Source organism: Pinus tabuliformis, chromosome 6 (genome assembly GCF_031772625.1).
Source record: "Pinus tabuliformis cultivar Carrire ecotype Pingquan chromosome 6, CPIR1, whole genome shotgun sequence".
NCBI lineage: Eukaryota > Viridiplantae > Streptophyta > Pinopsida > Pinales > Pinaceae > Pinus > Pinus tabuliformis.
Genome location: NC_142292.1, coordinates 525,128,286 through 525,416,643, shown reverse-complemented (window position 1 = coordinate 525,416,643; position 288,358 = coordinate 525,128,286). Strand labels below are relative to the sequence as shown.

Here is a 288,358-nt window from a genome sequence, read left to right as displayed (position 1 = left end):
TGGGGCAGCAAAGAGGAGGTTTCTTTTGGGACAATGAAGGAGGTTTTTGTTGGGTAACTAAGATCGAGATCTAGAGACTAAGATTCTCTAGAGGAAGGTAGTGATATCATAGAGACTGAGTTTCTCTAGAAGGAGCCAAGGAGAGTAGTTCAAGATCAGGAAGGAAGTCAGGAAAGGGAAGAGGCAGAGCATCAAGGTTAGTGACAAGGTTCTTGGGAAGATACTAGAGTCAAGGGTCTGTGTCATGGTCTTGGTACTCATCAATTTAAGATCTAGAAGAAGAATTTTGATCAGGTTTTCCTTTCAAAGAGGTGAGAGTTTTTTGCCCTAGCTAACAAGCCTACATACTATGTCACTAATATTGTAGTGTGCATATTGGTAATTGGCTTAATGAAAAGAACACAATAATAACATAATGAAGTAAAGACTATAAGCTAAGAAGTAAAAAGTACATCACAAGCAATTATCAAGGAGAGAAACCTTTTAACTATACACGCCCTAGGTTTCTCAACATGGAATCAGAACTTAGGTGCTAAAGTCAAGAAAGGGCATTCAAGCAAGTAGAGACATGAGAATCAAGCTTAAAAGAAGGATCGTAGCAAATCCAAGGGCTACCAAGGGCAAGATATTCAAAACCCTAGATCGAAGAAATTTGCACCAACAAGAGTCTTGAAATTATCTTCAAGAAGGAAGCAGGAAGAAAAACTGAAACCCTAGAAGCACTTGAGATATCGTCACTCATATATCACCAAAGAAGTGGAAGCTCTTCAAATCTGATGAAGGTTAGATCAAAAGGTAATCTTCTCTCTATTGAAGCAAGGATCTCATTTGAAAAGGATCATCTGAAGAAACAAGTTCGTCATCGAGTTGAAGATTCTATCTTCACAAGTAAGTACCTTTTATTATAATCTAATCTATTAAAAATGACTCCATGTTTCAAGGAGAACCATAAGCTGGTTGGGTTATCAAACTTCCTTTCATGGAAAAGAAGCATAGATATAGTCCTCAAATTAAATGGATTCATTGATCATGTCCATGGAAATGTCTCCAAGCGATCCCAAGAACAAGCATTATTTGAATTCATGGAAAGGGATATTAAGGCTCGGAAGATTCTTAAGTTATGTATCAAAGATCCTCCCATTTTCTATGTAGCTGAGCCGGAGACATCTAAAGAAATATATGATAAGCTAGTATAACTTTTCTCTAAGAGCGCGATAGAAAAGATCATGTCACTTAGATCTGATCTATATAAATTGAAGGTGTCAAAGCATGAAGGGATATCCTCATGTATTTCAAAAGAATCTCAAATATAAGGTTAATTGCAGGATCTAGGTGAGATGGTATCTAATAACAAAATGATCTCCATTATTCTAAATGCATTGACTGATAAACTAGGTAACCTCATATCTATTAGGGAAGAGGAAGTTATCCTACTCATCAAATTATGGTCTCTCTACAAGGAAAAATAATATAGGTTGAAGAAAGAAAGTAACAAAAGGTCATATAGAAGGGATCAATTAGTGACAAGAAGAAAAGGGAAATTTGGAAAGTTTGGTCCTCCTAAGAAAAGAAGAGCATGGCTAAGGAAATATGATATGGTTGGCAAAAACTTGGCCACTATATAAGAGATTTTCCTAAACACAAGAGGGACAGGGAAGAAGCCCATAGTACTGAGGAAGTGAAAGAACCTAAGACAAAGAAGCTTAAGCAGGAAGAAGAAAAAATATTTTTACTATGACTGAGATGATCTTCTCCACTTGGTACTTTTCACTCGTAACTTGTAGATAGGAATTAGTGTAAATAAGATAGGATGCATCTGATTAAAGAATGGCATCATGATAAAAGCATTAGAAGAAAGATCTCTTGGTATGGAAAGTAGAAATAATTTCTGGAATAAATTGATTACAAAGAATAAGGGATCTTGGAAGCCTCATTAAAAGTAGAAATAAGTGGAGGTCATCATCGACTAGGATCATCATATAATAGTCAATAAGGAAACATCTGTCGAGTGAGGATATGAAAGCTCCTCAAGTTTCTATGATGAAATCCTCATCAAAGGATTCACCGATCTAAAAGGAAAGCAAGTGTTTCATCATGAATTCCAACTCGCGGGATTCAAGGGATGACGGTATGATGACATAAAAAGAAAACAGGGCTAAAGGATAAAGTTCTTCTATTCAAATGAACCTGATACAGGAAGTCTAGATGATTGAAAGGAAATATGAGGTATGTATGCTTACATAGGATATTATGAAATTCATGTCATATGGTTGCAAATAATATGGATCACTATTTCCAGCTTGGGAAACATGATCAAAAGAAGAAGGTATCTCCTCCTTCGAAAGATTGCAGAAATATATAATTCACACTAGATGAAATCAACATAATATGTTCTCATATGAATCATGAGGAAGTTGACTACAATTAAGAAAACCTTATTGGAAGCTCTTAAGAATGGAATGTGACAAGAAAGGAAGAGATTGTGAAAATATGCAATAAAGGTAGAAGGAATTCAACATCCGAGACCAAGAAGAGTTCACTAGAATATCTCCCAGAAATATATGAATACTCTGATAGGAGTCAGAAAAAGATGGAGACCCTTGACAATGGATATATTTGGGAAATGTGTCAATATGCATGTAGGATGTTGATACCTACAGGAATATGTCATGATGAAATACCATTACAAAGGTAATTTTTATGTAAGTGTTCATCTTATTTTTGAACTAATATTTGGATGGGCTTATGTAGGACTGCTAAAGGGAATATTTATGGATGACTTCCACGAAAACCATATTGAAGGATGTAAGATCCTTCCGGAAAATATGGCATGAAATAAAGCATAATAACATGAAGGAAAGCTAGATGGAAAATTGATGGATCACATTTTGATGATATGAGGACATAGCTAACTCATGGTTGAAAGTGATGGATGGTCTATGCCCTATGAAGAAGTCCCTCAAAGATTAAGACTCCATGACAAAAGAAATTGATGACATCAAAGAAGAGATGAGTTCTTTAGGAAGCTTGTTATTCCACATGAGGAGTTGTTGTAGGCCCCTAGTTAAGAGGGAGCCTCAAAAGAAGTTTCTTACTTGGAAGAAACTTGGAAATTCCTAAGCCAAGAGGGAGCTTAGGTACATTCCTTTATTTGAATATGTCCTCCCTACTTGAGAGGGGGAGATAGACATGTCATTCTGGTCTTCACCTGGGAAGACAGAATGGAGGATTGGGTAATCATTTGGTATTCGATGCTCTTTGAGGATGAGATAGGGCATCCAACATAAGAGTATCTGTGGAGGACCGATATTCTTTGATGGTTGAGGAGTCCAAGATAAGAATAGTCCTCATGGAACATACCCTGAGTACCCAAGTAGGGGATGTTTTGAGAGAGACAACGATGAGAGTATCTATAAATCATTGGTCTCCCCAGCATTGAGCTCAAATATTGTGGAGATAAGGAGTTTTTATTCAAGGCCTTGCTAAGTAACAATGTTGGTTGATATGATTCTATACAAATGAGTTACAAATGTGAATTCTTCTTATGATAAATTCTTCAAATTGAGAAAATCCAAGCACCATTATGAATACCTCCCTAGTTAAGAGGGAGTGTTGAAAAGTGTGACTAGGTTCAGTCTTCATAATGACATGTAATTATGATTTTATGTAATATGATGTAAAGAAGAAAAATAAATTTATTGCATTACTTGCTTCATGGGTTTCATGAGCAAGAGATTTTATTTTTGAGTCAAGACTCCCATTGAGAGCCTTTAGGAATTATTTGTCATCTAGTCATAAAATGATAGTCATTGTGATGTAATGAATTCATGTTACACTTTGTAAAGGGTCAAATTCGTCTATGAAAAGTATCCTCCAAGACCTTGTCACTTATCCTGTTCAATTCAGCCTAGAACGATGGAAGAAACTGCTAGAAGAAGTCAGACTAATCACAAGTGATCATGTCGGCCTAAAGGACATGAGGAAAGGTGTTATATAAGACACACTCAGCCTCAATCAGAGCAAGCAAACTCAAAAAGCATTCAATCAAGAAGAAGTGTGAAGTAGAGTGCAGCAAAAGAATTGTGAAGAAGGTATAGCGAAGGAGATTCTTCTGGGCATTGTGAAGTAGGGTTTCTTCTGGGATCAACAAAGGGAAGTTTCTTCTAGGATCAATGAAGATAAGTTTATTCTTAAGGATCTTGGGAGGATACTAGATTCAAGGGTCTGTGTCATAGTCTTGGTACTCATCAATTGAAGATCTATAAGAATAATTTTGATTGGGTTTTCCTCTCAAAGAGGCAAGAGTTTTTGGCTCTGGCTGACAAGCCTACATACTGTGTCACTTGTATTTTATTGTGCATATTGGTAATTGTATTGATGAAAAGAACACAATAATAACATAACAAATTAAAGCCTATAAGCTAAGAAGTAAAAATTATATCACAATCAATTATCAAGCAGAGAAATATTTTAACTATGCATGCCCTAGATTTCTCAACATCCCTTACTACGTAGTAGTAGGGTAACTTTCAGTTCCAATAAATGTAATTAAATGGAATAAGAACCACATTAATAGCTAATTGATCCATTCATTTTTGGTTTTTAAAACTTGTAAAACATGCAATAATATGTTAGTATCTCTCACAACACTCTAATGCTATGATACCATGTCTATGCAAAAGCACAAGATATAATTTTGTAAAATACTACACTAGCAATTGTATAACAAGAAAGAAGAGAGAATGAAATTTCACTAAAAGAGACTAAGTAGCTAATGATACCAATTTTAATTACTCATAGATATTATGTTCATATTATTTCTTGACATTAATACACTTAAATAAACCTCCTTGAGAAGGAATCAATGTGCAATAGGTTTGGGTTCCATAGTGCTTGCACAATGGAAAATAGAGAAGTAGTTTCCCATATTAGCTAGTAGACTAAAATTAGAGTATGAAACCTAAAATAGGGTGATTGTCTAAAATAAAGTTGACTAAATATAAATAAAGTTAAAAATAGTTTAGAATTGTATTCATCCTCGTGCAACTTCTTACTTAGAATATCAAAAAACTCCAAAAATAAGAATAAGAGTCAAGGGATAAGGCTAGTAGTTGAGTGGAGAAGGTTGTGCATAAGGTAGTCTCTCAAAATAAGAGAGGGAATGCACATTCACGAACGGTAATTTTAGAAAATAATAATTCTTATTAATGGATAGGAAACAACCATTGTCTAGTCACTGCCACATGTCATCCTAGTTGTCACCCTTATTGAAAATAGACTTATTAAAAAAAAAATAGAAAATTGCTAAAAATATAACATCATCCAAAACTGGTATGGAATGTATAGTAGTGAAAGAGAAGTGGCCATATTTAATGTATGGAAGAGGTTTAAATGATTTCCTAAGTGATGTCTCTATGAGGCCTTAAATGTGCATACACCCCAACAATTTTAAGTATCCCTATGTCCATCCCTTGAAATACTCTCATAAACAACATCTAAGTGGCTAATTCATTCCAAAATTAGGTGCATGATCATACCAATAAAGAATTCATGCCTCCAATCCTCATAGAAATCAAATTTAAGTAATCCATATAATGCAACATGAGAAGTCTCTAGGTATAAATTGGTTTTAAATTGAATCATTTAGACCTTTTCTAGAGCCCCTCAACAAAAACATACTCCAAGTAGCACAAAAAGCTAGAAAAAATGGGGAAGTTCTTCCTACTTTTACTCTACATTAATTTCCACCATTGTAATTGTGAATAACCCCTCCCACTTTGATCTTTCTTGAACAATCCCTTTATGCATTTCATTTCCAAGATAAATTTATAGTCATTTTGGATTCTCTTCTCAAGAAACACAAACTTTGCTAACCCTTTATGCAATTTCATTTACAATGTTATCTCTAATATTATCAGTGTTTAATTCACACTCTCTCGAAGAGAATATTTAAAGAGTAAATGGAACTTCTTCATGGGAAAACATTCAATATGTCATGGGAAGTATGTTATGAAACCAGCTCACAAAAAGATAGAAAAGAGAGATCCACGCCTTAGAATTCAGCCTCTTCGAGGGGGCAACCTCCTTTACATTACATAAATGAACAATTCTTGGATGATACAAATGAAAATACCTCCTTTCTATATATAGGAGTCTAAGTGGTCCCAATACAATCAAAGCCTACATAACAATAATATTGTAGGGCACAACAGTAACAATGGGGGGCTTCTATGTGGCATAATAGTAACAATATGGGCACTACATGGGTACATCAATATAATAAGTGGGTTATACTAATAACAATAAGGGGTTAAACTAGTAGTATAGGGGCCTAACATGCCCCTCTCCTTCAAAAAGTGTTGTCGTCAACGCTTGAGTAGTTCTTGATGCTTCTATATAAAATTCTTGTCCTCCCATGTGGAATATTCAGCGGGTAAGTTCTTCCACTTGATGAGATACTCTGAAATTAATCGATTTCGTATCTGTCGGGTTCTTGTTTCTGTGACTGCTCCAGGTTCCAATATGATTTTTCCTTCCTCTTCAATTTCTCGCAATATTGCTTGAATTGGGATCTTTTGCAACTTTTGAATAAGTGGCCATACTTCTTCGTTCTTCTTCCATTCATCCGTTGCTTCGTTTATCCAATTTGGTTGGATAATATAAATAGCACAAAACAATGCTTCCACATCCTCATCCTTGAAGCGTCTTCCCATTCGGTAAGGTCGCCATTTTTTAAGTGCATGTAGTATTGCCAACATTTCCTTCTCATAAATAGCTTGCTTGAGATGTAGCAGTAAAAATACCCAATCACTCACATCAAAACATTTTTCACTACGATGTTGATCTACCTGTTGTTTCATTTGATTTTGCACCGAAGTGGTGTTATCCTTTAAAAGTTGGAGAACTTGTTGTTGATGCTCGATATGATCTTTCTCTACTTGAACCTTTTTCTTCTTGATATGTCATTCTATCTTTTGAGGAGTGGTAATTTCTTCCAGTCCTTTACAAGATATGGTCAGATTCATTTCTTGATGCTCGATGTGATCTTTCACTTCTTTAACATTTTTCTTCTTGATGTGTCCTTCTATCTTGATAGTTTGAGGAGTGGTAATTTCATCCATTGAATTACAAGATATGGTTGGATTCATTTCTTCTTTCTCGATGTGATCTTTCACTTCTTGCACCTTTTTCTTCTTGATATGTCCTTCTATCTTGAGAGTTTGAGGAGTGGTAATTCTTGTCAATGCTTTACAAGATATGGTATGATTCATTTCTTCTTTCTCTGGGGTGGTGTCCTGACGTATATCCTCTTCTTTTGATATTTCTTGATCCTTTTCTTCCTCCTCTTCATATTCTATGTAAAATAATTTCTTCTCAGCACACCTATGACCTTTAGTGCATTTGCTATCACAATTGTAACAAAGCCCTTTTTCTCTTTTTTCTTCCAATTGTTGTGGTGTAACCTTGTAGGTTGTGGAAGGCTGGGAGAAACAACACTTCCATATTTATAGTTGTGAGGGGTATGCTTCCTGGTTTCCATAATTTTGCTTTCCATTATGTCACAAAGCCCTTTTACTCTTTCCAATTGTTGTGGTGTTGCTCTAAAGAAGGTGTTGCTCTTTATATCTTCATAATGTGCTATCATTTCCTCCGTGAAAATTGACCACGTAACAAGTTTTTTACGAGAACAAAGCCCTTTGTACCATAAAAAATGATCTGGTTCTAAATATGAAGATGCAATACATACCTTTTGTAACAGTTGTACACCATGTATATCAAAATAGAAGGACACCATGTAGGTAACAAGCCACAACACCTAAGTCTCCAAAGCCCTTTAGAGTCCTCTTGCACCTAGACTATGACACATATCATTAAAGGGAAAAATTTGATGAAACCTGTCATGATAACCTAGGCCTTAGCAATGTAGGGGAATGGATTCTGCCTAACAAGGATAAAATCTCTTTCAAATTGAGCATAGTATGGGCCACAAACAATAAGACAACCATTTATGACTAGCTCACTACTTGACTTCGCCTTTGACTATATTGTTACAATTATAGATATATATGGTGACTCCAAAGTCATAATAGGATGATTACATAGGTCTATAAAAAAAGGAAGCCTAACACATCAAGTGAACATGAGAACAACTATGGACAAGAGAGTAAATACCATAAAATCTCTTACACTCATTTTTTTGGAGAGTTTCACATATAAGGTAAAATATTAGTAAAGGATGTAACACATATAGATCTAGAATTACTACAAGTAGGGTATATAGTGGAGGCGGTCTCCAAAACTCAATACAAAAAACTTTTATTATAATTTGGTAGTGGAATTTGTTGGTAACTTGACTAAACTAAGAGGGGGTGTGAATCAATTTAGTGCATTCATGGACAACTTTTACTTTTCTTTTCAATGGTTAATTAATGATTAAATGACCAACAATACATCATATGACTAGTAGATTTAATATATAAAAAACAAGTAACATATAAACCACAACATAAAAATCAACACACAAAATCAACACATGTGGACACCAGTTCTAAGTGGAAACCCATAAAGGGAGAAAACCACGAAATTGTTATTGTTGTGATGCAAAGGAAAGCTCCTACTTCCTCTATTACATCAGCTTTCACATGTTGCAACCTCTCTTCTATTCTGAAAGCTACAACTTGTTGGGAAGATCCTACTCCCACTTACATAAAAATTTTGCAAGCCACACCCACAACTTTTGGAGGCTGCAACTTCTGTTCTATTCTGCAAGCTACAACTTGTTGGGAAGATCCTACTCCCACTTACATAATGTTTTTGTAGGGCACACCCACTTGAGACTCCTACCTCAACAGGATCCAAACTGTTATTTTTCATGCTACAACCTAAAAGGATACTACAATCCCCTGATACTATATATATATATATATATATATATATATATATATATATATATATATATATATATATATATATATATATATATATATATATATATATATATATATATATATATATATATATATATATATATATATATATAATGTGTTGGTTTACCTGGACAATAATTATGAATACCTCCTCTATTTCAGCTTCTTCTTCTCCTCAAATCTACTTCACATCTTCTACATACTTTCTAACCATTCATACTATCCAAAAGCACATATTTTTATAAAGATAGTTTGTTGGTTATTCGTATTCCATGCATGAATGTGAAGTGAAAAAGTTTTCCTCTTTGCATTCCAAGGCTGTCTTTTTGTTTCCAAATTCTTTCAACTTTTGAATATTAAAAATACATAAAATGAATTTCAAAAATATTCAAGTAAAATGCATTAATATTAGCCAGTTTAATGATTACACAGTCAAATTCCTCTTGCATCACAACATTTTAAGCACCTCTAATCAGCCTTTAATTATATTTACACATAAATTTTCCATTTCCTTGCATCACAACTTTTTTATTCCACCTCTATTCTATTGTCAATTTAATCACACCTCTTTGGCATTCACATTGCAACATACTTCTTGTTGTTCTGCAACATACATCAACATTCTATGCAACATACCTTAGCATCACAATACCTTAACATCAAGCAAGCATAATAACCCTAACATCACAACATAGCAACATATGCAAGCAATTTAAAAACAAACAACATCACAACATATGTAAGTAGTTCAATAATAAACAACATCATAACATATGCAAGCAGCCTCTAACTTACTCAGCTCCTTCACCTCGTGATTAGCAACACTTCACCATACCTTGTTGCTCCACAAGCATGTCGTCAACCTCAACTATGCATACATCAACTGACCCTTTTCCATCGTATTTTGTTTCTCCTTTGACATCAATGATAACTATGCCAACAATCTCCCCATTTGGCATTGATGGAAACATATTGATCCTCCCCGTTTTGTCTTGAGAATCATCCTCCTTATTGTTTTTAACCTCTGCTTACCTCCCCCTTTGACATCAATGGCAAGGGGGTTGGAAACTTAGCAAACTCCCACAATTTTCTTGTAAAGGAATTGAACTCCACTATAGCGCTTTGAAGGTTCATCCCAAAAAAAAACTATTTTCAATAAAAAATAGCCACTACCAATTTTCAAGCAACTCGCTAGAATGGACTAAAAAAATTTAACCAATATGGTAATGACATAAATGTTACGCAATTTAATATTCCAAAATCCTTCCACATGTATGAAAGCACTTCTCTATTTGTTTGTTATTGGTTGCACCTACCATTCTTCCACAACATTAAACATGGGATCCTAGTTATCCTTTGAATTACTGAAAATAAGACCTCCCTAGAAATTACTCCAATAGAGCAATATGTAGCAACAACAACAAGAGAGTCATGAAACCACCTTGGAATTTAAACACATGATTCCCATCACTACAAAGCCTGAAATATGTCTCATATACCCACAACTAGCATATGGTAGAAGAAGTAAAATAGATGAAATTGATAGCGAAGATTCCAAAAAAAATCCATGATTATGCTCCTGCTCTTAAATTCAGTTGCAAATATGAACCTCAATCAAGGTAGTTGTGAAAGTGGAGATTCTCATGCTAGAGATTGTGCTTATATTGTTTTATATCAATCAGCAATTGTGTTGGCAAATTAATATCCAAATATCTTCAAATTTGCATCATAAATATGTCTTTACTTAAGGCTAACATGGTTCACAAGACAACCTACCATGCCTTCAGATAAAAACCTCTAAAGATACATTTAATGGAGTTTAATCCCATCACATGTCCATCCATATCCCCAAACTATCCAGTGAGCAAGGGTGTTGAAGTAGTGTGAGAGGCAATTCATTATCATGACGCCCAAAATGAATCATATTAGCATAACATTCAATTATCCACTAGCATTCTGATCTATCCACCAAAAATGTGAAACCATAAAGAGAAAACCACGTGAATGACAATTCATCATAAAAGAGAAATGAATCTCCTCCCATACAAAATACTTATCCAACCAAATGGAAGGACCACGCTCGACCCTCATGAAGCTACCGTCCTGTAAATCCCTGAAATCTATGATAAAAATTACATGATTAGACCTTATGCACAATAAAGGATGGCACTAACCATGGGGAAATTTCCATGTCACCTAGAGGCAAAGTATGAGCCCAATAGACCAAATAACACTGCCAAATTGAGAAAAGGACTCCGTCTAATATTTTATATTAGACGGATCTGTAATCTACATGAGAATATGGCTTGCAAGTCAAGAAGTTACACCACCTCCAGAGTATAAAAAGGAAAGTGGAGATGTGATAGAATTTGTTGTCAAGTTATAAGGAACGATGGTGAGTGGTGCTAATTAAAAAAAAAATGAGTTGATCGAATCCACCGACCAAGCCTTTTTGTACCAACTACGGTATAAATTGGCAGCGAGCCTCCCATACATAAATTGCTTTGAATATATACCAACACGAGCTTAGTACCTCTATTATGGGATATAAACTAATAATAGGTTGCATTCATAAGTTTGTTATGGCGGCTGGCAAAGATTCCCCGTACTAAATTTGATTCGCACACTTTATCTCGCATTATCCAAAATATCAAACTCATAATTTGGATGCTAACGACCACTTATCCTTGACCACATGCTCCACAGAAGGAAACCGAAAAATATATTGACTGTCTGAAAGCAATTTCAAAAGTGAGATTTCACGAAGTGTAGAAGCACGAATACCTTGCCTTGCACACCTTCCCATATGTTCCTTCCCCATCAATATCTCTCCGATAGCTCCATTGAGAAGAGAAATATTGTGCGTCAGACTTTTGTTTGCTACAACATTTTCTACCTTCATCTTAGTTTGTAATCACCTTTTAAAATAAGAGCAAACTATCAAACTCTAAGCTAGTTTCATTCCCTTAAGGCTCTCTGTCCAATTATTGTCATTATCCTGAAAAATTCATTCGTAACACTCGATTGTTCATTTCTCTTCTGGTGGCAGATAGAAAAGTTGTCTACCCACTTACCGATCATGCTAAATGAGCTTCAGGGACACTCCATGATTGATCACCTTCCACCAAAAATGTCCAATTGTTGGCACTCTGATATGAAAACTGAAAAAATTGAGCACCAATTCTCATAAGCAGTGGCCTAACCAATGGCTCACGTAACGCATTTGAATGTTAACACTAAGTACGTAACGCATATTGTTAACGCTTCCACAGAGGATGTAATTCTTCCCTAATGGATACCATTGACTTTTGATTTTCCATCCGCTCTGTATTTTGTCCCTCTTAATTGTTCTCTATGTCAAAACGCTTCTGGTTTTTACATACTCCATGGTAACACATATTCTACTAATGCCAGAATACAATTAGATGGTGTGTCATTAACGTATACTCCGCTAACTCCAGATTACAGTAACAGTGTCACTAGCGCATAATGCTCCAATGACCATGACTTTTGTGTCACAACGCCAGACTAAGTAACAGTGTCATCTTCAAGTTTCACTTTTCCCTAAACTTTTCTACATTTGTTGATTATCCCTAAACTTTTCCCTCAACTTTTCTACATTTGCTGATTATCCATGTTGTTGTCCTTGTCCTTTTCTCCTTGCCGTAGCATTCCTTCTCATTTATGTTGTCCATATGACTTCATAGGTTCAGGTCGACCATAATTGATATAGGCTTTTTTGTATGAATATATGCACAAATTGTTTGCTTCTTGGACCTTTGAACCGTTCACTGTCAAAGTGTTAGCTTCCTCGACCTTTGAACCACCCATTTTCAAATTTATCCAAACATTTGCAAGCTATGCTAGAGTAGGATCATCATCAGTTTGTTGCATTAATTTCAGTCATGCATTATTAAATCCTTACGAGTGCAACAATCTTTTAACACTTGCATTTGTCTTGGAGATATGTTATAGTCCAAATTATTTTCTAATACGTGAGCTTGTCTTCAAACTATCTTGTTGTCGCAACTACTTCCAGCACATGACCTTCCCATTAAGTTTTCCAAAACACGTGGCCTCCTCCATTAAGTCTTTTAAATATTTGAGCGTAGCCCCTATGAAGTTTAAAGTGGAGGTGAAAATTGCAACCGTCCAGAGTCATTAGATTATCTATTCTAAAATGCAAGTCGAGGTAGAGGGCCATTAAATGCCCCATCTGTGCATCTTGAGATATATTTGAACATTCAAAGATACAATTCTAGTGTTCCTCCTAAGTAAGTGTGTTTCAGAGTCTCATTGTAGACTCGTTCATGAGCTTGGCTTATCTCTTCTTTGTAGACTTTTTCATGAATATTAGTTCTTACAATCTTAATATCTCAGTCTCATTGTAGACTCGTTCATGAGCTTGGCTTATCTCTTTTTTGTAGACTTTTTCATGAATATTAGTTCTTACAATCTTAATATCTCTTTATTACTGAGTATGTTATTTTGTTAATACTGAGATAGGCATAATTAGGAGTTGTTCTTTATGTGATCAATTGTTCAACTTTGGTCTACAAATTGTCATTAAATTCCTACTCAATGTGGGGGCCTTTTTGCAATGGGCATGCTCACTTCAGATGATGAATGTTCTACTATATCATATTGTTATAATGTAACTTTTGAAAAATATTGAATATGCTCTTATATCTTTTTCTTTTGGGTTCAAGGGATAAAGATGGCATATCAAAAGCGTGTTAGAATAATTCCATTTCTTATGCAAATTGTTCTCATCATAGATATAAGTTGGGACCTTTGTTATCTTAATGGCAGTGTTTTATGTAATGTTGAATTATCTTCATGACAATTATACCAGTGATAGGAGTGACCCACAATAAAGTAAAACATTTGAAATTTTTCCAATCATAAATGAACTTAGCAGTCAAATTCTTTTTTGCCAACTACCCTCAATGCATCAACCAATGAATTCACAATTCATGTCCTCCATAATATAAACCTATACTTTTTTGGATATACAACATGTCCTTGTCATTGATTTTTTCTTAGTTCCTATTGTTTGCTACAATTCCTTTTTTAAGTTACAAGATCAACTCCCCCTAAGAGTATCACTTCCATACTTAAAACTTCAATTTGCATGGTGGCCTTAGTATATTTTTGTAACTATTTCAATCTAAAACTCAACAAAATCTATTGCCATGAATTGCAAAGAACACTATTTGGGTTTCTCTCCCCCTAAGGTGTTGCTACTCTAACACTGGCCATATTTTTCTTTGCCCGTGACTACTTTCTTTTTCTTGAGTAGCTTGCCCTAAGGCCATGTTGACTTCAATTTTTCATTGAAGTCACATGCTAGTCCTTCTTCCTTTTCCAAACTTGTGCATGACTGTGTTCTACTCTATGCATTTCCTTTTGACTTATTGTTTGATCTTCTTTGAGTGACCTGCTATCTACTTTTCTTTAAGGTACGGGGAAACTTGCAATCTTTGGCTATGTGACCAAGGTTTCTACATAAATAACATCTTGTATGGCCAAGAAATGAAGGGGTTTGCATTTACTTGTGTCATTTCTATTCTTCTTTCTAGAGTGTTTGCAATCAACAACTTTATGTACAAAATCATTGCACAAATAATTGTAGCCATAGAAATTATTTGTGTACCTGGATGTTGATGATCTCCTTGCAGGGAATCTTCTTTGATTGTTTATTTGAGGTAGCCTCTTCATCTGTTGCATATTATGTTGATAATATTTGGTTTTCTTTCTCTTACAAATAGCTGCTACATGCCCAATGTTGTGACACGAAAAACATTTGGCATCTTTTAAATGAGCAAAGAATCTCCTTTGGGACCTTCCAGATTTCCTCAAATCATCTCCAAGACCAAATGGCCTTCTTACAAAGGGAATTTTATTCAACTCATTCTTTTCATATTCGTTTTGTTTATTTCATTTATTTTTTATTATGTTATTGCTAGCTTCTCCTCCTAGTCTGTTTGATGTTGTTGTATCCTCTTTGGTGGATGCCTTTGAGCTCCTACTCTTCTCTTATATCCTTTCATATTGTTTGTTCTTTTTATCTAGCTCACTTCTAGTTGAAACAATCTCATCCTCTAATCTTTCACATTGTTCGTCTCTCTCCTTCTGTCGATTATTCATCACCTCTTCAAATTCATATAGCTTCTTATAATTGTGTCCTTAGGCTAACGATTTCTTCCTTATACTCATGCTCTCTTTAATCACACATCTGCAATCGTTTCTTCTAATCTTTATTTTCAATTTCAAGTCTTTTATCTCAACCAATGTTGAGACAAGCTTAGCTTGGTTTTCATTTGTCTTTTCCTCATGATAATCAGGTACTTTCACACTAGCCAAATAGATCTCATTATACTAAACACTTTCTCTCTGAGAGTCATTTTTCTTCTTCCTCTTTTTCTTCTTCCTCTTTTTCTTCTTCCTCTTTTTCTTCTCCTTTTCTACGTTGTTGATACTAGTATCTCCTTCATGCATGAGCTGCAACCTATCCTAGATTTATTTAGCATATTTCAGATCTATAACCATATCAAGATCCATATTGTGAATATTTTTATAAATTGCACATTTTTATTACGCATTCCGCCGCTATTCTTGCGTAGAGGGGGGGTCTTACTATATCTTCCATACATTAGTTCTATAGCCAATTAATTTTTCTTTTACCTTCTCTCTGTTCATGAAAGTTTGTTGTACTAAGCATAGGTACACTTTGAGAGTCTAAGACTCAATCAGGTCTACCTTCCAACTATTAAGCTGACACGAAAGGAACTAGCTCCGATACCAATTGTTGAAACTTGACCAAACTAAGAAAGGGGGTGAATTAGTTTAGTGCATTCATGGACAAGTTTTACTTTACTTTTCAATGGTTAACTGAAATATTAAATGACCAACAATAAATCATATGACCAACATATTTAATATATAAACAACTTGTAACATGTAAGCCACAACATTAAAATTAGCACACAAAATCAACACATGTGGACACAAAATATAATTGGAAACCCATAAAGGGAGAAAACCATGAATTTTTTATTGTTGTGATGCAAGGGAAAGCTCATACTTCCTCTATTACATCATATTTTGTAGGTTGCAACATCTCTTCTATTCTGCAAGCTACAACTTACTTGGAAGCTCTTACTCCCACTTAAATTTTCTGCAAGCCACAACCCACAAGAGACTCCTACCTCAACAGGCTTCAACCTATTATTTTTCAGGATACAACTTGAAAGGAGACTACAATCCCCTGATACAAAAAAAAGATATAATGTGTTGGTTTACCTAGACAATAATTTTGAATACCTCCTTCTATGTTCTAGCTTCTTCTCCTCCTCAAATTTGTTTCACATCTGCCAAGTAACTCACGAACAACAACTCAACTATTCCACATACTCTCTAATCATTCAGCCTTTCCAAAAGCACATAATTTTATAAAGATAGTTTGTTGGTTGTTCATATTCCATGCATGAATATGAAGTGAAAAGTTTTCCTCTTTGCATTCCAAGGATGTCTCTTTGTTTCCAAACTCTTTCAAATCTTGAATGTTAGAAACACATAAAATGAATTTCAAAATATTCAAGTAACATGAACTAATATAAGCCACTTTAATTATTACACAGCGAAATTCCTCTTACATAACAACATTTTATGCAACTCTAATAAGCCTTTAATCAACTTTACACATAAATTTGTCGTTTCCTTGCATCACAACTTCTTCATGCCACCTCTATTATGCGGTCAAGTTAATCACACCTATTATGCATTCACATTGCAATGTACTTTTGTTGTTTTGCAATATACATCAACAATCTCTGCAACATATCTTAGCATCACAACACACCTTAGAATCAAACAAGCATAATAACCATAGCATCACAACATAAGAAGGCAGTTTAACAACAACAACATCACAACAAATATAAGTAGTTCAACAATAAACATTACAACACATGCAAGCAACCTCTAACATACTCATTCCTACACCTCCTAATCAACAACACTTCACCATACCTTGCTACTCCGCAAGCATAACAAGCATTTCATCAAGATCAATTGTGCATACATCAACTAACCCTTTGGCATCATATTTTGCTACTCCTTTTCCATGAATTATAGCTATACCAAAATAAGTGCCCAATCCTTATCGATCACAAAGAAAAAAAGTTTAAAAAATGTTGGCAAGGGACAATGATGAAACATAAATACTACTACTAACAAAGAAAAATATCATGAACCACATCATGTACAAACATGTGAAATGTTATAATGTGGTGTAGGTGCATCTAACCTAAGTTAAGTGTTTACTTAGGGAGCTAGTTTGTAAAGTGAGGATTGAATTAATTATTGTATTTTTCTATAGTTTTTAAGAGAGAATGAAGATTATTGTAAATAGGAGAAGATTCAAGAGTATTATGGAAGGTTTGAGAGGATTATGGAATAGTTAGCTCTTATCTAGGGAGAAGAGATTAGATGAGAGATGTTAGGGATCATGAGAGATATTTTGGGAGTTTGAGGCTCTAAAACCTGTTTTGGTTCAGATCCATTTGTATAAATTGAGGTGAGCCTGTGAGGCATGTATGTATGTAGAAGTGTGTGAGTGAGTGTGAGGAATTAGAGGCCAATCATTGGGCCAACAATTATTCTGTAATTATTTTATTTCTTAATTAATTATTTCAGAGATTTGGTGTGAATATGTATTCTCTGGAATTTTCAGTTTTGGTGTGTGTTAATTTTATTAATTTACAGACCTATGGTTAGAGACCTTCGTCAATTTTTCGGTATCAAAGCCGACGGCTTATAAGTTGAATTATTTTCCATAACAAAAGAAGATGAAGATGGATCGAGAGAAATGTCACAGTGATAGCATAGAAGTTAGCATTTTTGATGAAGAGAAAGAGATCGTGGAATTAAAGGCATGGGTGGACATATTAATGGAGTTATTACAAATACAGAGACATGGATGGATAATAAAGAAAACAATTAAATGGCTAATTAAAGAGTTAATGGAAAGATGACATAAAGCATAAACTAAAAATTTTGGAAGCAAAGAAAGTCTAGACAAACATATATATCTGTGAACCAGAGCAAGGGTCATTGCTTGGTGACAAGGATGATGAACGTATGGATATGGACACCAATAAGAAAATTGAAGAAGATGAGGAAGAGTGAGTGCACAGTTTGAAATATTGTATGATACATAAGGAAGGAATGCAAGAAGCCATTTAAGAGAGACCTCCAAGTCTCATGATTTTGAAACTAATAGTTATTTTATGTTTGCAGGTAGTGGAGAATCGCAAGAAACCAAGAGTAAGATGGAAATTAAGAAAGCTCAAGAACCATTGGAGGAACCTATGCAAGTTTACAAAGGCATAGATATGGAGGACAACAGTCATTTTCAACAAATAATGGGTGATTTTTACCAGCAAGAAGACAAGTTGGACATGAAAATTGAAGAGATTAGAGGATTGATGGTGAAAGTGTCCCAAAAGGGACATATTACAAGGAAAAAAGATAGCAGAATCTTGTTGATGACAACAGAACAGGCATCCATCAACAAGGAGAAGGGATAATTGCAACATAAAGTTTGGAAGCATGGAAGACAAGAAAGGACAACCACATAACATCAACAATATGACAAAGTAATTGATCAACGACATACCAAAGTTTGGGATCTAGGCAGAGTTTTATCATCTATTGAAGATTAATCGTCAGGAGACCATGATTTTGTTTTACCTAGGGAGTGATGTAGGTGCATCTAACTTAGGTTAAGTGTTTACTTAGGGAGTTAGTTTGTAAAGTGAGGATAAATTAATTATTGTATTTTTCTATCATTTTTTAAGAGAGAATGAAGACTATTGTAAATAGGAGAAGATTCAAGAGTATTATGGAATATTTGAGAGGATTATGGAATAGCTATCTCTTATCTAGGGATAAAAGATTAGATGAAAGATGTTAGGGATCATGAGAGATATTTTGGGAGTTTGTTGAGGATCTAGAACCTATTTTGGTTCAAATCCATTTGTATAAATTGAGGTTAGCCTATGAGGCATGTATGTATGTAGAAGTGTGTGAATGAGTTTGAGGAATGAAAGGCCAATCATTGGGCCAACAATTATTCTGTAATTATTTTATTTCTTAATTAAACATTTCAGAGATTTGGTGTGAATATGTATTGTCTGGAATTTTCAGTTTTGGTGTGTATTAATTTTATTAATTTACAGAGCTATGGTTAGAGACTTGCATCATAATGATATGAAACATAACCATTATTGTTTATTTCTAATTGTAACATTCTAAAGGTAAATTGTCAACATATCCTAAAACCATATATTTATGATATTCTTGAGATTGATGTGAATGTTAAATCTTGTCTCCTTGAATAACTCTATTAGTCATTGACCTCTCTAAAATCAACCCATGTGATGCATGTATATTGAAAACTCAAGACATGCGCAATGATGCTTAGTCCATAAGAAATATAAGGAAGTTGAAAATAAGATAAGTGATATCATATTCAATATATCAAATGTTATAATTTTCATATTCTAACATTTTTGTATCACAATTATTCAATGGAGCGTTTTTCAATTATGAATGTTGAGATATGATTAATATTACATAATTTGAATCAATATAAATTGTTTCGTGTCATTATTAATATAATTGCTAAACATCATCCATATTGGAGGTGCAAAGTCCATATCTATTTGTCACATAGCTGGAAGTTTTTAAATTTTAAAATGCAACAAATTAGAACATAAACATTACTACTAACCAACAAAAATTAGTGCACCACCTTAATGTCGAGAAACATGAAATGTATAATGGCATTTACTATGATTGTTGCCCTTCTTTGTTTCTCCTTGTAACTTGTAACCTTTTGTTGATGTTTACATAAAATATGTAATATCCCTCCCCTTAATAATAAATAATAAATAATATAAATAATAAATAATATTATATAATACAAAAATAATAATTCATTTAATAACAAATAATAAAAAATAATAAATCATAAAAATAAAATAATACAAAAATAATAATTCACTTAATAATAAATAATAAAAATAATAAATCATAAAAATAATAAAATATAATTGTTAAATAATAAATGATATTAAAAATCATATAAAAAGAAATAAATAAAAAATAGTAATAACCATATTAAAACTCTAAATAAGAATAAATAGAATAAAACAAGAAAACTATCAAAAAGAAGGAAATAAAAAAAGAAAGCTAAAAAATCAAAAGAAAAGTAAAGAAATAAAACAAGAAAAAGTTGCATGCAGACACATGGAGTGTGTGCATGTGGTTCCCCTTCCAATGTTTTTGTTCTATCATTCCGAGATTCTATCTTTCATTCTCTTGGGAGAATGGTATACTAAGAATTAGGAACACTGGCAGTAGTACGTTGATTGAGGCTCGGGGGTGGTCAGTTGTAGCATACTCCTTGCACAATTGAGCCTACGGTTGGGTGGAGAGTCGTCCCCACAACCTTGTTGTCATCTCGCAAATCGTGATCACAGGTAACATAGAGATAAGATTATTTGTCAGCATATTTTTCTATTAAGCAATTTCATTTATTTTATTTTATTTTGTGTTACATATGGTATCAGAGCTTTGGCTCAACCTTAGGGCCTATGGGCATCTTAGAAAAAAAAAAAAAAAATTGGAATTTTTAACTTAACTTGTTTTGAAGTCACAGGATGGTTACTTCCAGGAGGCCGCACATATATATATATATATATATATATATATATATATATATATATATATATATATATATATATATATATATATATTTCTTGAGATTTATCCATTGGTCAACAAGTATGTGTATGATTAAATAAACTTTGGTGTATTATGCTTTGAATATATAGTACAGTATTTCAAGCGTTTTCAATGCTCATCATATATTCTTGGTGTCCCTTTTCTTTATTTTGTTTATATGGAATTATTTGACTGATCGTGAGGATTAAATATCTTGGTTGTATGATCATTCATGTCACGGAATCATTTCTAAAATTAGGCTTGACTATCCATCTACTAAGGTTTTTATTTTTCCAAAGGGTTAGCGATTGACCCTTTTCTGAAAATAAACTGTGATTTACCTTTCTTTCGAATAAATTCGCGAGTTTTGGAAGTACCAGGAACAGATGTATGCCTTCCCAAGGATAAAAACATAAAGAAATTTTTGTGCTGCACAGTCTACACGTAATTTTCTGCTAAATTGCAACCTAGGAAGTCTTGATGAAGTCGCTGCCACGTATTTCTTCTCGTCTCCCCGACAGATGCTTCCAGACTTTTGTCTAGTTTCCTGTGAGAGCCAGGAGCAAAGTCGTCTTGCCCGAGGCGGGCGGTCCAAGAAGAAGCGTCATCCTACCGCGCTTGATGATGCCACTGACATCATGAAGAATTGTCATGGTTGCCTTCTTGCTGTTGTACAAATGAAGCGACCCCAAAACTGCCCCGACCATGTTAGCAGTGTAGTTGATAAGCGTGGGCAGCGCTCTGCTTCCTACGTAGGCATTTGCATCGATGTTCAAATGTTCGTAGCGAACTTCGATCTCGGGCAAAACGATGCCAACGCTCTTGATCCTCTTTCGAAGCCTGTGAAGAAAGCGTTCATTATCTTCGTCTGCAACTTTGACAAGCCTCTCCATCAACTGCTGCCGAGTCTCGAGTTCGATACCCCTAACGTCGACCTGATTAAGATCGACGACTTTTTTGTCATTCACATTTGCAAGAATCGCAGTTCTTAACCGCTCGTAAGTAGGCAGCTTTTCAAGGGCCGCCCACTTGAGCGCTTCCTCGTCATTCTGGCGTTTTCGGACACTGGAAGACAGAGAGAAAACGCTCTCGGATCGCTCGAACAATCTGGTACTCGCCGACCGCAGACTGCCTGTTTTCTCATCAGGCTCTTCGCTGATAGACGAACTCATATTTTAGCCCCCAGAGATTCCAGATCAAATCCTGTTAACAATTTAGAAAATTTGTTATTCCATTCGTTTGTAAACTGAACGAAATTTCGAGCAAAGTACAGTTTTCCAGAACAACCATTCAGTGATTGTTGCATACATTGTTGCTTTGAAATATGTACAGGTTGGATAGTATATCGTTACAGCAGCACCAGATCTAGCCAACTCGATTTCTGCCAATCGCTCCCACATTTTGGCCGTTGATTTTGACAAGTGGCGCCCCGCCATAATTGTGCTAAACGACATTTAAATCCAGAGCAATGGCCAAATGGCTAAATGTATTGTAATTTAAGGGATTCAAAAATGGTGTTGCCTTCACAGGTGCGCTTGCAGGCAGACCATATAATTAATAAAATGATTATTTTTTTGGTGGGGAGGAATAACCTTCCCAGTCATCTGATCCAGTTCTGGGTCGGGTGGCAATGTCTTTTATTTATGGTGTGGAATATTTTTATGCTTGATTCATAAATTTTCTTACACATATTTTAAAACAGATATTTAAAGTCATGAATCTGCAGAATTAATATTATTGTGACATATAATGCTTTACTCATTTGAATTTTGTTTTATTTTACATGGACCCAATTCTCTAAGTTTTATGATAAACTCCATGTTTTTTTTTGATAAACTATGCTTTAAGTTTTATACTTCAATTGAGTAACTAAATGTATATTTTAAAATTCAAATATATTCTAAATTTATTGTAGCTTTTGGCATAAAGGTAATGAATAAATCCACTTAATATTACAGGGTAGATCATGGCTCCTAAACATCGAAGACAAGCCCGAAACAACCTTGGAGTAGAAACACCACCTCCCGCCACTTCAGAGATAGGAACCCCGGCTGAGCAAGCTATATTACATTCCCTTGGAGAAATGACCAATATCTTTAAGGACTGGGTCTCAAGCCAAGGACGAGATCAAGGAAATGTGCAAAAGGAATTGGAACAAAAACATAGACAAGATCTAAATTCTCAACTCAATGTCAAAGATGGACAAGCAACACTTGATATTATGAAAGAAGTCCAAAAATCGAAATTACCAGAGTTTACGGGTCTAGAAGGGGGTTCAAAAGCGAAAGCATGGGTAATGGCTGTCAAAAGAGCACTTAGTTTTAAGGCATACACTTCTACGGAAAAAGCCCAGATATCAATGAGTCTACTAAAAGGAGATGCCTTATTATGGTGGGTAAATTAAGAAACAAAGATGCAAGTCACCCCAGTACAAGTTACATGGGAAATGTTTGAGGAAGCCTTCCGAACTAGGTACCTATCAGAGGAGTACAAACACCAACAAGTAGGAGCTTTCCATGAAGTACAACAGAATGGTAGATCTATCGAGGACTATGAAGCTGAATTTTATTCGTTGGTCCATCACGTGGACTATATGGCTGATGATAGACGTCAAGCTGAAAGATTCTTACATGGACTCGACCCCTTAGTCCGAGCAGAAGTCGCCATGTGGAAACCCACCACTATGGCAAAAACCACTAGTTTAGCCAAACAAGTCTTAAGGAAAATCAATATGAAGAAACAAATGGTAGTTGATGAAAGTTTAGGAAAGGAGCATTCAGCAATGAGGCTGAATAAACCAGGGGGGCAGCCATATAGATTCCAAGGAAGACAAAACACTATTTCTCGAATCGCTAGCGCAACTTCTCGACCGCCTCCAAGGGGACATAAGGGTCAACCCTACTTGATTAATGGAAGGAGTAGAAGATTTGGTGACCAAGGACAAGTACAACGTGAGAAGCAGGCACAAGTAGAATGTTGGCATTGTAAAGGTCCACATTATAGAAAAGATTGTCCAAACTATCAAACAGGGATTAAACAACAGGAATACAAAGCAAAAGGAGAAATACCACAAAACCCACATCGAATTCATGCAGCTACAAACCATCGCCAAGCTGAGCACCAAGCCACTGTAGTAGAATCTGCAGGTATGATCAATAACATTCCTCTATCTGTGTTAATTGATCCAGGTGCTACTGATAGTTTTATTTCACCTTCAACAATACTTAGATGTGGATTGACAGCTCATTAGCAAAGTAACTTTAGAATGGTTGAAATGGCGTCAGGCTCTCAGCAATCAGTAGGGTCAATGGTAAGAGATTGTAGTGTTAACATTGGGGGTGTGATACCAAGATGAATCTATATAGTACAACTCTCGGAACATATGACTTAATCGTGGGAATGGATTGGCTTGAACCCCATAAAGCTATACTGGATATTTATAATAAGACAGTCCTCATAAAAAATGACCAAGGAGAAACTAAGGTAATAAAAGGGATTAGACGTGGTGTTACATTACGCCTCATATCAGCCAAGAAATTTAATAAGTGTATGAGGAAAGGGTGCAAGATTTATGCGGTAGAAATGATTCCTACCAATGGGAAGTCCTCGGATAAATTGCACCCACTACTTTCTGAATTTGCAGATGTATTTCCTCCAGAGTTACCAGGTTTGCCTCCAGTTTGAGAAATTGATTTCTCCATAACCTTGAAACCAGAAGTGGAACCCATATCCAAAGCACCTTATCGGATGACTGTTCCAGAGCTTAATGAATTGAGTATACAGCTCAAATAACTTCTTGATCAAGGTTTTATAAGACCCAGCTTGTCACCTTGGGGTGCACCCATAATTTTTGTAAAGAAGAAGGATGGAACTCCTAAGTTATGTATTGATTACCGAGATTTAAACAAGGCCACCATTCGAAATAGGTACCCCATGCCTTGAATCGATGACCTCTTTGACCAACTAAAAGGAGCTTCAATATTCTCCAAGATAGACTTGCGGTCAGGTTATCATTAGCTAAGAATCAAGGAGGAAGACATACCTAAAACGGCATTCAGAACGCGTTATGGACACTATGAATTTATTGTCATGCCATTTGGTTTGACTAATGCCCCAGCAGCCTTCATGAACTTGATGAATAGTGTCTTCCGAAAATATCTGGACCGCTTTGTCCAAGTTTTCTTGGATGACATCCTCATTTACTCTCGTAATGAGAAAGAGCATCTAGAACACTTAAGGTTGGTACTACAATGCCTTAGGGAACATAAGCTATATGGAAAACTTTCTAAATGTTCCTTCTTTGAGAAAGAAATTCAATATCTAGGCCATACCATTAGTGGCAAAGGCATTGCAGTTGATTACAGTAAGATAGAAACTATAATGACTTGGCCCTCTCCCCGGAATGTCAAGGAAGTACGTAGCTTTATGGGATTGGCCGGCTACTATAGAAGGTTTGTAGAAAGGTTCTCGCAAATATCTAATCCCATCACCCGCCTCCAAAGGAAAGGGGTTAAGTTTGAATGGACAAGTGAGTGTGAGAAAGCATTTAATGAGCTAAAGCATCGACTAACAACAGCCCCAATATTAAAAGTACCTGACATGGACAAGGACTTTTTGGTATGCACGGATGCATCAGAAGAAGGATTAGGTGCAGTCTTGATGCAAGATGAAGGGGTTATCGCTTATGCTTCTCGAAAACTTAAGAACCATGAAATCAATTATGCAACTCATGATCTGGAATTAGTAGCGGTTGTAATGGCCTTGAAATTCTGGAGACATTATCTAATGGGGCGTCAATTTGAGTTAAGAACAGATCATAAAAGTCTTGAGTATATCTTCACACAAAAGGATCTTAATGCTCGACAACGACGCTGGAGTGAGCTATTTAGTGATTATGATTTCAAGATATCCTATATTAAGGGAAAAGAAAACAAAGTGGCAGATGCTTTAAGCAGGAGACCTAGACTTCATTCAATGTCGGCATTAAAGATAGACTTGAGGAGCCGGATTCTAAATCAGCTAGTAGGAGACCCACATTACCACCAAATAAAATTTGCCTTACAAGAAGAGGTACCTGTAGCAACCAAGTGGGAGGAATACACCTTAGACAATGATGGACTGCTACGATATAAGGGTAGGATTTATGTTCCAGAAGATGATGATCTTCGGAATCTAATAATCAAGGAAGCCCATCAAGCTCCATACGCTGCACATCCAGGAGTCTAGAAAATGTATGCGGACTTAAAACAACTATTTTTTTGGACAGGAATGAAAAAGGTTATAACAATGTTTGTGGCTCGATGTTTAGAATGTCAACAGGTTAAAGCTGAACATCGTCAACCGACAGGGCTTTTAAAACCCCATGATATACCAGAAACTAAGTGGGAAGTTGTTTCAATAGATTTTGTTGGAGGCTTACCTATGACGTCCCAGAGACATGACTGTATTATGGTTGTGGTTGATAAATTAACTAAGAGTGCTCACTTCATTCCAGTCAAGACCACCTTTGAAGCATCAGCTATCGCTCAAATTTTCCTGAAAGAAATAATTCGCCTTCATGGAGTACCACGAAAGATAATATATGATAGAGACACACGTTTTACTTCCAGATTTTGGAAAAGTCTATTACAATCTATGGGAACACAACTGAATTTTAGTACAGCATATCACCCAGAGACAGATGGTCAAACAGAAAGAGTAAACCAAGTGTTGGAGGACATGCTAAGAATGTATGTCATGGATCAACAAAACCAATGGGAGAAATACCTTCCCTTAGTAGAGTTTGCCTACAACAATAGTTACCACAGTTCAATACAGGCAGCTCCCTTCGAAATCTTGTATGGAAGACCATGTCGTACTCCATTAAGTTGGGATCGATTAGAGGACCGAGTCATGTTGGGACCTGAAATGCTCCAAGAAATGGAAGAACAAATGGCCACAATTAAGCAGAGACTAAAAGAAGCCAGGGATCGCCAAAAAAGTTATGCTGATGCAAAGAGAATTGATAGAAACTTTGAGGAAGGAAGCCAAGTTTTCATTAGAATCAAACCTTTTAAAAGTCCCTTTAGGATGGGTAAAGGAACAAAGCTATCGCCTAGATTTGTTGGGCCATTCACGATCCTAGAGAGGATTGGACCAGTTGCTTACAAGCTCGAGCTGCCTTTCCATCTAAGAAGGATGCATAATGTGTTTCATGTTTCTATGCTTAGAAAATATGTACCCGACCCATCCCATGTTTTGAAATTTGAAAAATTGCAGGTTTCCGAGGAAGGAGCCCTTCAAGTCGAACCATTCTGTATACTGGACCGCCGGATTCGTCGACTTAGGAACCATGAGTTTGAGCAAGTCAAAGTCCAATGGGACCAATATAGCCCAGGGTCAGCTACCTGGGAAGATGCAGCACTTATATTTCAAGACTTTCCTTATTTACTCGATTAAAATGTGTGGTGAATAGTGCTCCTTAGCTAAGACAGATACTTTTATGGACAATGTAAATCATGTTTTATTGTTTAAAATTTATGATACATACACCATGATTTCCATTTAGTTTAATTAACTGTTAAGATGTTGAGTATAATGGTAAGGAAATAATGATGCACATATGGTTCTTATAGTGATGATGTATCCTTATGAGTATGATGTTATGTCGAGGTATATTAACATATTCATTTACTACATGATGATAGGTATTTGATGTTGATGTTATAACTTACAATAGTATTTCATGAGATGAAGCATGTATTTTCGATTAACTATGATGAACGCCATTTTTATGATACTATGATGGTATAGCTAATACATTGGTAGCATGTTGAGGTTTGATGATTGACAGGACTCCACAATGGGCCGAGAGGGCCGGTTTATTTGATGATCTCGTGCGAGCCCATACGCACGAGGGAGAATAAGTAACATCATATGGGCTGGGGACAAACTCAATCAACACTCCATATGCCAGTAGTTCCTTTGTCTTGTGTATAGCTCTTGATGGATAGCTCTAGAAGAGCTATGAGACCATCTTGAGGAGGCCACATGCCTGATGTTCTAGGCTAGGTGCCTAGTATTGGATTGGGATGCCGAAGTTTGGAAGGGATGTCAAGGACTTCGATGCCTGGGGTTGTGCGCCTTAGTAGTTGTGGAGGGAGTGGGCCAGCCTTCGAGATGCCCGGGGTCAGTGAGTACCGGACCGGATGCCTGCCTTGGGGCAGATGAGGTCTGAGTCAGGCGCGAGCCTTGGGGCCAGCCTTCGACTAGATACAAAATGGGTCAGGTTTATGCTTGGTGCCGAAAGTGGGAAAAGGACAGAGATTCCTTGAGATTTCTCGGGGTGTTGGGGACTTTCGATGCCTGCTGGTTATACTAGTTCAGCAGAGGGTGTTGGCAACATGAAGCAAATAAAATAATAAATAATATTAAATAATACAAAAAAAAATAAAAATAAAAAACAAACAAACTTAACTTCGGGACGAAGTTCCTTAAAGTGGGAGAGTATGTAATATCCCTCCCCTTAATAATAAATAATAAATAATAAAAATAAATAATATTAAATAATACAAAAATAATAATTCACTTAATAATAAATAATAAAAAATAATAAATCATAAAAATAAAATAATACAAAAATAATAATTCACTTAATAATAAATAATAAAAATAATAAATCATAAAAATAATAAAATATAACTGTTAAATAATAAATGATATTAAAAATCATATAAAAAGAAATAAATAATAAAAATAAAAAACAATAATAACCATATTAAAGCTCTAAATAAGAATAAATAGAAATAAAACAAGAAAATTATCAAAAAGAAGGAAATAAAACAAGAAAGCTAAAAAATCAAAAGAAAAGTAAAGAAATAAAACAAGAAAAAGTTGCATGCAGACACATGGAGTGTGTGCATGTGGTTCCCCTTCCAATGTTTTGTTCTATTTAATAGATGGTGAGCAGGATGGGAGGTATTCTATCATTCCGAGATTCTATCTTTCATTCTCTTGGGAGAATGGTATACTAAGACTTAGGAACACTGCCAGGAGTACGTTGATCGAGGCTCGGGGGTGGCCAGTTGTAGCATACTCCTTGCACAATTGAGCCTACGGTTGGGTGGAGAGTCGTCCCCACAACCTTGTTGTCATCTCGCAAATCGTGATCACAGGTAACATAGAGATAAGATTATTTGTCAGCATATTTTTCTATTAAGCAATTTCATTTATTTTTATTTTTTTTCTGTTACAAAATACATTTGATAGAAAAATATAGTTATATCCCTAGACCATGTGTTGTTTTTTGTATATATTATTGTGAAAACCTCTTCATTATCAATAGAAAATGTTGCTCTATATAAATTTGATCCTTTTGATTTATGTATAATGAGGGGATATGCCATATATATTGAGATTTATTTATTATTTGATATAATGAGTGTGATTGATACAAAACTTGAATTATATATATCCCATAAAGAAGTGTACATTGGGATTTCAGGTGGCTCCATCATTAAATCAAATTCTGCCCACAAGTTACATGTCAACCTGGCAAAATGATTAATAGATAAATTAACTTCATGTGTCATTTGGTTATCATCAATTCCACTAAATTATTTATGTTTTATATATTATGAAATACATCGTATAATGTGGATATAATTAAATGATCATTTATGCATACAACTCAATGTGTATATTTACCATCCTACTATGAATAATAGATGTGTCTTTATTAGAACCTCTCAATCATCTATAATTACATTTACATTTATAAGTTTGGTCATTATTTTTTAAAAGTTGGACTCATTTGGATCAGTTCCTTATCGATGAAAAACTATTTAAAATGAAAATTCTTTGGAAATATTTCCATAAAACATTTCCATCTATGTTAAATGTGCATAATACTTATCCCTCATGTGGTAGATGTCTCTCACCACAATCATTAATTTTTATTATCTTGAATTTATTTATTAGATCTATAAAAACATTACACAAGTGTGAATAAAAATATATCAATAACCTTCATTCTATGAAGTTTATATAATAAATTAAAATGTATTTTGACATGTCCCAATATCTCTTATGACCCCTAGTTCTTGACCACATAAAAATTGGAATTTTGAGAATTTAGTGCATTGTTCTCACTCATATATTTAAAGGAATTATATCAGCACATGTAAGTAAAGTTCATTATTAATAATCATTTTTAGTGGGTGTTCATGTCATCTTTCATGGAAATGTTGAAGAATAATCTCAAAAGCCAGTTGTTGTTTTCTTTGGTATTGAAAAAAAAAAATCAAAATGTAATATGAGATTAATGATTGGATCAATTCATTTTGTATCGTCCCTAATTTGGTTATGCCTTCTAATAATTTTGAATTTACAATTTTTTCCTATGCCTTATTCAGGTCTTTTCAATGAAGAATATAAATATCATAAACTCAAGCATCATTGGGAGTAGAACAAGATAATTATTTTTATTTTTCCATGTCTACATTAAGATTATATTCCTCATCAATTTTATATCCATCTTCTCCAACATTGTGAAGTGACAATGGTGTTTAACCAACATGCCAATGATGATAGGTCAAAATTCTTCAATTTGCAACATTCATTCTAAGAGTGGTACCTTCATCAATAGAGATGCTAGAAATTGAACTTGTAATAGTAACTTACTAATATAATCATCAAATTCATATAATGTTTTAATAGTTGTATATTAAAGTGTAACAAAACCTGACATTTGCAAGATTCTATCAAAGATTGCAAAGTTCAATCTTGGATCAAAAGACCATGACCATGTTATCTTTATGATCGAAGTTAATTTTTTTAATTATCTCTATCTTAAACACACACAAAAGAAATATAATTTATAAATCAATTATTAAGATAAAAAAATATTTACTAATATAAGTTTATGAGTACAAAGCATGTAACATTAAGATTGACTTTTTAAATTCTCCCACACAAGCAAACCTAAATTTCTAAATCAACCATTATAAATACAGAACACTTTTTACCTTAAGCATTTAATAATATAAACTTAAAGCATTTAATGATATAAACTTATGACTATAAAACATATAATATTATTGTATTTTTATGTACAATTATTTCAACATTTTTTTATACATAAAACATAGCTTATTTAGAATTGGTTATGTTTTTTTTATTTTTTTCATCATGTATTATTACCATTTAGAATTCTTTTTAGGATATCTTTTGCAATTGAACAGTGTATAGTTAATAATCAAAATTATCTTCCTCATTGAAATAATAATAAATTGTATTATGAACCTTTAAACCAATATTATTTTATGCAAATTCATATGTATAATATTTTTTATTTATATTTATAAAATTATTTAAATGAAAAAGCTGAAACCGCATTTAATCAGAAACACGTGTAGCGTTGCAAGAAATTAACCCATAGCGAGCAATCCTCCGCGCTCAGCCAGATGTGAGGCAGATTCACGGATTGGTGGATTCCCAGATTGGTGGATTGGTGAATTCTTAACAGTTTTATAATGAAAAGAATGTATCACATAGTACTCCCATGCATTCTCTTAAATAACATTATGTTATTATTACATGCAATCAATAATTTGCTAGTATTGCGGTTGTATTTATTGCAGTAAATTTGAGGATATATGTTGGGTGTATAAACTGTTTTTAAGATATGTTTAAGTTATTTAATATACAAAATTAAAATATTATAGAATTTTTGACGGAGTAGTTTATAATGCAATTTTTTGTAAATGGAGGGAACGTTGACATGGATGATGATCATAAATAACATGGTGATTTTCCTGCCGTTCCTTTTCCCTACGACGTCGGACGCAGCATCTCCCCGAGGTCTGACAACGAACAGGAGTCGTCCTGTCGTGGTGTTGAGTCCTCTCGTGGTGGTGAATTAAAGCATTGAGTGAACACCGGATGCTGCATCTCCCCGAGGTCTGACAACGAACAGGAGTCGTCCTGTTGTGGTGGTGATTTAAAGCATTTGAGTGATACATACCGAGCGTGGCACGGCCAGAGCTAACGAGCCTGTCATAGGGTATTAAATGCTTGGTTACAGGTACTTTCGATAGTGCGATAAAACAAGCGCATAGTGACTAGGTAAATAAAAAATAATGACGTGTGTGTTGTTGGGCTATTGAGAGAGCATGGGCATTTAATACTGTATGAGAAGCTCGTTAGCGCTTGCCGCGTGGCACAGTGTATTTAAAATTCAAAATTTGAAATCTGAGCCAGCCATGTAAAGCACTACATGAATGCTCATGCCGCGGAGGCGCATAGTGACTAGGTAAATAAAAAATAATGACGTGTGTGTTGTTGGGCTATTGAGAGAGCATGGGCATTTAATACTGTATGAGAAGCTCGTTAGCGCTTGCCGCGTGGCACAGTGTATTTAAAATTCAAAATTTGAAATCTGAGCCAGCCATGTAAAGCACTACATGAATGCTCATGCCGCGGAGGTTGGCTTCCTGGTGTGTTTTTCTTTCTAGGTGTGGTGCCGCTGGACGACTACGCTTTCAGTTTTTTCTTAGAGAGACTTAGTAGTAAACGCCACCATTAGAATAGGGGTGCCCATTTATATGTTTCAATAGTTGCCATAGGAGAACCAAAGAATGGGCATGGCAGTTCATCTCCACAGAGGAGTGTTTTATACGAGCCACGCAGGCTGGCCAATGAAATATCAATTTTACAAGGCGTCCAACGTAATATGCGTTTTTGTGGATTTCAGACTCTCAGAGCATCGCCTCCGGCAGCCTGCCACAACTCATTCAGGCCTGTTCTGTGACTCAGTGCAGTAGCCCACAGAGAGAGCGAGGAGTTGTGGCTCAATCGGTATGTGGATTTAGAGAGATGCGTTCAAATGAGCGACGGCATGGGAGGAAACTTACTTCACGAGATTATGAAAGAGATGTTAAGCCTAAGTTTTTGTAATTTAGGTTTTTGGATTGAAAATCTTCATAGTGCATTACCAAACTTATTTCTCGATTGTCCAATGCACTCTTAGCACATTGAAATTATCTGCTTTATCCTGTCCTTTTATTCCTAAACCATGTTATTTCATTTTCAGCTTTATTTTTATTTCTAAAGCGGTTTTTGAATCTAACCCGCATATAAAGTTTTGCCATTGCATTTTGCACTTTATTTTTATTTCTTAAGCGTTTTTTAGTCGAGAAAAGCATACAAAATTTAAATCGTTGTAAACTGATAAGTAATGCTTATGGAATGTAAAATGTATTTTTTTAATTTCTTTAAATGATATTGGTGTTGTGACTGAAAATAATTGTATTTTAGTTTTAATTTATGAAAGTTTCAAGTTTTATAATAAAACTAATTAATCTAAATTAAATATTTATGGTAAATAATCAATCACTATAAAATATTAGCCTACACAGATTGGGTTGTGATCATACACAATTATTGCTTCATCTGTCTTACTGTATTAATCTAGTTGTTGAAGAAGTTAAAGCTACGCCACAAACTCAATAAATGAATTGGGTAACAGCAACATGAAAGGAAGGAATTATGTAGAATTGGGTTGAAAATTTTCGACTATTATGAATTTCAGTAATTTTTCAGTAATTTTTTTGCGTGGATATGGTAAATTTTATTTGGGATGTTATAATCACTGACCCCTTTTTTTTAAATGAGAAAAAAGTGTTTACCGGTAAATAAAATCCATTCATTTTATATAACCATTCTAGTGGATATTATATGATTTGGAAGTTCGGTATATACTGGTATATACTATTAAAGTATATTATGTACTTTAAGTGTAATAAAAAAGTGAACAAATATATTTATGTTCATTTTTATCCAGGGACTATAGTAATTGAAAACGATGCAATTAGCATTACTTAGAGCTATTTTGACCTATTTTTTATAGTCCATGCTCTTGATTTATAATCAAAGTTTTTTAACATGGATGGATTTACCATCTTATTTGACCTTTGGCCTTTTCCCTAGGTGGGGAGGCAAAAAGCTTTTTCCCTAGGTGGGGAGGCAAAAAGCATAACCTTTTCCCTAGGTGGGAAGGCAAAAAGCATAAATTATGATCTATTTGTTTGTTCATATTTTCAAAGCCGTAAATGTTACTAAACTAATGCTAGCATGTAGAGGGCATTAAATAACATGCTCTCCCATCTTTGATAAGAAGAACACAAATATGCTTGTATATATTATATTATATTTCTCATATGTCATATGTTCTTTTTTGGTTACATGGTTGCCAAACACAATGCTAGCATTAATAGAGGGCATTAAATAACATGCTCTCCCATCTTTGATAAGAAGAACACAAATATGCTTGTATATATTATATTATATTTCCCATCTGTGATATGTTCTTTTTCGTTTACATGGTTGCCAAAAACATGGCCACATGGCTTACAGATGGATCTAAGATGCATGGGAGGAACATCTAGAACACCCAGCTATTGGTTCACACCTTAGAATATGTAATATCGCTACAACTTGCGAGGCCCTTGCTTCAGCAAGGCAACCACAACAGATCGGAACAACTCACTTCATGCCCCAGGAAGCGAGAAAAACGAGAGTTTTTTGCAGCAATATCATCACGTGAGACGATATAGCAGTCCTGGATAAGGACATGTGAACAGGAATCTGCATATGAAAGGGAAAACATATCATATCATTTATCTAAGCAGCAACAAGTATGGCATCTTTCCATGTTCAATATGTCATAAAAAGTCTTGAAAAGGAGCCATTATTCTGCTAATAAATATGTGAAATTCAACTGAACTATTCTTGTTGCTTGAAAATATGTAAAAGTCAACTGAACTCTTCTTGTTGTTTGCAGCCATTTAAAATTGTTATAGGTTTACCTGTGAAAGTAAGTAGTAATTAATATGTGGTATTTTTACCTGTGAAAGTAAGAACAAGGGCAAACTAATAGGTAATGTTTATTTCACTATATATTTTTGAAAGTTCCAGGTTCTTTCTCTTCCAACCCTGCAAAATTGTTATTTCCATTCCTAAATCCCCAAGCGAGTAGAGCAGTTGCTGCAAGTGTAGTTATGCCTTCAACCAATATGCAAGGTACAAAGGCCCCAAATCCTTAACGAAAAGTGCTTAATGGTAAACCATATAAAATCATGTAAAAGATTAAAAAAGAAAACCATTTAAAATCTGTACAGTGAATTGCAGTCCCAAAGGCCGCTTTGCCAATCTTCATGATGCAATGATTTTTTTTCATATTTTTTCAATTTGCCAATCTTCATGATGCAGTGATATTTTTTCATATTTTTTCAATTTCAGACAGATTTCGTATTTGGGGATTCAATCACTATTAGAAAATAGGGTAGGCAAGCACTTACCCACGGTTTCAGTTCAACAACATTTTTTATCGCGTACACGGCTAATCGCCATATCTGAATAGGTCGTTCATCAATGGAATGCAGTGGGAACACCGGAAGCTTAGGAAGTCACTGGGCCATTTTATGGATATAAAAAATGCAAGATAGACCTGTACAACAATGTGCACTGGCATGAAATTGACCAAATGCGTTAGGGAGGAAAAACCTCCAGAGCTCCCACTGCGACCGAGTGAGAAGAACCCTGATGATGGGGTATATCAGAGTATTAGAAGGTCCTGTGTCCACAAAGTAGCAGCCAGACCAGCTCTTATGCCTTGTGCCGAGATTCTCTCTTGGCTTATTAGTCACACTAATGTAGAAAACAGGCTAATCAAGGACGAAAATGGAAAGGCCATCGCATCCTTTCAGCCATCAAGTTTGAAACTATACTACAAGTTCCCGAAGCCTGAAACTAGTTTAAATGATGGCCAGGTTCTAAACTCCAACGGAACGCTTTGGGCTTCCAATCGGCTCTACAGTCACAATGGATTTATCTCAGTGAATCTGGCATTATCTTGGCTTTATCTTCGCAGGTCTGTAGCAAGTCCTGTAACAGACTCATTCTTAGCTCATTCTGCAACTAAACAAGCCACTAGCTTTGAAAGTCGACATAACATTTCCAGAGGGTGCACCTGTTCAGCATGCAAGCCCATGAAAACCGTCGTGCCAATCAACTCATCGCATTTAGGAGAGGAACACTGGAGCGGTATACCAGAAATAGTATGCATGCAAGACACATACATCATGCATGTTAATCTTAAACGTCACTTCTCCATTTGAAAAAAGGGATTTATTTAGTGTTGTAGATAATTTGAAGTTAGTACCACATATATCATGCATGTTAATCTTGAACATCACTTCTTCCTTTGAAAAAGGGATTTATTTAGTGTCACTTCTCGATTTAATATTTGTTGAATGCATGCAATTTTAATGGCCATTCAAATTTTCTTGTTCTGTAGTATGGGTAGTAGAAGCATACTTATTATTACTTCTTACACAACAGATTTGCCAAAGATACGTATAACATGCATGCAAGACACGTATAGCATGCATGCAGATGCTATTGATGTTAATTTTTATTGTAGAATCTGTGTATTCATAGCATTACAACAATGGAATTTCTTGGAATGATTTGCATAACAACATATATCGATCGATCTTATAGGACTCTTAGATCAATCATAGTTTAAACAGAGCATCTCGCAAATGTAATTCAAGATGACGATATTTTACAAGGTGAGCGCCTTTGCATGGAATTTTCTCCCTGTCAGTAGCCCTTTGCGCTTGCTGAAAATTTCAGGGGCTTTATTCTTTTTTTAATTTCAAGGGCCTTATTTATTTATTTTTTCTGATAATTTTGCAAAGCCCCTCCTCCGACATGAGGTTAACCAAACTAAAACCGTCACCGACCCCTCTGGAATCAGTGACTTTTATGTTGGATGGGTGTTTTACTGAAACCTGGTCAAACTCTCCGGTGTAAGCCACTGCTTTTTTTTCCGCCTCTATTGCTCTCGCTGATCACTGGCTTCACACATACCTGAGTTACCTGAATCGGTTGATGTAGAGAACACAAACAATCGTTATATGACCGCCTGAGCAAGATAGAGAACCAACCCACTGCTACTAAGAAGGCTATGAAAGAGGGAAAGACTACAAAAGAATCATATTCTGGTTGCTAATATTCATATTATTCCTGTTCTGCTTACTTTCCCGCTGACTTTCGATTTAGATTTCTATTGGCTGGCGGGCGAGGAGATCCAATAGCCTGGTCCTTTTTCTGTTGCGGTTACTGTTATGGTTGCAGTTGCGGTATTCCTATTATGACTATTTCTGGCTATTCATATTTTCTACGTATTACTATTCAAGTTCATGTTTCAGTTTCGAAGCTCGAGAAGGTAAGGCGCTAGCAAGCTCGCCCCTTACGACATCTTAGCTACCCCTGTGTCCACGAGAACCTGTTCCAGTGGCAAATCTAATTAGTTGGTGTCATTAAATTGCACTGACTGTACTATTTCTCATGTATTGTTTCTCAAAATAAATTTCCAACTCAATGCAGGGACTTGTTGCCCTGCAACCTCTCTTGTTTACGATTAAATTTAGGTAGTGATAATAACAAATTTGGCTATTCATATTTTCTATGTATTACTATTCAAGTTCATGTTTCAGTTTCGAAGCTCGAGAAGGTAAGGCGCTAGCAAGCTCGCCCCATACGACATCTTAGCTACCCGTGTGTCCACGAGAACCTGTTCCAGTGGCAAATCTAATTAGTTGGTGTCATTAAATTGCACTAACTGTTCTATTTCTCATGTACTATTTCTCAAAAATAGATTTCCAACTCAATGCAGGGACTTGCTGCCCTGCAGCCTCTCTTGTTTACGATTAAATTTAGGTAGTGATAATAACAAATTTTTTAAGTAATTTAAATAGTCATACAAAAGAAAGGTTTCAAATTTTTTTAAACGAACTATTAGAGTACCAATTAGATTTAACAACTGATTTAATAGTTTTATAATTCATACTTTGGAGCCCATGAAATGCAAAAATCAAAAAACGAAATTAAAATATCGAACTTAGAATTTAAGTTCGAAATGATATCGAACTTCGCGTTTAAATCCTCCATTGATATTGATTTTCGTAGCCATTTGTTCCACTATATCATCCGATAACAAATTGGTATTTACGGATAATAAAAGACCTTTTTCACCAGTGGGAGATCCTATGGAATGACAAGCGTTTCGTGAACAAATAAGTGTCTTGTCTGGGTTGGGAATAGCAATTTCATTTCTGGAACCGTGTATATATATGTTTCGGAATGGTGAGCAGCTACTCGATGGCCCAAATGTGCGTTCGTACCTTTTCTTTTTTTTCTTGTGAGGGTATCTTTCTTTCTTTTTTTTTAACACCTCCTAGGGTATATACTTTTTTCAAGTAATTCAAATAAAAATTATATTTATTATTTCTTATATATGTTTTAAAAATTAAATTGTAAGTTTTATTTAAGTTTATATTATGTATAATGGAACTAAAAAAAGTGACCTTTTTCTTTTTTCTTTTTTCTTTTTTTGTAAATCATCAAATAATAAAGTACTATGTAGATCATAAAACTCAAAGTTTAAATTCTTGTAAATAAAAAACGAGAAGTTTATATATATAATTTTAATTTTAAATATATTACTTTAATTTTTAAAATGTGATTTGATTGTTTATTTAAAAATATTTGCAATGTTATTAAAGAAAATGATAATATTTTTGTTGAATTTTGTTTAAAATATCATTAAAAATTATTGAAAGAGTATATTTCAATTATTATTTAGAATATAAATTAAATATTATAAAGTTTTGGAAACTTAAAATTTATTTTTATATTCAAAATATCCAAAAATAATAATTACACTAGAAACTGTACCTCAAAATATCCAAAAATAATAATTACACTAGAAACTGTACCTCTAAATATCCAAGGGAAAAAGCAAGAACAATTAAATTTTCCCAAAAAATAATTTATTTAATTATTAAATTTATATATAATTTAATATATTTTCAAATTAATAATCTACTTTTCAATAAGAGTTTGAATAATCTTGTATTTAAACTAGGTTTTCATGTATAACAATTTGAATGATCATGAATTTATATAGTTTTTAAGGATAATTTTTTTTTTGAAATGAGAATAAGATTAAAATTTTAAAGAATATTATTTTGAGGTGTAGATTACTTGGTTTATGTGAGACTTAGGCTCTATTAGGTCATTGTTTAAAATTTCATGAGGAGAAATTGAGAGTGCTAGCTATAGGGAATAAAATTGGTTTTTAGGGAATAAAATTGGTCACCAAAAACATCCAAACATCCATAAAATTGGTGGTCAAAGATATCCAAGTTGAATGGAACCTCACACAATCATTGTAATTACATCTTATAATTAGATAGATCATTTTCCTATTTAACATTGAAATTAACTTAAAATCAATATATATATATAATGGAAACAATAGCTAAATATATAAATTTAAGTTATTAATAAAAAATTTACAATATTTTGTAAATATTTCCAAATAAAATTTAAAACAATATTACAATAATTAATTAGTTTATTTCTAGATATATTTTTTAAATCCTTTGAGTGAAATCAATGTATAATTCTCTTTAATTTTTTCCTATCTAAATTATTTCATTTTGGTGGTATCTTTATTCTCTAGAGGAAACGTGTAGATGAAGGGTGGGTTCTTCTAATACAAGTCATAAAACATATTTATGTCACCTATGTTATATTGTGTGATTATAAACTAACTAACTATATATATATATATATATATATATATATATATATATATATATATATATATATATATATATATATATATATATATATATATATATATATATATATATATATATATATATATGCTTTTTTTATTTTATTTTAATATATTTATTTTACTATGTTAAGGTCGACAAGAATGTGATTACATGAGAGACATAAAATGAGGGAGATGTGGAATTTTTTCGTGCTTGATTTGGAGTTTATACATCTCATTTTTAAAATAAAAACAAAATATTCTCTAAAATAAAAAATAATGTCCACTGTAATAAAGAAAACAAAAATGCATACCTTCTTGGACTTGCTAGTTGTGTGCTCACATCCACATCTTTGATCTCCCTCTTCTGTTACATGTGTATATGCGAGGGTAATCAAGATGCATTTTGATTTCCACACCTATCCCTGCACATCTCTGAGAATGAGAAAAAAAAAAAATCTCTCTCTTACGTATGTGTATGTGTATGTGTCCCCCCTTGATAATTCCCCAATAGACTAATCATGTCTCTCTTTCTGAGCTCCATGCTATTTAACCGCCTAAAACAACACGACCCTTGCTGCCTTTAAGACATTGTCTTCTTTCTTATTTTTGGGGCATAAAGCGCACCTAGACCAATCCTTGTCTTTTCAGTTAAATTTAATGCACAATCAACCCATTTAAAACCACTCATCCAACTAGGATTGCTATTTACAACAACAATTCCATCAAGCAATCTCCTTCCTCAAGCAATGGAATTTTTGTCCCTCTCTCAGTCATTTTAATTAATTAGAATTTACCTGCAATGAAGAAATATTAACTAGGGGACGTCACACAAAATACCTTAGCCAACATTAACTACCTTCACTTCAACACGTGTTTTCTCATTAATTCTTGGGAGTTTCAATAAGTGTCGTATACCATTGGAAATTTCTCTCAGATGGCTATCGAAATAAACACTTTACATGATCTTTTGAAAAAATTATCTATAGACAAAATTCCTTTAAATATATTACATGTATCCTTGTCCTTGACTAGGAAACAACACACATCAACACACTTACCAAGCTTCCCTCGAACTTGACACAACCAACTACAACTGCCAACATGCTCAACAATCTCCTTGGGCTTGACATCAATGACTAACCTTTGAATCAATGATAAAACTTTCTCAACAATCTCCCCCTTTGGCATTAACAGTAACACCACCATACATTAATGGTCAATGATGGCATGACTCCCCCCTATCAAGCTAGTAGTCCAAAGACTACTCTCATGCTACCTAGTCAATGTATACTTTCTCTCCACCTTTGATATCAATGGAAAATATGATTACTAGGCCCTCTTCAACTGTAGATGGCTGCTTAATTAATGTCTACCTTCTTCTCTTGATCATCTGCTCAATTTTTCTTTTGAGGCTACTACTACTTGTAGATTTTCTTGCCTATGGATGGGATCTCCCTCTATAGAAGACTTCCTTTTATGTTTTCTGCAACCATACTCTCCATGTGAATTGTTGGATATGAATCGCTCCTTCATGAGTTATTGTTCCTTTAATTTCCTATTTTTCTTTCAAGCAGTCAACGCTTCTTGAAACCAACTAATGATGCATGTTATTGTTGATTGTGCAGCTCCCCTTGTGCTTATGCACTATTTTTATCTTCGATGCCCTATCAAAGAACTTACTTTAACATTACTTGACATTTTCCTTCTTTGCTTCTGTTTGAGAGGTATTCATGTGTACCAGTCTTTACTTCTCGGCCCTTTAACATAATACTCTTTTGTTCCACCTCATTTTCCATGATTATTATCTTCTTTATGTAAGTCAAGATGTTGCTATGAAATCGCCCTAAGACTATGTTGGCTTCTTCCAATTTCTATCATGTGAATTCTTGTTGACCCAACAATGTTGCTTTGTTCTCTCTTTATTCTACAATGCACCTTTTGTACATAACATGTGTAGTGGACTGCATCTAGGTATTTCTCGTTCTATTGTTAGTGTGAAGAAGGGATTTCCTTCAATATCTTATTGTTGTTTTTTCTTCCTTTTAACAAATATATGTTGTCTGGACTTTTGATTCCTTTTGCTATTAATTTTCTTGAGTCTTCTTTACTAATTCTACAACCTCTTGTATTGAGTATGACTTCATGTCCTCTATCAACCATTTAACTCACACTTGGGATGTTGTGCTTCAGGCTTGAAACAGGTAAAACATTATCAACATTTGTATTTTTATTAGCAATGCTAACTTTACATCTTCATATCACTTTGGTTGATGTATCATTCCCAAGAATAACATTGCCACCCTTGATCTTCTTTAAAGAGATATTTTCTCTTATATCTAGTCATATGATGAGATCATCCACTATCTATATGCCATTGATCATTTTTTTCTTGAGCACATGACACTAGTTGCATTTCGCTCAATGTTGTTCCTTTCTTTTCCATGTCTTCATTTCATAATTGCATGAGGAAACTCAATCCACTAATTGTATAGAATATTTCTCATGTCAATTCTTCAATCACAAGCTATATGTCCAACCTTGTGACATTTATAGCACTATGTGTTGAACTTGAATGGTGGCAAAAATGGTTCAAATTTTATGTTGTTGTAACTTGTGATTTGATTTCCCATATATTTGTTCTTGGATTTCTGATAATAACCTTTATTTACGAAATCATGATTCATTATGCGGGTCTTGTAATCCCTTGCTTTATGTCCAAATATTGTACATGAAAAATAATCACCAAGAAATATATTTTGATACCTTGTTGAGTAGAATTATCTTGATGAATCATTTCTTATGAAGTTGTTCCGTCTTTGAAATTATTCATCTCTTTTTGGATCCATCTTTCCTACTCCACTACTTCTTATAGATCTAGTGAGAGAATTAGAATGACTTCACATTGTAGTAACAATTTTGAACTTATCTCGGTTCCTTTCATTGCTTTGGCTGGCTTTATGAGGATCTTGTTGATTCTTTATTTCTCCTTGAGTGGTGCTCGTGTTATTGAAATGAACATGCTTATGTTGATCCTTTACTTGATTGGTGTTTTCAGTTGTATTGTTGTTGGATCTTATGAATGTATCAACATAACTCTTGAATTATTCTCCATTTGGTGCCCCATGGACTTACTTATAACAAAGACATGTCATAATGACGTGAGACCTTTGCTTGTTGAGAATTGTGTCCAGGATTTCAGTTTCTTTGGCCAACTTCAAATTCTTATTTGCTTCCTCTAATTGCCTTTTTGTAGAGACAAATTCCTCATCTAGTTTTCCATATTCCTGCAAATTTTCTTTAATTTTATTTACTAAAGCATCCTTAATCCTTTTAGATTATTCTAGTTGATTTTTCAAATGATCACGGTCCCTATTTTCTAGGATTTCCTTCTTATCTTTCCTTTTATACTCTGTCAGTTGCTTATTAGCTTTTTCTAGATCAACTCTGAAATAAATAATCTCATCTTCTAGAGCCTCACAATGACCTTCTATTTCTTTTAGTTGGCTCTGTCTCACTTCTTCCATCATTCTTGCATCCTATAAATGGGCCTTTAGAGTAGCATTTTCTTAGTCTTGACTTTCATACTTCTTCAAAATCTCCTTTTGATTTTTCTCTTCTTTTGAAAGCTTCTTTATGAGTTTCTCTTTACCTTCATAAATTTGGAGACATTCTTCTAATTGAAGAATCCTTCTCCTTAAGACTTTTAATTCCTCCAAGGCACTTACACACTCTCCTTCAAAATATACCTCTCTTTCTACTTCCACTTCTGAGTAGTTAAACTCAATCATAACAGGAAAAACATCTTCATCATCAATGACTGCATATGAACATCTGGAGGAATAATGACCTTTCCCATTGTTGAAACAATGTGGACTACTTGATTCCTCTTTCTGACTACTTTTTGCATCCATGACCATGAAGAAAATGTCTTCTTTCTATTTTTCTTTACTTCACATTTAGAGTCTGATACTTTCTTTTGACCATTATCTTCTTCTATTAAGCTAGTAGATAGAATATTATCATGTGATCTTCTTTGATCCTTCTGTTCCCTTTTATAAATACTACTACCAAAAGGTTTATACAAACAACTAGAAGAAAGATTATGTAACTTACTATTAGTTTTCAACTCTTATGTAGCTTCCTCACTTTCAACTTGAAAATATGGATTGTTCTTTTGACAATGAGTAACAAGTGGACTTTCCACATCCTCTAGTTCATGGTCTTCAATATTCTTTAATTCTTTTTTATCCTCTAGTTCATAGGTATATTGAATCTTATCCATCATCTCTTTTCAATATCACAATAAATTACCTTATCAAACTCTAATTTTAATAGTGTACTCAAAATTAGCCAAAGGAAAAACATTATATATCATAGCATCACATCTGGCAACATGAACTGATAAATTAGCTACTGAAAACGATCCTGCACACTCACTTGTCATTATCAAAGGAGGAGATAATAGCAGGGACCCTTGCATTGGAGCCTAGGGGATCCATCAAGTCTCCACTATCTAAATCGTAGACAATATGTTTTTCTATATGCAGTAGACCATAATCAAATTTTCCTAGACAAAACATTTGATTCTTGAGCATCCTCTTAATGTCTTCTAGGGAAGTGAAGACATTATATCTTTCAACTTGCTTGTCTTTCGACACCAAACCCAAGAGGATCTTCACTGCCAATGTAGAGCCACTAAATTTAAGTATTGCTTCTTCCTACCCCAGGTATGACCAGGGTCAATAACCCATGTCGACATATCTTCCATAATCTCTGAATCTAAACAAGATTAATGTTCAATCCCTGCTTGAGTCTCCATCTTATAGATTTATTTCCAAGTCTCTGGCGGAACTGCATTAAAATAGGAGGCAACCGAGTCATGGGAAAATAGTCTAACTCCTCCCTAAGTTTGAGGAGTTCTTCCACCTCCTCGTTTACATCTCATTCTTAGCCTTGGCGGCATGGCTAACACCCTGGGAGGAAAACTTGGGTGGCTTTCATAAATTAGCCTTCCTACAAAGAAGCAAGAGAATGAACCAGACTCTCCAACAATAGGACTAGGACACAATCCTAGATAATCATCCAAATAACTTAAGGCACAAACCCCTGACTCAACATAGACCCTATCAAGAGAGGAATCAAGCACAAGTACCTCAAGGTGTGAAACAAACCCCGCTACCATTAAATGCAGACAAAGGCCCACATAAACTCACACATCCTAGAAGCTAAAACGACAATCACAACCAATTGACACAAAAGCCTGAATCAAAATATTTGCAGACATGGCATAACAACCACTAGATTCCACCAACTTGGTGAGAGACCTTCATTTAGAATTAGGAAAACATTGTAAGCTATGAGGTCAAATGCACATACAAAAAATTAAGGCCACCTCAACTTGCAAGATAGCTTGTGGAAAACCAGATAGAACCAATGCCAAAGATCCAAAGACCCCAGGACCAAATGTTGACAAAAACTCAAGACCCAAGACCACATGCAAGAAAATAAGAGATTGTTGCCTTGTGGCTCAACTCTTCACCATTCTTTCAAACCTAAAGACAGAATTCTAAAGCCCCACAACTAAATTCGAAACTAATTAATAGTAGACAAACCAAAATAACCATGCAGTGAGAGGACACGACCTAATTTCCACAACAAAAGACTCCATAACATTTTCCTTACTCGTTGACCTCCACAAAAGACTAAGTCATTCCCCCAGGGAAAAAGGACAAGTTCTCGCACCTTTGAAAACTTTTGTCTCTACTTTCAATTATGGACTTTAACCTCCCTGCTAAGGACATATCTAAGCCAAGCAAGAGACAATTCTTATTGTGGGAGGTCAAGGGTTTAACCTCACCTCCATATAAACCCTCAACAATGCAACCAGAGACCACCATGCTACCAAAATTAATAAACAAGCCCAAGTGTAAATCTTGCATGCATTAAAACGATGTCATCAATAACATAAATGCCCATCACCTATAATGGGGTGGCAAGCACTCTCACCAAGACTTCTGCGTCCTCAACATTAACACCCTCATCAGGGGATATATATATATATATAGATATATATATATATATATATATAGACACACACACACACACACACATTGACTTTCACGTCCTCAACATTAACAGCCTCATCAATGGATATATTTTAATAGTGGACATTATGTTTATTTAAAAAAATATTTTTATTTTTATTTTAAAAGGACATGTATCAAATTCAAATCAAGTACCAAAGAATTCCACATCTCTCATTTTAAGTTGTCAATATTGACATAGTAAAAATGATATATATAATCGCACTAAGAAACATACATGTATTAAACAAACCCACCCTTCATATACATGTTTTTTTGTAAATAAAAAAGATACTACCTGAATGAAATAATTTGACTAGAAAAAAATTAAAAGAAATATACATTGATTTCACTCAAAGGATTTAAAAATATATATATAGAAAGAAACTAATTAATTATTGTAATTATTGTTTTAATTTTTTATTTGGAAATATATAAATGTAATTATCATTATTGTTTGTCAAATATTGTAAAATGTTTATTGATGACTTAAATTTATATATTTAGTTATTTTTTTAAATGTTTTTTTTTTTTGTTTTTTGTTTGTTTATTTTTAATTGATTTTAGGTTAGTTTCAATGTTAGATAGAAAAATGATTTACCTAATTATAAGATGTAATTACAATGATGGTGTGAGGTTTGGTTTAGTTTGAATGTCTTTCGAGACAATTTTTATCCCCATACAACTGATTCACACTCTCAATTTCTCCTCGTGAAATTTGAAACAATAACCTAATAGAGTCTAAATCTCATAGAAACTAACTAATCTACACCTCAAAAAAATATTATTTAAAATTTTAATCTTAATTCTCATTTCAAAAAAATTCTTATCCTTGAAAACTATATTAAATTCATGACAATTCAAATTGTTATCCTTGAAAATCTATTTTAAATTCAAGATCATTCACACTCCTATTGAAAAGTAGACTAATTAATTATTAAATTATATATATATATTTATTTATTTATATATTTATATTTAATAGGGAAATAAATTATTGTTTTGGAAAGTTTAATTGGTCTTGTTTTTTCTCGACATTTAAAGATATCTTTCTTAATATAATTATTATTTTTAGATATTTTGAATGCACAAATGAATTTAAAGTGACCAAAAACTTTATGATATTTAATCTATATAGAATTAACAATTCAAATTTGTTATATTAATCATTTTTAATTATATTTTAAACAAAATTTATCAAAAACATTAAAAACCAAAAGATTATCTTTTAATAATAATATAAAGCTTTTTTTTAGATCTTGAATAAAAATTCCTCATTTAAAAAAATAAATAAAAATTTATATATGACATGCCCAATAAAATATCCCATATTCACACCAAAAAAATCATTTTTATGGAAAAAACACAAAAGAACCCTGATATAAATTCGAACTAACCATCTAATGGAGAATAATGCACTTATTGATGAACAAATATATTAAAATTAATTAAATAAGATTCATAATAGTCTGAATTTTTTAACCCAATCAGGTAATTTAGATAATATAAATATGAATTCTATGTAATTCTTTCATTTCAGGTTGTTGTTACCTAATTAATTATTAATTTATTAAGTTTGTGGTGTAGCTTTAACTTCTTCAACAAAATTTAAAATCATTATAATAAAATTTATCAAAGTTATGAAAATAGTTTTGTTTTTTATTTTATTATCGTTATTAAAATTTGGTGAAATTTTGTTAACTTTGTTTTTTGGTGTGTTTGTTTTCATTTGATTAATTAAATATTGTGAATATTTTAGAGTAATTTAAGTTTATGAATTATATATATTTTGAATGAATAGTGAATAAGTATATTTTCCAAAAAAATAAGTCATTCGTTTTGTGATACCAAACCCTGATAGGTTGTTGATCAGGAAGACTTTGAGTAACTATTTCAAACCAATCTTTTGGCTGAGGCTTAGCTTCCTCAACCTGAGAGGGCTCTCTCACTAGGTTAAAGATTTTAATTTAAGGATTAGATGGCTAACTCTATGGAAAAAATCAAACAAAAAGGTATAAATGGTTGACATGTCAATCAACAAACATCCATTGGGCTATGGAGTCAAAATATGTTTCAGTACAACAAAAAGATCAGCTTAACATGGAAGTCAGGGCATAAAGAGTCTTGATATATCAGTAAAACAGAGTCATAATGAAAGGAACACAGTTTATAAACACATGAAGGAAGTTAGAGCATTATCAATGAATTCTAAGTAACATGTGTTCATACCACTGCAAGTAAGTAGATGGAAAAGGCCATGAGAAAATCAAACATTAAAACTCTCTCTGAATCTTGAGTAATGAAACCAAAATCTCTGTATTAACATAAAAACACACAGTCTCTTACAATAACACAGTATGCTTGTTCCATTTGAAAATTGCCAACCCTGAGGCGTTCCACCTCTTCCTTTATAGAATTATCATTACAATCTTAGATTCCCTGATCCAACATGAGGGGAATTCGAATTTCCTATTTTGACACCTATTCATACCTAAAACAGACTATTAATTACAAGTATCAGTTATCTAACAGTCTTAGAGTCCTAATACAATTAGGAGTACAACTCCTTATTATGATAGTAACAACTTAAACAAGGAATTAAATTTGATACTTGACAGCTATTCCTCCTTAACTTTGACCTTGGTGATGTTTGTAACCCTCTTGTTGGTCTTCAATAACTTCTCCTTCATCTGTCCTAAAAACTAGGAAAATGTCCCCTGCAGTGTAGCCTTGGTCTTCAATGGTGTTCCTCGAATCTCCTGCTGACCAAACTAGCCCCTTTAATCATATAACACATGTTGATTTAGCCATAGAACCCTACTCTTACACTTGTGAAAAATTAAACTCCTTGAAGTTGCATGAAGAAAGCCAATTTGGATGTGCTACGAAATAAACTGTTGTTTTTGTAGCGCAAAACTTTTTCTTGCATATATCTTTCATTCCTTGAGTTTTTCCTTTACTTGGGCTTTAAACCTTCTCAAATGACCTCCTCACATTCTCTAGCAACATCCTTCTCCAAAAATAGCCCCTTCATTCCTTTGAAGATTGACCAAAAAGAACAAAATTGCACCTACAGTAGTTTCGTAGCGCACTACGAAACTGTTGTGCATGTCACCTACAACAGTTTCATAGCGCACTATGAAACCGCTATGTGAATTAATTTACACAGTTTTTTTCCCAAAAACTTTCTTCTAAGGATTCTTCACAGTTATTTCATTGTGTAAATATGCCACATATACTTGAGATCACCCATCTACGAAACAATCTTCAAAAAGTAATGTCTTTGTTTCAACCAAAATTGTATTAGGGTTTCATCACTTACTGCCCTGTTTATTTGTGCTGAGGTTGACCTCCAGACTTGCTCAGCTGAATTTCCAGGTCTTCAATTTGTCTTTTCATCACCCTGATATTAGTTCTTAGTCTGTCATTGATCCATCTGATATACCTTGCTTCCTTGATTACAGGGACAGTCCAGGTGAAGTATTGAGCATCTCTGCTAACTACTTCCAGTTTTGAAACTTTTCCATCTTCCCACATGGCCTTTATTCTTTTGAAATTGGCTTTTTCAATTGCATGTTTCCTTGCCCTTTTCTTAAGTTGGGCAATCTCCAGATTGGCAAGCTTCAATTTCTTCTTGACTTCCTCATAGTTATTTTCTTCTTCTTGAGTATCGACTACTCTGTTTCTATCATCTTCGTGCATAAGTGATGGTTGCACTACTGGAACTACGAGCTCTTCACAGAATCCTGATATCTCCCCTGTCTCACTTACCTCCGGCTCTGCCTCCTATAACCTTTTGGACTGCCTAGTCACGGGCCTTCTGGGCTTAAAAGAAAATTCTGAAACTTGATCATCAAACTGCAGCTTTTTAAAGGATTTCATCTTTTTTGACTTGCCCTCACCTTATTCAATGAAGTTTGCTTGGACCAGAGGGGACTCTTCAATGTCAATAGCCTGAAGAAGATCATTCAAATTGCCCTTTGAGACTGGCCTTTCATTAGTGACCACTATTTTACCCTTTTTTTGGCTATTTGACTTCTAGTTACCCTTCTCTGGACTGTTTCACCAATGGACTGCTCTTGTGCTGCTTACTTAATTTGAACATTCTTTTTTCTGTGAATGTTGAGGAGTATCTTGAACAACCAATGGTGTTCTAGTCGCTAGCTCCTTAATTTGATTTTTGGCCTTCAGTTTAACAAACCTTCTTGACCTTTCTTCTGCATGGTGACTAATCACTTGCGATGATATTTCCATTAGCCTTGGGGCTAAGTCCTGTTTCAGCTCTAAAACCATACATAAAGAGAAAAGAAGACCACTCTCTATCGACCTTCTGAAGTTCATGCAAGACAATTAATTTAACTAAGCCATGATGGAACAATGATGCTTCACATGCCTCTTTATTCAACTGTATTTTATCAGACATCTTGCCTAAGCTCTGAAACAGAAAGAAAGGTAGATCTAGAGATATTAACCCTGTGAAATGCAATAGGAGTTTGAAATGATAAGAATACACCTTGTGGTATCTTCCTTCACAGGTGAAGTACCTTTGTATGCATGAGAGTAGGTTGGCATATGAATCTTTGACATAACCCCTTGGCACTGCTTTAGTTAAATCTGTGTCTACAAACTCTGGCTTCAAGAATATCTTGCATGGTGCCATTTCAAACTTGAAATTCTTAAACCACTTTTCCTGATCTCTTGGAATTTCTGTGACTAAAGATATAACTTCAGGACATGTAAAAGCATATATTTTGAGCCTACACATGATTTTATCTTTCATCTTGACGTGCACATGGCTCCATTGGAGGTATTCTATACTTGAAAGAGATTTTGTTCTTTTCAAGTAGAGTAGGATAGAATAAATAAATGGAAAAAGAGAATAAAAAAATAGTGAAAAAAACAAAACAAAACAAAACAAACAAACAAATCTCAGGTGAAAACCTCCTTTGAGACATCTGAGATTGACACACTGATTGAAAACCTCCATGAGGAGTCAATGGGTTGGAAAAGAGAGAGAAAAAAATAAGATCCTGTGTAAAAACCTCTTTTGAGGTGCCTAGGCAAACCTGCTAGTTGAAAACCTCATTGAAGCAGCTAGTAGGCCTAGCGAAAAAAGAGAAAAATATATATATACATAGGAAATGTCCTTCTTACCGTGATGAATGTGCAAGCAAATCAACAAAATAGAATAAACAAGTCAGCTTGCATATTTGGCTCCAAGCCCAATGCATGCATCTTCAAAGGAACCAAGAAGCTTCCCCATATCACTCTCATCCATTTCCTAACCATCCACAACCTTCATCGATCATTCCCAAGCCATTTCCATTCATTTTCCTCGATGTCCTATAGTTGCTACAAGAAAGTTTTATGTTACTACATGATTGAAACAAACATAGGGAAGAAATTGTTTTGACCATATCTTGAAAAAGTGCATCCATTGGACAATCTGTTTTATGGGGAGATGCATAAGGATAATGGTAATATGCTTAAAAAAATTCAGCTAATTCTAGTGCACATTTTTCAAGAAATTGGCCTCCATCACCTACAACCATTTTTCATTTTTCTCAAAATTCATGCATCCATTGGCCAAGATTTTTTATGGGTATATGCATAAGGATGATGGCAACACGCTCAAAAAAATTCACGCGAATCCGATCTACCATATGAGAAATATCGATTAAACAAGTTTGCTACAGGATTGTCCCAGATTTGCTACAAGATTGTGATCAGTATAGAAATAGGGTTCAGATCTTGTTTTTCATCTAAGAACAAGAGGAGTTAACCACACCCTCATCATCCATCCTCCACACAATTTAGCCACTTTTCCACCCAAATATCCACCTTTGTCCATCAAAACCCCCATTTTCACCCCTTCTTTCATCACTTCCACCACAACAAAGGATTTTGATCATTGTCCATAGATTGATCATGAATTATCAATGTTTTTGGAAGAATTATTTGAAGGATATTATGGTCATAGAGGGGTTTGTGTCACTGTTACAGGAAGAAATACAATCTTGTAGCAGTCTGCGCAAACCCTACAGGACCACAATTGAAAGCACCAAAATGAACAACCAACTATCATGAAGGTGTTGGAGATTCATTTCCTCGATTTTGGGCACCTGCAGACCTCTACAAAGTTGCTACATGATCATTGTCCACCTTCAACAACAACGTTTGATCCACCTCTTGCAAAACCTACGTCGACAAGCTTCAACCAGTCAAGAAAATTTTCAAATAAAAAGTATAAGAACCACACAAAAGAAATTTTCAAAGCAGACAAGTGCATGGAGCAATGAAACCGAGAAGGTGGCACCTCAGGAGACAAGCAAAGCAACCTTACCTCTATTCAGAAATGACATGCAAACGCCAAATGATCAGCTACAACACTCACATCAAGAGCATCTCAGTATTGGAATATTCCTGATTAATATTTAATACTCATTCTTTTAGTTGTTGCTATTTTTTCGTTTAAGCAGTTTCTTAGATGAAACTGAGTGTTTCCATATTCTACATAGAAACTTGATGTTTCTATTATTGTAAATATCTCTGTATTATCATTGAGCTTCTTGCTCATTCTGAATTATTTCATTCGACATTCTTTTATGGTATCAGAGCAAGGTTAAGAGATTTCTTGAACAGTTATTCTCTCTGCATTCTAATCTCTTGAGTTCTTTCTTTCAATCCTTTCTAAGGTCGAGCCCTCTGTAAGCCAGGTAGCCTTCACTGAGTCTTAGCCTCGGCTTTGCTCACTGTGATAAAAGCTTACAGTCGTCTATCTCGATACAGAAATGGATTCTTCTCCTGCATTATCATTTCTCTGAGGAATTAAAAGTTGAAGAAACTCTTGGATCTGATTTAGAACAAAACTCCCTTGCTGGTATACCGATTCTGTTTGGATACTCGCTACAGTTCTTTGTGGCGGTGACCATCTAGTGGGCGCGGGATTCACTGCATCTTCCTCACATTTCCAACGCAGCATCACCAGTTTGCATCACAACCCCAGGAGCTGGATCGTGGTATTATGAGCAGCAGTCTATTTGTCGTTTGAAGCCTTGTGTCGCTGGACGTGAAAAATTGAGACGACGGCATTCTCCTACAGTGGAACCACAAAACAACGGCAGCGTGGATTTATCAAAAACAACAGCTCACGTGACTGCATTCTCCGACCGAAAAGGTTTTGGCCCTTCGTTGATATGATACAATCGTGGACGGCTCACGTGGTTTCATTTTTTAAGTCTACGTATTTATTTGGCCACTGACCGCAGCGAGCTGGAATTTAATCGTCGCATCAAGGTTTCGAGACCCTATGCCCTCTCATTTGCGTCAGAAATTACCGTTTTTTTTAGTTCAAGTTTGGATGAGATCCAAGATCGCGTCGGAGCTTCAGCTGGAGGGGCGTGAACAGCCATTCGGAAGAACGGATTTGAAAGGTTTCAAAACCTGGAATTTGTTGGAGTCGAAATCCCCTTCTTAGATTCGGAGTCACTGGTGCGTAAATTATTAGGGGGCAGCTGCCACGTCGGTCTGACATTTGCACATACTCTTTCAAGGCAGAATTTGTTAAAGTTCTGTGTCTCATACAGTCATCTTGATATTTTCTTGGAATTTATTTGCGGTTTCTTCATTTGAAAAGGCATCACCTGAAACTTGATCTCTGAAGTTTGGCATTTGTTTGCTCAAGGCTGCCTGTGGATAATTTGTTCTGCAGCCTGTGTTAAATCAGCAGCTGTATAGTCAATACAATCACTTCAAGCAGACTTGTGAAAGAAGGGTACAGCTACAGCAGTGGAATCTGCCCTATTGCTATTTTTTTAGACTGTGGAGATATATTTTTGCTGGACTTCTGTATTGTCTTTAGGAAAATGGCCACGCTCACCAATATGATGTTAGAAGGAAATCGATGCTTTAATGGCAGCAACTATAACATTTGGAAACAAGGCTCAAACTTTCATCGCAGTCATCCTCTCCCCTTGTGGATGAAACTTTATTCAGGCAACTAGTGGGCAGTCTCATCTATCTTACTGCCACCATACCTGACATCAGTTTTGCAGTAAGCTATATCTCCCGCTTTATGTCAGCTCCTAAAGCTGATCATTGGATAGCAGCAAAGCGTGTGCTACGATATGTGCGTGGTACTTCTGATTATGACCTCTTATATACTCGCAGTTCCAATCCTATTCTCAGTGGCTACACTGACTCTGACTGGGCTGGTTCGGTTGATGACCGTAAATCTACAGCTGGGTATGTGTTTAGTCTAGGATCTGGTGTTGTTACTTGGACTAGTAAGAAGCAACAGGCAGTGGCTCTCTCCTCAACAGAAGCAGAGTATCGGGGAGCAGTTAAGGCATCCTATGAGGCAGTTTGGCTTCGACGTATGCTTGCAGATATGCATGTTTCCCAGACCGGGCCTACTTCTTTGTTTTGTGATAATCAGGGAGTTCTCAAACTTGCCAAAAATCCAGTCTTTCATGAAAGAACAAAGCATGTGGAAACTCATTGCCACTACATTCGCCAGCTTGTTGAAGATGGCTCAGTTCAGTTGCAATATGTTCCCACAACAGAGCAGCCCACCGACATCTTCACCAAGCCTCTTGGTCCTGATAAATTTGTAAAATTCAGAGGGTCTATTGGTGTTGTAAATAGATTGAGTATTAAGGGAGGGTATTAGAATATTCCTAATTAGTATTTAATACTCATTCTTTTAGCTGTTGCTATTTTTTCGTTTAAGCAGTTTCTTAGATGAAACTGAGTGTTTCCATATTCTACATAGAAACTTGATGTTTCTATTATTGTAAATATCTATGTATTATCATTGAGCTTCTTGCTCATTCTGAATTAATTCATTCGACATTATTTTAATCAGCAGCGGTAATTTGGCCATTTGAACCAGAGATATGAAGCAACATCATCGACAACAAAAAGACCTAGAAGACCTCCAGAAACAAGGCTATTAGCATTAGGACCTCCAACAAATTATCACGTACAACTTCAAGATCATCAAACGCAACCTCCACATCTATAGTAGCATCCTGCACATTAAAAAAAAAACGTTCATGGTAAGGCACAGGCATGCAACTCTTCAACCTCACCCTTCGAACCTATTCTAACTTGATAAAATATTAAAAGTGTGAAAAGGGGAGGTATTTTATAGCCAAACTTAATAGTATGAAGTCTCAACATTATCTAGCAAGTCAATTAACATTTCTCCAAAGGACACCCACATGTGTGGGATATAAATGAGACAAAAGTGAAAAGAGACTTAAGAAAGTGGGATGTTATCATTGAGCACAAAAAGTAGGTGGGGGCTACTTTAGTTAACTCAAAGCTAGTTCAGGTAACTCAAAGCACTCCAAGTTTATTTTGCATGCAATATTGTTAAGGAAAAAAAGAAAAAAGAAAAAAGAAAAAAATATAAGTGGGGCCAACTCACTTAACTCAAAGTTTTGCATGTAATGTTGTTAAAAAAAAGGAATATATATATATATATATATATATATATAAGTAAATTGGCGGACCAACCACCTCTTGGCATGCAAACTGGGTGCTACATGATCCTAAAGGTGTTGCTACAAGATACAGACAGATTGTTGTAGAATGCCACAGGATGCCTTTTATTGCATCTAAGAGTGATCTAAGGGTTCTAAAAGTGGCCTAAAGGTGGGAGAAGGCAATAGAAGGTTATAGAAAATTGTAATGGGCTCTAACAAGCTTCACAGAAACCAAGGAAATAGAGGACCCTATGATACACAAGAATTTCATCTAGCAGCAACAACTACATGGGAATGAATGAGTAAAAGAAGAAAAAAGAAGATTAGTAGGTTGCTCAGAGAGTGTGAGCAACAATTTTAGTAGGGGGTATGATGGGTCTCCAAATTAAATACAAATTAAGGCCCATCTCAGCTCTCTTAGACACATAAAGGCTATATTAAATCTCTCCTTCTACACTTAATAACGTTTTTTTAGCTTTAATATGTTCTTAGGAAGGTTTAGAGATAATTGCATTATGTGTCTAATATTATTTGTTTTTGCAAAATATTGAGTAAATTATGAATGAGAGAATGCATGGACTTTCTCCCTACTACAGGATGGACCAAGATTGGATAATAAATTAATAAGATATTATGAAATTATTGAAAAGATTTTGAAGATCCAGTGATTGAGAAAATCTAGGAATGTGTTCACTATCATTGAATGAGTATTCCTACCATTGGGAACCAGATCCACTTTTTGAGGGATTTTGGAGGGGAGAGTTGCCTCCTTTCAAGGAGAATGCTTCCCCATCAATTTGCATAAGTATCAATTCAAATTTTCCTCTATGGGCATCTATTTCATAGTCTTCTTCCGAAGAAACTTGTTATTTAACAGGTCTACTTTCATTTCGAGCATGGATGTACTTGGATTGACTCTAATAATGAAGTTTGGTGTCATTTCTAGCTTCTAAACCTTGGTTTCCTTCATAGACTCTAAATATCCTTAAGTTTGTCCATCTCAGAAGCCTCATATCCCCGTTGTACAATTTATTTATTTTCTTTGCACTTCTTATTCACTTGCATCTGTTATTTCTACATTTAGTATTCATGCTTCATTTGTTGCAAGTTATATTAGTTAAATGATTGAAGTGAGTTGTTTTGCAGGTTATTTATAATCACAAGCATGATGCATCCTTAGAATAACTTTGCAAAGTCATATTCATAATTGAGCTACTTGGATTGGTTTGTTAGTTCACAATTTTGGAATTTCTAGAAGTATCATGTAGCAAAATAGTAATAAATTTCTATTGAATTTTAGCACCTATTCATGGGCTTCTTTCAAGCTGATTCCACTTGGACTTGTGCCAAAGGACATCCAACTTAATACCAAAATTTACCCCATAGCATTTGCACTTGTTCAGGTTAGGCATTTGGTAGGTAGACTAGCTCACTAATTCTTGAATATCTAGTTTTTAGAGTAGTAATTTTCTGTTAATTTTTAGCACATGTTAACAAGGATATTTTTGAGTGATTCCACTTAGATTGGAGTCTTAGGACATCCTACTTAATAAAAAAAATTACCCCATCTCATTGCACTCGATTTTCTTGGTTATTCAGTGAGATAATTCGGAGGATAGCCTAGCTGACAAACTAGTTATTTTAGTCTTTTCAAGTATAAAAATCATAATTTTTCTTATGTGCAGGTGAGACTATGGGTTTGTAGGGTTGAGCATTGTCATTTGCATTTTTCTTCCTATCATCAGCACCTTCCCTCCTTCCTCAACAACTCCTTTGAAACACCATTCACAGAGAGTAAATTTTTGGTTGTTGAAGGCCATCATGTGCATTGGTCATTATGCAAGATGGGCCCCTAAAGGGTACTAAGCTTGGTAAGGGCCTCATACAAGCTTCATCCACACTCCATTACCCTCTCCTAACTTCATATTGTCTTTCTCACCCTCGGAATGCTCACGGATTCAATCATGTAGTAAAACAAGGCAATCTTGTAGCATCCTATAGCACCGTCTAAAAGCCCTTCAAACTTGACTAGAAATGTCCTTGAAGCTTGATTTTTGTTTTCTAGACCTGAATAATGTCACTCAACCTTTGAAACCATGATTGAGGAAGACTAGGGACCACCTAGGATTTGTCTTTTCACCATTGCAATATGTCTCTGCAGTTATGGTTGGTACACAGGTTCATGAATTGAATGGTACAGGGATTGTTTACATGATTACTTTTTGAAATGATTAATGATCATTGTTACTAGCATATGGTCCCTTTGAATGCAGCGATGTAGCGTTGGTTCATGCTCTTTACTTTATGCGATTAGAATATGTGTGATTTCCTTGTCTTTTGTTTCTTGTAATAGGTTAAGGATTCCATTTCAAGAATTTCCATTTTTGCAATTAGTTTAGGCTTGATTTCACGATATTCACTTCATTGCATCAGATCAACAAAGGAAAGACACATTGCATGTTGCACATATAGTGTTGACACCTCTTAAGTTTGTACGAACCCCGGATTGATAATTGAATATGGTTGCCTTGGGATTTGCAGCATTCCTGTTGCAATATTGGTGCTCAATAGGTACAAATTGGTGTGTGTTGTGTCGAGTTTGTTGGGAATTAGTTGATCATCTATTTTTGCAGTGTTGGTTTTAAGTTGTTAATTTTCTTATGTTCTTTGCTATAACAATCACTTTAAAAAAAATTCTTTCAGTAGAAATCACTTTTTCCAATTTATTTCAACCACTCACTAATAGTAAGCAATTATAGATAGAATAATAAACAATATGCACAATAAAAGACAACTAAGATCAAATGAGACAGAGATTTAGATCAAAGACCAAGGAAAAACCCCACAAGGGGGAAAACCCAACCAAATTCTTCTTTTATTGGATGTTCATCAAATGTTTAGCAGAGATACATAGTCCAAGTACATCAGCAACTAGTAAAAGGTCAAAGCCTTTCCCAACCAAGTTAACTAATCAATATTCAATTAAATAAGATGTGACATGGACCAACATTAAAATTATTATTCACGTGCAAAATATTTTTTTCGAAGGGAAAGTGGGGTCTCCTTACGGTTTGTTGGGCTTCCCAAATGGGGAAATTTCTCCCTTAGCTACCAATTTTCAACACTCCCTCTCAACTAAGGAGGAATTTGTTATTGCATCATAAGTCTCATCTCGAATGTACATGTCTCATCATCATATCACATCTCGTGTCATCTCTGCTCATCTCGGATCATATGTTCAACAATGATGTTTCGATCTAAAGAAGAAAAATCATCATAGGGAATATTAATCTGCCACACTATATCCAATGAAAATAGGTGAATATCACTTACCATGAGAGGTAAGGATCACACACATCCTATTGTTTGTTGATCTTCCCATCATGATCCTCGAGAATCAAGTGGTAGAACACCTGCATCTTGACGGCAAATACCACCTATCATGAATGACGAGGATCAAACTCGTCTCAAATCTCCTCGCCCATTGGCCAGATGGGTGACAATCACAATAGGCAACAGATACCACTTGTTATGGCAAGGATCAGATGTGCCTCGGGAATAGATACTTGTCATAAGTGACAAGGATCAGACATCCCTCTAATTACAACATGAGGGTAGGGAACAAATACAACTTGCCACAAGTGATAAGGATCAGTCACGCCTTAGAACTCTCAACCTCAGGAGCTCTTTGGCTCCATTCCCCTCCTCGGTGCTCCAAAGGTAGGGGGAAAGCATAGCTTGGTGTTCGTTATTAGCCATGACCACTTCCCAGAAGGGTCACTTCCACCAATCCAAGTTGCTCTCAGAAGACCAAGAAATTCCTTTTCAGCGAAGGCTTGGTAAGAATGTCGGTTATATATTCATCCGTCGAAATGTGATAAGTCTTACAGCTCCACTTTGCACCATATCCGAATATAGTGATATCTGATTTCAACATGCTTGAAGTTGTCGTGGAACACGGGATTCTCAGAAAGTCAGATCCCATTCTTGTTGTCACAGTATATCACAGTCATATCCAGACCCTGCTCAAATAGCTCTCTAAAGAGCTTCCTCAACCATACTACACCATAGCTAGGCTAGCAACAATGTACTCAACCTCAATCGTGCTAAGGGAAACATACTTTTGCTTCTTGCTCATCCAAGATATCATGCAGACCCCGGGATAAAACAAAACCCTGATGTGTTCTTCCTGTCAGACATTTCAGACCCAACCAGCGTCACTACATCCATGAAGTCTCAACTCTTTGACAGTGTATCTCAATCCAAGATTGATAGTCCCATACAAGTATCTTAGCACATACTTAGCAACAACCTATTGTGCATGTAGTGGATCTCCCATAAATTGACTCAAAGTGTTGACAGCAAAACATATGTCCGGTCTAGTTTTCACTAAGAACATCGGTGCCCCAATCAACTGTTAGTACTCAGAAGGATTTTCCAAATCAGGTCCCGCAACTTCACCACATAGCTTCTTAAAATTCATCTCCATCAGTAGGGCCATGGACTTGCACTCCACCATACCAAATCTCTCAAACAACTTGACAACATATTTCCCTTGAGAAAGGAAAATTTCACTAGGTCTCTACCACATCTCTAAGCCTAGGAAGTAGTGCATCAAACCAAGGTATTTCATTTCAAACTCGCAAGACATCTCCCTCTTACACTGGAGAATAAGAGGCTTTCCACCTGTCAAGAATAAATCATCAACATATAATACCAAAATTAGGGGCATAAATTGGACGATCTTGAAGTAGACATTCGGATCAACATTGCTTCTCATAAATGCAAGCTTCATCATGTAGGGATTTACAGGGTAAGTTCCTCAGAGAGAACACCAAAGGACACTGCTCACAAACAGATCACAGATCAATACACCAGTATTCTTGACATGGTTAAAACCCTCAAAGAAGGAAACAAACCACGACCTGAGCCAACGCAACAACTTCAGAAAATTTATTAACAAAATAAAGAAAATTTACATAAGCATCTCTCATGAACGGTCACCCTACAAATGACCCTCCATGATGTTTAAATAGAGATCATGGACCATTCGGGTGCCAAGCCATTGATCAAGTGTCGGTAATACCGAGGAGAGAATGAACCGTTGGATCACTTCATGTCTAGAACATATCGTGACCGTCGGATTGTAAGTTACAAAAGTACATAGTAAAGAAACACATTTTACCTAACTCTACACTAGACCAAGTTATACTTAACTATTTCCTATGTGTATGAATATCCTAACATCCCCCCTTAAAAACAATTTGGAATAGGATTGAAGGATGTACAAATATGACACAATAGGAGAAGGAAGAAGGCATTAGAGCCTATCCCCCCTTAGTGACAACTTCCTGAACTCCAAGCATAAATCAAATTTTAGTAAATTTTGCCTCTGTGAGAACCTTTGTAAAGATGTTTGCAACTTAATCACCAGTTGAACAATATTGCACTTCAAGAACATGGTCATGAATGAACTTTCTAATGAAGTGCATGTGTAGTTCAATGTGTTTGTTGCACTGATGTTGGACTGGATCTTTGCATAGTTGAATGGCACTTTGATTATCACACCAAAGTGTAGTCGGATGTTGTTGCTAAAAGCCAAACTCTGATAGGATCTGACAAAGCCACAAGGCTTACTTACTAGCTTCTACGGCATCACGATACTCTGCTTCTACTGAAGAAAGAGAAATGGCACTTTGTTTCTTGCAAGCCCATGTAATGGGTCCAGAACCAAGAGTGAACACATAACCTGCAGTAGACTTCTGATCATCAGGGTCACCAACCCAATCAGAATCACTGAAACCAACCAATAGAGGAGATGCTTCTGCACTATAATGAATCCCAAACTGAACTGTACCTCGAACATAATGATGTATTATTTTAGCTGTTTTCCAATGACTTTCATGTGGGTTTTGCATAAACTGGGCAATAAGGCCAACATCAAAGGAGAGGTTAGGACGAATATGGGTCAAATACAAAAGTTTTCCTACACGCTGACGGTATAAGGTAACATCAACTTCAGGGGAAGTACAAGTGACTGAAAGTTTGGCTCCAACCTGAAAAGGGAGAAGGGGTTGGCTTACAGTCTTCCATGTGAAATTGGCGTAGAAGATCACAGGCATACTTGGACTGGGAAAAGGAAATACCTTCCTTGGATTACACGACTTGAAGACTAAGAAAATAATGCAAGTGTCCTAAGCCTGTCATTTCAAACTGCTTTTTAAGGCTAGACTTCACATGGTTTATAAGGTTGGGATCGCTACGAGTAAGGATAAGATCATCAACATAAAGAACAAGAATGATAAGAGACTTACCCGCTTTCTTCGTGTAGACAGTATTATCAGAATGACACTTAGAAAAGCCAGTAGCTAAAAGAAAGCTATCCATTTTGGCATACCAAGCCCGAGGGGCTTGCTTGAGACCATAAAGGGATTTCTTAAGCCGACATACAAGGCTGGATTCTGTTCATATAAAGCTAGGAGGTTGTTCCATATAGATTTCTTCATGCAACTCCCCATGCAAGAAGACAGATTTAACATCCATCTGATGGACTTCCCATTTGAAAGAGGCAGCGAGGGAAAGAACAAGGCAGATAGAGTTCATTTTGGCAACAGGAGAGAAGGTTTCAATATAGTCAATGCCTTCAACTTGTGAAATGCCTTTAGCAACAAGGCAAGCTTTATGTTTATCAACTTTTCCATCTGGTCCAAACTTGGTTCTGTAAACCCATTTGCATATAACAAGTTGTCGTCCCTTTGGAAGAGGAACAAAATCCCATGTATCATTTGCCAATAATGAATGATATTCTTCATTCATAGCTACATCCCAATCTAGATGGTCTGAAGCTTCTGCAAAGGTGTCAGGATCATAATTCGTTGAATCTTGAGCCAGTAAAGAAGAGGCTATATCGAACTGAGAACATGTACGCCGTTGATCTGTAGGATCACCTGCAAGAGCACCTATTGCATCCCAAGTAGCACGGACCCATTTTGGAAGTTGAGGAGCTGATGGAGGATCCTAAGAAGGTGGGGGAGGATTGTCATCCTCCCTGTCGTCATTAGAAGAAGAAATATTTTCAAAAGTAGAAGGGATAGAGAGAGGTGGCACATCCGCCAAACTAGGTTCGTAGGCCGATATATTTTTAGCAAACTTTACATCTCTTTTAATGATAACACTTTTGGACTTAAGTGGAGTAAGTCTATATCTTTTGACATCTTCAAAATATCCAACAAAAATACATTTTTCACTCTTAGGTTCTAAAGATTTATGTTTCTCATCTGGAATATGGGCCCATGCTTCACTCCCAAAAACACGAAAGTGACTTACATCTGGTTTAATTGAGCTCCATGCTTCTTCCGGAGTGATATTCTTTAAAACCTCAGTAGGAGTGCGATTTACTATGTAATTTGCACAATTAATTGCTTTTGCCCAAAAATTAAGACTAAGTCCTTTAGATTGAAGCATACAATTATCCATGTCATTTAAGGTGTGATTCTTCCTTTCAGCTACACCATTTTTTTGTGGAGCATATGGAACAGTATGTTGCGTTTGAATTCCATGCTCAGATGCTTCACTCCCAAAAACACGAAAGTGACTTACATCTGGTTTAATTGAGCTCCATGCTTCTTCCGGAGTGATATTCTTTAAAACCTCAGTAGGAGTGCGATTTACTATGTAATTTGCACAATTAATTGCTTTTGCCCAAAAAATAAGACTAAGTCCTTTAGATTAAAGCATACAATTATCCATGTCATTTAAGGTGTGATTCTTCCTTTCAGCTACACCATTTTGTTGTGGAGCATATGGAACAGTATGTTGCGTTTGAATTCCATGCTCAGTGCAAAAGTTGATGAATTTGTTGTTAACATATTCTCCGCCATTATCATATCTTAGCTTAAGAATTTGATGTCCAGATTGTTTCTCAACAAAGGCCTTAAAGGCTAAGAACATGTCAAATACTTCACTCTTGGGTTTTAAGAAGTATACCCAAGTGCGTCTGGAGAAATCATCAATGAAAGTTAAGAAATACTTGCAGCAAGAGAATGAAACAACTGAAAGTGGACCACATAAATCACTATGCACAAGTTGTAAAAGGGTTGAGGCGTGCCAAGAGACACGTTTTTCAAAACTATCCTGATGATGTTTTCTGAGTATACATCTGGAACAAACACCATCTCTGCAAGATACCATATGAAGACCTGTCACCATATTTTCTTTACATAGATTTTGAAGGGAGCAATCGTTTAAGTGACCAAATCACTCATGCCATTTGCTCACTTCATCATTATGAGCAACAAATACCGAGGGAAGAGTTGATGACCCAAAGTTGTTAAACTTATACAACATTGTAGAATCATCAGCAATGCCAGTAGCTAAAATCTGTCTAGGATCTCTTAGGTCCTTAATTAAACGATTTTACCTTCACTTGAATGAGTTATCTGATATATAGATAGAAGGTTGCAGGATAAAGTTGGAACACATAATACATCATTAAATTGACCATTGCCTAGATGAATTGTTCCAGTCCCTACAACACTAAGAGATCTATCATCACCAACATATATATTTTTGGTGTTACAATCATTTAAAGAAGAAAACATGGCTTTGTTTTTGGCCATGTGATAAGAAACTCCAAAATCAATGAGGCACTCATGAGAATGAGAAGAAGAAGATACATGTAGTGCATAACCAGGATGAGATGCTTGAGAACCACATGCAAAAAGTGCAATTCTTGAAGATGAAGTTGAAGTTGAAGACTGATGCAAATGGATGTTATGCTTCTCCATTGTTGCTTCCAAGGCTTCCATCTCCTTGAAGCATTTGGATTCTAAGTGGCCATCTCGATTACAAAAGTTGCAATGTCTATCAGTCTTCTTCCCTTTGTTTTTATTTACCTTATCATTTTGTTGAATTGATTTTTCATTTTTGAGACTGAAATTGCTTAGGACCCTTGCTTGGTTTAGGACCATTCTTTTTAAGACACTGCTTCTTAAGATTCTTTGAATTTGGTTGTTGTTGGGCAGCTAAGGCTTTCTTAGAAGAGTTTCCAAGATTAAGAAGACCAAGATGAAAGATTTTTTTTCTTGTTCTCTTATTAAAGAATCACAAAAGGCATCAAAAGAGGGGGACTTGTATTCTTGTCCTTGAGAAATAAATGCTTCTCTAGTAAAATGGAAGGTGGAAACAAACACAGAGTAAGCTGGTCTCAACTTAGTAAAAATGGAATAGATAGGGCTACCATCTTCTTTCTTAACCTTAACTTCTAAAATAAGTCTAAGGGTCCTGAACTTGGACAAAAAATCTTCAATGCAAGAAAATTTATTGGGGTCCAATGTAAACAACTCATTTCGAGTTGATGGGCTCTAATTTCATTTTTAATTCCAAAAACTTTAGTGATTTGTTTCATTGCTTCATTAGGAATATCAAGTTCTACGATATGGAATCTAAGGTCTGGAGAAATAGACATCCCTATCAACCCATGTGCTTGATCTTGCATATTGTCCCATTTGGTTGCCTTATCTTCATCATTAGGTTTAGTTCATTGGCATGAGGCTATTCTGTAAATACCTTTACTTCAAAGTAAATCCACAATGTAGGACCACCATTGGAAGTAGATGGTGCTGTCAAGAATAACTTGGCATGGACTTTCCATTCTAATAGAAACTGAAGTTGTAGATGCTGAAACTAAGTATTACAATAGGAAGATCTCGAAAAATTAAGCCAATTAAAAAAAAACAGCGTTGAAAACGACTTCCAGATGAAGAAGTTATGGCTTTTTTAAGAAAAGTTGTTGAAGATGCCGACGAAGTGCGTGAATGTGTGGAAATGAATGATAATGTTATATTAAACCCCCCCCCCCCCCCCACCTTTTCTAAACTTGATCTAATTATCTCACTTTAAAAAATATATATATATATATATATATATATATATGTGACCCACTTTTATAAATAAGTGAAAGTCACTTTTACAATGGTACTTTATGAGCTACCCACAGAATTGTAACTTAAATAAAAGAAAAAGGGACTTTAGAATTATAACTGACTCACTTTTCATAATGGATGAGAACATTTTTACATAAAGTAACTTTAAAACATAAATTACATGTGCTTTTTGAAAAAGTAACTCAAATAAAAGAAAGACTTGAACTCAAAACCTCTATTCTCATAAAGTAACTTTGGACCAAGTGAGCTAGTTTAAAAGGTTAGTAATTTTTGGAAAAGAGGAAAGGGTTTTTTTTTTTTAGTCATTGAAGCTTTGGGGTGTGTGCTTACTTGAAAAAGCCATTTTTTCCTACAAAACATAAAACCACACAACCCAACACTGACATACAAAAAAAACCAAACCTTATGGCTTGAAGTTAGATTTTGCCCGAAACTAAATATTTTCCTCAATGTTTCCGATTTTCCGAGATCATACTAAGGCGCGACAGAAAAGAGCATACCCATGAGAAAAATCCTTCCTTTTTGTTTCTAATTTGCCCAGATTACAGAGAGTCGCGGGGCAAAGAGCATACGCAGAAATGAAAGGTATAGATTTGGTAACATAAAACAGAGAGATAAATAAACCGAAATAAACAGAAAAATAAATAAACCGAAATAAACAGAGAGATAAATAACTAAAACTGCAAATAAAGATTATATACTCCAGATCTTAAAAATGACGTAGCTAGGGCTACCAGAAACCTTTTCACATGAAACGAAAGGGGTTCCTCACTAGAACAGATGCTCCTAACACAATAGAGGAATCCTCTCGACCCGAAAGTGATCAGAAACAATAGATCTAGGAAACGACAGTCGGATGTAGTTGTATCGGCTTCCGATTTGGACACCAACAGATGCGGCCCTCAAATAGCTCTAATACCATGTAGGAATTTAAAGGGTAAGTTCCTCAGAAAGAACACTAAAGGACGCCGCTCACAAACAGATCACAGATCAATACACCAGTATTCTTGACATGGTTAAAACCTTCAATGAGGGAAACAGTCCATGGCCTGAGCCAATTCGGCCACTTCAAGGAATTTATTAATAAAATAAAGAAAAGTTACATAAACTTCTCTCATGAACAGTCACCCTACAAATGACTCTCCATGCTCTTTAAATAGAGATCATGGACCAATCGGGTGCTAAGCCACAAATTAAGTGTCGATAATACCGAGAGGAGAATGAACCGTCGGATCACTTCATGTCTAGAACATATCATGATCGTCAAATTGCAAGTTACAAAAGTACATAGTAAAGAAACACACTTTACCTAACTATACACTAGACCAAGTTATACTTAACTATTTCCTATGTGTCGGAATATCCTAAAATATCAGCGAGCTATCATTGTGGGCATACCAAGCCCTAGGGGCTTGCTTCAGTCCATAAAGCGTTCTCTTCAGCCTACACACATGATTCTTCCTATCATGCACTTCAAAGCCATGTGGTTTCTCTAATTATTCATCTTCCTTGAGAACACCATGAGGAAATGTAGTCTTCACATCCATCTGGTGAAGTGTCCATCCCTGGCTCGCAATAAGAGCAACAATAGATCGGATGGTATTATATCAAGCAACTAGCGCAAAGATTTCATCATAGTTCTCTCCCTCTTTTTGGGAAAATCCTCTAGCCATGCCTTGTACTTTTCAACACTTCCATCGACACCATGCTTAATTTTGTATATCCATTTAGAAGTCACAACAAACTTCCCTTTAGTTCTTGGAACCACTTCCCACACATCATTCTTCACGATGGACCCATATTCCTCGACCATGGCATCCTTCCATACTTGTTCTTTCATTGCTTCTTCATGTTGGAAATAATGAGAGGGGGGGTGAATCAATATTTATTTTCAATTGTTATTTTACCAGTTAAAACATTTTCAAAACACAAAATGAACAACAAGAATAAATGCTTTTATTAATATAATTTTTGCAATAAAATAGATACAATATATATACATATGATTCCAATCTATTGCCAAGCACCAACTTGGACTTTTGTGAGGCTCCAACCTCCAGAGCACCAACTTTGTTTTGTCAAGGCAGCAACCTTGGACTTAAGAGCACCAACTCCCAGGACACCAATCCTTCCAGTTCTGAGGCACCAACCTCAAGGGCTCCAACCCTCTGCTGCAAACTATCTGGATCTTATTTGTCAAGGCACCAACCTTGGATATAGGAGAACCAACTCCAAGAACACCAATCCTTCAAACTTCTGAGGCACCAATCGCAAGGGCTCCAACCCTCTTGTCAAAGCATGTTTGATAGTAATGTTATGCTCTCAAAACTCTTCTTTACTGATTTTTGTCTGTTTACAGCTTCGCTGTAGTTTCCATGCTACGGCATCAATGGCAATCAGTGTTCATATGAAGAAGTCTATACAACTTTTCATCTTGTCCACACAGAGTCTGCAATAGCCCTCATTAGCTGCACTAAGCTCTGATTAATTCATAATGTCTCCACACAACTTTAGTGAGTCTATTATTAGCTGCACTAAGCTCTGATTAATTCATCGTTGGTCTAAGCCTTTCACAGGTTAGCCTGATCAACGGAGTTGCTCGTCCATCGGCTTCCTCCTATCCTATTGGACCTTTGGCTTCCTCTTGTCCTGTTGGACCTTCAGCTTCCTCCTATCCTGCTGGACCTACCGCTCCCTCTATTTCTTCCAGTTTCTCCCACCACTTTGAACCTTCCTTGTTTACTATTATAGAAGCCTGATATGCCTGACCTTTGGCTTCCCTTTCACTCGCTTGAACTTCCACTTCCTTCGTGCTCACTCGACCTTTTGGCTTCCTCTGCGCTCACTCTTCGACTTCCTCTGTCTCTTCGGATTCATCAAATTCTTACACGACATGATAATGCGGAAGAGAGGACGTATTATAATAATTTTGCATATTAAAGAAATAACTATATCAGAGAGGCCCCCCTTTTTTTTCTCAATATTCATACAATGGACCCAAACCTATCGGAAGTGTTTATTTGACTTTAAGCCACGGGCAACACATTTATCGAAACCACAGGAATAACGGAAATACACCCTCCGAACACATAAGGCCGGACTTCAAATGCATTACGCCCGCATCTATAACTTCATCGCAATCAATGATTTCAATGTGGCAAGGCTTTACAAGAGGCTTGCGATATGTGACGAATGCGATAATATATTAAATCATATTGCAATGGTCCAGTTGGGTCCGTAATATATATCGCAAGTGGCACTTTCAATGTGGCCAGGCTTTACAAGAGTCTTGCGATATGGCAGATGCGATGTAACTTTAAAGTGTATTACAATGGAATCCTCAGGCCCAAGTATTGTATTGCATATATATATATATATATATATATATATATATATATATATATATATATATATCGCAATCGCATATTTAATGTGCCATCCCTTTATAATTTATGATATGATATTAAGCGATATTCGTTAGCGATCCTCCATCGTTGATCTGCTCACGATCCGACGGTCAACACTTAACCCGATCAACCCAAAACCGTCCGTTGATCCTTCGCCATCGATCAACCCGCACTAGATCCAACGGCCTACATGAATTTTGAGTGAGCAATTTGCAAGGGAAATAACCACCCGAAAAAAGTGGTTTTCTCTCTCCACCCTCGTGCTACGTGTCGCTCGGTTAATGGAGTCGGGCACTCTCCTCTAAATACCACTTACCGCCTAGCATCCGCCCAAAAACCATTGCCACTATTACAAATCCGTCTTTTGGAATATAACCATGTGCATTCACTTTGAATTTAACCCGATATTATATACTTTAACCCGATATATACTCCTCCGTTCTTTTCTGGTCTGATATGACTCTGTGATGGCTTTCGATGCACTGCTCCAATAGCTCTTCTCTGATATTCCTCTGATATCGCATGATATGGCTCCTCTGTTAACTGCTCTTCCGCTGGCTTCTCCTCCTGATGCATGTTCCTCTTTGTTCCTTCTAATGAACAATATGGCTCCTCTGTTAACTGCTCTTCAGCATATGCACCTTCAATATGTGTTTCTGTTTGTTTCTCGTGGCTTCCAATGACCCTTCCTCTATGCTTCTCTTGCTCCTCTGATCGGTCTTCCCTTTGGCTTCTGATAGTTCTTCTTTGGCATATATTACATGTGATACTCCCGATATTGTTGTTTATGCTCCTCCGCTACGTGTTCCTCTTTGTTTCTTACTTCTTACCTTTTTTCGTTGTGTGTTCCTCTTTGCTTCTTCTGTTGAACTTCTTCCTCTAGATTTTCTTTGACTGCTCCTGTTCTGAACTTCCAATGAGCTCTTCCGATGGTTTCCCTGATGGCTTTGCTCCTTGGCTTCTTACTCTTGTTTCTTCATGGATCTGCTCTGCTTCTCCTAGAATATTGCCATATCGACATCAATGACAATCTAGGTCAACACTTCAAAGGTACATGGCTTAGCATGTATAATGTTGCTCATAGCTATGACATATCCCTGGTATCAACATGGCTTCTTACTTTCCCTAAAGGTTCCTCTTGCAGCAACATGTCTCTCCACATCTTGTCAAGTGTCACAAATCCATAATTGCCTTTTTCTGGCAGGAGGATCACACAAAGGGGGATCAAAGGGTTTCATGGGTTCCATTAATCATCAACAGGATCAGGCTCTAGCTCAGGCATAAGAGGCTCTTCTTGTTCATCCATGGCATCATCCCTTCTCCCAACATTGGCAGGGGGAGGAGTGTCCCTTGCTTTCCCAAGGGAAACATCTTCATCAAACATTACATCCCTGCAACCAAAGATCCTCAAATTTCCAACTTCGGGCTTTACACCTGTGAAAGCTTCTTTGAGGGTCTTGTCACCCAAGGCTTGGTGAGGAGTCATGTTTTGAACATAGACAATAGTATTAGCATCTTCTCCCCATAGGAACTTTGGTAGTTTTCTAGCATGCAAAATAGCTCAGGCAACTTCCATGACATTCATGTTCTTCCTTTTAGCTACACCATTTTCCTTAGGGTTGCAAGGCACGATGGCTCCCTTATTTATTCCAACTTTCTTGCAAAAGTCAATGAATTCATCTAAAGTAAATTCACCTCCATTGTCAAACCTAAAGAATTAGATATCCTTTCATGTTTGATTTTCCACTAGTGCCTTAAGTCCCTGAACATGTCAAATGCTTGGTCCTTGTGCTTTAAGAAGAAAATCGATGTCTTGCGAGAGAAGTCATCCACAAAAATTATATAGTACATTTAGCTACCAAGAGAAGTCACTGGCATAGGTCCACATAGATCAAAATGTATGAGATGAAGTATCCCACTGGACTTGCTTCTACTTGGTAATCATCCCTTTGCCTTGTTTCCACTTGCACATCCCTGACAAAATCCATCATGATTTACTCGAACAGCAGGCATTCCAAAAACCATCTTTCTCACCTTAGGCAAGGCTTCAGTGAATGTGAGAAAATATTTGGTGCCACGGCTCACATTGATGAGAAGCGCCATGAACCAGGGCTCGCATAGGACTCCCACAAACATTAAATAGGCCTTCATTTCTAGTCCCAAGTGTGAAGGCATCTCTCATGCTAGTTCTCCTTAGCCAAGCAAGGGTGTTCCCATTAATGAATGCAACCTTGAAACCCTTGTGTTCTGTGGCAAAAATTGAGACAAGGTTCTTCTTCAATCCCGACACATATAGGACATATTGTAGATGTATGATTTGACAATAGTTAAAAAGAAAAGACACAAATCCAAAACCTTCACAGAATATGTTGAATTGTCTCCAAATATTATTTCAAATCAAACTCCCTCTGAACCAAATTTGAGAGGACTTCTCTATAGCCACTGAAATGTCTAAAATCCCTACTATCTACCAACCAACTATCAAAAGAATATGGAGGAAAGGAACTAGAAAGTGCAAAAACAACAAAGTCGCATTATTATCATACCCTGGATTTCTTGATCTCTTTTAAGGGCCATGACTTTCTTCATGAGAAACAGGGGAATTTCTTCTTCTATGGTTGAACATGTTGTTGTTGCAGCCACGGTTGTTGTTGTTGGGCCTTCAAGCACTTTCATTTTCCAGACATTCTAGGGAAAAATGACCATGCTTGTGGCATTTGAAACATTAAACTTTTGATACTTCCCTTTTAGATATTCTATTGGAGTTCTTGAATATTGAAGCAAGTTTTCCTGAATTAGATGGTCCTCCTCTTTCTTTCCTCTTCTTGGCTTGGGCAGAGAAGGCAGTGGGCTCTCCCTCTTCATCATTTTGAATTCTCCCTCTAGAGATCATTCTGGACTCCTCTTGAGTGTATTTTCTGGACTCATCAAATGAGGGAAACTTGTCATTGTTGTTTATGGTAGTAATAAATGTAACCCATATCAAAGCAAGACCTCTAAGGGAAATCAACACTAGCTCTCAATTAGATACAATCTCACCAGTAGTCGAAAGTTGATCCTTGAGTTGGGATATCCTCATGAAGTATGATTGAATTGTCTCCCCCTTATTCATCTTGATGTCCTTAAGTTTATTCTTCAAAGAAAGAATTTGACTTAAGTTGTTGACTTCCTACATCCCAACCATCTTATCATACATTTCCTTCAACTTCTTCAACTTCGAAACATAAGTGATCAAATGATATCAAAAAAAATCAATAATAATTTTCTTAGCTTTGACCTCACTTTCTTGTACTTGGACTTGACAGTAGCAAAAGCACTTTCTAGAGGTTGAGGTACCTTACCTTCAACATATTCCATGACATCATTCTCTTCCAAATTCAAATCTAACTCTGCCCTCCATGGAGAAAAAATTGATGTGTCATTAAGATTTTCCTCAATATTGACATATCAGGTATAAATTTTGACCAAGTCAAATAAACTTCAACATTTAAAAAGATCTCTTCAAAGAGGTGATTTCTCTTGTCCCCTTGTGCTTGTCTTCACCTCAGCTCTGATACCATGTTAATTTTCTTATGTTCTATATTGTAACAATCACTTTAACAAATTCTTCTTTCAGTAGCAATTACTTTTTCCAATTTATTTCGATCACCCAATAACAGTAAGCAATTGGAGATAGAACAATAAACAATATGCATAATAGAATACAACCAAGACCAAATGAGACACAAAGATTTAGGTCAAAGACTACGGGAAAATCTCACAAGGGAGAAACCCCAACCAGATTCTTCTTCTATTACATGTTCATCAAATGTTCAATAGAGATACATAGTCCAAGTACATCAACAACTATTCAAAGGTCAAAGCCTTGACCTATTGGAAATACTGAGAGGGGTGGTGAATCAGTGTTTCTTTTTTGTTGTTCTTGTTGTTACCAAAAGCACATATATAGGTATGGAACACAGAAATAGATAGTTGGAATTAATGCTTTTATTAACACAAAACACTGTAATGAAATAAATACAGTATATATATAACTGGTTGCAATTAGTTGCTAAGGTCCAACTTGGACTTCAGTGAGGCTCCAACCTCCAGAGCACCAACTCTCTCTTGCAATAGTTCTACACTTAGGAGCACCAACTCCCAAGGATTTCAATCTTGTTCAGTTTTGAGGCTCCAACCCAAACCTGAAATAAACTGTTATATTGTCGTTCTCTGCTCCCAAGCCTACTGAGCTTCTGCTTTTCTCCTGTTCTCTTGCTTCTCTGGCCTCTCCTGCCTCTTGCCTATTCTTCGGCTTCCTCTCTCTCAGACTATGCATTCATCAATCTCACTTCACCTTGTTTTTATGTTTTTATGTCCCTGATGCCCCTGACCTTTGGCTTCCTTCCGCTAGCTTTTCGGCTTCCTCAACGCTCACTTTATCCTTCGGGCTTTCTCAACGCTCACTCTTTAGCCACTGTAGTTTCCACTGCGCTCATTTAACCTCTTCGGTTTCCCGGCTTTCTGCTTCCTCTGTCTCTTCGGCTTCCCGATACTCCATGGACACGTTCAAGAGGAAGAGCGACCGAAATACAAAGAGAATGTTGCATATTAAGACAAAACTATACCAGAGAAGGCCTTTTTCAATAATAATGCTTATACACTCGACTTTTCTATTTTTCGAAGGATTTCATTGGAGTCATTGTACTGACAGGGAGGTCCCATACGCCATGTCACAATCGCAATCGCAATCGCGCATTCTTGAAGGTCTTTAATAAGCCATGCCCTATTGCATAGCCGATGGCTGATGGCCAAATCCCATGCTCCGATGGACCGGATGCGATATGGTATTAAACCATAGTTAATATACCCGTCAAGTCCATAGCCTTATCGCAGTCGGCGCTTCCAATGTGGCAAGGCTTTACGGCTTGCGATATGTGACGGATGTGATGATATATTAAGTCAGATTACAATGTCGCAGCGGGTCCACATACTTTATCGCAATCGGATGTTTTAATGTGGCAGGGTGATGGCGCATAGTCGAACCGCCGATTAGCGTTGTCGTCGATATACATATATATGTCGATATATATATATATATATATATATATATATATATATATATATATATATATATCAACTTCTCAACACACTATCAGCGGAGAAGTTGATATATATATATATATATATATATATATATATATATATATATATATATCAACTTCTCCGCTGATAGTGTGTTTGCCATATCTATATATATATATATATATATATATATATATATATATATATATATATATGGCAAACACAACTATCAGCGGAGAAGTTGATATATATATATATATATATATATCAACTTATGGCAAACACACTATCAGCGGAGAAGTTTATATATATATAAACTTCTCCGCTGATAGTGTGTTTGCCATAAGTTGATATATATCTTAGTTCTGCTCCCGATGGTGTATTTCGCCTGCATATACACTATAATCCTCCCGATGGTTCTGTTTGCTTCCTCCAATGGCTCTGACTGCTTTGTGCTCTATTTGCTCCTCCAATGGCTCTGTCTGCTCTGTGCTCTGTTAGCTCCTCTGGTGGCTCTGTCTGCTTTGTGCTCTATTAGTTCCTCTGGTGGCTCTGTCTGCTCCTCTTGGCTCCATCTGTGCCTCTTGGCTCTTCTTGGCTCTGTTTCCTCCTCGAATATTGCCATATTGACATCAATGACAATCTATGTCCAACAATCTCCCCCTTTGTTATTGATGGCAATATTCTTCTGCTCTCCCCCTTTGACATCAATGGCAAAGGAATGCATACAGACTCCCCATGTCAAACTGCTCCCCCCGTCCTGCTACTGAACTTGAGTGATGATAAAGAGATAACCCCCATCTTTTGATGCAGATGTTCGAATGCTTCTCGAGGAAGAGGTTTTGTGAAAATATCAACTATCTACTCCTTAGCACTGATATATTCTAGGACAATGTTTTGTTCAGCTACTTGCTCACAGAGGAAATGATACTTGATTGGTATGTGTTTGGTCCTTGAGTGCATCACTGGATTTTTGTTGGGACTGATAGCACGTGTGTTGTCACAATAGATGGTAATCGGTTGATCTGTACATATGTCGACATCTTTTAGAGCTTCCTTCATCCATAGTATTTGAGTACAACAGTCTGTTGCAACTATATACTCGGCTTCGGCTATAGATAATGATATGGATGACTATTTTTTGCTGAGCCATGATACTAAATAGTCTCCTAGGAAGAATGCATTTCCACTAGTACTTTTCCGATCATCTACACTTCCAGCCCAATCAGCATCGGTGTATGTAGTTGCAATCAGTGTTGAGCTCTTAGGGTAACAAAGACCGAAATCGGGAGTTCCTTTCAGATATTTGAGAATTCTTTTTACAGCTAATAAGTGGGATTGTTTGAGAGCAGATTGAAATCTTCCCACCATTCCTACTGCTTGCATTATGTCTGGTCTTGTAGCTGTTAAGTATAGAAGGGCTCCAATTATTGACCTGTAATGAGTTGCATCTACTAGAGGGGAGTCATCATCTTTGCACAATTTGCAGTTTGTGGTCATAGGTGTGCTCATGGGTGCATAGTCCTCCATTCCATATCTTTTCAGCATGTATTTTAGATATTTGGTTTGAGATATACAAAATCCTACTCTAGTTTGAGATACTTGAAGTCCAAGGAAGTGAGACAGCCCTCCTCTCATTGACATCTCAAACTCTTTTGACATGTTTTGAGAAAATTCATGGCTTATTTCATCATTATTGCTAGCAAAAATCAAATCATCGACATAAACAAGAGTAACTAGTAACTTACCTTCATCTGTCTTTATGTATAGATTACTTCCAGCCACTCCCTTTTTGAAGCCTTGTTGTTGTAAATAGTGATCCAATCTTGCATACCAAGCTCTAGGAGCTTTTTTCAACCCATATAAAGCCTTTTTCAACTTACAGACTAAGTCCTTTCCTTCTGTTAGTTGAAACCCTTCTGGTTGTTCCATGTAGACTTCTTCCTTGAGTTCCCCATTTAGAAATGTTGATTTCACGTCCATTTGATAGATTTTGAATCCCTTTGAGCAAGAAAATACCAAGAATATCCTAATAGCTTCAATACGAGCTACTGGTGCAAATGTCTCTTCAAAGTCAATTCCTTCAATTTGTGAATAGCCTTTGTAAACAAGCCTTGCCTTGTTTCTGATAACCTGTCCTTCTTCATTCAATATATTTTTGAACACCCATTTGGTTCCTATTATGTTTTTGTCCTTTGGACGAGGCACCAACTCCCACGTCTCGTTCTTCTCAATTTGGGACATTTCTTCTTCCATGGCTTTTACCCAATGAGGATCCTTACTTGCTTCTGCAAATGTTTTTGGTTCTATCATAGATAGAAGAGAAATAACGTTTCTCTTTGGTGTAATGGTCATCCTTCTTCGGGTTTGCATCCCTTCATCTCTATTACCAATAATTTGCTCTTTTGGATTTTTCTGGATAAACTTCATCTTTGAAGGGGTATGAGGTGGTTCTTTCTCCTCTTCTTCTTCTTCCTCATCTATTTCTTCTTCTTCAGGTTCTTCTTCTTTAGATTCTTCTTCTTCAATGAGAAGATCATCTTCATGTTCTTCAATTTATTTTTCTGGAAGGTCTTCATCAATCTTTACATCAATGCTTTCCACTATTTTCTTCAGTTGAAAATTGTAGCACTTGTAAGCCTTGCTCTATGTAGAGTACCCAAGAAATATCCCTTCATCAACCCGAGAATCAAACTTTCCTAGTGAGCCATCATTGATTTTTATGAAGCACTTGCTTCCAAAGATCTTGAAGTACTTCACTGAAGCAGGTCTTCCTTTCCATAACTCATAAGGAGTTTTTTCACAGTTTAGTCTTAATTGAGTTCGACTCAATGTATAGACAGTTGTCCCTACTGCTTCTCTCAAGAATTTTGGCTGCAAGTCTGCTGCTAATGACATTGTTCTTTCCATTTCTTGGACTGTTCGGTTTCTTCTTTCAACTACCCCATTTTGTTGAGGTGTTCTGACAGCAGAGAATTCCCTTTTAATTCCATGAATATTACAGAACTCACTAAACTCGTTTGATGTGAATTCTCCCCCTCTATCTATTCTGAGGCACTTAATTTTTAAATCTTTTTCATTTTCTACAAGGGATTTTAAATTCTTAAAACACTCAAAAGTTTCAGATTTATACTTTATAAAATATATCCATATCATTCTAGAATAGTCATCAACAAATAACACAAAGTACCTTTCTCCTTGGAGTGTCTGATTTCTAGTTGGTCCACACAAATCAGCATGGATGATCTCCAAGGGCTTTGATGTAGAGAGCTCCTTTGTCTTGTGGTTGGTTATGGTTTGCTTTCCATGTTGACATGGACCACATACTCCTTGATTTGGTTTGAACAGCCTTGGGATGTCTCGTACAACTCTAATCTTGTTGATATTGATCAGATTTTCGAAGCTTGTATGTCCAAGTCGCTTGTGCCATAACCAACTTTCATCTCTCTGACTTAGGTAGCATTTATTTTCTTGAATCTTGTTCAAAATGTAAATGTTGTCTGGTGTTCTAACCCCTTTCGCCACAAGTTCCCCTGAGGAAGAGTTCCTTATTTCACAGTCTTTGGTGCCAAAGACAACCATATGTCCTTGATCACAGATTTGGCTGACACTCAAGAGATTGTGTTTGAGCCTGTCTACTAGCAAAGCATCTTGAGCTTTTCCTTTTCCATTGATCAGAGTAACAGTTCCTTTTCCCGCAATTCTGGCAGATCAAATTCCAAAGGACACATTCCCTTCCTTTTTGCTCAATGAGACAAACTTCCTTTTGTCTCCTGTCATGTGTCTGGAGCACCCACTATCAACAAACCAATGATTTCCATTATTTTGAGCATATAGAGCCAGGCCGCATTTATCCATGTTGGAATTCTTACTACTCTTCTTTCTTCCTTTGAGTGGGCAGTTTTGTTCGTAGTGTCTGTTATTGTAGCAAAATGAGCAAATCAGATCAAATTTGGTCAAGGGATCAAATGAATTGAAGGTTTTGATTTGTCCCTGCCTTTTGGGGGCATATGAATTGATTATTCGATCCTTTAGCTTTGGCGTTTCACTTCTGCAATCCATGCAATGTCTGGCTTTATGACTGAAGTTTTTACAGTGAAAACAGTGTCCAAGAAAGATGGTTTTGTACCTGTTGAAGCAGCCACGGTTTGAGTCGATTTCCTTCCTGGGAATTACTCCTGCCTCATTCTTTGGATTTGAGATGGGCCCTTGGTGGAATACAGGTTTGTATTTGTTGTAGTATCCATGATTCGACTCCACATTCTTCTTTGGAGTAATTCTCTCTTCATTCTTTGGATCTGGGATGCGATTTTGATAACATACTTTTTCTTCTTTTGGATTGCAGGAAAGTGCATTGGCATAGCTTTTCGCACTATTCTTAGTGCTTGAGGATTCTCCTTTAAAACCTATTCCAGACTTGTCATGTTGAGGTTTTTGACTTTTTAGAATAGTCTCAAGTATTTGAGAGCTTTTACAGCCCTTTTTAATTTGCTCCAACTCCTTTCTCAGAGACACTATTTCGGCTTCACGTTCTTCGCAAGTCTCTTCTTTTTCTTTTAGCTTTGCTTCCAAGAGATCTTCTCTCCTTATTTCCTCATTTTCCCCTTTGAGAGAAATGATTTTATTCCATAGTTTCTCATTTTCTTCAATGGCACTTAATAGTTCATCTACATTTCCTTCCAGCCCTGAGTCATCGTCATTTGTGAATGCCATGAATAATGTTTCTTGGATTTCATCACGGTCACTTTCCTCATCTGATTTCTTTTTGATGACCATAAACTCATCCTCATCAGACTCATCTTGCTTAGAGAAGAAGTTCTTCTTATTGAAACCTTTCTTTTTGTGTGCCATTCTTTTAGAATTTCCTTCATCATCACTATCATGTTTATGAGGACATTTTGCTGCATAATGACCTATTTTTCCACACTTAAAACAGATAAGAGGGTACTTGCCTTTAAGCTTAGATCCTTTCTTCAGTGTTTGTACAAATTGAGCCAATTCGGATTCCACATCGGACTCATCACTACAGTCATTCCTTTCTTTCCCCTTCTTTGAATTTGAAGCCTTGAATGCTCTTTGGAGCTTGGGCCACCTTTCCTCATCTCATAGGCAGTGAGGATTTGATGGAGTTCATACATCTTGAGGGTATCTAGATCCTTTGCTTCTTCTATGGCGCTTATTTTGGAGTCAAATCTGTCTGGAAGAGATCTTAATACCTTTTGAACAATGGTACTTTCTTCAATTTTTTCGTCCAATCCTTTAAGGGAGTTGACCACTTCAGCTACTCACAGGAAGTATGCTACAATATCTTTTTCATCTTCCATCCTCAGACTTTCAAATTTTCTTCTGTGAGTTTGAATCTTTGCCTTCTTGACTTTTGAGTCTCCATCGTATAAGCCAACTAGCTTATCCCACATTTCTTTGGCAAAGTTACAGTTCATGAATTTTATAAACTCGGAATCAGTGATTCCGCTAGTGATGGAGTTCAAGGCATTTGCATTTGCAATGTAGGCTTTCCTCTCGTCTTGATATGTTGGAAGAGTGGTAGGCATATGGTACTCATTTTGAACAAAGTGCCAGACTTCAGGTCCAAGGGGCATTAAGTAGTAGGTCATTCTCTTTTTCCAGAAACCAAAAGCACATATATAGGTATGGAACACAGAAATAGATAGCTAGAATTAATGCTTTTATTAACACAAAACAATGCAATGAAATAAATACAATATATATATATATATATATATATATATATATATATATATATATATAACTAGTTGCAATTAGTTGCCAAGCTCCAACTTGGACTTCATTGAGGCTCCAACCTGCAGAGCACCAACTCTATCTTGCAATAGTTCTACACGTAGGAGCACCAACTCCCAAGGATTTCAATCATGTTTAGTTTTGAGGCTCCAACCCAAACCTGAAATAAACTGTTCTGCTGCCATTCTCTGCTCCCAAGCCTGCTGAGCTTCTGCTTTTCTCCTATTCTCTTGCTTCTCTGGCCTCTCCTGCCTCTTGCTCGTTCTTCGGGTTCCTCTCTCTAAGATTATGCATTCATCAATCTCACTTCACCTTGTTTTTCTGTTTTTATGTGCCTGACCTTTGGCTTCCTTCCGCTGGCTTTTCGGCTTCCTCAACGCTCGCTTTATCCTTCGGGCTTTCTCAACGCTCACTCTTTAGCCATTGTAGTTTCCACTGCACTCACCTAGCCTCTTCGGTTTCCCGGCTTTCTGCTTCCTATGTCTCTTCGGCTTCCCAATACTCCATAGACACGTTCAAGAGGAAGAGCGAACAAAATACAAAGAGAATGTTGCATATTAAAACAAAACTATACCAGAGAAGGCCTTTTTTAATAATAATATTTATACACTCGAATTTTATATTTTTCGAAGGATTTCATTGGAGCGGTTGTACTAACAGGGAGGTCCCATACGCCTCGTCACAATCGCAATCATGCATTCCTGAAGGTCTTTAATAAGTCATGCCCTGTTGCATAACCGATGGCCGATTCCCCTGCTCCGATTGACCGGATGCGATATGGTATTAAACTATAGTTAATATACCCATCGGGTCCACAGCCTTATCGCAGTCGGCGCTTCCAGTGTCGCAAGGCTTTAGGGCTTGCGATATGCGACGGATGCGATAATATATTAAGTCATATTACAATGTCGCAGCGGGTCCACATACTTTATCGCAATCGGAGGTTTTAATGTGGCAGGGTGATGGCGCATAACCGAACTGTCGATTAGCGTTGTCGCCGATATACATATATATGTCGATATATATATATCTGAGTTCTGCTCCCGATGGTGTATTCTGCCTACATATACACTATAATCCTCCCAATGGCTTTGTTTGCTTCCTGCAATGGCTCTGACTGCTCTATGCTCTATTTGCTCCTCCAATGGCTCTGTCTGCTCTGTGCTCTGTTAGCTCCTCTGGTGGCTCTGTCTACTCTGTGCTCTGTTAGTTCCTCTGGTGGCTCTGTCTGCTCCTCTTGGCTTCGTCTGCTTCTCTTGGCTCTGTCTGCTCCTCTTGGCTCTGTCTGCTCCTCTTGGCTCCATTTGCTCCTCGAATATTGCCATATTGACATCAATGACAATTTGTGTCCAACATGACCAACCAAGTTAACCAATCAATATCCAATCAAATAAAAGCATAAAAGTCAAATATGGTCAAATAACAGTTCTACAATTTTTAGTCAAAGTCAACAATAGGCAACACAGCCCTTACCAATTCACAGTCAATGGTCAAATCAAAACCAAAATGTTTGGTCAACCAATCAAATAATGCAGCCTCTTTTGCTCAATCAAATTCAGTTAAAATAGTCCAAAGAAAGTGCCTCAAAATTTGGTCAATGTCAAAGTCAACCCTGTGGAAACACTAGTTTCAAATTTGTGGTCAATGTTGGTCAAAGCGTCTAGAAAATTTTGGTCTTCTCTATCCTTAATTCACTCTCCAAGAACAAACCCAAAAACCAAGTAAAATCACCCACATTCAACAATGGTCAAAGGTGGCAAAATAGAAAGTCAACACGGTCAACAAAAATGTCCTCTCTCTTGTTCACATGTGTGAACTCAGACCCTACAATTTTAGACCAAATTGAACCAACGAAAAAGAAATCAATATGTGATGTGATGCACTAACCAGTAGCGCTAACTCTTTGGCGGAATGCCTATAGATTTGGCTTTCAAAAATGGGTAAGTCACCTTTTCAGGAATTGTCAAGTTAGGTGATTTGGAGTGTGTGGCTCCATCAAAACAAAGTTATTTTTTAGGGTTGGTGCTCGTCACAAACTCTTGTTATTTCGTAGAAAAAGTATACTTTTCATGGCAAGGAAGTTAATAGAATGGTTAATAGATTTAGAAGACCAATTACTCTACAAGTTGTTGGCTAGTTTTTTTATGCGGTGAGCTTTGGCTCCAATAATCATTGTGGAACAAGGGCCTCATATTATAAGAATGAAGTTCATTGGTTTGTGCTATGTTTGGGATGTCGTACAGAGACAACTAGTTTTGCACAACTCTTAATTCTATGGAGTATTTTGTTTTTCGTGAAGCAGAAATGGAGAAATCGGATTCACCTATTTGGAGATTCACAAATGGTTGTGAAATGGTTCAATGGGGAGGTTGTGTTGAATGGAGCATTGTTGTTTCCCTATCAATTGAAAACCTGGAATCTTCAAGAATTTTATGAGGAAGTTGTTGTTTATCATATGCAAAGAGAATTTAATGGGAAAGCAAACTTTTGTTCCAAAGAAGCGGTACATCTTTCGGTGGGTTGAAGGCTCCTTGGTAGACACTTTTGTGTCACAATCTTTCTAGTTGTTAGTGATTGTGTTTTTGGATTATGATCATTGTGAACTAGTTCTCGGTTGTTGATTTTTCTCCTGTGAGGGATCTGAACTATTGAGAGATTTGTTGAGAGATATTTGTATATTTGGAAACATTTATGTATACTTTGATTCATTAATGAATAGAAAGTATATGATTTTTTCGTGGGAAGAAAAGGAAATAAAAAATTAAAAAATTCTTAGTAACATTACTTGGGTAGCTTTATATCCTAATTATTATATAGTGACTTCATGGCCAGTTCATCCGTATGGTCATACAATTTATTATTGGAAAGCAATGGTGGAGCATTTAACAAATCTATCCACTTATTGAAATTTCCCACAATGGCGACATCCCCACTAGAAACCAAAAGTTAATGAAAAATTTTCCATCTATACATATATGACTGAGGAGTTGGAACTATCATGTAATGTTATATCTTATATAGCTTCGTTTTGTGTATTGTCTAGATGTCTAACCTCTGTTAGCTTGATGAGTTTCTATATTTATGGCTTGGAATTGATGAATTCTATGTATTGTTTGGAGACATGATAGGCTACTAATTGATGTGTGTATGACTTCATACACATGTGATATGTTTTGATTGATGACTGAGACATCATCTATATTCATGTTTATGGAACCAATTAGAATGCATAGAATGATGTTGATATGGTTGCTTATGTGATGATGTAATCATATGATAATAAATTACTTCTGACATTGTTGTGCAAATGTGGGTTATAGAAGGTGAGATAGACCTAGAGATATTATGGATGGATCTCATTATTGTTGACTAGGTTGAAGGTCACAAAACTTGATTAACTACACGTCTCATGATTTTATATGAGAATTGGAACATTAAGGAACCATATGACATGATTGCAAATGTTATATGTGAATGTTGTGGAAGCATGATTGAGTTCATATAAATTTCATGTGATGATATTTTTTATTTTGTTATATTTATCACAATACTAAGCTTCTTTACCTTTTAAGTCATTAAAACTATTTAAGGATGATTCTTTCAAAGATTTTCAAGCATAGAAATAAAATCCTACAGTGGTCCAGATCATATCACTAATTGATTGGCATCCATCTTGATGCTTTCAGAGTTAAAAAAGTGGAGGAATCATCTCACAGGACCATTTTTACTGGCAAACAAGTTTGGCAAATTGGGGTTTGAAACCCTTTGAAAGAAAATTGAATAATCAAACAGTTTCTTAGGGGGGATAAAACTTTGTTTCTTAAGTGTAGAACCTTTTTGCATTATTCTACACACAAATACCTTTCCAATGACACAAGAATAGCCTCAATAAGAGCCTATATGCTAAATTTATGCCACTAAGAATTTGACCTTCCCATTTTAACCACCATAATTTCGGAGGATGCCACGTCAACCCCATTATTCATGGAAAAGGGGATAGCCACGTGATCATGATGAAGAAGACTCAAAAAGAGTCAATATTATAACGCTAGTTAAGAGTTGAAGGGGTTACTCCTGACCACTAGTAGGCCATCAGTGTGTGTTATAATCGGGCCACTACAAGGAAAAGGGGTTACATTCTATTTGAGCGCATTTTGTTCCATATATGAGTAGAATACCAATGAGTGGATAGGGAGAGAGAAAATAGACAAGATTTGTGCATTGTACCATCCCATGGGCCATAGGCCTCACTTCTTTGTAATTACATCCATTTCCATTCAAATAAAGAAAGAATAATAGCCCCACCTTCGAACTAGGTTTTCTCTCGAAAGGATTTCCTAAGTTACCTCATGTTAATTTGTGGTTTGTGGGTTTTATTTCGTTGATCTCTATTTTCTAGATATTTTATCTACTACATACACAAACATAACATAGTAATTAACAAATCCAGAAATTTAAGGAGAAATTAACCCCCACAGTGTAGATTTTATATTTTAAGCATAATTTTTATCAAATATGGTGTGACGAATTATCCAATGGAATATACATGGCAGTTTACAGATCATATTGATATCAAAGAAAGTTATTTAGGTATATTGATAAGAGTTGTAAGGGATTAATATTGACTAAGCCAAAAGCCATAAACCCTAGCCATGGTCGATGAATTTGTTAATAGCCCTCAAGATCCCATAGAGAAGAGGTTTGTGCAACTAGAACCACAAGTCATAAATATAAATCATAATGTGAGCCTATTGGAAATATGAAGAGGGGGGTGAATCATTATTTCTTTACAATTGCTATATTATGCCAGTTAAGATTAATAGATAAACCATAACACAAAATTTACAACAAGAAAAATAATTTTATTAATGGAAATTATGAGGACTCTTATCCTCTAACAAACAATCAAACTCCAACATGTACAATAAAACTTTAGCTCTTTCAGAGATCAACCTTGAATGAGGACTCCAATCCTCAAATATTAATCCAGGCTCCAACCTGGCCTCAACGAGGCTCCAACCTCCTTTGAGGACTCTAATCCTCAAAATCAATCCAATCTCCAACCTGGTTTCTTACAAGGCTCTAACCATGTGCGATGACTCTAATCTTCTAGGGCTCCAATCCTCTCAATTCAGTTCAATTCTTCAAGGTGGCTTCAATTCTTGCTTCAAGACTTCCAAAAGCTTCTTCAACAAGTCTTGAAGGATGTCTTCAACAAAGCTCCAATAATGCTTTAAGGGTAGCTTCAACAATGCTTCAAGGATGTCGTCAAGGAAACTACTTCAAGAGGTTGCTTCAACAAGGCCTCAAAGACTGCACCACTAACTGTCTCAAGATTACACTCGAGATTGCTTTAATGATGACTCCAAGTTCACTTCAAATTTGCTCCAGACTACTCCAAAAATGTTTCAAGAATGATTCCAAAACAAATTAAAAAACTATTTTTCAAGTCTACATCAAGGGTTCAGAATGTCTCCAAAGTTTGTTCCAAAGTCTACAGCGTCTGCTACAAAACATATCACAAGTTATGCTTCAAATCGCCATATGTATGTTTTCTCATTATCAAGGGGTTTATCATAGATACATTTTATTTTTCCAAAAGGGTTAACAAGATCTGTTACCAAGAGGTTTCTTCAAAGGATTTCAAGTATACTCAACAGATCTTCAACAAGGCTACTTCAACAGGGCTTCAAGTCTTCAACAAGATCTTCAATAATGCTTCAGCCAAGGTCTTCTATGAATGCTCCATGAATGTCTACTCCTACAATGCTCAAAAGGGTGTTCAACTATGCTTCAAGTACAAGAGAGAGGCTTCAAAAATCCAAGTCCAGAATAGACTTCGCTCCTAATCCTTTGTTCCTAAGGAGATTGCATATGCGTTTAATCAACTCAACTCTCAGAATACGACCAAGACACAAGTCATAAGAATTACAGTAAAATTTTAGTCAGATCTTCTATCCACAATTAAGGAGTATTGTTCAGGTCACAGGTTTGAAACAGAGAATAATGTTACAGGTTCGAAAACAGTGTTTTGCCTCCAGTCTGAATACAGAGTTTTTCCTCAGGTCAAAATACAATATTTTGCCCAGAGGAGGGCTTGATTAGCTGAATCAAATCAAGTTGTTGTACATGTATTTCCTCAATTGGCCCATTATCCCAGGATGGGAACTCAAATAGGTTTTGAATATCTTAAAGATGACCTGATTTGATTGGGCAGAATCTGTTGTCATTTTTTGTGAGATTGGTTATATTTTGCTTGCGATAATTTAACATTAATAACCTAGCAGTGTGTTCATTCAGTAGATCTATAATCAGCTAGATCAATGGATTGTTGGGCTCCAGGTTTGTAGGAGAATTAACATATGTTGAACCATTTGCATATATTTATGTGTAATATAATTTGTAAGACCACAAACAAAATAAACTCAATGCCCTCTCACATTACCTTTAAAGCATAATATGTTTGATAGAGAATGTTAAGTTTGTCATCCATTCATAAATTAAGGCCTCCTTTAAGAACCTGGGAAGTCAATCAAAATTCTCCAGAATTTCTGCTCCGGAGACCTTCAAAGGATACAGTGCAAAGCAACAATAAATATTGTCTTATCTAAAATTATGAGGAAAGAAAACCTGAGCGTTCTAGCAATATACTTCACTTCTCCTCTACACTTTATATGCACCTGATCGATGAATTTTCTTCCTTCTACTAATAACGCTATTAACTATTTCCAGTCAGAAACTTGTTCTCCAAAATTGACAGTCAAAAGCAACAGAAGAAAGAAAACCTTTTGAATAATCTTCTATTTCCCACATAAACTCACATGGTTAGTGAAGTAATACCTGATAGAATTATCAGTGTGGGTAACAAAAAAAGTTTGTTTCAAGCACATAAACAAAAGTGAATTCTCCACCTCTGCCAGAGTAACTCTTAAGTGGTTTCCACTACATGCCACAAGAAGATTTTGTTGCCTCTACACTTCAAAATCTGCTTGACATGTACTCAATAAGATGTTGATCAAGTTCAAAATGCCGTGCAAGTAGCTCCTGCATGTTGAAAAACTAGTTAGCTATCTGCAATTGAATAATAAAATTTCCTACAGCAGTTCAGGAACAGAACCAGAGGAAAGTAAAATATTCTAGCAGTCAGTTGGCTCAGTTCTCAAGCACTAGAAACACAAATTTTTAGAAACATTAAAATGCTACAAGATTCATCATTCATTTTCAATTTTTGGAATGCTGGGTTTCAATGAGAAAATATAGAAAAACAAAGTTCCGCTGTTTACAAGGGGAAAATGATAATTTGACCTTTGATTTTTGTATAATGGTTTTCAGTTATGCAAATGCTACAGAAGTACCATCAATCTGCAGCTTGAATAGCGAAGTGAATCATAAGTAGGAAAATCTAACAACAGTAGACTTGTTTAGTACTTACTTCTTCTGTGTTTGAATTAATGAAAACGGTGTTTCAAAAAGTTTTGGTGATTAAGAATCACAAAACGTAATCACAAGTAAACCAGGATAGAAGCCTGTATAATGCTGCTTACACTTAATCCCTTAACTAAACTATTGGAGCATGAATACAATGGTACGGTAAAAAATTAGACTCCAAAAGCCTAGTGTCATAAATATGTAAAAACTATATTTGCATATTGTTGATTCTAGAATGATGAGTGCTGACCATGCATATGTCAACATTTCCAAGAAGCAAAGTATATAGCAGTGGATAAAAAAATTAAGTCATTGTCATCACTGTAATCCCAAATTCTGCAAAATTATTGTTAAAATGATTCTACCATGACTATTAAGCCATGTAACAACATCTAAGTAAGCCTTTGATTCTTAACAAAAAGTTTCACTCTAGGGAGTTTTTTAACCTCCCTAATTATTTGTGTTTCTAAACACAAATAATTAGCAGAGTTTTTCTCCCAAGCATCCCCCAAAGCTAGAGTGGAATTCTCTGGTAAGGTCTTAGGTGAGTCCTAGTGTTATCAAGTCTGTATTTTTATCATACTAGATCATGTGTCTTGTGTCGCAAAATTTGGTTGAGTCTAAGAGGTTGTGTCTATTGTAAAATTCCCCTTCTATGGGTAATTGTTGTAATATCTTGATGTAAAAGTGTTGTCTAGAAATATTTTTGGTGAATGGTTACTCATAGTTAGACACCATTGCCAAAATATCTTTAGACCCATTTAGAGCTAAGTTTCACTGAAACAGATATGAAAACGGGGTTTGAAAAGGATACGGCGAATTTTCAAAAAATCCAGATACGATACGGCAAAGAAACAACATATATATATATATATGAGACAAAATAAAACTTTCATATTACCATTCATCTTTTAGAATCTAGATTCTATATTTAAAAATACATAATCATCATCATGAATTCCACATAAACAAATCATCATCACCAATTCAGCATAAACATTGTCATCATCATTAGAGATTATTATAACATTCAACATATCATCAAGTTTTTGTTTCCAATTTCAATCATCAACATCATCACCAAAATTAATAATGCTAAATGCACACTACATAGTACAAATTACAAAATTGAACTATGACTGGCAGTCTACTATCATATGACATATTATGGTATTCAATGTCCATTGTTCAAAAGTTTAAAACATCATCATAAATTACATTTACATATCATCAAATATGTTTTCATCCATGTAATTAAGATTCACATCATCATTTGGATCCTCTCCATGAGTGGGAGCATCGCTGCCATGTCCACTTGAAGATGCAATTATTGGTGCCTCCTCATCAAACAAAATCATATGAGACATGGCATTCAACATCATATCCAAGTCAGGAAACTCTAGAAACAGATCCAAAACCCTTAAAAATGCCCGAAATATTTCAAAAATAGGATCCTGTGTTTCCAAAAAAACGGAAACGCTTCAGAATTAGGATCCCGCGTTTCCAAAAAACTGAAATGTTTCCGTGTCGTTTCCATGTCGTTTCTGTGTCGTATCATACCCATTTCCGTTTTCGAAACACCGAAAAAAGTTTCTGGGGTTTGGGAGTGACATTTTCGATAACATAGATTTAGAGGGTGGTAATTTTGTTTGTTTCATTTGGAATTAAAGGGTCCATTGCGGAAAAAGATGTCACTATTGCTATCTCACCTGCCGAAAATAAAAATTATATAACGCCTAAAATCACAAACCAATTAATGATCCCGGAGTCAAATATAATCGAAAAATTAGACTATTTTGGCAATAAAAAATATGACCTAACCAATTTACAGTTAAACATTGAGGACTGTACATTTATATCGCACTTCTCAGTTCAAACCCTATGGAGTGATCAACATGACATTATTTTGGGTTAACTCTGGATGGAAACCCTTGGTTCCTTCGTCCTGAATACGAAAAAGAATTTTTTGACATTTTCTTACAAAAAGAAAAAAATAACACTACAGGATGTCAGCGTAAAGCCAAACTCAGTAACACCAGAAGACATCCAAGATATTTCAAAAGTAATTTTTCAAGAAGGTAAAAAAGTACTACAAAATATGCAAAATAAAATTGACAAAATCACTGCTGATAGAGATGAAGAAGTTTTGTGACTTACGGATCATAGCGAAAATTTACTAACACAAATTAAAAAGCTTAAGAAGGACAAGAAGTCATTAAAAGACAAGTTAGAACATTGTATTCAAGAGGAAGTATCGAAGTCGCCAGTCGTAACATCCCCAGTTGAAGATAAAGAAACAAATACTAAATCTGCGGGAGGTGAGTCGGTGTATGATGCTTCCCGAAGCCGCATTTCAGCTGATCAAAAATCGACCCTCCGCTCTTGGGTTCTCTCCTCACCCGTAGCAGTTCCCAAGATCTCTGGGGAGTGCTCGGTTGTTCCTGCACCTCTTCCCAAGCAGCCGGCTCCAGGCAGCTCGTTGAACTCTCCTTCTGTTTGCGGTCATGGGCCTGCCCCTTCTTTTGTTTGTGCAGAAGTTTCTGATGGCTCTCGCGTGGCTTATCCCCTTGCTCCTGCTGATCAGCCTGTCATCCAGAAATCTGACGAGTCGGAGCTTCCTCATTCGAATGCTCAGGTTTCGATGGCAGCAATCAGGTCTATCTGCGCTCTGGGTCCTGGGTTCGCGGCTCCGTCAGGCTCCCCAATTGAGCTCAGATGCAGTGGTGAGGCTTCAGACCGGAGTGATGGTTCTGTCACTCCCTCACGCGGTCCAGATGTATTACAGAACTCAGCGCGGTTGTCCCCGATTCACCCTATACGCTGCTGCTCGATCAACCGATGTATGGATGTTGTTGACCAGGGAGATGGTCCGGTTTTACATCCACGTGATCTGCATGGCTCGATCGGCCTGATTAATGGCGCGGTTGATCAGAAGGATGATAGTCCTCTGGTTCATTGTCTGCTTCAGGACCGAAGCTGTGCTGTTGATGACCGGCTAGGAGGTTCGATCTCGGCTTCATATGAGCCTGATCGATCTCAAATATCCGCGTGCCAATGGCAGTCGGTCAGCAATGGATGGTCTGGCGTTAACGATCATAACCCCTTGAGTTTTTATAATAACCATTATAATAACAATTTTGATGGTATTATTAATCATAATAATTCACATAAGTTTAATAATATTTGTAATAATAGGAGTTATAATATTATTAATAATAATATTACCCATGAGAATAATAATAATGGTATGGATAATATTTGTTCCGGGGTTAATAATGATAATTACATTAGTATTAATAACCACACTAATAATAATAATAATAATAAGAGCTTATATAATAAGAATAATAATAATAGCATTGTAGATAATTTTTGTTCTGATAATAATAATAATACCAATTTTTATGATACTAATAATAATAATTTACCCCAAGATGGCAAGGAATCTCTTAACATTAACAGCCATGTTTCTGATAACCATAACAATAAGGTTTTTGGTGGGGATCCTGTTATTCTTCCCCCTTCTTCCGGGAATAATAAAGTTATTAACCTTTCTAGCTTCTCTTTCTCCCCTTCTGTTTTTAGCCTTTTAAGCAAGGGTTTAAACTTTGCCCTTGCCCCTAGAAATATCCCGGTGGATGACATTATTTGCGACGTGGAGTACGGGATTAGAGATCTTTCGGATAAGATTAAGGACACTATTAGGCAGGATTGTGCTGTCATCCTTAGAAAGGCTAAGCCCCCTCAGAAGAACCTCAGCAATGAGGAATTCTCTGCCCTAAAATCCCTTAATCAGAACAAAGATATTGTTGTTCTGAAGGCGGACAAAGGAGGAGCTACAGTCATCCTTAACAAGGATGATTACCGTAGGAAGATGTTAGATCATCTTCACAATAGTGGCAGTTATAAAAAACTGCCCAAGAACCCTCTGAAGAAGATTTCTAGGACAGTGGCTCTTGCCATCAAATCGAATAACTCGATGAGTTCCCTGTGCCACAAGCTCACTGAAAGCAATCCCATTGCTCCTAGGATCTATGGGTTAACGAAGATTCACAAGGAAGGGGCTCCTCTGAGGCCTATCGTCAACACCATTGGTGGTCCAACCTATCTTCTGGCTAAGTTCCTTGCCCTCAAACTTAAGCCCCTGGTTGGCCGCACTGAGTCCTTCGTGAAAGACTCTGCATCCTTCGTTAACGAGCTTAAGGATATTAAGCTTAGCCCTAAGGACTTTCTCGTCAGCTTTGATGTGGTCTCCCTTTATACTTGCATCCCTATAAAGGAGGCCTTGGAAGTGATCTTTCGCCTAACAGATCCCGATACTGCTCATCTGCTGGAGATCTGTCTCACTTCCACGTTCTTCTCTTTTGAGGGTGAGTTCTTTGAACAAAATTGTGGTGTTGCCATGGGTTCCCCTCTTTCCCCTATTGTTGCGAATCTTTTTATGGAAGATTTCGAAGCCAAAGCTTTAGCCTCGGCTCGTCTCCTTCCCAAGCTTTGGAAAAGGTATGTAGATGACACTAATGTCATCTGGCCCCATGGCCCAGAGGAGCTGGAACACTTCTTTAATCACCTCAACAGCCAGTCCTCTGCCATTAAGTTCACCATGGAAAAAGAGGTCAATGGTTGCCTCCCTTTCCTGGATATTCTTATATCCAAGAATAAGGATGGCTATCTCTCACACTCTGTGTTCTGAAAGAAAACGCATACTGAGTAGTATCTTCATGCTGATTCCCATCATTTCCCTGCTCAGAAGATGGGTGTTCTTAACACCCTCGCTACTCGTGCCCTTAGGATTTCTGATAGTGAGAGCTTTGATAAGGAGAGATCCCATCTCCTTCATGTCTTTGTGGAGAATGGATATAGTAGGTGCCTAGGTCAGAAGGCTTTCCAAAAAGCCTCTAAAAATGCGTTAATTAAGAAAGAGCCTAAAGAGCGTCGTCTAGGTGTCCATCTTCCCTATGTCCAAGGAACCACAGACAAGATTGCTCGGATCCTTAAGAGGTATGAGATTCCCTCAACCTTTAGGCCCCTTAACACCATTCGCAATTCCCTCCGATTGGTGAAAGATCCCATTAACCCTAAGGACATGAAGAGTGTCTACTTGATCCCTTGTTCTTGTGGGACCCCCTATATTGGGGAAACAGAGCGCTCCATCCATCAGAGGATCAGCGAACATGCAGCCGACCTAAGACATGGGAGATCCAAGTCTTCAGCATTGGTGGAGCATGTTGAAAAGACCAAGCATCAGGTGTGTATAGAGGAGGCCAAGGTTGTCGCCAAAGTTGCTCAATTCCATCATCGTAAATTCAGGGAGGCTATTGAGATTGAAAGAAGGTCAAACAATCTCAATAGAGATGACGGATGGAAGATCAGTAGATGTTGGATCCCCGCCCTTTCATCCTAGTCTTTCTCTTCCGCCCTTCCCCCCCCGCCCTCCCCTCTCCTTTTTCATCTTCTTTGCTTTCGTTATGGTTTGTCCTTCTTGTTTTCAGGCCTTTTCCGGTCCTCCTCCTCCTTTTTAGATGCTCTTTCTCTTTACTTCTTCGTGATAGATTTTTATGATTATGATCGTAACTATTATATAAATATGATTGTTAATATTATTAATTGGATCATAAATATTATTATTATTATTATTATTATTATTATTATTTTGTTTTTATTTTTTTTATTTTTTTGTTTTTGTTTTTATTTTTATTTTTATTTTATTTATTTTTTATTTTTCACATTCTTAATTAGTTTTATTCAGTTTTATTTTTTTAGTTATTTTTCCATCTTATTTTAAGAGATTAGTAATATATAATTACTATAACCTTCACCTTAAATTATCTTATTAATATATTTAGGAAAATAAGTTCCTTTATCGAACTAATTTCCAATTAAAAAATAAATAAAAATAATAATAATAATAATAATAATAATAAATTTAACCAACCAATAAGTAATCACCATATAAAATAATATTATTTCTTCTTTTTTAAGTTTCTAGTAATTATAATTTATAACTAACTAACCTACCTCTTATATATTTTTATATATATATTGGTCTTTATTATAACTTATTCCCCTTAATTTATTTTTAAATTATACCTTTCAACTAACTTTTATTTATATATTTAATATTAACTTTATATTGGTCTTTATCATAACTAATTCCCCTTAATTTATTTTTAAATCATACCTTTCAACTGACTTTTATTTAATATATTTAATATATATATATATATATATATATATATAAAAGTCAGGTCCTTAATCTAACTAACTTTTATTTATATATTTATTTGATATATTTAATATATATATAAGTCAGGTCCTTAATCTAACTAATTCCCATACAAGTCACGGTTTTTTATTAAACTAATAACGTAATCAACATCTATAATTATTTCTTTCTTATATAATCTAGCTAACTCCCTTTAAATTATCATTTTGACTTTTTGACAATAGTCCCTAAGTCAAAATTAGTCGTTGATCAAGATAGTCGTTGGAGGCTCTGCTCAGACTATTTAACATGCAAAGCTGGATCTGTTTCTTCAACTTGTCCTGACGATGAGCCACACTGGTTGGTTCGAAACGCGTCGACAAATGTCTCTCTTTATGTGATTTACGTCGAAGTTTTACTTATAAATATTATGGATCACAGAAGCCTCAATTCAACAAATACTAAACCAATCAATAGTAGAACTCAAGAAGAGGAGCAATCAGTTGAAGGAAAAACACACTCGCATGTTACAATCCAGATGATGAAAATTACAAATGAAGATTGTGTACCTAACTGAACAAGCATAGTACCAAAAGGAAATCAAAAAAGATTCACACCTAATAAGGGAAAGTCCAACCAAAAAATTTCCCTATCGACATTCGAATCATGAGAGTAGACAACTCAACCAAGTTACGTATCAAGACCATTCAGAACAGAAACAACAAATTGATGTTCCAAAGAATATTGATGTAACCTCAATCCAGTCCTTTCATGACAATTCATTACGAAATTCCAGTGATCAAAATATTCCACATAAGATTAATCTAGGATGGTCTGATCCCTTCTCAGTGTGACGGTTTTGTTTGTCACTTAGAAGATCGTATCAACTTGTATCAACAAAGATGACAGTGTCAAGACAAGAATACATTCAAAACCGAAAAAAGAGATCAAACCTTTTGCATCAACAAGCTTTGAGGACAAAGCTTTTTTGAGGACGAAGACAATGTTACGAATAAAATATGTATAAATAATATAAATATAAGTAATAAGGATAATTGTAATAATGATTAGTTAATTAGTAATTAGGTTAACAAGGCATGTCTAAATGGGACATGGCTCTCCATGAAGAGGCACCTGCCTAATATATAAGCAGGCCCCTCACTCTCATTGTAACATCATCTTATTAATCCCTTGTAAAATATATTCTTACTGTCAATGGAGATCTTTATATTCCAAGTCTTTTGGAGTATTTAACTAGAAGAACGAACTTTGTTCGTTCCAAAAAATATGTTTAATCCCCTCTAAGTCTTTTAATATTATTTTCTGGCAAAAAATAAAACAAAATTAATTAGCTAGAAATTAATGAAAAAATTAAAACGAGAGAAAAATAATTTCTCTCCAAGTGGAGAAATAAATTTTGGAGAAAAGTGACCTTCCAGAGAAAGAATAAATTTGAAGGACTCAATTCCAAGGAGAAAAATTCCTCAAAATTCATGGGTCCAGAAAAAGAAAAAAAAAAAAAAAAAAATAATATTCTAAGGTCCTCCATCAAAGGAAAAATCATTTTTTTAAGAAAATTCAAACCTTTGGACCATAGTGGTTAAATCAAGGATCAATTTTCAAGAAAAAAATGTTGGAAAATTTATTTTTTGGACCGGAATCATCGCCTTCATCAACGAATTCGAATATTTCTTCCAAATCAAGGGACGAGATTTAATTTTGGCATGGATCAAGCAACAACTAGTTGATATTCTCTGGGATCAAGTCAAATTTGTGCACTTCTTTGGACCTAGTCGTTTTTCACTTGGAGGGGGATCTAGGTCTCTCTATTTTTTATATAAGGAAGCTATTTTTCTACTCATATCATCATGTACTCATCAAAAAATCATTCTGGAACAAGCTAAGCCAAGCTCTACTGTAATTCTTCTTTTCAATAATAAAGCACAATGTTACTTGGGAGCGGGAGCGAAAGCAGGGAGTGGGAGCGAAAACGGGAGCGGGAGCGACATTTTCAAAAGCTCCCTGTTTGGGAGCGAATCTCGAAGCAATTTTTTAAAAATATATATATATTTTATATTTTTTAATTTTTGATACATATATGTCAACAAAAACATGTAGAATGATGAATTAGATATAAAAAACATATAAAAACATAAATTGATCATTGAACCATATCACATCAATCATCTAGAAGTTATAATCTTCATCATCCATGTCCACAAGTAAGTAAAATACATATTACAACTGCAACATATTGAGTCTCGTGAATCATGATTCATCAAATTCAATCTTAAAGTTTCAACTTCAAGCTTTCAAAATTGAAAATTCAATATATAACATTTATCATCATTGATCACCAAAGTTGTACTTGTAAGCTAAGTTTAACCATTACAAGAAATAATATCTTAGATATTTCTAAGTCCTAACTTCTAATTGTTAACATAAAATGAAATGTTATAAAATGAAACATGAATAATGAAATGAAATGAAACAACTTTAGTCTTTCACGAAGCATCATATTCATAATTCACAATCATTACCAATGAGTTATAATTGCCAACTTCAAATTTCAAGTTTTCATTGTCACAGTCATATATTGTTTACAAAAATATCATTATGATATGAAAGAGTCAAGAGTCAAGGGTCAAGGACTCAAGACTCAACAGTTATGAAAACTAATAGAAACTAGAAAAGACAAGTAAACTGTAAATCTACATGTGGCCCTTGCCACGAGAGTCTCCAGGAGTATAAGCAGGTCGTGGTGGTCTTCTAGGAGTCTCCCACACAGACCAACGACAAGAACTAGAAGGCACATGCCCTCCACGTGAAGGTGTAGATGGAGGTGGCGACAGCAAAGGAACAAGACTCAGAACTCGAGCACTGCTGCTGGATGGTGGAGGTGGCATGGTTGCTGCAGGTGCTTCATCTTCATCCCTTATAAATTCCTCTTCCAGTTCTTCAAGATGTATAGTGCCATCCTCCAAATTGTCATCCTCTGGGTGATTGTCCCAAATTTTATATGTGGGATCCTCATAAGCCTGATCACAGTAATGACTCAACAACCTCAAGTTGTTGTGCACATAAACCAAGCTTTCTGCTCAGTTTTCATTGAGTCTGTTTCTTTTCACATTATGTATGTAGCTGTAGGTGCTCCAACACCTCTCTGCAGAAGAAATATTTACAACCTCTGAAAGAACTTTTTTTGCCAATTTTGGCAAAAGTCCCTGGCCGCCATATGTTTCCCACCATGTGAGAGAATCAAATCTATCTCTGTCTTCCATTGCATGGAAGTTACCAAACAAACCAGTGCCACTGAAGTATTTGCCTATTTCAAGGCGCACAGCTGCACATTCCTCCCTGTCAAGTATCAACTTTTTTAATGCTTGCAAATATCCACTAGTTATCTCTGCATCTAAATGGGGTTTGGTCCTAATCCCACCCCCTGGTGCAGGTTGGCCCAACCAAGATGTAGAGTAGTATTTTGGCGTAAGGATATACACCAAGCAATGTAGTGGAAGATTAAGTCTATTCCACCGTTCACACACACAATCGTGAATCAGTTTGTACAAGTCGGGATCTCCGTTATGAACAATATCTTTTATTTGCCCCAACATGGTATCCATCTGCTCATACACCTCGCCAATCACTGGTTTGTTTGTATCTGCAAACCGAATCATGTGATAAATGGGCTTGGTGAAATCCAATACTTGCCTCACATTTGTCCAAAACTGACCGTCAAGAGCTGCCTCCTCCACCAGTTCAAAACCTCGCCTGTCAGCTGCATTTGTAGCCATTTCCTTTAATACCTTCCAATGTGGACTTGATACCATGCTAGCCAATGACTCTCTTACCTTCAAAAGGCGCCTGAAGGTGAGGTAATAGCTACCAAATCTGGTCTTCACAATCTTCAACAACTCCAATCTCGAGTGACTGCGGAAAAGGCCATGGGTATTACTATGATTTGTAATAAATTTTATCATTTGTTTGCCTTTCTTGTACAAATCACCAATCCATTTGTATTGTGCATTTTTGTTCTTGACAACATCATGCATCAGAAGGTTCAATGTGTGAACCAAACATCCAGACCAAAATATGTTGGGGTATTTATCCTCAATAATTTCTCCAGTTGCCTTACAATTAGGAGCATTATCAATGATGACTTGGATGACATTGTATGGCCCAATATGGTCAATTGTTTCAAGTAATACTTCTGCAATGTTGTCGGTCCTGAACTTGTCTGAGTAATCATGTGCAGTTAGAAAGATGGCACCACTAATAGACACAGCAAGAACACTTATCAATGGCTTGCCTTTTACATTTGTCCATCCATCAGATACAATGGACACCCCATGGTCAGTCCAAGAACTTGTCATTCTATTCAAAGAATGTGATATTTTTTCTTTTTGATGATCAAGTCCAACGGTTCTTGCCTTGTCATACCCAGGGCTCTTGTATCCTTTAGGGGCATCATTTATGGCAGAAACCATTTCGTGCCAATAAGGTGAGCGAAGAACATTGAATGGTATCCCACATGCATAGAGAAACCTGTAAACCTTTGAATCCACATCATTCCTACACCCCTCATCAAGGAAATCTGATATGGTTCTACGCCTTAAAGCTGATGACCCTGTGCCTCCATATCCATTGCCTTGGGAGGATGCTGAAGGAGTTCTTTGTGCTTGTGATTATGAGCTTGGTTCAAAGAAACCCCTTGATTTTTTTGATTTGTATTGGGCTTCCTCCTCTTCCCTTATGTATTTGGCTCTATCCGCTGCTGACACCGCTGGACAAGTTTTGATTCCTATTTGTTTGTCTCCATCCCATGGCCTTTTCCCGCAGAGGTGTTTTCTGGCACGGGTGTATGAACCTGTGTAATCATTGTTGCAATGGAGGCAATGAAATTTAGTGGTTCCACCCCCTCTCCCTGCTTCAGGCCTGTTAACCTATTTCCACAATGGGGGTTGGTCTTGTTTAGTTTTTTGAGACTCATGTTCACCCTCCTCCAACTCCTCCTCACGGGGTTTTCATCAAATCCACTTTCTCCAGCTTCTTCATCCCCCTCTTCATTTTGGCCCCTTCGTTTCCTACTCTCCAACACCATAATAACCATAAAAGGGACCAAGAAGAGGAAAATGCCAAGAAATATAGCCAGGTCCATGATGTTTGATATTTGTAGGCTTTTGAATCTGCAAATTAATTTAATTTATTTAGATTAATTAATTTAATTTATTAATTTAATTTAGATTCATGATTTTTTTACTAAATAAGTTAATAAACTAAATAAACTAGATTAAACTAACTAAATTACTACGTAACTAAATTAAACTAACTAAACTAACTAAATTACTAAGTTACTCACCTCTTTGCAGGGTTGCTCCTTGCTCCTCAGCGCTTGCTCCTCGCTTCCCCTCGCTCCTTTGCTCTTGCTCTCATTCAAGTGATAATGAAATTTTTTTAGCCCCATTGTGTTTATAAAACATAAAAAAAAAAAAAAATGATTTTTTTTGGCATCCGCGATTTTTTTTTCCGCCGGATCGCTCCCGTCGTCGGCCGAATCGCTCCCAAAGCGAAAATTTAAAGCTCGGGAGCGATTGACCGCCCCCCCCCCCCCCCCCCCCGCTCCCGCTCCTACCCGGAGCCGCTCCCAATCCATGCTCCAGGCTGGAGCGGGTCGTGAGCGCGCTCCCGATAAAAAAAATCCGCTCCCTGCCAAAATCGGGAGCGTCGCTCCCGGAGTGAAAATTACAGCTTGTGAGCATTACAGCTTGTGAGCGATCAGGGAGCGACCGCTCCCTGATCGCTCCCGAGCTGTAATTTTCACTCCGGGAGCGACGCTCCCGATATCGATCACTCCCTAATCGCTCCCGAGCTGTAATTTTCGCTCTGGGAGCGACGCTCCCGATTTTGGCAGGGAGCGGAAATTTTTTTATCGAGAGCGCGCTCCCGCCCGGAGCGCTGATTGGGAGCCGCTCCAGGCGGGGGGCGGGGAGGGGTGCTCCCCCGCAACATAGATAAAGCAAAAGTATTTCGGGGTTTTATTCGTGATGGTATTCATTTCTGCTTCTTATGGTAATGTTATTCTAAATCGTGTTCTTAATGCTCTACTAAATATAATTGCCAAGTTATTATTTCATTAGCCAGCATATGGATTATCTATTTGCACAGGTGTCTTTCATTAGGCACTAGGTTTCGAAAAGCATTCTAGCCCACTCGATCTAGCAAGTATCTCTAGATATTGAGGGTTTTAATGTGTATCTCTAAATCTCTAGCCCATTTTGATCTAATAACTTCATTTCAAGTGTGTAGAGATTATATGATATTAGATCTTGGGCGCGAAGGGAAGTCTTTGGTTAGACCAACCAACTCCCAAGGCAAGAGGCTTAAAATCCCATTGTGTCAAAATTCCTTAAAAACCCATTGTGTTAAAATTCCCAAGGGTTATCTAACGATTGTATGCAGTGACTTTGGCCATGGCTCTAGATTAAAAAAAATTATTCTACTCAATTATTTCAAATTTAATTGAGCAATAAAGATAGATCTGCTTATTAGAGCTTGAGAAATTTATTGTGAATATTGTAAAATATTTTGTAAATAATGTTTTACTAACCCTTGTATATATATTTTGGTCTTCCTTTTGTATATACTAACCTTTTGGGTTTTGAATTTTATTCTTCTCGTAGATCTGTAAAGAAAATCTAGGGTTTTTTTTAGTTTGTTTTGCAGGTAAATCTGCTCAAGAGTAAGGAAGGAACCAAGCCCTTGAGGGATCTAGCCCTCACCTAGCCTAGACAGCTAGGTTTTAAGGTTGTGATTACATTTTTTGAGGGTCGTTTACTAATCAAGCAAGGCCACAAGGATTTTGAGGCCATTAATCTGCAACTTGGTGGCCTCATACCCTCAGCAAAAAAAATTCTAAGGGATTCACTAGCCCTGAAGCCCTCTGATCACTGCAAATTTGATTTTTATCAAGGGTTTTCACATCTAATATAAAATCGTTATTAGGACTCATATAATTGTTACAGTGGTCTGATATAAAATTGCAGAGGTCTGATCCTATTCTACAGTGGTATTACAGTCGCACCCTTGTATAGCATCTAGCACTAAAATTGGTTTTTTTTAGCATTGGCATTGTTCCTTGCATATTGTGAATAATATTGTGGGCTAATCTCATCATACTGAAGACTGATATTCACTGATCCTAAGCAACAGTTATCTGATCCCCTCCTAATAGTGGCATCTCTGAGGTCTGATATACTGTTTCTAGTATCAATATTGATTATTGTGCATTGGCCCTTGCAAGTTGTTCTTGGACAACAATCTGGCCTCCTCTTGGACACAATCAGTCCAAAGCTGATTAAACTTGGGCAGCTTAGCCCGTCCACAAATACCCTGTACAAATGGATCCCATGAAGAAGGAAAATCCATTAAGAGTCACTATAACAAGCTCTGCATCATCAATGGTATCTCCAATGGCTTTAAGTTGATCTCTCAACTGGGAGGCTCTCATGATATAAGTAGCAACTAAATCTGATATGGACATCATGATACTACGGAGTTGATGCCTTAAAGCTAATTTTCCACTAGTGTTCTTACTCTCGAATAATCCCATCAAGGAATTATACATTTCTTTGGCAATCTTCAACTCAGCAACATGTGGAATCAATTTGTCCTTTACAGAATCTATCAAGATCCTCTTAGCCTTTGCTTCATTCTTCTTATGCCTGGCATTCTCCTCAACACCACCTATTTCTGAGACATCTTCCTTCACATAATTTTGAATCTCATTTTCATCCAAGACATGTAGTATCTTGGTCTTCCAAGATCTAAAATTTGTAGCACCATCCAACCTATCTTCTACTCTTAAGTCTGGGCACCATCTTGACAATAGATCTGAAATCTATACAAGCTACTGAATACTGAAATCTAGGGTTGAAATCAATGATTGATCTTCAACAAAGCTCTGATACCATGTCAAAAGTCTATAGCATGTGCAGTAGAATACAATTTTATAATCTGATAATTGCTTCCTAATGATTTTCAAACAGTATTTCTCACGCCATTGATATCATTGAATAGTTACTCACAAAAAATATCAACTATAAATGCAACAGAAACAATAAATATCATAGAAAGGCAGCCATGCACAGTTGACACAACATTTTTACCCTACAAACCCCGATCTAGGAGAAACCCCAGCAATATTTTCATGAGAGATTGTCTTTTCAGCAAGATTTACAAATCAAAATTTGTCTAGAAATTTGTGCCAACATTACAAGTCAAATCACCAGTCAAACTTGGTTAAATTGTTGTTGGTCAATGTTGTTCAAACCAATCAAAAATCAACTCGATCAACACAAGTCAAAATGCGGCCAGTGGTAGAACTAGCACATATGGCCTGCGGTCAACTCGCACATGCGGCCTGCGGTCAAACACTTGCACTTGTGGTTGCGATCAAACCCTTATAAATGCAGCTGTACAGACTACAGTCAAATCCTTACATGTGCGACTATACGGATGCTCGTCAAACTCAGTCAAACCCTTCACACGTGCCGCCTTCAAGAGAGATATAGAATGATGAAGAAAAAGATGAACAGATTTCTCCTTAGCTGAATTTCTCCTCCACTAGAAAAGATGAAAATGAGCTTATTATGTTGACAAGTATCTCCTCACATGCTCATATATCCATATAGAGCTCTAATTTTGAGTGCAGGCCCATTAAAAAGCTCCTCATCACAAGAAACCCCTTCACTTAATGAGCCTACATTACAACTCAACATTAAACTAGAATTGTTTATTCCATTAATGGGTGAAAAAAAAATCAACCTTGCTCTATTAAAAATAGATCACTCCATCCTGGAGCAAGTAATACGAGTGCCATGGGCCAATATCCCCAAATAATACATCAAGACCAATGGGAGAATGTCCATTCACCCCTAGCCGAATCGACATTGCCCCATGGGTGAATATATCGTTTCCCCCTAGTCAAATCAACATGACCCCATGGGAGAATGTCTGCCTGACGCTACAAACTACAGAGACATCAACAATAAGCTATTAGAGGATAAGACTCTTGATGAGGCATTCAGAAGGGTGAAACCGAAGGTCAATCATTTCCCCATCTTCAAGTGTCCAGTTTATATCCATGTACCTTCAAAGAAGAGGACGAAGTTGGAGCCTCGACATAGGAGGGCATCTTTGTGGGTTGAGTGAGACTTTAATGGGCATACAGAGTGTACATTACATTGAAGGGGAGATTGTGGTGAGCAAGGATGTCAGCGTTGGATAATGTAACTAGTTTCAGTCTTCATAATTTTTACCATTATGTATTTTATGTAAAAAGGAAAAGAAAAGAAAAATAAATTTTATTATTACTTTTCTAGATAAGCATGTTCTTCATGCTTCTAGGTTTTTGAGTCAAAGAGTCAAAGTCTTATTTCAACCTATTGTAAAAGAAAAAGAAAAAGAAATTATTTTGGGTTAAATACCCCTCTCGATGCCAAGTAGGACTACATGTCAAGTCAGCCCTGCCCCAATGGACATGTCTATTCGCACCCCCTCTAAACTATATAAATAGAGGGAAGATGGAGTTCATTTGGACACACACTTGGATGGATGTAGTCTGAAATATCGTAGAGGCAATAGAGATGAAGTGGAGGGCCAAAGTATTTCTTCTTGAGCATAAAGTTTATGGAAGTTATGCCTTATCGCATCTATTGTCGTTGGTCTCCTGATGATGGATTTGTTGTGCAGAAAGGAAGGTTTGACTTGGAATCTAGAGGGTTGGTTAGGTATTGGATATCTCATTTGATATGATTCTATAAGAAGAGTTTTTCTGAGTTTTGCCCTAGCTTGGAGCCTATATCTTGTGTTCTTTTGCTTTTGTGATCTTCATGTTCATGTTATGGTAATTGTTTGATGAAAGAATCATTATAAAAATTGAATAAGAATCCAACTAAATTCACAAGCAATTACTACAGATAAGGAAATCTAAATTAAATTATAAAGCCTCTCGATTTCTAACATGGTATCAGAGCTAAGGCGGTTTGAAGTTGGAGGGTTGAAGATCACATTCAGTTGGCCTTTGAATCAAATTCCTTGAAGATTCTCACTCTGTTGGTGAACTAAGCCAAAGTTCTTGGAAATTGTGGGCTTGCATCTATTGAAAGTCACATCCCCTGTTTAAATTAGCAATGGTTCAGATACCTCTACCCTGTGGAAGCTCACTAAAAATTATAACTCTGTAATTCTGAAGCTCACATCCCATTATAACTCTGTAATTCAGAAGCTCGTTGAAGTTGGATCGTTGATGGCTCGAATCCATAACTTGATATATATGTTTTGTAATCAAGAAGAGTTCACAAATGAATCATTTAAATGGCTCACTATAGGGTGTAGTCAAATGGCATAAATTATGTGGCATCATGGTTACAAACCCTATTGTAGCATCATCACTTCACAAGAACATCGCTTGATGGCATCACATTAACAAATCATACTTTTATAAATGGTTGTATTATCATATGGCTCATTACCTGTGGTCGCTTCAAATGACATATCTATGAACAGTTCATATATGTTGCAATCGCTCGGAACAACAAGTGGTTCGATGCTTCTCAAGGGATTGTTTTCAAAAGCCTGCATGGTCCTTCCTATGGCTCAAGGCCTACATTACATTGGCGGATTTTATACAGAAGCCCAATCTCTACAGACTGCAATATACCTTGATATCTAAAGGCTCACGTATATTGTGGAAGTAAAAATTCGCAAACATGGCATCTCACATATCTTTGTGACGATGATTTTGTTTGAAATCATTCTCTACAATATGTTTGCAATGGCATAGCCATACTTTGAGAAGGCATAAAATTTTACAATGGCTCACTTGTTAAATCTATGATTCCATTGTGAACGCAATGTATCCGTGCAATTTGGAAATTGGATTTTAAGGGATAATTATGACTTAAATCAATAGTAATTTTATATGGCTTATGACAAAGTGGATGATGATGAATGAAGTGTTATGGATAGTACTTGAGGAAGTCAAACTATACATAACAGAATAAAGAAAATCATCATGGAACCAAGCTGAAGTTTGGAATATTACCTTGTCATGGCTCGTAATAAAAGAACTGAGGTTGTCGTAAAACAATGACAGTGCTGACAAGAAGATCGCGATCGGTAAGAAAATAATTGCAACCTATATGGCAGCGATCGGATGGCCTTCATACAGCAATGACAGTATTGTATGGTTGACAACGAAGAATGGTCAATGGACAGTAGGATGGACTATCCCTAAAATGACCTAGTTCAAGAAAGGGTGATATCAATGAAGCCAACCTAATGATATCTCCTTTGAAGGAAATTATTCAAGAACAGGCCTCTGCAAAAAAGGGAAAGTAAAGTCAAAGAGACAAAGTTAGCAACTCATCAAAGGATAAGTTGAGGCACTTATATTGAAGATGAACACTTGTTTATTAAAGTGTTGACACGTGAAGAAGGATTGGATTCTTGCAAAGGAAAAGGTATGCTAATATCACAAAGGTATGTACAATTTCTATATGCATTTCATGATAAGTGTCAAGATCTCTAGGTCATGGTGGTCTTTTGAAAGATAAAGGGTTTGTATAAACATAGAGACGTATAGTTGTCGATATGATAGTGTTCCAAATATTTAGGCCTTGAGATCAAGAAATGAAATGCATGAGATCTTTGCATAGTAAATCTTAATGTTTGGGGTTTGGTTGAAAGTTGTTGATATCTAGGGTTTGTAAACCCTAGATGGGATTTGGACTAGAAAACACTAGAAAAGGAAACCCTAATTGGTTGCTCCCTCTAAGGAAACCCTAGTTCTTGACATCCAGGGTTTGCAAGAAGAGTCTAGTGTATTTAGTAAAACCCTCACAAGGGTTGAAGTAAAAACGAAACCTAGATCAAATCCCTAGGGTTGATGTTTCCATGAAACTAAAAACCCTAATAAGAGTTAGATTAAGAAACATAGAGTCTGTAACTAAAACCCTAGAAGTACACCCTCTAAGAAACCATGGAAACCCTAGATTAACAAAATTGACATTGTGCTCTTGTTTTTGTATATTTTGCTTGGTTGTACTTGTCGGTGAAAATTGCAAGTACATAATGAAGGAAGCAAGATGAGGATGGAACAACAAAGCAAAACAAGACTCGTGATTGATGATGATGATGATGAGCATGATGGAAAGAGGGCAATCTAAGGACCCTGATGAACATGATATTGAAGCTTCTAGCTGATGAGTTCGATGAAGTAGAATCTTGTTGCATATGAAGATAAATTGTGCAAAGAAATGTCAATTTTAGATGGAGAAAATAACAAAATTTGACACCTTGTCCAAGAAGTTGTAATAATTTGTCAACATTAATGTTGATAATCTGCTTGGAAAATGACTTGGATCCCTGGTAGAACATATTGCAAAAGCACATGAAGAGGTTGGAAGGAAAATTAATATTGATCAACATCAAATATGGTCTTCTAATGAAAGAGAGAGAGTTGACAATGACAGCTCCAAGGCAGAAGATATTGCGGGTTGTTGATTAGTACTTTCCATAAGCACTTTGAATGAAAAATGGAAAAACATGGAAATGGATTCTTGTACAATATGCGGAAGAATGTTGATCAAGTAAGCAGAATTCGGTAGCTTGACAAGAAGCCATCAGGTTGAGGTAATTATGATATTGATGTCTTGGTATCGGTATTGGTTAGCTAGTTAGTATAAGGTTTTGCTACCTAGAAAAATGTTGCAGAAATGCATAATGGCAATTGAGGAAACTATATCAACAACTATTTGTTTTGAACAATTCATTGGATACATGAATTGAGTGGATGTCTTTGATAATCCTTGGAGAATTATGTGATCAAGATGTCTACACCCTCTTGAGATAGAAGGGTAGCAGTACAAGAAGTTAACCTTATTTGTATGTTTTGATGACAATGAAGATCACTTTCATGATTAGAGGGAGCTACGATTAGCACTAATTCGATTGGCACAATATAATGCCTTTGTTGATGACGACTAGCAGAAAGTGATATGAAAGATTGATTTCCTAAACCCTGTCGCCGATTGAGTCTAAAAAGATAAGAGCTCTATATAATGAGATACAAAGGAAAAGAAGGAGCCACGCAACTTCTCGAAAATCTCCATGAAGAATTAGTAGTGGATGTATTGATGAAGACACGCTAAAAGAACATGAGACTTCTCAATTCAAAGGAAGTATAGAATTTCCTCTTTGCTTGAGAGGGAATAAGAAGTCCCCTTAAATGTTTGAAAAGAAGCAAGGACTATTCCCTGATCAAGAGGGAATGAGGATCTCCTCTCTAATCTAATGAGAGGGAGTGATAATGGACTTTATATATTCTTCTTCACATGTCATGCACTAGGCTAGGACTAACAGTTGTACGTCTCAGTGAAGGCCATGAAGGGAGAATGGTGAATGGAGGATTGGATAAGCATCTGAGATTAATACTCCTTGACAATAAAGAATCCAAGATAGGAAGTATTCTTGTTGACCGACACTCTTTGAGAATTGGACAGGTATCCAAGACAAGAGTGGTCGAAGAGTGTTGAAGAATGTTGAAGAAAATGTAACTAGGCTAGGTCTTCATAAATGTAATTTTGATATTTATATTTATTCAAGAAAAGAGAAATTATTTCGATATTATTTGTCAATGAGTTTCTTGCTCATTAAAAATAGGTCAAGCACATTTTAAAGTGCTTCTAGAGAGTCAAAGTCAAAATGTAATTATGATGAGACCCTTTGAGGGCATGCTAGATCATGTATGTCAATGGACAAGGTCATGGGAACACCTCCAAGTCAAGTCAAATCCTCTCCTAGCTTCAACGAAGTCTCCAAGCAGCCAAATAATGAATAAAAGATGAATTATGATGAAACTGTCAAGCTGGCCTAATGAACAGTCAAGTCAGCGTAAAAAGGAGGGACAGACCTCTATTTATAGAGGCTTTCCACTCCTCTATAAACGCACTCAATCATCTCTGAAATTTGTGAAGTAGCTGAGACAAAGTGAAGGAAAGAAAGTCTAAAAGGGTCTCCAAGTATAATGAAGTAAGGAGGAAGAACAACAAAGATAAGGAGATAGTTTCTAGGGCATCAATAGCCACACGTGCGAGAATAAGGGAGGCTCCCTACGGTCATAACAATGGCACCATATCAACACCACCACTTACCTTGTTTGGCCTAGAAATATAGGCCTAAAAGGCCTCCCACTCAAGCAAAGGACCAAGGAAGAAAAGCGAGGATAAGAGGGTTGTTCTATTGCCCATTACAGTCACACGTGTGAGAAAAAGAGGTTGCCACTGTTGTCATAACAACCCTCCTGCCACAGTCATAAAACTTCATTAGTTGGCTAAGAGAGTGAAGGGATCATCATAAGGAAAAGGTCTCATCAAAGGCATGTCTTCTAGAGCACGCATACCCAGACTTACCATCAATTGAAAGAAGAACGAAGTGTCAGAAGAAAGAGGTCCATGTGCCGGAAGTTATACAAAAGAAAGAGGAAGGATTTGACTTATGCTTGGAGGATATCCTAGTCAAGGGTCTAGGGTTTGGCAATTGTTCAAATAAGAAGCTTCAATAAGAGAAAACTTACCAAGGGTTTTCCTCTCAAGACTGGAGAGGTTTTGTCCCTGGCAAAGAGCCAAACTTTGTATTCTTGTTATTTTTTTTGGCAGTAGTTTGATGAAATACACACACTAATAAGAAGAAGAAGATAAATTGTCAAAGTGCATCACAAATTGTTATCAAGTAATGAAGAATCACACTACACTACTTTGCCCTAGATTCTTCAACAAAGAGGAGTGATATTCTTTAAGGATTGGGAATCCAAGATAAGAATAGTCCTAAAAGGGCTTACCTAGTGAACATTCGGATGGGGTATGTACCTTGAGAGGTAGAGTGGTAGTTCACATAAGGCCTCCCAAGATTATGCTCTGATATAAGAAGAGATTCTCAAGTTAGGGCCTTACTATGTTGACAATGTTGGTCATAATGTTGATGCTTAAAAATGGCTTACCAATCTGACTCCTTATGAGAACTCTTCAGTTTGAGAATATCCTTGTACCAAGGGTACAATTATGAATAGCCCCCTAGTTAAGAGGGAGTGTTGGAGAATGTAACTAGTTTCGGTCTTCATAATTTGTACCATTATGTATTTTATGTAAAAACAAAACAAAAGAAAAAGGAAAAATTATTATTATTTTTCTAGACAAGCATGTTCTTCATGCTTCTAGGTTTTTGAGTCAAAGAGTCAAAGTCCTATTTCGACCTATTGTAAAAGAAAAAGAAAAAAAAATTAAATATGTATTTTTGGGTCAAAAACCCCTCTGGATGCCAAGTCAGCCTACATGTCAAGTTAGCCCTACCCCAATGGACATGTCTATTCACAGCCCCTCTAAACTATATAAATAGAGGGAAGAGAAAGCTCATTTGGACACACACTTGGATGGATTTGGTCTGAATCTCAGACAGAATAGAGATGAAGTGGATGGTCGAAGTCCTTCTTCTTGAGCATAAATTTTATCGAAGTTTTGCCTTATCGTATCTATTATTGTAGGTCTCTTGACAATGGATTGTGTAAAAAGGAACATTCGACTTGGCATCTAGAGGGTCGGTTGGGTCTTGGATGTCTCATTTGATCCAATTCTATAAGAAGAGTTCTTCTGGGTTTTCCCCTTGGAGGGGTTTTGCTTTGGCTTGGAGCCTTTATCTTGTGTTCTTTTGTTTTTGTGATCTTCATGTTCATGTCATGGTAATTGTTTGATGAAAGAATCATAATAAAAATTGAATAAGAATCCAACTAAATTCACAAGCAATTACTATGGACAAAGAAATCAAAACTAAATTATAAAGCTTCCCGATTTCTAACAATCAGGTTCAAGGAGAGCTAAGCCTTTAGGAAGTCACATGAACCCCTTCTAGCAGTAACGGAGGATAAGAACAAGAGGTTCCAAAGATTGAGGAGAGACTAACACCACCAGTTGTTGTGACTCAATCTGCAAATTAGGAGGAGTAGTTGGATGCTCCTTCTAGTTCTATCAAGAGGAGGCCAAGATGGCTTGAGTAGACACTGAGAGATGCTAAGGAGCATGTGGAGGCTCCTAGAACGACTTTCAAGGAGATCAAACAACCACAGAATTTTTCCAGTTATATGGTGTGTGTGAGTGATGTCAATGATATAATAGACCCCAAGTCCACTGGTAGAAAACTCCCCCAAACCTCCATGCCATAAAGTACAATAGGCTTTATTACCATGTCAAAGAGATGTATCTTCAAGGAAAATCCTAAAAGTGCATATTTAAACATCAATGTTTAAGCAAGGAGATAAGCCCATACCCCTTGCTAAGTTAGGGTTGGGAATTAGACCACATGTTCATTCTAGGACAAGTGAATTAGACCCCCAAGTAACTAAAGTGGTAGTGATCTCCACTTCATCCCTTTTAAATAAGAGGTGGAAGCCTAATAGAGTGTTTCTAAAAGTATAAAATATCATGATCTCATTTTTGCTAATGTTGATGACTAAGTGTCTATAACCACAAAAACAAAGGGAGTCGTCAAGTTGCCTTTGTAGGCCTCTGAGGGAGAATGCCAAAAGGGACATATCATCTATAAACATGAGTAGTGCAATCAAAACATGATGTAAAATGAAACCATCATCAATGTGTGCATTCTACTTCACTCTCCAACACATCAACATAGATTCCAAATAAGGTCAATAAGAGGAGACAACCCTATTTGACCACAATGGTGTTCCTAATGAAGTCATCCTATAACTTCCTCATGAAGCCTCATTATGACAACGATGAGAGACTCAAACATGAACATTGTGCAATCTTTAGAACAAGGATTCCTTGAGAGATGAACTAAAAGCTTTTCAAAAATCCACAAAGCAACAAAATGCTTTGCAAGAACATTGTCTACGCTCCCCAATAATAGCATGAAGTGTGAAGATGTGGCCAATCCTCTAGTGGTTTCTCGTAAAAGACTTAAATAGTATTTTCTATTTAAAATCACAGAAACAGGTGTGTTTGTGTGTTCGTGCACATAAGAAACATGCAAAAACACATGCAACTATAGAAAATATGGAATAAAAAAACAAAGCTTCAACTTCATATATAGGCTCCACGATAATACACTTGACTAGAATGAAAGAATCAAAATCAACCTTCAGGGACTAAGCTTTTCTACACAAAATAAATATGATCCTATTGAGTCACTGAGTATCAAACTCATGACAAGTGACAATCGAATCATATTGAACTCAGCAATCTACATCCAATGGTAATTGTACAAAATTGCTGGAAGCAATTCGGAATGCTTTTTCCATTACCTTTTCTTGGTGCCTCCATAACTTTGCTTATAATATATCAGAAATTCTAAATTCTAACATATTCTGATGTTTTTGCATGTATATTTTCCTTCTGCACTTTTCATTCTTGAGATCATATAGATATATCATTTAATCAATAAATGTATGCATACATGATCCAAGGCATATTCATTGGTAGATGGAATAGAAAAGTCACTACAATGAAACCAAAAACCTGACCTTTTTCAAGATCACAAGAAAGGTTTATCCAAGAATTATCTCATAACTATCCGCACTTAAAACATTCATAAAAGCAAACCTTTGTAATTGTTGGAGTCGCCGCTTTTGCCTCAAAATCAATCTCTGGGATACGGGACAGTTCGACCCCATTCTTGAATAAAATATATGTTGGAAGTTGCCCCATATTAACTGTACAGTTGCAAGGACACATTACACATACGCATGGAAACTTCTAAATATAAAATTAAAACATGGGGAAATCCATGACGTAGTCACCAAGTGTATACCACAAGTAACTGATTGTCTCAGAGTTAAAAGTGGAATTTTAGGTAAGTTAATCATGCTCATAATTTGATTGCAAAATTATTGTAGTTATGTCTACAAGGCAACCAAAAATACACATAAAAGGAATTAGGCTTTTCCATTGCAGTTCCATACCACTCATCGTAATTCCAAATTTAGCTGCAGCATTTGGAAAGCGACCCAAATCCACCAATCCAAATTGCAAATTCTCAGTCGAGTACCTATCCAAATAGTAACACAAGGGAAAATTGGCTGCTGAAATAGTAAGCAAGATTAACTTATAACAAAGCAATTATCAATGCCAGCCAGAAGAGACACAATCTACCTATGAAGATACTAAGCTTCTGCTGTTGTAAATAAGATGTGCTCTCTATACATGTTACCATGTTCCATGCCAAAAACAAAACGATGCATAATCTCTTATCCAGGGAGCTAGCTAACCCTTATTACAAATGAATAGTATGAAACTTAACATTCAACTTCAGAAAAAATTGCATTCATTTCAATGTGACATACATCATTGAAAGGTCTGATAAACATCGACTTGCTTGAATACAGCGGGAAGACCACAAAGCCTGAAATTCCACCTGTCATATAGAATCAGGATTATTTTTCACAACAGTAACATATTGAAACCAATTTATTAGACTTCATTAGTTGCAGCATGAAATGTTTAGAGCAATAAAATGACTTATACTGAGAAATTTAAAAAGAATAGGTTACCAGACAACCCCAGCTGCAGACAAGGATAAAACTTTAATATAGTAGTGACTATGAGGACCATTACAATTATTAATGCACAATCAAGAAAAACGATTTCCAGTATCACTTGCAGATGATCTCTACACAGTTTTCAGGGAGTGAACTCTGTTAGGAAATCCCTATTTAAAACTACACTCGCAATTTACATACATGCCAAGTTACTCATGCATTAAGGCAGCCACCCTAACATTAACGAACCAATGACCAAACTGAATGGGGCATTAACAGCCAAATCATCAGGAACACAAGAGAACATTGTAGAAAAAAGAAAACAATAACCAACTACAAAAGCAGAGCCTTCTATCATATGACAATCTGGGAGTCCAAAGTATTTTTCACATTATCAGTGCAATGATCTGATGGAATTAAGCTAGAAAACAACAATTGATGCATAAGATGTGAATACAAGTCATGAGGTTGGTGGATCAGTTGTGAGACTCTGAAAGGTAAAAAACTGCAACTGATGATCTCCTTTTATGCTTTTCATAAATAGGGATGAAATAGAGTCAGGATGTCACAATATGTAGAAACCATTCCCTTATGAGACAAAAAAGGGAAGGCATTAAATTGGTTGAACTATCTATTAAGAGAAGAAACAAGTGAAGCAAGAGTGACAAAAATGAGGTCTGTAGGGAGGAGGATATTGATTCCCAAGGTAATGCTAATTAAAGGAGCAATGACGATTGTTAGGGATGCAAATGCACATATCCATTAATCCAGCATTATGAGGAAAAGGGAATTACTAGATTTATTATGTACTTAATTTAGAATTATTAAACAAGTTAAGCAAGAGAACAGATATCCCAATATATACAAATGCTTGCCTTAAGAGACCTGTTGACCACTACCGGTCAACCGCCCATGCAATACACCCCCTTCCTTTTGGTAGAAAGGGATAGCACCGGAACGACATGTCCGTGCCAGCCTACAGTCATCAACAGCTTGATCATTTTTGTAAACCCAGTCTGCATGTACGAATTGTAAATAATCTAAGCAGATCAGAGTCATGTATGTAAAATTGCCTAGGTGGACCTAACTTTCTAATGATGATCTACGTCCCGGGAGGTTTTTCGTCTCACCGATCTACGATCGGCAGAGTTTTCCTTCAAACCTGACCCCAAAGCCGGGATGGATTTTGTCATTAGAACTTTAGGAGAATCTTAGTGTGTTAATCTGCTAGATTATAGTTGTGTCGCAGAACTGGGTGTTCTATGAGGGTCTGTATTAAGTGGGTTCATCCCTTTGAGATGTAAATTGTAAAAATCATGATGAAATGTGTCTTGAGGGTTGAAAAATGTTGTAAATCCCCTCATGAGTCCTAGGTCCTAGGTGATGTTTCCAACGGCTTAGTTCGAATGATCCATTTAAGAAAATAAATGAAATACTAAAATAATAAAATAAATTAAAAATTAAAAAATTAAAAAATTAAAAAAATGAAATAAATAAAAAATAACAAAAAGTTCATAAAATAAAGCAAAAACCCTAAACAATAAAATAATAATATTTTTGTGAATGCATGCAAAATATCTTTTTTTAATAAAATCGACGGATGAGATTAAGAGATGTCTTAACCCTCATCGACGGTCGAGATCGCTTCAACATGGATCACTCAAAACTAGCCGTTGGGATCATTTCCTTTATATAGGGTCTTAGGGGGTCATTTTAGAGGTTTATCTGATCTGTGAGTCTATACTGAAAAAGCTCTCTCTTGTAATCTGATTTCTGGTTAATAAAGAAGACTTTGGGGTCCAAATCTTACTGGTGTTACTCTCTGGAATTGCTGTGAGATGTTTATTTTTCTACATATTTCAGTTTTCAGCCGTTTATAATAGCTTGTTTTCAGTGTATTGTGAGCACAGGTATCTTGCTCACTTGCTAGGGTTTGAATGTTGTTAGGGTTTTCTGAAATAATGGCAGGTATCTCCATTATTTCCTGAGATCTAGCAGCATTCTAGCTCTCTTTATTGATGGTTGCTTGAGATGTGCAGGAAATATTTAGGTGAAGGATACTGGTGGGCGTTTGGGGAAGTTCTAGGCTGAACCAGCCGACTCCCACAGGCTTTTCTTTGCAGAGCCTAGCTGATTTTGGCCCTGGGTTAATCATTAAGAGTTTCTTTTCTGGTTTGCATGAGAGAGTTCTGAAACATTATCTGATATTCAAAACTATTCCTGTTATTATTTGCTGAATCTGGCTTTCAAGGGGCCGAAATCTGCAATTTTGCTTAGCTGATATGATTTTGCACACACTTTTCTTGTTTTGATTTTCTATTCTGGACTTGCAGGTTTTTTCTGAAAAATTCTAGGGGTTCATCAAAGCCATTTTATTCACATTTTCGTGGCCCTGCGTGCTCGAAATTCCATCATTCAAGGTGACATAAACGTGGAACGTTTCCCACCAGGCAAGAAGATCAGGTTTGAAATCAAAATCTGCCAACGTCACTCTATTGCTCAGATAAGTTCTAAGGCATTTCATAAATTTTTAGCTTTGCTGGCAACGCATGAAGTGACCATCATGTTATTATATGTCCAAAAATGATCCTCAAGACTGTCGAACGCACCGCCTGTGTATATTTTCTTTTCTGCATATAGTTTCACCGAATGTGAGTCACCCACTGTTACACAGTAATTTGTCACCATCCCTGTTACTCCTCTTGTCGTACCTTGGAGGACTCATTCCGGGAGTTATAAGAAGTGACAAGGGCTAAAAACACTTGCATTATGTTCCCCTGAGTATGTACTCCATGTTCCCTGAAGACACCTTCTGCAGATCATCCCTAAAAAGTGCCCTTTTTCCATTGGCGCAAGTCCACAGTATCCTACCCGCGCCAATGATGGAGATCCTCAAAAGAGGGCGCGACCATTGGCGCCCTGTCTCAGAGCAACGGTCGCGCCAACCAAATTTAGTCATGCTTTTTGCCTTAATGCACGTCCGACTGTTGTTTCCTTCATTACATGGAGCTTTTCTGAGGATAGAAAATCAGTCTTTTGTGGAGCTTTATCCATCTTTATGGCTTTTGCTAATTCCACAAAAGGTGTCCCGGTTCATCGCATCCTCCTCCCTTCTCCATCTATATAAGCTTGTCATTATGCATTGGACAGGCTAGTGTTGAGAGTGCTAGTGCAAGAGAGAGTGTTGGTGTTAGTGTTATGCTAGTGATTGAGTTATAGTAGTGATGATTATTGGTCATGGAGAGAATGCTAATGAGTGCTAGAGAGGTTATGCTGCCGGAGAGGAGTTGCATGTCAAGACACATATAGTTACTCACCCAGCCAGGAGAAGGGTTGACGTCAGAACAATGGTTGTAACTTTTCCTGTTTATTAATTGATGAGCGACTGCTATTATAGTTCCAATCTCATTATCTGTCATGGTGATATGTTGATTTATTTCCTTTTTGACTGAAATATAGTTGTGCCTTGGTAGTTTCTATGTTGGTATTTGTCTCTTCCTTTGCATGTGCAGGTATTCGTTATGATCTGTTGGAGCAAGGGATCGAGGATATCAACTCTGCTTCAATCATAGCGTCGGACTCCAGGTTAGTCTTCTTGATTTACCTTTGATGCATAACTAGGAACTTGCGTAGCAGCGTGGTTTGTTTGTGGCTAGTTCTGTGTTAGGCTAGTGGGATCACCTCTGTCCGCAGAGGGGATTTACCTTACCAACAAATTGGCGACTCCGCTGGGGAGTAATCTTTGATTTCTGTCTTGCATGTTAATTTTCTTCTGCTTGCTTGAGTGCATGAGCTTCCTGAGTCAGTTTTGAGTTGATTCTTTACTGTTTGACCCATCTGAGCACTGTCAACCCGACCTGAGGTCGTATCCATTTATCTTTTTAGTTGGCAAGCTTGATTGGCGCGGTTATTTCTCTGACAGTCGCGCCAGTTGGCGCATGTTGCTCAAAAGCAACTCGCGCCAATTCTGTGGTAGCGCAAGTTGCAGGCTGACAGTCGCGCCAGCTCTGTAAATTTTGCCTGTGTCTGGGTAGAAAGCTCATTCAGCCTCTTTATATATCTCTTTCAGCCTCTGGAACTGTGCTTGACTGGTCTTAGCCTGTATCCCTCAGCTGTTTGCTTATTTCCAGTGACTTTGCATGTCTAGCCTTCTGTGGGAAGTTTCGGTCTCTTGATCATCCAGTCAGCTTGTTGATTGTTCTACACCTATCCAACGCTTTGTTGAAGCTTGATCTTCTATACTCTGAATACTTCACTTCTAGCCTCTCTGAAGTTCACTAGTTTTTGTGTTTTTCCTTGCTTGCGTAGTTCATTTTGTGTTTTAGAGTTGGTTCTATTTCATTGACTGAACTTGGATTGTGCATATCTCTTAGAATTTGTTTACATGCATCATGCCATCTTAAAGGAAAGGAAAACAAAAAATCTTTTGCATTATAGTAGTTAGCATTTATTGTTATTTGTTGCTATTGAAAAGAAAAAGACAAAATTTCGTTTCTTGTTATTAGTTGCATTAGGATCTTTGTTCTTTGTTGAAGTGATCATTTCGTTTGTGAAAAGATCTCAACCCTCCTATAGATAGAATTCATCGAATCAATTGATTTAATTCCGGCATATAGTTTGCATGTAAGAAGTTGTCGAGATATCACATACGATAGGACCAAAAAACTGAAACATAATTAAAGGTAAACTTTAAAATGAACCAAATGAACATAACAACGCATTGGAACATAACGCAAACACTCTAGAGGTCTAGGTTAGAGACGTGTTCCGGCGTCGTTAAACCTGGTAGTTTATCGTCGAGTGGTTGGGTGATTCCTCCACGGTGAAACGGTAGCTGCCAATACGGACTGTGCTCCCACGTACCGTCGAGTATATATTGGGAGACCCCTATAGGAATAAAGCCTTTATCCATAGGAAGCCGTGTCAGCCGCCCTACGATTCGCAATGCAGTGAACACAGCATTCACGAAGATTGACCACCCGTACCCTAAAAAGTATTCTGTGGTTTTGCGAAAAGTTTGGCACACCCTCTACCTAGAATTCCAGAGCAGTCACTTTTGATCCTTTTCGGACTCCCTAAACGAAAAGGTGCCGGTGAGCGTCTTGTCACTTCGTGCTCATTAAATATTCGAAGGAGACTAGAGTCATCTTTTACCCTTTTCTCGACTCTTAAAAAATGAAAAGGTTAAGTTCAGTGTCTTAAAAATTTATTGGCCACGATAACATTACCCAATTAGATTTTGCGTGCGTTAGCTTGAGTAGGGTTAATTCTCGTTCAATGGCAGCCTTTCCGGTGCCCACCGGCCAAGGTGTTCCTCCTGATGGGTACCCTCGCCCATTTCCTTCTGTTGGAAATGTTGGTGTTCAGTATATCGCAACATTGTCTTTGCCTGGGTTGACCATTGGTTTACCCGTATGGTTGTTTTCAAACTCGGTGGTCCCAAGTGTGATGACTCCTGTCCCACCACCACCTCCTCCACCCAAACAACACCATGTTGATTCTAAGGTGGACCCCTTCCCTTCTTCGCCTATTGTTGCGTCCTCATCTTCTACTTCGCCTGGTGAAACCTTGGATTTCACTAACCAGGTGGCTAAGAAGAAGAAGAAGAAGACCAAAAAGAAGAAGTCTCCTAAGGGAAAGGTCGTATCTACCACGAAGCTATCAGAAGTAGAACTACCTTCTGCTCCACCGCGGAAGCTCCGGTCTCCTTGTCAATTGTGCAAAGGGGACCATTTTCTTTCTGATTGTCCTGGCATTCCCAGGATCTTAGATATATGGTCCCGTGACCCGACTCGTCCCTTGCTGTCGCAAATTGACGACACCTTACTAGTTGGTAACGGAAAAGGGAAGGTTCGTTTCCCTTGTCGACTTTGTGAGGGTAATCATCTCCTTCGCCTTTGTCCACTTATGGATGAAGCTTCCCGTCTTTTGGCAAGTCTGTCGAATTCCTTACCCCAACTACCCGCTGGATATCAGCGTCTTTTCACACCTGCAGAGCGTCTTGTTACACCTGCAGAGCGTCTCTCCGCTAACCAAGTGGTCAAACATGATTCCTCTTTGGTCCAGCTTTCTCTTCCTGAACCTACCTGCGCTCAGCCTGTTCCAGACCAGTACCTGGTCGGAAAGACTGTTGCTCAGCCTGTTCCAGACCAGTACCTGGTCGGAAAGAATGTTGCTCAGCCTGTTCCATACCAGTCCCTGGTCGGAACAAGTGATTTATATTCATCATCTACGCACTACTTGATCATCAAAGATGAACCCCCTGAGTCCAAACCAACCGAAAGTCCACAGTTCAAGCTTACAAGTAACTCGGTCTTTCAAAAGGTTTTGCCTACAAAAGTTCCATCTTTAGCTGCTCTTACATCTGAATCTAAACCAGACGAAAGTCAAACGGTCCTGATTACAAGTGACCCGGTTTTGCTTTCAGAACTTCCACCCCTAGATGATCCTACATCTGAATCCAAACCAGACAACAGTCAAACGGTCCGGCTTACAAGTGACCCGGTTTCGCCTTCAGAAGTTACCTCCTCAGATGATGTTATCACTGCCAAGAATGACGAACCCACCGTCCAAATTCTATTCATTGACGTAGACGTTAATGATCAAGTGAGCATTCCTCTCATTTCTTCACAACAGGAAGAAAGTCCATTAGAGGCATATCCGGCTGTCTATCCAGTCCCACCTCCGAGCAACCTGGTTGTTTCCTTCAATTGGGATCACCTAGTCAATCCTCGGTTACCAGCCTCCATACCATTCCGAATTATAGTTCAAGTCTATCGCATGGTTATGGCTAGTACAATTATTGATGAAGGATCTCCTGTGAGTATCCTTTCTTCAACAGCTTGGGAAGCACTTGGTTCCCCACTGCTTCTGCCTGAGATGAGAAGCCTTGTAGGTTTCCATCGAGAAGTCACTCGACCTTTAGGAATTCTTCCCAATGTACCTATCACGTTAGAAGGGAAGACTATCCAAATGGGTCTCATGGTAGTCCAAGGTCCGTTAGATTACAATTTACTCCTTGGACGAGACTATATTTATCGCATACGTGTTATTGTGTCCTCACTCTTCAGAGTGATGTGTTTTCCGCATGAAGGCAGAACGATCAAAGTCGTAGACCAGCTTTCATTCCCCGGTTCACACTTCACATATAGCCATTTGCCATTCCTAAATGGTCTTATTTCCACAGGAAATACCCCAGCACCTACCCCGTCATTCTGATGACGGCAGCTCAACTGGGTGCGTGACTGAAGCCCGGGGGCATCCTACAATCGAGTCTTTCTAAGTAAACCTTCATTCCATCCACTCCGTGAATGTCATGAAGGGGGCATGTATCTCGATTGGTATAATCATGCTGGGGGCATGCAACAACTTTCTTTTTTCTGTTAACAAGCATAGTTTTTCGTTTCAAGCTTGTGTAAACATGAAACCGAACCCAAGCATAGTTTTTCGTTTCAAGCTTGTGTAAACATGAAACCGAATCCAAGCAAAGTTCTTCACGGTTCAAGCTTGTGTAAAAATGAACCCAGTTACATCCCGCGATTGCCTTTTATCCACTAAAATTCTGCTAGATGAACCTTGGTTGTTTCATTCCATCGCCACCATCTTTTTTGGCCGATCATACGCTTTCACTTGGCTGTTTCTCCTTTCCTGAGGAACCGCAGCGATGAGTGGTCTTGTTAGCCAGCCTCTTAACCTTTACGTGTTTCAAGAAAAGTTCCACCATTACCGGAACCAGTTGCTATCCCTTATACCACTCGTTCCTTCAGGACGAGTCGCCTGTACGCTCTTTTCTGACTCGTAAAATATGAAAAGATTGCCGAGTGTTTTTCCCTTTTTGACTCGTTAAAGAAAATAAAAATGGAGGTCCGCTTTCAGCTCTTTTCTGACCATTTAAAGAGGAAAGATTGCCGAGTCGCTCCTCTTGACTCGTTAAATGGTGATAAGGGGCGGTCGTTTTAAGTTCTTTTTGTCGACCGTTAAAACATAAAAAGATTACCGGGTTTTTGTCGTTTCAAACTCGTTAGTGGTTACGAAACGACGTGGTTTTGACCGCTTTTTTACTTTTTCAGGTCAAAGTCACTAATCATGAAAAGTACTCCTCGATCGTAATGATCGGGCGGTTCTTTCGGGTATTATTTTATACTTTTTCGGGCCCGAGAGACACAACTTTACGAAAAAGGACATCCCTGGAGTTTCCTTTTCTGCTGTCTTTTCAAACTCTCTAAACAAGAAAAGACGCCGAGTTCTTCCTTTGTCAGACTCGTTAAAACTTAATGACATCGGATTTTGTCACAACACAAGCATATGTTATCCCCATCAAGCTTGTTAAAAATAACTGGGGTACTCGCCAGAAATGGTGGGGGAAAATAAAATTTTTGAACCATAATTATTACCATAACGGCAGTATGTCGCTCTTGAACATGGCACTTTTTGCTTTCGTGTCCAGGGTGGGGATATTTCATCTCATATCTTTCACTTGCTTCCATGGATGTGGGTACCCTATTTGACCTCTCATTCACTCATTGCCTCGTCATAATGACCTTTGATACATTGATGTCAAATACTGCCAGTTCTGTTAATGTGTCGCCGATATGTTCAAGAGAAGTTGACCTCTGCAAATAAACAACCTCCCTCTGATAGTTCGCACAATCTTGATTCACGACATTATCTCTCTGTCTTGTGTCGATGATGTGGGAAACATTATGGCCCACCTTCGATTAAGGTCACTCCTTGTCGACTTCAGCTCATTATCCAGGAAGTTGACCAAGAGACTCCCTTCCGGTGCCTTGGAGCCTGCATGCCTCAATGGCAGGTTCTTCGTGTTCGACGTGAGGTTTTCATCATTGGCCTCCGATCGAATGATTCTACGGGTGTTCGACTTCAGCTCATTGATTCACACACCGTAGATTGTACCTATAGTACCTTGAGGGCCATTGTCATTATTGGTGGTACCTCTCGCGTCTGTTAACAGTCTCCATTATTGACTGGTAATCAGGCGATGTTCATGCATGTTCGACTTCAGCTCATATATTCACATGCTTGGACTTGTACTCTTGTTCGGGTCGAGATGTAGCGCAAGACCCTGGATTGTGTCTGTTGTAATCCAGGCGTGATTCTTAATACTTGACTCATTCACTGGATGGCTGCGACCATACCTTAGTCAAATCATTGATCCTAACCAGATGGCTGCGTCCATACTATGGATCTAGATTATTTATGTACTCTCTTATGGATGGCTGCGACCATACCACGTACATCTTGTAATTGAACTATCAGTCATGTCTCTTGATACAACTCCTCGGCGGCAATAACTATATGTGCTCTTGTGTGCTCTTATGTGTGTGTTCTTATAAAGCATTTCACCCCTCTCCACCTCTCGGACTTCATGCTTTAGGGGGCATCTGTTACACAGTAATTTGTCACCATCCCTGTTACTCCTCTTGTCGTACCTTGGAGGACTCATTCCGGGAGTTATAAGAAGTGACAAGGGCTAAAAACACTTGCATTATGTTCCCCTGAGTATGTACTCCATGTTCCCTGAAGACACCTTCTGCAAATCATCCCTAAAAAGTGCCCTTTTTCCATTGGCGCAAGTCCACAGTATCCTACCCGCGCCAATGATGGAGATCCTCAAAAGAGGGCGCGACCATTGGCGCCCTGTCTCAGAGCAACGGTCGCGCCCACCAAATTTAGTCATGCTTTTTGCCTTAATGCACGTCCGACTGTTGTTTCCTTCATTACATGGAGCTTTTCTGAGGATAGAAAATCAGTCTTTTGTCGAGCTTTATCCATCTTTATGGCTTTTGCTAATTCCACAAAAGGTGTCCCGGTTCATCGCATCCTCCTCCCTTCTCCATCTATATAAGCTTGTCATTATGCATTGGACAGGCTAGTGTTGAGAGTGCTAGTGCAAGAGAGAGTGTTGGTGTTAGTGTTATGCTAGTGATTGAGTTATAGTAGTGATGATTATTGGTCATGGAGAGAATGCTAATGAGTGCTAGAGAGGTTATGCTGCCGGAGAGGAGTTGCATGTCAAGACACATATAGTTACTCACCCAGCCAGGAGAAGGGTCGACGTCAGAACAATGGTTGTAACTTTTCCTGTTTATTAATTGATGAGCGACTGCTATTATAGTTCCAATCTCATTATCTGTCATGGTGATATGTTGATTTATTTCCTTTCTGACTGAAATATAGTTGTGCCTTGGTAGTTTCTATGTTGGTATTTGTCTCTTCCTTTGCATGTGCAGGTATTCGTTATGATCTGTTGGAGCAAGGGATCGAGGATATCAACTCTGCTTCAATCATAGCGTCGGACTCCAGGTTAGTCTTCTTGATTTACCTTTGATGCATAACTAGGAACTTGCGTAGCAGCGTGGTTTGTTTGTGGCTAGTTCTGTGTTAGGCTAGTGGGATCGCCTCTGTCCGCAGAGGGGATTTACCTTACCAACACCCACGCTAAATTTTATGTGTGATTTCATCGTTGGGCGTCTTCCTATACATATTCAAAACTCCGATTTGGTTTTGCTGACAATCATCAGCGTGCATCGATTTAAATCCTCCTGTTGTTTGCGTCCCTGTCAGTGCCAAACCTTGCGTATTCCTTTTTTGCTCATATCCTCGTTCCCTGCACGTGCTCACGCAGATACTTACGCTGTAATTTTTTTTTTCCCTTCATGCTCTTAAAGTTCTGCTGACCTGCGTATATAGCGTGGGAGCGGCTGGGTCGTTTGCTTACGATTTTTCTCTTCAGACTCAACAAATTTCTTCTGGTGGTTTTCGATTTCAAATCTGAGTTTTTCCTTTGGGTTCAGCAGTTAGTTTCATCCTGGGCTGCGTAGGTTTTGAGTCGTTTCTGTGCCTGGTCTTTGCATTGCGCCTCAGACGTCAATCATATATGCGAAAACCACTTCGGATTGTGGGCATTACGCTTAAATTTTCGGGCATTACGCTTAAATTTTATTGTTACCTGTAGTCGTTTTCCCAAATCGTTTTTTTTTATACGCCCAGCTAGCAATTACAGTTTAGCTTGCTTCAATTCTCACATATAAAAAATGGGAGCCCGAGCGTAGTCGTTTTTTTAATGTAATTTCGTTTTGTTTTATCGTTGGGTTTCGTTTTTTGCACCGTAGCTCAGTCTCACGTTTAATATAGATTTAAATCAATTTTGTCATAGCTTAATTTAAATCTTAGGATTTTCTTTTATTTAGAACTTAAATTTTTGAGTTTTGATAATTTCATTTTGGTTTATTTCTGTAGAAAATATACATATAAAAATACAAAAAATGTGTTAGGGTTTTCTTTAGATTTTAACTTTAAAGTTTTGTTTAGATTTTATTCTTAGGATTTTAATTCTTAGTGAATCATTTTCCTTTTTATAGATTTTCATGATATAAAAAATAAAAAAATGAAAAAGATACTTTTCAGGCATAGTGTTTTTTTTTCTTATATAGTTTAGTATTAGATTAATTTTTTAGCTTTTATTTAAAAAAAAAAAAAAAAAAAAAAAATTGAAAAGTCTCTTGCTTCGCAGATCCAGTTACTTAAGATCAGATTCAAAAGTTGTTGATGCATGAATGTTAGTTGCATATCCTATCTAGTCAATAACTGTGTGGTTGTTTAAAGCATTCATTTCTCTTAATTGCTGGATATCATTCTTTGAGGAACTTTGTGGTTTTACTGGATATTTAAAGCATTGTCCTCATTATTGGATGATAAATGATTGTTGTTCATGGTTTATGTTCTTATATCGTCTAGCAAGTAATCATTTAAGCACCAACCTCATAAGGCACTGGTCTATCAAACTAATAAAATTATTTTAGTGCATCTCGTCTCCCAGCCCAACTGTTTGGCAGTTGGCCTTCATCTTTTTGCAGGGTCTACCCCCCTTAGCCGTGGGAGACAGGCTTAAACGGAGGGACCGGGGATCAGAGTGACAGCCCCCGGTCTGAGCGTTGTCGTGCCAATTCGCGCGACAACAAGACCAAAAAAAAGGAAGCTGTCCAATTGGTTGAATTATGTATTGAGAGTCCACAGGGCAAAAAATAAACGGTGACAAGGTGCTCTATGGTGAAAAGGTCACCGGTTTGAAACTTCGTGGGAAAAAATCCAGTCATATTAAGGGCTGGTGTGGCCTAGGCTGGGTGCAATCCTTGGGTGATTTTGACAACTTCGATGCCCCTGGGTTGGGGCTAATCAAGTCACAGCTTAGGCGTGTCAGTCATCTCAGGACTCACATTACCTAACAAACAAAAACAAAAATTATCTAATCAAAAAAAGAAACAAGAGTGAGCAAAAAAAGATGAAGGTCATATGGAAGAGTATATTAATAGCTTGGGCAATGACAATTGTTACGGATGGAAATGTACTTATCCATTAAAACAGCAATATAAGAACAAGGGAATTCCTCAGTTTTACATATTTCAGTTTGAATTATAAAGAAATAAATTTATGTTGTTATGTGAGTGGTTATGTCAACTACAAGAGTGGAATTCTAGGGATAGTTGATTGCTTAGAAACATAAGGCAAGAGAAATGGATCCATCCTAATCATTCTTCATGAGTCTTATTTCACACCAATGTGGGTAAACCCTAGTAGAAATGCTTTCACCCATTGTTTCAACTTGCCAACCAACAGTCCTACAATGATCCACAAATAGCTAGCCTTAGATGCCTCTCACCAATCCTTTGGTCAGTGCTATATCTCATCTAGCCTTCTTAGCTGAGGAAGGTGGGTCATCTATTGTAAGCTACATCAACCATTTGTGTATTCAAGTGCTTTCATTTAATGTTTAAGGGCATTCTATTATGGGTTACAGGTTGAATTGGATCATAGAATGTTTTCAATTGTAGTCTTGTTCACATGCTTCATCTTGGCAGTTATCATTTTCCCCTAGTCCAGTGTGACCTTCCTTGAGGCTTCCCTTTCATTGTCTATGAGGGGCAGAAATAGGAGGATCTCAATAATGTTGTGTGTCCATGGTAATCCATACTTAACACTTTCCATCTCTCACTCGTATCCACATCCCATCTTCTAATTGGTTGCAATCTATCACTAGTATTGGTTCCCTATTTCGTTGATTTTCTATGAGAAATATAGACTAGCATAGTATTTTTGAAAATTTGATAATTATTTTTGATGTAGATCTTTTTTTACTTTATTCCAATATAACATTCAATAATTATACTTTAGAAATTCAACCATAAAGAACATTAGAGCAGGAGAGATCACAATGCACAAAGAAGAGTCAAGGTTTACCCTGGGAAAACCTAGCATACTTTTTCAATAGAGAAATTATTTTGTTCAACAAGAGACACACCTAGACCTATGGTCAAACCCGGTCTTCCCCTCCGAGTCAAGCCTTTCAATCTGACCCAGAACTTTGCTCTGCCCTTCTTGACCCAAAATTTCAGCGCTCCTGCAAATGCCAGTCACCCCAGAATTTCGGCCCCCTGCAACTAGGTTCAGTCTTCATAATGACAAGTGTAATTATTATTTTATGTAATTGACGTCAAGAAGAAAATAAAATTATTTTTGTAATGCTTGAATTATGGATTTCATGATCAAGGAATTTTATTTTTAGTTAAATCTCCCATTGTGGGCTATTAGGTTTGGTCATCAAGTCATAAAGTCTAGTGAAGTCAATGTCAAGAATTGAAGACCCATTTGGGTATGTAATTCATTGTAAAATAAATTTTGTTAACCCTCCAAGACCATGTCACAAGCTCACCTTGAAGTCAACCTAAAGATAATTCTAGAAAGGCATGTTGGCCTTGTCACAAGGAGAAGTGAACTAGTTTTTTATGGACAGACCACGATATATAGGGCAGCTCGGCCTCACTTAGCAAAGAACTCGGTCAAGCATCCAAGACAAGGAAAAGGAGCGCGATATCACAAGAGCAACATCATAACCAGCAAGAAGAAGGAAAGGAGAAGCGAAGATCTTTGGCACTGTTTTTGGGTTAATCTCCTCGCACGTGTGGCAGAAACTAGGGTTTCTGCAGTGGTATCAAATCATTCTTTGAATAAGTCATCAAGAAGGTCTCCAATCCATCTCCCTTGCTAGCCAAGATCACCAAGAGAAGTCTTCAAGTAAAGCGAAGGAAGAAAGCATCCCCAAACTCTCTTCCTCATCTCCCACGTGTGAAATTGCAGAGCTATAGATTGCAGGTTTGCGGAAAGGAAATGAAATTTTAGGGTAGTCGAGACTAGCAGTGCAAGATGGCAGTTTGACTTGTGTTGACTTGGGCAAGAAGAAGAAGGATCTTGTGACTTGGTCTTGGAGAGATTGTTGTGTCAAAGCTCTTGGTCTTGGTATTTTTCAATTAAAGTTTTTATAAGAAGAAGAATTCGTTTTGGGTTTTCCTCTCAAGTTGGAAAGGTTTTGGCCCTGGCTAATCGCCTACATTCTGTGAGCCATATTAGCCCACTTCACCATTTTATAGCAATCACATAAGCCATTATTATGTTGACAATAACCGACGAAAGAACATAAACCATAATCACATAGGACAAGCCAAGACAAGAGAACACAAAATTGGCTCAAGCCAAGAAAAACCCCAAGATGGGGAAACCCTTGATCAAATCTTCTTATTATTAAAATCAAATGTTCAGCAGAGAGAGAGAGTACAATGATTTAGAGTCAGAATGACTTGCCAATATAAAGATTTGATAACACTGCTCTAAGACCCAATCAATCTTGTGGTTAGGGCAACAGAAGAAGGTGGATCTGATTAGGGCAACCGCTGATCATTGTAGTCAAGGATCAAAATTCATTCTTTCAACTGCGACCTTCCTTATTCTTCATGATGTTGTCCTTTGTTGGCTCTAGAAGTTGGTCAATGACCATATTAAAGCCATTGTTGACTTTATCTCAGTGGATCTTGGATAGGGCTTCAGTGTCATGTTGCTTCAACCCTTTTGTAGTACTTGAAGGCCTTCAAACAATGCGGCTAGCACTCTAAACAAGGTCACTATACTTCGTTGTTGTTCTGGCCTCCTTTAAGGTATCCAAATCACCTCCAACAACGACCAGATTACTAGAATGTTATGTTTGCGGCTACTACAACAGCCCAGCCTCCTGAGCAAGTCTTTCTAGAGGGTCTCATGAGCTGCAGCCTTCTTACTGAGAGAGAAACCCATGCAAAACAAGTCATAACCCATTCACAAACATGCCCTAAACCATAGCGCGGTTATGCTCCTGAACTCGGACCTATTGAGAGTCGAGACCAGAACCCTAACCAAAGCAGTCCCACTCAAATTCGTCATCCTTAAGCCTCGTTGCCTCAAAGATATCCTTGCCACCAGTGCACATGAGATAGGAGGATGTCTCTATTTATATAAGATGGAGAGGGGTGAAGAGACATGTTGGTTGAGCTTGATGAGCCGACATAGAGATAAGGTCGACCTTGATAATTTTCGTGTGGGAGAATAAATTCAAAAACCCACTTCTACTTATCCAAATTTGACAATCTTTAGATCGATTTTGGTCCTCTCGAAAAAAGGAATTCAATGCTACAATTATCTTCCCCAAAGGAGCTGTCCCAAGTGGAATTTGGCCCTAGTTGCCAATTTTAACAGAAGAACACTATAATAATCTACGAAAGAAAAGAACCTAATCTAAAGAAGTAAAAAGCAGTCACAAGCAATTATCATTTCAAGAGAAATCACTTAATCCTAATGCCCTAGATTTTTCAACATGGTATCAGAGCTAAGGTGACAAATCAAAGAAAGGGCATCTCATCAAGGAACACTCAAGCATTCAAGGACCAAATCTCGAGAAGGGCATCAAAGAAAATCTGGAAGATCATTTTGAAGTCAAGATCTACAAAATAGTGTCAAAACCCTAGATCAAAGAAGAAGTCTACATCAAAAGAAGTCTAAATCAAAAGAAGTCTTGGGATCCTCAAGTCATCATCGAAAAGACCACAAAGACCCTACCCAAGTTCAATATATCTACAAATCAAAGTAACTTGAAGACTATTCATCCAAGAGAAGTAAGATCAAGGACGTTGTCATCATTATCAAAAGTTCTAAGGCAATCTCCCTCTCGTTGAAGTAAGGATTTCATCTCAAAAGAAAATCCTTATCCTTGAAGAAGATCATTCAAGAAGAATCAAGACATCATCAACAAGGACATCATCATCAAAAGATCTAAGGTGATCTCCCTCTCTGTGGAGCCAAGGATCACTCTTGAAGAGAACTATCTTCATCAAGGAAAAGTTTTCTATATCATCATCAAATTCAAGAAGGCCGCAATTGGAAGAAGCATCATCCCAAGTAAGTATATTTATGTCCACATCTGAATCTGTCAAAATTTCTTTTGGCAAGGAAACAAACAAATTGGTTGGGGCTTCAAACTTTCTTGCATGGAAGAAAAGGACAGATCTAAATCTCATTGAAAATGAGGTCATGGAACATGTGAAGGGCTCAATCACCAAACCTCCAAAAGAAGATGTTCAAGCACTTGCAAGGTTTGTAAAAGGGGAAGTGAGGGCTCAAAGGATTCCCATAGAATCCATCAAGGATCCCCTCATTCCATATGTATCTAAACTCGAAACTTTAAAAGAAATATATGACAAATTGGTAGAGTAGTTTTCCGTAAGCACTGCAAGAGAAGTTATCTCTCTAAGGCAAGAACTCTACAAGCTAAGGATATCAAAAGAAGAATGTAAAATTCTGCTTTAACAAACTTCTGATTTTCTTTAGAAATTTATGAGCTTTTAGTTGGAGTTTCAATGAGATTTCTTCTAACAGTTCAGTTACACCTTGTTGTAGATGATGTTTTCATAAATTGGCCTCAATGTACATTGTTCTTTTTTTCTTTTCTTGTCTCCAAATAAATTTGTAAATTTAAATATATATTCAGAAATACAATGCAGCTGGGAATAGACAATAGTAGCTACAAGAAAGGCATTTTTTTCATTCAACAGTTTGAATATACAGAGGGCAGACATGAGAAATTAAACTTGGCAATGAAGATAAGCAATGAGAGTAAATTCCAGCAAGGACTTTCAAACCCAGAATGCTGCTGCAACACTTGCTCAAGTAATAAGCATTGGAATGAGTCTCCAGCACGCTGAAACAACAGTGATAGACCTCCTTACACGTCCAAATACTTAACAAACTATACAACGTTGGTCCTTTGCCTTATATTAGTCAACAATACAGTGTTTCGTGGCCCCCATAATGTCAGAATAAATTCCACACAGAAGGGTAATCACAGCGATGTCTAGCAGAGGTGGTGCATTTAACCCACATTCCAATTGATACTCAACAACTGCACCAAGTTTAGTTATCTAGCTTCCACGCACAAGAGCAGGCCCCACGTCCAGCAAAAAGTATACAGCCTGGGAACAATAGAAGATAGGCCCCACAAATGTACGTTCAACTCATTCTCTCACACGCAGTCCACAGATAACACAAAACTCGTTCAGCAGTTGGAATAACCCATAGTTGTGGCCAAATGCTCAAGCTGCTCTTTCCAAGAGGAAAATCGAACCATTTCCTTTCACAGTTCAACGACCACGATGAGAATAGTGCTCTCCGAATTTAGATTCAACCTGTGTTTGTTTTTGCAGTTTGATTTCCAAGGCTCAGATGGAGCTTGTTCCCTCATACTTTAACGACTCCTCAACCTACAATGATATAGATAATATGCAATAGTTTCTTTAAAAATCAACTGATAACACATGAATACCTCAACATTTCTCAGAAATATTGTTCTCCATTGCAGCTCAACGGTTAAATCTGGATGATTTCACTCTCAAGTCCAAACTAGGGTGTCTCGTTGCAACATTGAAGTCTGCTATGGTAGCTAGTGCTCCAGAGCCCTCAACTTCCCCTTCCAACTCTCTCCAAGAGCTCTCTCTTCAAACTCACACAACGCTCGAATGAATTAGAGTCTCCTCCATTCCCTTCTTTAATGAGTTTAGGATTGTCTTTCCATCTTTGCCTTCCCTTTTGTCTTTTCATCTTCACCTTCCCTTTTCTCTCTTTATTATTTTTTTCTTTTAATTAAATTCACTCTTATAAAGTCACTTTATGATACTCCACTTTATAAAGTTAAAGTGACATCCAACTTCCCTAGGAAATATCATCCTTTCTCCTTCTTTAATAAAGTCTCCTTAGGCAAATTTAAGTCCCCTTGTTAATTATTTCACTGCTTTAGCCTACGGGAACCACTTTAGGCTAGCAGACTCAGTCATAAGCTTCCTATGGGGGCGGGGGCATTACAGTCCTCCCCGCCCAAGATTGCTTGTCCTCAAGTTCTATGACATGCTCAGAGACTCTATCTGGTGGTCTACCTGGAGGAGTATCAACAAAAACTTTATGATGTTTATGAAGTAATACCTGTATGTCATCTGAGTGTATGGTTGTGGCAGCTCTAACTATTTGTTATCTATAATAAGGCACTCTACTACCCACTCGATATCACCGCGTTTCAATACAGCCTCCATGTCATTGGACGACACGAGCTTCGATGGGTATTTATGCATGGCTCTCAAGACTACCCTCCTGCCATCCACTGGATCATTGAACTCCATTTCCATGTTTCGTTGATATGTGGTGTACTTTCTTATGTAATAAAGCCATTGACACCCCAACACCACATTAGCGTCTGGCATATGCACTACAAGGAATTCATCTATCATTGTATAGTTTCCCATGGTGAGTTGTAGCTTGGAGACGTACATGTTACAGTCCATCTGATGTTTCCCGGGTATGATGACTGTAAAACCATCGAATTCTGTTGTAGGAATTGCCCTTCGTTCCACTAGCTCTGCATCTATGAAGTTGTGAGAAGCCCCACCATCAACCAGTATTGTCACCTTGTGCCTAGCTATAACCCCTCTAACTCTGAAGGTATGGTATCTAGGGAATCCTGACATAGAGGCAAGAATAGGAGCTTGGCCCTCTGCATGCGAGGACTCACCTCCAATGGTTTGGTGCATCTTCCCTTGTATTTGTCCTTGTGTTGGTCCCTGTACCGGTCTGTGTGCCTTCTCCTCATCATTGTCACTCTCTAAGCACACCTCAATGTAGTGAGCCTTGCCTGCACACTTGTGCCCCGATGCCCAAGGTTCTTGACAGTTGAAACAAAGTTTCTTCTTCCTCAACTCTTTTCAAGTCTCGTCATCCAACTTTGGTTTCTCGATCCACTCCTTTTGAAAGGGCTTGACCCCATTACCCTTAGAAGTGAATTTATTTTTGGAAGCTACATCATGTAAGTCCCTGGCTTTATTGATTGTTGCACGAAGTGTGGTGAGTTCAAAACTCTTCACCCACCCACGTAGAGGTTTTTCCAACCCCTCTACAAATAGCATCACCAACCTGAGCTCTGAAATATTTGTGACCATGACTGCTAGTCTCTAAAACTCTGCAATATAAGCCTCTGGACTACCCATCTACTTCAGTTGTGCCAGCTTTCTCAAATATATCTCTGGATCCTTCCTGTCAAAGCCCTCAGTAAGCCTCTAAGTGAACTCTGTGTATGAGATGATGTTTTTATGTCCCAACGTCACCAACCCATGGTACCACCATGCAAGTGCAGGATGGCCAATTTGATAGCCTCCTCCTCTGTCATATGATGCCGTTGAAAATAAGTGTCCAGTTTTGCACCCATGATCTAGCTGAGCATTTGGATGACCCATCAAAACAGGGGATGGTCACCTTCCCCAGTGTTTTCTGCAGCTCATGATTCTGCCTTGGAAACCTTTGAGATGGTTTAGGCCTGCTCTTCAACTGAAGGTGGCAGAAATCAGTGAAGTTCATAACAGCGTGGAAATCTCATCCTATAGATTGATATTCTTCCATGTAATCTGCATAAGGGATTCCAAAATCAGACTGCTCTATTAAGTCTTTTGTAGCCTGCTACACAAACTGAGGCATATTGGGTTTGGCCATTTTGCTATCAGTGCAGGATGGGTCTGCACATAAGTCTAGGGTTGACTGCTTTCGACACTGTTGGACCCTTCCCTATTCAATGGTTCTTTTCCAATGGAAGCTCTTGTGTGTGTCATACCCTTCATTGCCTCCATATCTCTTTTTGGCCCTTGGCCAAGTCATTTATGGCCTTGAGTAAGCTATTAAAAGCTTGTTCCTCCTTATCCCCCATATCTGGTCTTTCAAGTGTCTTCTCTAACCCCTTGCCCCCTTCTGGCGTCTCTTCACTCTCTGTATCAAGGATATCTTCCTCTAAAAGGGGAGTTGGTTCTCTGTAAGTATGCTTCCTCCTATATGTTATCCATGTGTATGTATTTTCGTCTATCATGAATTTTCTATTCAACTGTTTTCAAGCCAAACCCACAGGCTGAGCCAAGATTAAGGCTCTGATACCACTGTAAAATTCAGCTTTGAAAAACTTCTAATTTTCTTTAGAAATTTCCGAGTTTTTAGTTGGAGTTTCAATGAGATTTCTTCTAACAGTTCGGTTACACTTTGTTGTAGGTGATGTTTTCATAAATTGGCCTCACTATACATTGTTCTTTTTTTCTTTTCTTGTCTCCGAATAAATTTGTAAATTTAATTATATATTCAAAAATACAATGCAACTGAGAATAAACAATAGTAGCTACAAGTAAGGCATTTTTTTCATTCAACAGTTTGAATATACAGAGGGAAAACTTGAGAAATTAAACCTGGTGATGAAGATAAGCAATGAGAGTAAATTCCAGCAACGACTTTCAGACCCATAATGTTGCTCCAACACTTGCTCAGGTCATAGGCATTGGAATGAGTCTCTAGCATGCTTAAACAACTATGATAGACCTCCTTACATGTCCAAATACTTAGCAAATTGTACAGCGTTGGTCCTCTGGATCATATCAGTCAACAATATAGTGTTTCGTGGCCCCCACAACATCAGAATAAACTCCACACAGAAGGGTAATCACAGCTATGTCCAGCAGAGGTGGTGCATTTGACCCACGTTCCAATTGATACTCATGGGTTGCACCAAGTTTGGTTATCTAGCTTCAACGGACAAGACTAGAACCCACGTCCAGCAACAGTATATGGCCTGCGACAAAAGAAGATAGACCCCACAAATGTACGTTCAACTCATTCTCTCACACGAAGTCCACAAATAACATAGAACCCATTCAGCAAGTTGGAATAACCCATAGTTGTGGCCAGGTGCTTGAGCTACTCTTTCCAAGAGGAAAATCAAACCATTTCCTTTCATATTTCAATGACCACAATGAGAATAGTGCTCTCCAGATTTAGATACACCCTGTGTTTGTTTCTGCAATTCGATTTCTAAGGCTCAGATGGAGCTTGTTCCCTCAGACTTTAATGACTCCTCAACTTGCAGTGATATAGATAAATATACAATAGTTTCTTTAAAAATCAACTGATAACACATGAATACCTCAACATTTCTTAGAAATCTTGTTCTCCATTGCAACTCAATGACGAAATTTACATGATTTTACTCTCAGGTTTACACTACGGTGTCTCATTGCAACACCGAAGTTTGTTATGTCAGTTAGGGCTCCATAGCCCTCAGCGTCCTCTCCCAACTCTCTCCAAGAACTCTCTCTTCAAACTCGCATAATGCTCGAATGAATTAGAGTCTCCTCAATTCCCTTCTTTAATGAGTTTAAGATTGTCTTTTCAGCTTCGCCTTCCCTTTTGTCTTTTCATCTTCACCTTCCCTTTTCTCTCTTCATTATTTTTTTTCTTTTTATTAAATTCACATTTATAAAGTCACTTTATGATACATACTCCACTTTATAAAGTTAAAGTGACATCCAACTTGCCTAGGAAATATCATCCTTTCTCCTCCTTTAATAAAGTCCCCTTATGCAAATTTAAGTCCTCTTGTTAATTATTTCACTGCTTTAGCCTACGGGAACCACTTTAGGCTAGCAAACTCAGTCATAAGCTTTCTATGGGGACGAGGACATTACAAAGAAGGAATAGCCTCATAATTTATGAGGTATTTGAGATCATGGATCAACTTCAAGATATGGAAAAACAATGTCTGTCAAAAAGATGATCACTGTAGTACTAAATGCACTACCAGAGGAATAGGGTAACTTTACTTCAAGCATTTATGGGAAGAAAGTAGCTGCTCCATTCAAGAATCTATAGTCACTATGCAAAATTGAAGAAACCGGACTGAAGGCAAAAACTGATGTAGGATCAAGTGAGAAAAATCAAGCATATGCTACAATGACAAAAAGAAAAGGAATGTTTGGGAAATTTGGTCCTCAAAAAAAAAAAAAATGGCTAAGGTTCAATGCTATGGATATCAAGAATATGGGCATTACAAGAGAGATTGTCCTAAGCTCAAGAAGGACAATAACAAAAGGGGAAGAGAAAACGCCCATATCACTAAAGAAGTGGAGGAAGCTAAAAAGAAGAAATCCAAGAAAGAAAAAGTAAAAGAACTATGATTGAGATAGTCTTCCTCTCCTAGTTCTTTTCAAGTTTATGTTTTCAAGTTTTTTGTTGTAAGATATGGCTATCCCGATAAGATGCACAATGGCATTGTTGACCACTGGAGTGGCACCTGATGATTATAGGAAGACTCCAGGCCCAAGAATGATCCAGAGGACAGTTGTACCATCATATATCATCAATCAATACAGTTTTTTAACTCTACTTTTATCTTCTCATCATCTTTCTTGTACCCAAATTCCACACCTTGCAAGGAATTGTAATAAGTGATACTAGTAATGATGAGTTTTTGAGTCTGTAACAGACCTAGGATGTTTGGACTCTATCAACAAATGAATACACCTTGGAGTGTTTGTTTTATCTGGTTAATTATCCCTTCTTTTTCAGACGCAGATAATTTTCTGGGTTTTTTCACTCACTTTTTTACCCCAAAGTCGGGGTGACGGATTGAAGGTTGAGCCCCTAACACATCTTAATGTCTAGAGTCGATGTATATTACCATACTAGATCACACAAAAAAATTGTGGAATTTGGCTAAGTTTAAGTAGGATTTTTAATAATTAAAAATTTCCCGCAAAACGGGATTTTTTAATTATTTTCTATGTAATGATATAAATAAGTGGCCTTGGGAAATGTTTAGGGCGTGTGACTACTCGAAATTCATCCTCAGAGACCCAGCGTTATCCTCGGACCCACTTTGAGGATCAAAAAATGACTTATAGTCCCTCAAAAGCCGATTTCTCTAATGTCAGTGCCAAAAATGGGGAAAAGATTCAAAAAAACAACTATTTTTTCAAATTCAAAAAAGAGTCAAAGGGTAACACGGAAGTTCATAGGAGAAGTCAAAGCTGATGTGGCAAGTATGTGGATCCCACCACATAAGGTACAAGTCAAAGTCAAATGTGTCAAGTGCCAAGTCAAAGGAAGTCAAAGTTTCAAGTCAAAGTCGAAGGGGCCCACATTGAGCTCATGAGATGTGCGTATGGCCACAACTTCAACTTTTCATTTGAATCAAATGTAATGGAATAAAGGTGCAAAGGTAAAGTTAGGGAATGGGAGTGGACCCCACTCACTTTCCATAGTATATACATAAGAAAATTAAAGTGCACATGCCAAAATAAATAAAAACTCTACGTACAGCCAGCAAAGGATAAGTACGCACATGTCAAAGTGGAAGTATTAACACAGCCCAACCAAGAGGAATTTCCATGCAAAATTGGAATGGTTTTGTTAAAGTTTGAGTGGGGACAAAACTGCCACATGGGACAGTTGTCTCCCACTATCAACCAGTCACAAGAAAATACGTAAATCATCCAACAGCAATACAGTTTGAAGACTCCAAGTTGGCAGGTTCTCCTCAAGTGATACGCAGATCTGATATGGTATTTTCCCACAGTTGGCACGCAGATTGGGTTGGCAAATCTTAAGGATAAGTTAACAACAGATTTTTGAAGGAGTTGTCTTCCCTTATGTTTCACATTTGGACACTTGTACGCACAGTGGGACAGCCACCAAACTTATATGCAGCAGCCAGTTAAAGCTAATACGCAGGCATATCTAGCAGCTAGTTGACAGTCGATTTTACATGTGTGAAATAGGAAGGGGCTGCCATGAATTTGATGGGAATTAAAGTCCCCCTTATCTCCACTCATACTCACACCTGGCAGCAGAAATATGGCACATTGATCTTCAAGAGAAACACACACAACAGTTAGAGAAGTGTACGCTGCCAGTGAAACATGTTGCCTACAGCAGTTTAGAAACACATGGGGCAGTCACGTTGCCACTTGAAACTTTTCTTAGCCTTTGTGATCTCCACCATTTCTCCACTTATCACTTGGTTTCTCCATTGTGATTAGCTCCCATTTGCCTATTTAAATGAGCTTTGGCTCTCATCTTGGTATCATGTAATAAGCTATTGGGCTTGAGGAAACTCTATCATTTTATACTTGCATACTTTCTTAATACAATCAAGACTTTGGCGCTATCTGGCTGGTGTTCTCTTGGCGTTACGAGGTGATGTCCTTTCATATTACTGCTAATGTGCTTAATTTCTTTCGCATGTTGAATTAATATTAGTTTATGCTTGCCATCTTGCTTGGATTGATATGTGCAAGCTATCTTGCACATATTATTGATTTAGAGTAGTATTCTAGGAATAAGCTTGCCAATTCATTTTAGGAGGAATGTTTGGTTTATCTTATTCATTATATTGCTCTAATATTGTGCAAACTAATACGTGTTCAAGTGTGTAGAAAAAATCTTTTGTATTGTGTGCAGGAATCCATCTGGAAGAAGGAAAAATCTCAATTAGATCAACTCACTCCTAGAGTCACAGCGATCCAAGACTCGGCGATTTTTTCGCTTCAAGTTTTCCATCCAACGAAGAGTAAGAGAGAATTTTCTTATTCTATAGCTACTTGATCATCCATTTAAAATTCAAAATACTTCTTTGAGTCTAGTTCCTTCAAAGTTATATCTCCTATTCAAGAGTCATTTCTAAAGCTACGCAAGTATGGGGGTTCACTCCCATTACTTGAGCTAGTACTTTGTAAATTAAATTCTAAGTTTAATTTTGGTTTCTTTTCCCTAATTTCACACTGACAATTAGTATTTTTTTGTGTTTTGCAGCCCATAGACTTGAGCATTGGGTAACAAGGAGCTTGAGGAGAAGCTTTGGAAAACTACTCACTCGTGTGTATGCAAGACCCCCTCACGTTATCCAAAGACTGATTTCTAGGGAGGCCATAAGCACTTGGGAGAGAGTTGCAAACTCATCTAGGCCATGGACCTTTTAATCCTTGTGAATCTCTTTTGGAGAGTTTTTTCCATCTTCAAGTTTGTTGTTGTTATATTTTTGGGGAGAGAGTATAGTTTTGTTAGAGTTCCATCTTTGAAAAGATCTCTCTCGTATTGTGGGTTGCCCTCTTAGAGGCATCTTTACCCGCTTTAAGCGCTAATAAAAGATTAAAAAAAATTGTTAGAGGGAGCTTGGGATTTTTCCCATGGCATCTCCCTTCCTCATTTAGAGGAGGGATTCTTGTAGGTAGCCTAATCTTGCTTTTAGTTTTTCTTAGCTTTCTAGCTTTTAATTTCATGTTTTGCATGCTTAAAATCAACACATTTCACTCCACATGCAAATTTTTACTAATCCTATATTTAAATTCCCACATGCATACGCTCTCAATTTTTGCAAACTATTTCTCTTTGAAGCATTAGTTTAATTTGGGGAATTAACACAATTTGCACTTTATCTAGGCATTTAGTACAGGAAGGCCCCAAGCCTCACTAAAACTTATCTCCAACTTAAGTTGGTTGAATAGACTTTTAAGCCCTCTACCTCTATTGACTCCTCATTGTGAGATCCAAATATTTGGGCAAAGATGAGGTCTAAGGACTAGAGTTCAATTGTAACTTTGCCTTAGCACTAGTTAATAAAATAAACCAAGAACTCATTCTATCACATTTGCTTTGTTTGCAAGTTCTTAAATTTCTCTTTTAATTTCAATTGTAATCTCTTTTAATTTTGCAACAAGTTTAATTTTTCTTGTACTTGGAAATTGACTCATCTTTTGGTTTAATTGCATATTGTCATGAATGGTTGATTTCACTTTCAAGTACTATTATTTTGCCTTGCAAACTTAAATGCATGTTGTCATCTTGGTCTAACATTTGAGTTAAGTTTGCATGTTGCCATCTTGGTCTAACATTTGAGTTATTTTTGTATCCTTTTGAACAAGATAGTTTCCATGCTTTGATTTGTAGACTCATTCATCTTGAAAGCATTTATAATATCTTGTGCTAACAATTTACTGTTTCACTTTTCAGGGTTATTTTGGCTTTCCATTTGAAAGCATTTCACTTCATTTTAAGCAAAATACAATTTCATTTCTTAAAGAGCAAATACTTGGAAGGCACTAGTTGTTTATGTATTGCATCCTTATCTTATGTAGTTATTGCTCATATCAGTTTTTTTCTTATAAATCTTAAAGAGATAATCTATTTAACTCTAACAATTCTCCTAGAAACTCACATCCTTTTTAACTTAATTTTTCATTAGGGACCGCCCCCCTTAGCCAACCTACGAAATAGCTCAAACGGAGAGAGTCATGATTAGTTTGAAAACCCCTTCTCTTAGTCCCCTGCCACTAACCACACCTTGTGGGTTTGAAGGCTTTTCTCACTGACTTGTAGGTAGGTGTAGGCGGCAGAGTCAAGAAGCGTCATAGAAGGATTAAAAGCAAGAGCTTGTGACATCATCATAGAGAAGCATGAAAGATAGCAAAAATAGAAGTCTATGGCAGTCACCTATGGAAGGATATAGCTCTTAGTAACCCCATGAGAAGCGTAAGTGATACTTATGAAAAGGAAAAACTCATCTAGTACAAAGCTCATCATACATCATTCGAAGGGAAACATATGTTGGATGAGGATGCACAAGATCCTCTATTGGAATCTTCATCGAAAGGATCACTGATCAAAAGGAAGCAAGTGTTTCATCAAGAATTCCAACTTGTTGGAATCCATGGAATGGTGGAATGATGTCAAAAGAAGTAAAGTAGATCGAGGAATTGAAATTCTTTCAATCAAGGAAGTTGCTAAAGGAAGTTTAGATGACCTAAAGGAAAATGAGCTATGTATGCTTATGTTTGACAAAATAGAGTCATGTCATATGGTTGCAGGTAATATGGATAAATGCTCTATCTTGAGAGCATGATAAAAAGAAAGGATCTCCTCCTCTAAAAGGATGCAGGAAGGCATGGGTCACATATTGCTTAGATGAAATCAACATAATATGTTCTCATATGAAATATGAGGTGGTTGACAATAATTGTAGGAACTATGATTGGAAGTTCTTGAAAAGAAATGTGTGAAGAAAGAAGGGAGGAGATCATGAAATATGCAACTATGAAAAAAGCAATCAACATCCAAGGACATAAATAGTTGACTATGATATCTCCATGAAAGATATGAGGGCCCTAATAAAGTTTAAAAAAGAAAGAGGCCCTTGACAGTATATATCTTTTAGAGATATGTCAATATGTATGCAGGATGTTGATGCACACAGGAAGATGTCATGATGACAGACCATCACAAAGGTAATTTTGATTTAATGTTCATTTATTATTTTTTAATAATATCTGGATAGGCTTATGCAGGGCTGCCAAGGGAACAATGGTGGATGTCTTCAACAACTGATGCCCATGTAGTAGGGTGAAATATCCTGAAGGAAACATGGCATGAAGAAGGCAGCATGGCATGAAGGAAGACCAGATATGGACTAATGGATCACTTTCCAATGAAAGAAATGATGACATAACTGACTCATGGCTGAAAGTGATGGATGGTCCTTGCCCTACGAAGAAGTCCCGAAAGATGTAGACTCTATGACATAGAAGAAATTCATGACATCAAGGGAAGGAGTTCTACAAGCAGTGGGTTGTCTTATGATCTCCACCTAAAGAGTTGTTGGAAGCAAGTGCCTGGTTAAGAGGGAGCTTGGGTACATTCCTTTTATGGAATGGGTTGGTCATCCCTAGTCAAGAGGGAGTGACAGATATGGTTCTCTACTTCATGTGTCATGCACTAAACTAGGACTAACAACTGTAAGTCTTAGTGAAGGCCATGAGAAGAGATAGACACATCATTCTTGTCTTCACTAGGGAAGACAGAATGGAGGATTGGGTAAACATCTAGCATCTAATACTCTTTGAGGAAGAGTTAAGGCATCCAATATAAGAGTAGTCGTAAAGGACCGATATTCTTTGAGGAATGGGAATCCAAGATAAGAATAGTCCTGATGGAACATACTCTGAGAACCCGAGTAGAGTATGTTCCGAGAGAGACAATGATGAGGGTGTCTATACATCATTGGTCTCACCATCATTGAGCTCTAATCTTGTGGAGAGATAGAGAAGTTAGTCAAGGCCTTGCGATTGTGACAATGTTGGATGTTATGATTCTAGCAGCTAAACAGACGGGTTAACAATTCGACTCTTAAGCAAAGTCTTTCGGTAGAAATCACATAAGAGAAATTTTTGGCCGACACGTTTCAAACCAACTAGTGTGCTTCATCATCAGGACCAGATGAAGAGGCAGACCATGACAAAGGCTTAAATAGAGAGCAATGTAGAGACAAAAATTTCAAGTAACGACTATATTTGAACAATAATATTTAAATTATGATATTAATTTATTAATATATTAAAAACAAATATTAATAAGTAACAGCTATATTAAATGGCTAGTTTTTGAAAACTAATATTTAAATTAATTTATTAAAATCAATTATTATTAAAAAAAACTAACAAGAATCAAAAAATCAAAGTCAAACTCCAAACAAGGAGGGAAGTTAAAAATTATAAAAAGGAGTCAAGACGCTAATCAAGACAAGATCATTTAATAAATAAAAATAATTAATGGAAATAAAACAAACTAAATTAAAAATGAGATCATTGCTCCCCTTTGGTCAAGGATCGAGGCATGCTCAGCACTGAAATCTACTCATATGGAAGAAATCTGGAAAGTAAAGCAGTCCAAGAAGTTCAGCAAGCTCTCGAAGAAATCGATCTCACAACCTAATGAGTCTAGTTGCTTTCATGGTCTTTCCAAAAGCAAAATTAGTTCTAATCAAATCTCTGCTCTCCGATCTTGGGTTGACAGTGTTTCTCACCCTTCTGCCATCGAGGGTGAAGTTGGAACGGTCTCGTGTTTCAACTGTAATACCCAGTGCTCCACGGGTACATGTCCCCCAGGGTCGGGTGCGCGCATCCCACGCACTCAGGACAGGGAGACATCTAGTGAAACATTTCCCCACATCCCCCTGTTAGGGAGACATGAGGAGACGCAGGGGAGGTTGTTTCCCCAGTGTGGGGGAAGTGACTCCCCAAAAGGGGAATGCCTAGGCGTCCCCCCTCAAAATGGGCTATGTGTCCCCCCTTAAATTTGCTTGTAAAAAATGATTTATGACCAGGGAAATCTAGTATTTGGCCAAATTGCCCTACTAATGCTATGCAATTCATGGTAATGTTAAATTCTTAAAGTAAAAGTGACATTCTCCTTTATCTTTCATTTTCATCATTTTACTTAAATTTTTAACATTACCATGAAATGACTCAGGATGTTTGAGAGTGGTTCCGACCTCATTGGATTTCATATGGAGAAAGTAGAATTTTAGATCTCACTCAAAATCTAGCAAACTTAACAGTTTTTCAGGAATTCAGTATTCGATGGATTGCAATGTTTCCATTGCATTTTGTCATGTACAATGGTATGGAATTAGTATTTAATCAAGAACACCAAGCCCTCTGTGTACTTTAGAGTGACTTTTAGACTCATCACTCCACTGTTTTGGAGTTTTAGTTATATCAATTTACTATTCCAGTCTTCAGATTTCAATATCTATTATAGTCTATTTTGCTTAGTACTAATTAGATTCTAGAAAGATGAATGATGAATTTTAATTTGAATTCAATTTAGAATCTAGAATGATGAATGATGAATTTAATTTTTAAATCAATGTAGATTCTAGAATGGTGACTAATGAATGATGAATATGGATCAAAGTATTTCATTATTGAATCTCGTGGTCTATGGATGAATCATGTATGTATTAGCAAGGATGATGAGTATGGATCAATGTATTTCATTATTTAATTCAATTATGTATGTATCATTGTATTTATGCTTTCATTATTGAATATGAATTTGAAATATATATATATAAAAAGAAAAAAATTATATACCCCAACGTCCCCCCGTCCCCTCTAAATTTCCCTAAAATTTGAGGGTACTCCCACACATCCCCCTTGTGCGTCTCCCTGCACCCACGTCTCCCCGTCCTGGAGTCTTGGTGGAATATTGGTAATAACTTTGCAAATTCACCAGGTCGGATTCCCTTAGGTTCGTTGTTTGTTAATTCTTCTTTGGTTACTGTTGCTTTCGAAAATAGTGTGGAAGTGGTTCTATTAATAATAATTTTTATAATATTCAATTGAATAATAATAATAATAATTTGTATAATAATAATATTAATTGTTTTAATAGTAAAAATAATAGTAGTGATTGTATTTTCACTTCAAATAGGAATAATAATATTAGAAATACCAATAATACTTTATGTCTGGATAATAATAATAATAATAATAATAATAATATCACCGAGCTTACTAATAATAATAATAATATTAATGAGGTTAGTGACTATGTTTTCAATTCTGATAATTGTAATAATATTAGGATTGGTAATAAGGCTCTAGGTTTGGATAATAATGTTTGTTCCAATTTTCTTTCCTCTTCTAGTAATAGGGTTGTCAATCTCTCTAACTTTTCTTTTGATCCCCCAGTCTTTAGTCTTTTGGAGAAAGGTTTAAATTTTTCTCTTGCTCCTAGAAAGATCCTGGTTGATGATATCATTTGTGACATTGAATATGGTATTAGAGACTTACCGGACGTCACTAAAGATATCATTTGTCAAGATTGTGTGGTTGTCCTTAGAAAGGAAAAGCCCCCCAAGAACAACATCAGTAAACCTGAGTTTGATGCTCTCAAATCGTCAAACAATAATAAGAATAGAGTTGTTCTCAAAGCCGACAAAGGTGGTGTTGTGGTTATTCTTGATAAAGATGATTATCGTCGCAAGATGTTGGACCACCTCCATAATAGCAGGAGCTACAGGAAAATCAACAAGGATCCCCTGAAAAGGATTTCCAAAAGTGTGGCTCTTGCTATAAAGGCTAGTAGCTAGGTCAGCTCGTTCAGTCATAAGCTTATAGAAAGTTGTCCTCTTACCTCCAAAATCTATGGCCTGCCAAAGATTCATAAGGAAGGGACTCCTCTGAGACCCATTGTCGACACGATAGGAGGGCCAACTTATCTTCTTGCTAAATATTTAGCTCAGAAGCTTAAGCCCCTTGTTTGCCATACAAAATCCTTGGTCAAGGACTCTCCATCGTTTGTCAATGAGTTAAAGAGTTTCAAGCTTGATCCAAATGACAAGCTTGTGAGCTTCGATATGGTCTCCCTCTACACTAATATCCCTATAAACGAGGCCATCAAAGTCATCAAGCGCATTAGGGATCCTAATACGGCTAATTTAGTCGGTATTTGTCTTTCTTCTACTTTTTTTCATTCGATGGGGAATTCTATGAGCAAACTTGCGGTGTTTCCATGTGATCCCCCCTCTCCCCTGTGGTAGCTAATCTATTCATAGAGGATTTTAAATCAAAGGCCTTAGCTTCTTCTCGTCTTTTGCCTAAGATGTGGAAGATCTTTGTGGATAACACTTGTGTCATCTAGTCCCATGGTAAGGAAGAGTTGGAACTGTTTTTCATCCATCTTAACAATCAATCTAGTTCCTTAAAGTTCACTATGGAATTTGAAAGTAATGGTAGTTTGCCCTTCCTTGACATCCTCTTCTCAAGGAATGATGATGGCTCTTTTTCTCTTCAGGTATTTCGTAAGAAAACTCATACGTAACAATATCTTCATGCTAAGTCTCATCATTTCCCAGCTCAAAAGCTTGGTGTTCTCAACATCTTAGCGACTAGAGCATTAAGAGTTTCTGATGACAACCATCTCAATGAAGAGAAAGCACATCTCCTAAGTGTTTTCTTTAATAATGGGTATAGTAGAGACCAATGTACTAAGGCTTTCCTCAAAGCTAAAAAAGGCCCTAGTGCTAAGAAAGATACCAAGGATCGATTTTCTGGTGTTCATCTTCTTTGTATCCAAGGGACCATTGACAAGATTGTGAGGATCCTAAGGAAGCATAAGGTGTCTTCAACCTTTAGGCCTTTAAATACCATCTGCAGCTCCCTTAGATATATAAAAGACCCAGTGGTCCCCAAGAATATGAAGGGTGTTTACGTTATCCCATGCTCTTGTGGGACTCCCTACATTGGTGAGACTAGTCGCTCAATTAATCAAAGGATTCGTGAGCATGCCGCTGACATCAAGCATGGCAGGACCCGCTCCTCTGCTTTGGCAGAGCATGCAGATAAATCTAAGCATCACATATGCATTGAGGAGGCCCAAGTCATTGTTAGGGTTAGTCATTTCCATCATCATAAATTGAGGGAGGCCCTAGAAATTGAAAAAAGACACAATTATTTGAATAGAGACGATGGTTGGAATATTAGTAGAAGTTGGGTCTCTATCCTGTACTCCTAGTTTTTTAGGATTCTTTTTGGGATTTATTTTGTTTGTTTGTTTATCTATGTAGGTATTGGTGTCCTTTTTATAGTATTTATTGTTAATTTATTCTTCAGTAGAGTTTATTTTCTTGATCCTTAGTGTTTTCTTAAGTATTTTATCATCTTATTCGTTCTTAACTCCTTTTAGTATTTTTTTTATTTGTTTAACGGGCCTCAGCCCCATATTTTATTGTTGACCCTATTTTATTTATTGATTACTTTTCTATATATATATATATATATATATATATAGATATATTCATTTTTTATTATTTTTTTATTTATATATATATTTCGTTTGACTTGTCTATTTTTTTGTTTTACTTTATTCATTTCCCATTAATTATTTATAATTTAGCTTATTTTACTTCCATTAAGTATTTTTTTTATTAAATGATCTTGTCTCGATTAGGGTCATGACTCCTTTTTATAATTTTCTACTTCTCTCCTTGTTTGGAGTTTGACTTTGATTTTTTTATTCGTTAGTTTTTTTAATAATATTTGACTTTCATAAATTAATTTAAATATTATTTTTCAAAAACTAGTCGTTTAATATATTCGTTACTTATTAATATTTGTTTTTAATAAATTAATAAACTAATATCATAATTTAAATATTAGTTTTCAAAAATTAGTCGTTTAATATAGTCGTTACTTAATATTATTTGTTTTTAATATATTAATAAATTAATATCATAATTTAAATATTATTGTTCAAATATAGCTGTTACTTGAAATTTTGGTCTCTAGATTGCTCTCTATTTAAGCCTTTGCCATGATCTGCCTCTTCATCTGGTCCTGATGATGAACCACACTAGTTGGTTCGAAACGTGTCGGCCAAAAATTTCTCTTATGTGATTTCTACTGAAAGACTTTGCTTAATTCATTATGGATCACTGAATCCTGAATACAGAAATTTGGCTCTTCTTATGAGAATTCTTCGGATTGAGAATGTCCAAGTACCTTGTGTAGATTATGAATTCCTCCCTAGTTAAGAGGGACTGTTGAAAAATGTAACTAGGTTTGGTCTTCATAATGACGTGTAATTATGATTTTATGTAATTGATGTAAAGAAGAAAATAAAATTATTTTGTAATGCTTGAATCATGGGCTTCATGATTAAGGAATTTTATTTTTAGTTAAAGCTCCCATTGTGAGCTATTAGATTTGGTTATCAAGTCATAAAGTCTAGTGAAGTCAATGTCAAGAATTGAAGACCCATTTAGGCATGTAATTCATCGTAAAATAAAATTGTTTAACCCTCCAACACCATGTCACAAACTCACCTTCAAAATCAGCCTAAAGATAATTCTAGAAAGGCATGTCGGCCTTGTCACAAGGAGAAGTTGACTTCTTTTTGATGGACAGACCATTATATATAGGGCAACTCGGCCTCACTTAGCAAAGAACTCGGTCAAGCATCCAAGACAAGGAAAAGGAGCACAAAATCACATGCTGAGCAACCTCATAACCAGCAAGAAGAATGAAAGGAGAAGCAAAGATCTTTGGCACTGTTTTTGGGTTAATATCCTTGCACATGTGGCAGATAGGGTTTCTGCAATGGTATCAAATCAGTCTTTGAAGAAGTCATCAAGAAGGTCTCCAACCATCTCCCTTGCTAGCCAAGATCACCGTAATTTCAAGTAAAGCGAAGGAAGAAAGCATCCCCAAACTCTCTCCCTAATCTCCCACGTGTGAAATTGCAGAGCTACAGATTGCAGGTCTGTGGAAAGGAACCGAAATTTCAGGGTAGTCGAGACTAGCAATGCAAGAAGGCAATTTGACTTGTGTTGACTTGGGCAAGAAGAAGAACCAGAAAATAAGGATCTTGTGACTTGGTCTTGGAGAGGTTGTTATGTCAAGAGTCCTGGTCTTGGTATTCGTCAATTGAAGTCTCTATAAGAAGAAGAATTTGTTTTGGGTTTTCCTCTCAAGTTGGAGAGGTTTTGGCCCTCGCTGATCGCCTACATTTTGTGTCTCTTGTCTCCTTATTGTTTATACTTTGGCAGTTGTTTGATGAAGAAGAACACTATAATAATCTAAGAAAGAAAAGAACCTAATCTAAAGAAGTAAAAGCATTCACAAGTAGTTATCATTTCAAGAGAAACCACTTAATCCTAATGCCCTAGATTTCTCAACAATCCGCAAGTGTGAGTTGATGAGAGAGAGAAAGAGAGCCAATTCGTCTTCTTCTTTGTCCTATTCGTCCTTCTTGTCCTTAGCTTGCGTGCCCAAAAATTGTCTTGTGTGAGAGATGTGAATTGCCCAAGTGAAGGAGGTCGAACTGCCTTTACATAGTGATTTGTCTTGGTCGAACGGGTGTGTCTTTTGTCAGGGCTGACTTGACTTGGAGTGAGGTCGACTTGACAATTTTTGGAGCCAAAAATTACAATTCAAAAATTCAAATTTTCTTTTTTTTGAAGTCGCAATGGGACTTTGACTCAAAATATTTTTTCTTTTGACTCTAGCACTTAAAATATGCTTTACAATAATAAATCCAAGTACATGAAGTGACCAAATATACATTATGAATACTAACATAGTTACAAATTCAACACTCCCTCTTAACTAGGGAGGTATTCATAATCACTGTCATAGTTGTTCTCAAGTTGACAAATTTCTCTAAAGAAAAAGTTATATCAAATCATCATCATCAGCGTCATCAACTACCATCAATGTCTACTAGTGGCCATATCCACGGCAATACCAAACCCATGGCAATGTCATCAGCATATCAGGACTCACTCCTCCAGAGTGATCGGTCCCCATGGCCTCTCCTTAGGCCAAAATGTTGAGACCTCAACTAGCTAGCACTCACTCACTCTTCTTGGTGAACACTCCAGATCAAGACCTCACTCAATCCCTCTTGGTTGGTGATCGGGTCTAGATGTTGAAAGGACGTCACTACACCCTTCTTGTGTGTGATCGGGTCCAGGACCCCACTCAACCCTTCCCTAGTTGGTGATGAGGTCCAGATGCTGAAGGACCTCACTAAACCCTTCTTGGTGTGCGACTAAGTCCACAGACCTCACTACACCCTTTCCTGGAGTGTGATCAGGTCTCCTCTGAGAGGCACTCACTCAACCCTACTTGTTGACCACTCTAGGCCTCTCGGACCTATTCTCCCTAATGGGAGAATGTCTATCCGTACTGCAGACATATCAGCACTCCCTATCAACGAAAGCGGTAATCTCCACAAGCCCGAGCTTGTCTCTGAAGTACACGAACATGTTCCTGGGAAACGACTTCATCAAAATATCAGTTGGCTGCTCATCGGTGGGAGATGTACTCAAGCCTTATCGCTCTCCTCTACACCATGTCAGAAATGTAGTGGTACTTGATCTCAATATGCTTTGACCTGTCATGGAACACGAGATTCTTTGAAAGCTTTACACAACTTTGATTATTGCAGTATATCACCATTAGTTCCAACTCTTGGTCGAATAATTCTGCAAACAATTTCTGAAGCCATACTGCTTTTGTACACTCTTCATTCCCCACAATATATTTTGCTTCTGTTGTGCAAAGTACTAATCTTTGCTTCCTGCTCATCCATGATATCATAGCAAAGATATCTTTTCAGTACTCCTGCTTTGTATTGACATAATCGTACTCAGCAGTCCCATTGACCTACTTTTGTGGTCATTTATTGGGCATTAATATAATTATTGTATCTTGATTCTTAACTTATCTCTGTTGGGCAACTTTCATTTATCTTCTCATTGTTTAGATCTATTAACTGTATATAATATTTAAAAATCAATACAAACAAGTTCCTTCTCTCATTCAAGTCTACGAACACTACTCGCACAAGCACAGGTTTCTTTTCTAACAGAATTTTTGCTGAGATAAGACATTGCGCTTTCTGTAAAATGTTAGGGGTGTTGCTCACACATTTATACATTTTCTATTCACACATCTGTAAGTTTTGAGCGTTTTTTTTCCAGCAATACCATCATATTTTGTGGATTTATTCTTCTTTGTCTCTTACAAAGAGTCATATTACATAAGTCTCACACCCATTTGGTTTTTTTCCTCCTCCCTAGATTCATGTTTTCACCATTTGCATTTTCTCTCCTCGTCAGATTCATGTTTTCTCCATGGACTTTGAGGTCATCTCTCTTTGCATTTTCCTCTCAGGATGTCTCTGTGGGATCCTCTATCTCCATAAATTTGCTTCAAGGCTAATCTCTACCCGCTACAGGACCGCAAATCTCAAGTTTTCTCCTTCTCCAAATGTTTTGATCTTTTAATTTCTTCCTTAATTTCCTAAAATTTCAACTTAGGAGATTTAATTAAAATTAAAAATGTTAAAATTGGCAATTAGAGCCAAACTCCATGTGGGTCACCTCATTTACGGCAGCTGATATTTTTCCTAGATTCCTCTTATCAAGAGGTGTAGGATTGATCTAAAGATCATCCAATTCCGACAAGTTTTTATGGAGATATGAATTTATTTGTAATTACTTGACAAATTGTCAAGGTCGAACAGCAATTAAGTGTGTGGCACTCTTGCCAACGTTGCATATAAATAGAGGAGAGGTTGAGTCATTATCTCAACTCATCTCAGCCTCTCATCTCTTCCTTGTCTCTTGGGTATACAAAGGAAGGAGGATGCAAATCTCACGTGGGAAAGAGGACGCAGCTAGGGTAGCATTGGAGGAGTACGTAATTAGGGCAGCAAGGACACAGGAAGGTGCAGCAAGTGGTTTAGGCCTGCGTTGACCAGCATATTGCCTCCATTGACTACGGCCTTGTGTGGGCAGCCTCTCCTAGGCTAGCCGAAGAGCTGAACAAGTCTGCGTTGACTATTTGACGGCACATTTATGACGGCATTGACTGGTTAGGGTTGGCTGTAGTATGTTGTAGCATTCACTGTTGTTTTGACCATCTTACTTTGACTGTTTTGGGCTGCTACTACTTCTGTTGGAGACCAAGTTCTCCTAGGTTGTCTTGAGGACATTTTGGGAGCTGACTGATCCCTTTTACTATTGTTGTTCAAAGGTTTCATTACTGTTGTTGTAAATCATTGATTAGTGATATTGTACTATCTCTTTCTCTCTGCTGAATTATTGAAGATAAAAGAAGATTTGATCAAAGGGTTTCCCCGCATTGGGGTTTGTCCCTGGCTAGCTGCCACATCTGGTGTCTCTTGTCTTGGCTTGTTTTTTGTCGATCTTTTAATGTTCTATCTACACTTTACTTTATGTTTATGTGATTGCTAAACAGTGGCTAATAAGAAGAAAAGAAGTAAATTGTTCTAAGCATAGAACATACCATAATTTAACATGGTATCAGAGCTGAGGTGAAGACAAAGCCCAAGTAAGAGCAAAAGCCATCACCGAAGGCTGTTGAAGCTATCTTAAAGAAGTCATGGGGTCCTCAGCACACTTCCCTGCTGAAGACAAACTCCGTGAAAAGTCTGACTATCACGGATGGAAGATGTCTCTCGATCTAACATTAGAAGAGCAGGAAGTGTTGGACTATGTGAGAGGCAGGATTATTGAGCCTCCATTAAATGCATCTGTTGTTGCTAGGAACAAATGGACCAAGGGAGAAGTCAAAGCAAGGGAGATCATCCAAGACTCTATCGACAAGCCCCTGGTGGCCTATGTTTCCGAGCTGACCACCTCCAAGGAAATCTACGATAGACTGGTGAGTTTATTTAAAGTTAATGATGCAAATCAAGTTTTGTTCCTTAGAAATAAGCTGAAGGAAATTAAGAGGACAAAGATGAGAATATGCAAGCATATTTCTTAAGGATCACTGAGATCAAGAATGATCTCCTATCTATCAGAGAAGTAGTTCCTGACAAGGAAATGACACTCACAACTCTTGAAGGACTACCACATGAATGGTATATATTCAAGACTACTCTTCTCAACAATAATGTAATTCCTGGATTTGAGGAATTGATGGCGAGATGTATTCAAGAAGAAACAAGGATGGAAGCGCAAGAAATGCCCGCACTTAAAGGCCATCCCTCTGCCTTTTCTTCTCATGCTAAAAGAAGAAACAATTCAGGGGCTAAATCCAAAGGAAAGGCAAGACCAAAAGGTGGAAGAAAAAGTCGACGTTACAATTGCAACAAAATGGGCCACTATGCAAGGGAGTGCCCTGATAAAAGGGACTCGCACCATGACAATGATCAAAATCACTCTCAAGGCAATCAAAGGAATGGCACGTCCAATGGCAGAGGTAAAATAAATGTCGGAAATCAAGGAAGAGGACAACCCTTCAAGAAGGCAAGAAACTCCAGGTATGAATCTAACGTTATTAACAATAAGCAAGATGAATACTATCTACCAACTGCCCTCTCTACTACTGCTCCCCTGGACTCGCTGGGAAATTGGCTTATTGATAGTGGTGCCTCAAGGCACTTCACTGTTTACAAAGAAGCTCTCTCTAATCTGATAGAGAAGGAGACCAACCTGGAAATTATTCTTGGGGACAACTCAAAATATCCCGTGAAAGGCGTAGGGAATGTCACTCTTCAATTGAATCAGGGAAATACAATTCATTTACAAGATGTATTATATGTACCTGATCTCAAAAAGAACCTGGTGTCCATTTTGGCAATGGAAGACAAAGGCTACAAGGTGGCCTTCATCGATGGCAAGGTACGTGTGGAAAAAGAACTTTAAAGATGCTTTCACTCTTGGATTTTGAGTTGATTCATTATATCAAGACGGAGGAAGTCCGTTGGGTGTCATGTCTTGTGACACATCTCTTCAGTCCGAACTATGGAATTAGAGGTTTGCTCACCTTCATTATAAAGCTCTACCCGATTTGAGAAAAATGGTGATCGAGATGCCCAAATTCATATTAGAGCAAGAAGGTGTATGTCCGAGATGTGCCAAAGGAAAGCTCAAAAGGGGACCATTCCCCTCAAGCCAAAGCAAGACCTCTGATATATTACAGTTGGTTCACTCAGACATATTCGGTATGATGTCTATGAACTCCTTGTGAGGATATTTATATTACCTCACTTTTACAGATGACTATTCTCGCAAGACTTGGATATACTTCTTGAAAAAAGAAGGATTAAGTGTTCACTTGGTTTCGTCACTTCAAAGCCTTGATCGAGAATCAAACCAAAAAGAAAATCAAGATCTTAAGCACTAGTAATGGGACTGAGTATGAATCCAATGAGTTCCATGACTTTTGCAAAGAAGATGGCATTAAGAGGGAGACTACTACACCATATACTCCTAAGCAAAATGGTGTGGCGGAAAGGAAGAATCGTACAATTGTGGAAGTTGTCCGTGCTATGCTCCATGATCAAAGACTTCTGAAGTTTCTATGGGCCAAAGCTGCAACTACCGCCGTATATGTACAAAACCGATGCCCTCATCAAGCATTGGATTCCAAGACTCCCGAAAAGATGTTCACTGGTAAGAAACCTGGCGTATCTCATTTTAGAATTTTTGGAAGTCCTATATATTTTCATGTGCCGAAGGAGAAAAGGAATAAATGGGTGCATCCGGAAAGAAAGGAATCTTCATGGGCTATAGCGAAAATACTAAGGGCTCTAGAATCTGTGGCTGGTCAAAGGGAAGTCGAGATTAGCCATGATGTCACCTTTGACGAAGATATGGCTCTTAGCAAAGTTGACAACCTTCCTACTCTAAGGGGATCTAAAGAAGCTGACACCAGGAACCGAAGGAAAAAGAAGATGAGACGATGCCCAATGTGGAAGAACCCTATGGATATTATTGATCCCCCTCTGCAAGAGCCCTCCTCTTCTAGAAAGAGGCCTTCATGGCTTAGGGGGACACTTGATGATGCTGAAGGGCACATTGCACCCAGGGGAACCTTCCGGGAAAGTAAGAAGCCGACCAGGTATCGAGAGACTTGACCATCATCAGCACGATCATCCAAAATGAGCCTTCGTCATTCGTAGAAGCTGTCAAGCATCAAGTATGGAAGGATGTTATGACTGAGGAATATGAGTCCATCATGAAAAACCTGTGTTGCATGGGTACCCGCACTCGAGGGTGGGGTTCTCGAACCCGTCTCGGGTTCCCGCACCCAAGTACCGGATTCGGGTACGGGTTCTTCCCAGACGAACCCAGAAGAACCGGGTTCTTCAAAAAAAAAATTGGGTTCTTTTCCTTTAACAGGTTCTTGGGTTCTTGGGTTCTTCGGGTTCTTCAGGTTGGGTTCTTTGGGTTCTTCGGGTTCTATGGGTTCTTCATAAAAAAAACTATATTAAAAATTTAATTTTCAAATAATTTTTTTTTATTGAAATTTAAAAAATAACTTATAACAAAGGTAAAACTTATAACAAAACTTAAAAAACCCTAAATCAATTCTTGTAAATCAATTTGGAATGAAACATTCTTCCACGGTCCTTACCATCAAAACCTGTGTTGCACGGGTACCCGCACCCGGTTTTTTAAGTTTTTTACAAGTCTTGTTTTTTAAGAATTCTTGTAAATCAATTTGGAATGAAACGTTCATTCCCAAGCCAAATAACCATCAAATTATAAACTATAAATGCACACATACAGGTTCAGACATTTTCAGTCAAATAGGAAGTAGGATTGAGGCCAGCCATAAGCTGTAATCAGCTGATGTTGTTAAATGGCGAAGGGCTATTTTGGACAATGGCTAAATTAAGTATCAAAATCTGCCAATTTCTCACAGCATTCTGATAACATCATGTTAAGATTAAAACTAGGAAAATATGCCTAAATCATATATGGTCTCTACAGACTTGTACACCAAGTAATCTCTAAAACCTGCGAAGATGCTTTATGTTCAGATAATTGATATTCAGGCAGAGCTTCGCACTCAAAGACAAACTATCCCTCAAGCCATCAGATGGCTGCTGTGCATTTTATTGGGAAACAAAGACTGATAAGCGTGTTTTGTGGAAGGGTAAGGCTGCCACTGTTTTTGGGATTGCTTTACCGCAGAGCACACCATGCATGGGGCAAGTGGATGATTAGACATCAAGAAAATTCTAGACCACTATCAGGTTGAGAAGAATCTCCTATGAAAAAATTGTGTTTTTATATGGGAGAGACTAAACATTCAAAGCAAAGTTACAAGCTCAAGCTCCAGCCAGAATGAGCAATTTCAATAAGGAGAGAAGTTGTCTTGAAATTAGAGCAGGAGGCAAAAATGCTAACACTCCTTGGCTGTGTAGGAGGAAGGGTCTGTATGACCACAGCGACCACAGCCTGATTCATTGATAGGCATCCTTGCAAATGAACCTAAGATGCATAGTTATTTTAAAGCCTGTGTGTGACAAAATATGTCCCAAGTTTCACCAAAATAGCTGAGTCTAGCATTTATCCTAGTATGTATTTTGAATTTTCAGTTTTAGTAGTAGCCTTGAGCTCTCTCACATAGCTGTCACAGTGTCATGGTTACACGGAAAAGATCCAAAAGAACAGTTTTTTGGTGATAAATTTTGAAATTTCAATGTCAATGTTGAATGTTCAATGATGTGCATGTTTAAATGATTATCATTAAAGTTTTCTTATTTAAAGTTGAAAAAATATACAAATTCAAATATCATATATTATTAATTATAAATTTATAATTTATAAAATTTAATAATTAAAATTTAATATTATTATGTTACCCGACGAACCCACGCACCCTGTTTCCAAAAATTTCGTCCCCGTCCCCGCACCCACGTTTCCTGGCAACATAGTGAAAAACAATGTCTGGGATGTGGTCCCCAGACCCCAAGACAAAGCAATTGTCACTTCAAAATGGCTTTCCAAGATAAAGCATGCAGTTGATGGAAGTGCGGAAAAGTATAAGGCTCGTTTTGTCACTCGTGGCTTCTCTCAGAAGGAAGGTATAGACTATGACGAGATATCTGCACCTGTTGCCCGATATACAACCATCCGCTCGATCATAGCCCTTACTGCTTCGCAAGTATGGAACCTACATCAGATGGATGTCAAGACTGCGTTCTTGCATGGTTCGATCAAAGAGGAAGTCTATGTGGAACAACCCAAAGGATTTGAGATTCGTGATCGAGAATCTCATGTGTGCAAGTTGAAGAAGGCCCTCTATGGGCTGAAGCAAGCACCCTGAGCGTGGTATGAGAGGATCGATAGCTACTTGATGAAGTTGGGATTCACTAGGAGTGAAGCCGACCCTAACCTTTACTTTAAGATTGAAGATGACAATCCTCTCATACTGGTGTTGTACGTTGACGACCTCTTTCTAACAAGGGAAGACCCTATCATTCACAAATGTAAGAGGGAGTTGGCTTCTGAGTTTGAGATGAAGGACCTAGGACTGATGCACTATTTCCAGGGGAGATTTTCCTATCTCAAGGAAAATATGTGGTGAAGATATTGGAGAGATTCGGTATGGTGGACTGCAAGCCTGTAACTACCCCGATGGAGCTTGACTTCAAGAAGTTAAGCGGTAGTGCTACCGGACCTGTTTTACGAAATGCTGTCGAGTATCATCAACTTGTCGGAGCATTGATGTTCTTGGTGAACTCCTGTCTGAATATATGCTTTGCATCAACACATTGAGTCAACATATGGTTGAGCCTCACCACACACATTGGATTGGTGCCAAGAATCTGTTGAGATATCTTTGTGGCACAATCACTTATGGGTTGAGATACACTGTCGGAGATGTGAGACTACTTAGATATACCGATGTTGATTGGGCACGCAATGTGCTGGACCGAAAGAGCACTTACGGGTGTTGTTTCTCTTTGGGATCTGCCTCGATATCTTGGATGAGCAGGAAGCAAAAGCCGGTGGCTTTGAGCACCGCCAAGGCAAAGTACATTGCTGTTAGTGTGGCCTCTTGTGAGGCAGTTTGGTTGCGAAAGCTCTTCAATGAGCTGTTTAGATTTACATTGGATACCACTGTGATCCTTTGTGACAACCAGAGCGGGATTCGTTTATCAGAGAATCTCGTATTTCATGATCGCTCCAAGCATATCGATATCAGGTACCACTATATTCGGGATATGGTGCAGCGGGGAGCAATAAGGCTCCAACATATCAGTACAGATGAACAGGTCGCCGACATTTTGACGAAGCCACTGGGAAAGGTAAATTCTGGACTTTCCGAGAACAATTTGGTGTCGTTCAGAGACCCTCTTATGAGGGTCGAGTATGATGTATTGAGCTCTGGGAGCTCCAGGGGGCGTGGGGTACTTCTTGAAGCAACATGCGACCACAGGGCGACTCACCATCCCCTGGTGGTGCACTACGTACAAGGTGAAAGGTTCAACCTTCCCCTTGTGACACCCCATGGCGACTGTAGGACAGGATGATTAGTTCTCCTGTGGGCCAGGATGATTAGTTCTCCATGGCAACTGTGGAACAGGATGATTAGTTCTCTTGTGGACCAGGATGACTAGTTCTCCATGGCGACTGTGGAACAAGATGATTAGTTCTCTTGTGGGCCAAGATGATTAGTTCTCCTATGGTGAGTGTTGGACAGGATGATTCGTTCTCCTGTGGACAGGATGATTAGTTCTCCTGTCGAGGCATCCTACCCATGCAGTCTGGGACTCATGGGAAGTACCTCTCATCTGATCAATAAGCAAGGAAATGGGGTTAGGGACCATAGTAGTACTATCGATGGATGCATCGTTGTATCTACCGTACTCCCTATGCTAGGATGACCGCCATTGATCTGGGATCAATGATACTGATCTTGGATCAATAAGAGTGGTATGACACACTCTAAGACTGACTTCGGGTCAGTGGAGGATGGTATGATACATCCTCGATCATTTCTTCTTCTTCATAGTTCGAGCAGAGCAAAGCAAAGCAAAGCAGAGCCAAGTTGTGCAGGGCAGTGCATTTGATGGTTGGGATAGTAGCGACGGTCAGACGGATTGCAGATGGAGTTCTCCCTAATTGAGAGGGAGTATTAAAATTGGCAACTAGGGCCAAACTCCATGTGGGTCACCTCATTTATGGCAGCTGATATTTTTCCTAGAATCCTCTTGTCGAGAGGTGTAGGACTGATCTAAAGATCATCCGATTCCGACAAGTATTTATGGAGATATAAATTTATTTGTAATTACTTGACAAATTGTCAAGGTCGGCCAGCAGTGAAGTGTGTGGCACTCTTGCCCAACATTGCATATAAATAGAGGAGAGGTTGAGTCATTATCTCAACTCATCTCATCCTCTCATCTCTTCCTTGTCTCTTGGGTATACAAAGGAAGGAGGACGCAGATCTCACGTGGGAAAGAGGACGCAACTAGAGCAGCATTGGAGGAAGATGCAGTTAGGGCAGCAAGGACACAAGAAGGTGCGGCAAGTGGCTTAGGCCTGCATTGAGCAACATATTGCCTCCATTGCTAAGTTGCAGGAAACGCTGGCAGGGGAGGAGTTTCCGTACGAAAATGGAAACAAAACGCAGAAACGCGTACAGTACGGCCCAGAAACGCATTTCTGGCCGTACTAGGACGTTTCTCGAGGTGGAAACGTAGCCAATACGGCCGAAAACATGTTTATGGGCCATACGATGTCGTTTCCACATGCAACTTGACTTTTTTTTTTTTTTTATTAATTTGTCTTCTAATTTTAATTAGGTTTTTCTAATGCCTTCTACTTGCTTCTAAATGCCTGTCTAAAGTTATAAAAGTGAACTTTTGCCCTAGTGTTGATATGCAGTTCATCAAGAAGTTTGAGGCATATGCAGTTCATGGTAATGTTAAATTCTTAAAGTAAAAGGATGAAATATTTCTCATTTTCATCATTTTACTTAAATTTTTAACATTACCATGAAATGACTCAGGATGTTTGAGAGTGGTTTCGCCCTCATTGGATTTCATATGGAGAAAGTAGAATTTTATATCTCACTCAAAATCCAGTGGACTTATTTGTTTTTCAGGATTTCAAGATTGGGGGGATTGCAATGTTTCCATTGGATTTTATCATGTACTAGGGTATGGAACTTGTATTTAATCAAGAGAACCAAGCCCTCTATGCAGGGGAGACTCCCAATAATCAAGAGCATGTAGGGTACTAGGGTATGAAACTTGTATTTAATCAAGAGCACTAAGGTCATTCGACTATGTAGGAGGAAACTCCCAATCAAGCACAAGACAAGAAATTAGAAATTTCTCGTGGCTGATTTTGGATATTTCTATTTTCATTATGTGATCATTCATGAGTAAATGTGATGTAAATTTAGAGACTTATAGTTTATGTATTGACAATTGACAATTTTATCATGATGTAATAAATTAGAATGTATCATATATGCTTTATGATTGCACATATTTCTTAAATGTCCTAATATATAATATATATTCGCGTTTCCCCGTTTCCAAAATTTGGGGGGGTCACGTTTCGTACCCATGCTCGTTTCGGAAACTCGTACCCGTTTCCCCGTTTCGTGCAACCTTGCTCCATTGACTGCAGCCTTGTGTGGGCAGCCTCTCCTAGGCTAGCCGAAGAGCTGAACAAGTCTGTGTTGACTGTTTGAGGGCACATTTATGACAGCGTTGACTGGTTAGGGTTGGCTGTAGTATGTTGTAGCATTCACTGCTGTTTTGACCATCTTACTTTGACTGTTTTGGGCTGCCACTACTTCTGTTGGAGACCGAGTTCTCCTAGGTTGTCTTGAGGACATTTTGGGAGCTGATTGATCCCTTTTGCTATTGTTGTTCAAGGGTTTCATTACTGCTGTTGTAAATCACTGATTAGTGATATTGTACAATCTCTCTCTCTCTCTCTCTCTGTTGAATTATTGAAGATAAAAAAAGATTTGATCAAAGGGTTTCCCCGCATTGGGGTTTGTCCCTAGCTAGCCGCCACATCTGGTGTCTCTTGTCTTGGCTTGTTTTTTGTCGATCTTTTAATGTTCTATCTGCACTTTACTTTATGTTTATGTGATTGCTAAACAGTGGCTAATAAGAAGAAAGCAAGTAAACTGCTCTAAGCATAAAACATACCATAATTTAACAAAAAAACATGTGTTCGTCCTTTTCAAATTAAAATACAATTTGCATGCCTCCACATGATTCATGTTGACTTGCTTTCCATCAGTTCTATTTTAGTGTCTACATATTTTTTCTCTCGTCTGTTAACAGTTCACAATGTCAAAAGGGATTTGATCTCCTTCCTAGTCTTCAATCCAATACAATCTCTGCCATTAGCTCTAGACTCAAGCTTCAAGACAGGCATTCGCTCTGGGTATCCACTTCAATACAATGTACATACATTTATAGCACAATAGTAAGTAAACAGAATTGGAGAAAATAATAATATTTCATATATTAATGATGTTGCAACAAGTATATATATAAAAGTCCAACAAGTTACCCATAATATGTCCCAACACCATTATATAGAACCTTAAGGTCATTGTGCCGATTCAACTACCTAACACCTAAACACAACATTATAATATTACATTGGCCACATATCATTTAGAACCTATGGTGGAGATAACAGAAAGGGATTACATCACTAAACACTCAAGGCAAAAAGTATAACTTCAAATCTTTAGTAAAAAGTGTTTCTTCCACATGTCGAGAGATTGACAATTTGGTAAGTATTGTTACACTCCCTAATTATGGATTATGGAGGTGCGATAAGAATAAGAAAAGGGAACCCGTGCCTATAATAAATCGATATGTAATAGATGCTATAGAAGAAGAAAGAGCCACAAAGTCAAATAAAAAAGGAATAGATAGCATTAATGATGTAATATAAGTGGAAGGATAAATCAAATCACTCAGTTCACGAGGAATGCATTTCGTATAATGAAATCAACCTACTAGATGATAGAGGTAGAGATAAAGAAGAACAGGAATAATCATATCGAGGTGAATGGTGTTCACATAGGGATTATTTTTCCAAACTTTTAAAAACGAACTTTCCAACAATATCTTACAGTAGCAACCTTCAATATTCAAAACATTTTGCTCAATGTCGGAGAACTTATGTGCAACATTTATCCAATTCCAGCATTGGTCATTTCCTGATCAATGACAGGAAAGTGAATGCCAATAACAAAACAAAACATCCAAATGAAAAGTAGATGAACCACTGCATATAACAAGCTGCACATTTTCAGGCAATCACTGAATTTATAATAATAACAATGGCCATTGTCTGACCATTGTCGGAAAGATAATAATACAAGAAAAGAGGGTAGTAAGCAATCCAAGAAGAGGAGGGATCAACTTCATAGTAAGACAAGTGTGAGTAACACAACTTTTGTACAATATGATATTCGAGGAAAGGAGACCAACATGCAAAGCTCTAATGTTGGTGCTCTGAGATTACTTAGCTCATGGAGTAAGTTGACAATGGACGTAGGGGAAAGGAACCTAACAAAGAAGTAAAGAAGTCGATTAAATTCAGGACCTGAGAAATACAAGAATCATGAATATTATTTAATTCCTGGCATTTCAAATCTATCAGAGTATTAAAGAAACATTAGCGGAGTTGAGAATATCTATGTTAAGGACATGTTGGGCTTTCATGAGAAAATGTGAAAGGTTCTACAACCATTAGCTTATCAAATTTTCTGCACTCAGACAAAAAAGTACAAGAGGGAGCCAGTGAAGAAGATTAATGACAGGGTTACTGACTTTATGTGTTCAAGTGATGGTAGCTAGGCTATTTGCAGAATCTACCACCAATGACGTTGAATAAAGAACACCACCCATGCACCAACTTAAATTTGATATAGACAGTGCACATACAACTACTAACTGTTTGAACCATAGATCGCGTTCTAAAGAACACTTTGGAAAAACGTTTTCTATCCATGGGTGGTGTTGACCACTACTGGTCAACTTCCCATGCAGTACACCCTCTTTTCTTGGCAGAAAGGGGTAGCACCTGAACGACGTGTCTGTGCCAGCCTACAGTCATCAGCAGCTTGATCATTTCAATTGTAAACCCAGTCTGCATGTATGAATTGTAAATAATCTAAGCAGATCAGAGTCATGTATGTAAAATTGCCTAGGTGGACCTAACTTTCTATGATAATCTATGTCCCGGAAGGTTTTTCGTCTCACCGATCCATGGATCGGCAGAGTTTTCCTTCAAACCTGACCCCAAAGCCGAGATAGATTTTGTCATTAGAACTTTAGGAGAATCCTAGTGTGTTAATCTGCTAGATTATAGTTGTGTCGCAGAACTGGGTGATTTATGAGGGTCTGTGTTAAGTGGGCTTGTCCCCTTGAGATGTAAGTTGTAAAAGTCATGATGTAATGTGTCTTGAGGGTTGAAAATGTTTTAAATCCCCTCATGAGTCCTAAGTCCTAGGTCCTAGGTGATGTTTCCAAAGGCTTAGTTCGATGATCCATTTAAAAAATGAAATAAAATAATAAAATAAATAAAAATTTAAAAAATAATAATAAAATAATAAATAATAAGAAATTTTAAAAATTTTAAAAAAAATAATAATAATAAAAAATTAATTGAATAAATCGACGGATGAGATCAAGAGATGTCTTGATCCTCATCAACGGTCGAGATCATTTCTACATGGATCATTCGAACTAGCCGTTGGGATCATTTCCTTTATATAGAGTCTTAGGTGGTCATTTCAGATGGATTCAATCTGTGAATCAGTACTGAAAAAGCTCTCTTGTAATCTGTTTCTGGTTAATAAAAGAAGACTTTGGGGTCCATATCTTGTTGGTGTTACTCTCTTAAAATGCTGTGAGATTGTTTCATTTTCTGCATATGTTATTTTCAGCCGTTAATAATAGCTTTTTGTAGAGTATTGTGAGCACAGGTATCTTGTTCACTTGCTGGGGTTTGGGTGTTGTTAGAGTTTCTGAAGTAATGGCAGGTATCTCCATTACTTCCTGAGATCTAGCAGCATTTTTGCCCTCTTTATTGACAGTTGTTTTGAGCTGTGCAGAAAACATCATTGAAGGAATTTTGTGGGCGTTCGGGGAAGTTCTCGGCTGAACCAGCCAACTCCCGCAAGCATTTTTTGCTGAGCCCAGTTGGATTTGATCCTGGGTCTATCATTCGGTTTATTTTTCTAAGTTTGCATGAGAGATTTTCTGAAGTTCTTCACAGTGACGATCTGAAATTTCTGTTCTTTAAAATGTTTTTTCGTGCTTACTGCTGAATCTGGCTGTTAAGGGGCCAAATCTGTAAATTTATTAGCTGATCTAGGGTTTTAAATTTTTGATTTATACAATTTGCATTAGGGTTTTTTCAATTTTTTGTCTGATGCAGATTTAAAAATAGGGATTTTGTTTATTCTTAAATTTGTAGGAGCAGGGTCTCTTGTCAGCGGTTTGAGCCGAAAGTCTTGTGATCGTATTCCAGTCCACCATCAAGCTGAGGTCAAGTTAGATGTGTTTTTCGGTGTTATGCACGTGGACATCAGCTGAGAAAATCTTCACGTAAGCCGCTCCTCCTCCAGCAAATGCCCAGCTTGCCAGCAAGTCTTTCCATTGCCCGCAATCTTCAAACGCTGCCCCTGTGGTTCTTATCTGCTCAGCTGCTTGCACAGTTTCCCTTACCTGCATTCATTTCTCGCATTTTTTCCTCACCCACGAACTCCTGCCAACATTCGTTCTATCTGCTTCACGCTGTCCGTTCTCTTCACTTTCGGGCAGGAACCTGCAATCCTTTCCTCAGAACTTGCTCAGTATTCCTTCACGCCTACAAACAGTGGTTTAAATCCAGTCGATGTAACAGCCTCACTCATGCAAGGGTTCTTCAGTCCTCAGCGTGAATGAACCCCGGGTTTGTGGTGCGTTCTGAGTCAACGAGAAAAGCGCAAAGTCCACGCAGGTCATCACGTCAGACCAGCAAGTGAATACATTTATAAAAGGGGACGCATTTTGGAGCTGCGATCCGATCAGACCTGTTCCATATCGAGCTCAGTCACGCCAGACTCGCCACAGGCCGCTCTAAGTCACACTCGTCACCATTGAACGAAGGCCAAATATCCCATGGGTTTTTGGCGCAAGAAAAAACGTTTCAGGATACTCACACCGGCTTCGGTATTTTTTTTCACGCCCGCAAATCAATTTACAACCCCATCTCCGTCTGCAAATTTCGAACAATCCACGCGGGCAAAGTGTCTCAAGAATTTGGCGTAAGGTAATTTCTGAATATGCGTTAAACATTTTCATGCGTGGGCATTCAGGTAATGAATTTTAACGCGTGGGCATTCAGGTAATGAATTTTCGTTTTTCTTTTTTTTTTAATTTCAGTAACGTAAGTCATTTTAGTTGAGTCCATTTTTTAACAAACAAAAAAAAAAGGGGGGTCAAAGTATATATATCGACTTTCATTTTTTATGTTTGGTTGATTTTAGATTTAAATTTTTAGTTTTACATTTAGGTTTTATTATAAAGTTTCGTTAAAAACTAAATTTTTGTTTTTTTTTTCCTTTTTTATTTTTTAATAAAAAATTCATAAAAGTTTTTTTTAGTTATAAAGTTAGGTTTTAGTCTAGATTTGAAATTTAATTCTTGTTTTAAAAAATATAAAAACATTTATTTAAATTAATTTAGGTTTAGTTTTATTTTTAATATAGTTTATTTTTTTTTAGAATAATTCCTAGTTTTCATTTTTTAGATTTTATTTCAAAAAAAAAAAAAAAAAAAAAAATTGAAAAGCATAAAAAAAATTTTGGAAAATTTTCTTCGTCAGATCCAGTCAATTTCGGGATTTATTATCTTTCATGCTGAGATCTAAAATTTTCAAGTCGAGATGTGAAATTGATATCTGATTAATGGTTTATGATTCGTGGTGGTTTAAAGCATTCATTTTTTTCAAAATTTTCAATAGCCGGATATCGTTTTGAGCATTGCTGATGATAGATGATTGTTGTTCATGGTTCATGTTTCTATATCACTTAACAAGTAATCGTTTTTTAAGGCACTGGTCTGCTCAATTAATCAAATCCATCAAGTGCTTTGTATATCGTATCTCGTGTCTCCCAACCAACTGATCGACAGTTGGTCTCATCATCTCACAGGGACTACCCCCCTTAGCCGCGGGAGACAGGTTTAAACGGAGGGATCGGGGATCAGAGTGACAGCCCCCGGTCTGAGCGTTGTCGTGTCAATCTACGCGACAACAGGTGGCATAATCTCATGGAGTAATGGAAGGAGAGTTGCAAAAGCTACAAACCCACTTGAAGAAATGGAGTAGTATATTATACACTATCAGAAATTGTAAATTATACGGTTGAACCAGGAAAAGTCAACATATTAGTGAAACATATAAGGCCAAAGCGTTGGAAATCATTTTGGATTGGGGCCACATACAATAACGAAGTAAATAAACATAACAGTAAAATGTGTCATTATAATTGATTCTTGATCTCAGTATTTTCCCTCGAGTAACACATTAGAAAATAGGGTACAAGTTATTCTCCAACTCCCCAACCAAAGAAACATATTAAATGGAGCACCACTTTTAAAGATAAATACAAAAACATTCATTAACATTAAAGATTATGTAATTGCATCCACTTTGATATGTACAGACAGCATACGGATATTGCAACAACTACTTCACTAACAGAAAAATCATACAAACAGTTACTGCAAGGAAATAAAGTTTGACAGATAATTTGCAATTGAATCTCATTCATACTGTGTGTCAGAAATAGGGTGGATAAGAGAAGGAAAGAAAGTTGGAAAGATTTGAATTGAAGCCTCATTCATATTAAGTGTTGGAAATAGTCTTAGATAAGATAAATTTATTAATGTCCACTAATGATCAAAAAGTAGGTCAATGGGACTCAAAATACAACTCAGCCCTAACACAATGGGGGAGTGCAGAAGCAACTTCTAAAAACCGAAATATAAAACAAATAAACTAAACCACTGAAACAGAGAAATAACCTAAAGCATAAGCATATACAAAATGCTTGAACTGAATATTCTTAAAATTATTAATAATCAATGGTATTGGAAACAAACCAGCCATAACTGCGAGGTGCTCCCTTCTGTCAGGATAGTCTCTAACTGCAGCGGGGTCAAATGCTTGACATTCCCTAAAAAGGCAAAAATAATGTTCATTGATATTTTCCTAATCCAGATTTCGATATTTCACTTGTATTTAAAACCTTTAATATTTATCTAAACTGCTAAAAGGATCTTAAAGAACTGAACTTGCAAAAAAGAATGCATAGCTACAATGGATATATCCATACAGCCTACAATTATGAATTCCAAAACTTGAAACTAGAATACTTTACTCTATGACAAATGAATGGACAATAAGCATAGAGCTACATGTTAAACAGTGGCACCATTCATACGATGCATTTGTTACCCAAGCTATCACATAGAAAGATGGTGGGCCACTGACTTTCGTATAAACAAGTATCTGAGCATGTCTATAGCTTCAGGGAACCTCAAATCTATATCTAAATTCATTTCCACGACTGAATAAAAAGGCAGCCTAGATTCAACCAGTCCTTATATGACTTGCTGTGCTAATGTACTATTTCCACTCCAGAGTTCAAGCTATTTAACTCTTCTTCACACAAAAATTCACTTTGGAACATTTGCAGTTTACTTGTGTAGGCTATGAGAACCTTATTTTATTTGATTGAGTACATGACTATCTTCAAGACCATCCACAGATTAACTTTATTCAATGAATACAAAATGTACTAGATTCCTAGATAAAGTACAATCAAGAATTAAAGTGTGCTCACTTAGTATCTAAGCACCTAATGATTTGCTGACTGTGTTTTAGACCACCATATAATCTGAAGCAGTTTTAGATAATCATTTTCCTTGTTTTGCAAGAAACAAATCTTACATTACACAATTACAAAAAATACATTAAGTTTTGTAAAAGGCTTTGTGTCCTATTCCAACCAATGTTGTTGGAACTGAACCAGTGATCGAACCGGAAAACCCTCTGAACCGGGAACCAGTTGGAACCGGATTGGAACCAGTAAAAAAATCAAACCAAAAAACTGGTTGACCAAAAGCACATTAAATATTCAAATTATAAATAAAAGCATATATATTCATGTGCATCCAAATGAATCCAAACCATTTACAGAAATAAGCAAATGTTCTCATTTATATAGCATGTAGGGGTGCACATAACCAAAATAGCATTGACTGCAATCAAGCTCTGGACTGAAAATAGTAAATACAACAACAAGCAGGCTCTAGATGGCCTCATGCATCCAAAAAAATCATGCTACAACAAATACCTACATATCATCAGAAGCATTGCCTATATTGGGATCTTCGTCATCAATATCACCCTCTAAGCATTAAAAATTAAAATAAGATAGAAAACACGTAACATGTCAAGTCAAGATTTTGTTTGAGTGATGGGTACATTTTTAGTAGGGTCGTGATAGAGGAGTTCGACAAAAAATACCACTAACATCAAGGTACATAGAGGGCTTGGTGCTCTTGATTAAATACTAGTTCCATACCCTTGTACATGAAAAAATACAATGGAAATGTTGCTGGATGTTGAGTGAGATCTAAAATTCTATTTTCTCCATATGAAATCCAATGAGGTCGTAACCACTCTCAAACATCCTAAGTCATTTCAATTTTCATGGTGTTCAAATTCTATAGGATGTATACTAGAATACAATTTTCTAATCTGATAATTACTTCCTAGTGAACTTTTAAACAATATTTTTCATGCCACTGTAATCATTAAATAATATACTCAGAAAACCTCAACCGTAAATGCAGCAAAAACAATAAAGATCATAGAAAGAGAGCCATGAACAATAGACATTATTTTTCACCTAGGAAATCCAATTCAGTGAAAACCCAACAATCTTTTCTTGAGGAGAAATTGTCTTTTCAGCAAGGTTTACCAATTAGAATTTGTCTAGAAATATGTGCCAATATTACAAGGCAACTTTCCAGTCAAACCTGGTCAAACTGATGCTGTCAACACTAGTCAAACCAGCTCTATAAAAAATAGATCACTCCATCTCGGAGCAGGCAATATGAGTACCATGGGCCAATCTCCTCGAACCAAACACCAGAGCTAATGGGAGAAAGACTGCCCAGGGCCATTCACCCCTAGCCAAATCAGCATGGCCCCATGGGTGAATGCATTATTCTCCCCTAGGCTCTGACTAGTGTTGCGTATCCATGGCCATCCATACTTAACACTTTCCATCTCTCCATTATATCCAACTAATTGAAGAGAAATAAATTCACCCCCTCTTAGTATTTCCAACAACTTATTTACAAATCATAAGTTAAGAAGACATTTGAAGATGGTGTTTGTGTGAAGTACTTCGATGCCTTTATACATTAAATATGGCCCTCTAATACTCCTAGGGTTCTTGCACCTATGATGATAATCTCACTTGATTTTGTGAGCGTGTTTCATATGTGTGCTCCCACATACAATTGCCAATCTTTGTGGGATTGTATGTTGCTTCTCTGGCACTTCAAAAAGGATGTCTAGCTCCATTTGATTACTTCACTGGGCACCAAAGCCAAGATGTTGACCACCTATTGAGGAGTGTTGACCTTGGGTTGTATCCAACACAATCGATGACACTCTCCTCTCCCTCTAGGACCTAAAATGTTGCACACTGGGCCAAGGCATTTCTTAGAAAGATTATGTACCCCAGAGATGGCAGGATGCCCCCATGCTAGCATTGCACCTTCTTGATGGACATTGCCTTCTTTCTATGATGCTTTGATGATGATGGTGATTTGAAATCCCTCTAAAGGGTATGGTACATTACATAGCATGATGACATCATGCCCTAGCTCCATGACTTTTGTTTCAAGTGGCTTGGATTGAATATGTTGACTTATTTTGATGACGGCGCATTGTTGAGGTTGCTTTTGCATGTTGATTGGACACCTTTTGATGGGGAGATATGGCTTTTGGAGTGAGGATAACCTTCTTGAGTCATCCATGGCATATTTTGATGAGAAACGGACTTTTTAGAGGATGGCATCACCCTTGGAGGCCTTTTTAGCTCACATTTGTGAGTTAAAAAAGGTTTGTTTTTTACGGTTAGGAATTGAGATAGCCATTTTTGGGGGTCTACTTGTAATCTATCCATCTTTTTTTTTCAAATGAAAAAATTGTATATATTTATGGGATAAAAATATATACATTTTGTTGTTCGATGTCTATCTAACTTGGCATTCCAAAAAATTGCTTCAGAGAACCAGACATCCTAAAGCTCTATAGGCCAAAGACTACAAAAAGACAACATATATTAAATATATATCCAACCTGTAATCACATTTTATATTATTTTATGGAATTTAGTCTAAATTAAGGATAATTCAACTTGGTTTCCCTCGTATAAATAGAGGGAAATCGAATTATTTTTGAATCATTGTCACACTCACACTTGACAAAGTGTGCACTAGCTTGTCTCCTTTCCTTTGGTCATTATGGAGCATTAAATGAGCAAATTGTCTTTGGGGGGATATTGTGATTGGATGGTTCTTTCTCTTGGATGATGAACAGTATTTATATGGTGATTTTGTGCAAATTTATAGCTAAGTAAGTCTATTTTTCCATTTGTATTTGTTGTAGAATTGGGGTTTCATTAAAATTTTCGCAAAAATTATGTTGAATGTTTTATGCCTTTAACATCTCCTTGACGAGATTATCATCAAGTTTCTATTGAAGAACCTAAGTATAGCTTTCTCCCATATTGTCTCCAAGTTCATTGAAAGGCGCTAAGGTTTTAGGAGTTGAGAAACCTAATTGTAGATTTCTCTCTTTCCCTTCTTCCATCATACCTCTCCCATAGATTTTTGCCTTAGACTCCATTAGCCCTTCATTAAGAAAGGCATTAGTCTACTCTTGTGCTGATCCTATAAAAACAAAACCCCAAATTTCCTTTTTTATGTTTTTTAGGGTAAATTAGGGTTAGGTTACGACAAAATCCACAATTTTCAGCATTATTTAACTTAGACTTTATAACCCTAGGGTTATACTTCACATGCACTAAATTGGAAAAGTATAAATATTAATTTTAATGCATTTTTCAGCCATTAATTGGGGCTGACGTATAGGGTTTTAATTGTTGCTTTATGTGTTTCCACCCATTGAAAATTGTTGTAATCTTTCCTGGCCTACTCATTAAGTAGCCCTTGTTTCTCACTTGTCTATTATTAATTTATGGCTATTTTGTTATTGTTATAAATATTTGCATGTTGTAATTGTGCTAATTAAAACCCAAGTTTATAACAGCATTTTGGAATCAAAAGATAACATGAACCTATTTGAGCCTTTCCAAAACTTGCTAAGCCCTCTAGATTTAGCCATTGTGTCCTTGAAACTTGTTGTCTTCAAGTTACATCTTATCTCACCCAAAACCCTAATTATTGAATATCTATTATTAGGTGAATCTAGTAGTAGAATCGTGAGGGGGTATTTAGCCTAAGTTACTTGATCCCTGATATCTTCTGCAGAAGCCTTCTCTATAGGGATAACATCCGACCATAGAACAGCAGGGAAATAGTTGCTAAGGTGACAGTAGTAGCTAATCCCATTGTTGCTCCTAATCTAGATTGCTTAATGAGGCTTTGCACTATAGCACTAGATTTTGCGGTAATAGGCCCCATCAGCTCCCATATTTGCCATCTATTCTTATTGTTGTACTCATCAAACCCAGTTGCACAGTGATTTCCTCAATTTCTCTCTTAAATATTTCAGCATTTTCTTCACGAAAGCTATTGCTTTCTAAGGTGCTTGTATTTTGGTTTGTTGCTTATTTTTTAATCCCAATTTGCCACTTAAATCCAGAAACAAAGGGTCATGATCTAAAGTTGTTTCTTTATGGCAGTTGCAGATTGTGAAGTTCGTGATTTTCTCAATGCTATTGGCTGAAATCATGACGCAATCTGCATCACTATGTCCATAATGAGTGAAGCATGTGTCTCCCCTAATCCTTTCCAATGAGGCAGGCCACTGCCTCCATCATGATAGAAAGTACAACCTGTTGATGTACACAATCACAGATTCAGTATCATTCGAATGACGGTAGAAGCACTCCATTCAATGCTCATGCATAAAACATTTGGAGATGGATCTCACTATTTAATATGATTAAGTATGATCCATGATATGTTCTCTGTTCCATGCACTGATTGAGAGAGAGAGAAGCTGTATCCAAAGTGTGGGGATATTAGAATTTAAATTATGGTGCATGGAGTAGAACACTTTAAAACACAACATAGGTTTTATTTGCCACTTATATCCAAAGCAAGCTACAAGAGAATTGGAGAAAATAAACTGCGAAGAGGGATGATCCGTGTAACACTGGACAATTAAGTCACAGATAGCATGCTAGAATAGAAAAAATTCATTGACGGTTGCAGGTCAAATTGAAGCCCACATCAAAGGCGAATCAGAAAACACGTCACAGAATGTGATTGCAAGATTCACCTGTGTATTGATAAAAGTCAATCTGCAGGATGTGGTCTTCAGCCTCTTCTCTATTTCTGGTCATGGATCATTTGGAGGTATGCTCACCTGCTTTCGTAATTGAATTCAACCATTGTATTATGTTCATAACAGAATGCTGGTGAAACAAAGTACCAACAATGACACAAGCTATGGAACAGCTTGATCTGTTTGTATAGGGAATCTAGTTTATTCCTAGGCATCCCACAAATGACTGTTCCAACAAAACGGTTACAATCCTCACCAGGCATTACTAAAATATCCGTTGTAGACAAAGTGCATCCATGTGGCAATGAATATGTGCCAAAACATTCCTTCAGACAAGGTCAGTCATGATGTAAGATAGGTGTAAGGTGGGACCCATCCTTGTGATCTAGAAACCATTAAGAAGAGACCAGTTAAAAATCAGAAAAATGCAATATTACAAACCACACAATGATGAAAAAGTTTATGATAACAGTGTCACCCTACAGGTGGTAATGAAATCGGTATCCTATTTGTAAAATTCACAAGAATGAAAATGCTGACCTGGAGTTGATGTTGTTTTCAGGTTTGAGTGGAAAATTGTTGATCTATTTTAACCACTACAAAGAATGAATTTATGCAAAACTCACAGATGAACTTAATAATCATTTCTTATAATCCCTTAACCCATGGCAACAATTGAACAAACAGTTGCACCATTAACTTTATAAAGACAAAACAATCCCATCGGTTTGTTATGCAATGCTTACATTTCAGATGAATCAAAGTCAAACCCTTCCATGGGATGAGACTAGAAAGAAACCCCAAGTACACAAGTTTTTGCACTTGCAATTTATGAGGAATTATACAACATTTTATCAAATAAGGATACTATATCAACAACCCTGAGCATGTAGAATTCTTCACATACAGAACTTAGTCCAGTCTTCTTTAATGATCTCACCAGTGAAAGACTGGTAACTTTTTGTTTTTTTCAAAAGCCATCCGAAATCTAATCTTCAAAAATAAAAATAGACACGTAAAATGATAAAAAGAAAGATAACTAACAAGACTCTTCTACTGTTTCAAGGGAAACAAAAACATTATAGAGTTATAACTTATAAACATCAATTTTCATTTTCATTCAACGTTTATTTTCGTGTCTTAGAATCTATACCGGTTATTGGTAAATATGTAATTGTCTTGATGTTAATCCTGCAGAAAACTGATGCTTTCAACAAGATAAATCATAAATGTTCATGAACATGGAAAACCACCACTGTTGAAAAGATTTTGCATCCTACTGACCACTATAGATTATTGAATAAAGTGAATATTGAACATTCTATGAAATATTACAATAGATCATTTCATACCTTGCCCACTGTAGGGTGGTTGCTGGCATAACAAAAATATAACTGTACCAAAACAAACAATGGGTTATGATGACTAAGTAAAATGAACAAAGAAATATTATATCATCTCCGATCATTATCAATGATCTAATAACTGACACAAAGCAACAATCAATAAAAATAATAAGCATGGTAAAGCCTAAGAAAATTTTTACAGATCTAACTCTTAACATGAGGCAGTGTTGGATAATTTTCTCTTGAAATACAACAAGACAGGAAGGTATTAACAGGCAGAAAACAATCCAAGAAAAGTGCTAATACATTCAAATTCAAAGCTTCAAACATATGACCTAAGTTACCAGGATACGGATACGGATACGGATACGGATCCGGATCCGGATCCGCTAGTTTTTTGAAAATCTAAGATCCGGATACGGCAAGGATACGTCACGTACAATCAATATATATATATATATATATATATATATTTAAACTTTTAAAAAACACCTTAAAGCTAAAAAATCAAATATTCCATGAAACCATCAAACATTTTTAGAACATTGAATGATAAATCATAAAATCATAAATATGAAGATTAAAAGTTAAAACATTGAAATGGTGCATCGTCCCTCATACAAAGTAACAAAAAGGTCCAAGGATCATGATTCATAATATCATGAATGATAATAGTAAATACATTTACATATCCTCAAATGGATCTATATCTTCTGCATATTGCAACTCTACATCATGAATAGATGATGGGGGTCCTGGAATGTAGGAAGTTGCATCAGTAGGCTGGACTGGTGGTGGAACAATATCCTCAAGTAGGTTGAGGTGAGTCATGGCATTCAGTGTCAGGTTCAAGTCAGAGATCTCAGGCTCCACATCCCACATCCTGCTCGGACCGTTTTTATACTCTGGTTCAACATGTGATAGAAGACGGAGGTTGGAATGAACATAAACAAGGTCCTCAGCCTTTGCCGCTCCCAACCTGTTTCGCTTCACTGAATGGATGAAGCCATATGTACTCCAATTCCTCTCAGCTGATGAGGAACTAGCAACCTGTGATAACAACCTAGTGGCTAGAGTAGACAGATGAATGCTATCCCCACCATGGAAGCCCCACCAAGTAATAGGATCAAGATGTCCTCGATCATCCATAGCTACTGGATCTGAAAAGCTACCAGTAGACTGTACAAACCCTCCAAATTCTTGGCGGACTTCCATTGCAACTCCCATATCTCTATAAATTTTCTTCAAGGCTGTCTTGTATCCTTGTACCACTTCAGAATCTTTGTTTGGTGCTGCTCTACCAGGTAAAGACAAAGTTTTAGAATGATAGTATTTAGGGTGCAATGCATATGCCAGAAGGTGTAATGGCGTGGTCATTTTGTTCCACCTTTCTGTAACTATGTCCTTCACTAAATAATAGAATGTTTCATGAGGGTCATTTTCACTTGCCCTGATAATTTCCCTTATCCTCTCCAACATACTATCAATGTTTTCATAAACTTCCCCCAAGCAAGGTGTATCTGTATCAAATGCCCTGATCAAGGTCAAGATTGGTTCAGTGAACCGTAGAAGATATTGAACCTTGTCCCACCATGCATCATCAAGAATGATGGACTTGATTTTTTGCCCTCTATCAGAAGTGGAAGTCCTCCATGATTCCCAAAGAGGGTCAATGACCATTGCTTGTAGTGCTTGTCTCACCTCCACAAGTCTCTTTATGACAAGAGTGTGGGAGGCAAAACGAGTTTCAGCAACCTATAAGTTTCAAAAGGCCAAATCTCAAATGAGAAACCATATATAAATTTGTAATTAAAAATAAGAATTTCATTATTTCTAATACAAATAGTATTGATTAAAAAAATTACCTTCAGTAGCTCCAACTTTGCAAAACCCCGATAAATGGCTTGGGACATTGAATGATTTGTTATGAACATTTGGATTTCTTTTGATGCTACATATATTTCATTAATCCATTCAATCTCACCAATCTTGGCAAGCATCAGGTTCAATGAATGGACTGCACATGGAGTCCAAAAGATGTGGTCATATCGACCCTCCACAATCAAACCTGCAGCTTTACAAACCTGTGCGTTGTCCGTAATGACTTGGACAACATTATGTGGCCCCACACTTTCTATTGCATCAATAAGAATTGTGGATATGAAAGATGCATCTTTCTCTATTCCACTGCAATCAACAGCCTTCAAAAACATTGCCCCTTGGGGGCATACTGCAACAACATTAATTAATGGGCGGTTTCTTTGGTCTCTCCATCCATCAGAAATGATGGACACCCCTGTTTCTGCCCATGTATCCCGGATTGCCTGTAGCTGTCTATCCACGGATTGCCTTTCTGATGCCAACAAGGTAGTGCGGACCTTTTCATATCCAGGGCTTTTGTACCCCTTTGGCGCTTCATTAACTGCCTTAATCATTTGTTGCCAGTAAGGGGAACGCACCAAATTGAATGATAGCCCATTTGCATAGATGCAACGAGCTACATGTTCATCAGCGATGTCTCTACCTTGATTATTGAAACACGCTTCAAGAGGGCCTAGAGTGGCCCTTTTATTAGATGTAGCAACAGGCCTAGATGGCAATGGAGCCCTAGTTGTAGAACTTTGCACAGGGTGTTTTCCCTTAGCAAGTTTCCTATCAGCAGCTTCTTGCAAAGATGCATAGAATTTCATTTTTCCAGGACTCAAACCTTGGCCAGGTTTGCCATTTGCATCTTTTGGCCCGGTGCATACTTGCACCCCTGTGTTAGTTTGACCGGTGAGATGGGCCTTCACTCTAGTATATGAGCCATTTTTTATATCTTGGCATTCATTGCACTTCCATTTAAATGAACCACCTCCGGGATTTTTTCCAATAATCTCCACATACTGCCACAGAGGAGATTTTGGATCTGTTTTGATGATTTCCCCTTCACCATGCTCATGTTGTGAATCTTGTGATGGTTCCATTATGATAATGGTATAGAGTAACTTGCAACTGCATTTAAAAATCAAATTATAATATATTAATATTATTTATAAACAATTAAAAATTAAATTGTAAATACATTAAAAAAAATTAAATTTAAAATTCCCTTTGTCCAGTCCGCTTCTGCGCCTAGCAGCTCTGCTGCTAGGTCGCCCAGTCCTTCCCTTCCCTGACCATGGCGGCCTTGGACCCTTCTGGACCGGATCAGGATGACCTCATGAAATCCTTTGCCTCATGAAGCCATATCCATTAGGTTGGGTGTGTGATAAAACAAAGCTACAAGTAATGAGACAATGTAAACTTAGGTTTGCTATTGGATCAACATTTGTAGATGAGGTTGAGTTAGATATAGTTCCCTTGGATATATGTGGTATTGTTTTGGGAAGTCCATACTTGTATGATAGGAAAGCTATCTTCTATAGAGCTGAAAATAAGTATCAACTTACTAAAGATGGAATAGAATATATTGTAAGAGCTCATAAATTCAAAAATAACTATTCTCTCGTAAACTCAGGACATATGAAAAGAATTGTGAATTTCAAGTAAGCAGTTTTTACTAATGGTTGTAAAGGCAAAGGATCCTGAAAAATCCAATGCATTTGAAGGTTGTGATTCTAAATAGAAAGTTGATTTAGTTAAAGTTGTTTCAGAGTATGATGTTCTATTTCAAGAACCAAAAGGTCTGCCACCCAAGCGAGAAATAGTACATGATATTTGTTTGCAGCAAGATGCTCCATTACCTAACATTGGAATGTACAGGTTGTCAGCGTTAGAGAATGCTTAGATAAAGAAGCAGGTACAGGAGTAGCTCAAAAAAGAGTTTATATGACCAAGCACATCATCATGTGGATCTCCAATCGTGCTAGTGAAAAAAAAAGATGGATCGTGCAGAATGTGCATTGATTATAGAGCACTGAATAAAATAACGATCAAAAATGGTTATCCTCTTCCTCGTATTGATGATCTATTAGATCAATTGAAAGAAGCAGTTTACTTTTCTAAGTTAGACTTGCGGAGTGGCTATCATCAGGTCAGAGTTGCAGAACAAGATGCATGGAAGACTGCTTTCAAGACAAAGCAAGGACTGTATGAATGGTTGGTTATGCCTTTTGGCTTAACTAATGCTCCTGCTACGTTTATGAGAGTTATGAATGATGTACTCAGACCTTTTATTGATGATTTTGTAATTGTTTATTTAGATGACATTCTTGTTTTTAGTAAGACATGGGAGGACCATGTAAAGCATGTAAGGCAGACTCTAGATGTTTTAAAAAGAGAAAATCTCTATGTAAAACTGTCAAAATGTGAGTTTGGCAAAACATCTTTAAATTATTTGGGTCATATTGTAGGGGGTGGTGAATTGAAGATAGATCCCTCTAAGGTTGAAGTCATTGTGAACTGGCCTAAACCCAAATCTGCGACAGAGGTTAGGAGTTTCCCAGGGGCAGCACAATACTAGAGAAAGTTTATTGCTAGCTTTTCATTGATTGCAACTCCATTACATGCTTTAACAGGATTGAAACATGTGTTTAAGTGGGGAAGCAAATAGCAGAGAGCCTTCGACACCTTAAAAGAAAAAATTAGTACAGCACCAGTACCAGCACTGCCAAATCTTCAACATTCATTTGAGATTGAGACAGATGCCAGTGACTATGCCATGGGAGCAGTGTTGATGCAACACGGTAAACCCATATGTTATCATTCGAGACATTTACTTCTGCAGTAGTTAATTATCCCACATATGATAAAGAATTGTATGTGTTGTCGCACAAAGTGTCTAAGCACCACGACAACGCTCAGGCCGGGGGCTATCACCCTGATCCCCGATTTCTCCGTTTTAGCTGTCTCCCTAGGCTAAGGGAGGTAGACCCTTTGGGATAAAGGAATACCAACTGAAAGCAGCTAGCTGGGGAGACACAGCAACGCATATTAGCACCTGATTGGTTTTAGAAATTGATGTACCAATGCCTTATGGTGTTAATGATTAAATAATTGTTTATCAAATGCTGCAGAAATATTAACTTTGTAATTCCACGTTTAACAATCATTTATCATCAAATAAGCTGAGCAATGCAAGATATTCAATAAACGTACAATGCTAACCAGATTCAAATAGTTAATCTCCAGATATAAACATTTAAGCACATTTAACTCTACCACAACAAAAAAAGACTTTAAAAGGAATTTTCAATTTTTTTAGTTAATCTTTTTCAAAAAAAAATAATTTTTATAAAAATTCCAAGTTTAAAACAAAACAAAACTAAAGTCTAAAAATCTAAACTATAGAACAAAATTCTAAATAAAATGTTGGACACCTAATCCTAAATGGGTTAGTGTGGAAGCCGAATGGACAAAAGGAGTCCAAGAGACCTTGGGATGTGAAACCCAACGGTCACACAATGTACTATAAATGTATATCTCTTGTTAATAAGAATTGTATTGCATGTTTTATCTTTCATATCTCTCTTGTTGTCCATGTGTGTTTAACATGGTATCGGAGCCATGATGTGTGGCCTGTGTAGTTTTCTTCCTCAGGGTTTATCCTTTAGTTAAAAAAATGAGATGTTGTTATTCCTGAGCAACCGGCCTGAGCTGCCTTGAATAGTGTTGGCCTAGTCTTCATTACCTGTAACGCTCCATTAATTATGCCTACCTGTTCTTCTGAATACAATAATCGCTCTCTGACTGTCATATACGTTTAAAAAAGAGCGTCATTACACCTACGCCTCTACTGCCTGACAATTCACCTGATTATTCTCACCTGCATTACTGAATGTGTTTGAATAGCCATTAAACTTGAACGCCTCTGTCGTTCTGCCACACCTGCGCTGCCCTGAATTGCACTCTGTCTGCCCTGAAGAGCCCAGACGGTTAACGCAAAAGCTGGGTGCCGTGGCGATCACAAAATCATTCAATATATTTGCAGTTTGATTTCTGTATATATGCAGTCGTCTGTATATTCGTATGTGCAGGCGGTGTCAATTGACGAAGTTTAATGATTCTTAATTTTTGAAATGACGGTACGTGGGTCAAACTTGGGTTAAGAGTAGAACCCAGCAGTTTAATTTCCCATGTCCCCATGTATATCTGAAGAATAATCCATTCTGAAAGCATAATTAATCAGAGCTGAGCTTTTGGCTTGAGAGCGAAGCAAGATCGATTTGTTCTTTCTCTTCTGTGTGAGCGCAATCGATGGAGTAATTTACATTTGTCTAGCTTGATAAGTGTTGTTTCAAAGCGTTGTTTTGTCAATTGCCAAAGCGTTGTTTTACACTAGTTTTAGAGTTGATTGGACAGAGGATGAATATGAGCGCACGCAAGTAAGGATGCTTCTCATACAACGGGAAGCTGCACCAACGGTTTTGGTTGCCATAGCTAAAATTTTATGAACGCCAGAGTACTTCCAGTAGACTATATTTCTCTCACCCTAATTTTTGGAGTGGTCTGAACAAGAGAATACTGAGGACCTGGTCTTTCACAACAAGGTCCCCTACTGTGACAGAATCTTGAGACAAGAATCCAGAGATTGCACCACTTCCATACTGAATATCACAGGATTTTCCATTCTTTTTGTAGGTGCTTGACTCGGATGCCTTGAATGGAAATAGCAAGCCAACGAGAAGTAACATTTGGAAGACGGCACCCAAAGATTTGAGCTGCCGGTATCAAATATGACCGTAAAAGTCTGAGCTGGAGTTCCAATTCCAATCTCTCCGAAGTACTGAGCGTCCAAGTAATTCTTCAAAGGAACATAAACGCCCTCTGCCAAAGCCTATATGTGCTCAACCGTTGCACAATTTCGAATTATGTTTCATTCATAGTCTTGACATAACAATCAGGCTGTAATTTTACCTACGTTCTACACCCTGTCTGTGCTCATTTTCTTGGTCAATTTCAGGCCCTACTTGGTGACCTCTACTCAAATTTGCGCTCAAATACTTGTCAGATACACTTGTATGACCATCTATTGGAGTGTTCTCCTCTGCACAACCCTCACACAATTGATTCTCAATTGAATATAACATATTCTCTGTGGTTTATCCTCTCGCTCAATTGGTACCGCACAGGTTTTGACTCTCGCTCAAATGGTCATCGATTGATCTCGTCACAATATGATTGGGCACTTCCATATGGCATGATACGTCTCGTTGTATGGTATGGCTCGTATCTACGCTGCGATATATGCACATCGCAATGGCTAGTCGCACATTTTATATGCACCCTCTATCACTGGTCTGTCTCGACTCTCTGTAAAGTATGCATCCTCTGCAATCACAATATTAGACTCACTACGATCTTGTTATAATGTTGTCTTGACTCTCAATATTTCTGCAAAATGGCACAATGGCTTCGATATAACAGTGGCACAATAGTCTCGGCATAATAGTGCCTCAGTAGTCTCGGAAGAGCTCAGTGGCAGAGTGTTCTCGGCTCTCAGTGCGTAAGTATAGTTATCAATCCTCTACATCACCGTATTGTATAATGGCATCTCGGTAGGGATTTGTTTGCTGGTTAAAATGATGATTTTATGCTTTGAATATGAGTTGGAATACGGTGGTATGTTGTCTGCGAGTCCGTTTTGGTGTAGGTATGGTTACAATGTTATTTGAGCCATTTCTATGTGAATTGATATGGTATAATGTTGAACGTTTTATGGTGTTGCACATTGAAAAATAAAAAAATAAAAAATAGAGAAAGAGGAGCCTATCTCAAGAAGTTGAGTTGGTTGTAGCTTATCCAAAGAGGAAAAGTTGGTTTCAAAGCATCTTCAAATCAAGTTCTATCAGTTTGTGTTCGAGTTGTCCTTTGTTGGCAGATTTTATCACTGTCAAAGAGTCAAATCTCCTTAATAATTTGTTGCATATACATCTGAAGCAGGAGCGAGTATTCTCTAATCTCCTGGAGGTTTTCCTGAAACTGTGTGTAGTTGGAAGGCTCTTGAAAGGTCATGGTAAAATGCTATGGTATATATGACCAGCACCATACAGTTTGCTAAGTATTTGGACATGTAAGGAAGTCTATCACTGCTGTTTTAGCATGCTAGAGATTCATTCCAATGCCCATGACATGGTGTTATAATTATTGAAGTTTTGATAGTCATCATTTCTGATTTGAAAGTAAAGGAGTACTTGAAGGATCCAAGCAAGTTTGCAGTTGCTGCTGCCCCAATTGTGGCATTGTATTTAAAACCCATTATAGTTTTCGTCTACATATATATGCATTGATTCCTTGATTCATTTGTTACACATTTATACAAGATATTGTTGTGTACTGTAAGTGGATATTACTTTTCTGCATTAAGTAATAATTGTGATCAGTTTTTAAGGTGTAAATCTGACATTGAAGAAAAATGGCCAGAATCAGTGAAGTATTAGAGTTCATGAAAACTCTTATACAATCTACTATTGATGACACATTACAAATCAGCAAAGGATCTCTCTCAGAAATTCAGACATGTCTACAAAATGCACAGGAAAAGATTGATTTTTTGCAGCTTGAATCACAACTACAGCAAGAAGAGCTACATCAAAATAGACATCATTCTGAACCTGTTTTTGTTCAGAACATTGAGACAACCACCCATCAGCAGCAAGTCAATAATGTTACAGTTCATTCAAATAAAGCAGCAGTTGTAAATACAGATACTCAGTCTGCACTTCCCAAGCCCATCATCAGACCTTGGGAACAGCTTGTCCACAACAAGCACAGAACTGGTCTTGGATATGACAAGGACTTGTCCTTTCATATTCCAGACTATGCCAAGCCCATTCAGTATCAGAGTGTTGGATTCATTCATGACAGTTCACCTGCTCCTCATGACAGTTCACCTTCAGCTGTTCCAGACTCTGCCCCTCTTCCACGGCAACAGCAACAACAACAACAACAACAACAGATCGTAAAATGCCAACATTGTGACCGAGTTGGCCATCTGAAAGATCACTGTTTTGATCTTCATCCATGTAAGCACTGTCATAAAACTAGCCATTCTTCACACAGATGCTTCAAAAACAAACGTCCTGCAAGAACAAAGATTCATCTTGGATGGATCGCTTCTTGGCAATGGGCATCAACAGCTAAGAAGATATTCCAAACACATGTTAGAACTTGTTCCAGAGTATTGAACAGTCTTGCAACTAAGTTTTCTCCATCATCTCACCTTGTATCTGACAGGGGGGAAATGATGGTCATCTACAAGCTTCAAAGTCACATCAAGCGAGCCTGAGCCACAACCTGCCACACCAGTTTCAGAGTTGTAGCCAGAGACAAAGATGCCCCTGAGCATGCCTTCAGTTGGCAATCTGGGACACTTCCTCTAGCAGAAGACTTCAGCTTCTTGCCCGTTTTGGAAGAGTTCCAGGAACAAAATTGAGAACACTTCCTCTAGCAGAAGACACCAGCTTCTTGTCAGCTTTGGAAGAGTTCCAAGAATTGCATTAAGCATTCCAGAGTTGTTGGTTATCCTTAAACCATCACAGGTTGAGACTTCCCTTTTCAGGTTGAAGTTTTACCTTTTATGCGGGGTGAGACCTCCCTTTTATGGTTGAAGGTTTCCCTCTTTAAAATAATAGGATCACTTCCTCTAGCAGAAAACTTCAGTTTCTTGCCAGTTTTGGAAGAGTTCCGGGAACTGCACTAAGCGTTCCAGTGTTGGTGGTCATCCTTAAACCACTGCCCTTTATACCAACATTTCATAGAGCACATTCAGCCTAGTGCTGCCATGCATATTTGCACATTTTGTATTACAGCTCTCTTCTTGGACTCATACATAACCCTTCGGATTAAGGGGGGGAATGTTGGACACCTAATCCTAAATGGGTTAGTGTGGAAGCTGAATGGACAAAAGGAGTCCAAGAGACCTTGGGATGTGAAACCCAACAGTCACAACAATGTACTATAAATGTATATCTCTTGTTAATAAGAATTGTATTGCATGTTTTATCTTTCATATCTCTCTTGTTGTCCATGTGTGTTTAATAAAGCCTAAGGACTAACTTTTTTATGTTTTTGGGAATTTTTTATTTTTTATATTTTTTTATCAAAATTTAAACTTAAATAAGTCTAAAATAAAAGAATGAAACCAAAACATTAAAACTAAGACCTTTTTATGATTTTTTTTTTATTCTTTTTTTATGAAACCTAACTAAATAAAATAGAAAATAACCTACAATAAAATCAAACTCTAATTCCTAAACTAAGACCTGATCGCATCAAATGTACAATAATGAAAATTGAATTTTTATATTTTTTATATATTAAAACATACTCCAAAAAAATAAACCTTAACTCTAAACATAATAGCCAAATGAAAATCTAAACAAAATAAACCAAATTAAAATCGAACATGCCAAAAACCCTAGCCGCATAGCATAGAAAGTAAAAATAAAAAATTTTGAATGCTTTGGTTGTGTGACTACATGTATAAGATGACAGCGGAAGAGAAAATGGAGGTCTGCGGAGGGAAGCTAGCTTGTGGAAGATTGTTTTGTAGGTGGGAAGGTTACGCAGGAGAGATGGAGGAAGGCACGCTTTTTTGCAGGAGATGAGGGTGGGTGAGGAAGCGATTGCAAGGAATGGACGCAGCAGGAAGGTTGAGCTGCGGATGGGAAGAGAGAAACTCGCAAAGAGGGACGCTTGTATCAAGAGACAATGGAAGGGACACGTTCTTGCAAGTGATCAACGGGAATGGCATGCAGAAAATAGAGGAGCTGGATTGGCAGAGAAGGAAAATCAAACAGGATGTGTATGCAGGTTTGGCAATAATGGACGCACGTGGCAAGGGAAAGCTGCAATGGGAGATTGTTGCGTTTGCGTGAGGAGCAGAAGCGTATATATCATTGCATGAGAGATGCGTGCAATATGGGTATGCAACAAGAAGAGAGCGGAAAACTTCGACGATGATAGCATTGAGACAAATATTATTTGCAGGTATATGGAACGATGGGAGGATCTGCAGATTTTAATGGGCATGTGCAGGCTAATGGCAGCTGGGGGAAGGAGGTTGCACAGATGGATGAGAGTTCCATCGCAATGCGTTGATTGGATGGCAGAGCTGTAGCTTGAAGGACACCCTGGGCAGCAGATAAACTGAACTGGTGACCCAGAAACCCCTGAACAAATGGTTTTTCAGAAAACTTAGTTAAAATTTAAAATCTTTCTGCTTCGGATTTCCTGAAGAAAACCCCGCAAAATTTTCCATATATGAAATAAATATTCCTGCTAGCACTGAACCTAAGGCCAGATCTTACCCTCCAGGGCCTAGATCTGGCTTCGGACAAAATGTTTTCTTCCAACCTGCAACCTGCAAAATCAAAAACCAAACATCCAAAAATATGCAAGAAACAAAACTATAAACCCTAAAACCAACTAAATAATTACAGTATTCAAAAACTAACGACTCTAAGCAGCCAGATTTGTCAATAATCCACAGAAATATTTTCAGAATTTCAAATTTACTATGAGATGCTTCAGAAAACCCCTCATGCATTCAGAAGAGAAATTTAAATGATAAACCCGGGATCAAAACTGGTTGGGCTCTTCAAAAAAGTGCTTCTTGAGAGTTGGTTGGTTCAGCCAAGAACTTCCCCAAACACCCGTTGATCTTCAAAATCTAGATTTTCCTGCACAACTTACTTCAACCATCAACAAAGAGGGAGAAAACAATACTAAAATCCAAATCTAATGGAGATACCTGCCATCATATTCAGAAATTCTACTACCATTCAAACCCTAGTGACTAAACAAGATACCTGTGTTTAAAATCACTCTTCATCAAGCTATTATCAATGGCTGAAATTAAAATCATGCACAGAAATAAAACATCTTACAGCATTTCCAGAAAAGTAACACCAGCAAGATTTCAACCCCAAAGTCTTTCTTTATTGCATATGAAAAATGACTACAAGAGAGCTTTCTTTAGCATAAGACTCACAGATCGAATGATCTCAAATAACCCCTGACACTCTATTTAAAGGAAAAAAATCCCGACAGCTAGTTCGAGTGATCCATGTCAAAGTGATCTCAACCGTCGATGAGGATCAAAATTTCTTTTAATCTCATCCGTCGAATTTTTAAATGCATTTTAATATATTAAAAAATTAAAATTTTGCATTTATTTTCTCAAAATTTTGACTTATTATTATTTTATTATTTTATTTTAATTTTTAAAATTTTTTAGTTATTTTTTAATTTTTTATTATTATTTATATCGTTCATTATTTTTATTGGACCCTCGAACTTAGCCTATGGAAAAATCACCTAGAACCTAGGACTTATGAAGAGATAAAACATTTTCTAACCCTCAAGACACTTTACATCATGACTTTTACAATTTTACATCTCAAGGGGGAAATCCCATTTGACATAGATCCTCATAGACCACCCAGTTCTGCGACACATATAATCTAGCAGATCAAGCAATTTGTAATATTACTTTTACATAGACTTGACCTAGCACATTAGGATTCCCCTAAGATTCTAATGACAAAGTCTATTCCGGCTTTGGAGTTAGGCTGAAGGAAAACTCTGCCGACCATGGGTCGATGAGACAAAAAACCTTCCGGAACGTAGATCATCACTAGAAGATTAGGTTTACCTAGGCAAAGACATACATGACACAGATCTGCTAGGATTATTTACAAATTTACACATGCAAACTGGGTTTACAAAATAATATGATCAGGTTGATGATGATAGTCGAATGGCACGGGTATGTCGATCAAGCGCTATCCCTTTTGCGAAAAAAAGGGGTGTACTGCCATGGGTAGTTGACACGCAGTTGTCAACAATATGCATTAGTACAAAGTGTGAAAAAGTGGAAACATTACCTAATGGGTAAGGAAACAATTATACATACAGATCATCAACCACTTCAATATTTGCACTCACAAACTAAATTGCAACAATCAAGACATTATAGGTGGATGGGTTTTCTACAGCAATTTCATCTTGTCATTAGATATAAGAAGGGCATACACAATAAGGTTGCAGATATGTTATCAAAACCAATCATCAATGCATCTACTATACTTAAGCATTACTCAGTAACACATGAAAGTTACATTGAACAATATGCTCAAGATGTAGATTTTAAAGATGTATATGCAACTTTAAGTCATGGCAAGCAAGTAGAAGATTTGGATTATTATGTAAAGGACCAACTCTTATATCATCTGGGAAAGTTATGCATTCCACAAACTGAAAGAGTTAACATGATTCGAGAAGCACATACTTATCTAATATTTTTGGTGTAAGTAAAACAGTTTCACAATTGCAGAGGTTCTGTTATTGGCTCAGAATGCATGGGACAGTATCTAGATATATCAAAGGGTGTACTATGTGTGCTACAAGCAAGCCCAGTAATAGAAAATTAGGCTTGTACACTCCACTTCCCGTTCCTTCTCGTCCTTGGGAAAGTGTTTCCATGGACTTTGTTGGGGGATTGCCAAAATCTAGAAAAGGTCATGATTATTTGTATGTTGTTGTGGATAGGTTCAGTGAAATGTGTATTTTGATACCTGTAACAAGCAGGTTACAGCGAAACAAACAGCAAAGTTGTTCTTTCAGAATGTATGGGTTCATTTTGGTTTACCGACTTCTATTGTATTTGATCAAGATTCTCGATTTGTTGAGAAGTTTTGGTTAAATCTATGGGAGTTGATGGACACCAGGTTGAAGAAGAGCACAGCATTTCATCCACAAACAGATGGTCAGACAGAAGCAGTCAACAGGACAGTAATCCAGTTGCTCATAGGCTATTGCAGCAAGCATCCCAAGCTTTGGGATGAGCATTTGTGCTATGTACAGCATGCTTACAACCGTGCCAAGCACTCTTCTACTCAGAGATCTCCTTTTGGGACTTGTTTTGGTTTTATACCAAAGTCTCCCTTCGATTTTGTCTTTGGTAAAGACATAACAGTTGATGGACACAATGATGTGGACAAAGAAACCAAGTTCATTGAACAAATCCAAGAAATTCACCAAGCAGTACAGGAACAGCTGGAAAGAAGTCAAGCCAAGTACAAGGCAAGACATGACAAGCATCGAGTTGAGCATAGTTTCCAAGTTGGTGACCAAGTCTGGTTGTGTACATCAGCAAAGACAAAATGCAAGGTGAAGGTAAGAAGCTAAAACCAATAAGGTATAAACCTTCCAAGATACTTCATAAAATTGGTGAAAATGCTTTTCACCTTGATTTACCAGCTTATATGCAAATCTATTCAATCGTTAATGCAGAAAACTTGAGATTGTCTTAACCATCAATGATTGAAGATCCTGAAGAGCGAAGTCAGTTGCCTTCTATTGAGGATCTATTGCCTGAATATCTCAATGAGTTGCAAGAACACAGTTCTGGACAGGAAGGTAAGAACTACGTGTCGAGGGGATGTTGAGTACCTGAGAATAGGGCTCAAAGGTTCAAATCCAAGCAAAGCACGATGGATAGAAGTTAAACAAGTGAAAGAGTTGTATCTTCACTTAATCGATGCCTAAAAACCAACTTTTGGTGGTCCAAAAGCTATTCAGTAGGAAGGCGTGATCCAAAATGGATCCTAAAAACTGCTAAGTCTTCATATACATAACTATCGGAAACACTATCGCATGGGAAAAACATTAAGAAATGGCGGAAAACAGAGTAAAGCAAAGGTTCAAACAGGATGCACAAGAGCCATCGGATCGGACCGATCAACAATCCAGATCAAATCGGCAGAAGTCAATGGAGTACATCGGAGGCATCCCTATGGAAATTGCGATAGCGATCAGCGCGATTTAACGAGGACTATTGATCGAGCGCGCAGATCAACGACCCAGATTAACATCGCAATATCGCATCGCTAAAACACAAGGGAGGACTTACCAAAGGCCCGAAGACCATGCGATATGTGATTGTGATATATCGCATCGCAATATCGCATCGCAGCGATACAAAGGAGTGGGGCCGATACAATATGCGATTTGCGATAAGCCGAACCCGACGGGGTTTATAGATGCGGCTTGATAAATTTTGAGTTCCGATAAAAATGGATTTGTCGGGCTTTTCTATGTATTAGTGCATTTCCGAATAAAAACCGAAATACAAAGGAAATGTGCCCAAAGTGATAAAAGCTGGACCCGAAAGGTTTATAAACACAGTGTTATATTATTTGAGTTCCGTGGAAAGTGGGATTTCAGACGGGCCTCAAGCGGTAAGTGGTATTGGACGGGCTCCGCCCAATCCCATACATTGGCCGACACGTGGTTTGGCGTAAGAGAGAGAAAACCGCCTTTTCGGGCAAGTAATCTCCATGCACATAAGCCACCCGAAATAGATATCAACCGTTGGATCGGAGATCACGTAGATCAATGGTGGGCTTGCGATAGCGACCAAAGGCGGATCCAAAAGGATTATAGCGCAGATTTGATATTGTTTGAAGTCCGATAGAAAGCGATTTGTCGGATTTTTTCAGTGGTTTAGTGTATTTCTCTGTGTAAATAGAGAAACGTGTTACCGGGGATTTCAACCAAGCTAGTGGTCCTTTCCGTTTAAAAACAGGTGGCCACCATACTTGAGGGCATTCTACAATGATTGTTTAACGCTCAAAGAGGGATTTGAACGGATAGCGGCCGAGAGCCATAGAGTCTGAAAGGGGAGACGAACAGACAAGCGTCGATAGGCTTAAAAGCCATTCAATGGCAGAGACAGAGAAGAAACAGAAGACAGAGAGCAAGAGGGAGAGTCTGTGTACTCTTGTAGACTTAAGGATTTCAAGTAAATCCCTGTTGTTTTGTCACTGTTGTGTTGAGACTCAGTTTGAGCTCACACTTGTAATAATCTGCTCTTGAAGACATAATATAGAGGTCAAACACTAAAAGCTGGACCAGGAGACATAGCCAGGAAGTCTGGTGAACTCCTTGATTATTTTGTTGTGTTAATGTGTGTGACTGTTATGTTTTCTAACTACTCATTATCTATATTATTCGCAATCTTTTCGATCCATTGCACTAAGTAATATAGGCATTCCTGCACATGAGTCTCTAATACCTTTATATTGATTTAAGATCTCATTTTCAGATCATTGTGACTCATGAGTATTCTTCTATTGAATCAGTTACATTGAATTTCAGAAGCTACTCCCTAGAGGTGGGAGACAGAGTATCCAAATTTGTAGGTAGACACAAGGGACTACCAGTAAAGTAAGAAGTTTCCATTCCTTTAAAGTCTAGATACCTTCTATTCAAGAGAGAAAAATAGTTGGAGAGCCCAAGTCTAGCTGAGATTGATCTTCAAAAAAAAAATATATATATATATATATATATATATATATATATATTTCTCTCCAATTTTGACCCTGGGTTGTTTATACTTTGCAATAATCACAACATCAACCTCTGACTCATGTTGGACTTGTTTTGGTGACATAAATTTTGGGTGTCTGCCTCTTTTAATGGAGCATTAACTCAATTTATCTTATTTTAAGTACAGCCGATGGTTTCGGCCTGTTTTATTGAGATATTTTTTTAGTTAGTGTGGTTTTGACCACTTGTTCTTCATTAACCCGTTTTTTTGACCAGTAATATTGGTGCTAATAGTTTTGCTAGGTCATGTTGGTTTGTAGCAGTGTTGCAAGAATCGAGGACAAAGTGGGAACGTTTTTTGAATGAAGCATCGTGTTGTCGCTCGGGATTGTACAGGCACCACGAAAACACTCAAGACGAGAGTTGTCATAGCAGGCTATGGGGGGTAGTCCCTATGAAATGAGGTGAAGGAAAACAAGTTGGAAACCAACTTGTTTGGGAGACATGGATGAGTATCCTAGCTAATTGGTTGAATTCAAGCAAGATTATTAATTAAATAAGATTTTAAAGTATGAGACCAGTGCCTTAATGGAGTCACAAATTTTTGTTTATAGTAAATTGGACCCAAATGACCAGATGGACACCCACTACTTAAGATGATTAACTAACCTGAATGATATGCAAACCTATGACCTATGTGTGATGCAGAGATTTTGGTTATTTTTAGTTAAATGCCTAATCTAGATGTAAACTTCCTTTAACTATTTTGAAGTTGGGCTCCAAGGTAGGTTGTGGGAAGGAGGCTAACAGGAAGCAGGCTAGCGCCTGATTAACGATACCTTTTGTTGTGTTCCTATCATCCGATGCCTCTGGCGCTGCAGAGACTGTGGCTCTGACGACTGCAAGGTCATTGTGTTAACCACCGAAGAGTTGTCGAGGCCCCTCAAGCTAAGTGAAAAGGGTTGCCCTATATTTCTATCAACCTAGCTTATGTTAGGAGGTAAGTTATTAGTGCAATCTAGATCTAGTATGCTTATGCAAGAGATTATGAGTGAGACTTGTCTTGAGTTAAGATTGTTTGAGTTATTTAAGTACTTAGTGTGAATCTTATTATAGCAAGAGTGCTTAACAATATTAAAATGACAATCCTTAAACTAGACAAGTGTAAACTTCAACAGTATTCCACAAGATGTTTAATGACTAATCAATTAAATCAACTTATCCACTTATCAATCAAGATGCCAATCACAATTCAACAAGATTATACGTGATAATGCCAAAGAGATGTGAAACTAACTCTTAGGAAACCAAAAATTTTAGTTACTTTAACCATGTAAATGCTAGGAACAAGTAACAAGATATGAAGGCACTTAGGCACTTTATGTTCCAATGATCCTTTTTATGAGCAGTAGGTGACTAACATGACAGCAGTAAATAAACGCTACTTTGATGATGCCTATGCTTACTCAATGCTGCAAAATGTGCCCAATTGCCACGTAAACCGAGAAATCAGATGTATTAGGGTCTTTAAGGTATGTTTTCAGTGAATTTTTCGGATCTGAAATATTTATAACAGTAGTAAATAAATCGCAGATCAGCAAGCTAATAAGGCCCAAGACAATGCCCAAAATGTCCCAAAAAATAGTAAAATTTCGCCACACCTGAAGAAATCAATTTTTGGAGTTATTTAAAAGATGTGATTCAAAAATTTCAGAACTGATATGTTTATTACAGCAGTGAATTAATCACAGATCAGCAAGCTAGTGATATTGAAGATGATGTCAAAAATGCCTAAAAATAGTAAAATTTTACCAAAAACTAAAAATTCAAAGAATTTTACTTTAATTAAAAATGTGTTTCAGGAATATTGAGATCTGAATTTTGCAGTTATGCAATAAATTCCAGCAAGCTTTAAAGTTAGATTTAGGCCAAATTCAAGATGTCCATGTGGCCAAAACTTGTGAAAATTAAGATTTTACAGTCCTATGTGATTTTGACCATTTAAAATGTGATTTAAGAGCTTAAATATTATTAATTTCACTGTTGTAGTAAAACTGAAGCAAAACAAAGGTTTAAAGGTCAAACCCTAGGCCCAAGTCCTTGGCGATCTAGTGGTTGAAATTCGTTGAAACTTTGGATCAAATTGGCGCTTGAAAAATATGAATTTTGAGACTTTAAACCTGCAAAACCACCAAGTATTTAGCCTTTAAACATCATATTAGGGTTTCAGGTCAATTTAGGGCTATGTTGCAGGAAACGCCCATTTTGGTGGCATACCAGTACCGAGGATGCAACGAAACGCCGTTGAAAGGCCGCCAACCGTACCATATGGCGTTTCCTGATTTCGAAACGCTGAACGGTACGGCTGGCAATGTTTCAGCGGAGTTTTGACGCAACAGGTCGAGTTTCAACAGCGAAAAAGAATTAAATTTTTTTTATCCTTTTTCAACCATCTCAGCTTGTGGAAAGAGAGCGTGGGCCCCATATAACACCAAAACACGGTATTGAAGATGAGAAGAATAGAACTCTCTAGAATCCCTATGAGCCTCTTCTTTTCTTTAAAAAGGCACTCTATTCACTCATTTCTAACACATTGTTTTGCAAGAAGAGCTCCCTATAGCAACAGCAAGGAGTTTGTTTGTGTTTTAGAGTGTGGGCATCAAGAAGAAGAGTGTGGACAGCAGCTAGTTTGGTGAGTTTTCCTTTACTAATTTTTCATCATTCATGGCTTGTCAAAGTAGTGTTTCAAGTGCCTCTAGATTGGGTGAGTTTTTCAATTTGTATTATTGTAATTTTGCAGCAATCATGGCTTCTCAAAGTTGTCTTTCAAGTGCCCCTAAAGCCACTCAAGCAAGCAGGCAACAAGAATACTATCATCTATGGAAGTATGTTACCAAACTAAAGCAGATGGGTTCTGTGGTACATGGGAATGGAAGTGCAATTTGTGCAAAAATGAAAAGACCTTCAAGGGCTCTTACACAAGAGTGAAGGCTCATATTTTGCATGAAGAGATAAAGGGTATTGATGTGTGTGCACATACCAAAAATGCAGAGGTGAGGGCTAGATTCAAGAAAGAGAGCGATGATGCTCAAAGGTTGAAGGACCAAAGAAGCAAAATCGGCATGGGCACTACCAATCCTCACATGTCTGATAGCGTTGAGCCAAGGATTGTTCAAGCAGCAAGAAAGAGGAGGGCACTAGAAGTAGAAGTTGAGTTATCAAAGCCATCAACTCCAATTCAAGACAGCGAATTGGTGAAAATGCTTGATAGTCAAGGGAGAGAAGAAGTTGACTCAAGAGTGGCAAGGGTCATCTTTGCTTGTGGCATCCCCTTTAATGTGTTTCGATCCCCATATTGGCAAGATTTGGTGAGATCGATTAACAAAGCTCCTCAAGGTTACAAAGGCCCAAACTATGAAAAAGTCAGAACAGTTTTGCTGAAGAAAGAGAGGCAACTTCTTGATGATGTTCTCAAACCAATTCGTACCTCATGGGGTAGTACAGGGGTTTCTATTATCTCAGATGGTTGGACTGATACAAGACGCAGACCTTTGATTAATGTCATTGCATCATCACCAAAAGGAGCCATGTTCATCAAAGCAAAAGATTGTTCGGGTGAGATAAAGGATAGTAAGTTCATTGCTGATATTTTAATTTATGCTATTGAACAAGTAGGCTCAGAAAATGTGGTGCAAGTTATCACAGATAATGCATATGTTTGCAAAGTTGCGAGTAGATACAACAATTTGAATCTCATTTTAGAAGAAATTGAGGCAAAAACAGAATGGATTAAGGAGGTCACAAGGCAGGCTAGGGAGATTATAAAATTCATCACCAACCACCACCAATCTCAAGCAATATATCGAGAATACTCCAAATTGGAGTTGTTGAAATTTTGAGATGCCTCAAACTTCATCATGTTGCATCACCTTTTTGATGTTAAAAATACATTAATGAGTATGGTGGTGGGTCCAACTTGGGCCGAGTGGAGACAGGCAGATTCAAAGAAGGGAAGTATGGTGAGGAGGGTGTTGGTTGATGAAAATTGGTGAAGCAAGATTGATTTCTTGCTCAAGTTCACATCGCCTGCATTTGATCTTCTTTGAGTTGCAGACACAGAGAAACGTTTCTTAGGAGAGTTTTATGATGGCATGGATACCATGGTTGAAAAAATTGTGGAAATTATTACACAAGAGGCTCCCACTCTTCTTTCTGTGGATTTTAATTTTGCTGAACAAGTGAGGTCCATTATTGTTACCAGGTGGAATGGCTTCAACACTCCATTGCACACTTTGGCACATGCTTTGAATCCAAAATTTTATGATGAAGAATTCATTGCTGAAAGCCATGGGAAGAGGAAGGCTCCACATAAGGACAAGGAGGTGGCCATTGGAGTGAAGAAATCCTTTCAGAGGATATTTCCAACTTCTTTACAAACTGATCAGGAACCACAAAAAAAAGGCAAAACCGTGGTTTTGATTTTTGAAACCGCACCACAGTTTTGCCAGAGGATCAGCGACGGATTGTCCAAGGCGCGAGTCCGCCTTCTGAACCGAGGCAAAGGGGACAGTTCCCGAAACATTGGTTTGTAGACTTATAATAAGGGCCAAGCAGAGCATATAGGCATAAAGTGTTGCGTGTCAAGTACCAAATGTTGTGTATCAAATTGTTTGAAATAATATGTATTAAATTCTTATTTCTAGCTATGTCAAGGTCCTATTTGATCTATTATCTCCATTCTTCATTAACATAGTATTAAAGCCTGAGATTGGAATCGTCACCTCTTCCTCTAACTGTCAACTTTGACTCGAGACACATGCTCTAATCAAGGATTAGCGTGAATGGATTCCTCTTCATGCTCGATGGTTGGTATAGTTTTCCCTGTGTGTTACCATCTAAAAATGCTAGGATCATTTTTGTACTTTTGAAACATTCTTCTTTGCCATACTATGATGAGGATGTGAGCTTCATGAGTGTTGTAGGAAAAGCCTCGACATGCAGACAAGAAAGGACAACATCATGAAAACCAATAATAACACACACATTATACACGAGAAGAGGTATTGGAAAGGAATTCCAACTATTTTGCATTAAGTCTTCATGTGCATTTACACTTTATGAAAGAGGTTGGAGTGGTTGTACCCATGCCAACTAACCATTAATTAGGTGTTTTTACCATTTGTTACACACATATCATATATTCACTTAGTATTTGATTACTAATGTGTGATGACCATTACATAGGCCTAAGAGGCCCTACCAACATCTCCCCCACCTTCAATTCTTTGCTTGTCCCAAGTGTGAAATTTTTAACTTCTATTGCAATAGCTGGAAATTATTCTCCTAATTGTTATTTAATTTAACAATTTATTTGGCCACACAAACAACGAATAATTCTCTACTGCGATTTTCACCAAATTAAATTCTACAGAAGATAAACTAGAAACTGAGAAATATTCTAGCACACACACATGAAAATTAACATAGTTGGTTTTGGACAAATGTCCCCAAAAAAACTCAATGCGGGAAAACCAGAGCAGCAACTGAGGGCTTTTGTTATTATGCAGCAATGAAATTCTAAGTACAATATGGATGCCTGAAAACTAGAAATCCACAGCAAGAAAAATTGGATGCAATTATCTAAGGGAATTTCCCTTCCTCCACAAGCAACCCCGGCACAACTTTACCTCAGAAAACTCGTCCTCCTGAACCCTCTGCGCAGGGTTTTGCATAGTGCTTGCACAAACCCTTTGACGTCTAGCCCGGAACTGCCTTTGATCAAATCGTTCCATCTGTCTCTCCTGAGGAAAATGATTCTCCGACCTTTTGGAAAACTTTTTAGGCCTCTAGAAGCTAAATCAATTTTACCCCAGCTAAATCGAATTACCCTTTGGAGTTGACTACGCAGTCCTCTGCGATGCCTCGCTATAAATAACTCGGCCTCTTGTTGTTGCCTCTCCGAATTTAGATAACTTCCACTGGATCATTGTCCTTGCTCCTCTCTGTCTCTGCTTCCTTACTGAAGCTCGAACTCTTCTAACATTGTTGGATTTCTGGAAAATCGAACTCTCCAAGGAAATCGAACTCTTTGTGGTTCTCACAAGTGTGTCCTCCATCTACCCATCGACTTCTTATAATCTTCCATTAGACCAACAATGGCCAAGATTTAAACTTAATCAAGGGCCCAGATTAATTCCATGTCGATCTGTGTGAGTTTCTGGAAGATTCACACCTTATCTCAATTAATTTTGATCAATTAGCCCCTTTTCCTATGTTCAAACTTAGGAAATAATTAAAAATAGGCTAATAATCTAATTGAGACACTTCTAGGTGGAATTTCCAAAAACGATTTTTAAGTTATGAAGACTCATGTGTTTTAGCCTCTCCACAAATTTTTGTGACTAGAACACCACTGGTGCACAGAAACTAACACTTCCTCTTAGTGAGATAGGTGTTATCTCTAGTGTTGCACATTCTACCACAACACTTTGTCTCTGTACCACCATTTGTCACGTTGTTGATGTCTAGTCACTGCCCACCAACAACTGTGCAACTTTGATGTTGCATATGTGTTGTTGTTGACACTGTTATATTGCTACCAACCCTACATTTGCACTGCAATTCCCTCTCAATTGTTGTTGTTGCAACTGCAACTAACAAGCATCCTAAATATTGAATCAATTATGTTCAGTATAATGCATCTATCTCCTAAGTCCTGACTGCTACTAACCTCTGCATTGTCTACTAAAGAATCTACTTTGCTGCCAACTTTGCATTGACTCGCCCGCTCTGTTGTCAACACTGTATCTACGCTCCTCAGCACCTGACTGCAACTAGTTTGCAACTATCACCCTAGAATATGATTGCATCACTAACATTGATCCATCCTGCTACTGAATACTGTGGACCCCCGTAGCAAGGTAATGATCAATGAGGAATTCGCCTCAAGGATCCTGCCCAAACTTCTGCAATTCTGGACCACAACTCCATGTCGCCCCACCTCACTCCTAGAGGTATAGCTACGAATATAGCAAACTCTTCCTCCAACCTGAAGGACAATTTGTCTATCTCTGTGGACGCTACTGCCTGGTCCTTCTCCTGCTTGTCTTTCTTCCTGAGAGGACACTGCATAATGTAGTAACCAAGTTCACCACACCTGAAGAACTTGATCTTTGACAAGTACTTCTTATTTTCTCCTTGCCCCCAACTGGGACCCTTAGATGATAGGGGCACATTCTCCTCTTACTTCTCACCCTTCACGGCCTTGTTGCTGCTACCACTCATGGTGCTCTTTACTAGAGCCCACCTCAACTCCTACTGCATATCAGACCACATCCTATCCCATCTAGCCAAAGTGTCTCTGCCCAAAATGCTTTGGACAAATACTTGTCAATCCTCCAAAACATTGTTCAATACCAACTTTACAAGCTCTGCGGGTTCGGGTGTCTCCCCAACGGCTGCAAGTTGATCTCGGACCTCCTAAATCCTGGTGAGGAAGGTATTTATGCCTTCATCCTTCTGCATCCTGACACTTCTCAGCTTCTCCTGGAGAAATGTAGAAAATCATGTAGATTCACAAGCTCATGCAATTTACTAAAGCACAGGACAAGAATCTACTTCTACTTTCAACCAGCAGAAGCTAATAGATCAATGAAAACAATATGAACAACAAGAAGATAAACCAATGGCACATAACACAAGATGTATATGGGGAAAGCCACCGCTCAAAACCCCGCTATTTGTATTGCATATATCAGAAATATGAGTGAAGATACAAAGCCTGTTCTCACTAGAACAATTCCGCACAAGTATGCTCAACTCTCTCAGCTCACAAGCAAGCTGTTGGCCAACACTTAGCCAATTCTGCAGCTCTCCAAGCCCCTATTTCCTTGCGTAATTCCTATGGCTCAATAGCCTGTATTTAAAGGGAATTCATGTTTCCAAAACCGCGCAATCCAAACATAGGTCCTTCTCTGATTGCATGCATGATCTATACAACTCAATTAATCATACAACAGATAGTACATTGTCCCTGGACTCTAGTCTCAACTAGGTCTTTCTCAGAATTGACATGCATGAGTTTCTGATGAGGGAATCTTCAGTTAACTAGAGTGACACTTGTGGATGCACTAGTGCACCAACTGACTGTTAACTCGCTATTAGTTCCATAAACAGTTTGGAACTAATTTAACTAAACATAACTCAGTAAATTGTGTGATCTAATTGCAACTCACAATTTAAACTCATGTTGAACCCCTAAAACTTAGGGAGACATATACATGACTTCAAAAAGACTTCCAACTCGAAATTCCTAAGCTACTTAAGTTAATTAAACTTAATTAACTATTTACAAATTGCTATGAGAATAGAATTCGATTTCAATTCTCATTTTAATTCAAGGACAAATTAAACTGGAATTTCTTGTTGCCATTTCTCAACACTCACTCTCAGCAAAAAAGGGATTATCAACTACGCTAATCCCGTCTCTGTGAAACTCGAATTTACATCTTGACAATGCCTATGTCAAAATGTCAACATCTTGCTCCTCCGTGGGAATTTACTCTAACAACATAATCCGCCTCAATACACAATCTCTAAAATGATGATATCGGATATCAATATCCTTGGACTGATCATGAAAAACTGGATTTTCAGAGAGTTTGATACAACTCTGATTATCGCAGTAAATAATAGTTGGATCCATCTGTTGACCAAACAAACCAACCAAGATCTTCCTCATCCAGATGGCCTCACATGTTGCTTGACTCGCAACCATGTACTCTGCCTCTGTCGAACTGAGCGCAATCGATCTTTGTTTCTAGTTGTACCAAAAAACTGTCGCTGACCCAATACTGAAGATCCCTATTGATGTGCTCTTCCGGTCGAATGGACTCCCTGCCCAATCTGCATCGATGAAGCCTTGAAGCTTCACTCTCTCTATCTGTTTGTACCATAATCCATACTAAGAAGTGCCCCTGAGGTATCTCAACACATGCTTTGTCGCCTTAGAATACAACTTGGTAGGCCTAACCATCGCTTGACTAAGTTGGTTAACTGCATAGCACATATCCATGTTGATTTGGGGTAGCATCGAATGTGCTCTAGCCATAAAAATTAGTGGAGAGGCTAAAGCACATGAGATCTCCAAGACCCAAAAATGGTTTGAACTTTGAACAGATTGTACCCGATTTGGGAGATGTTAAAATAATTAATATTTTTAATGGAATTCCTAAGTCTAAACTTAGGAAAAATAAAATATTAATGGGTATTAATATAAAATTGGGTTAGAAGGTTCCAAAAGTCATGGATCAAGCCAAATCTAATCTTAGTCGTTGATTAGAGATTTAATCTCGGTCATTGAAGGACCAACGAGAAAAGTATAAGAGGAGGCTTGAGGGTCAGTTGGAAAACACACCAGAGTGATCAGTGATTCAATTTGCTAGAGTAGGGTTGCTAAGCAAAGTCGAATCAGTGATCAGCATCGAGGGGCAGTGAGTACTAGACAGAGAGGCAGAGATAGTGCCGAGAGACCAGCGCAGAGGCAGAGAGCGAGCAGCAACCAGAGCAGGCCACACAGAGCCCAGCAGAGACAGCGTAGAGGCCAGAGGGCTTGCGTCATCCACACAGAGGGCAACAGGAGTGACGCGGAGGGTCCCAGAAGTTGCGCAATGCCTCAAAGGGTTGACGCAGAGGGTTTTGACGCTGACGCAGTGCTTCAAAGTTGCTGGTGAGGGTTTCGTGGGACAGGTTTTCTGAATACCTATTTCCAAATAGAGAGGTATTACTGCTAGTTGTTTTTCTCTGTCGGGTGACCCAGTTTGGCACCCAGCTGTACTCAAGGAAATACTGCATAATAATAAACCCTCAGAATCACTGCACCAGTTTTTCCCGCATTGGGTTTTTGCGGGGACATTTGTCCAAAAATAACAGTGTCACTTGTGTGTTTGTTTTCTTTCAGTTGAGGATCTGTAGATGTTAAGACTGTATTGTGTTTATTTCGTTATTTAAATGTTTTAAATAACTTGTTCGAATTTAACAAGTAGAAGAAATAAACCAGAATAATACAGATTAAATTTCTAACGGATAGACTTAGGAATTTCAACAATCTGGTTGTGAGTTCACCAAGTACATTAGTGAACCCACAAGCTACCTGTAACAGTAGCTTCCACTACTTCCCCTAAAATAGCATCCTCCTTCCTCCAGTTACCTGCTATAGGAGTCTCCATGGATTTGTTGCAATCCATGTGGAATCTTCTGAGTATCTCGTTGGCATACTTGCCCTGAGACACAAACAACTCCCCATCTCCCTGCCATACCTCCATGCCAAGAAAGTAATGCATGAGCCCCATGTCCTTCATCTCAAACTCTCTTGCAAGGTCCTCCTTACAAGATTTGATCAGTTGATCATCACCTGTCAGTATGAGATCATCAACATAAAGTACAATGATCAATAGTTTACCTTCCACCACTATGTGGTATAGGTTTGCATCCGCTTCACTCTTCGTGAAGCCCAACCCAGTGAAGTAGTTGTCTATCCTGGTGTACCAAGCACGGGGTACCTGCTTCAACCCATACAACGCTCTCTTGAGCCAACACACATGCGACTCACGATCAAAGGTCTCAAAACCTTCACGCTGCTCTATGTACACCTCTTCCTCAATCATGCCATTAAGGAAGGTTGTCTTCACATCCATTTGATGTATCTTCCAACCCATTTGTGTTGATAGTGCCAATATAGATTTGATCGACAAGTACCTTGCAATAGGAGGAAAGGTCTCATCATAGTCAATCTCCTCTACTTGTGAAAAACCACGGGCCACAAATCTAGCTTTACGCTTCTCCACACTACCATCTGCAGCTTGCTTTACCTTATAAAGCCAACGGGAGCTCACCACTGACTTGTCCTTCGGCCTCGGGACCACATCACAAACATTGTTACGAACTATGGAGTCATACTCCTCCACCATGGCATCAACCCAAACCGACTGTTGCACTGCTTCCTTAAAGGAAGATGGCTCTATCACAACACATTCGCCCATAAGAGCCATGTATCCAATGTACCTCTCAAGGGAACTCCTCTGCCTGTGCTGAGAAGTGGGTGCTCCCACATTCTCCTGTGCATCATCCAACAATCTGTCAGCCTCTCTGGTGCGCTTTCTTCCCTCTCTCGAAGACTCTGCCTGAGTGGATGTCTCCACTCCCGGATCCTCTACATGTGGTTGCTCCACATCAATCTGAGGCTCCTCAACCTTAGGAGCTAAGAGCACCTCATTCGCATGTAGCTCAAGCTCCCTCTCAAGAGAAACTCGCATGGCCTTCTCCTCATCGAATCTGACATCCCTATGAACTACTATCATCCTGTTGGTCGACAAGTACACCCGATAGTTGTGAGGTGTATCAGTGTACCCCACAAATATCCCCAACTCTGTTGTCGGCTCAAGCTTCTTCCATGCATCTTTGGTCACATGGCAATATACCGATGACCCAAAAATCCTGAAGTGACCAACATCTGGTCTCTTATCTCTCCTCTGGTGTCTTCATCTCAAGTATCCGATGTGGGCTATGGTTCTAAACATAAACCATTGTGTTGCATGCCTCAACCCACAAGTGTAATGGTAGGCCCTGATCATGCAACATCGCCCTTGTTGCCCCTACTATGCTTTTGTTCTTCCTCTCGGCCACCCCATTCTGCTGAGCATTATGGGGTGTCGTTAACTCTTGTTTAATCCCTTCCGCTGCACATAAGTTCTTAAACTCGTTTGAGACACACTCACCATTGTTATCATTCCATAGAGTTTTAACCTTCTTGCTTGACTCTTTCTCCACCAATGCTTTAAACTCGTAAAACTTTGTGAAGGTTTGATGTTTTTTCTGCATGAAAATATCCAACATTTACGAGAACAGTCATCAACAAATATAACATAATACCTGTGTTTGGTTGTGGATGTTGTCGAGAATGGTCCACACACATCTTAATGGACTCACTCTAGAATAGCCTCTGCTCGACTGTCTCTGTCACAAAAGGAAGACTTTGTGTATTTTCCCAAAGTACACCCTTTGCATGCATCAACTTGCTCAAGCATACCTTTTGGAAGACCGGTAGAGATCTACTACAATATCTTCAAAGCCCCATGATGCAAGTGGCCCAATCGCTTGTGCCACAACTCACCAACGTCTCGGCTCTGCACCCTTTCTGCTTTTGTGCTCAAAGCAGCACACTCCTCTACCTCCAGCTTATAGAGATTCTTCACTCGAATCCCTATCTTCTTTACTTGACTCGTGGCTATGTGTTGAATGAATGCCTTTCCTTTCAAGAAGATCACATCATAGCCTCTATCCTCAAGAATGGCAACGGATACCAAGTTCTTCTTCAGCCCAGGCACATACATAACATTCTTCAAGGTGAGTGGAGCTCCATGCTCCCTCTGAAAAGTAATCATGCCCAATCCAGTAACACTATACTTCCCGTCGTCACCCATCTCAATATGCATCTGGAGGTCTTTCTCCTCTAGGTCACTGAATAACTCTGTGTCGCCAGTCATGTAGAATGAAGCTCCACTGTCTAAGTATCATACACTTCCCATCATTGATGACACCATGCATGCAATGAGGGAAAAATCCAATTCGAATTGAGAGGCCAAAGCCTTACCCGCCGCTCCTCTTGAGGACTTCTTCTTGGACTTCTTGAGTGGACAATTTGTAGCAAAATGGCCCATCCCATGACTATGAAAGCACTTAACTTTCGTCATGTCTTTTTTCTTACCTCCATGATAAGAATCCGATTTGGAATGGGAAGCTTTCCCTTTCCCCTTCTTCACCTTAATCGCTAAGGCACAGTTCTCTTCATCATCAGTCTTTGATGAAGAGCCATCCCTAGTGTTCCTCCTGATCTCCTCCTGCATCAAATCCAACCACAGTCGTTCCCAATCCTGCAGCTTCTCCCGACCATTGACAGAGTCCTGATAACTCCGCCAACTCTTTGGGAGTCCTAGAAGAGCAAGACTCACCATATCATCCTCAACAACTGTGATTCCAACACTTCCAAGTTCATCATGACACTGAGTGAACTTGGTCAAGTATTTTGGAATCGTCTCGCCTTTCTCCATTTCTTTTTTTCTAAGTTTGTCCTTCAGTGCCAATTTCCTTTGGTCACTGTTGTACTGATACAAGTTCCTCAATCTTTTCCACATAGCATACAAAGTTTCCTTGCCATGGAGACCCAAGACAATGTGGTCTCGAACTCCCTCAAGGATTATCTGCCTCGCCTTCGCCAAACACTTCTTCCATTCGGCCAAATTCAGTGCATCTGATGCTGCTGGCTAAAGAATTTCATGATCAACGAATTGCTTCAAGCCATTATCCTCTAGCACAGCCTCCATTCTGTCCGTCCAGGCTATAAAATTCGAGTTGCCTTCCAAGGCATACTCGAGCCGCAAACCGTAGAACGCCATCTGCCAATCCTGAAGTATGTATTGCAAATTTGAATTTCATCTAGTAGAAGCCAATAGATCAATAAAAACAATATGAACAAAAGAAGATAAATCAATGGCACATAACACAAGATGTATCTGGGGAAATCCACAGCTCAAAAGCTCGTTATCTGTATTGCATATATCAGAAATATGAGTGAAGATACAAAGCTTGTTCTCACTAGAACAATTCCACACAAGTATGCTCATCTCTCTCAGCTCACAAGCAAGCTCTTGGCCAACATTTAGCCAATTCTATAGCTCTTCAAGCCCCTTATTTCCTTGTGTAATTCCTATGGCTCAGTAGCCTGTATTTAAAGGGAATTCACACTTCCAAAACTGCACAATCCAAACATAGGTCCTTCTCTGATTGCATGCATGATCTATACGACTCAGTAAATCATACAACTAATAGTACATTGTCCCTGCACTCTAGTCTCAACTGGGTCTTTTTCATAATTGACATGCATGAGTTTCCGATGAGGGAATCTTCAGTTAACTAGAGTGGCACTCGTGGATGCACTAGTGCATCAACTAATTGTTAACTCTCTATTAGTTCCACAAACAGTTTGGAACTAATTTAACTTAACATAACTTGGTAAAGTGAGTGATCTAATTACAACTCACAATTTAGACTCATACTGGACCCCTAAAACTTAGGGAGAACATATACATGACTTCAAAAATACTTCCAACTCGAAATTCCTAAGCTAATTAAGTTAATTAAACTTAATTAACCATTTACAAGTTGCTATGAGAATAGAATTCGATTTTAATTCTTAGTTTAATTCAAGGACAAATTACACTAGAATTTCTTGTTGCCATTTCTCAAGAAGAAACATCTTCCGTTTTCTCGGAAGAACTTTGATATAGTTGGGAAAGACCATCCCTCATCTCCTTGGTTGTGTTCTTTGTTGATTTTTGGTAGCATCAAATGTGCTTTAAGTCTCAAAATTTGCATGGAGGCTTAGACACATGCATTCTCCAATACCCAGAAATCGTTTTGGGAAATTCCACTCAGAGACAATTTTATTAAAATAATTAATTATTTTTAATGGGACCCTAAGTCTAAACTTAAGAAATTAAAATAATTAAAGGGTATTAATATAAATTGTGGGTGAAACTTCTAGAAGAAGGCAGAGATCAAGTCAATATGATCCTAGCCATTGATAAGAATCTAATTTGGGTCGTTGATTGATCAACGAGAGAATTATAAGAGAAGGCTTGATGGGCACTTGGAGAACACACACACATAGATATCAGAAGTTCGATCTTCTAAAGCAAAGCAATTGCTAGAGAGATTTTTGATAGTGATCTTTTGCAATGAGGGGTAGAGATAGTATGCAGAAGAGGGAAGTTTTCCGAGGCCAGAGAGAACAAGGCAGAGAGGGCAGAACGACGTCCAAAGAGAAGTTGACACTGGCCCACGCAGAGCTGACACAATGGTAGCGCAAAGCTTAGAGGAAGATCAAATTTCTGCTGAGGAAATCGAGTTTCAGAAGTCAGGAGTCAGGACCTGAGACCAGGAGGCTGGAAATCAAAGTGTCTAGGCAGCGAAGGATTCGGAGGAAGAGTAGCGCAGTTTCCAGCTGAGATGACGCAGAGACTGCGTAGGGTTGACGCAGATCTGCGTAGAGGCTAACACAGATTTGCGCAGAGCCTCCTTCCAGCGAGATCAGGGTCAGATTCTTCCAGTGACAAGGTGAGATCATCTCATTATTTGTTTTGTCCAATTTCTCTCTGTATCGGATAGCTAGTTGGGCTTCCAACGAATTGTACTCAAATTTACTACTGCATAATAATAAAACCCTCAGAGTTGTTGCACCAGTTTTCCCGCATTGGGTTTTTCCAAGGACGATTATCCAAAAATAATTGTCATTGTGTTGTATTGTTTTCCTATTCAATTTGTTGTTTCAGCATATTATTTTAAATAGTGAATGTTGTTGTTGTATTTACTTTGATATTTACCGTAGAACATAGTAAATAACTTGTATGGATTAACAGGTAGGAGAAGTAACATCAGTTTGTTGCAGTAGGGATCCTGGTTTAGGAATTTTCACATTCTTGCCAGATATATTTCTCTTATGTACTCCTTCCGCTAATCAGCGTCCTGGGGTACTACTACCACATTATCTATATAGGCTTTCAAGCCATATTCATCTAGAACGGAGGACATCCTAGGCTTCTAGATGACACAGTTGGAGGCTCCCTCCCACCTATCCTGATTTCCAAACCCAGTTCTGGCCATCTCGAATATGGTCTAGAAACTCCCTCTTCCTTTGCTCGACTGCTGCTCTACTACACACACTCCCTTCTAGAATGCGCAATCTTGCTAACTGCTACTGCCACTTGCAATTGGGAAAATCGGATTTCTTGGCTAGAAACCCTCTGTGTGCAACATCTCTTCCTCTTCTGCTTGAATCTACTCAACGATTCTACTGCACTGCTTTCCGGAAATACTTCCCGGCTCTACCTCTGCCTGTTGGAGTCCTACTCTTAGCAAATCGAACTAATCCTCCCTGCCACAACTAAGTCGAATTTCTACTCTACCACTCGCACTACCTAGTTGGGGTCTATGCAATCCCTGGAAAAATTGTGTCGCTGCTACCTTTGAACAACGAATTTCTCCCTCTTTGTCTTTGATCTACTGATTCAAACTTTGCTCTGATACCATGTGGAATTTTCAACTTCTATTACAGTAACTGGAAATTATTCTCCTAATTGATAATTAATTTAACAATTTATTTGCCAACACAAACAACGAATAATTCTCTACTACAATTTTCACCAAATTAAATTTTGCGGAAGATAAACTGGAATCTAAGAAATATTCTAGCACAAACACATGAAAATTAACACAGTGATTTTTGGACAAATGTCCCCGGAAAAACCCAATGATAGAAAATCGGTGCAGCAGCTGAGTGTTTTTGTTATTATGCAACAGTAAAATTATGAGTACAATCTAGATCCTTGAAAACTGGCAATCCACAGCAAGAAAATCTGGCCAAAATTATCTAAGGGAATTTCTCTTCCTCCACAAGCAACCCCAACACAACTTTACCTCAGAAAACTCGTCCTCTTGGACCCTCTACGCTAAATCGATTTTTCCCCTAGCTAAATCGAATTGCCCTCTGAAGCTGACTGCGCAATCCTCTACAATGCCTCACTAGGAATAACTCGGCCTCTTGCTGTTGCCTCTCCGAATCTGGAAAACTTCCTCCAGATCACTGTTCCTGCCCCTCTCTGTCTCTGCTTCCTTACTGAAGCTCGAACTCTTCCAGCAGTGTTGGCTTTCTAGAAAATCAAACTCTCTCTGGCTCTCACAAGTGTGTCTTCCATCTACCCATCAACTTCTTTTTATAATCTTTTGTTGCACCTCCAACGACTAAGATTAAAACTTAATCAAGGGCCCAAATTAATTGCATGTCGATCCGTGTGAGTTTCTAGATGATTCACACCTTATCTCAATTAATTATGATTAATTAGCCCATTTTCCTAAGGTTTGACTTAGTAAATAATTAAAAATAGGCCAATAATCTAATTAAGACACTTCTAGGTGGAATTTCCAGAAACGATCTCTGGGTTATGGAGAACTCCTATGTTTTAGCCGCTCCACAAAGTTTCGAGACTAGAACATCTTTGATGCTACAGAAACTAACACCAAGCAAGTTTGCAGCAACAATACTATAACCTATTACTCTTTAGCCTATTGAATTTTTCTACAAGATGTTTAATAGAATACAATTTTTGTGAGATAATTACTTCCTAATGATTTCCAATAGTATTTCTATGCCACTATTATCATTGAATAATTACACTTCATAAATTTTCAACAATAAATGCAACAGAAACAATAAAGATCATGGAAAGATAGCCATGCACAATAGAGACAACAAATTTTACCCTGGGAAACCCAACCTTGGGAGAAAACCAAGCAAATTTTCTTTAGGAAAAATTATTCTTAAGCAAGGTTTACAAATGAGCACTTTGTCTAGAAATGTGTGCCAATATCCAAGTCAAAATATCGATCAAACCATGGCCACCTTCAACATTCAACAACAAACTATTTAGGGCTATCCACAACCCTCTTTCCCTACTTTGAGGTGTGGTCAGCATACAACAGGCCTTGGCCTGTCCTCTTCAAATCTGCGGCCCTCTAATTCAGTCTCCTTCATGCTTTATTGCGACTCCTTGTTGCTCTCTTCCACACGAGAATAATCCTTCTTGCTCTTCGTTAGTGTAGAAAACGAAATGTCACATCGTCTATATATACTATCGAATGGGGGTAAAATTACCCAAGGAGCACACCCTTTCATTAATTGAGCCGTATTGATGCTCCAAAAATCAATTTTTTTTTATTTTATCTTTTATAATTCTTCTAGGCTGACTTAGGCATGCAGGAATACCTCCCAATACTACAAAAAATCAACACTCCCCCTTAGCGAGGGAGGTATTCTTTGTGGCTGCAAACAAATTTCTCCTTAGCTAAAATTTCTCCTTCCACAAGAAAAGTTCATGAGCTTGCTATTTTGAAATAATGTCTCGTCACATCCATGTCTATAGGTATAGATCACTCCATCTTAGAGTATGCAATGTGAGTATCATGGGCAATTCACCCGTAGTTAAATCAGCATGGCCCAGCCAAATCAACATGACTGCACTGGTAAATGTATCAATCTCCTCTGGTCAAATCAGCATGACCCAACCAAAAACCTTCATGGCTTCCTAGGAGAGGATCTGCCCTTGGACCATTCACCCCTAGCCAAATTAGTGTGTCCCAACCAAAGTCCTTCATGGCATCTCAAGTGAATTACACCAATATCCTCTCATCAAATCAGCATGACTCAGCCAAAGTCCTTCATGGCTTCTCAGTAGAAGATCCGTCTAATCCTACAGTTGCCCTAGGCCATTAACCCCTGGCCAAATCAGCATGACCCAACCAAAGTTCTTTATGGTTTCTCAGGTGAATGTATCCATCTCTGGTCAAATCAACATGACCCAGCGAAAGTCCTTCATGGCTTCTCCAGGGATGGTTTGCCCAATCCTGCAAAGACATCAACACTCCCTCTCAACAAGGAAGACATTCTACTTCACGCTAAGCTTGTCTCTAAAGTATACGAACCTCACTCTAGACAAAGGCTTGGTGAGAATGTCCACAATCAGTTCATCTAAGGATATGTATTGGAGCTTCAATGCTCTCTTCTGCGCCATGTCTTGGATGAAGTGACTTGAACAAATAGTCCTCTAAGAAGCTTCTGAAGCCACACTCCTTCACAACTTGTGACACTGGTTGTGATATACTCCACCTTTATTGTATTGAGTGCGACAGAAGCTTGCTTCCTACAAAACCTAGATTTCAAGGCCGATGCCAAGGTGAGCGCCCTAAGGTATTATTTATGTCCTTTGCACTCCTAGCCCAATCTATCAGTATATTCCCATAGCCTCACTTCACCACATGAGACATATCTCAAACCATATCGAACTATACCACACAAGTACCTCAACACATGCTTTGTTGCAACCTTATGTATCTTCCTCGACTCAACCATACACTGGCTCAAGGTGTTCACTGTAAAGCAAATATCTGGCCCAATGTTAACCAAATACATCAAGGATCCAATCAACTACCTGTCCATCGTGGGATCCACAAAATCTGAATCTGAAGCAAATCACTCAGCGTCTTCAGATTGTTCACCATAGGTGTAGCCATGGACTTACAGTCCATCAAATCGAATTTCTTCAAAATCTGGACAATGTACTTCCCCTATCCAAGGAAGATCTCATTTGATCTCTACCACACCTCCAGTCCCAAGAAATAATGCATCATGTCAAGATCCTTCATCTCAAAACCCAAGGCCAACTCCCTCTGACACTGAAGAAAATCCATTTGTTGTTAATCTAGGCTTCTCCCTTCGCCAATGTAAGCAAGTACTTCTACCACTGTTGCTCCCTCTGTCACTAAAGCATGCTCTTGTCTAACATACAGCTCCTAGAGATCTCATGTCTCTGAGCAAATGACAATCTCAACTCATGACATCCTCTTGGAAGGCTGCTCCTTCCATTATCCTTGGCTATCTGCTCCCTCGAAACTGGAAGCTCTTCTAGTCATCTGGCACGGTTCTAGACATCCTAACAATATATACAATTTCCTTCTTTGAATATTAACCATCTGGCGACTGAAGTAAAAAAAAATCCCCTTGAAATCCACTCCCTCTTTCTATAAAAATCCTCTCGCCACAAACTTTGCTTTGTACTTCTCGATGTTTCCATCTACTGCATGAATCATTGCATTAGAAGTCTCCACAATGTACATATCTTCCATTTTGCAACCTCCACTCAGGAGACCATGGAAGAAAAATTATAACCAAGCAAAGAATACAAGGACAAGAGGTTGATCAAAAAATGAAAAATAATAATAATAATCAAAAGAGAAAAAAAATATGATAGGAAGTACTTGTCTCTTGATTAAGGAAGAAATTGTTGAGGATTCTCAACTCCCATTTTGACAAATCTATGACTTCTTCTGAGGTGGATGCTCATCGTCATCATCATCAACATTGATCGGTGATGCACGCTGCTTTATCTTCCTTTTCTTCTCGGGACAATGGGTAGCATAATGTCCAAAATTATCACAAATGAAGCACTTGACCTTTGACATATACTTCTTCTTCTCCTTGGGCACTAATGCCCAGGCTGCTTGTCCTAATAATCTATATAGTCCTCCCTCTCAGTTATATAGGTGAGAGAATCTTAAAAACATGTCATGTGTCTAGAAGCACCACTGTCCACCAACCAAATATCACTATTTGTAATGGAATCTGAAAGAGTAGAAACAAGGACCTTCTCCCCAGCTCCCTCTGACTCTAGAATAACTTCCTTCTAAAGAATTGTATCTCCATCCAACCTACCTTCCATTCTAAGACTTGGCACCATTTGGTAAGAGATCTAAAATCCAGTCGTTGAACACTTGTATCTTAGGCTTGTTGTCACCTGTCGCCTACACCTACCTACAGGGTAGTGAGAAAAGCGTTCAACCCTACAAGGTATGGTTAGTGGCAAGGAACTCAGAAAAGGGGTTGTCACACTAATCCTGACTCTCTCTGTTTGAGCTATCTCTTAAGTTAGTTAAGGGGGTTGGTTCCTAATGAAAAGTTAAGTTAAAAGTGATATGAGTTTCTAGGAGGAAAGCTAATTTGGATTACTTGTCAAAAATAACTTGTTTCCAATAATTAAGCAAGCATATAAATGTGCAGATTTCAATGATATAATCAAAGTATAGAGCAGTGCATTCAAGTAAATAACAATAGCTTGCTCAAAAAATGAAATCAAGATACAATGATAGACAATTCAGATGTTAAACCAGAATAAGCATATGAACACCAATTGCAACTATAAAGGAAATAGTATTTTGGAAGAAAATGCCCCAAATAACAAGATACATCAATTACTCATGAGGACAATGATCATCAAAGTAAAAACATGAAAATTAAATTGTTGCAAAAGTAAATGACTCGCAATACTTGCATCATAAATGCTTCTTGAAATGAAAAGAATGAATTTGCAAATGAAACTCAAAACACATCAAGATAGAAAAATGGGAAACTGCAAGTGAAGTAAAATGATGATGTAAATGTGTTCTTGGTTGATTTTATTAGTTAAATTCTAAAAGCAAGATTCCAATTAAACTCCAATCCTCAGACCTCACCCTTGCCTGAAACTTCAGATCTCACAGTGAAGAGACAATAGAGGTGGAGGGTCCCTAAATGTCTATACAACCAACCTAAGTTGGAGGTTAATTTTGAATGAGGCTTTAGAAGCTTGTAAAATGCAACTAATTTAATGTCTACTATGTCATACAAGTAAATTTGCAAAAGTTAAATAAATGATAGAAATTGCCTTGAACACAAGATTGGATACACATGTAGGATTTGTGCAAAACATTTGTTTTGCCTCGTGATAGTTTTGTGATTTGCCCAAAATTAAATTAAACTTGAGAGATGCCTTGCATGTAAGTAAATAACTATGCTTGTGATTAAGTGAGCTCAAGATTGATTAACTTTGCCAAAAAAAATAGACTTGAATTTGCAATATGAAGAGTAGATTGTTCAGAGTAGAGTGTTTGTAGCTCAAATCAACATATAAAATGGAGAAAGCAAAACCTTGAGTTGTAGCAAACTTATTTGAACAAAATAAAAATGTGATGAGTGAGGTTGTGTAAATTTTAAGCATGTAATTAAAATGGCAAACGAGAAGATGCGAAAGTTAATTCACCCACATGTTTCTCTCCCTAAATGGAGAAAAGGGATGCCACGGGTAAAACCCAAGCTCCCACAAGAAAAATAAATCTTTTATTAGCTTTTTACAATGAGTAGAAGGCCCCTTAATGAGCTGTCCAAAAGATGGAAGAGACAATTACAAAATAAGAGTTTATAGGAACCAAGATCTCCTTCCTAGAAGTAGCAACCACCATGGCCAAGAAACAACTCTTGAAATCTGAAAATTACAAGCCCACAAAGGCCCACGGCCAAGCTAGTTTTTTGCTATCCAAGATTGCCCACGGCCTCCCTAAAGTTGAACCTCAAGTGCTCTTAGGGTCCTACAACAAATAGTTAATGTTTCAAACTTTAACTTCATCAATCCTATCAACACAAAAGGTGAGCATAGTCCATAAATAGATCTGAATTTTCTGCAAAACCCACACTCAAACGTAGTGCAAATATAATTTACAAATATTCTAAAAAATTTAGACTAAGGAATTGGAGCGAAACTCCAATTCATGCCTAATTTTCAACATGCTCTTTAATAGCAAAATAAAATCGTTATTAGCACAAGAAATTGAGACAAATGATTTTAATTGAAATTGGATTTTGAAACACAAGCTAAAAACCAAGGATCCTTGCAACACAAAATCATGAGATGAGGCCTTGGAAGTTAACAAATGCGGGTTCTTCAATGAACTTGCTCAAGAGTGGGATGATTCCTCCAAGAATTTCCCCTCACGCTTGAGGCTTGATCGAATAAATGTCTCTACACAACTTCGAATAAACATTAGATCCACATGGGTTAAAAAAATACAATAATATAGAAATCTTAGAGATTTATTGGAAAACCAACTAAAACTTTATAATGTCAATGTGAGATAGTTGCACATTAACAAGTCTCTAAAAGCATAATGAAAACTAATGAACGCAATAGCATAAGTAGAAAATGAAACACAACGATCAAGATATTATCATGCTCAAGAACAACAACACCTCATATGTGAAACCCCAAAGTCTTTTATTGCAATAGAACATAAGTGTACATAAGAGCAGTGATTCCCCAAGCACAATAGCTCATTTTCAATTGATACAAAATTAAAGCCAAAAGCACATTTAAATAGAACTATGGGAGCCAATCCCAATGAAAGATCAAATGACAAGTGTAGCAATGGTGACTGCCCCATGTAATTCCAAACTACTAGTGTTAATTCCTTGTTGGCTGGTATGTACTTCACTTGAGGATCAACGTGCTAGTTCAACTATTGATCAGGAGTAGACTTCACTGAAGAGTGTGGTAGACAAACTCTCTCAAAAATATGTGTTGGTTGCCACCACAGGCAACATATATCCTTTTCCCATCCGCAAATCTCTTGAGGCTACCATGTGCAATCAAGTGGGTAAGAAGGGGAGACACTCCCAATGAATCTTCAACAAAAAACCACACTCTGCCACCTCTAACAAATTGCTTTTCATACTCCCTGTAGATTGTTGTGTGATTGTGTGGAAGTTGACAAGTCTGATTTTTTTAATTGGCTAGCATTGTTTAGTGGGGGACAAAGTCTGACAGCGTCAGTGATGTCCCCGCTAAACTCTGCATACATTCCTAACAGCTAGTTGAGTGAAGTTTTTAGTGAACAGCATATAATATGAATCTCAAATATCCCCCACGTACATTTAACAAGTCCTTTCCAAATCTGCGTATATACCTTTGACAGTTGCCTTGAAATTTTGACTGGGCCAGCATGTAATCTGATTTAGCAAATACGTATTTTCTTTTGGCCGAGTTATGCGTACAATGAAGTGAGGTGGGGTCCACTCCCCACTCACTCACTTTTCCTTTGCACTTGATTTCCAACATATGATTGCACTTTATTTCTAATGTATTGAATTGAGACTTTAGTCATACGTTACATTTCATAAACTTAACGTGATGCCCTTGACCACTTTTTGACCTGCTTTGACTTTCATTTGTGGTTTATGTGGTGGGCCCCACATGGCTGCCACATCATCTTTGACCTTCATTGAATTTACCTTTGCCAAAATTTGACTTATTTTGACTTTGGAAAATTTTCTAAATTTTTCCAATTCTTTATTTTTTTTGAATTTTTTCCTCATTTTTGCCACTGACATTAAAAAGATGAGCTTTTGAGGGACTATTAGCCGATTTTTGACCCTCAAAGTGGATCTTAGGATAATGTTGGACCTCTGAGGATGAATTTCAAGTAGTCACACACCCTAGACATTTCCGAAGACCACTTATTTACATCATTACATAGAAATTAATTATAAAAATCCGTTTTGCAGAAAATTTTTAATTATTCAAAAATCCTACTTAGACCTAAACAAATTCCACGAAATTTTTTGTGTGATCTAGTATGGTAATATACATTGACTCTAGACATTAAGATGTGTTAGAGGCTCAACCTTCAAACCGTCACCCCGACTTTAGGGTAAAAAGTGAGTGAAAAAACCCAGAAAATTATTTGCCTCTGAAAAAAAAGAGATAATTAACCAAATAAAAAAGCCACTCCAAGGTGTACTCGTTTGTTGATCGAGTCCCAACATCCTAGGCCTGTTACAGACTCAAAAGTCATCATTACTAGTATCAATTATTGCAATTCCCCATGAGGTGTGGAATCTGGGTATAAGAAAGTTGATGAGAAGATACAAGTAGAGTTAAAAACTTATGTTGACTAATGATATCTGATGGTACAAGTGTCCTCTGGATCATCCTTGGGCATGGAGTCTTCATATAATCATCAAGTGCCACTCCAGTGGTCAACATTTGGCTCCATATGGGGATGCATGTTAGATATGGAGTGATAGTGTGCAAGAACCTGGAATTTGCATCCACGGACAAAAGATATATATCAGCAGTATCCATTCAAAATATCATCAAACGAAATCAAGTACAAAAATGAAAAAATTGACATTTATTCTGAAAGCATAACTGATGATTTATTCATGAAATAAAACTAATTAAACAAAAATGACAAGGGATAAGGTTAGAAATATGATACAAAAAGATGCCCCATGGCATCAAATGTCTTAGGTGAAATCCATCTTAAAATCCTGCCTACTCATAGGCAAGTCCATAGGTTCTTTCTTTGATGTGCCTTCTCCAATTCTGACTATCTTATGACTTTCCCCAATATTAACCTGTTTGTGGCCATCAGATATACCAAACCTCTTCCTTTTCCTTTTCCAACTATTGATGCGTTGAGGCTTGATCCTGCTCAAAACTAGTGGTTCATTTTTTATATCTTTTTTTCGCTTTTTTCTTTTCTTCTTGGTTAGTTGCAACGGTGATGATGATGCATTTATTGTCAATCCTACTGCTTTGTCTTGAAAATGCTCTAATGGAAGATTTGAAGTACCCAAGCTTTTTGAGCTATGCCTAATCTCTTCGTTTTGAATCTGTTCTGTTAAGGGGGGAAGAAAATTTGTCAACACTACATCACTTCCTGTCTGGCATGATCTATAGATAATATCATTGTTGGGTTTCCTTGGATCTTGAACATGATATATTTTCTCTAACTCTCGATCAAGTCTGACAAAGGTATTATCAGGCATGGGGATGTTGGCATATGATAAGTCCATTTGAAGGCTACCACCTAGATCTGATGCCCATTTTCTTGATAGGAGCATTCCCCGTGAATTGGAACATCTATCACAACAATATCCATAGTCATTATTTTGTTTGGGTATGCAGCTAGGAAAACCTGTAAATCTTTAATCATCCTGCACACTTCAATTCTTTTAGAATCCATTGAGCATATGTTGTGATAGGGCCTAGATACCCTTAAATTCAGTTGCTCCATGACTTTCTTGGTCATGACATTTGATGAAGCCCCTGAATCAAGCATGCAATTGTGTAAAAGACGATCATTCACTATCAAAGAAACATAAATGGTAGATGATCTTCGTTCCCCACATAGCAGTTCATACATTTCAATACAATTTCCTTGTCTTCTGGCTCGTCACTAGGTTTTTCTTCCCTTTGAGTAACTTCAATGACACTTAGTAACTTGGCCCTTTGGGATGGTATCTTTAAAAATTTTGTCACTGGAATAGAAACCTTGCATTATTCACCTAATTGCCCAAGTCAAAATTAATTCTGAGGTAGGAGGAGAAAAAATTATGTGATTATTCCAGTCTTGGATATCCCTTCTTTGATAAGTCATCCCTTTGTGTTTTGCCACAGCAAAAATCTATCCAGATGTAGGTTTTTCCCCAAAAATCTTAATTACTTCATCAAAATTTGCAATCATATTGTAAACCCCAAGATTATTAGGCCTATGGTCAATCTCTTCATTTCTCTCAATGGTGTATATCTGATCTTCCATGCAGAACATATTGATTTGACCACTTGTTCCTACATATTCATCTCCTAACATGCCACTTTCCATGATTCTCTTCACAGATGGGCATGTGGCCTCTTCATGGAACTCATTACCAGACCTACAAAAAGGGGTAATCTGATCTACCATGTTGGTGGATTCCAATGGATTTGGAGGTCTATGCTCCTGTTGAGGGCCTTTATACTTTTGCCATCTATCATTTGGCCTAGGTTGGAATCTTTGCACTTGTGATCTTTCCATGGCCACCAACCTATTTTGCATCGCTTGCATTTATTTAATGTGATTCGCTTCCATGTTGTTGATGAGTTGAGTTAATTCTTTAATAGGATCATGTGTAGTCTCTTCCATGGCCTTAACTTTGGAATCATTTGATTTTGATGGCCCTCCATTGAAACCAGGAATTTCAAATTTTCCTAATTGCTTTCTATCTGTTTCTATCTTCAAGGCTTCAAATTGAGCTACACTTAGATTCGTAGGCTCTTTCCTCCTTTACTCATAAGCAGTGTCAACCACAAAAGCCTCTAGATATGAGCATAAAAGAAATTCATCAGGAGGTTTAACAATAGCAGGCATGCTTTTTACTAATTCAATGAATCTCTTGTTAAACTCCTTCGTGGTTTCATTCTCGTTTTTCTTCATGTTGTTAATGCCATTGATCAAATGCCTATTTTCCTTCTCTCCAAACTTATCTAAAAATGCGGCTAGAATGGCTTGTAAAGAGTTATATGAGTTAGTAAGTTGCTCAGTGAGCCAATCAAGAGCATCATCTTCTAAAGATAAAACAAAAGGTCGCATCTTCACATCCTCATAGTTAGTAGTATTACACCATTTAAAGATACAGACATTAAAGTTTTTCACATGAGATGTAGCACTAATGGCATTGTTACCTTGAAAGTGTTGACATAGATTGTCATTGATGTCAATATGGCAATATTTGAGGAGCCATAGGAAGAAAACAGAGCCATCGAAGGAAGCAAACAAAGCTATCAGGAGCTATCGGAGGTGGAAGACTTAGTTATACTGCAAATACACTATCGGAGGCGGAAGACTTAGTTATATTGCAAATACACTATCGGAGGCGGAAGACTTAGTTATAGTGGAATACACTATCGGAGCAAAGAAGTATATCTATATATATATATATGGGTGATATGATAATCAGCGGTTTGGTTATGTGCCATCACCCCAAACCACCGACAGCAATACATATGTGCGGACCCGACGGGACATATAAGTTCGGGTGCATAAACAGTGAAGTCCGCCAAAAGTGTTCCGAAAGCACGTTTTTACTGTATTTCAGATTTTTGGGCTCTAAGCTTTGGCGCATTAAGACATGAAAATTTGCAATATATATATATATAAATGTTGTATAACTGCGATACATGCGGACCCGCTGAAAACATTGAAATATAATTTAATATTATGTCGCATCCGCCATATCGAAAGATCTTAAGGCCTTGCCGCTTCAAAAGTGTCGATTGCAATATATGCCGCGAACCCTACAGTCCGAGTGTAACACAGCTCAATATTATATCACGTCCAACATCGGCCATCGTCGATGTTATGGGCTCAACCTATACATGACCGCGATAAGCTGCGGCTTCCGATTGCGATATACACTACGGACCCGAAGCAATTATAGATGCGGGTAAAATGTTTTTGAAGTCCACCCTTTAGCGTTTCAATCGGATTTTCATATATTTCCTATGTAATTCAAATAATTGTATTGCGCAGGGTTTTTTAGGCCAAAAGGCTTATGATAACGGTTCCGATAGTTTAATAGGACTGAACAAGAGCCGATTTTGATTGCGATTGGGACGTGGCATGTCCGTTAAACAATAAAGTCCTGTGTATGCCTATTATCATTACAAAAAGGGGGCTCTGTTATAGTTTTAACATGCAGTAGTTTTGCTCTGTGTATTCGGGTCCTCGCCGTTAAATCAACGTGTCCCAGGAGTGTTGGTGAGCATGAAGAGACAGAGGAAGCTACAATGACCAAGAAGCCAGGAAGTCGAAGGGTTAGCCGGCGCAGAGGAAACCGAAAAGCCAAAGCAATGAAGAAGAGGGAAGCCAAAGAACAAGCCAGTGCAAAGGGAGCTGAAGCGAGCGTTGAGGAAGCGGAAGAGCCAGTGGAAAGCGGAAACGAACAGCCAGAGGCATCAGGGATACATAAAACAAGAAAAACAAGGAAAGGCAAGTGTGCGTGCATAATCAAAGTGAGAGGAAGTCGAAGTTTAGGCAGAGACAGGAGAGGCAAGAGAAGCAAGAGAACAGGAGTGAAGCAGAAGCTCAGCAGGCTTGGGAGCAAAGAACTACTGCAAAACGGTTTATATCAAGTTTGGGTTGGAGCCCACGGGGTTGGAGCCTCAGAACTGAAAGGATTGGAATCCTTGGGAGTTGGTGCTCCTAAGTGCAGAACTATTGCCTTAGCAAAACAGAGTTGGTGCTCTGGAGGTTGGAGCCTCACAAAAGTCCAAGTTGGTGCTTGGCAACTGATTGCAACCAGTTATATATTGTATTTATTTCATTGCACTGTTTGTGTTAATAAAAGCATTTATTCCAGCGATCTATTTTTGTGTTCCATATATCTATATATATATATATATATATATATATGCTTTGGTGATAAAAAGAACAATTAGAAAGAAATATTGATTCACCCCCCCCCCCCACCTCAGTATTTCCAACAGAAAGGAAGGCAACTTTTCAATACCCTTGTCAGGGATATTGTGAGGATAGCCATTTACGTTAGTGAAGTCACAAGGAGCAAAAATGTTCCCTTATTGATGAAATGTAGTCTAAAAATTGCAACTATTGGGAAATTTTGCATGTATTATTCATAGATAGTGAATGAAAGAATGTTCCTAAGGGATTTATTACACTTGCGTCCTTGAAACCCCATTAACAAGTGTCATCGAAGTATAAATATCTAAAGATGTGGTGAAGTTGGTTCCATTAAGGGTAGTGAAGCTACTTCCTTTAGGTCTCCTTGAAAAAGCGAGTTGCCAACGTTGAGATTGTCCTTGACTCCATAGCCTACTAATGGTTAGGCACTGATCTTAAATCCTCAGTGATCACTCAAAACTCAAGAATTATCTCTCCTTTTTAGCTTTGTTTTTCGTCCCCTTAAGGATAAGGAGGCCTCCCTAAGGCTTGGTACGAAATCTTTTGGAGGACGTTTTGAACTTCATTTGGATAGAATTCTTCCATTGTATCTCCTCTAGTTATCCTCAAGTTTTGGTGGAATTCTCAGGGTGGAATTTCTAGGTGTTTGATGCCCTAGACATTGCATCAAGAGGGAACCCTTGAAGTTAATCCTTCAACTTGGAGATTCTTTGAAGGCATGTGCTTTTTAGTACTTGTTGAAGTAAATCCCAAATTGTCTTTTCTCTTGTCTACCTTGACCTTAGATGCATTCATATCTCATCATATATCTCAACCCTAGGTCTCGTGTAGCCATCTTTCAAACGGGTTTTTCATGGAAGGTCTTACTAGATTCTCCCAAAGATCATACTTTTGTTGAACCCTTCCATTGACTGAGCCACCTTCCCTCACTATAAACCTATCATAGATATACATCTATCACAAGCGAGGGTTATTGGGACTCCTCTCATCAGTGAAAATCCGAGAAGAGTAGGGGACTTAGGTTGTGGTGACAGTGGGCCTCTATCCCAAGTGTTGTTGTTCCCTCTAGCTTTTTGCTTTTTTATAAGACTTGCTAGTTTGTGCGGTAACACAAGGTTTACAAATCAACAATTTGTCTAGAAATTTGTGCCAATAACCAAGTCAAAATACTAGTCAAACCATGGCCACCTTCAACATTCAACAAAAAACTATTTAGGGCTATCCATAGCCCTATTTCCCTATTTTGAGGTGCGGTCAGCATCCAACAAGCCTTGGCCTGTCTTCATCAAGATCTACGGCAGGCCCTGCAACCCTCTCTTTTGCTGCCCTCCGACTCGACCTCCTTCATGCTTGGTTGCGGCCCCTTGTTGCCCTCTTCCACATGAGAATAGTCCTTCTTGCTCTTCGTTGGTGTAGAAAATGAAATGTCACATCATCTATATATACCAGTCGAATGAGGGTAAAATTACCCAAGGGACACACCCTTTCATTAGTTGGGCCCACTTGATACTCCAAAAATCATTTTTTTTAATTTAATCTTTCATTATTCTTCTAGGTCGGCTTAGGAATGCAGGAATACCTCCCAACGCTACAAAAAATCAACACAGCCTTCACCTTCAATCTAGCTGATGCCTATGTAGTCAATGAATCTCTAGCGCTTAGCAACTCTACCCAACAATGGTCCTCTTATATTCTCTTATTGTGACACTTGGCCCATTCTATACTCATCTGCAAACTACACAATGCTTTATTGAACCTACCATTTCTCCACTTGTTGGCTTCCAAGGTCACAACCAAAAGGACTTCTCTGCTACTCTCATACCAAGGGGCTCAATCAGTGCAATTTTTTTGTTGTCATCATCTTGGCCATTCAACCCTTTGTGTGTGTGTTCATCTTGTCTAGTCTCACTTTTACTACTTTTGTTGCTCATCACCCCCTACAAGTGCTTCATCAAATAATTTTTGCGATTCTTTTTGGATGCTCTAGAGTCTATAATCAAATATTCTTTTTTTACTTAACCATAAATGGATATGTTGGATCTATAATCAAATCTTCTTCTTTTACTTAGCCATAAATGGCTATGCTAGATGCTATGTCATTCTATTTTCTATCGATGTGCTTCTACTACTAATAATGGAGTCTACCTTTTTATATTGCATGAAGGACATAAGACAACTTGAATCAACCAATATTACATAACCGTGACTTTAATGAGTGTTGTCCACTGGATGTTGACAAGTGTTGGCAAGAAGTTGATAAACTTACATTACACAAACAACAACATTCATTTTTCCTTTTCGACACCATTCAACTCAACAACAATATGGCAGACTCAACTCAAGTTATTAATGGTCCTTCATGGCTTTTCGTGCATAGACCAAAGCTCTTAATAACCCCTTTTGACATATTCCAATTTTTAAATAATGAGTTACCCAAAATATATATGCATTATCAATAACTACACTAGTTATTCCTTATGTCTTGGTTCCTCTTTCATTTAATGCAAGGCATTCGATCTTCACTTTCTTCAACACGATCTCTATCCATCATAATAACAAAATTTGTTTGAAACAATTGGGTAGCCTCTATCATTCGTGGACTAAGAGCACAAGATGAAAAACAGATATATCGATAGAAGTAAGTCAACTCAAAATTACAATCAATCTCGACCCATGACTGATGGACAGTGAATTCTGCTATTGGTCAAATGCTATTGTAGTTGGTGTAGTCGACCAAATCACAAGGAGCATATTATAGAATAATGTTGATGGCTTTCAATAATCTCACTTTCTCCTCACATAGCAATAAGGTTTTGCACACCTTAAGTGGTTAAATTCAGTAATACGCATATCTACCACAAGTCTAGCAAAGAGCGACCAAATCAACTATGGGCAATGTTGACTATTTCAACATCAACTCTTGATCATGTGGTTAATTTTGTTATAGTCGAGTGTTCAAATTCTTACTACGCTTCTCCCACATTAAAAGAAATTCGATGCATTAGAATGCCTGCACTTTGAAACTTTAGAAGTCATTGATAGAATTGCATTCTCCCTTTTGGCTTCAATTAATTCCTTGTAATGGCACATGAATTGGATTAACTCCTTTGGCTTGCTCCAACAATTTGAACGACAACAATGTTCACTATTTTGAAATCAAGAAGTGAAGTCCCAAGGACAAAGAGACCATGTCCCTTGAACAAAATCTCCTTTGGATCAGCCCAAAACATAAGCAAAATCACCTCATAGTTCACTAATTGATAAAACCAAATTGTTGCACTTAACTTCTGAAATATTTGCAATAAATAAATGTTCGACTATGCTGCGTCTATAGAGACACGTCGAGCTACTCAGAGGAATTCTCCCATGCTATTAGCAGTTGATGTGAATGAACCTGACAATCAATTTGGTTTTTTGTAATGGAGTCAACCTGGTTGTAAATCATAAAGGCTTTCTTCGTCTTGCCAAAGTTTAACTAACCAAGAAAGAGACAATATGATAGTCATCCCTCCAAGAGACAGAAGCATAATGCCCATCATTATCATTCCTTCAAATATTCCAACATGTAGACTTTTGGCCAAAGAGAAACACCAGGGGTCTATGCAGAAAAAAAATAAAAACAAAAAAACATTGAGGAATGGGGATAATCATACCAAACAAATGTAGATTGTTGTGCATATTCATTCGAGTAGCATCAATTAATTTAGAGTATTTTCTTTATCTTCCCATATCTTTTCTTGTGCAGTCAGGTCATCCACAAGTAATCGAACATCCCCGAGAATCTTTTTGACATGCAGGTTTTAAGTTTTACTATGAGCATCCACAAGCATTCTTGATAATATTTTGTTTTTCTTGTGTAGTTTTTATCGAGCAAAGTCCACAAGCAGCGTACACAAACATACTTCATCTTGTAGATCTTCATCTCACTCTTCTTTTGCAGGTTCAAACCATCTCCATTTGCTACTAAAGCCCCAAGCTCAATACCAATGGCAACGGAACCAAATGTTGTAGTCAGAGCCTCAACATGCAGACAAAAACGGACTACATCATGAACACCAGCCAGAACACATGCATTATACACGAGAAGAGACAGTGGGCAGGAATTCCAACCTTTTGCATTAAGTCTTCATGTGCATTTATACATTAGGAAAGTGGTTGGAGTGGTTATAACCACTCTATCTAACCATTAGTTAAGTGTTTTTACCCTTTGTTACATACATACCATATATTAACTTAGTGTTTAATGACTAATGTGTGATGATTATTACATAGGCCTAGCATGCCCTTTCAACAGGGAGTTTGGTACGAGTCATGAAAGATTACATGATCTTGTTCATCAAGCATGGGGGAGATGGAGATCTACATGTTTGCCTTTTTATTTCACATGTTATGGTGCTCGCATCTTTTGAGGCATGTTGTATGGTTGAGTTTACATATTTGGAGGCAATGTTGCACATGTAATAGTTATTCACCTTTTGGGGTGTCCTCTACATATTAAGATGCATGCTCATACTTTGAAATGTACTTTTGAGGCATTTCACATATCCCAGTGCATATGCTACATAGTTGGAGGCATTTCACATATCCCAGTGCATATGCTACACAGTTGGAGGTATTCGAAGCTTTAGGAGAGTGCCTTGCATTACATGAACACACTTGCCAATATTTTTGTTGTCCCAACAGAAAGGTGGAACGACATCTTGAAGAGCACCAATTTGACTAGGTCATCAATTACTATTTTAATGTACATCATTGGAATATGGGCTTTCTTGACGGGCACATCAAGGAAGGAGGTTATATTTCGCATGTATCCACAATTGTCTTTACATGTTTTTGGAGACAGTGTTCGTAGGGGTTGACCATTCCTGCATGTTGCTCTATGAGATCCTCATCATAGGGGCACAATGTTGAAAAATGTAACTAGTGTTGATCTTCATAATTGTATCTGAGTCATGATGTAATGTATTTATCAAAAGAAAGAAAAAGAAATTTTATTGTAAAAGAAATTGACTTATTAAAGCATGGGTTTCATTCTTGGGTCAATGATTTTTAGCTCAAAACCTCCATTGTAGACTTCTAAGGTTTGTGTCAAGAGTCATTGTCTTTGTCAATATGTAAAATACCCTTCTTGAGCTTTATCTATCAAAGAAAAAAATCATTTTGATGTAAAGTAGGTCTTCTAGGTCTTCTCCACCAAGTCGGCCACAACCTAGACAAATCAGCCTAATTAAGAGGCAAAATCCACTATATAAAGGCAACAACTCGATGTCATTTGGAGGACATTCACAACAAGTTCAATCTGCAGTTGCCAAAGAAGAAAAAGGGTGTGAAATTCAAGGAAGGAGAAAAACCCTACCAAAGAAGAGGAAACCCTAGCAAAAAAGTTTGGAGACCATTTTCTCTCTCTTGTAATCCACACGTGCGAAATTATGAAGCTGCAGGAGGGCCAAAGTTGCAGGGTTGCAGTAGGGTTGAAATTCTAGAGTCGATGAGCCAAAATTTTGGAGTCGCTGGGATGGAATTCTATCTATGATGTAGTGTTGATGTAGTATTGTTCTTGTTGATCTTTGAAGTTTGGATGAGGGTTGACTTCGTGGAGTGAGAAGAGTCTTTTGGTCTAAGGTCTTGGTTTATCTCAACTTGATTTACTAGTGGAAGAGTTTGATTGGGTTTCCCCTATAGAGGGGTTTTAGCTCTAGCTAAGTGCCTATATCTAGTGTTGTTGATCTTCATGTTTTGACTTGATGATTTCTTGATGAAAAGAAGATAATAGAAGAACATTAAAAAAGTTAATAAGACTACAGGAATATCACAAGTATCAAAGCTAAGGTAAAGGAGGAAAGAAAAAAACGCAACTTGAAGGTCTATTGAAAGAAGGGTCAAAAAGGAAGGAACAAAAGAAGGTCATTAAGGAAAGGATCATATAAGAAGAAAAGCCTACTATCTATAAAGTATATGGCAACCTCAATGAAGACAAAAAATAAGCTAGAAGGAGCCTCCAACTACAAGGCATGGAAGAAGAGGATGGATCTTATTCTTGCTAAGCATAAAGTTTTGGATTTTGCTCAAGGAAAAGTTAAGAAACCTACAAATGATGCAGGAAAGGAAAAGTACAAGGAAACTGACATCTTGACCATGAATCTAATAGTAGATGGAGTGAAGGACAATCTAATCCCATACATATCCAATATAGACTCTGCAAAAGAAATGTATGAAGTCCTCTCCAAGTTGCTTACCATCAAAACATTAGTTATATAGCTAGTCTCAAGAATGAACTAAGAACAATAAAGATGACAAAATATGATACTATATCATCATATTTTGTAAGGATCTCTAGAATAAGAAATGAACTCCAAGCTATTTATGAAGTTGTACCAAAGAAAGAACTCGTGATTGTTGCACTACTAAGTCTACCAAAATCTTGGAACTCTTTTGCATTAGGAATTAGCAGTTGGAAAGTCACGCCAACCTTTGAACAAATGTGGAATGCATGCAGTCAAGAAGAAGCGCAGAAATTGTGTTAGTGGTTGGAGAGGAGCGATGGAGCGGGAGGGTTTCGAGCGCGACGGTTTTGGTTAGCTAGGGTTTACGGATCTCCTGCAGTTTTCCGAGTCTGCGAGACTCCATTGATATCTGCATCCTCCGGGCGTACCTACCTCCTCTCGTATTTTGTCGGCCGTCTCCGATTATTTGCATTAGGCTCCTGGTGTCCAGACTAGGGTTATTTTGCTGTCACAACCGGTACTTGTTGTCTCGGTGGTTACTTCGCGGCCTGGTTATTAGGTAACTGCTTTCTGAACTTCTGCTATTCCGGGGAACCTGCTGACATTATGGAGGACCATGAAGCTGTCGACTACTCTGAAGACCCATTGGAAGGGGTTTCTATCTGGCGCACCCCTATCGCTTCTCATGATATGTATAACTCGGGTCATTCTAATAATATGGCTTCTATTTCCATCGGAGATCCGTCGCGACTATGTCCTGCGACCCTTCCCGTCATACCATTTTCCTGGCCAGCTCTTTCCTCGCTGCCTCCTTCTCCGGCGACCCTCGGATCTGCGGTGGAATATGCTCCCCCTATCCCCCATTCCGCCCCCCTTTCTGCTTCTGATTCGTGGATATCTACTTCTGCTCCGCCCTCCATTAACCCTGTCGCCGACTCTCTGTTTTCCGATCCTCCCCTAGGCAGTTTCACACATAATCCTCCACTCTCCGATCCGTTGAACTTCCCCGGTGGCTGCGATGTTCCCTCATCACCTAACACTATCCCTCCTCCCGTTTCTGGTGCCTCCCCGATATCGAATCGAGCTCGGAGCTCATCTCCGGCTCCTGACCCTAAGAAGAAATACAGATGTTTCAAGACCAAAGCAGAAGATATCTTCCTCAGACTTGAGGAGGACGTCCAGTGGGGCGAAATCATGGAACATGCAGACAGAGTCCTGGTGGGCCGCATCAGGGGACAGAAATACTCGGCTACTCGTTTGAAGGCCTGGGCTTCTGAAGTTTGGGGACATCATCTGAAGGACGCCCCCATTGTACAGACTTTAGTAAGAGGATGGTTTGCTTTAAGGTTCGTTCATGCCGACCATACTAATTGGGTCTTGTCCTCTCAATGGCATTTTGAACATGCTCCAGTTCTCCTTAAGCGCTAGACTCCCATGTTTGACCCCGAATCTGAGCAGATTAGCATTGGGCCTATATGGGTTCGGCTCCCAGGCCTCCCATTACAGTATTGGTCTGAAGACATCTTCAGAAGAATTGGGAATGCAATGGGTACCTTCTTGGATTATGATAGATCCTTTCTCCAATCTGGTGTGATGACTTATGCTCGCCTTCTCATCAACCTGGACACCAGGGGTGGTCTACAAGAATATATTACTATACACTGGCGGGACTCGGCACGCAAGCAGATTATTGATTACGAAGGGATCCCGTATAGATGCCGCAGATGTCACCAAGTTGGACATCTATACCGGGATTGTCCACTTCTTCACAAGGGAAAGAAGACTCATCAGGATGAGACTACTGAACACCCCCCGCACTTTCCTACTCGGCCACTGTCGGAGAAGCCTCAGTCAAAGCATAATTTGGACGCAGATGCTACACTCGATCCTCCGGGCAGCTCAGTCGAACACTCTATTCGCATAGCGCCAGACCCCGTGCACGAAGACTCTGTTCCGCTGGGCGAAGGATCATCGGTCTCGAATGTCTCTTCCCCTTATATACATCCGAAATCATTTTCTGTTGTTGGCTCTTCGTCTCATCTGAGCACATGCCCGCCATGCTGCTCACTTGATTATCTCTCGGGGGCTCCCCTCGGTTTCTCTGCTCCCCCTCCCCCTCCCCCTCCCTCTATCATTTGTTCCATTCCGACCCCATCTCCGCCTCCTTTGCCCCATCCCCCCCTGCATCCCCTCGTTATTCCCTCAGATCCAGATCTAAAGATAGAGGTTTCGATGCTATTGGTCTTGATACCGTATCTGCTCCTGTCCCCCATAAGCATTCTCGGGGTCGTCCATCTCGCATTACAAAAGCCAGACACACTGCTGATGCTGAAGTAGCCATTGGGCGACAGCAAACCATCCTCCGGGCCCTTAGAGCGAAGAATGGCCCAGCCCCCCATCCTACATGAAAGTACTCTCATTCAATTGCAGGGGTTTTGCTAGCTCCCCCAAAAAACTAGCTCTCAGGAGATTGCTAACCTTATCTCAACCTGACATCATTTTTCTACAAGAGACCCTCTGTCCTGCTGACACCCTAGTCCAGTCTCTCAACTCCTGGATGCCTAACTGGACATTTCATGCAATAGATGCATCAGGGAGATCGGGTGGATTAGCTATTGGGATCCACAACAGAGCAGTCAAGATCCGAAACATTTGGGGCGGCAGAGGTTTCATCGGCCTGGACGTTTATGTTCTCTCCATGGAAATGGACTTACGAGTCATCAACGTTTATGGCCCATGTTCTAACAGGGCTCCTTTTTGGAGTGCGCTTCTTGAATCTGACTTATTAAAGGAGGACAATATAATTCTCGGTGGCGACTTAAATTTCACCTTGGGTTTTTGCGAATCGTGGGGGCACTCTGCCCAGGTTGACACTTTCTCGGATACTATATCCAATCTGTTGGAGGAGCATCATTGGGTAGACATACCCACTGCCAGATTACAGCACACTTGGACTAACAATCGAAGCGGAAATCAGAGCTTGGCCAGAAGATTAGATAGGTTTCTGCTTAAGGAATCTCTATATAACAGACTTCCGCGCATAAGGCAATGGGTCGGTTCCGGGGGCATCTCGGATCACCGCCCTATTTTCTTGGAGACGGTCGACACCTATAACAAGATCAAGAGCCCCTTCAAATTTAATTCCTCATGGTTAAAGGACCCCTCCTACATTCAGCTGGTCACTGATTATTGGCAGAACAATCCCATTAGCGAACATGAAGACCATACTGCCGGTTTTGTTAGGAAACTATCCGAACTCAAGCGAATCTCCAAGCATTGGGCACACCAGAAGCGCATCCGCGATGACCATACTCTGAAGGAGGCTGAGAGGATCATTGCAGCATACGAGGACTCTACTGATGGTATCTTCCCTAACTTGGTAAGCAAAGAACAGTACAACTCCCTCGTAGCCAAACGATCACAGATTCTGAAGGATAGAGAAGAAAGCTGGAGGCTTCGTAGCAGGGCCATATGGCTCACCGAGGGGGACGACAACACAAATTTCTACCATAAATTTGCCAACGGCCGCAAAGCTATCAACACTATATGGGAATTAAGGGATGAACAGAATCAGCTAATTTCATCTCAGAGGAATCTAGCCAAATTAGCTATCGATCATTTCAAAGGCATCTATAGAGCCCCCAGAGAGGCCAATATCCTGGAGATTATGAGAGTGGCAGAAAAATTTCCCAGATTTGTTCTACAAGAAGAATCAGAGGATCTCACAAAGGAAGTAACCATGGAAGAACTCGAAGCCACCATTAAATGGTTCAAGAAAGATAGAAGCCCTGGCCCTGATGGTTGGACCATTGAATTTTACATTGCTTTCCTTGATCTACTGGGCAATGATCTCCTCAATATTATTGAGCATTGCAGAAGAAATGGCAGAATATCATCCGCTATTAAATCCACTTTCATTGCCCTTATCCCGAAAGCCAATCATCCGACCTCATTCAATGACTTCCGCCCCATTTCCCTCTGCAATTGCCTTTATAAAATTATTGCCAAGATCATCGCCAATCGTCTGAAGCCTATATTATCTCGTCACATATCCCCTGAACAATTCGCTTTCCTTAATCACAGGCAGATACATGAGGCCATTGCCACCGCTCAAGAGCTCCTACATACTCTTCATATCAAAAAACAAAAGGGCCTGATATTAAAGGTAGACCTTTCCAAAGCTTTCGATAGAGCCAACTGGCTCTACATCAGGCTGCTTCTGACACACCTTGGCTTTCCCTATAGCTACATTAAATGGATAATGAGCTGCATTACCGATGTATCCTACAGCATTCTTCTCAATGGTGAAGCCACATCTTTCTTCACCTCAGAAAGAGGGCTCAAGCAAGGATGCCCATTATCTCCACTTCTATTCCTTCTCATTATGGAAGGCTTGAGTAGGCTCATCACATTTGCCCGGGATAGGAACCAGATCAATGGCATCAATATCTCTGATAATCTTTATCTAACTCACCTCTTATTTGTTGATGATATTCTCATTTTTCTTAATGGATGCATAGGTGACACCACTTCTCTCCAGAATATATTTGCACTCTTCCAACAGGCCACAGGCATGCAGATAAACGAAAGCAAATCTACAATCACGGTTGTTGGCTGCTCTCAACATGAATCTACATTTGCATTCCATCGATTCCCCTTCATCTCATTATCATTAGCTGACGGCATCAAATATCTGGGGTACAGACTAAAACCTCTTGGCTACCGGATTGCAGATTGGACTTGGTTAATAGCAAAGGTGGAGAAAAGATTGCAGGTTTGGTATCACAGATATCTCTCAAGAGCTGGTAGATTGATTCTCATAAAAGCAGTCATTGAAGCCACTCCAGTATACTGGATGACCTTGGCTTGGATACCTCGCGGCATCCTGAACAGATTACAAAACATTTGTGCCAGATTTTTATGGAAAGGTCATCACACAGGGAAGCAATTTGCCTGGGTGAAATGGGTCACCATTGCTAGACCCAAACGCTGGGGCGGTTGGGGCATTAAGAATCTCGATCTCTTTGCCAAGGCTCTGGCAGCCAAACTCGGTTGGAATCTCTTGACCACAGACAGCCTATGGTCTCGTGTCGCCCAAGTTAAATATATCAAGCCAATGCACCTCATGGATTGGTTCCGTCAACAACATGACCCTGGTCGCAATATATCAAACATTTGGAAAGTTGTCCTCCAATCTCTACCTCTATTGCGGGAAGGTATTACCTGGCGCATCAAAGAAGGAAACAATGTAAGGATTGGGGTGGATCCGTGGGTGGGGTGCGGCAATTTACACAGGTTATCTGATGGACTGTTAATGCACCTTCATAACAGAGGCATCACGCATATGAAGCACATTGGAGATAGCGCGAATTCCACCTTTCTGCAACAGGCTTGGGCAACCCCCCGCACCTTAGAGATACCCGAACAGTGGCAACATGAATGGAGGGCCTTTACTGACGCTCTCTCGCAGGCGCACATTAGACTCACCGAAGGCCCCGATGACATTATCTGGGCAATCGCAAACCACGGCATTTACTCTCCCAGATTGGGATATTTAAAACTCATGGAATCATTCAAGCCCCCAACTATCCTCCCCATCTGGAAAGATCTCTGGAAGCTTGGCGCAGCCCCTCGCACTCGGCTCTTAATGTGGAATATACTCTTCGATAAAATCCCTACAGGAACCAATCTCATGAAGCGATCATTTCATGGTCCATTCAGATGCCATCTTTGCTGTTTAGAAGAGGAAAGCACAGCACACCTGTTCCTAAATTGTCATGTTACTAAAGAATTTTGGCAAAACATTTCTTCTCATTATCCATCCCTCAAAGTCTGGCAGGGTCTGAATATTATGGAGGCATGGAGCGATTGGTGCCGTGTACATACAGGTAAATCCGTTAACATGCCTTTGCTTGTTTGCTGGGCAATATGGATTGCTCGGAACCAGGTCATATTTCAAAATAAGGCGCCTCATTGGCCTGTTATCCTGAGCCACACTATTGCAGACTTCGAAATACTCCCTGAGGCAGTTCCAAAAAATCCCACCCGCACCCACAGGCATATAAATCTGGACAAATCGAAGCCTTGGGCTTTTTTCGACGGCTCTGCCCAAGAAACAGGATGTGGTGGAGGAGCGCTGCTATATCTCAGCGATGATCATTATTATAAAATTCAGATTAATCTTGGCCGAGGCACCAATAATTTTGCTGAATTAAGCACAGCAAAACATATCATTCACTTTGCCATACAGAAACAGTGCAGCCACCTTCAATTATTTGGGGATTCACAAATTGTTTGCAACTGGCTGAACGATACAACACATTGCTATGCTTTCTCTCTGAGACATATTCTCCAAGAGACAAAAAGACTGATCACATCATTTGAATCCTTCAAATGCAGCCACATTTACAGGGAACAGAACACTGAGGCGGACCAGCTATCCAAAGAAGCAGCGCAAAATCAACGGGATGACTGGCTGATCCAAGAGGTGATTGATGGATCATCCCATCAGCACCATCACAGACCTTTTCATGATTTTCTTTAGGAATGGGTCTTCGACCCACATATAATCAGTTTTCATTTCTTGTAGTTTTTTATTTTTGTTATTTTATGTATAATCATCTAAGTAGCTGAATCAGCTTTAGCTGGGCTCTCTGCGTAGAGCCGGAATGTAATATGTTATTCATCTTGTTTCTTCTAAGTTTGGGCATATACAGTCTCAGCTACTAGGACTCCCTGTGTGGAGTCATGATAAATGGGGCTTCTTCAGGAAGGTCTCTGAACCACAATATGAATGCAACTGCATCTGCAAAATGTAATTTCTCCATATTAATAGAAATTACGACTTTTTCCTTATGGGAAAAAAAAGAAGAAGCGCACATCTCATTAGTAAGTGACAAAAAGGAGGATGAAGAAAACAACACTACAAATGCCTACTCTACTCATAACAAGAAGAAGGGAGTATACAAGAAGTTCAAAGGACCAAAGAAGAAGGTTGATCTATGAAAGATTGAATGCTACAATTGTCATAAGATGGGACACTACAAAATTCAATGTCCCGAAAATCCATGAAATAAGAAGAGAGAAAGAGAACGTGCAAATATTGTCAATGAAGCTCCACCAAAGGAAAGCAAGACTAAAGAATCTGAAGTCAAAGACTTATTTGATAAAGTCTCTTAGTGATGCATATCCTTCTACTTTAAGTTTTGCAATGTTTTCTTTTATGTTTTGATTTCTAGAGCTCATAGATCTAATATGTCTTGTTAGGAATTCTTGAATTGTTTTTGAAAGGTTGTAGGTATCCCTCAAAAGGATTGGATTAAGAGGGAGCCTTCACCATTTTACCAAAATATAAGTATATTGTTCTTTGTTTCATCTTTCATGTTTGGTTTCCTCCTCACATCGAGATTTATTTGTATTGTATACTCATAACCTTTTTTCTTTATATTTTCCTTCGTAGGAAAGCTTATAGAATACACAAAGGTTGTGGAGGGAACTTCAAAGGAAAGACTTGAATCATGAAAGAAGTTTTGTTGCAAAGGAAGCCCTTCAAGAATTGATGTCCTACAAGGTTTGTTAAAACACAACTCAAGGTATGTCTTAGACTACAAGTTTTGTTAAAAATATGATCATTCTCACTTTAAAGTTTGCTTTACATTACTAAAATATTTATGTCTAGGTTTCTGAATCATAAAGATTCTTATTAGGGCGATTTATCATTAGATTGAATCTACCCTTGTTATAATATCTCTTGTCATTTGATCATTCTTATGAAACCCTAAACATTAGGGTTCACTGTAAAAGCCTAGCCTATTGATGTTAAGAGTATGTCAGTGTTAATAATGAAACCCTAATCTACATAAGCATTGTTGATAAAGTCTAGAACATATAATGAAATCTTATTATTTTGATGTTTAGGATTTTGGTAATGTTGTGACAGAAACCCTAGTCCTTTAAGGTTTGTTGTTAATATCTAGGTTATAAACTGAAACCCTAGATGTTTAGGGTTTGGTGAATTAACAGTTATGAACAAAACCCTTGTAATAGCTACAGTGAGATCCTAGGAATGAATCCCTAGGTGTAGATTCTTTCATATGATCGAAACCCTAGTCTGATTAAAATTATTGTATATCTAGCTTCGATGCCTTGGGTTTACCTAGTAGATATTGATATGAGATGCTAGTGCATGATAATGATGTTGAGAAATCTAGGACAGCTAGATTAGGTGATTTCTCTTACTTTGATAATTGCTTGTGATGTAATTTTGATTAACTTGATTAGCTTCTTCTTTCATTTTATTATTATTAGTGTTCTTGATCATGAAACAACTACCAAACAATGAAGAACAATGAGACAAGAGAACACAAGATATAGGCGATCAGCCAGGGCCAAAACCTCTCCTCTTGAGAGGAAAACCCACAAGAATTATTCTCTTCTTATAAAACTTCAAATGACAAATTCCAAGACCTATGACCCTTGACCAAAGCCCCTCCAAGACCAAGTCAAATCACTTCTTTGATCAGCTCTTCTTCCATAAAGTCAACGCTGGTCAAACTTGTTGTAACACTACAAATTTCGGCTTCTCTTCAAATTTTCAGCCTCTATCACAGGTCTGCAACTTTCGACCTGCCTGTAATCTCTGTGGTTTCACACGTGTGAACAGATTAGGGAAAATTAGCAAGCCTTATCTTCTACGCTAGGGATGATCCTTCTTCCTCGTCAATTTGGCTATGCAAACTGATCCTTGACATCTTGTTTTCAGCCTCCTGAAGTGACTATAATTTTTGATCTTCGTTGCAACAGAAAGTAGCCCTAAATATCTCGCACATGTGAGGTGTATGGCCCAAAACAATCCTTCTAAACTTCGCTTTTCTCCTTCTTGGATACTCTCTCTTTTGTTGGATGTACTTAAGCTTCTTGTGCTTCAAAATGAACTTGATTGATGCCCTTACAAATGAGGTCAAGCTCTTCTATATATAGGCTTCCAGTCACTGCTTGTGGGCAAACTTGTCACTGTCCCTAGGCTGACTTGTCATTGTTTGATAGGCCGACTTGTTGCTTGCATCTAGACAAGGTCTTGGAGGGTCCTTTGCAGAAACCTAGTGTGCATGAGCAGGCTTAATCATGTATTGACTCAGAGTATTGACTGCAAAGCATATATCTGGTCTAGTGTTCACTATGAACATCATTACCCCAATCAGTTGATGTACTCATAAGGATTAGCCAAATCAGGTCCTGCAACTTTACCACAAAGCTTCTTGAAATTCATTTCCATTGGAGTATTCATGGACTTACACTCAGTCATGCCAAACCTTTCTAGTAGTTTGACAACATATTTTCCTTGAGAAAGGAAAATCTCACCAGATTTCTGCCATACCTTTAGGCACAGAAAGTAGTGCATCAAACCATGATATTTCATTTCAAAATCATAAGCTAACTCCCTCTTACACTGGAGAATAGGAGGTTCACTACTAGTCTGAAATAAATCATCAACATACAATACCAAAATCAAAGGCATACTTCTGGTAAAACCAAACTTCATCAAGAAGCTATATATGCGAGCATACCAAACTCTTGGAGCTTGCTTTAAACCATAGAGGGCTTTCTTCAATCTACACACATGAGTTTTTAGATCATGTACTTCAAAGCATTGTGGTTGCTCCACAAATACTTCTTCTTTAAGGAAGCCATGCAGAAAAGCACTCTTCACATCCATTTGGTGAAGACACCATCCTTGGCTAGCAGCTAGAGCCACAATAGATCGGATGGTGGTGTAACGGGCAACACGTGCAAAAATTGTCATAGTCTATTCCCTCTTTCTGAGAGAAACCTCTAGCGACAAATCTAGCTTTACATTTTTCAATACTGCCATCAACTCCATGTTTAATTTTATACAACCATTTATAAGATACAACAAATTTACCTTGGGGTCTTCGAACCACTTCCCATACATCATTATGAACGATGGATTCATATTCTTCAGCCATTGCATCTTTCCACACTTGGGACTTTATAGCTTCTTCGAAAGTACACGGTTCAGCTTGAATAATGTTGCTCATGGCTACAACATATCATTGGAACTGACAAGGTTTATTGCTTTCTCTGAAAATTCCTCTCGGGGCAGCGTTTTTATCAGCATCTTGAAGAGTGTCACGAAGCCATAAAGGTCTCCTTTTAGAAGGAGGATCATATCGAGGAGGATCCAAAGGATCCATGGGCTCCATGGGCTCATCAGCAAGATCAGTTTTAGCTTCAGGATCTTGTATTTCAAAGACATCATCTTGACTATCAACATTAGGAGGAAGAGGAGTGTCTCTTGCTTTTCCAAGAGCTGCATCTTCATCAAATGTTACATCCCAGTTAAACTCTATATTTCTTTGACTGGGTATGTATATTCTGTAAGCTTTAGAATTCTCACAATAACCAACAAAAATACCTTTCTTACCTGAAGCTTCCAACTTGCTCATTTTCTCTTTTGGGACATGGAAATAGACAAGGCAACCAAAAATCCTCAGGTGCCCAACTTCGGGCTTCTCACCAATGAAGACTCCTTCAGGAGTCTTGTTGTTTAGGGCATGGTGAGGAGATCTATTTTGAATATAGACAGTTGTGTTCGCAACGCCCCCCCATAGAAACTTTGGCAAGTTATGATCACGTAACATAGCTTGAATCACTTCCATGATAGTTCTATTCTTTCTCTCGGCCACACCATTTTTTCCTGGGTGATATGGCATAATGGTATCTTTTTTATTCCATCTTCTTTGCAGAAGTCAATGAAATCACTCAAAATGAACTCTCCTCCATTGTCAGATCTGAAAATTTTGATCTGCTTTCCAGTTTGTTTTTCTACTAGAGCTTTGTAATCTTTGAACATGCTAAAAGTTTGACTTTTGTTTTTCAGAAAATAAATCCATGTTTTGCAACAAAAATCATCCACAAAGATAATATAATACAATTAAACATAATAGAAGTTATAGGCATTGGTCCACATAAATCAGAATGGATAAGATGCAATATCTGACTGGCTTTACTTTTGCTTGAAGGGAATGGTCCCTTCACTTGCTTTCCGCTTGCACATCCTTGGCAAACGCCATCATGATCAGATATGATTTCCAGCATTCCGGAAACCATCTTTCTCACATAAAGTAATGCTTTGTAGTGCAAGTGAGCGAACCTTCGGCGCCAAAGTTCACTTTGATGATTAATGTCATGGATTAGTACATGAATAGGTCTTCCATTGATTTTGTATAGATCTTCACATCTAGATCCTAGAGTGAGGGCATCTCTCATGTTGGATCTCGATGGCCAAGTGAGAAATTTACCATTTATGAAAACAATTTTCATTCCTTCATCTTCTAAAACTGATATGGATACAAGATTTTTCTTTAAACCAGGTACATATAAAACTTCTTGAAGAGTCAAAGTTTTACTGTTAGGTCCCTATACTATTAGTGTAACCCCTTATTGTTATTAGTACAACCCCTTGTTATATTGTTGTGCCCATGTAGTCCCCATATTGTTATTATTGTGTCTTTTAGAAGCCCACTATTGTTATTATTGTTCCCTTACATTATTATTGTTATGTCAGCTCTAATTATATTATGACCCCTTAGACTCCTATATATAGAAAGGAGGTCTTGTCATTTCTATCATCCAAGAATTGTTCATTCCTGTAATGTAAAGGAGGTTGCCCCCTTGAAGAGGCTTATTTCTAAGGCGTTTATCTATCTTTTCTATCTTTTTGTGAGTTGGTTTCATAACATTTGGTATCAAAGCCAGGTTTCTAGGGTTTTGCTGTTCCAAATAGGTCATCGTGGAATGTTCGCTATAACATTTTCACTACAAAGTTTCAGAAGCTAAAAAAAACCCATTTGAGCCGAATTTGTTCTGAACCTCGGGTCCGAATTTCAGATCTTGGCTCACTATATTTTCGGAGATATGATCCGAGGAAGTTAGGGTTTTTGCAAGCTCCAAAATTCAATCTCAAACAGGCCATCATGGATTTTTCGCTATACTTTGTTTTCTACGAAGGTTCAGACTTTGAAATTAAAACCCATTTGAGCCGCAATCGTGGTGCAGCTCGACCCCAAATTTCAGATCTTGTTTTGCTATATTTTCGAAGATACATTTCAATACATTTAGGGTTTCTGCAGGCTCCCGAATTACATCCCAAACAGGTGACCTGGGGAAAATCGTCATAACTCTCACTCGGAGCATCTGATTCAAAGTTCGTAAAACGTGACAGAAAGAAGACGAACTTTATTTTGTTGGGTATCAGTTTCAGAACCTAAGGTCGAAACAGTGACACGTGGCACGTCGTACAAATTCGCTCTACTGAACTAGTCTATAATTAGGTCATCGCAGGAGATTGGACATAACTCTTTCTTTGGGAATCCAATTACAATCAGACTTGCGGGGTTAGAAAGAGGACTTAGAGGGTTACTACAGGATGCAATTTCAGAACTTGGAAATCTGAAATTACAAAGTTACAGTCGTTTCAAAATCGAGCTCCTAAAACCAAGAAAATGCGACATGAGGAAGTTTGATGGCAAGGATCCGGTAAATTGGATACTACAGATGGAGCAATATTTTGATCTACATGAGGTGCAACTGTTACAAAAGGTACGTATTGCTTCTTCATATTTAGAACCGAATCAATTTTATGGTATAAAAGGCTTTGTTCTCATAAACCACTTATTACGTGGTCAATTTTCACAAAAGAAATGATAGCACATTATGAGGATACAAGGAAAAACACCTTCTTTAGCCAATCGATAAATCTAAAGAAAAAGTGTTCAATGGCAGAACACATTGAGGACTTTCAAAAATTGAATATAAGGGAAATGATATTCTAGAGAAACAGAGGATTGATGTCCCCATAGGGACTTTAAAGGATAACATTCAACTTGAGGTTCATCTTTTGGAACCTGATTCATTGGAGAGGGCATTCAGGTTGGCAAGAAAAGTGGAAAGTAAAATTATGGCAACAAGGAAGTCTACCCCTCACAACTATAAAGATGGAAGTGTTGTTTCTCCTAGCCTTCTACAACCTACAAGGTTGACACCACAACAATTAGAAGAAAAAAGAGCCAAAGGGCTTTATTACAATTGTGATAACAAATACACTAAAGGTCATAAGTGTGCTGAGAAGAAATTATTTTACATAGATTATGAAGAGGAGGAAGAAAATGATCAAGAAACATCAAAAGAAGAGGAGATACACCAGGAACCAACCCCGCAGAAAGAAGAAATGAATCCGACCATATCTTGTAAAGCATTGGCAAGAATTACCACTCATCAAACTATCAAGATAGAAGGACATATCAGGGAGAAAAAAGTTCAAGAAGTGAAAAATCACATCGAGAAAGAAGAAATGAATCCGACCATATCTTGTAATGCATTGGCCGGAATTACCACTCCTCAAACTATCAAGATAGAAGGACATATCAAGAAGAAAAATGTTTAAGAAGTGAAAGATCACATCGAGCATCAAGAAATGAATCTGACCATATCTTGTAATGCATTGGAAGAAATTACCACTCAAACTCTCAAGATAAAAGGACATATCAAAAAAGAAAAAGGTTCAAGCAGGAAAGATCAAATCGAGCATCAACAACAAGTTCTCCAACTTTTAAAGTATAATGCCACTTTGGTGCAGAATCGAATGAAACAAGAGGCGGATCAACATCGTAATGAAAGAAGTTTTGATATAGGCGATTGGGTATTTTTACAGCTACATCTCAAGCAAGATATTTATGAGAAGGAAATGTTGGCAATACTACATGCACTTAAGAAATGGCGACCTTACCTAATGGGAAGACACTTCAAGGTAAAAATGGATCATGATAGTCTAAAATACTTTTTAGAACAAAGATTATCTTTAGAAGAACAGAAAAAATGGGTCACAAATATGTTGGGTTATGACTTTGAAATCATCTACAAAAAAGGGAAGCAAAATGTTGTTGCAGATGCACTCTCAAGAAAGGATGAGGATGTGGAAACATTGTTTTGTGCTATTTCTATTATCCAACCAGACTGGATAAACGAAGCAAGGGATGAATGGAAGAAGGACGAAGAAGTGTGGTCACTCATTCAAAAGTTGCAGAAGATCCCAATTCAAACAATATGGCCAGAACTTGACAAGGAAGGAAAAATTATATTGAAACCTGGAGCAGTCACAGAAGCAAGAACCCAACAACAATGAAATCGATCAATTTCAGAGTATCTCATCAAGTGGAAGAACTTACCTGCTAAAGATTTCACATGGGAGGACAAGAATTTTATACAGAAGCATCAAGAACTACTCAAGCATTGAGAACAACACTTTTTGAAGGAGAGGGACATGATAAGTCCCTATACTACTAGTGTAGCCCCTTATTGTTATTAGTAAACTGGAATTACCACTCCTCAAACTATCAAGATAGAAGGACATATCAAGAAGTGAAAGATCACATCGAGCATCAAGAAATGAATCCGACCATATATTGTAATGCATTGGAAGAAATTACCACTCAAACTCTCAAGATAGAAGGACATATCAAGAAGAAAAAGGTTCAAGCAATGAAAGACCAAATCGAGCATCAACAACAAGTTCTCCAACTTTTAAAGGATAACGCCACTTTCGTGCAGAATCGAATGAAACAAGAGGTGGATCAACATCGCAGTGAAAGAAGTTTTGATGTAGGCAATTGGGTATTTTTACAGCTACATCTCAAGCAAGATATTTATGAGAAGGAAATGTTGGCAATACTACATACACTTAAAAAATGGCGACCTTACCTAATGGGAAGACACTTCAAGGTAAAAATGGATCATGATAATCTAAAATACTTTTTAGAACAAAGATTATCCTTAGAAGAACAGAAAAAATGGGTCACAAATATGTTGGGTTATGACTTTGAAATCATTTACAAAAAAGGGAAGCAAAATGTTGTTGCAAATGCACTCTCCAGAAAAGATGAGGAGGTGGAAACATTGTTTTGTGTTATTTCTATTATCCAACCAGATTGGACAAACGAAGCAAGGGATGAATGGAAGAAGGACGAAGAAGTGTGGTCACTCATTCAAAAGTTGCAGAGGATCCCAGTTCAAACAATATGGCCCAAACTAGACAAGGAAGGAAAAATTAAATTTGAACCTGGAGCAGTCGCAGAAACAAGAACTCGACAGCTACGAAATCGATCAATTTCAGAGTATCTCATCAAGTGGAACAACTTACCTGCTGAAGATTCCACATGGGAGGACAAGAATTTTAGACAGAAGCATCAAGAACTACTCAAGTGTTGAGGACAACACTTTTTGAAGGAGAGGAGCATGTTAGGTCCCTATACTACTAGTGTAACCGCTTATTGTTATTAGTAAACTAGAATTACCACTCCTCAAACTTTCAAGATAGGACATATCAAGAAGAAAAATGTTCAAGAAGTGAAAGATCGAGCATCAAGAAATGAATCCGACCATATCTTGTAATACATTGGAAGAAATTACCACTCAAACTCTCAAGATAGAAGGACATATCAAAAAGAAAAAGGTTCAAACAGTGAAAGATCAAATCGAGCATAAACAAGTTCTCCAACTTTTAAAGGATAACGCCACTTTGGTGCAGAATTGAATGAAACAAGAGGCGGATCAACATCGCAGTGAAAGAAGTTTTTATGTAGGTGATTGGGTATTTTTACGGCTACATCTCAAGCAAGATATTTATGAGAAGGAAATGTTGGCAATACTACATGCACTTAAGAAATGGCGACCTTACCTAATGGGAAGACACTTCAAGGTAAAAATGGATCATGATAGTCTGAAATACTTTTTAGAACAAAGATTATCTTTAAAAGAACAAAAAAATGGGTCACAAATATGTTGGGTTATGACTTAGAAATCATCTACAAAAAAGGGAAGCAAAATGTTGTTGCAGATGCACTCTCAAGAAAGGATGAGGATGTGGAAACATTGTTTTGTGTTATTTCTATTATCCAACCAAATTGGATAAACGAAGCAAGGAATGAATGGAAGAAGGACGAAGAAGTGTGGTCACTCATTCAAAAGTTGCAGAAGATCCCAATTCAAACAATATGGCCAGAACTTGACAAGGAAGGAAAATTTATATTGGAACCTGGAGCAGTCACACAAACAAAAACCCGACAGCTACAAAATCAATCAATTTCAAAATATCTCATCAAGTGGAAGAACTTACCTGCTAAAGATTCCACATGGGAGGACAAGAATTTTATAGAGAAGCATCAAGAACTCTCAAGCGTTGAGGACAACACTTTTTGAAGAAGATGGGCATGTTAGGTCCCTATACTACTAGTGTAACCCCTTATTGTTATTAGTACAACCCCCTTATTATATTGTTGTGCCCATGTAGTCCCCATATTGTTATTATTGTGTCCTATAGCAACCCACTATTGTTATTATTGTTCCCTTACATTATTATTGTTATGTTGGCTCTAATTATGACTCCTTAGACTTCTATATATAGAAAGGAGATCTTGTCATTTGTATCATCCAAGAATTGTTCATTTGTGTAATGTAAAGGAGGTTTCCCCCTCGAAAAGGCTTATTTATAAGGCGCGTATCTATCTTTTCTATCTTTTTGTGAGTTGGTTTCATAACATTTACTTTGATCTTGATGGAAAGAAATGGACCCAGATCTATGTTGCATGAGTTTCTAGATTGTGGGAACGTTGGGAACTTGGGTATGGGTGTCGAGAACGGCTAGAGGTTTCCCCAAAATTTACATGAAACGGCTAATCGGGAACAGTAATATTATAAAAAAAAAAAAAAATTAAATTTAAAAAATTAAAAATATATGTTTAATTATATATTTTATATAATAATCAAAATTAATATTAAATCAAAATATTCAAATAGTAAAATCAATTTAAATATATAATCTCTCTTATATATAAATATATTCTCTGGTGTCCCTCCCCTGAGTATCTCCCTTTCATATATATAAAATATTAAAATGTCAAGTTCATTATGAGTTCTCTAACACATGACCAGTCTTTGAAACAATCTGCCTTAAAAATACAAAGGAACAATTTTACCTCTGTTTCTCTAGTTATTCTTAAGAGAAAAATTAAAGCAACTCTAATGGTTAAGCATTGACTGCCACATACAATATGCACACAATCTTCTGTGATATATATACATAAACAGCAAAATAAATACTCATCAGCATGACATCCCAAATATCGCCCTTACATTGAGGTGTCGCACGCTTCCTTAACTCATCAAGAGATTGCTCCAGTTTCTCAATTAAGGATATCGGTGTTAAGGATGCCTTTGGCCTTTCTTCTTGGGAGGGTCTCAACAAAGGCTCATGTTTTGTGGGTAGTTCAACATATTTGTCATGCTTTGTATTCCCCAACCCCAAGGAACGTCAGAACTCCAAAAACAAACAGTTTTCAAAGCTCCCGGAACTTTCCCAAGCTCCCATTGCAGCTCCCACTGAAAAGGGAACGTTCCCATACCGTTCCAAAGCTTCCGGGAGCGCAGGAACCAATGGAACGGCTTTCCCACCTCTAGGGAGCGGTTCCTGTGTAACAAAGACCCAAATCCCTTTATAGGATATGCAATCTCCAAGAATGATCTTCAAATTTGTCTCTCTCTCAACCAGATTAGAGAGTACTTCTTTGTAACCAGTAAAGTGCCTTGAAGCACCACTATCAACCAACTAGCTATCACAAGAATCCGCAAGAGATGAACTAGAAAGAGCAGAAACAAGAAAGTACTCTGATTGAGTCTCAATTGCATTATTATCATACCTTTGGTTCCATAAGGAACGATAGTTTCCTCTACGAGCAGAAAGAGGTTTTCTTCTTCCTCTGTAATCAGATTTGTTGGAGCGATTGTTGAAGTTGGATTTTGATGCTCTTTTGTTTTCTAGACAATCACCAGCATAGTGGACATGCTTGCAACAATTGTTGCATTGGACTTTTGATAAGTCTTTGGTCCATTGAGGGCAGTTGTTGGGAGCAGAATTTCTCGAATAATGCAATCATCTTCTTCCTTTCTTCTTTTTGCCTTATACAACAAAGGTAGTGGGTTCTCCCTCCTCATGCTTGGGAATTCTCCCTCTGGAAATCATTTTGGCTTCTTCTTGAATGGACTTTCCAACGAGCTCATCAAATGTAGTAAACTTGTCATTATTATTGATGGTAGTAATAAAAGTTTCCCATGAAGATGTAAGACCTCCAAGCGTAACCAGTACCATTTTTTTATCGGAAACAACTTCACCAGAAGTTGACAACTGATCTTTTATTTTTTATATCCTCGTGAAGTATGCTTGAATGGTTTCGCCTCTATTCATCTTAACATCCTTGAGTTGATTCTTCAAAGCAAAAATTTAACTCAAGTTGTTCACTTGATACATTCCAATCAACTTGTCATACGTTTCTTTGGCTTTCTTCAAATTGGAAACAAAAGTGATGAGGTGGTCTCCAAGAGGGTCAAGAGTAATCTTTTTAGCCTTGACTTCTCCTTTCTTGTATCTGGCCTTGATAGCAGCACTAGATTTTTCAGCAAGTTTTGCTACTTCTCCTTCAACATACTCTAGAACATCATGTCCTTCAAGAATAATATCCAATCTGGCGTTCCAAGGGAAGAATTTTGAAGCATCAACCAGCTTCTCCTCATTCTTAATGTAGGAGGAAGACATTTTGATCTGCTCAAAATTTCAGCGACAAATAGAAAGGAACAACAAGAAATATTTCAGCTATAAATGAGATATCTTAGCAGCAAAAGAGGAAAAATTTCAGCAGAAAATGAGCAACAAGTAGAAGGAACAGCGAGAGATATTTCAGCAAAAAGAGAGTTGCAAATGGATCGGACAGCAAGCTATATTTCAGCAAAAAGAGAGCTACAAATAGAGCGGACAACAAGCTATATTTCAGCAAAAAGAGAATTGTGAATGGAGCAAACATCAAGAGATATACCAACATAAAAAGAGTTGGAAATAGAGTTGACCGCAAGATATATTCCAGCAGAAGGAGAGCTGGTAATGGAGCTTGTCTTTTTGAGTTTGTCTTCACCAAAGCTCTGATACCATGTTGAAATTATGACGTTTGATGTTGTTACAATCACTTAAATCCAGAACTTCTTTATGCTGCAAAATAAGTTAAATAATTGTAGATAGAACATAAACCATATAAACCATATGCACAATGGAAGTCAGTCAAGAACTCAACGAGACACAAAGAAGTTAGGTCAATGACCAGGGAAAAACCCACAAGGGGAAACCCAACCAGATTCTTCTTCTATTAGAAATCAATTGTTCAGCAGAGATAAAAAAGTACAATGAGAGAATGAAGAAGTTCACCCAAATCTGAAGATCTTTGATAGCAGTAGTTGATGCAAACATTGAATCACTTTGCCTATCCAAGATTTGTTCTTGTTCTTCAAGACTCTCTCTCTCTCTCAATCTTCCTCTAGAATCTCCAACTCTCTCTTTCTCAAGTTTGAATTCTCCTTTCACAAGCACGAGTAAGTGTGTCAAGTGAAGATGAGAGGCACAAATATATAAGAAGAACAAGGAGGTCGAATTCATGAAGGAGTAACTCCTATGCCTTGAGGAGTTACATATGCCAAAATAGGAGTGTAACTTATGCCATAAAAGAGAGGAGTGTAACTTATGCATTTAGGAGAGAAGTGTAACTTATGCATTAAAGAGGTGTAAGAGGAATATTTTTATGACGAATCATTAAAGTGTGTATGAGAGTGTAAGAGGTGCATAAGAGCATTAAAGAGAGGAATGAATGAATCCATTAAAAGAGAGAGAGTAACATGTGCATTAATTGAGGGGAGATACATATGAGATGATTGGGTCTCATGATTGAGAGACTTGAATTTCTTTTTTATAATAATATCATAAAGAAAATAATAATAATAATAATATTGATGATTAAGTTAAAAATTAAACAACTGAGATTGATTAAGGACAAGTTAAGTGATTTTTCATCATGAAAGAGTAACTCCTATGCCTTGACAAGGAGTTACATATGCCAAAACAGGAGCGTAACTTATGCCATAAAGGAGAGGAGTGTAACTTATGCATTTAGGAGAGAAATGTAACTTATGCATTAAAGAGGTGTCAGAGGAATCTTTTTATGACGAGTCATTAAAGTGTGTAAGAGAGTGTAAGAGGTGCGTAAGAGCATTAAAGAAAGAGAGGAATGAATCCATTAAGAGAGAGAGAGTAACATATGCATTAATTGAGGGGAGTTACATATGACATGATTGAGAAACTTGAATTTCTTTTTAATAATAATATAATAATATCATAAAGAAAATAATAGTAATAATAATAATATTGATGATTAAGTTAAAAATTAAACAATTGAGATTGATTAAGGACAAGTTAAGTGATTTTCCATCATGTATATATGATTACGAATTGATGGAAGGTGATTTACTATTTTTGGAAAGTCATGGTTGCAAATATAGACATGACTTTCTATTTTTAGAAAGTCACTTTAGAAAAGTCAGAAATGAAATTCTATTCAAGGAAATTCATCCCATAGCTGTCAATTTTCAACGTGATCAAGGTCAGCATGCCCATTTTAAGAGAGTGCCTTAGCTAAGATGAAGAAATGTGGCTGCTATAAATGCGTGATTTGAGGATAGTTCACTTTTTTAAGAGAGTTCCACTAAAGGAAAGTATCTAGAAACCAACAAGTAATCTTTTCTGTATTAAAAACCATGTTTAAAGGGAGCACTCAGCCTAGAAGGTCCCTAGAGGAGCCCATTTATCCAAGGGAAACATCTTCAAGAGATTGTTCGTGCTAAAGAGGACAAGTGGTATTTCTAGACACTTTTCATAATATTTTATTAATATTTATTGGACAAAAGAGGGATCTAAGGCTCTCTAGACTTTTCTCAATAATATTGTAAAATTAGTCGGGGATAAAAAACTATAAAAGAATGATCTCTCCTCATTGGTAAATGAGAGGATCAAGAGGAGAAAATCTCCCTTAGAAGGCCAAGGATATTATAAATTTGCAGGTTAGAGGAAAGAAAAGCTTGGGTGTATTATGTTATCTTTCACTGGAGTATAGATCATGTTGATGTTAGTGATGCCATATCAAATTCCACTGGTCTATATCTCTATCTTCAAATCTGTTACATATTTCTTGTGGACTGTTTGGATGCTAGAGAAGGACATTTCAGAGAGGTATTCATGCCCTCCTTGCTCTTTGATGTAATTAATGTCTGTCAATAAAGATTAAGGCTGTCGTTCACTCTCATTTGATAGCTATTATTGGTCTCTTTGCCTTATTAATTGCATCATATGCTGGTTGGTTTTGAAATTTGAGCTGGTAAATCATAGAGCATTTTAATGATCTTTTCATATAGATCTTTGCATCAAAGTGGTTGACTTAATTGGTGATGTTTTTGTTTATCAAAACTTGCTGATTTCGCCTTCACACTATCGGCTTTCTTGTCAAGTAATGCTTTGTCTCCATTTGCCAAAGGACAAGGCATTCAGACCTACTTGACTTCTCACCTTCTATTTTTTGAAGATCATTAAAAGCACAAAAAACTAATATGATTTACAGCTCTATTCTAATAGATAGATTAGTGATTTAATCTTATGAAATACCCCCTTGTGCTTCAGTAGAGCAGACCTAATGTGAACGGTGGTTCTACTAAGGTGACAATCAATTGTGCTACCATACAAACCAACACCTTTGCTTAAAGTCCCAAAGACAGGTACTAGCCTTATGGAACTCAAAAGGCTGGCCAATGTCACCTCAGGACTTCAGACTCAGGACAGGTTTCCTAGTCAAACAAGGTTTCCCCGCTCACTTTGTGTAGTAGGAGAGAGAGTAAAGAGAACCTAGCCACAATTGAGATGAAAAAATGATCTAAAATATGGGCTTGGGCTGATGAGTAAATGGAAGACCAGTGCCCGTCTTGCTAGTGCTATGGGGTCAAAGCTACTCTTGAGTATTTGTCATCTTATCTTTGTTGTTTTAAGCCCCCAAACACCTTGGAAGATTGCTTGGTGAGCATTAAAATATGAAATCTTAACTATGCAAGTAATATTGGGAGGCTAATCTTATAAAAATTTAGCCTAGTTATTACAAACTTAAATTTTAAACTAAACATTGGGTAAGGAAGTAAAACCCTATGATATTCACCCCCCATAGAATATAATTTAGCTTAGAACATCACAAAGAAATGAAATAGATCACAAGTCATACCTCACTTGCATTGCTTGCCTTATAACAGCTCTTTCCTCAATAAACTAACAAACCCTTCTATAATTGATCTAGAACAAACATTAAAGAACAGATAAGATTACACAAAAGCTTTGCAAAGGTGAGACAAGCTTCTTCCCATTATACTCCACTAATCCAATCCATCTTATAAATGAAGAGAGAAAATCCTTGCGTAGATTTGAACTCTAACTCCTCTTCAAATAAATATTATTTCCTCGTGAGCTTCTCCCAGAAAAAAAAAATACTAAAATTTTTACTACAATTACCTAAGTGGGAAAACTAGCTCAAGAGCACATAGAAAAGTGCTTTCTTCATGCAAAGGCAAAATTTGGATACCATTTGTCTTCCTCATGTGCAAAATAATAATAAAAGGCTTGGTCAAATAGATAGGGAGAATTTCAATAGGTGTGCATGAATGCCAAGTGTAAAAATTCCAAGATGAAGGCATTTTCCTAGAAACAACCACCTCCAACTAATAACATTATTTGAGGAATGAAAAATTCCAAGAAAATAAGTGGTTTTCCATGTGTGAAGCTTTACTTATGAGGTCGCTTTTCTAGAAATATATGCCAATGCCAGGTGTAATGCTTGAGTGCTCTTTCTAGAACCCCTTTGACCAAGACAACTCTAAAATAATCCTTTAGCAAGTGTGCCCTTGATACTTGTGCCTTGTGGACCACTCTGAATAAACACATAGAATTGTGCTTTGTATTCACATTTAAACCTTAACGATGGATGAATTCGCCCTTGAAGAGAAAGAATAAGTGTGCCCTTGAACAATGTGCATTTTCGCCCACTTTGACCAAGTCATCCCTAAAGTTCTCACCTTAAAATGGTCTCCCTTTACACTTGTTCAAATGGGTCTTTATCAATTTCATGTGATCTCCTAAAAATATGCACAAATGGGTGTCCTTTGACCAAGTCCCGACCATCTCTAGTCACTTTACATGTGTGCAAGGCATGAACAAAGTTGTGCATAAAGTGGATATATCCTCTTAGTGGAGCGTACCACGTAGGGATGTGTGCATGAGCAGATGTGGTGGATGGATGAGACGGAAGGTCAAAACTTTAGGGCATATGGGTATTAGCCTTCCCTAGTCAACCCAAGTCTCATCTAATTCCTAAAACCTTGTGCTAATGGATCAGAATAAAACATGAACTAGGTTTAGCACTTGTGAAGAAGGCTAAATTGATGCTAGTGTGAATTGACTTTTTATCATGCGTTTTGCCTCAACATATGTGCCAAAAGGGGAGTGCCTAGTCTCATGTGTATCACATGAACTTTAAGTTATAACCCTGTGACCAATTAGCAAGTAAATCTTAGTGGAAAAGGCTTCAATGAAGGATTAGAACATCAAAGTACTAATAGGACAATACTAGGCACTCAACCTAAGGTTTAGGATATCCTAAACTAGTTAAATGTGTGTTCACATTGGAAAAGGTGGAAATATGAAATTTTAAGGGTTATAGTTTAAAATCTAGCGATTATAAACAAAAGGTACCATGCACCTTCTAGGAGATGAAGTAAAGCGTAGGTGTATTTGGGGATTTTACCTAGGAAGAAGGACACGTGACGTGATACATAAATAACTACGTAAAATGGTGAGACGTGGATTTTAGCTAGGCAAAAGTTAGAATATGTTTGAAATGGACAATTTGCCTCGGTAAAACTTTAGAAATGACATGAATATGAATGCAACTAGGTAAATGCATCACCATGTTAGAGGTCAGCCTTACAACATTAAGTGGAAGTGAATAGGATGTGAACACCATGATGAAGATTCATGAAGAAAAAGATACACCCATGAAGCAATCTCCACTAACATTCCAACTTTTGGAAGGCTTGAATGATCCCATCAATTTGCACAAGATCATGTTTATAGCTCATGTCAATATGAGGGGTAACAAGTAGAACTTCCAAGAGTTCCCTTGGATTTGTACCTAGAAAATTGGACTTATCTTGTGTGTAAATATTAGAGGTAACACAGTAAATTTTACATTTGTGAGTAGTTTCGGTGAAAACATCTATGAATGAAGGTTAGAAATGCCCATTATCATCAAAAGAAAATACGCAGAAAATGGAAGAACAATTTGATGGCACCAATGTCATCCTTTGGAAGCTTCATATGAGAATATTGCTCTTGGAGTGGAGGCAAGGAACCAAAGAGAATTCAAGAAGTAATAAAATAAAATAAAAATAAATAAAAACCTTGCCTATAGCATCTTAAACTTATCAAATATTATGGTTTTTGTTAGTGTATAATATTGGCTTAGGTTTGTGTTATCACTAATATTTATTTATTTTGTTATTGTTATTATTGTTGTTATTCTTACTATTGTTATAAATTTATTATTATATTAATAATAATAACATTGGAGTGTGACGGAAAGGTTACAACCCTTTCTCATACTGCATCATATAGTGACCCTTGTGTTTATTGCCTTAATCATCATAGAACATTAAGCTTATTGAATATTAACAAGTACAAATATTGTGTGTCATCATGTAATTGTTTTGTGGATTTAACATAACTAGTAACTAAGATAGAACTTCAATTTTGATAGTGTTGCAAGTCAATGATGCCAAAACCTCCTCAGGGGCTTGGGATCAGTTGTTGGATATGTACGAATCACTATGTCAATACTTCGTTTTCTTCCCCACCTATACACACAAGATTGTAAAACAATATGATGGCACTAGTTTCAACTATGGGTCATATGAGAATGTTGCTCTTAGAGAGATACTCATTGGAGTTCGTGTCAGGCAAGAAACTAGCAACAACAATAGCGCAAGGAGATATCAAGGAAAATAAGACAATAAAGCTCTTGCATTTATTATTTTAAATTTTTCTAGTAGTGTGTTTTTGCATGCTAAGGATGCCAAAACCTCCAAAGAGGCTTGTGAACAGTATTGAATATGTATGAACCACAAGATGTGAATATGAGGCTTAATCTCAGAAGAAAGTATTTTAAATGAGGATGCAAGATCCACAAAGCATGGCATCATACATTATCAATTTGAATCCTTCAGGGAACAATTGGTAGCTTGTGATTTCAAAATCATCAATGAGGACACTATGATAACTCTTCTCACTAGTTTTTCCAAGTCTAAAGGACTTGTCATAGCTTTCGAACTGAAGTACAACTTGACTACGTAAAACACATATTCAGCCTTGGTGCATAAAGAATTCAAGCAAAAAAGATGTTGGATTGGCCCTAGAGGTATCAACAACATTATTATCATCAAACAATAAAAGCCAAGAATAGAAAAAAGGAGAAGGTTGTTTCTTCCAACAACACAAACTCAAGCAAGATTGAGCTAGAAAGTGGAGAACAAAAGAGAAATGTTAGCATTGTGTTGAGGACAAGCATCTCAAGAAGGATCACCCAAAGTGAGCTATAAAAAAATAAAAAGCAAAAGGAAAGACGAGATAAACATAGCTTGTGGTCTTGATGTTTGTAGCTTCGACAGGTACTTCTACACACGTATAACTGTCTAGATGTGTGGAAGTCATCTAATTGACTCTTAAGCTTAGTAATTACTTTAATTGAAGTAATTTCTTTTTATAAGAATAAAGTGAGTTAATCTAATGAAATGCAAAGATTATTTGCATTAGTGAATTAAATAAATCCCAACCATCAATCACTTTAGAGATTAGGGTTGTGGATTTAGTCATAACTCAAACATATAACACGAAGGTTGGGCTAAGCGAGAAGACACATTATTGAGCACAAAACACAGTTATATAAGTGAGGATCTCAATAAATGGTTGAAGAAGGACATTCATCCAAGTGTCCAACGACCAAAAGAAGACAACAGTAGTCTGTGGCAACGAGGGAAATCATTCAAGTGTAGAGGTCAGGGTTGTATAGGAGCAGATTGAGCAGATTGAGGTGTAGATCGGGTTGTACAATAGCCATACAACAGACCAAGGCACAAATTTGATCAATAGCACACTCATACATCAAGTTGGAGGGGTTGTATAGGTCGTACGGGTCACATCAGCAGGCAACAAGTGGTTTGTGTTGAAGAAAGTGTAACTAGGTTCAGTCTTCATAAATGTAATTTTGATCTTTGTACTTGTAAAAGAAAAGAAATATTATTTTTGTAAATTGTAAAAATGAGTTTCTTGCTCATTTAATAGGTCAAGCACATGTTTGAGTGCTTCTAGGAAAGTCAAAGAGTCAATGTAATTGTTGAAGACCCATGTGGGCATGTTACACTATGTAAATCTATGTATAAGAGTCAACAAAAGGAAGCAATTCAGTATGTAAAGACAATTCGACCTCGATTGTTTAAGTCGACCCAATAGGAGGGACAGATTCTTATATATAGGGCCATTCGACCTCACCAAAGGAGCATCAAGTCATCACTGAAAATCAGCAAAAAGGAGAAAGTGAAAAGAGGTGCAAAAAAGAGCAAGAAAGTGCTTCTAGGTCAGCGAAGAAGGAAAGGCAGGAATCCAAATTGTGGAGGGATGTTTTAGGGCTCTTTTCTGTCACACGTGCAAAGAGGGACGATTCATTCTGCTGCCATATAAGAGCTGTTATTACAGTCATAAGAAGAAGTTTGTTTGGACTAGTAAAAGAGTGCCAATTAGACCTCTTACTCAAGCGAAGAGACAACTAAAGCGAAGGAAAGAGAGGATGCAACACTGCAATTCTTGAAGATATCCTCCATACGTGGGAAGAGAAGGAAGACTTACTGCTGTTGTTCCAGATATGCAACTACATTGAAGAAAAGAGAGCTCGGTTGGGGTAAGAACAAGGTCTTCTCCTCTATTAAGGAAGGCTCCATCTCTAGTGAAGAAAGAGAAGAAGAAAGTCTCTTCTAGGGTATGCATGACTAGGGTTGCAACAGTAAAGTCATAAATACGAAGGAGGTCGAAGTACTGCCAGAAGAAGTAATTTCGGATCAAAGGTAAAGGCTTGACTTGTGCCTGGAGGATCTTCTTGTCAAGGGTCTAGGGTTGGCATTTTTCAATTGAAGCTTCAATAAGAGAAATTTGCAAAAGGGTTTTCCTCTCTAGGAGAGAGAGGTTTTGCCCTGGCTGAGAGCCAACATCTTGTTTTCTTGTCTCTTTTGTTTTGGTAACTGTTTAATGAAGTAAGAGAACACACACTAATAATTATAAGAGAAGATTGTGCTAATAAGAAAAGTAAAAAGTACTTCACAAATTGTTATCATTGTCAGAAGAATCTCATCACCACTCCAGATGCCCTAGATTCTTCAAAAGTTTGTGGGTGATTCAGAAATTTTTTGGAGGATCATACTTCTATAGGTGCCCAGTTTATTCTCAAAATTTTGTTGTAGATAAATTGTTTTCTAAGTGGGCTAGTTTCCTAGTGAGGGAGCCCTTGTATGTCTAGAAATTTATTAAATGAAAAACATATTTTGAAGGGCAAATATTTCTATGTATTTTCTATGGAAATTGGTTGTTTTGTTTTACCCTGTTTCATTTTTTTACATGTTAGTTAAAATCCCTATAGTACTTTTTATTCAGTAAAGCTAAAATTTAAATTTGAAAATCAGCAAGGAAATTTACTAGGAAATAATTAGTCATACTAGGGTTAGAAAACTAACGTGGGATTAGAGCATCTCTAAAGAGGAGGAAGTCAATTTCCTAATTTGTGCAACAAGAAAACAACAATGACTTCTTGTGGGCGACAGAAAGAATTATCACATAGTAGTTTATTTGTTCAAATCTAAAAATGGCATCAACCAGTCTCAGGTTTGAGACAAGTTGCATGGGGTTTCAAATTTCCTACCTTAGAAGGCAAGGGTTACCTTGATTCTGAAAGAGAATGACCTTTGGAAGATTATTGCTAAGGAGATTCGACTACCAATGAATCCAACATTGTTGGCAGACCGTGAAAAGGATATTAAAGATCAGCAAGTCATTATGGATGTCATTTAGGATCACTTGATCCCTCACTTGGAGGAAAGGAAGATAACCAAGAGAATGTTCATGGCTCTAGTGGATTTATTCCAGATCAATAATGTGAACCGGAAGATGACCTTAAAGAACAAGTTAAGATCCACCCAGACGTCAAGATTGAATAGTGTTACCAACTACCTCATGAATATCACCCAAATACAGGATCAGCTTGCAACCATTAGGGAGAAAGTGGACGACAAATTATTAGTGAATGTGGCATTGAATGGATTCACCATGTCATGGGAACCATTGGTCAAGGGGATCTACACTTGAAAGCACCTTCCCAATTGGGAGGGGCTTTGGGATGACCGCATCCAAGAAGAGGCTCAAGAGGAGTCTAAGGCCAGCAACCAAGGAGGTGGAGAGGAAAACCTAGCCTTGGTCAATCAGGCCAAGAAAGACAAACAAAAGGGTTCTAGCAAGAAGGGTAAAGGTGAGGGATCAACCTCATAGCCATGAAAGAACGACTTGAGTAAAATCAATTGCTTCATTTGCAACAAGAATCGCCATAATGCGTCACAGTGCCCGGAGAAGAAGGGGAAGGGGAAATGACAACAAACAGCAACATCAGCATAAGTACAACATGATGAGTTTGGAATAAAGTTAAGGACTTCTTGTTGGACTCCCATCTATATACCAACACCACCACCAAGTGTGCTTGGTATTTGAATAGTGTTGCATTATGCCACATTACAACATCACAAGAGCTCTTCAACATTTTGACAAAGAAAGACTCCAATTTACATGTGGAGCTTCGCGACAATGCCAAGCATGCAATGGGGGTGTTGAAACTATCATGTTCCAACTCGAGTCTAGAGGGTCACTAGAGGCTAAGGAGGTGTTATGCGTGCTACGGTTAAGGAAGAACTTGCTCTTAGTCTTAGTTATGGAGGAAAAAGGATTTGTAGTGATATTTCAAAAGGGATATGTACTCATATGTACAAAAGGAGCTAGTCCTGACTCCTTACACAACAAGGGTCATTGGGATTAGAGAAGATAGTATTTACAAGTTGCAAGGGAAGCCAGTACAGGGCTTGGTACACAATAGTGACAACCTATGTGAGTTGTGGCACAAGAGGATGGGACAATCCTACTGCAAGGCGTTGTTGATTCTAAGGGATATTGTCACTATTCTCCCAGAGTTCCTAATTCTATTTTGTATTTGGTATACCTACTCATTCATTTCTTTTAATATTCGTTTGACATTCCCAATACTTGTAGGATCTTCTTCTATACACTTACTCTCCATTGGAAGTGGTGTGGAAACCCTCTCATCCGAAACACCAATTCCATCCGCATATCTACTAGCAAAGTAGCCCTAGTTGACACATTTAGCTTCTATTTCTACCGTTATACCTTCAACTCAACAACCAAAATCTTGGTCTTTATATTTTCCAACTGCATATTGAGAGTCATCATCTGCTTTCCCATCCCTCATTTTTTGGTATAAGAAACAGGTGCATCACAAACAGCACAATTGTAATAAACATCATTGGTGACTTCCAAGACCATCTTTGAATTTTTATCCATGCCATCAAAGACAGTCTTCAAGTATCGGTTGGCATCCCTTGTTCTTGCAGACCATCCACTATCATCTCAAACCTGATCCTTTTCTACATCACGGGCATTGTTTTTCCCCACAAACTCATCTTGTCCATTATTACCTCCCAAGAATTTTGCGACTTTTGTGTCCCCAAGGAAGTCGATTTTATTATTGACATCATTATCATTAGTTGTAGAACATGTCATTGCTTCATCACCCTGTGGCACATTATGAATAACTCCGTGGTGACGTCCATTGCAGTCTTCTCTACCCTTCGATGACACAACTCTTGGCATTGCTACTCCATCATTGTCCATCTCTGGTGAGCTTTCATACATCAAAACTTGTTTAAGATGTTTCATTATTTGTGGTCTAGCATCTTGGACATAAGTACTAGGAGTTTCTACAATTTGGTCCAATTTCCTCTCCCCAAGCCCTCCAATATCTACCTCAGTATTTGGAGGGTAATAGTTCCCTTGCAAGGGTATTGATGTGACAACATCAATAAGCCCCTCGGATTTGAATTAACAACCTTTTATTCTTGCATTAATCAAAGGTTTTTCAAAGACTACAAAGTCTTGACCTTGTTGTTTTGCATCACTAACATTACTTGGTTCTGTATTAATCAATTGTTTTTCTTTGTTGATTTTACTCCATGCACCTTGAGGTTCAATAATTGCCCCTTTCCTTCCCTGCAACACATGTAACCTGTAATGTTCTGTCGAACAGTTTGATTCTTTTTCTCCGTCAAACCTGTGTCTAGATTAATGGGAAGGACATTTGGCCTTCACGTAGAGCATAAATTTCAATAAGGCAATGTGATCCTTTTTCTGTCCTCCACATGTATCTCATGGTTGTCAACAAGTTGTTGTGATCCTTCCTTATCCTCCAAAGATGCCTTGTTATTTTCAGTAACACAATTTGATCCTTCTTTGTTCACCCCAAATGTCTCATGATTTTCAAAGAAACGATTTGACATTTCTTTGTACTCCTCAGAGGACTTGCAATTTGCAGCCATGAAGTCTGATCCTTCAATATTCTATACAGAAGGTCCCTAATTTGGCAAATTAACCTCTCTTACATTATTAAACTCTTGATGCATTACATAAGAATTTTGCATGCTTAGCACTTGGTGAACTACAAAAGGAGCATCTTGTCGCATAAATACTTCCTTAACGAAAACTTGAACTTCCTGTATCCTAGAAGATTCAAGGGTTGTCTTGACGTTTAAGACTTCGCAACCCATTTCAACTTCACTAGTATTATGTGCCAATGAGATTTTAGAGGCTTGATCATTCATATTCACTCTGTCAGATTCAATCTTAGATATCATCTCCCAAGGCCTTTCTCATTCTCTGCTAGAATGTTAGATGCTATCTCAAGGGAACTCGGTGTTGGTTCCAGTCGTACTGTTCTAGAATCATTTGTTTGTTCCATGTTGTTAGTAAGGTCCTGCAATTCTTTTAAACTCACTTGAATTTTCATTTCTGTCAACGATGGGAAACTTTGTACCACATAAACGAAAAACTTGAATGTATAGGTCATGCAACTCCATGGATAGCCTTATATTTTTAGTTGTCCCTCGTTGACTAGATGATTAATCAATTTGAACTTCAATTGGTGCATGTTGGTGGTAATTCTCATGAATTTGTGTTTGCTCTTTGACAACATGTTTTGGGACAAATTGCTCCCTTTTAACCCTTCTATTTTTCACAAAGTTTTATACCACCACTTCATTATTGATTGCAGAGGGTTGAAATTCAGCACCAGTTTGATCCTTGCAAACTTTTTCATGAATTTGTAAATCTGTAGCAACCTCTACTTTACCTGGGATTTCCATGTTATCTTCCATACTCAATGATGCTTCCCTTGTACTTTGTTTTTCTATCTTGGGCTTACCATCAGTATCACATGATCTGTCTTTTCTACAGCTAGCCCAAGAATCATTCTAATTCCTCTTGACTGATTTTTGCTATGTAACCTTATTCTTCAATTCAGGTGCTTGATCACTCTTGGGAGTCAAGTGTATTTGACCCTCGCAATCTTTTGCACTCTTTGATCCTTGCAATCTGACCGCAATGCTAATTTGTCTAAGGGCATTAATTTGAATAGGAACATGGTGATTGCTACTTGTATTAATCCCAAGTGGGGCAAGAAGCTGAGACATCGCCTATTGGTGTTGTTGCCAATGAGCAGTCATGGTTTCCCTGACCTTTTCCCAAAATTGTTCATTTTCCATTGAGCCTTACCCAAAGACCTTGGGTCTATGACATCAACCCAATTGCTCACAGGCTGGCAAGGTGAGCCAGCTCTGATACCACTGTAATGTCCTAAGGTAATTTTATCCCTTAGGGTTTAGAGTTAACTAGGGTTTTCCAGTAAATCAATAGGATTATATAATAGCAATGCACATTTACACAAAAAGTTACCCTTCTAATAGGCACAAATATAGAGATTTCCACAGCAGTATAATTCTTCATCCAACTCACAATGAATTAGGATTGTTTGCCTAAAACAGAGTGTTGTATCCACAATAGATCCTCGTTACAAGAATATCACAATTTAATAATCGAGCATTCCATTGTAACAATGCTAATAATATCTAATCAATTGTTACTAAATTGATTGCAACTCACTATCTACTATCTCTTGGCTAGCTATGACGAAATGTGTTGTTACAGGGATCGTCACAGTGATCTGACTTCCCTGGTTCCTTCCTCCAGCGATTCAAGATTTCCTATTATGTTGTGTATGATGGAAAACCTACCTAGAGTTGACTTTGATTTTGCACAAGATCTAGAAGTAGTCGTAGACCTAGAAGAAAAGAAGATTCAGTTAACTTCCTTGAGGATACTCACGGCCCTAGCGAGATGGTTATTGGCCTCGAGACACCCAGTTAGCTCGTTGTTCCTCAAAATACCAAGAAAATAGTGAACAGGCATTGCTTAGTTACTCGACAGTCTTTCTATGGCTACTTGTAGCCTTAGAAGAGAATATGCGAACCAGATTTGTCGTTCCCACAAAGCCAAGTGATGCCCTACTCTACACCCTCGCTAATACCAAAACATAGGCCTCAGAACAAACAAAACCCCACAGAAATCTTCTTGATGTATCCAAACAATATATGAGTGATCAATTGTCTTATGAGATTGAACTTGTTGACTAAGAGAACAACCAGAGAACTTAACCCGGAACCGAAATTGTTCCAAGGATGCATTTTAACAGAACAATGAAGAACGACAACTTTTTGACCGAACGAATAATATCAGAGGGTTGCTTTTAAGATAGGTCTTAGTAGCTTTAGGATGATTTTTTGTGCTAAAACAAGGAAAATAGGTGTCTAGGTAGGGTGGGATCAGCTCCACAGAAACTAGACAAAGGATTAGGTAGGATGTGTTGAAATATGTAACTAGGTTCAGTGTTCATAATGACATGTGTAATCATAATTTTACGTAATTGATGTAAAGAAGGAAAATAAAATTATTTATACTTAAGCCATGGGTTTCATGCTCAAGGTATTTTATTTTATAGATGAAGCTCCCATTGTGAACTATTAAGTTTGGTCATCAAGTCATAAAGTCTATTGAGTCAATGTCATGTATTGAAGACCCATTTGGGCATGTTACAAATTGTAAGAGAGAATTTATTTGAGTCATTAGAAGAGTCAAAAACCCTCCAAGACCTTGTCACAAGCACTCCTTCAAGTGGAGTTGTCTTTAGTGCGACTTTTTGGACTTTCCGGTGCCAAAATCCGGCGAAAAAAATTTGAGGTGAAATCTTGATTTGTGTTATTTACACTGGTTTTTTTTACTGTATATATGGATTCAGCACCCTTAAAAACCCCTCGGGCACTTCGATTGTACAGGGATTACCCATCAAGCTTGTGATTTCAATAAATTCCTGTAGGATTTTAGAGAAATTAGACCAAAAAAGCCACCGGAAAAGCTTCCAAAAAGTCTCACTAAAGACAACTCGCCTTCAAGTCAGCCCTCAAAAGAAGATGGAAATCATTCTAGAAGAGCATGTCGGCCTCCTTGCACAAGTCGACCTATTTCATGGGTAGATCACTATATATAGAGAGGGCTCAGCCTCACTTGATGAACCATTCAATCAAGCATCTGAAATAGAGAAAGAAGTGCGAGAATCACTACAACAGAAGTCTATCATCTAGCGAGGAAAAAAGTAGAAGAAGCCGAAGTGTTTTGGGTCTATTTTGGCTGAATATTTCTCACACGTGTGAGAAGGATTAGCACTACCTATTGCAGAAGAAGCCGAATTATCACAGTCACACTAGAAGACTGAATTGAGGAAGAAAGACGAGTTAATTCTCAAGCTGAATTGCAGAAGGAGTCTCCATCTAAGCCAAGGGAATCAAGGGATAAATCTCTCACATGTGTTGCAACTGGGGTTTCTGAAGGGGCCGAGAGTTGTAGATCTAAGCCAATAGACCGAAATCTGAAGGGTAGCCGAGATCTAAGGTGAAGCAAGCAGTTTGACCAGCAATGACTCAAAGAAGAAGAACTCACTCAAACTAGCCTTGTGACTTGGTCTTGGAGAGGTTAATAGGTCAAGGGTCTTGCTCTTGCTCCTCGAATTCGTCTCTTGAAGATTCTATAAGAAGAATAATTCGTTTGGGTTTTCCTCTCAAGTTGGAGAGGTTTTGGCCCTGGCTGATAGCCTACATTTTGTGTTCCTTGTTTCATGCTTATTTATGATTTGATAGTTGTTTGATGATAGAAAACATTAACATAATCAAGAGAAAGAAAGAAGCTCATAAAAGACGAAGAAGAGTTGCATCACAAGTAGTTATCATTCAAAAGAAATCACCTCATCCTTATGCCCTAGATTTCTCAACAGGGTGGAATCACCTCCACCGAAATAAATCAAGAAGAAGGGGTCTTAAAACCCTCATAGCCTCAAGCTCAAGAAAATCAGAGATATTCCAATCAAAAATCGATTATCCAAAATGATTCCAACTCTCTTTTACTTATAGATTTCGCCATGAGGTTCTTCAAATGTGAGGGGTTGCAAGTGCAATCCGCAATTTGGGATTTTTGCCCCAGCTACCCCAAAATTTACCCAATGTTGCCCCAAACATTGGATAATTGGGTACCCCCCTTTATAAAGGACTATAACCTACAGAGTTGGATAGGTTGTTCCTTCCTCCCGTGGTCAATTAATCCATAGGGGACATTACAACAGTCCATTTAAAATTAGCATATGTACATTATTTGATGTCTTGAATATCCCTCATAATGACAATATGTCCTAAGGTTATATCTAACAGTCTGGACTGCTCTAGGTTCACCATTGGATCACTGTTTACATGATTAATAATTGTCCAAGGTGATACACCAATTCACATGCTCTTAAGAAAAAATCATTTTTGAATGCAACAAGTAGGAGTAATTCACCATATAACTTTGCTGTCCTTACTGCCATACATAACACCAGCAAGTTTGTTTCATAACCTTGTGGTTTGACATTGCACATAACATTTCAAGTTTTAATCCTTCTTGTTGTCCTAAGTCAAGAGTTTGACATGTGAATGATATCTTGGCGACAACTTAAACCTTAAATCCTTAATGCTCAATGGTAATATCATGAATATGGTGAATGACTGATAACGATGTTTTACTCTTATGGTGACATTTCATGATCTAATCTCAAGACTTGTGATGTGATTCTATCTTAAGCACCATTGACATATGATTCATATGGGAATAATACATTTTATCATTTCATGATTCCATGGTTGATATTCCCTTAAGCTATTGAGCAAGCTCACCTATGTCTATTTTCCAAGCACATTTGTATAAGTAACACATCACGGCTTGTTATATCTGGCAACAACTTGCACATCATAACTTGTTTTGTCATTGAAAGTGAGTTAGTCGCTAGTCATATTAATCAATCTAGTCTAAATAACTCTCCATTACTACAACTAATCGGACTAGATAGACCATAAAGGATTCCCCCCAAGGCCCAGGTTAGGGTAGCTTAGTTTCCTTCGTCTGAAGTGTGAGGCGAGACTACCAAGGTGACAGTGAGTAGCTTGCCTGTTGTACCTCTAGGCTCTCCTATTTGAGGTTAGGGAGAGTTTGAGAGCTGACACATATCTTATGTAATGGCCATATGCTAGGACAAAGTTTGAGAGCTAACGCATCTTTATGTAATGGCCACATGCTAGCCTAGTAATTCTAAGTTTATATGCTAGTCAACTAGATATCAGTACATCAGAATGCCACACTCCCCTGATTTTGGTTTTAATGCAGCGTGAACCAGTGTGTGTGTGTGTATGTACCAATCACAATCCCCCCCCCAGCCCACCTCAGTGTCAAATAATGGGAAAATATAATACTAGTATTATAATTTCTTTAAGAGCAAGTTTTTTCCTTGAACCAAAAAAAATGTCAAATGGAAAATTTACAACAGAAACATCTTTAACCAACTCAAGGAAACCATGCTTTGAGTTTTCAACCTTGCTCTTAATTTTTTATAGTTCTTCATATAGAAGAATTTTTAGGATAGAAAAGGTACCTAAGAACGCAACCACATACCAGAGAGCCAAACAATGATTCAGTATGAAAGTGAGCATTATTAGAAATCCCTGCAACAAGTTTCCTAAAAGTCAGGAATCTGCAAAGAGTAATTGAGAGTAAAATTATGATAAAACGCAGAGGTAAAATTATGATAAAATGAAGTGTATATTTATTATTTACTAGTAAAAATACTAAAAACATTAGTGTACACTGTACATCAACCCTGATGCTGAGTCATACATAATTCCACCAATCAGCAGTAGCACAACTAGAATCCTAAATTATGCATAGATGTAACAATGAATTCCTGCTCTTCAGCAAAACCAAGCCTTTCAATACAAGCTAAAAGACAGGAGCCAACAGTGTATCCAAACTTGGTAAAATCATAAACACAGAATTGTGACCATACCTTTGCATAAAGCATGGTATCAGCTATAAAGGCCTCCCATGTTTTGCTTTTAACCATCTGAACAAGAGCAGCAAAATGAACAAGAAGCAATAAGGATAAAGTTTAGTATTTACTGCATATACAATCTAACGAAACACCTTATTGAGTCTACTGTGGATGAACTTCTCAAAAATTGCACATTTAGGACATAGTAAAATATTCTTCTCTGCATGTCCAAGATAAAACATTGAATAATTACCTTAAAAAATATGTATATGTAGAAATAATTATTTTAAAACCCCCTTCACTTCTTTATGCATCAACAAAACAACGACAGTACCAATAAAGATAACAAACAGTGCACAGTTATTTGGCACACTCGTAATTTTTCATCAATCTCATCTCAAAAGCATCACAATAAGATAACTAAAACAGCATTGAAACAATTTTTTAGAGAAATCACAAAAATATCTGTACGGAAAATATCCTGCTCTACATTTACCTGACTTCAAACATTCAAAACCAAAACTCATACTAAAGAAACAAAATATTGTTAGAACCCGTACTAATAAAAAAGAGCATGCACCTTTTCACTTTAAAAGGAAAAAAATATAACATTTGTACTACCAATACTCATAAATAATGAAAGACATTAAGTGCCTGCAAATCATGGAAAGGAAAATAAACCAAGGTATCCATCAATTGGACGCTATAACTTTCTACTTTCGAAGTGTAAAATAGCTTTCTAGGAATAAAATTCAAATTAGTTCACCTGAAAAAAAAAACAAGAGCCTACAAGATTCAAAAAATTATGTTTGAAATTACTAGATCCATACAAACTTCATATCTAACACAAATTCTAGACATCTAGAAACTAGCATGTTCGAAAGACCAACTTATACATCACAGCAACATCGTAGTTTCTCAAACTTATCTACATTTATCATATTGGAAAGTAGTGGTAAAGAAACTCAATGTTCTCACCAGGGCATGGAGTATAACCTGATACTTTGATTTCTGATTCTCCTTTTATGTTTGAAGCACTATCCTAGTTTCAAGCTGCCAATGATCCTAGATCCATTGGTTTAAGCTTTTCTATGCTAATCAATGTTCCTAAGCTGATACTAAAATATTCATTGTTTCCTGATGAAGCAGACACAATGGTCGAGCAACAGCGGGCTTCTAAGATGATTCAAAGAAGAAATAAGTTATGGAAGGCTGAAACATTTGAGAATGTTAAAACTCATGAGATATCAAGATTTATTGTATTAAATATGCAATCAAGTAGTGGATAGCTCACATTGCTACTAATTGAGATCGTGTTTGATAGCAACAAAGAAACTCAACGTGCAAGATCGAATTGATCTGTGATTATGGCACAACTTTTATTAGAGTAAGGATTCCAAGCTACTCCTATAGATCATACCTTTCAGACATGTGCTTGAGTTTCAGCTGGGTGATTTGGGAGTTCAAGGCAACTTAGAGAATGACATTGGTGTTGTAACTTATGGCGCTAGATTAGTTTGGCTAGGAAAGTAAACAACTTGAAAGAAGCCAATTAAACCATGCTCTTATTATTTCAAGGATTAAAACCTAAAATAATGTTCTATAATGATTGCTAACCTAATGTCTAAAAGTATTTCAAAGCTTTTTTCAATTTGGCCATTGTCAAAGAAATCCTACAGAGACACGAATTTTGGCAGTATTTAAAGCTAGAAGAACTTTCATAAAGGAGCTTTGATGAAAGCAACATTGCCATTTGCTCATCCTTTCAGGTCAAACTAGTAGCAACTAATGACAAGAAAAACATAGAAATCAAAAATCTATTTCAACCAAAAATTTGACATCAATAAAGCCTTGCCAATATCAACTAGTGACAATAGGAAAGAGAAAAATAAATAACTGCAGCAAATAACGTCACTAATATCTTGAGCTTCAACATAGCCAATTGAGAATTTGGACAAATGAGCAAAATAATAATTAACACGAGCTCCAAGAAACCCCAATGGATATTGATGCTTTGGTTGCTCTAACCAATAATAGAATCCAACAATTACAAGGAGATATTAATTTATGTCTGAGAGTGATACTTCAAGTCTTAACAACCAATTGTACAAACTTACTAGAAACTCTACCCAAAATATGTTGTACATACATACATACGTATGTTGCAGGAAACGTGCCCCCTCAATCTTGCATACCAGCCATGTTTCCATATCAAAACAATGAAACGCGACTGAAACATGCTTGAAACACATTTCAGCATCTGTACAACATGTTTCCAAATGAAATTTGTCTAATTTTGCCCTGATTTAATTCTTGGGACCCACATTTTTGCTTTTAATGGCTAATTAGAGATTAATAATAATTATGAATAATGAGACTTCTAGAAATCTCTAAGACCATAATTTTTTTTTATAAAAGAGGGTTTCACTCTCAATATGTGCCAAAATGTTGGCAATTAATGGTTATGTTGAATTCGTATAGTAGAAGGGTGAAAAGTTCATTATTTTACTTGAATTGTTAACATTGCCATTAATTGTTTCTATATGTTTGAGAGTGGTTCCAACCTCATCAGACTTCATATGGAGAAAGTATAATTTCATATCGCATTCAAAATTTAGTAGACTTAACAGTTTTCAGGATTTTAGGATTTGTAGGATTGTAGCATTTTCATTAGATTCTATCATGTATGAAGGTATGGAATTGGCAATTAATCATGAGTTTCAAGCCCTTTCTTTATGTACCTTGATGTTAGTGATATTGCTTGTTCGACACCTCTATCATGGCCTTAGCAAAAATGTACCCTTCACTCACAAACCAAAGGGTGATACTAATGATGAAGATCCCAATATAAGCAATGGTGGAACATTTCTTGTCATTTAAATGTTCTTGTTCATTTATTCATAATGACTTTTTTCTTAGTTTCTCCCCTCCACCCCCACCCTTTCATTTTTTGCTTTTAATGGCTAATTAGAGATTAATAATAATTATGAATTAATGAGACTTCTAGAAATATCTAAGACTATAATTTTTTCTTTAAAAGAGGGTTTCACTCTCAATTTGCGCCAAAATGTTGGCAATTAATGGTTATGTCCACCATTTCATTTTTTGCTTTTAATGGCTAATTAAAGGTTAATAATAATTATGAATTAATAAGACTTCTAGAAATCTCTAAGACCATAAATTTTTCTTTAAAAGATGGTTTCACTCTCAATTTGCGCCAAAATGTTGGAAATTAATGGTTATGTTAAATTCGTATAGTAGAAGGGTGAAAAGTTCATTCTTTTACTTAAATTGTTAACATTGCCATTAATTGTTTCTATATGTTTGAGAGTGGTTCCAACCTCATCAGACTTCATATGGAGAAAGTATAATTTCATATCACATTCAAAATTTAGTAGACTTGACAGTTTTCAGGATTTTAGGATTGGTAGGATTGTAGCATTTTCATTAGATTCTATCATATATAAAGGTATGGAATTGGCAACTAATCATGAGTTTCAAGGCCTTTCTTTATGTACCTTGATGTTAGTGATATTGCTTGTTCGACACCTCTATCATGGCCTTAGCAAAAATGTACCCTTCACTCAAACCAAAGGGCGATACTAATGATAAGGATCCCAAAATAAGCGATGGTGGAGCATTGCTTGTCAGTTAAATGTTCTTGTTCATTTATTCATAATGATTTTTTCCCCTATTTTTCTATATAATATATATCATATATATATATATATATATATATATATATATATCATGTTCCCCTATTTTGAGGGTCATGTTTGAGGGTGGGCGTGGAGTGAAATATTGGAGAAAAAATGTAAAAACCTTTTTACAATTTTTCTCCAATATTGCCCCCCAGCCCCACCCTTTCATTTTCTCTCCAATATTTCCCCCTACCCCCACCCTTTCATTTTTTTCTCCAATATTCCCGATACCTCCACCTTCATCAATCCAATGTGTTTCTATTTCGGGAACGCATGCCCATTTCCCCATATCATGTAACATATATACATATACATATACATCGAAAAGGTCTTCATCCTTAAACTTGTGTATGTTCCATCTAATCAACAAGGCTTTGTATTTTCAATTTTGCAAAGAGATCAATCTACTCATCAAACCAATCATGCCACACTGTCTTTGTTAGCTAATCCTTCATACTATTCTGACCTCACACATAACATGATTGCATCCCATAAATGCAATGTTACACAGGAACATGCTCCCCATTCTCCTTGCACTCTTGGGACATGAGTACTCCAAGGGGAGTGTAATGAACTAGAGTAATTTTGCCCTAGGGTTTCTTGGGGTACTAGAGTTTTGACAATTCTTCTTCTTTAAAACAACAGTTTAACTGATTACAACTATCATTAAACAAAACTGATTTCTCAATAATACAATGAATCAACAGAGAAATTGTTACCAAATGTGAATTATAATTGAATTAGGCCCTAAGCGCCTTCCAATCCGTGATTAACTTCAAAATGAATCAATGTCTTCACAATCGACTTCAAAGCAATGTAACCTTCGTTCTTCTATCTTGCTATAGGAAATCAACTTCAACAGCTTTGGATCAGTAGAAGAAATCCCTCCGTGAGGTCACACCAGGAACCAAGAACCAGATCATATAGTCACATCAATTTCTCTGTTGTATCGACTTGGATGATGACATGCCTTTCAATCCTCTGTTTTGACTGTCGTAGGGGATGTCCTAGATCTGTCTCAGGATAATGCAGCCCGATTACGTTCAGATTATCGACCAACGTGCCATTTCCAAATCTTCGCCACAATTGAAGATTATCCATCCAACTCCACATAGTACTTTGCACGCCTCGAGTAATTTTGTTACCCATGCCCTAGATCTACTCAATTGACTACATCGCTATATCTCACAAAGGGTGTCATTGTCTCCTAGTGATAAATTTCAGGTTTTGTGACTGAGTTCATGATAAGATATGTTACCTTGATTTCACGATAAGAGCTTGCAAGGAGGTCATTGCCTCAATTAACCTTAGAGATGTCGTTGTTAAAGGTTTGATCCACCAATGATGTCGCTAACGAGCCTCAGAGAATGCCCTAGTGTGTGTAGATTGTTTGGATGCAGTGCCTCAGTGGTCTTAGGAGAGAAACATGGCTCAGGTGTGCCTTGAACATGTTGTTCGAGGAACGATGCCCTTTGTTGTACTGGACAAAATATTGTTCAGCTTAATACTTCGATCCTTATTCCCAAAAAAATATCAGAAAGATAGACTTCAGGAAATTTTGCTAGAATAATTAAATCAAAGACAAAAATAGGATGGAAAGGTTGTGTTGCTTCCTCAGATAGATAGTTCCCTGTGCTAGATCAAGTAGGAAATAGGAAAAATAAAGAGAAAATAAGTTCATCAACTAAGGTGAAATCTTTCACCACCGAGATTGATAGGAGAAAATGGGAAAACCCTCAGAGCCTCGGGCTCAAAAAAACAAAGATAAAATGATCCAATCAATGATGATCCAAATGAATTCAACCCTCTTGTATTTATAGATTTCCTAGAGGGGATTCTTTCCTTGATTGATTAAGTAAAATTCAAACCAAACCCCAACTTTGGGTTTCTTTGCCCAGCTACCCCAAAAGTTGCCCAAACATTAGGTATTTGGGGGTTTTCAACTTTTCCCCTTTATTAAAGACTATATCCTATGGGGATTGATAGGCTACTTCGTCTCTTGAGCGATTAATTTCTCGGGAACATTACAAGGAGCATTCCCACACGTTCCCTTTTGAGGGGAATGCACAGAAAGGCACATTCAATTTTTAGTTTGTTTCAGTCTTGATAGACATGACTCTTTAAGTCCTAAGACATTCAAAAATTTGAATCTTGATGTATCAGATTAGGAGTTCACAATTGTCATTTTAGTGTGGCTCAGTGTATGGAAAATTGGAACCGGTAACCAAACCAGTCCACCTATCAAATCGGTTTTCAAACTAGAACCAGAAAAATCAACCTGGTCAAATCTCAATGAACCAGTCTTTAAAAAAATACATGAAATAATTAGTTTTTAATGAAAAAAACTATTTTTAAGATTTAAAACCATGGTTCCAAACTAATAGAGAAAAAATATACAAAGTTTGTTCATCTATATACCATGTAAAGGTGAATATATAAAAATGGCACCAACTGCAATACATATCAGCAACAAAATACATAATTAATGAGGCTCTAAATGGCCTCTAGAGTCCAAAAACAATGCTTCAAGCTATGGGGCCACTGGCCCACAACAAGTCTATATATTAGTGATCAACATGATCATTTTTCATCATGATCAAACTCATCACCGCTACTAGACATGAAATCATCAATATGAGCTACATAAACATCCTCTGCAACCTCAGTAGTAGTAGTAGTAGTAGCAGCAAAACTAGATATCAAAGGTACAAATCATTGATCAATATGATCACTCGTGAAACTCATCATTGATTCAACACTACTAGAAATGGGATCATCAACAAGAGCTACATAAACATAATTGAAATAGTTTAACATGCCTAACCAATGATTTTGGTTTGAGTGAAGGGTTCAACTCCTCAAACTTATAATATGGTAGAAAAAGCCTAGCATGCCTAACCAATTATTTTCCTTTGAATGAAGGGTCCATTTTTGTCAAGGCCGTGGTATAGGAGTTCAACAAGCAATACCACCAACATCAACAAAGTTCAACAATTAATGCCACCAACATCAAGGTACTTAAAGGGCTTCATGCTCTTGATCAAATGCCAATCTCATACTGTCACACATGACAGAATCAATTGGAAACATTGCAATCCCCTAAATCTTGAAATCCTAAAAACCATTAAGTCTAATATCTAAAAATCTTGTTTCTCCAAATGAAATCAAGGGTTGAGAATCTTGAGATGTGTGAGGCAAATGAGAGGGGAGGCATCCTTTTAAAGGCTTGGAGATGTTTTTTTGGAGGGAAATAACCTCTCATTTCCCTTAAAATCTCTCAGAAAAGCCAAAAATCAACTCACGTGGGGTTTGCGGCTGAGCTGGTAATGAACTGGCTGGTTTATTATGGGAAAATCGGCTGGCTTATGGGAAAACCGGACGGTTTATTATGGGAAAATCGACTGGTTTATGGGAATAAACGGGCCAGTTTATGGCAGGTTTTGTCATAAACCGGCCAGTTTATGCCCAGTTAATGCCAAAACCCTAACTTGCATGCATAAAAACCGGTTTTTTTACCGGTCAGGTACCTCCACCTAATGAATCTGCCGGTTTCACTGATTTGAAGTTTGAACCAGCCAGTTTTGAATAATATGGTGTGGTTGTATTTCATTTTTTACTTGATGTATGTTGTAAAATTGTATTAGTTATCAACTTATCTCGAGACTTAGATCTACATCTTCTGGATTTTCAATTTTTTAAATATAATGATAAATACAATGGTGATGGTCTATAGATGACTTATGAATCATGATTTTATCAAAAGCCTAAATGATTGAATGGAGTTCAAGTCATTCAGGTTCAAAAGTTAACTCTTTGAAGTGCAATGATAGGGACATGGGGATTTCATTCTGGATACTAGTGCTTCGAAAATTTTGTAGCTTTAAACAAAAGGGAGAAAAAAATGTACCTATAAACTTGAAAAAAAAAATTGTCGTTGTTGTGATACTTTTGACATATTTTTTGACTCTCAAAGCCTTCAAAAAATAACAATTATATCGGCTACATAACAATTCGACAAGGAGCATCTTCTTAAGAGTTAAAATGCGTACTCTCTCAGAGTCGGGAAGAAAATTTTGAGAATTTCGAAGTGTTATTCTCTATCTGTTGGAGCATGAGTTTTTAACACCGACCTAAGTCACCTACCTAACATGATGACACAGGACGGACACAGAAATATAAGTGTCCAACACGAGACACAATAAATCCGAAAACAGGACACAGTGGACATGTTATATACATACACACATTTTTTGACTCCCAAATCCTTCAAAAATAACAATTTTAGGGGCTATATATATAACAATTCGACAACGAGCATCGTCTTATGAGTTAAAATGCATATTCTCTCAGAGTCAGTGAGCAAAATTTGAGGATTTCGAAGTGTTATTCTCTATCTGTTGAAGCTTGAGTTTTTAACACCAACCTAAGTCACCTAACATGATGACACAGGACAGATGCAGAAATATAAGTGTCCAACACGAGACACAGTGAACCCAGAAATAGGACACAGTGGACATGTTACATACATACATACATATATATATTACAAAAAAATAACAAATTATTGAATTAAACAAAAATGAAATATAAACATAAAGATTTAAAGTTTTTTAGAATTTAAAAACTAATACATTTACAAGATGATGATACAAATTCAATCATACAACTAATACTACATCAATGGTTATCAAATAGCAAACACACAAGAAATTAGAACCATAAACTGCAGTTTTCTAATCAATTCATCAAAATCAAAATGTATTACATAGATATTAAGCCACTGCTACTATAGGTGGGAATGCCAATGGAAAATACAAAATGAGAAATCTGCTGCTCCAAGGGAAGATTTGTACTCAGTGTATGAAGAAGGTTCCCTTGCCTTCTTGACAGATCATCATAATGTGCTTGCTGTCTCAGAAGAACAGCATATGGAGAAAATCTTTGACCATGACATGGAAGAGGTATGCAGCACATGACTGGATACAAACTGATCGTAGATCTTATACCCTGCAGTTTCACTTCCTTCATAACCATGGCACTGATTGTAACTGGAAGGGAACAAAGCATGATACAATGATGGAGATTTTTGGCGATGGGTTCTTGCCGCTCCAGAATATGATCCTACCAAAATAAAAGAAGACTGTTTTCCTGATCTTGCTGATGGCAATGGTACGGTTTCCCATTGTTAAAGAAAGAACTGAATGTCTTCCAGATGTTGATCAAGGCCATGGAAATGCATGTACTACAAAAGGAAACGGCTTGATGGGGACTGAACACCTAAGGGATGACAGTGGTATTATTGAGGAGTATATTATAACAAGGCAGCCCTACACTTTGCCTAAATTTGATGACAGGGACAGCCTGGGATCACATGGCAAATTTGAGCAGAATGGCTACAGATATAGCAAGGAGGAGCAATTTGGAAATAAAGTTGAACCTGAGGACAATCCAAATTGCCAGATTTTGGATGAAGCATGTGATCTTCAAGAACCTAAATTTGTGCAGTCTTTTGAACTAGAAAACACACTCTGGAACTCCTGGGAAATTAGAAATAATTACAAAGACAATTGCAGACCTGGTGAAGGCATTTTTGTTTTCCTGTAGATGGAATTTGAAAAATCACAGATGCAGAAAGTGAACATTGACAAGAAGAATGCAGAAGTTGTTTCAACTTTCACCTTTGGAGAAATAAGTGGAACAAATGTTGAACGTGGGAATGTTACAGTACCAGCTGTAAATTTGCCAAATGGGATTTCTTGGTTTGATAAATGGCCCGACTTGCAAAGATTTTCAAAAGATATATCAATTGAAACTACTAAAGATTTTGTTATTCCTGATGCACATTGTGAGGTTTCTGAAAGCACAGGAGCACACATGCAGATTTGCTTCCCTTCTACAGAAAAGCAATATCATCTTACTGTTTTGCATATTTTGAATAAGGAATTCTGGTTCAAATCTGAACAAACAGCTGAACATATATGCTTTGAATCTTGATACACCTTCAGGATTACCATGTTGTAAAATTGTATTAGTTATCAACTTATCTCGAGACTTAGATCTACATCTTCTGGATTTTCAATTTTTTAAATATAATGATAAATACAATGGTGATGATCTATAGATGACTTATGAATCATGATTTTATCAAAAGCCTAAATGATTGAATGGAGTTCAAGTCATTCAGGTTCAAAAGTTAACTCTTTGAAGTGCAATGATAGGGACATGGGGATTTCATTCTGGATACAGAAATAGTGATTCGAAAATTTTGTAGCTTTAAACAAAAGGGAGAAAAAAATGTACCTATAAACTTGAAAAAAAAAATTGTCGTTGTTGTGATACTTTTGACATATTTTTTGACTCTCAAAGCCTTCAAAAAATAACAATTATGTCGGCTACATAACAATTCGACAAGGAGCATCTTCTTAAGAGTTAAAATGCGTATTCTCTCAGAGTCGGGAAGAAAATTTTGAGAATTTCGAAGTGTTATTCTCTATCTGTTGGAGCATGAGTTTTTAACACCGACCTAAGTCACCTACCTAACATGATGACACAGGACGGACACAGAAATATAAGTGTCCAACATGAGACACAATAAATCCGAAAACAGGACACAGTGGACATGTTATATACATACACACATTTTTTGACTCCCAAATCCTTCAAAAATAACAATTTTAGGGGCTATATATATAACAATTCGACAACGAGCATCGTCTTATGAGTTAAAATGCATATTCTCTCAGAGTCAGTGAGCAAAATTTGAGGATTTCAAAGTGTTATTCTCTATCTGTTGAAGCTTGAGTTTTTAACACCAACCTAAGTCACCTAACATGATGACACAGGACAGATGCAGAAATATAAGTGTCCAACACGAGACACAGTGAACCCAGAAACAGGACACAGTGGACATGTTACATACATACATACATATATATATTACAAAAAAATAACAAATTATTGAATTAAACAAAAATGAAATATAAACATAAAGATTTAAAGTTTTTTAGAATTTAAAAACTAATACATTTACAAGATGATGATACAAACTCAATCATACAACTAATACTACATCAATGGTTATCAAATAGCAAACACACAAGAAATTAGAACCATAAACTGCAGTTTTCTAATCAATTCATCAAAATCAAAATGTATTACATAGATATTAAGCCACTGCTACTATAGGTGGGAATGCCAATGGAAAATACAAAATGAGAAATCTGCTGCTCCAAGGGAAGATTTGTACTCAGTGTATGAAGAAGGTTCCCTTGCCTTCTTGACAGATCATCATAATGTGCTTGCTGTCTCAGAAGAACAGCATATGGAGAAAATCTTTGACCATGACATGGAAGAGGTATGCAGCACATGACTGGATACAAACTGATCGTAGATCTTATACCCTGCAGTTTCACTTCCTTCATAACCATGGCACTGATTGTAACTGGAAGGGAACAAAGCATGATACAATGATGGAGATTTTTGGCGATGGGTTCTTGCCGCTCCAGCATATGATCCTACCAAAATAAAAGAAGACTGTTTTCCTGATCTTGCTGATGGCAATGGTACGGTTTCCCATTGTTAAAGAAAGAACTGAATGTCTTCCAGATGTTGATCAAGGCCATGGAAATGCATGTACTACAAAAGGAAACGGCTTGATGGGGGATGAACACCTAAGGGATGACAGAGGTATTATTGAAGAGTATATTATAACAAGGCAGCCCTACACTTTGCCTAAATTTGATGACAGGGACAGCCTTGGATCACATGCCAAATTTGAGCAGAATGGCTACAGATATAGCAAGGAGGAGCAATTTGGAAATAAAGTTGAACCTGAGGACAATCCAAATTGCCAGATTTTGGATGAAGCATGTGATCTTCAAGAACCTAAATTTGTGCAGTCTTTTGAACTAGAAAACACACTCTGGAACTCCTGGGAAATTAGAAATAATTACAAAGACAATTGCAGACCTGGTGAAGGCATTTTTGTTTTCCTGTAGATGGAATTTGAAAAATCACAGATGCAGAAAGTGAACATTGACAAGAAGAATGCAGAAGTTGTTTCAACTTTCACCTTTGGAGAAATAAGTGGAACAAATGTTGAACGTGGGAATGTTACAGTACCAGCTGTAAATTTGCCAAATGGGATTTCTTGGTTTGATAAATGGCCCGACTTGCAAAGATTTTCAAAAGATATATCAATTGAAACTACTAAAGATTTTGTTATTCCTGATGCACATTGTGAGGTTTCTGAAAGCACAGGAGCACACATGCAGATTTGCTTCCCTTCTACAGAAAAGCAATATCATCTTACTGTTTTGCATATTTTGAATAAGGAATTCTGGTTCAAATCTGAACAAACAGCTGAACATATGTGCTTTGAATCTTGATACACCTTCAGGATTACCATGAGTACATGGGACATGGGCTGATAAATGTAGAAGGATTACAGGGCCACGTATTTCAGTTTCTAAAAATATTCCAAGAAGAAAAATGACAAGATCCTGCAACATCTCAGAAAAATATTTACCTGTGTTTGAAGACATAAGTGGTGTGCAAGTACATTGGCTCAATTGTAACCTGGCAGTTCTAAAAATACCAGCATATAAGCATTCAGTTTTAGATGTCTCTCTCTTGGATGATGTCACACCTTTTGGAGCTTGATTTGACCTAGGAAATGAGACATTGTGACTTTTGGGGGAAACATTTCATTTTTGGAGCCCTTACTTGCCACTTCAAGTGAGTTGTCGACTTCTAGAGAGCATTTATGCCACACGTGTGAACTCCGCACATACTTTTATGAGGACAACTTGATATTTTAGGCATTATTCTTCATTTATGAGGCACCATTGGGGATCATGAAACTCATCCACTTTTATATCATGGATATTTTATGAGTTGTTGCCTTATCTCTAGGGTTTGTAAGAGATAAAGGCATTATTTTTTGTTTTTAGGCCTTTTACTGGATGACGAAGTGCTAGATTTCTCATATAAATAAGAGAAGCACTCCTCTCATGTAAATCATTACTACTTGTGGAGATATATCACTGCTTGTCATGTTTCCTCTCTTTTATGTAATAGACTATGGAAGGGTGAATAGAGTGACTTCTTGTGGAGATAGTTTATGGATGATCTAGCAACTTCTATGGATTTTCATGGCTAGGGTTTATGGATGATCTTAATTTTATGAGTAAGTGGTCTCTTTAATTTTGTTGGATTTGTTTATGGACGATTTTTTAGTGTAAATGCATTTTCTAATGGAGAGGGTGCATTCTCTTGGTTTCTTCTTAGATAATTCCCTTCAAAAAAAACCCTAGGAGAATTTCTATTGGAGTCTTCCCTTGCATTTGTTGAATTTTGTAAGGTACTAAATAGATCTTCTAGGGTTAGTAGTGGACAGCCCTAGCTATCACCCTAGATCCCATATGCCCCAAAAAAAATAAGTAGGCACTAATCTTCTCCCAATAATAAATCATAAAATCAAAAATTTTACTTTTATTTTACTTTTTTAGGGTAAAATTAGGGTTTATAACAGTAATACCTTCATTTTCAGCCATAAAAGACTAGGATATTTTAGTATTTATGCATGTGTTTGACTTGTTAATCATATTAAACCCTAAACTGCATTTGCTGATTTTATTTTAGCCCAATTAGGACTGGACATCTAGGTTTTGTGGGCTGTCATATGCATTTAAAGTTTATGCAATTGTTGTATGTTTAAACTTTAAAATGTTGATGATTGTAGCAGTGGACAAGTACCTCTACACTAGCTAGATGTCAAGCATGCAGGACTCATCCAAAGTCTCCTTAGCATAGTTGCTCAATTTATTAAGTTACTTTTGTAATTTAGCCTAAGTCTAACTTAGGAAAAGCATATAATTAATTATGTTGGTTATTGATCTAAAGAAGCTAAGGAAAAGTAAATGATTTACTTTAGTGAATTTGTTTTAATTTCAATTGTTGATTTCAAGCGTGTTAGGATTTAATCCTAGCCATCCGTCACTCTGGAGATTAAGGTTAGGGATTTAGCTCAATAAGAAATTATAAAAGCAAGGCTAAGAAAAGGAGACAAACAAAGAAAGAGTTACTCAAGGCTGAAGAGAAAGGAAGTGTTGCAACAGTGGATAAAAATTCAGAGAAGGAAGATTGAGTGGACACTGAACCATGCTAATTTTTTGAGCGCCAGATTTGTAGAGAGCCGCACATGTGAGTGAGTTTCAGTTTCAAAGATGCTGCATGAGCGCGGGTTTTGCGCAGGGAAGCTACACATGTGACAATGAGAAATTTAGGCTGCGTGTGCGAGAGAGATAACACGCAAGCTGCACGTACAAGAGAGACAGTGTGTGAGCCGCACGTGTGTCGGCTAGGAGAGTGTGAGGCTGTGCATGTGAGTTTCTGGAGAGCCACACAAATGGAGAGAAGTCAGCAAATGCGTAGATCGAGTTTTCTCAGTGATTGATAAGCCAAGTTCTAAATTGCTGTAAATTTTTCATTATTTTGTTTGTGGGCCATTTTCCCTATAAGGGAGCCCTCATTATTCAGATAAGAAAAGTGAAGAGTAATTGGAGGGTTATTTGCTTTACTGAATTTGTTTTAATCTCAACCATTTATGTCAAGTGGGTTAGGATTTGATCCTAGCCATCCATCACTTTGGAGATTAAGGTTAGGAATTTAGCTCAATGAGAAATTATAAAAGCAAGGCTAAGGAGAGGAGAAAGACACAAGAAAGAGTGTGATACTCAGGGTTGAAGAGCAAGAAAGTGTTGTAGCAGTGAAGAAAAATACAAAGAAGGAACACTGAGAGAAGGCTAGGACCATATCAATTTTCTGAGCACCAGATTTGCAGAGAATTGCACATGTGAGTGAGTTTCAGCTTCAGAGAGGCTGCATGAGCAAAGGGTTTGCACAAGGGAAACACACGTGACGCCAAGGAGAAATTCATGTTGCACATGCAAGCGAGATAGCACACAGCCTACCTGTGACAACTGGGAAAGTGCGAGGCCGCACATGTGAGTTTCTGTAGTGGCTGCACAAATCAACAGAAACCAGCGAAGGAGCAGATGGAGTTTTCTCATGGGATGATAAGCCAGGCTCTAAAATGCTGTAAATTTTACAGTATTTTCTCTATGGGCCATTTTTCCTGTAAAGGGAGTCCTCATTATTCAAATAATAAAAATGAAGAGTAATTGGAGGGTTATTTGCTATCTGAAAGATTTCCTGCATGTGTGCTTCAGCCATTTAATTTTTTGTTAAAAATTCTAGTGTTTTACATTTAATAATTGCAGAAATGTTTTTCTAGGTATAAAAAATGCTAGGAATTAAAATCAGATCTGGAATAAAGTAATAAACATAAACCGTGATTTTATCCACCATCTAAACCCTATTTTTATTTGTTTATTATTTGTCTGAAGGGCTGAATTTTGCTGCTGCCATAGGCCCATAGCTTGTTTTGCTGCTGTAATTTATCATTTTCTTTCAAATTTTGCAATAGCTAATAGTATTTTCTATGTTTGTAGTGTTTCGGAAACATCTTGCCTCATAAATTGACATAATGAGCCTTCTAAATTGTCCTAGAACCTCATCCACTCAAATCTAGATATTGCACTAATAAACCACCTTGTCCTTACCTTGAATATTATATCTTAGTGGCGGTATCGTGAGTAGTTAGATAGCTGTCCTTAGACTTGATTTCCTCTTACCTTGGGAACCCATGAAGCTACTAGGGAAGCCTCCCTTCTGTAGGATTTGTCCTTCACTAGAGAGAAGAAGTTGTGTTAAAATTGGCAACTAGGGCCAAACTCCATGTGGGTCATCTTATTAATGGAAGCTGATATTTTTCTTGGATCCCTCTCATCGAGAGGTGTAGGATTGATCGAAAGATCTCCGATTCTGATAAGTATTCATGGAGATATGAATTTATTTGTGTTATGGAACAATTCGTCAAGGTCGGCCAGCAATCAAATAAACCCCACTTGTGCTCAACGTTTTAGTATAAATAGAGGTGGCCTTCAAGTCATTTCAACACACTTGGGATCTCTTCCTCTCTACTTGTCTTTGGGTTTTAGTAGGAGAGATCATAAGGGATAACGCTGCCCTAATCCAGAGGGCAAAAGCCGGAATTGCTGGGAATTGCCGAAACTATAGGAACTGCCAAAACTGCCAGGAATAGCCGGAAACTTCGGAAACGCCGGAAAAGCCGGAACTGCCAGAACTGCCGGGAACTGCCGGGAATAGCCAGAATTGCCAGAACTACGGGAACTGCTGGGAATAGCCGAAATTGCCGGAATTGCCGGAAAAGCCGGAACTGCCGAAACTACCGGGAAAAGTCGGAACTTTCGGAACTACCGGGAATAGCCGGAATTGTCGGAACTGCCGGGAATACCTGGAATTGCCGAAACTGCCGAAAAAGTCGGAACTGCCAGGAAAGCTGACGCAGAGGGCAGAAGCTAAAACTACCAGGAAAAGTTGGAACTGCCAGAACTGTTGAAACTGTCAGGAATAGCCGAAATTGTCGGAACTGCCGGAACTACCAAGAACATTCGAAATTGCCGAAATTGTCGGAACAGCGAGAACATCTGTCTCCGAAGGAGAGCAGCATGCAAGGGACAACACTAACATTGGGACAGTTGTATGGTACTTAGCAGCAAATACACTAAGCATGCAATGTTACAGCTAGCATGCAAGGGACAGCTAGCAAGCATGCAAAGGACAAGAAGCATGCTAGGGACAACAAGCAAGCAAGATGCAGCTAGCACATAGGTCAGTATGGCAACATGGTGCAGCAATGGCACATAATGCAGTACAGTGATGGGTACAGTCATGATTAATGAAGCATGATGAGATGCAGCATAGTGATGATGCGTGTAGCATGGTGCAGCACAGTGAGGTGCAGCATGATGACGAAATGCAACAAATGATAGGTGAAGGAGTCACCTTGGAGAATCAGTTGAAGCAGCATGTCTTCAACTAATCTCATGTATCATCTTCTTAGAGATGATCTATGCTCTTATCTAGATAAGTCAAAGTGTTGACTTCTGTTGTAAACGTACTATCTCTCTCTCTCTGTTGAACTATTGAAGAACATATAAGAAGAATTGATCAAGGGTTTCCCCACAATGGGGTTTGTCCCTGGCTAGCGCCACATCTTGTGTCCTCTTGTCTTGGCTTGTCTTCTGCGATTTATGTTTATGTTCTATCTGCAGTGTACTTTAATACTAATGTGATTGCTAATCTGGAAAAGATATTGAGCTAACTATGAAATTGAAATAACTTGCTCTAAGCATAGAACATACCTAAAATTTAACATGTTGCTTAAGTGACAATGCCTCTCTTGTGTAGGATCTGTCCTTCACTAGAGAGAGGGAAGTTGTTGCTGGGTAATAGTGGTGACACTTCCATGTTCCACTAGTCTTAACACCTTGTGAAAGGCTTTGCACAAAGATGCTAGATTCTGTGATAACAAGTAGCAATCAAGGAAATGGCAAAATCAAAATATAAAAAATTATACTAACAAATTTCACCAACTAATGGCTTGACTTGGAATTAGGGAGGAAGAAAAGTTACTTGTTTTGAAGTATATCAGTGGTTTAACTCTTTATATCCAACAACAAATGGAGTTTCTTACTCGTACAAAATCCTTTCATTAGACTATCAGTTGTAGATGAAATTCAAAAGGGAAAAGACGATTCTTAACCAAGCCAATTAGTTGACCTTTCAACAAGAAACCTTAATAGGTTGTTGGCTTTGACAAAACAAAACAATCTACTTAGCAAACTAATCAATAGAAAGGAGATAGCAAAAAGAAGCCTTTCAATAAGTTAATTTCAAGGAAAGTGTATAAACAAACCTCATTAATGAAATGGTGTGATTACAATAGTTTAGCTTGGTATGGTCCATCAAAATGCAATGCTCAAAAGACATTCTTGGCAGAAATGTCTACTTCTAAAAAAATGATTCAGAATCACATCAAACTAGTGAAAGAGTTAAAGCTATCATGGACTCATATCCAAAAGCTTTGATTTTGCTAGCATCTTCAATAACCCTCACTAACTCGATGGTGGTCGATGAAAAGGAAAGAGAAAAATTATTCAACACACAAATATGGGTGAAAGGTAACCCATTACGTCTAATTATGGGCAATGGTAGTCAAAAGAATGGTCTCTAAAGACATTGTGAGGAAATTGGGTCTCGTTACAACTCCACATCCCTTACGAAATCACCCAATCGTACAATCTTGCCCACTTTATCAATCCTTTTAAGGATGAAATGCTTTGTGATGTAACGACACTTTCAATAGCTAATGTATTATTCGGGAAACGATACTTATGTGATAGACATGGCAGTTACTAGTCTTGAACACAAAAGGTGACTATCAATATCAACAATCAATGGTATGGCATTCCTAAACATCTACTAAGCTAACAATCGAAACAAGATAGAAAGATGATCAACCATGCTTAGAAATTCCTATTGTTGATGATTAAACCTCGGCATCCCTAAAAATCTACCTAAGCTAACAATCATGACCTAAGGAGTTTCCTTGGCTTAGCAAATTTTTATTGCAAATTTATGCAAGGATTCAATCACATTGCTTGGTCAATGAATCAACTGATACAAGGAGGTAGAAAGATAGCATTCAAATGGATAGTAGCACAACAACAAGCTTTGCATAGTTCCAATGCCCATTCTACTTGATTTACATATACCATTTTAAATAGAAACTGACCCTTCAAGCTATGCAATGGGCAATGGGCATTACAATCACTCAAGCTGGTCACTTGTAGCATTCCTTTTTGAAATTTTCGGTGATACCATTCATGAGTATCAACTTATAAATGAGAACTGTATGCCATTCTGCAAGCACTTAAACAATGGAGTCACTAAATTCTAGGCAAAAAAACAATCGTTCATAAAGTGCATAGGCGTCTACAAATTGCTCCTTTATAGACTCAATTGCAAATGATAAGACAATAGAAGTGGATTAGCTACCTACAGTAATTCCAGTTGGTAATTAAGCACAGAAAAGGCAATGCCAATACCACAACTTGATTGCCTCAGTCAACCTCCAATCACTTCACTCCTTATAGTGCCAAGTACGTACAGTCATAACACCATTGATTGGCCTCAATTGTAGGAAGAAGGCACTAATTTTTCATCAATATATCAACAACTCCCAACAGGTCAGTGCATAGTTATCAACTTATCAACTACCATTTGAAGGACAGCTTGCTTTACAAGCTCAAGCAATTTTGTGTACCTCAAAGTAAGCATCAACATAAGCTTATCTAGGATACACTCTACAACAAGACAACGGCCCACTTTGGAGACATTAAATTCTAGGCAAAGAAACAATCATTCATACAATGCACAAGCCTCTACAAATTGCTCTTTTATAGACTTAGTTGCGATGACAACAAATCTAACAAGGATTAGTTACCTAGGTCCTATAGCAATTCTAGCTGGTAATTAAGTATAGGAAAGGCAATGTCAATGCCATAATCGATTGTGTTAGTCAACCTCCAGTCATTTCACTACTTACAATGCCATGTATGCACAGTCATGACACCATTAATTGCATTCAATTGTATGAAGAAGACATTAAGGACAACTTGCTTTACAAGTTCAAGGAACACTGTGTACCTCAATATAAACACCAACATAAACTTATCTAGGATGCACTCCACAAGAAGAGAGTGTGCCACTCTAGAATATGTAAGACTCTTATAGTACTACAGAAGTACTTGTATTAGCTTTCCCTCAAGTCGGATAGCAATAAATACATTGTTCTAAATTACAAGACACAAGGACATGGAAATACAAGTGTTCAACACAAGACACATTAACCTCAGAAACTGTTAAAATTGGCAACTAGGGCCAAACTCCATGTGGGTCATCATATTTATGGCAGCTGATATTTTTCTTGGATCCCTCTCATCGAGAGATGTAGGATTGATCTAAAGATCATCCGATTCCGACAAGTATTCGTGGAATTATGAATTTATTTGTGTTATAAGACAAATTGTCAAGTCGGCCAGCAACTTGTGTAGGCTCAGAAGCCCAATAGTCATGTCTATTCATCATCTACGTTTTAGTATAAATAGGAGAGGACTTGAAGTCATTTGGGAGACACACTCTTCATGTGATCTCCTCCTCTCCACGTCTTTGGGTTTTCGGTGAAGGAGAGAGACACTAAGAGTACGCTGGGTTAAGTAGATGATGCCCTAGCCGCAGTAAGGATGATCCCCTATACGCTGTCTCAAGAGGCTCAATCCGCAGATGAAAGGAGGGCTAATATAGTCCCTAAATGAAGGCCTGAATCTGCTGTCTATTGACCCTATACGCAGCAAGAAAGAGACTCGTTATCCGCAGTCACAAAAGAGGCATAGCCGCAGTTGGAAGGAGCCCTACCACAGGTCCTATTACGCAGCAAAAGAAGGTCTTTATACAGCCCTATATCTGCAGTTGAATACGCTGCACAAAGGAGGGCTAAACGCAGTCAAAAGAGACCTCATCTATCCGCTGTTGAGGAGCCCTAATCCGCCATCCTGAAGAAGATTTATACGCAGTCAAAGGAAGACCTATATGCTGCCTGAAGAAGCTCCTCCTAAACACTGTCAAGGAAAGGTCTTAGAGCTACTGTTACGTGCAGCCCTTATTCCGCAACTAGAAGATCTTATACGCAGCTCTAAGAGACCTATTACAGTCATCTAAACAAGTGTCATAATGCCACATTGCTGTAGGTGACAGCGTGGCCTATTTAAGGACTGTTTGGGCAAGTTAAAGTTATTCTTGAGAGGCAATAGAATCTGCAATAAGGAGGAACTAGAGGTTGCTGTTTAAAGTTTGGATCCCTAAGCCACAACCAAGAAGTGCCCTAACCAGTCATCATGACAGCATCAAAGATTGTGATGTGTGCAGCATGATGATGGAGAACAGCAAGTTGTGTACTCAAGCAGTGGAACAGTATGATGCAGCTCAGGAACATGGTATGATGTTGTAACAAGAATGCAGCATGGTCATGGTTGCAGCATGATGGGGCAGCAAAGTGATGATGGATGTTGTATGTTGAGTGCAGCATAGAAGTCATTGAGTGCAGATCAGTGATAAAGAGCAGCTCAATGATTGGAGCAGCTCAGTGACAGGAGCAGCAACATGAAGTGCATAGCATGGTCATGATAAGTGCAGCATGGTGCAGCAAGAGGACAAGATGCAGCACTATGATAGGTGAAGGAGTCACCTTGGAGAATCAGTTGAAGCAACATGTCTTCAACTGATCTCATATAGATATAGAAAGTCAAAGTGTTGAGTTCTGCTGTAAATGTACTATCTCTCTCTCTTTCTCTGCTGAACTATTGAAGAATATAAAAGAAGAGTTGATCAAGGGTTTCCCACATTGGGGTTTGTCCTTGGCTGGCGCCACATCTTGTGTCCTCTTGTCTTGGCTTGTCTTCTGCGATTTATGTTTATGTTCTATCTGCAGATTACTTTAATGCTGATGTGATTGCTAATCTAGAAAATATATGGAGCTAAAATTGAAATAAAATGCTCTTAGCATAGAACATACCTAAAATTAACAGAAACAGCACACGATATATATATATATATATATATATATATATATATATTCGACAGAAGGCACATTGACCTCAGAAACAGGACATGTTCTGCTTATGTATATGTGTTCGACACAAGGCACATTGACCTCAGAAACAGGACATGTTCTGCTTATGTATATGTGTTAGAGAGAGTGTGTTCAAAATATTTATATGTATTAGAAATATCACCAATTACAAAATACAAAAAAATGAACTATAGACATAAAGATCCAATCCTTTTAGAAAACAAAACATTTACCAGACACTTGGAATCCCTTCAAATCTCAATTTTACCCTTCACTTGCATAATGAGAGACCATAAGAGCACTTTCCATACAACCGAAAGTAAATAGTCCTGAAAACTGTGTTTTATAATCAAACAAGTAGGGCACAACTAGGGCATGATTCCTATGTTTAGAACATGTGCCAAACACATGTCCATGTTCAACATGTGGGTTATAGGCATGTCACCCCTAGGGATCGTGTCCTTTTACTTAGTTCAAGTTGTGTGTGGTTTGTGCCATCACCAATCCACCAAATTGTCAACATGGTTTGTCGTATGTACACACCCTTTCCTATTCCATTTTGACCATGGGAATCTATCTCCGTGAATTACTTAACTAGATATCCTGTCATCGAGCACCATCATGATGCAACCCTTGTGGTGGCCGATTCTCAAAAATGGCTATCCTCATACCTTGCAAAAACAATGCAATTGCCCAATAGTTGGCACAGCTTTTCTTAGAATGTGTATGGAAACACTATGATCTGCCAACTACGATCATCACTGACTGTGACTCCAAATTTGTCACCATCTTCTGTAAGACACTAGCAACAACTCAACACAGAGTTATCCATGTTAACTGTGTTCCTTCATCAAAAAAATGGATAGCCCAGGGTTGTCAATCTAATGGTGGCACAATCGCTTCAAATGTACAACCTCGAGCATTGATAAACATGGGATGAGAGATACATACAACATATATACAATCAAACTCAACACAATTCAATGGGAAAGACAATTTAGTGGGCAAGAGTTCATTTCAAGTCTGTTTTGGATTTCAGCCCTTAATACCTGTCAACTTATAAAGTTTGACCAACTCAAACCATGAACAACAAGAAATTGACAAAGCTCTCAAGTTCAAGGATAAGATTTGTGAGATCTAGAGGCAAGCTGAAGAGATGTTACAAAAGTCCAAAATAAAAGCCAAGTTCGATACAATAAGCATCATGTTCCTCTTTCATTCCAAACGGGATCAAGTCTGTTTGCATCTACAAAAAGAAAGAAGCAATAGCTCATAGAGGAAGTTGAAGCCTTTGAGATATGGTCCTCGCACAATACTTGAGAGAACTAGGGCAGATGCTTTTAGGCTCAATGTTCCACCATACCTAGGTTTACATTCAATTTTCAATGTGGCTTTGCATCAACTCTGTTTTCCACCACCACTTGAACAAATTGACTTGCAACCTAAGGAACCTCTTGACATCCACCTAGATTTCCGAGAGCCTCTTGAACTAGACTTTATTGTTGCGTATCAATTCGCCACAGTAGGATGCAATCAGTTCCCCTATTTCAGTAAACAAAGTAGGACAACTTCCAACACAAGGTAAGTAATATTCAATCATTGAATTGGTGTGCAAGTTTCCTCATCTACATAAGGAAGCAATGGAGACCATTGCCAATTCAAGAAGAAGCTTTGATCCAATCCAAAACTTCACTGTCATCAAATCAGCTCCCATAATCCTCAAACGACATCTAGGTTGGATCAAAGTTGATTCCCCAATCGACCCCGTCTCAGTTGAATCATGCATCGTTCGACAAGGATTGATCATCATATGTCTCTCACACGGCATTTGATGATTTAGCATACATGTCAAATGGCATTATGATGAGTCAGTAGATACGTATGAAATCGCCATCAACATGGCAGCACATGTCCCTTCTTCCAGCTGACAGATGACAAGATGTCGGTTGGTCTTCTCCATTCCTCTCATAACTGATTTGTAACTGAAGCAATGGGTTGGGCACCGAAGCGTCAGTCATGAATGTATATACATTCATAAGCATAAGGAGAAGAGGGTTCCACTCCATTGTTAAGTCTCTCTACCTCTGTTCTACCCTTTGTACGAGTCCATCAACTTAGTTCACCTCTGTTAAAAGTTATAGCTTACAGATTTTGACAACCTACTCCCAAAGGCAACAAGCAATACATCATAGGTTTTACTCGTTTGGTTTCTCCGTTTTCAATTCCTGGCTTACACCTTCAGTGGATTCTGTCTGGTTGTTATGCTTTTGGTTTTCAAAGACAGCCTAGTTTTCATGTTTCTCCCATAATGGAGCTTGATTACTTGGGTCAATTCTGTTGTCCCCTGTCCTCACCTGGGCGACACGGATTACATTTAATTTTTTGGGGTTCAGAACAAAATCATGGCCGCTTTTTTTGGGGCACTCCAATCGCCCCATTTATGACACGCTATATCTGAATCTGACCAAACACTACAGACAAAGTTCTGTCTGATCCACGAATTTTTCCAGATTTTAAATTTCTGGTCGTTTCGTAATGCAGCAAAACCCAGGGGCAGAGTTCTTCCATGGATTAAACGCAGACTATGAAGGAAGTCTGATTTTCGTCGAATTATTCGCAGGTTTTGGATCAGAGAGCTCGCCGGATAAGGGGAGCGGTTTGAGTGGCCCTTATCCCAGGCCATCATAGGTAATGTCAAGGTAGTTAATGTCGATATCTAATTATTCACTGAAAACTCTATTGCCAGAGATGCATGAGAGGATAATAAAACCAACCTTTATTGCCACCAATACTCCGAACGTCAAGAGAGTTTGAATTTCCTGCAAGACAGAATATATATAACGGGCAAGAGAGTTGTGTTATTCTTTGTACATTTGTCTGCTAAATCCCGATGAAATCCACATTATGAAGACAAATGGAATTGTGAATTAATTGTTTCTTACCCGACGAATGAGATGATGAGAGAAGCCCTCTGAGAGAAACTCTGCTGTCGATTGACGAATGACAAAATAAGAGAAGAAAGTGAGGCCATGAAATGCATAGAAGGGTTCTGTAACTAGCACATTTAACCATGGGAATAAGTGTTGTTGCTGTTGTTCCTCCGACATTGTTAACAGTGAATGTGGATTGAACCGAAGCTAAGGTCCCAAACAACTGAATGGAGCCTTTTATACGTCGTCAACACGAGCGTTTTCAGATACTCTGTCCAATGTTTCAACCAGATCCCTACGCTTTGGTGTGTATAATATTAATTTTGAGCGTTGTTTAAATATTATAAGTTTTGGTAGGAATTTAGTTTTAAAAAATCTCTTATGGTTTGTTGGTTGTTTATGGTTTAAAATTTGATTTTATTGTATATATTGTGAAGTTTCACAACGAAAAAAAAAAGCTCAATATATTAAATAAATTGAAACAGCAATCGGTTTTATAAGTTATTTTTAACTTCATAAACGTGAAAATAATTTTAATTTTTCCTTTTCTTTCTTCACAGATTTAAAAAATCTCAAAAACACAATTCAAATTTGTGGTACTCCGATAAATCTCTACAAAGGAATAAAAAATAAAAACCTTTAAAACATATAAAGATAAACTGTGGCGTAATTTTGTGTGGTTTGCGCACTTGTAGCTTTCTTTTAATTTGCAATCAATAGGTGAGAAACAAATATATTGAAATTTTATTTTATTTTTTAACTTGTTCGATTCTTTTTTTAAATCTATGCTCAAGGGAAACTATTACTAACATGGAAATCTTTTTTATTTTAAAAATAGTTTTTATTTTGAAATATATATTTTTTATGGGAAAATATTGTGAACATGGATATCTTTTTTATTTTAAAAATAGTTTTTATTTTGAAATGTATTTTTTTAATGAGTGGCTGTAGGAGGTTTAAATTATAATAATAATTTACTTTATATGAAGTATTTTTTATTTTAAAATTTTACATTTATTTATTAGTTTTATTAATAATATATATTTGAATTTAGGTTTTTTAATAATCAATCTAGTTTTAGAAAATTTATTATGGAATGTGAAATCAATGTAGTTTGTCTTTTTTCCAGGTTCTTATTTCAAAAAGAGATGATGGTTCTCGGAAGAAAACTCACAGTGAACAATATCTTCATGCTAATTCACATTATTTCCTTACTCAAAAGCTAGATATTCTCAGCACCTTAGCTACTCGCGTGTCACCAGTTTCAAAGGAAAACCACCTCAATGATGAAAAAAACCATGTCCTTGATGTTTTTAATAAGAATGGTTATAGTAAGCCTCAGCGTCTTAGAGCTTTCCTTAAGGCTGAAAAAAGGTCCTAAAAGATCTTAAAGATTGGTTTTCAATGGTGCATCTTCCATTTATCCAAGGGACCACAAACAAGATTGCAAAGATCTTGAAGAAGCATAAGGTTCCTTCAACATTTAGTCCTCTAAACACTATCTGAAGCTCCCTAAGATCAGTGAAGGACCCTGTGAACCCTAAAGATGGTAAAGGTGTTTATGTCATCCCCTACCCCTGTGGGACTACGTACATTGGTGAAACTAGTCGCTCAATAAATCAAAGGATTTATGAGTACGAAGTCGACATTAAAATTGAAGGTCTCACTCCTCCACTTTGGCAGAACATGCGAAAAATGCAAACCATCACATCTACATTGAAGAGACCAAAGTCATTGCAAGGATTGATCATTTTCATCACCTTAAGTTTAGGGAGGCCTTTGAAATTGAAAAGAGGCCTATCAATCTGAATAGAGACAATGGTTGGAGTATTAGCAGGGTTTGGATCCCTCTCTTATCTTCCTAAAATTTTATAATATGTTTTTATTTATTTTTATTTTTTTCCAATGGAATTTTGGTACTCCTTTATTTCATATTTATTTATTCAACACACAATTTATTTGTTTTCTTATTATTATTTATTTTATTTATTAGTTTTATTGTTTGGAATAATTAAAGTTCACCATATTATTTTATTTTTTTTAATTCCATTCTATTATATAAAACCTTCCTTTTGATTTAATAATAAAATTATTCACTATTTTATTTTTATTTTTATTTGTTTATTAGTTTTATTATTTAGAATAATTAAATTTGACCCTATTATTATAGGATTTGTTTATTAAAATAATAATAATAATAAAACTAATTTAATCCATTATTTACAATTATTTGTTAACTGTTGTTACTGTTACTTTATTTATATTAAAAAATTGTTTACTAATAAATAACAATTTTTTTGTCAAAATTAGTTGTTATATTCTAAAGGCTAGAAAACACCTCCCTACATCTATTTAATTTGATGTCATGCCCTGGTTCTTCATCTTGTCTTGAAGATGAACCACACTAAATGGTAGAAACGTGTTTGACTAAAAGTTTCTTATGTGACTTTTACCCAAAGATCTCTTAGCATTAATAATATATATTATTCATTTATTTAAATTATTGAATTTTATTTATTGTGTTACTAATGGATGTATTTAAAATCTTTTTGGTAATTGTAATTAAAACTCTAATTTTTTAACTTTTTTTTTTTTTTGAATTTTGTAGCATTTTTTGACTTTATGACTCTATGAAGATGGATTAACTAATTTTTATTAAAAAACTCCAATTTTTATTGATTAACTAATTTTTAAAGCCAAAAAACATAAAAACATTTAGTTTCTCACAATTGCATTTAATAAAGTTAGACCTAATTATATTAGATTGATACTATATATTTATAATAAATCATAACATAATAGTAACTATATATTAACTATTAATATATATCTTTACTCTATAATTTAGCCTAGAGGGTTAGCTTAATTGGTTGAGTCCTCGTTGTTAAAAGACTTTAGCTATTGAGAGGTCACGGGTTCAATTCTCTCGGCAGTCTCGAGGTAAGGCTCTATGGTTGAGCCAAAAAGAAGTGATCCCTTTGGGTGGGTCTACATGGTACACATATTATTAACTAATATAAAGATATAAATTTTAGACATTTAATAATAAATTTTAGGCAATTAATAATATTATAGACAATTTTGTTAGATAGTTTTCTCTCAAATTGGGGTTTTCGAGGATAATTTTGTTTATGTTTTGTGATTTATTGATGGTTGTTTTAATGTTTCTCTTAGCAAATTAATTTTCTCTCCAGTAATTTTATCATGGTATAAGAGTCGAAGGTTTATTTGTGGCCCAAATACTTGAATCTGATGGATATATCAAAGCCAAGTATGTCTTTGTTACCAATGGTTTCTTTGTCCTCATGAGTATGAGAGAGGCACACGAGTATAACAATAAGAAAAAATTGAATTCAATGGAAAAAAAACAAAGGAGAACGAATTCTTGAGTAATGGAAACGTAGAGAGTGTGGAGTCCAGATTAGGTTCATGGTGTGGTTCACGTTGTTGTGTGTCACGTCGAAGGGCATGTCATCCAAGTTGCATGAGGAGGATACCAGGTCATAAGCATGAAGCATAGGAACATGGAACTAAAGAAATTTGCAGGTCATTGTGTATAGGTTCACAGGGAGAACAAGCATGAAAGATGGATCTAGAGAGGAAAGCATCGAGCAAGAGGATGGGCATAGCAACAATGAAAAAAACATTACTATTTTTATAATGGAGTTGAAAATATTATTACAACTAAATGGGAATATTGTTGTAAGACTTTATAAGGCATGTGTACCCCTGGGAAATCACTGGTAAAGTCTGGAGTTGGACCTAGGTGATAAGGGGTATGTCGAATTATACCCTAGATCTAAGCGGGTTGGTTCACTTGGCCGATTTGGCCAGATTTGGTCAAGGGAAATCCCAAGTCAAGATTTTTAGGGGGGTGTTAGGTAAAACTTGACTTAGTGAAAGAGTCAAAGTTACTCTCTCTATAGTGGTGGTTTTGGGCACAGACAAATTTGTTATATTCCAATTTTTGCTACTTCAATTATTTCCTCTTGAGCTTGAATTGGAGGATCATCTACTCAACTTGTTAATGGACAAGAGCTAGAGAAGTTCTTTATTCTATTCCCCAAATTAGATGGAAGTGGATCCTCAACTTTTCGATTAAATTATTTCATTTTCATATCCCTGAGATGTCTTGCTTCATCCTTTAATCATTTAAAAGAGGATCGAAAACAGAGGAGACCTCCTTGAATGGGGCTTCATTGGCTTCCAATAATACCTCTTGAGGTCTGTCTTTTAGAGAGTCCATTTCAAGGGAAACTTCATTTTCAGTAATCTAATGTTTAGGCTTGGAGCTAACCCACTATATTTGATTTACACCTGGGTTTGCTATCATTCCTTGGATTATTTGGGAAATGGGATACAAGATCGCTTATATCAAAGCAAGATCTGAATTGAAAATAAAAATTCGTAGTCCAATTTTTTGTGTCCATGAGTGATCTTTCATGGAAAAAATTAATTATGCTAGAAACCCTTTGCTTAAATCCATTTATACACAAATATGTTCATAAGTACAAATACCATAATCCTTTATTTTAGGACCACTATAATGAAATTTTCCTAGAGCATTTTCCATGGCACAAAGAGAGGGTAAACCCCAAAATTGTAAAGGCAAATTTGGGAGCTTGACTAAAATGAGGGATGAATAAAGAGATTCAAGAGAGGGATTGAAGGTCAAATTCTAAGGCATCATGCATAAACCAAAACTTCCCCAAAACACATGCACCCAAACTAAAGATCTTATCTTACCTTTAGTGAGATAAAACCCAACAATGAAAAAACCCTACGTACAAGGGTGAATAAAAACCTCTGATTTCATATTTAACATCCAAGATCTAGAGATCCAACGATGTAGATCAATGGGACAAGGCTAGAAACCATTGAAATGGCACATTGGTGCTAAGGCATGGAGTTGAAAAGTCTTAGAAATGGTAACCTTATCAATAGGAATGGATAGTGTCAAGGCCTTCTACACCATATAGAGGTGAGAAGAAGCATCCCTTTTGACAATATCACAGAAGGATCTACCCCTGAATGTCAACAACAATAAGGTAATATTAAAGAGAATACATAGATGACTCAAGAGAGAGATTAAAATGAGATTCATAGGACAATGGTCGAACCCCAATGGAAGAAGGACTTGCCATTGTTATCTGAGAAGCAATATCACGAGGGAACATTGCTACAAGCTCGAAAGGACCAACACAAGTGGACAGACCTAAACCTTAGCGATTGTTATATTTTTTGCAAGTAGAAGAAGTGTCGTTCTTCTAATATATACTATTCATATGGCTTATCACTCACAATTTAGATATTGTATGTTTACAAGAGACAATGATATTAGGAAGTGCAACCACAAAAAAATTGTAACAGGTTCTTAAAGAATGGGAATTGATTGCATTAGATTCCATTAGCATATCTAAGAGGCTCATCATAAGATGAAGGAAAATATGCAACGTAAGAAAAACTAAAATCCAATGGCTAGCCATAATAACTGCTTATAATCCTTGGATACAAGAAAGAGCTTCACTATACTTGATTTGTATAGATCATACTCAAATAGAAAGGAATCATGGGAAAATTAGTTAACACAAGATTGCATACAAGAGGTTAATT

The 288,358-nt window shown here is 37.5% G+C and overlaps 1 protein-coding gene across 3 annotated transcripts; it reads right to left on the bottom strand.

Moving 5' to 3' along the window:
- Positions 1–85,562: 85,562 nt before the first annotated feature.
- Positions 85,563–283,052, bottom strand: LOC149259601 (Thioredoxin superfamily protein). Of its 3 annotated transcripts, XM_089418818.1 has the most exons (11): positions 282,758–283,049; positions 282,590–282,634; positions 258,513–258,569; positions 258,102–258,171; positions 170,666–170,707; positions 163,859–163,932; positions 111,185–111,255; positions 110,804–110,889; positions 110,445–110,554; positions 86,078–86,186; positions 85,563–86,043 (listed from the first exon to the last, which is right to left on the bottom strand). In XM_089418818.1, the coding sequence occupies exons 1-10, from the start codon at positions 282,920–282,922 to the stop codon at positions 86,121–86,123; spliced, it is 786 nt and encodes a 261-aa protein (XP_089274944.1). In that variant the 5' UTR covers positions 282,923–283,049; the 3' UTR covers positions 85,563–86,043; positions 86,078–86,120. The 3 variants fall into 3 exon arrangements, with proteins under 3 accessions (XP_089274944.1, XP_089274947.1, XP_089274937.1); XM_089418821.1 differs by having other exon boundaries at positions 85,563–86,186; positions 111,185–111,243; positions 282,758–283,052; XM_089418811.1 differs by having other exon boundaries at positions 85,563–86,186.
- Positions 283,053–288,358: the final 5,306 nt, after the last annotated feature.

What these genes read in the sequence shown, in the direction of transcription:
- LOC149259601 (XM_089418811.1), bottom strand. Translation starts at nt 282,922, where the DNA reads ATGTCGGAGGAACAACAGCAACAACACTTATTCCCATGGTTAAATGTG. An exon ending in GAGTATTGGTGGCAATAAAG is followed by an intron (nt 258,570 to 282,589) that starts GTTGGTTTTATT and finishes GCTCTTGTTCAG; the next exon opens with ATGGTTAAAAGCAAAACATG. An exon ending in TTATCAGACCTTTCAATGAT is followed by an intron (nt 110,890 to 111,184) that starts GTATGTCACATT and finishes CTATTTGGATAG; the next exon opens with GTACTCGACTGAGAATTTGC.